At 47.6% G+C, this 288,358-nt stretch overlaps 4 protein-coding genes, 1 long non-coding RNA gene and 1 other non-coding gene across 23 annotated transcripts; 2 read left to right on the top strand and 4 right to left on the bottom strand.

Moving 5' to 3' along the window:
- Positions 1-3,772: 3,772 nt before the first annotated feature.
- Positions 3,773-44,188, bottom strand: TMEM177 (transmembrane protein 177). Of its 14 annotated transcripts, XR_010944526.1 has the most exons (9): positions 44,061-44,188; positions 41,578-42,570; positions 31,762-37,981; positions 24,794-26,106; positions 24,574-24,643; positions 14,484-21,102; positions 12,912-13,114; positions 7,585-11,675; positions 3,773-5,820 (listed from the first exon to the last, which is right to left on the bottom strand). XR_010944526.1 is itself a non-coding variant. In XM_067742360.1 (3 exons), exon 2 carries the CDS (start codon positions 42,546-42,548, stop codon positions 41,613-41,615), a length of 936 nt encoding a protein of 311 aa, XP_067598461.1. In that variant the 5' UTR covers positions 42,549-42,570; positions 44,061-44,188; the 3' UTR covers positions 40,410-40,942; positions 41,578-41,612. The 14 variants fall into 14 exon arrangements, 1 of the variants encoding a protein (XP_067598461.1); XR_010944530.1 differs by having other exon boundaries at positions 14,484-24,970; positions 25,888-26,106; XR_010944523.1 differs by having other exon boundaries at positions 14,484-24,643.
- Positions 44,189-53,512: 9,324 nt separating this feature from the next.
- On the bottom strand, positions 53,513-137,706 carry CFAP221 (cilia and flagella associated protein 221). Of its 5 annotated transcripts, XM_067742364.1 has the most exons (24): positions 137,515-137,706; positions 135,719-135,901; positions 133,046-133,146; positions 122,957-123,043; positions 122,698-122,796; positions 121,188-121,288; positions 99,160-99,263; positions 93,221-93,380; positions 90,933-91,053; positions 90,738-90,849; positions 90,463-90,571; positions 87,183-87,270; positions 85,624-85,713; positions 82,677-82,775; positions 79,045-79,150; positions 77,551-77,684; positions 75,868-75,948; positions 74,993-75,100; positions 74,773-74,907; positions 69,339-69,497; positions 67,878-67,969; positions 61,587-61,679; positions 59,078-59,173; positions 53,513-53,989 (listed from the first exon to the last, which is right to left on the bottom strand). In XM_067742364.1, the coding sequence occupies exons 2-24, from the start codon at positions 135,855-135,857 to the stop codon at positions 53,884-53,886; spliced, it is 2,520 nt and encodes an 839-aa protein (XP_067598465.1). In that variant the 5' UTR covers positions 135,858-135,901; positions 137,515-137,706; the 3' UTR covers positions 53,513-53,883. The 5 variants fall into 5 exon arrangements, 4 of the variants coding, with proteins under 4 accessions (XP_067598465.1, XP_067598463.1, XP_067598462.1 ...); XR_010944535.1 differs by lacking the exons at positions 53,513-53,989; positions 61,587-61,679 and adding an exon at positions 61,362-61,544 and having other exon boundaries at positions 58,878-59,173; XM_067742362.1 differs by lacking the exons at positions 53,513-53,989; positions 61,587-61,679 and adding an exon at positions 61,409-61,544 and having other exon boundaries at positions 58,878-59,173.
- A 1,710-nt stretch (positions 137,707-139,416) lies between these two features.
- TRNAG-ACC (transfer RNA glycine (anticodon ACC)) lies at positions 139,417-139,489 on the bottom strand. Its single transcript has one exon. It is a non-coding gene; the product is annotated as a tRNA-Gly (tRNA).
- A 16,963-nt stretch (positions 139,490-156,452) lies between these two features.
- SCTR (secretin receptor) lies at positions 156,453-217,550 on the top strand. Its single transcript, XM_067742381.1, has 14 exons — positions 156,453-156,535; positions 157,113-157,131; positions 165,240-165,345; positions 182,645-182,752; positions 187,184-187,287; positions 193,406-193,503; positions 194,730-194,862; positions 196,856-197,009; positions 204,804-204,864; positions 206,355-206,424; positions 209,883-209,974; positions 211,731-211,857; positions 216,383-216,424; positions 217,187-217,550. Exons 1-14 carry the CDS (start codon positions 156,453-156,455, stop codon positions 217,331-217,333), a joined length of 1,344 nt encoding a protein of 447 aa, XP_067598482.1. The 3' UTR covers positions 217,334-217,550.
- A 2,047-nt stretch (positions 217,551-219,597) lies between these two features.
- On the bottom strand, positions 219,598-225,003 carry TMEM37 (transmembrane protein 37). Its single transcript, XM_067742365.1, has 2 exons — positions 224,879-225,003; positions 219,598-220,409 (listed from the first exon to the last, which is right to left on the bottom strand). The coding sequence occupies exons 1-2, from the start codon at positions 224,897-224,899 to the stop codon at positions 219,819-219,821; spliced, it is 612 nt and encodes a 203-aa protein (XP_067598466.1). The 5' UTR covers positions 224,900-225,003; the 3' UTR covers positions 219,598-219,818.
- A 201-nt stretch (positions 225,004-225,204) lies between these two features.
- LOC137225939 (uncharacterized) lies at positions 225,205-230,555 on the top strand. Its single transcript, XR_010944100.1, has 5 exons — positions 225,205-225,964; positions 226,290-226,370; positions 226,545-227,038; positions 229,842-229,915; positions 230,398-230,555. It is a non-coding gene; the product is annotated as an uncharacterized lncRNA (long non-coding RNA).
- The last annotated feature ends 57,803 nt before the right edge of the window (positions 230,556-288,358 follow it).

Below are 288,358 nucleotides of genomic sequence, written 5' to 3' on the forward strand. Positions count from 1 at the left end.
GTGGGTGCTCATGTCAGGGGGCAGCCGTCCGGGTTCGGTGAGGGCACGGTGAGACCCCAGCCCAGGGCCTGGTGCTGCACCCTCGCCCCGTGCTTGGGCTCCACGCTCCCGGCGCGCCCTGCTGGGGCGGCGAGGCCGTAGGACCCGGTGGGGCGCCGGAGAGCGCACAGATCCTTTTTGACACCTCTTGGTATCTGCAGCTTTGAGAACCCTGGAATTCAGCCTCCCCAGGGAATATGGGTAGTTGTATGGAGGGCCTCGCAGGCGCTTGAGAAACTTTGGGGGGTTCTCCTGAGACGCCCCCGGGAGCCTCGCCCCAAATATCTCTACTGAGACTTCCGTGGAGGAGTGCTGTAAGCAGGAGCTGTGACGTCTTTAACTTGGATTCATCTGTCCTTCCAGCCGCTGGGGCCTGAGAGAAGGTGGGACCCGCGCTGGGTTGCCAGCACATCCCTCTGAGATCGGCACAGCACGTACCGGAGGCTCATTTTTTTCCCCACAGGAAGAAAGTGAGGCTCATGAACTAAGAGATTTGCCGAGGCCACTGAGCTCGGGGCTGTGGGGCTTGTTTTCCTCATCCTGAGTTCGGCATCCTTTCCACCATCCCACACGCTTTCCTGTGCTGGCTGGTCCCTCCGTTATGAGAACACCTGGATATTCTTAGCGAACAATGGGCGACAGAAATAAACGCATGGCCGTTTCCCCACATTTCCGCACAGACCCGCTGCAGATTGCAGAAGCCTTTCTCTGAACGCACCGCTGAAAAAGCATTTCGCGGGGTAGAAAGGGAGCTCCGGCGCGAAGCGTCACGGGTTGGCGGGGCCTGGCCGTGCGGCGGACGGGAGCTACCTGGGGGGAGCTGTGCATCCCGTGCTTGCCGTCTGGGGCCCCCGGTGATGGGAAGTCGGGGCTGCCATGCCGGGCCCGCTGGGGGCCTCGGCGGTGCCAGGGCGAGCGCGCGGTCTGCCGCGGTCCCCTGCGGAGCCTGGCCTGCAGCTCCGAGGGCTTTATTAGGGGACCAGGATCCGGGCCACGGCGGGGGAGGTCAGGCGCCTGCGCGCGAGGCCGGCCTGGAATGCTCCGTGCACCCACTGAGCCAAGGAGGAGGATCAAAAATAGATCCCGGAAGGAAGAAGAGGTCGGACGAAGAGAGGCCGCTTCCTGTGCTAGGCTGGGAGGTCGGCGAACTGGGGTCCAGGGGGTCGGTGTCCTGAGCCCGCAGGGACGAAGATTCAAGGGAGGAGCCAGGACTCTCGTGCCTGGCACAGGGGAGACGAACAGTGTGTGCCGAAGGAATTACTTTAATACTTCTGCAGCCTAGGAGTCTTTGAGGTCGGGGCGGCTCCTAAAAGGCTCTGCAGAGGGCGCGCGGCGGAGCCTTGCGGGGCCCCGCAAAGCCCAGCGTCGAGGCTCCTCCGCCTCTGAGCCCAAGCGCTGCCCCTTCACCGATGGCCACTCCGCCAAAGGGGGAGCTCAGGCCTCCCTCGGAGGACACAAGCCGCCCCCGTAGAAGAGGGTACCTGAGCCAGCCTTCCTTTGCCGGCCACAAAGGGCAAAAGCGGACACTGGCCCAATGCTGTGGGATTTAAACTCACAAACAGGCTCGAAAGCGTGTTATAAATGGAGAGAGAGCGAGAGAGAGAAAGTTGAATTTGCTCGGAAAATTAGCAGGTGGACGTTCATTCACTTCTGGAGAGATTAAGTTAACCTTTAGAAAGCAATGTATGTGGAAGAAACAGTGTGTCCATTTCGTGGCTTGAACAGATTGACCATTCGTGGAAGTTGCAGTCTGAGGTCCTCGCAGCTCTGTTTATCTGGTGCGTGACCTTGGTCGCCAGGGAGGTGACAGAAGCCACTGAAGCCCTGTACCAGCCCATCCTGGCTGCTCGACTCTCTGAGCCCTGGTGGCTCCTGGGGTGACGGCTTTGTTAGCCCTCCGGGATGCCCTCTTGGCTGATGGCACCATGTCCCACAGTTCCCAACATTCCTCGCCGCCTTTTTTTTTTTTTTTTTGCGGTACGCGGGCCTCTCACTGTTGTGGCCTCTCCCGTTGCGGAGCACAGGCTCCGGACGCGCAGGCTCAGCGGCCATGGCTCGCGGGCCCAACCGCTCCGCGGCACGTGGGATCTTCCCGGACCGGGGCGCGAACCCGTGTCCCCTGCATCGGCAGGCGGACTCTCAACCACTGCGCCACCAGGGAAGCTCTCCTTGCCTTCTTAATTTCCATGTCACGCCATCCATTGGAATCCTGCCCCTGGAAGAGGGGTTTTCTAGCTGTTGACCCCAGCTTCCTCCTTTTATCCCTTCCTTCCTTCCCTCCTTCTGTGCAAAATGACACGGCGGGGCTGGACCAGCTCCAAATCCCTTCCTGCTCTGACTGCCCCATGGGTCTAATGAAGGTGCCCTCGAGACACGCGGGCAGGGGTCCCTCTCCAAAGTCACCTAGGGAGGTGTGTGGGGACTCCGCTTGCTATGTCCACACGGCTTTGCTCTCCAAGAAGAACTGAGAGGGCTTTCCGCACAAAGCTAGAAGACCAAATGAGCCAGGTGGGGAGCAGGACAGAAGGAGAGCTTTCAAGGACCAACTTGCCCTCGAGGGAGGGCCTGCGGGTGCGGATTCATCATCCTGTTCTCCCAGGCTGACAAGCAACTCATTGTTCTGAGAAGAGAGCAGCTCCTTCTGGGAGTTTCAGCCTTTGGGTGTGACAGTCCAGGGAAGCTCCCCCAGAGTTAGGCCAGAGGCCTTCCTCTGTCAAGTAAGAGGGACGTCATTCCTGGCAGGGCAGTGGTTTTCCACTGCTGCTGCAGCAAATCACTGCAAACTTAGTGGCTGCAAACCACACAGTTTACGTACAGTTCGGCCAGAAGTCGGACACGGGTCCCCACGTGGCCTCGGGGTCGTGCTCCTCTCTAGAGGCTCCAGGGGAGTATCCGTTTTCCTGTTCATGTGTGGGTAGGACTCAGTCACATTGTGACAGTAGACCTGCAGCAGGTGACTTGCGTCTCCTACGCGTGTTGAGAGGCACAGTGTTGCATGAACCCAGGCAAACCAGGGCATTGTGCAAAGTAAGACTTGAATGCCAGCGTCCCAGGCACTTTGCAGTCAAGCCGTCAGATTCACCACGTAATTAACACTCACACGGCTTTGTGAAACGCAATTAAGCAGGCCTGCTGGTAAAGTGGTTTTTTACAAGATCTGACACAATTAGGGCCCACTCAGCCGCTTTTCCTGTTCTAGCCTTGCCAGGTGTAGTCTGGACCCTCCTGGACCTTCATCTACTGCTAACCCCCCATCCCCCTCCCACCAGCGTGGCTGGGGCCCTTTCAGCCTCTGACCTGCAGGCTGAGCCCACAAAGGTGCCTTGACCCACCCTGAACTCCTCCTGTGTTCACACTGCCATGCCGGCCCCTCCCACCCCACCCCAGGGACCGAGCAACCCCCTCTCTGCCCAATGTGCCTGTGGGGACAGCAGCTGAGCTGCGGGAAATGCAGAGTCCCAGGCCTACCGAAGCCATATCTGATTTAAAAATAATTTTTTTTCCATTTATTTATTTTTTAACTATAGTTGATGTACAAAGTTGTGTTAGGGGACTGCCCTGGGGGTCCAGTGGTTAAGACTTCGCCTTCCAGTGCAGGGGCTGCTGGTTCGTTCCCCGGTCGGGGAGCTAAGATCCCACGTGCCTCGGGGCCAAAACATCAAAACAGAAAACAGAAGCAATATTGTAACAAATTCAATAAAAGACTTTAAAAAAAATGGTCCACATCAAAAAAATCTTTTAAACAAGTCTTTATAAAACAACAAAAAAAAGTCATATTGTGTTAGTTTCAGCTGTACAGCTTCAGGTTATTTTCCATTATAGGTTATTACAAGATATTGACTATAGTTCCCTATGCTATACAGTAAATCCTTGGTGTTTATCTGTTTTATATATAGGGGTGTGTATCTGTTCAAATCTGCTTTTTCATTGAATTCCTGGGATCACAGGCGCTTTAAGGTTTGAGCGGCACTGGATGCTGGCCTGCCGGGTGGCTCCTCTTCCAGGAAGCCCTTCCTGATTGCCCCAGACCCAGCTACCTAAGCTCTTCCCCAGCTCCCACTGTGCTCCACTTGGACTACTTTCATAGGAAGGGCATAAAAGTGGATGTTAAAGGGGACTTTTCCTGTGATTTAGAAGTTTCAGCAGAGGCCTCAAAGGGAGAGAAGCCCCCTCTCCATGTGGGGTGCTGAGACCCCATGCAGGTCAAGCTCAGAGAAAGTGAAACTCCATGTCAGCACTAGCCCCTCCCCACTTCCAGCCTCTGAAGGACAAGTCAGAGGGTTTCCCTGGAGAGAGAGGGTTGGCTGGAGGCTGTGTTCCCACATCCCCAGTGCCCTTCCGTGGGGGAGGGCAGACAGTTGCCTCCCCCTCTCCTCCAGGTGAGTGAGAGGGGCTTCTGGGGGGGGGGTTTCCTTGCACCTTTAAGTGTTTGGGGAAACGTGAGGACCGGTCCAAGTAGTCGGGACTGCGCTGGGCCAACACTGCCCTGTCCCTGAGGGCAGTGAGGCAAAGGTGTGTGGTTCCCGTGGACCAGACCTGGGTCACTAGTGGGGAGACTGGCTGGAGCCTCCTTGAAAGGGACCCCACCCCAGAGGGTTGCCTGGGCCGGGAGGGCAAAGGGACCAGCAGGGAGACGGACCGCCAGAAAACCAGAAGCTGGAGGGCGGCTGCAAACCCCGTCCCAACACACACACACACCACGACCTCACAGTGAAAACGGCAGCTGGATTAGGGTTGCCGGAATTAACAGCCACAAACACAAGGTGGCCATTTAAAGTTGAGCTTCAGATAAGCGATGAATGGGCTCTTAGTACATTTTTAGTGCATCACATGCAGTATCTCAAATAGAGATACACTTTAAAAAAAGTATCAGTATTGTTTATCTGAGCTTCAAATGTAGCTGGCCATTCTGTATGTTATCTGGCAACACTGAGTTGGAAACTTTGTGGCAGAAATCCTTGTGGCTTCTCCAGGAAATCCACAGAAGTGGCCCAAATGGACGTTAGCTCTTGGACCCCAAGGCCACGTCACTGCAGAAGCAATCAAATAAGATCCTTGCTGCTCCTTGCCCCTCCCCCACCCCACCCCTCATCAGTAACCCCGGCTGGTGGGTGGGAGAAGGAAGAAGGAGGGAGGGTCCCTGCAGGAGATGACCCCCCACCCTTCCACCACCGCCGCTTCCAAGCTGGAGGACGGAGGGAGACACCTGGAGTGACATTGAGTATTTGGATAATCACCTGGACCAGACTCCCAAACAGCCACAGTTCGTGTGACTTAAAGGGACCCAGGGATGCTGTCTGCCTGAGGCATCATGCAGAGCCGGGGAAGGAGCAGACCCTGGAGCTGGACTGAATGACAGTGGCTGGAAGAATAGAGTTGCTTTGTGGTTGTGCCTTGCTGGGGACGCTGTGTCTCAGGCTGGTTTCTCCATTGTATTCATCTCTTTCACTAGTATCCTCTTATTTACCTGTGTCTCCAGTGCCTGGTATACGTAGAAGATCTTCAGTAAATGTTTGAGTGTTGAACGTCAAGGCCTTCAGTGAGTCAACCCTTTATTTCACCTGCAGAAGCTATGGAGAGAGAGTTTTCCTGCCATTGTATACTCCTTCACAAAGGTCCTTTGGCTATGCTAAGCCTTCTTGTTACAAAACACGCCCAGTATGATGACGGAGAAGAGCTGCCTCTGGAATCTTCTCTGAGAATGTTTGCAGGCACGTATGTTCTCAGCCGGGGCAGATCCACGTTTGGAGGACCTGAGGCTTATACAGACTGGGACCCTTTCTGAGAAAAAGAAAATTAAATGGTGAAGTCCAAATTAGGCATAAATGTGAATATTGATTCAGGGGAAATCACAAGGAAGTACAAAATTTTAAAAACTAACAAATACCAACAAACATCATAAAATCCAGAAAAATAACATAATATTTGTAGTGTTCAACTAAAGGACAAATCGCTATAATGCACTATATATAATCTACATTTTCTGCTAGATTATTTTCTGACACTGTCTGGTCAGTGTCCTTTTAGTAGTGGCCTATTATGAGTCTGTGCTATCCTTGTTAATGTCAATATTTTGTGATCAAATCACCAAGAATGCAAATCTTTAAAAAATATATCCATAAGATTCTTTCTTCTTCATTAAATTGGGTTATTCAAACACGTTATTTATGCTCAAAACTTCTCTCTTCCTCTTAATGAAGTACTGCTTGGGGCATGATCTGATTCTTATGATATTGTCTTGTCATTTTCATGATTTATATTTTCTTAGTTGTGATTTTTTATACGATTCTTTCCCTTCATTACATGCTTTTGTCAATTAGACTTTTTAGCTTCCTTTGTGATAGAACAAGAGGGTTTTTGACATTTCGAAGCTGCTTCTAGTCAATTTTTGTCAGAGGCTTCCACTAAGATGCTTCTTTCTTAATGCATGTGAATTTTGTATTACCAAGAATTCTGAGGGAATTCCCTGGTGGTCCAGTGGTTAGGACTCCGCACTTTCATGGCTGAGGGTGCGGGTTCAATGTCTGGTCAGGGAACTAAGATCCCGCAAGCCGTGTGGCATGGCCAAAAAATAAATACATAAATAAATAAAAAGGGTAGATTAAATGTGCATCAACAGAGGAAGGGATAAAGAAGATGCGGTACATATATACAATGGAGTATTACTCGGCCATAAAAGGAATGAAGTTGGGTCATTTGGAGAGACGTGGATGGACCTAGAGACTGTCATACGGAGTGAAGTAAGTCAGAAAGAGAAAAACAAATATCATATATTAATGCATATATGTGGAATCTAGAAAAATGGTATAGATGATCTTATTTTTCAAGCAGAAATAGAGACACAGATGTAGAGAACAAACACATGGACACCAAGGGGGAAAAGGGGTGGGGTGGGATGAATTGGGAGATTGGGATTGACATATATACACTATTGATACTATGTATAAGGTAGATAACTAATGAGAACCTACTGCATAGCTCAAGGAACTCTACTCAGTGCTCTGTGGTGACCTACATGGGAAGGAGATCCATAATAGAGGGGATGTATGTATATGTATAGCTGATTCACTTTGCTGCACGGTGGAAACTAACACAACATTGTAAAGCAACTATAGTCCAGTGAAATTTTTTTTTAACGTTGGTCTTGAAAAAAAAAGAATTCTGAAAAAAATATACAGAATTAATCAGAAATAAAGGCTTACTCAAGAGCAAGCCAAAAGCGCTTAAGATAGCTTGAACTGAAATTTTTTTTAAAAAAGAAGTATTTAGTGGGATAGGGAGGGTGGGAGGGAGGGAGACGCAAGAGGGAAGACATATGGGAACATATGTATATGTATAACTGATTCACTTTGTTATAAAGCAGAAACTAACACACCATTTTAAAGCAATTATACCCCAATAAAGATGTTAAAAAAAAGTATTTAAAAGTTGCTGAAATGTTTTGTTGAGTTAATATTGCATAATCAATTATTCTTCTATATAGACCCATCTATTGGTGAGTATGTGTAGGGGTTTGGTTACCGTGGGATACTTTTTTTTCTGTACCTGTGGTAATTTGGTGCACAGTTTCATCTGGAACCACCAGAGTTCATCAGGATAGGAGCGTCACTCTCAGGGTGATCTCCTCAGCTGAAACAGAAAACCTTTGAAAGGCATCATGTGAGCAGGGCAACCTCCTTTCTTTGCAGAGAAGAGTGGACAAGCTATATTAAATGGACAAGCATGGACTCCAGACCTAGGCTTGGTGTGAACTGGGATAACCATGTTGGAAAGCAGCATACATTGAAAGCCTTCAAAATATTTATATCCCCCTCAAACACACTTTGATTTGACTTTGGGGTGTTACTCTTAAGAAAATACTACTCCTGAAAATGAAAAAATATATTATTTTATGCACAAAAATGTTAACAATATGTTGCTAACAAAAAACCATTTGGAATAACCTGCTCTAATAATAAATGATTATCTAAATCGTGCAACATCAACTTGATGGGTATTATTACTGTTGAAGTTTGCAGAAGCAAACTTGTTCTATGGTGCTAAATTGTTCTTACATAATGTTAAGCGAAAAAAAATTTTTAAAAGCAAGTTACAAAATTATATATACATTCTCATTTCAGCTAGATGGTAATAATCCCTATGCTCAGAAAAATCCTGGAATATACATTACTTTTAAATGTACACTATACATATCATGAACATCTTCCCATGTCAATAAATATAGATCTATGATATCACCTTTAATAGTCGCATGGTACTACATTCCATTGTATATATGAACCAAAATTTAACCAATCTCCTACTTTAAAATGTTTAGGTTGTTTCCAAGCATTTCCTTGTTAAGTGTATTTGCAGTGAATACTCATGCACATTAATCTTTAGCCAGTTCTCTGTTTCCTCAGGATAAGTTCCTAGAAGTGGAATTGCTGGGTCAAAGGCATTTGTAGGGCTTTTGAAACTTATTGCTAAACGACCTTCCAGGGAGACTATAAAACTCCCCACAGCAGTGCATGCCCTTTCCCTGGAGCCTTTGCAACACTGACTCATTAATTTGTTTTAAAATTGAGAAAACAGCTTGAGAAAATAGGCCTGCAACAGATTTGAAAGTTATTATAGTTTTTTATTACCCAATGCCAGCTTGCTGTAATAATGTTGATAGAACTAATATTTATTATGCAGTTCCCACGTCCCAGACACTGTGTTACATGGGTTAACTTGTCATCTTCTAGGTCTTCTAGGAGGTAGGGACCATTGTCAACCCATTTCACAGGTGAGGGAATGGAGGCACGAGATGCTAAATAAACCGCTCGAGGTAACACAGCCCAAGGCAATGAAAGGATGAGTTAAGATCTGAACCCAGGCCATGGCCTACACCCAGCTGCAAAATTTCTCTCTCAAAGATCCCTGCTGAGGTGTCCTTAAGCACCCAGAGGGACCGTACAGTTCAGGACGCACACGGCACTGAAAATTCCTCTGGCCCATGTTTGAGGATGGGTTTCCATTTAAGCAGAGGTCTCAGAGAGGACCATTTAGAAGAGGCCAAGAATCTACACCCTAGAGCGAGGCAGACCCCCTCTGCTGGACCTGCTAAGGGACCATAAAGTTGGTCTGGCCAGTTCTAGCCCACTACCCAGAGGGGTCAGTGCCAGAGCCCCCAGGACCTCCACCTGTAGGTGTGACCCCAGATGGTTTGAAACCCAGTTAGTGAGTATGGGGCTTGGGGTGGAGCGGGGGAGAGAAGAAGCAGGTGTCTAGGCCTGAAGCAGGCCTCATTCTGCAGGAAGAGGGAGCAGAGCTTAAATCTAACACAGTTTCGCGTTTGATTATTACACTGGCTGGTGCATTTAGTCACTGAAATGAGACTTGAAAGGGCCCAGAAACACGGTGAGAGGTTCGGGAGATCGTCCCTGGGGATGGGCGGATGACTGCAGAGGCTGCACACCGTGGGGCCTGGCCCTTCAATAACTAGGTCCCTCCAGTCGCCGCGGAGGGCCCACGAGGGCCCCGCTCCGCCGCAGCCCGAGCCGGGTGGAGCCACGGCTGCTGCCACCGCTGCTACCCGAGGCGCAGGCGTGAGGCTGAGAGCGCGCAGGGCCCCCTTGCCACCTCAGGTCTGCTACTCCACCACAGAGCCCCTGCCCCAGTGGGGCACCCCAGCCACTCAGACTGCCAGGGCCACCCCTCCCCTCCGCCGAGCAGCTACAATAATAAATGATAGCTTGCTCCAGACGCCAGACGCTTTAATAGGCCGTTTTTGTGCATTGTCTCCTTTTGTCCTTCCGTCTCACCTGTGAGGTGTTATAATCATCCTCATCTGTCCAGAGGCTCAGAGAAGCTGAGGAACTAGCCCAGCCATTCACTAGCAGAGGTGACTCCAGCTGCATCCTCATCCGAAGTGCGTGCCCAGTTTCAAGGTTCTCTGGGTCCTTTTAGCTCCTTTTTTTTTTTTTTTAAATAATTCAGTAATTTATTTATTTTTGGCTGCATTGGGTCTCCGTTGCTGCGCGTGGGCTTTCTCTAGTTGCGGCGAGCGGGGGCTACTCTCCCTTGCAGTGCACGGGCTTCTCATTGCGGTGGCAACTCTTGTAGCAGAGCACGGGCTCTAGGCGCGTGGGCTTCAGTAGTTGCGGAACGTGGGCTCAGTAGTTGCAGCACACGGGCTCAGTAGTTGTGGCACTCGGGCTCAGTAGTTGTGGCGCACGGGCTTAGCTGCTCCGCGGCACGTGGGATCTTCCTGGACCAGGGCTCGAGCCCGTGTCCCCTACATTGGCAGGCGGATTCTCAACCACTGTGCCACCAGGGAAGCCCTGGGGCCTCTTAGCTCTTATCTGAGCCAGACCTCTTCCTGCCGGAGCCCTGGTGGGCTTGCTGTGTTCCCACTAGTTCCATCTGAAACTTGGAATGTGCCTTTGCTTGGAAAGTATAGGGTGAAGGCTTGCTTCGACTCCACTGTGGTTACTTCTTGGTTAAGTCAGCCTTTGTGACCTGGCCCGGGGTTCTAACCACACTGGATCATGTGATTTCCCGGGAAGAAAACACATGCTGCGTCCTAAATAGCAAATTCCAAACACACTGTTGGAACACAGCTTATTTGTGAGTTAGGAAAGTCTGCCTGAAACGCTTTGATTCCGTGTGACAAGAAAAATAAGCTGGGCTCTTTAGCGTGACTGCTGGGGTTGCTGGTTTAAAATAGCCTAGAAGCAGCGGGGCTATTTCTCACCTTGTTCTTCTTCAAGGGCATTAAATCGCACAGGAGTTTGTGACTGTGGTCTGATAAAGATGTCCGTGGTGCAGCGGGTAAAGGCTGGAGTCGGGTGATGTGCATCTGGTACTGCCCGTGTCCTTGACTAGTTGTGTGGTCCAGGGTGAGCCACTTTACCTCTCCAGGTGACTGCTTCTCCATCTGTAAAATAAGGGGGTTACACAAGAGGGTCCCCAAGCCCCCTTCCTGTTCTCAGATTCGATGAAACGCATAGCCTCTGGTGCGGAATTACAAATGAGGGGCCTGCTCAGAAATCGTGTTCCTTTCTTTTACTGCCTTTGTAATTTTTATCTCTTGGTGGAGGCGTTCTCTTTTAGCTGTGGCAGAAGAGGAAAAGGGAAAGTGAGGTTCTTCTGCATTAAATGGAGCATTTAATGATGGATAAGCAAGAAGACGTGATCTCACGTTGGGTATTTGGCGAATAGATCAGCAGATCCTGGCATCCGAGTGACAACCCGCATTGAAAAGGGAGGAACTTGGCTGTCCGGCCCTTCCAGCTGTGAGAGCTTGAAAGGGAAGCTGTAGGGGGAATGTCTTTCATTTTCCCCTGGAAGCTGGGAGACCGTTCAGCTCAGCACTGCCAACTGTATGATGTGGGCACTCCTGTAAATGAAGCCTTTTTCCTTGAACCTCTTTCAGGCTGCAGTCTCCCCTCTGGCACCTCCAGCCCCTTGGAACAAAGCCTAATGTAAAGTCTGGGTGCAACTCAGACCAGCCTGGGAAAGAATTCACTCGATAATAGCAGGAAGGCCTTGATATGTCTTCAGTGGCCTTTTTGTTTTTAAAGCTAGGATTTGGTTTGTCTACTTGTTTGTTTTTGCCCTATCTCTTTCAACAAAAAAATGGCTTACAGCAAGGACACAGCAAACTGCTCCTGGGAAGAACAAAAATAAAAATAGAAGTAGAAATTCAGGCCCAAGGAAAATAGCAATAGAAAATCATTATGGGGTGAACTCGGGCCCACCTCAGCTGGATCCAGCAGACTGAACACAGAGCCCCAGACCCTGGGCAGGCGGGAACGGGGAGCCCGGGCAGGTGGGTGCGTGGAGTCACACGTGGGTAAATCTTATGTGGGTCCTGCAAGAATATAGGTTTTTCCAGGAGGAATGTCAACAGGGATTCTAAATGCCAGAAACATGGGCATTTTAGGAACTATGCAGTTTATTCCTTTTGCTCCAATTTCAGATAAAAATTCTGCTTATGATTCCTGTCTCCAATCTGAGCTCTCTCAGATCTGTTGGGGCCCCACCTGTGGATGTGGAAACGTCCTTAGCAACAGCGGAAGGAACCAGTTCAGAGGGCGGCCAGGCAGGTAGGAGCACAGACAGGGGCTTCTGTTAATATGTGCCGGGCACATCCTCCCTTTAAAGTCTGGGGCAAAGGACAGCCATGGGAGAACTGGGTGAGATTCAAGGGAGCTGTGGCTTGAGACCAGACAAACAGCTTGTCAGCAGCCGGGGACCCAAGGAGAAGCTCTTGAATACCCTGGTACTCCATCAGTACCAAGTGACAGATAGTTATAAGCAGAGCTGGCTCCGTGGGCCCGTGACCTGTGCAGTCACATGGGGCCCCAGGCTCAGAAGAGCCCTGTCACTGTCTCAGAAGTCTTCCTAACTTTGAACAAGGGACCCTGCATTTTCACTGTGCGTGAGCGCCACACACTATGCAGCCAGTCCTGAGTATGAGAAGGGCCAGCCGAGGCAGGTGCGTGGCCTCCCTCCTGCCCCGAGGCCCATGGTGCTCTCTGTGAAGAATCTAGTTCAATGGCTCCTGTGTCTTCCGGCCCCTAGAACTGCCTTTCTGTTCCCCAGCCTCCTGCTTCAGGCCTTGGCTAGGTTACAAGTCCCGCATGGCTCTCACTGGGCTGAAGCCAAGGTGTCTTCTAGAGGCCCTGAGGGGAGAATCCGCGTCTGCCTTTTTCAGCTTCAGAGGTCAGCCACACAACTTGGCTCCCAGACCCACCTTCAAGGCGTCAGGGAGAGCCTTCAAGGGCGGGGGAGCCCTCCTCACACGCATCACTACGGCCTCCCTCTTCCACTTTCAAGGACCATTGGGATTATGTCGGGCCCCCCTGCATAATCTCCCCACTTAAGGTCAACTGACCAGTTACCTTAATTCCCCTTTGCTGTACGACCCAACGCATTCGCACTTCTAGGTATTGGGATGTGGACGTCTTTGGTGGCGGAGGGGTGGAGGCGTCACTATTCTGCCCACGTCACTGTATCTTTATCCTTCTTTCTTCAACCCTTGGCATGCTTTTTGCCCAGGACTTTTTTTTCCATGAAGCTCCTTCATACGAGCCTTAAAGAGAAACTGATGCAAAAAGGAAGGGGAGAAAAAGGTGGGGGGGAGGGATAAATTAGGAGTTTGGGATTAACAGATATACACTTCTGTATACAAAACAGATAAACGACAAGGACCTACTGTACAGCACAGAAACTATACTCAGTACCTTATCATAATCTATAATGGGAACAGAATCTGAAAAAGAATAGATAGATATGTAGACACGTGTGTATATACATATATGTGTACACACACACATATAAAACTGAATTACTGTGCTGCACACCTGAAACTAACACGCCATTGTAAATTAACTGTACTCCAATAAAAATTAAAAATAAAAAAGGGGGGTAGGGAGGGGAAGGAATTGGTGAACATTTTGACAGCCTCTCAATTCACGGTTTTGCATTTTGCTATTCCCTTCACCATCTCCATCTCTTTTTAGCGCTACCATGTCTGACATATTCCAAGATCAGCAAAATTTTAAAGCTAAAAAACTCACTTATGAGAAGGTGGTAGGAATTATGTTCATTGAGCAGGGAAAACAACCAAGGCCCTAGAAAAGGCCTTTTAGAAAGAGAATATAAGAGAGACGCTTGAACAATTGCATTTCTTTTTTTCTTTAATTTTTTAAATGAAGTATAGTTGATTTACAATATCATGTTAGTTTCTGGTATACAGAGAGTGATTCAGTTATACATACAAACACACACACATATATGTATATTCTTTTTTTAAATTTTTAATTTTATTGGAGTATAGTTGATTTACAAATGTTGTGTTAGTTTCAGGTGTACAGCAAAGTGATTCAGTTATATATATATATAAAATCATTCTTTTTTAGATTCTTTTCTCATAGAGGTTATCACAGAATATTGAGTAGAGTTCCCTGTGCTATACAGTTGGTCCTTGTTGGTTATCTATCTTATATATAGTAGTGTTTGTATGTTCATCCTAAGCTCCTGATTTATCCGTCCCTCCCACTTTTGCCCGTTTGTACAAACCGTAAGTTTGTTTTCAGTATCTGTAAGTCTGTTTCTGTTTTGCAAACAAGTTCATTTGTTTCATCTTTTTAAAATATTAGATTCCACACATGAGTGATATCATATGATATTTGCCATATATATTCTTTTTCAGATTCTTTTCCCTTATAGGTTATTACAAAATATTGGGTATAGTTCCCCGTGCTGTACAGCAGGTCCTTGTGAATAACTGCATTTCTGTCTTTCACTTCTGAACGTGAAATGTATGCTCTGGACCAAATGAATTGCCCAAGACCCTTAAATTTCCCTGCAAAGTCACCATTCCATTCCTCCTTCCAAGGCCAGGCCCTCCCTTCCTTTGCTGGGCGAGGGGCTCCGGGGTAAGTGCAATTTTGCGCTTGTGTATTCCTTACCCGGCGGGGTTTTGAGCATTGCAAACAAGAACTCTAGGGCAGATTGCTCAAAGAGGCTCCTGGCTTGGAAAGTGCTGCCAGCTGGCCTCGTACCCGTATCTTTGCAGTAAATTTCTCTCAAGCATATGCACACACAAATACGCCTTCTGTGGAGGACGATGAAATAGTCTTCACCACGGATGCCGGGGGAGAACGTGCTGAACCATGAAACTGCGGCAATGCCTTTGGGTCTGGGTATGGTGCTTCGTGGGGCAGAGTTTGTTACCACCGTCCCTGTTTCGTTCGTGGATGCATCCGCGCATCTGGGACCTGGATGCTCCGTCGACACTAGGACAGGGCTCACCGCGGGGACAGCGTGTTTTTGTTCCGCACCATCGGTCGGGGCGCCTGCCTGTTGGGCCGCCCAGCCCCTCGGCCGCAGGGCAGTCACTTCTGACCCCCAGCTTCTCCCCTGGACCTGAGACACAGGGAAAGGCTTTGCCACTTGGAGGTCACCCTGCAGGATACCGGGGGCGAGCCCGGCTGCTGCCAGGGCGGGGAGCCAGCGAGCGGAAAGCCCGCCCCTCGTCCAGTGGGCGACGAGCGACGAGCCGCTTCCAGCTGAGCGTGGTGGGTGCTTTCGGATCAGCCGCTGGGGACACCCTGGGGCAGCCGGGAAAGCCTCCAGAGGAGAGGCCCTTGGGTAGAAAGGAGGCATGAGTGGGGACTGCCAGGGGCCAGGGGATTCGTGCAAAGGGACACAGGTTCAAACCCCACCGTTGCCACCCTGAGAGACACTCGTTCTCTTGGTCTCTTCCTCCAGGGAAGCGTGATCACAGCCTCCCTGCTGTAGGACCCTAGAATTCCCGGCAGTGCAGCCAAAGTCCCAGACAGCCCCCCGTCCAAGTGTAGGGGCACACGTTCCTGGCTCTTCTCTGCCCTCCTTCCCGCCCCGGCGCCTCGTCTGCTTCACACCCGCCTCCCGCCTGGGGTTTGCGCAGCAGCCCTCGCCCGTGTGTTGAGTCCCGTGGGCCTCAGCCAGGGCTCTACCTGGACCCACACCTGGACCCATGACCAGCAGCCTCGGCTTGCCTTTATCGACGGGCCCGCAGTGACCCAGCCTGGCAGCCGGTGAGGCCCAGGGCGCGGAGCCGGCCGGAGGGGACGAGCGCGCATTCCGTGAGCCACCCGCCAGCTCCCGCTGCTTTGGGGAGGTCACCCACGCGTTGTCCCCACCTCCCTTCTTTCCCGTGTCTCGCTCAGAGCCCTGGGCGGAGGATTCATGAGCTCGTGTCTCAGAAATGCTTTGAAGATGAGAAGCCCTGAGCGTTTCCCCAGCAGCCCTCAATTTACTTCTTCAGCGCTCTCTCTGGGTTGTCAAGCCTTTGTAGTTATTCTTATAAATAGCAATCTCTGGCTGCTTCCATTTTTACCACGGCTGCCCTCCTACAGCAGACCAGCCACGGGGCTGGATATGCCCATCCCCCTTCTCTCCACACCCTTCCACTCCTGCAGACCCCACCCTCACTGTCCCTTGTGTGCTCTCAAGGTCACCCACCTCCCTGGTGCCCAGCCACTGATCTACCCCAATGACTCCCAGGGTCCCAATATGGTGACCACCACCCTCCAGCTCTGGCCACTGCCCACCTGCTCAGCCACATACCTGCCTTGTTTCCAGCCCTGGGCTCAGAAGCACCAGGCTCAGTCATGCCCCCAGGCCAGGACAGAAGCCACGTCATAGAAACTGGAAACCGAGCCTGGTGGTAGGCCTGACCAGCACACGGCTGATCAACGGGCATTCTTTGAATAAGATATTTAAACCATGCAAAAGCGTAGGGGGAGACAAATAGCGTATGATATCGCGTATATGTGGAATCTAAAAAAAAAAAAGATACAAATGAACTTATTTCCGAAACAGAGATACACATAGAAAACAAACTTACGGCTACCAAAAGGGAAAGGGGGGAGGGATAAGTGAGGAGTTTGGGATTAACATACACACACTACTGTATATAAAATAGATAAACAAGGACCTACTGTACAGCACAGGGCACTCTACTCAATATTATGGGTAGAGTTTACCCTTCTTTAAGGGTAAAGAGTCTGAAAAAGAATAGATGTATGTGTGTGTGTGTGTGTGTATATATATATATATATATATATATAGCTGAATTGCCGTGCTGTACACCTGAAACTAACACAATATTGTAAATCAACTATACCTTAGAAAAAAAATGTGTGGGGAATAACTTAACAAACCACCTAGCTTATGACAGGAAAAGCTACCTTTATGTCTATGGACCTCTTTTATTTCTCTCTCCTCTTTTATTTACTATCTCTCCCAGAGACAACCACTATCTTAAATTTGGTGTCTGGTATTTCTAGGAAAGTCCTTACACTTTGGTTATATATGTATATATATCTTAATAATAATAGTATTATTTTGTGTGCTTTTAGACTTTAGATAAATGTTAATTTACGGTACGTATCCTTATCAGATTTACCTACTGACATTTTAGTCACATATTCAACACACTAACTTTGCTTCTTGATGATTCAGTAATATCTTTTTGTCACAGTCCTTTTTTAAAAATTCAATTTATTTATTTTAGGCTGCATTGGGTCTTTATAGCGGTATGTGGGCTTCTCATTGCGGTAGCTTCTCTTGCTGCAGAGCATGGGCTCTGGGCACACAGGCTTCAGTACTTGTGGCATATGGGCTCAGTAGTTGTGGCACATGGGATCAGTAGTTGTGGCTTGTGGGCTCTAGAGAGCAGGCTGAGTAGCTATAGTGCACGGGCTTAGTTGCTCCGTGGCATGTGGGATCTTCCCGGACCAGGGCTTGAACCCATGTCCTCTGCGCTGGCAGGCGGATTCTTAACCACTGTGCCACCAGGGAAGCCCCTGGCATAGTCTTAACAAGAGTCACATTGACCAATGACATAACAAGAGGGGGTGATGGGAGCCCTGTAGGCTGCAGGAAGGAGTATTTTATCACTGATGTTCTTTAGAACTGCTGGTACATGCTGGTAAACAAAAAGCTGACTGACTTTTAGTGGTGTCTTAGCTCAGGCTGCTGTAACAAAATACCACCGACTGGGGGGCTTAAGCAACAGACATTTACTTCTCACAGTCCTGGAAGCTGGAAGTCCAAGGTCAGGGTGCCAGCAGATTCAGTTCCTTCTTCTGGCCTTTTCACTGTGTCCTCACATGGCAGGGGGAAGGGAGAGACAGAGACAGAGAGAGGGAAACAAGCTCTCTGTCCTCTCTTCTTATAAGGGCACTAATCCCATCATGCGGACCCCATCCTCGTGACCTCGTTACCCAAAGGCTCCACTTCCAAACACCATCGTACTGGAGATTACTGGAGATTCAACTTATGAATCTTGGGGGAGGGACACATTTCAGCCTATAGCAAACGGTTTTATTATTTGTTTTTAAGTTCTTTATAGACAACGTACCCCTTACTGCCTGCGGCAGGGAGCAGAGTTCAGTACGCAGCTGTGGCATCCGGAGATGTCCCGGGAGAGGAAGCAGTTTGTGTAAGGGGCTCTGCGGGGGGTGCGGGCACACACAGGTTGAGTCGGGGGCTCAGTATGGCTGTGCCCCCTACTGTGAGCGTGTGTGACATCTTGTGACATTTCAGATTAAAAGACACCCGGGAAACACATCTACCAAATGCAACGTGTGGGTCTTGTTTAAACCCTAGTTCAAACAAACCAACTGTAAAATAGTCACCTTCAGAGCAGCTGGGAGAATTTGACTGTGTATTGGGTAGTGCGCGAGCACAGGGAACGTTTGCTCCTTTTGTTAGGTGTGTTAATGTGTGAACACAGGGGGGAGCAGTTTGAATATACTTGTTATGTAAGAAAATGTCCTTATTCTTGAGAGATACATACTGAACTCATTTAAGCAACACCAGGAGGGCTCGGATTTTTTTCCCACAGAAACAAAAAAAGATGAAACAAGTATCGTGGAGTGGCAATCATTGTCAAACCAAAGTGATGGGTGTTTTGGGTGTTTATTGTACTGTTTCTCTGAGTTGGGATCTAGCCAGCGGGCAAAACCCACTGGAATATTTAAAGCAGTGGGACTTAGGCGGAGTACTGGTCACACCGTGGGGATGGGAGAGTTAGGGTTAGGGTTAGGAAGCCAACAGAGAACCGAGATCAATGCCAGCAGCTGCCGGCCCCGGGCCAGAGAGCAACACAAAAAGGTGGTGTCACTGGGCTCAGGGGTTGGGGTCACTGAGCAAAGTGGAAACCTCAGCAGGCCTTCTGGGGACACTGGAGCCACGGTGGAGCTACAGTTGCGGTGGGGACAGGACCCGAGGTCAAAAGGGAGAGGAAAACCCCTGCTTTTCCCTTCCTCCCAACCCCGACTCTGCTGCCAGGGTCTCTCAGCCAGGCTCAGGCTGCAATCACAACAAAGCCAGCAGGGGTCACCGCCGGGACCCAGGGCAGAGCAGGGGTGAGCAAGTGGGCTGGCTCTCAGGGCAGACAGGGCCAGGGCCTGCACAGAATTCCCTTACATTTGTGCATGTTTTTCAGAAGAAAAGGAAAAGAGACCTCTCCCCTAAGCATTGCTGGCACAAGACCTCTCCTGCCCTAGTGAGCTCTGGACGGCAGGGCTCCTGGGCCACAAGACCATGAGTTCCATTTTAAGACACCTGCTTTTGCTCAGATTATGCCTTCCTGGCAAATAAAGCAAGAACACCCCTGTGTCGTCACAGCCTGCCGACGAGGACCCAGAAAGACTCAGCCGCTGTCACTGCAGGAAACTGTAGATGTATTTTCTGAGCTTTGGGAGGCTGTGAGATTGGGCCCAAAGCCCCGCAGTGGTCCCGCAGGTGACCAACCCCCAATCCATTTCCCATCTTCCTGCTTGATTTTTTTCCTGATGACGAGGTGCCCAGCTACAAAATCCACTTCCCCCAGTTCTCTCGGAGTTACTAGTGTCTATGTGACCGAGTTCTGGCCTATGTGATGTAGGCGGAAGTCCTGAGGAAGGGTGACCCTTCTAGGACAAAAAGGCCAGTCCCTTTGCCTTTCCTGCTTCTTCCTGTTTGAAATATGGATGCAATGGCTGGTGCTGTGGTAGCAGTCTTGTGACCTTGAAGACTAAGTTAGATGCTGGAGCAAAGAGTCTGGGACAAGGATGACATCTTTGAGCAGCTGCACCAGCCCTGGACTGCCTGGTCCTGGGCTTCTTGTTAGGTGATTAAAATCCATCCTTACTTATTGAAGTCACTGTTGGGCTTTCTGTGATTTGTGGTTGAACATGTATCTTGACTGAAAGCAAAGGAATATGCTTTTACTCAGCAGAAGGAAAAGAAGGAAGTAAAGAAGTCGGCTCCCCAGGAAGAGACTAGCATTATCTCTACATACGATGCTAAGCACACAGCAGATGCTCAAGAAATATAAACCAGTAAATGGGTGAACTGATATGGCAAGTGGACGGCCACCTGGGCAGTGACCCTGAAGAGTGAAGGCTTCTGGTAGTGAGGCCACCTCTTCCACTGCCTCAAAGGAAACCAGTCTGAACATTGCCAGGATACCCGATGTTATCACGTTATCTGGAGATAGGAAATTACTTCCTGAACATCCTGGGGAAAATGCAAATAGTGTACGTGGAAGGAAAATACATAAATTTGTTCATCACCCAACAGATAACAGAACTCTGAGGGGATAGGTGTAGCACACACACCCTAAGGTGACCCCCAGTGAATCACAGCCTGGGTGCGGGTGGAACCTGGGACTTGCCTTTAACCAACAGGATATGGCAAAAGCGATGGGCTGTCAGTCCTCTGATAAATTACATCATACGGCAGAGTGATCATACATGTGTGTGTGCACACGACACACACAGACTCACACACACACACACACACACAGTCACAGCTCTGAGCAGGCTGGAGTGAGAGAGAGATTCCTTCGTGGTGACTCTGAGGAAGGAAGCTGCCATGTGGTGAGAGGGCCACTTGGCAAGGGAGTGTGGGCGGCTTCCAGGAGCCGAGAGGATCACGCGCTGCCAGCCAGCATGAGAACAAGGACCTTAGTCCTGCAGCTAAGCAGATGGGCTCTGCCAGCAACCAGAATGAGCCTGCAAGGCACTGAGGCTGGTGGACAGCTCGGGCCGAGGCTCTGAGGCCAGCCCTGGTCAAGTGTCCAGGTAGGAGTGCAGCCCCTCCTGCACCTTGATCACAGCCTGCGAGTCCCTGAGCAGCAGACTCAGCTGGGCAGTGCCCAGAAGTCCGAGATAATAAATCCATGACGTCCCAGGCCACCGCCTGAGGAAATTCCTTACACAGCAATAAAAGCTGGCACAGTGGCCTAGAGAATGAAGACCCTCCTGTGGAACAGAGGCGGCTGCACAGTGCTGCTGGGACCCAGCCTGGGGAGGGCAGGTCTGGGCACAGCATCCATCTGTTCACCACTGACTTGTCAACAGCTTATTAGGGGCCACTGCTACGTGCCAGCCGTAGGTCACGGCACGAAGCGTTGCCTCTCACACCCTATCTCTTCTTCACCACGCAGCTGCTGCAGTAAGTCCACTCCAGACAAGGCAGCCGAGTCCCCACTGTGACCTGACACAGGGCCGGACGCTTCACAGCACAGACTCGTCAACCATCACAGTGACCCTGGAGGCAGGGGTTTATATCATCACTGCACAGAGTTGCATAACGTCACATAGCGGTACAGCTGGGATTCTAAGAAGTTAAGTCAGTCCCTCCCATTCTAAGTGGGGTTAGAATATCGCGTTGGGAAAAATCAGGTCATCTGAGCTCACGTGGCCCCCTCCTCTTCTCAGAGGCTCATTCTTAAAAGAGTTAAAATATTATGCATTAAAAGTTGCAATCTAGTAGTAACTTATGGCAGTTTAAAAATGGAATAGGGACTTCCCTGGTGGTGCAGTGGTTAAGAATCCGCCTGCCAACGCAGGGGACATGGGTTTGAGCCCTGGTGTGGGAAGATCCCACATGCCACGGAGCAACTAAGCCCGTGAGCCACAACTACTGAGCCTGCGAACCACAACTACTGAGCCCGCGTGCCACAACTACTGAGCCTGCGTGCCTGGAGCCTGTGCTCCACAACAAGAGAAGCCACCGCAATGAGAAACCCATGCACTGCAATGAAGAGTAGCCCCCGCTCGCCACAACTAGAGAAAGCCCACGCGCAGCAACAAAGACCCAACGCAGCCATAAATAAATAAATAAACTTTAAAAAATAAAAACGGAATACATATCTAGTGTGCCTTTTTCACTTTTCCTTTGTCAGCATCTTCTTCCCTTCCATAAAGGCATGATTAGAATGTTCCTTCAAACGCTTTCTAAATTTGAATCTGGTGTCGACATTCCTGTTGACTGCATTCTGCTGCATGGCTGTGAGGGTGCAGTGAAATGATGCAGATGAAGCACCAGGCCTTTTTTTCCTGTACACAGCTTTGTATTCTTCTCTCTACACTTAACATGTGTGTCACTCAGAGCCCTGGAAGGAAAAGCATTTGCTCTGATGGTTCAAACGGAGAGCCGCTTAGTGAAGGACGACTTGCAGAGACATGGACAAGTTTACCTCCTCCGTTTTAAGGGAACAAACGGAGGATGTTGAGGCACCCAGGAGCTGTCCAGAGCAGAGAGCTCTTACCACCCTCAGGGCCAAAAGGGCAAGAGAAGAAAATGGAGGTATCAGAGTCCAGAGAGGGTGCAGACTTAGACGGGCTGCCCAGAGAGAGCTGTAGTCCTGGAGGCATCTGAGGCAAGGAGAGAGTGGAGAAGACCCTGCCCAGCCTCTCTCCTCCCACGCCTCCCTCTGGTGTGTCTGACTTGCAGCCAGAAGCAAAGGGAACTGGGATGAAGCAGTGCACTGGGGTGCAGGGCAGAGCAGAAACGGATTCGGGAAAGACGCATGGAGAATTAGCATATGATATTATGAGCCTTATCCTATGTCATTAGAGATTTCTTGAAGACAGTGCTCTTAGAGTTGATTTACAATGTTGTGTTAGTTTCAGGACTGCAGCAAAGTGATTCAGATATATATATATTCTTTTTCATATTCTTTTCCATTATGGTTTATTACAGGATATTTTATATAGTTCCCTGTGCTACACAGTAGGTCCTTGTTGTTTATCTATTTTATATATAGTAGTTTGCATCAGCTAATCTCGAACTACTAATTTATCCCTCCTCCACCCCCTTTCCCCTTTGGTAACCATAAGTTTGTTTTCTATGTCTCTGAGTCTGTTTCTGTTTATTTTTTAAATAAATGTATTTATTTTATTTATTTTGGCTGCATTGGGTCTTCGTTGCTGCGCGCGGGCTTTCTCTAGTAGCGGCGAGCGGGCTTCTCACTGCAGTGGCTTCTCTTGTTGTGGAGCATGGGTTCTAGAGCGCAGGCTCAGTAGTTGTGGCGCACGGGCTTAGTTGCTCCGCGGCATGTGGGATCTTCCCGGACCAGGGATTGAACCCATGTCCCCTGCATTGGCAGGCGGATTCTTAACCGCGGCACAACCAGGGAAGCCCTCTGTTTCTTAAATAAGTTCATTTGTGTCATAGTTTAGATTCCACATATAAGTGATATCATTTGATATTTGTCTTTCTCTGACTTACTTCACTTAGTATAATAATCTCTAGGTCCATCCATGTTGCTGCAAATGGCATTATTTCATTCCTTTTTATGGCTAATATTCCATTGTACATATGAACAACATCTTTATCCATTCATCTGTCGATGGACACTTAGGTTGCTTCCATGGAAGACAGGGTTCTCAATGGCTAAGAATTATTTCATCATTTGGTCGGTCTATGACTTATTATTAGTAGTAGCAGCAGCAGTAGTATTAGAAGATACTTAGATTGGTCTCTGCTCAATTACTACAACCAGCATCTTTGCCCGGAATTATTTTTCTACAACTGCCATGTTAAGTGACTCAGTCCATGGAGGTCTCTCCACAGTCTGCAGGCTTGGAGAGCCCAGGTGAGAACACTCCCCAGCCATCCCGGGATCCCTGGAAACCACTCTGGGTCATCACCTCTTACCTTTCGAATTACGAGTCAGGAGGCGGCTTGGGCGGCCCCTGAAGGAACTGTTCTTCAGAAAACGCAGGGCTGGATTCAGCGCTGGGGGAGGGCGGGGGGGATGCCTTGGGGTGGGCCCTCGAAGACTATTAAATGCCAGGAGACTCAGCATCCTGGCTTCCACCCACCCGGCTGCTCCCGGGGGCTCCTGGGCCCCGGGCTGTGGCGAGCTTACGCCCCCTGCCGGCCAGCCAGGCATCTACGAGAAACGTTGCCAGCGCTGGTCCTGCAGGCGCCAAGCACCAGCCACCTTGAGCACAGTCCCTGGCATGAGCGCGGGCTCTGGAACTAGTCCCCTGAAGAGCTCCCACAGGGCTCTGAGCACCTGAGGGATGCTTGGATTCACATCCCTGGGGACGAGAACTGTCTTGGTTAGAGCAGGATCTCTCGGACACTGGTGGAAATGTAAACGTGCATACATATCAAGAACCTTCAAAATGTTTTCAATACTAATTAATTAATTAACTTGGTTGTACCGGGTCTTAGTTGTGGCTCACTGGCTCCTTAGTTGTGGCATACGAACTCTTAGCTGTGGCATGCATGTGGGATCTAGTTCCCTGAGCAGGGATCGAACCCTGGCCCCCTGCACTGGGATCGCGAGTCTTAACCACTGCGCTACCAGGTTCTTCAAGTCCCAAGAACCTTCAATTTTTGATCCAGCCTCACCTCCTGCAGGAAGCCTTCCATGTCCACATACCCCCAACACCCCAGTGTAATCTATGCCCCTTTTCCCTGCAGCGTTTTTGCTTGTCTCTGACCCAGGTCAAGAAGAGTAAATTTATTTTGCTCTGTTTTTGAACTCCAATTTCACCAAGTATTTGTAGCAACCTGATTTCCATCATTTCAGGGTTTCTCTCTGCCCTCTCCTTGGGATTATGTCCTCGAGGCAGGTAGAGGGAAGAGGGAATGCTCATGAAGCCAGGACAGACGGTGTGCAGCCACCGGGCCGCCTCCTGTCATCTGTCCTTGCAGGCAGCACGCAGGGAGTCCCCACCGAGAGGGCCCACGTTCCCGCTAGCAGACTCCTTCGCTGGTTACCTCTGGATTCCCGGGAATCTGCCTGCGGCTCCATCACTTCACAGGGGCACCTGGTTTTCTGAAAGGACAGCTAAGGAAAAGAAAAAGCTCAGCTCTTTTCAACTTCTTCCCTCCCCACACCCAGTGCCTCACAGGTTGATGAGGGCAGGTCCGCTCTGCCCTCACATCCCACTGCCCCAGCTGGTCCTGCCACAGCCCAGGGCCAAGGTCCGCCTCTCACCTCCGCTCCAGTTCCTCCGCAGGGAATCAGCTCCCACTCCCTGGTGGTTTCCTCCCAGATCTTTTGTCTGCTCCCAGTGACTCTCTTCCCCTAATGGTCTGGGAGGAAGCGACTGCTTTTATTCTGCTTTCTGCTCTGTATATCTGCCTGTCTTTCCAGAGGGCCGGGGCACAGCGGCTAAATGGGGAGAAGCACGGAAGGAGAGTAAAGGAGGGGGTGGAAGAGAGAGCTTGTTTCCTAAGGCACGCCCCCCGCGTCCCTGCCCTCCCTCACCCCTCCTGTAGGGTCGGGGCTGCAGAGGGGACTTGCCCTCTTAGAGCTCTGAGCTGCAGGGCCGTGCCTGCTGTCAGGAGCTATCTTCAGATGACCAGAGAGAGCAAGGAGGGAATCCGCTCGTGAAAGAGAGAGACCGAGAAGGTGAGCGGCAGAGAGAAGAGCGCAGGGAGAAAAGAGATCTGCCGCGAGCTGGGGCCCTTCGGTGAGACCTTGAACATGTGCTTCAGTTTCGCCTGGAGCCAGGTCTGACCACGGGCCGCCCCAGGGTAAGCAACTGGAGATTCATTCCCTGTGGACCAATACTCCAAGACGAGATCAGCAGGACAATCGAGAGAGGAGGCTGGGCCCTGCCCCACAGAAGATAAGAGACCACATACTCCTCATTCTCGAAGTCAAGGAGACATTCCCGGCTAGGAAGCTCCTTGGAGGTCAAAAAGGGAGGGGCACCGCCCCGCAGTAGGTGATGGCAACTCCCCATAGGCCTCTGCGGTGGAATCCACCTCGGCTAAGAGATGCGCACGCACAGGCCAGGACCCTGAGATAAACGAATACGGACACAGAGGCAGGCAGAGCGAGATGACTGGCCAGAGGAAACCCGGCAGAAATGCCCCATAAAAGTGATTCAAATGGCCACAAGGGCGCGACTCTCTCTCTGAGCCCGCCCGTGTGTCTATCCACACGTACTGCACTCTTCTTTTCTCCTAATGAACACTTTGCCTCTCTACCTTCTGTCTTTGTGGGAATTCTTTTCTGCAAAGCTGAAGGGCCAGGCCTTGTCACTGACCGCTGGTCAGGTGGCTTGGATTCGGTGCTCTCACCTCCACGACCCGACCTCAGTCTCTGGCCGGGAACCGAAACCCTGCTTCAAGCCGCTGCAGGCTGAGGCCAGCCAAGAACACACTGAGTCCGGGAGGGGAGCCAGAAGAAATTCTGGTCTTTGCAGCTGACGTTGCCCCATGAGCCGTGGCTCCGCGGCGGGTGTGACGTGGGCCGGCATGTAACCTCTGAGGAGTCCAGAATTTCCGCTTTGTGTGCTGCTGTGAGGATAAATGAGCACAGATGAGCAGGGACCACAGGCTACTTGTTGGCAGATGCAGACGTGCATGCCCGCCAGGTGGACAAGCCTGGTTTGAGTGTCTGGGGACGCCTCGGCCAGCGCCGCGGGACCCTCAGGCTCCCAGCCAGCACAAGGAAACTGCGGACTCAGGGATGCGTCACCTCAGGAGCCTGCAGACTCCTGCACGGCCCCCTCCTGTCCCCGCCCTCCTTCCATGGCCTGTGTCCCCATCTCCCGGTTCCGTCCACCCTGAGGTCCGGTCACCAGAACCAGCGAGCCAACAGCCAGCTTCTTTTCCCCGCTGTTCAACCAGAATTTCTAGAGATTCTCTCCTGCAGCGGCAGCAATGCTGGGTGCTTGCGTACAAGGGGACGAAACAGGCACCTCAGGAGAAGGAGAGAGACCGGGAGGCTGCCCGCAGAGGAGCCCCCAGGCTGGCAGGAAGGGGAGGGCTGCATTGCACAGACAGGGGGCGGAGAGCAGGCCAGAAGGCTGCAGAGGAAACGCCTGCAGGTGAGGAAGACAGCCCGGGGTTACATGGAGCTGGTGACCAAGGCAGGCGGCGGACGGAGCAGGGGCAGAAGCCCTCCACCCCTCCAAGTCTGTGGTTTCCCTGGCTTGCGGCAGTTCCGTTCAAGCGCAAGCTGGGTGAGACGGGCACCCCTGGGGGCCGCGCCTTTGGATGTCCCCAAGGTGCGCCGGGCGCTCAGCACCGGCCTGCAGGTGGCCGCTTCAGGCCACAGGCAACCGTGGGGAGTTTCGTCCAGGCAGGCTGCTTCCCTGGCCAAAGACAGCTGACTCCAAGCGCAGAGCGCAGAGCAACGAAGGCGCCCCAGCGAGGGGGGGCGCTGAGCTTCGCCCCCCTCGGCTCTCGCGGTATCTCCCATTCCTGCTGCCCCAGGCGTGCCAGGCTCGCCCCTGCCCCCGGGCCTTGGCCCGGCCCCTACCTCTGCTGGGAACGCCCCCCACCCCCGTGTCCACTTGGCTCCCTCACTCCGTTCAGCTCTGCCCCAAGGTCCCCTCCTCCATACGGACCTCTCGGCCACTCTCACCCCCCGAGCCGGCACCTCTGCCTCCTTGTCCCACAGCAGCCCTGCGCGTGGTCTCGCAGGCTCCACGACGGCCTGTTCCTTGCTTACTGTCTGTGCCCCTCAGGGAATATAAAGGCGGGGATGTTTCTCCATCGCCATGGTTGCAGGGCCCAGAACACAGCCTGGTGCATGGTCAGGGCTTGAGAATTGTGTGCTGATGGATGGAGGGTTGGGCTACCCCCGTGGTCACCGTGAGGTGGGTGACAATACTGGCAACTGACGGTTCCCCGGGTCAGTCCTAGGACACACAGGGCTCTCAGCAACGAACTCAGCTGCTGTCCACCCAGCCCCAGCTCCCAGGGCACGGCCCCTCGGGTCGGATCTCGCCTCTGGGCCCTGGGATTTCCAGACACGCCCCATCCAGGCTGCCCGGCTCCTGCATGTATTTGCTGCCTGCCTCCTCGGCTGGGCCCTGGAGGGTGCTCTGTGGACCTGGGCGTGAGGTGGTGCCGGCCTGGGCCAGCCCTGACTCAGGGCACCCGTGCACGTCTTGTCTGGCAAGTCCTGCTGTCCTAGGTCCCAGGCCAGGCTGGGGCACGGTAAGAGGGGTGTGGCTGCAGAGCTCCCATCCCCAGAAACCCGGGCGATGAAGCTCCGCCAGGTCCGAGGCTGGCTGGGGACTCAAAGCACGTGCGTGGCCCAAGGCTCCCGCCCCTTCTGTTACACCCCATGTGAACGCTGCAGAACCACTCTCTTCTCAGGTAAACAGGCTGACTGTGTACAATCTACTCATGACAGTGTGTGAAGTTCAAAACACGTGAAAGTGTTTGTAAGCTGATGCCTGCATCTTACGAACCTGGACTTTTCCCCAGAGCCATGCACTGCGACGGTACCCAGGGGTGCTCAGTAAATGCTTTGGGGTGTGGTGGCCCTCAGGCCCACAGGGGGTCCTCCCCTCTTGGGGCTTCCTCTGGCCTCTCCACTCTTGCCCACCCCCGCTCCCACCTAGAGCCTGCCAGGTGCTCAGCCAGGTGGCCGAGAGGCAGGAAGGCTCGCCCCGCTCGCCAGGCGCCAGGCGTTCACAGCCCAGTTGGGACAGACTGACAAGGGACCAGACGGGGTGCAGTGTGAAGAGTGCAGTGGAACGTGCCAGGCTGCCATGGGAACGGGGCGGGGGTGGTGCTCGAACCGCGTGCAGGAAGACAGCCCCTCAAGTCTGCTTTCAGCGTTTCAGAGCTGGGTGTGAAGGCGGGTGGCGGGGGGGACCCGGCCGGTTCTGTTCGCATTCCAGGGCTGTCACCTTAGTTGAGCTTATGCTCTTCCAATGGAAAAAAAAGAAAGGCACAAAGACCTTCTCACACACCCATAAACGAGGCATTTCTAGCGGCTCTGTCTTGCACAATCACTTCTTGACGTTTGTTTTCAGAAAGGCTTTGCGGCATCAGCTGACACCAGGCTGTGAGGGTCTGAGCGGTAAGAATTTGCAGGATTTGCAGGCTGCTTCCGTGAGCAGAAGCCTCACCTCCTATTCATGAGCGCCTCGCACCCCCAGTGAACATGAACTGTCTAAGCCAAGAGAGTTTGACTCTTGTAGTTGGGCTCTTCCGTGTGGTCTAGTGGCAGGAAGGAGGACTTAATTCAGTGGTAACAAGTAACCCCCAAATCTGGGCTGTAAAACCACGCGGGCTGGGTAAAGGGGGGATGGAGACCCCTGGCTGTCAGATACTTTCCCAGGGAAGCGACCCCTCATGGCTCACAGCCGCCCTCAAAGGGGGAGGGAGCAGGTGGGGACAGCACCTCGGCCACAGCGATACACAAATGCACACAGCACAACCCACTCCCAGCAGTGACGGGTGGGTGAGCACATCTTGTGCTGGAGAGACACCCTGCGTGTGTACCTCAGCGGTGATGTCTACACCGGTAATTCGAGTTCACTAACACTGTTATCACACTGCCGACAACAGCAACTGTTCTCATCTGACTCTGATTGCTCGGTGTCCAGTGAGCACAGGATTGAGGTCAGAGGAGACGAGAGAGGGAATAAGGTCCGGCACTGAGAGATCACTCATAAACTCAGCAGGGGAACTCGGTTTTAGGGGGACTGTGTTTCAAAGAGAGACCTCAGGCCAGCATCATATCCCCAGAGGACAAAGCAGTGACCTGGCGACTGAAATGCTCTAGTCGGGGTTCCTGGGTGCCCCCCGCGCTACTCCTCCGAATCTGTTCACCACGGATGTCCCAGGAGGGGTTGGGGCTCCCTGGGGTCTGCAGGAGGCTTTGCTGCTTCACAAAAGGGTGCTGCTGTCCCAGCTGTGGAAACCCAGGGTGATCCCTGCTTCCCCGGTGAGGCTGCAGCCTTGACAGAGGAAACAGCACAGGCATCATGTCAGGGCTCCGGGGGGCCCGTGGTGGCTGCACCAGCAACAGCTGTGTGTCCACGGGCAAGTTCCCTAGCTTCTCTGAGCCGCTGCTTCCCAACTGGACCAGGGGCGTAATCCTGCATCTCTTTAAGGGGGTTGCGGTCATTTAAGTAGATAATGTAAGGCAACAGCCGGAGTGGAGCGGCTGCTTCCTACGTGCGGGGGTGATACTGATCTGTGGAGGGAGCTCCACGGGGGACTGGACAGGGCAGGCCTAGGGGACGACTGCCCGCCAGGCCCTGGGGAAGCCAGGGCTCTGCCAGCTTTGCGGAGGGCCGGCCCAGCGTCAGGCCAGGCAGGGGCAGGGGGCCGTGGGCCTCGTGCTCTCACAGGCCTCCTGCCTGCTGGGCTGCCTCGGCTGTCCCTGGGCTTCTTGCCCCCTCCCTTCCCCTGCATTCCTCAGGTTAACGTAGCCTCTGATACCTTGGCTCAACTGAAGACCTCATCAGGAGGCAAACCAGAATCAATTGGTGTGTATGCAAGCCCGCAGGCTTACGCAGCAGATGGCTCCTGGCACTCGCTCGGCCTGCAGGGGGAGCCTTAGGGCCCAGATCCAAAACGGGTTGGACAGGAGCTGGAGGCGGGAAGCGCTGGGTCTGCAGGAGGGGCGGCGCGGGCGGGCGCGCAGCTCTGGCCTGATTCCCACCGGGGCTCTGAGATGTGCCCCTCTGCCACCGGGGCATCTGACAAGCTTCCTCGGCAGGGGCCCAGTCCAGGTCTCAGGGCTGGGACACCCTCCCTCTGCAGGCGCCCGCACAGGGCAGTCAGCCGGTCCAGACCTGCGGGCTGATGCCGAGGCAGCCTTCAGCTGCCGCTGGGAGCAGTGTCCGAAGGCACTGGGCCCGCTTTGGAGGTGCTTTATCCAGAGGGGACAAGACTGGGGTTTAGACGCCTTGCTCAGCAGCCACTCCCCCGTGCACCCCTGAGAAACGCGGGCTGAGCCAACCCTCACAGGCCAGCACCAATGGGGTCTGTCTGCCCGTTTGTCACAGGCCTTCCCGCCAGTCGCTACTCAGTCCTGGATTTGGCCGACACTTCCTGAACCCCGAAGACGATGCCAGGTCCAGGGAATAAAGGCTGGGGTGGCCCGGTGGCTGCCCCTAGAGAGGCCGGGGGCTGGTGGAGGTGTCAGACACACGAATGAGGCTCTGCCGGGGGGTGAGAGCTCTGTGCAGGGCAGTACTGCCAGCCCGACCCCCATCACAACCACCGGAGACATTTCCAAAGGCTCCGCGTGGCATCTCGGGGAATACAAGTCATCCTGCACTTCCTTAGCTTTAACTCTGTGCCAGGCACTGTTCGAAGTGCTTTACAAGTACCAACTCATTAACCTCTTAAAACTCCAGGAGATGGGCGTTGCCATTATTCCCATTTACAGACGGGAAACCAAGGTACAGAGAAGGTAAGTAATGTGCCCGTGGTAGTAAGCTGCACAACCAGGCTCTGGGCTGGTCCTGAGGCTAAAGGCTTCCTGGAGATGCACCTGCAGGGTCAGCCCCTGGCCGAGGCCCCCCCCCCCCCCCCCGTCGACCCCAGTCTCCCAGGACCCTGATTCCCGTGTTTTCTTACCTAAGCACATCGACAAAGACACACTTACTTCAGGCCACAGGGCTGCGCACAAGCAGTGGGAACCAGAAGGGGCCTCCAGTTGGTGTGCTCAGCTCTGAAGGGGACCCGCTCAGGGCAGGTAAGCTCAGCGACCCAGGAAAGTGAGGGAGACCCTCTGCTGGGGAAAAGGCCTAGGATCCACGTGTGGATAATGTAGGGAAAATTCAAAACTGATATTGAGTGCTTGGAAAACCGAGCCAGAAAGCAGATACAGGGCGTCCAACAGATTGTGCTGTGTGAGAGCCTAATTACAGTCATGCTGGAAATGTCTGTGTTGAACTAGCCGGTCAAAGGGTCAGTGTCAAGGTATCAGACTCTGGTTGGTCTTGTTTGGTGACAGCAGTAAAGTCTATCAATACAGAGGGTCTGACTATAAAGCAATGATATTGCTGTCTGTGCAGCGTGTGGATGCCCGGCTACTCCTTCCCTCCACGTAGGCTCTGGCCCCAGCTGAGCACCCTCCAGCCCTTGACAAGGTCGGCAGTGCCCAGCAGGGGCAACTGTCCCTGCAGCAGGTCGGGGGAGGGGTATGTGCAGGTGGGTGACAGCATGAGTCGATCCACTGATGCAGTTTACCTCTGACTTGTAGAGGGCCCTCTGGGGAACAAAGGCTGTACGGGGGTGGGATTGGAAGAAGTCCAGAGTCAGGATGGTTTTGAGTCCAGGTGGCCCCAGGAACTGCAAAAGATAAGCTTGTGTCCCCCAGGCCTGCTGGATCAGCAGGATCAAGCCTATGGGCACAGCTACTCATCCCCATTGGCCTTTGCTCTGAACAATCTGTGGGTGCTGCCTCAATCTGGGAACTCTCAAGCTCCCAGTGCATTGAAAGGCTTCAATCACCAGCATCATCATCACCACCACCATCATCATCTCCATCATCATCACCATCATCACCACCATCATCATCACCACCATCATCTCCATCATCTCCATCATCATCGCCATCATCACCACCATCATCACCACCATCATCTCCATCATCATCACCATCACCATCATCACCACCATCATCACCACCATCATCATCATCACCACCACCATCATCATCACCACCATCATCTCCATCATCATCATCTCCATTATCACCACCATCATCATCATTAACAACAAAACTGCGTTTCCAAGGAGGCATAATCAATAAGGAAGGAGGGATGTCCAGGAGACAGGAGGAGAATGGGATCCAGTGTCTGTGAGCTCTGCAGCAGAGAGAAGGGCAGACCTCAGTCACCCATCTATCAACCCGGAACCCAGGAGACATTCCTGACCCTTGACCTCTGACCTTCCTCTGCCACACCCCCCAGACCCAGTCTATCACCGAATTTCACCCATACTGCCTCCTAAATGTAGTCTGAGTCTTGCCTCTTTCCACCTCCACTGCCAAGTTCAAGCCAGCCTCATGTCTCCTCTGGTATCGCAGTGCCCCCCCGCCCCCTGCCCCGCAAACTGGTCTCTCTGCTCCTGCCTGGGCCTCTCAACCCACTGTCAACAATAATAATTCTTCATGTTAAGCTTTCCCTGTTCAAATTACTGTGGGCTTTCAGTCTCCCAGTTGGGCTCTGGCTGACACAAAAACCACACAAACTGTCTTGTTTCTAGCTTTTGTACAAGCTATTCCCATAGCCTGTCTCTGGCTAACATGGTCCAGTGGCTAAGAACACAACCTCTAGGGCCAGACCACCTGGGTTCAGACCCCAAGTCTAGCACTGGCTGGAGGAAAACCACTTCATCTGTCTATGCCTGGATCTTCCCATCTGTAAAATGGGGATAAGAGGCCTGTTGCAGGCATAACGTGAATTAACACATGTAAAGGGTTTGGCACATCTGTGTTATATACATATTTAATATTAACTATCAGCACTGGGTTCTTTCAACTCACACCGAGGGTTTCAGCAACAGGGGCCCCTCCTCTGGGGAGTCCTTTCTGGCCACTTCCAGCCCAGGCTGAGTTAGACACCCTCCCTTGTGCTTCCACACTAACCTTCACTGCACCATGTTGTCACTGCAGGTTTACTTCTGCAGGTCTGCGAACCCCAGAGGCAGACAGGGCAGGGTGCGCCCCCCGGGCCTCACAGAGCACCCGACTGAGGGAGGGGTAACTGTTAGTTCAGATCCTCTGAGAAAGAGACACCGAGACGGGATTACCTGAGTAAGAGGTGTGCTGGGGGACGTGCCTGTGAGGACAGAGTTGGGGGGAACAGAATGCGGGGAGAGCCGTCAAACCACAAAGCAGGGCTGACATCTGTGAAGGGGGCGGAAGGAAGGAGGCCTGGGTAGAAGGGTCTCAGACCTCAGAGCAGTTCTAAGAAAGATCTGCCCAGGCCACTAGGGTGTCCTTGAGCCACAGTCCGCCACTGGAGGAGTCCCACGGTTCACCAGAATAGGCTTGCGTGAGTACTGCACCAGGACCAACCCCTGCCTGAAAGCAGCGCGCGAGAGGCACGGCCTCAGGGAAAGCATGGTGGTGGATCGAGAGAAACAGCAGCTGGGGCTGTCAGTCAATTCTGCTCCCACAGCAGACCTGAAGCACATTTCCTGATTGCTGTGGTAGTTGACAGGCAGAAGCTTGGCCACACCCCAAGGGTACAGGCCAAAAGCAGGGATGCCAGGATCTGCCACCTTGATGCAGGGAGAGGGGGTGGGTCCTTGGACCCCTCTGAGGGAGCCTTCACACACATCTATATTAATACAGCTATAGAGGTAAGTCCTTATATATATACTGATGAATAAAGCCATTCAAAATTCCACCATTACAGAATTACTTTCTCTTACGAAAGTTTGAATTTCAGAAATTTTGCAAATTTCCTTACAGGTCTTTTACCATATTTACATTATTGCAATCCTCTTGCATGTTGTACTTCATATTTTTAAGAACATTTGATATTTAGACTATTTCTACATGTTTCTACCATAGTCTTCATACTTATGCTTTTTAGTGACTGACCAATATTCAACAAATGAATATACCAAAGTTTCCTAAGTCGCTATTTTTCAGTATTTCCATTATCCCTATTTTTTTTATATTATAGGTAGTGCTCTTATGCACATCTTTGGGCATATCTGATTTAGTCTCTGCTGGATGATGGCTCTAGAATGAGTTTCTAGGTTTGAAGTTACCCATGTGGCGTGTCAACTTTTGCTAAATTGCTTCCTAAACATAGTATGTCAATTAACCATGTGGGTCAGTTACCTACTGTGCATGAAACATTACCATAAAACGAAGGCTTAACATAACCCACGACGACCATCTCAGCATTTCTGTGGGTTGAGGATCCAGGCATAGCTTAGCTGTGTCCTCTGCTTCGGGGTGTCACGGGCTGCAGTGAAGGCACCGGCCAAGGCTGGGGTCTCATCTGAGACCTGACTGGGGAGGGATTTTCTTCCAAGCTCACACGGCTGTTGTCAGGATTCAGCTCCCTGTGGGCTGCTGGACTGAGGGCCTCACCGCTCCGCCAGCTGTGGCTCAGAGGCCGCCCTTACTTCCGAGCCACGTGGGCCTGTCCAGCGCAGCAAGACGCTTCATCAAAGCACGTGTCTGAGAAGATTAACGGTCTGCTAGTAAGACGGAAGCCAGTCTTTTGTAACATAATCACACTTGCCTTATTCTGTTGTTTTAAACCAAGAGCAAGAGGAAAGGATGACACAGGCTGAGAACAGCAGGAGCAGAGACCACTGGGGGCCACCCTGGAGGCTGCTTCCTACAGTGTCACCAAGGGCACATGCTGTACCGACTTTACCACACCCTCACTCATCCAGAGGTTCTAGGATTTAAACATTACCTGTGTAGTGGGTGTAAAAGACCATCTCCCATTTTATAAAGATGTGGTGCACATACAATGGAATACCACTCAGCCATAAAAAAGAATGAAACAATGCCATCTGCAGCAACACGGATGGACCCAGAGATGATCATGCTAAGTGACGTCAGACAGAGACAAATATGAAATCACTTATATGTGGAATCTAAAATATAACGCAAATGAACTTATCTACGACACAGACCCACAGACACAGAGAACAGACTTGCGTTTGCCAAGGGGGAGGGGGCTGGGGGAGGGATGGACTGGGGGTTTGGGATGAGCAGGTGCAAACTAGTACACAGAGAATGGATAACAACAAGGTCCTACTGCAGAGCACAGGGAACTCTACTCAATATCCTGTGATAAACCATAGTGGAAAAGAACATGAAAAGGAATGTGTATATATATAAAAGTGAATCACTTTGCTGTACAGTGCAAATTAAGACAACGTTGTAAATGAACTAGACTTCAATTAAAGAAACCCCACTATCTCCTACTTTTTTTTAAAGAAGATGTTGGGGGTAGGACTTTATTAATTAATTTATTTTTGCTGTGTTGGGTCTTAGTTTCTGTGCGAGGGCTTCCTCTAGTTGTGGCAAGCAGGGGCCACTCATCATCGCGGTGCACGGGCCTCTCACTATTGCGGCCTCTCTTGTTGTGGAGCACAGGCTCCAGACGCGCGGGCTCAGTAGTTGTGGCTCACAGGCCTAGTTGCTCCGCGGCATGTGGGATCCTCCCAGACCAGGGCTCGAACCCGTGTCCCCTTGCATTAGCAGGCAGATTCTCAACCACTGCGCCACCAGGGAAGCCCACCATCTCCTATTTTAATGCCCTTTTCTCCCGTTTGCTGTCTCCCCAGGGCCCCCTGGGTCCTTTGCTCTCAGCTGCTGCTGAGTAATTTCCCAAAAGGCGTCAGCTGAGGGCAAGGTGGGGCCCTGCCCCCACCGCGGCTCTGAGAGCTTGAAGTGGAGCCCTGTATGAGGTGGTGAGGGCTCCCTGGGAAGGTTCCAGCCACAAGAAACTGCTGGTATTTGGGCACAACTGCAAGACCTGAACACCCTGCTACCTGGACCGCTTAAAAGCACTAACATTTAGGAACCAATCTTCTTTTAAAGCTTACTGTAAACCCTGTCTGGGACTCACATTTTGCAAGTTTTATTTTACTTTCCTTGTCAGAAGAATGCTGCACGATACACATTAATGTCCGCATCGTACAGACAGGAAACTCAGGACCAGAGGTGTGAAGTCCCTTGCTTGGGGTCACTCCGCGAAAGCGGCAGGACCAGGACTTGAGCCCGCCCCGGCTGCGCCCCGCCGTGTTCTCCACCTCCTAAGCACCCCTGTTCCTCAGCTGAGGCCTCCTAAGGGTCTGTAACAGCCCTCCCCTCTGCCCATCCCCACCGCAGCCCTAGGCATGATGGACTGGGCGGCCCCTCTTCAGCTAGCGGAAGGGTCTCCCCTGGAAGTTCCAGAAGGCTCGGCTCGGGACCATTTTTTCCTGATAAAAGAGGGGAGGCTGCAAAGTGACCTCTCAGTGGCATGGGGAGAAAGGCTAGAGAGGCCACAGGACAAGTCTGCACCATGGAGCCCTCAGGATCAACAGGACAGTGTAAGTCCAGGGCTGTGAGAACGGGATCTGGGGCCAGACTGCCAGCTTCAAATCCTGGTTCTGCCACTTACAAAGCTTTGAGATTTGGGGAAAATTTCTTCACCTTTCTGTGCTATGTGCTTGTCTGCAAAATCAAAAGGATGTTACCAACTACATGTTCCAATTTGGGCGTAAATTTAAGAAAATACCTCTAAGAACCTAGCACAGTGTCTGGTGCCCAATAAAGGCCCCATGAACATGACTCCGGGGATGCAACAGGCAGGAGGTCTCACGGGGTGGGGACCACGCACCCATCTGGGACCTAGCCTCTGACACGTGCACACGTGGAGACCAGGAGCCCACATGCATGCGCCCAGCTCCAGGCGTGCTGCACGTGGCCCTGTATCGTGGACAGTGGCTGGTGGGGACAGAGGCAGTGGAGCCTGCTAGGGTCAGGGCCAGTGCCAGCGCCGGGACCCTGGGACTCCCTTCCCCGCATTCTGACCGTGTCGGGGGAAGGGGGGAGTACCTGCGTGCTGATGTAGCTCTGAGAACCATGAATGTGTGGGGGGCATAACACACTAGAACAGCGTTCTCTGGGGTCCCATGCAGAGCCTGACGACTAAGGTCTGCAGCAGGCATCTGAGAAGGAAACGTGCAGGGCAGCATTTACAGGGTAAATTCCTGCCACCTGGCCCAGCTTCAAAGCCTTTCTGGGATCGACCCTGAACCGCCTGTAGGGGCACAAAATACCACAGAATTTCGGGAGGTCAGCCTCCCCTAAAGCCTCTTGGGGTCCCTGGTGCTCTGAGAACTGATCTGTGCTCTATAGGAAAGAAAGGGAACCGCAAGTGTCCTGGTTTCCCCAATGAAGTCAGCAACCATGGAAGAGTGGGGCCAGGCCGTGCCCTTGGAAAGCATCCCAAGTTGGGAAACTAGGACAGGGTCACAGGATTCGTAATGGCCTTGCCCGGGGCATCCAGCCAGCCGTACTGTACTTGCTCAGAGACCCTAAGGTGCCAGGCCCATGTGTGTCGGAGCTTAAGAGCCTTATTCATTTATTCAAAAACGTGGAGAGCTTCAGTCCAGAGCTGTCAACGGGACACACAATACGCTGCTCTTGCAGACAGTACATTTCAGCAGAGGAGATGCTAAGCCGCGCTCCCTTACTTAATTACCGTTGGCAGCAGAGGCTACGAAGAGGTGCAGGGCGCGGTGGGCTCGGTCCCTGAGGGTTCCTGCAGAGGGAGCACCGAAAATTCCAGGACAGGGCAGGCCAGCAGAGAGGGCCCCAGACGGAGGCCCATGTGGGGAGGGGAGGGCAGTCGAGGAACCCACATGCTTGTAGGGCTGGATTCCACAGAGCGGCCCAGGCTTGGAGGCTCGGCTTTGGCCGAAAACAAAGGGATGCCTGCAAAGGGTTTTAAGCAGGAGAGAACCCAGTCAGACCTGAGCTTCTAAGAGCTGGGGGAGGTGGGGAGAATGGTCAGGAAGCCCACATGAGGAACCGCTTGGGGAGGGCAGGGATGGAGCCGGGAGCCGCTGGGCAGGGACATCACAAGGCCGGGCCCTGGTTTAGACACGAGGCAGGATGGAGGGGTGGGTGGGGGGAGGTCCAGCCCAGAGCAGGTTCTCAGCAACAGCTGCCTGCCAGGGCTGCGGCGGGAGAGCTCTGCCTGGGAGTGGACTGGCCTGAGCCAGATGGCAGGGCTGCGTGGGATGCGGGGCTGCGCGGATGCCCGGGAGTCGGGGCTCGCGGCCAGCCCAGCTTTGGGGCTGGGCCACGGGAAGCGTGTGAGGTCTGGGAACAGCCCCTGAGTGGAGACAAAGTTGGTGACTTGGGGTAGACGGAGCCAACTAAGGGGCCATCTCAGGGGGTCGCCTCCCCGCCCCACCCACGCCGGGGCCCCTTACCCTCCCACCTGGACGGAGTAGCAGGAACGCCGGCCTCCTCCCGGCTCCTGCGTTACTGAGAGCAGGCCCTGGGAGAGCGGATGCTCTGCCCTCAGAAACCCGTCTGCCGGGCCCCAGGGCGGGGACCCCAAGGCTCACCCAGAATGGGGCCAGAGTGCTGAGCCCAGATCACGGGTCAAGGACCCAGCAGGAATCAGGCCACCCCTGCCTGCTCTCTCCATCCACAGTGTTATGCAGGGACCGCCCGGCCTCTGAGTGGGCCTCCTGGGCTGGCTTTGTGCCCTTCCTGGGTGTGGCTTAATCCCTTTGTCCCGAGTTACACTGGCACCAGGCCTGAATTATTCAACTCTTCCAGGGAAAACATAACCACCAACAAAAAGAATACATGAATGGCTTGAAAAGATGCCCAATGTGGTTCGTTATTAGAGAAATGCAAATCAAAACTACAACGAGGTATCACCTCATGCTGGTCAGAATGGCCATCATTAAAAAGTCTACAGATAACAAACGCTGGAGAGAGTGTGGAGAAAAGGGAACCCTCCTACACTACTGGTGGGAATGTAAATTGGTGTAGCCACTGTGGAGAACAGTATGGAGGCTCCTCAAAAAACTAAGAGTTGCCATATGATCCAGCAATCCCACTCCTGGGCATATACCCTGAGAAAACTCTGATTTGAAAAGATTACATGCACCCCAATATTCACAGCAGCACTATCCACAATAACCAAGACATGGAAGAAACCTACATGTCCATTGACAGATGAATGGCTAAAGAAGATGTGGTCCATATATACAATAGAATACTACTCAGCCATAAAAAAGAATGAAATAATGCCATTTGCAGCAACATGGATGGACCCAGAGAATATCATACTAAGTGAAGTAAGTCAGACAGAGAAAAACAAATACCATATGATATCACTTATATGTGGAGTCTAAAAAAATGATACAAGTGAACTTATTTACAAAACAGAAATATACACACAGACATAGAAAACAGACTTGTGGTTGCCAAGGGGAAGGGGCTGGGGGAGGGAAGGACTGGGAGTTGGGGATTCGCAGATGTAAACTATTAAACATATAGGACGGATAAACAACAAGGCCCTACTGTAGAGCACAGGGAACTATATTCAATATCCTGTGATAAACCATCATGGAAAAGAATATAAAAAAAGAGTGTATATATGTATAACTGAGTCACTTTGCTGTACAGCAAAAATAAACACAACATTGTAAATGAACTATACTTCAATAAAATAAATTTTAAAAAAAGCACACGAGGGACTTCCCTGGTGGCACAGTGGATGGGGCTCCGTGTTCCCAATGCAGGGGGCCCGGGTTTGATCCCTGGTCAGGAAACTAGATCCCACATGCACGCCGCAACTAAGAGTTCGTGTGCCACAACTAAGGAGCCCACCTGCCACAACTAGACCCACAACTACAACCAAATAAATAAATAAATATTAAAAAAAAAAAAGAACACATAAATGACCAAGTGAGCCTGGCTTGCTCATCACAACCCTCCTCACCTTTCCTACTGGGGTCTCCTGCCCAAGGATCAAAAGTGGGGTCTGCAGTCAGAATGGCCATCATCAAAAAATCTACAAACAATAAATGCTGGAGAGGGTGTGGAGAAAAGGGAACCCTCTTGCCCTGTTGGTGGGAATGCCATTATGGAGAACAGTATGGAGGTTCCTTAAAAAAACTAAAAAAAAAAGCTACCATAAGACCCAGCAATCCCACTACTGGGCATATATCCTGAGAAAACCATAATTCAAAAAGAGTCATGTACCACAATGTTCATTGCTGCTCTATTTACAATAGCCAGGACATGGAAGCAACGTTAAGTGTCCATCGACAGAGGAATGGATAAAGACGTGGCACATATATACAATCAGTCAGCCATAAAAAGAAACGAAATTGAGTCATTTTGTAGTGAGGTGGATGGACCTAGAGTCTGCCATACAGAGTGAAGTAAGTCAGAAAGAGAAAAACAAATATGGTATGCTAACACATATATATGGAATCTAAAAAAAAAAAAAGGATATGAACCTAGGGGCAGGACAGGAATAAAGACGCAGACATAGGGCTTCCCTGGTGGCACAGTGGTTGAGAGTCCGCCTGCCAATGCAGGGGACACGGGGTCGTGCCCCGGTCCGGGAAGATCCCACATGCCGCGGAGCGGCTGAGCCCGTGAGCCATGGCCGCTGGGCCTGCGCGTCCGGAGCCTGTGCTCCGCAATGGGAGAGGCCACAACAGTGAGAGGCCCGCGTACTGAAAAAAAAAAAAAAAGAAATACGCAGACATAGAGAATGGACTTGAGGACACGGCGAGGGGGAAGGGTAAGCTGGGACGAAGTGAGAGAGCGGCATGGACATACATACACTACCAAATGTAAAACAGCTAGCAGGAAGCAGCGGCACAACACAGGGAGATCAGCTCGGGGCTTTGTGACCACCTAGAGGGGTGGGATAGGGAGGGTGGGAGGGAGGGAGACACGAGAAAGAAGAGATATGGTGATATATGTATACGTATAGCTGATTCACTTTGTTATACAGCAGAAACTAACACACCATTGTAAAGCAATTATACTCCAATAAAGATGTTAAAAAAATAAAATAAAAAGATAAAATAGGAAAAAAAAAAGTGGGGTCTGCTTTATCCAGAGGGCTGGAGGCAGACAAGCGGGCAAGGCCGCAGCCTCCGCTGGGTCCCAAGCGGGACACCAGGCCTGGCCCACTGCCCACCTGCCCCGCTCCGCCCTCCTCACCTCCCGGTGAGCCCCGCTCGCCCCGCCCCCATCGTCCCTCACCGCAGCTCCTCCCCAAGCCCGCTCTGTGCTTTGCGCGTCCAGGCTCCTGACTGCAGGGCCTCGGCTTCGCAGGCCTGTTCCTTCCCCTCCCTCGGCCAGCGCTCCTACCAGGAGGTCTTGCTGGGTTCCAGCAACACCTTCTCTCCCCGTCAGGCCCAGGGGGGGAGAATCTGGGCTGCTGAGCTCCACAGCCGGCAGGTCTGCTGACACCGGGCTGCGGGCGCAGAGGCCCCAGGAGCGCCCCTCCCCCCTCCCCCCCCAAGTCCAGGGCGGGGTCGTACCTGCTCCAGCTGGAACCGCCCCTGCCATGAGGCCCTCAGGGGCTGCGGGGGCTGAGCGCCGCCCTCCACACCTGCAGCACCGAGTCCCGGCGGGCCGTGTAGGGCAGGTGCTTGATGCGGAACCAGTGTCTGGGAACCACGTTCCCGCTGGGCGTGTACAGCTTCTCTCCGGGCCGGCCCAGGAGGCCGCGCAGGGCCAGGTTGCCCGACAGAACTTTCTCGTAGAACTCCACCCCGCCCCGGGCATAGGCTGCGGACAGCGAGGCCGTGCGGCGGTCCAGCCAGGCTTCCAGGGAGTGAGTGAGAGAGTCCGTGGACAAGGCATAGGCCACGAAGCCCGCCACTGCCGCCACCAAGTTGAAGGCGGCTCGCAAGTTCATGGGGCCTCCGTAGAGCCCCAGGGCGTGCTTGGCTCCCACGCCCAGAGCCCAGGTGCCCACCAGGCAGGCAGGGGCTGGCAGGGCCTGCAGGGCGGCCGCCCCGCTCTCCAGGTGCACCACCTCCCTGGCCAAGGCGAACTTCTGGGCGTCGTGGGACAGAGTCAGGGCATCTCTCAGCCGGGCACCCACTGGGCTCTGCCAGTCCACTCGCTGCCCGTGGACGACCACGGGCCGGTCAGTGTTGGTCACTGGGTCACCCAGGAAGCTGGCGGGGATGCCCACCACGGCCCCGGCAGGGAGTCTCGGGAAGCCGGCGCTCACAGGCTGGAAGGTGAAGGTGGTGAAGGCCTTGAAGCGGTGGCCCGAGGGGACCCCGATATCCTGCTGCACCTCCTCGAACAGGCTCTGCAGCTCTGGGGACAGGGAGGCTGGCTGGCCCTGAGGCCAGTACTGGTACAGCCACGGGACCACAGGATCCGGGAAAAGGTGGTACGAGATCTGAGCCCCAAACAGGCCTGCACAGGAACCCACCAACAGGGCCGTCCTGTGTCTCTGCACAAAGGCTGTGGCCCGCCACAGGGGACCTGCCATGAGGGCTGCCACCTCTGTAAACCTGGGCCAAGAGAAAGAGAAGTGAGCCAACAGCTCCTCGGGTCTACCTGCAGACTGAACACCCCCAGGGCCACATCCTCTTTAGCGGAGGCAATACGCACGCACGGTAGTCAGAGCACAGGCTCCAGCTCTGTCTCTGCATCGCCTTCCCCACGGGTCAGATGGGCATGTGACAGCGGCCCACCAGAGGGTGTCTGTGCTGTCAGTGAACACACACGCAACAATTGGTGCCCAGCAAGGAGCAGACACCCTTGAGGAAATGGCTGTGATTACAACTTTGATGCCCTTGGCTAGGCACAGCACCAAGCAACCAACCCCTCACTCCACCACCCACCCCTACTGAGCACGATCCCAGGACACATGAAGCATGTTCCACTCACTCAGTCTTACTACGTGTTCGACACGCTTCTGAGAGCGCTGCAGACATTGTATAATGACGGACTCCTTACACCTCTGTGACTCATTACACCAGGGAACACCGAGGCACAGACAGGCTAACTGGTCAAAATCCCAAACGTAAAGCGGCCATGCTGTGGGCGGAATTGTGTCCCTCCAAATTCATATGCTGAAGTCCTAACCCCCAGGACCTCAGAATGTGACTGTATTTAGACATAGATAGGATCTTTAAAGAGGCAACTAAGTTAAAACTAGGTCATTAGGATGAGCCCTAATCCAATATAACTGGTGTCCTTACGAGAACAGGACACTAGGACACAGGCGCAGAGGAAGGACCATGAAGACACAGGCCAGAAGGTGACCATCTACAAGCCAGTGGGAGAGGCCTCAGAGGAAACTAGCCCTGCTGACACCTTGAAAGACATGTCTCTCACCCAGTTCTCGTCACTGCAGCCCTAGCAGACTAATACAGGCCCAGTATTTGAACACAGGCGTCCACAGCAGATTTTTCATTATAGAGTATTTCTGATGATAAATTACAAACATACAGAACGGTGGACAAAATAGTACATCATAAACCAACTTCAGTCTATCAAGTCATGGCCAGTCTTGCTTTGCCTCTAATCCCACACATACTCCCCTCCAACTGGTTTATTTTGCAACACATTCGGGGCATCCTATTATTTCATCCGAAAATATTTCAGTAAAAATTCACAATTATTTAACTTTAGCTGAAGCTCCCTGTCCTCCTGTCCGAGAAGTGTTTAATTAGCAAACTAATTGCTGCAAACAAGGGGGCAGCAGAGTCCTGAGGAGTCACATCACTTGGGCCTTTTCGACAACGAGGAAACTGAGGCCGGGGAAGAAAGGTGCCAGGCGAAGGTCCCAACGTCCCCAGGACCACCAGCGCCAAGGCCGCGCGCTCCAAGGAGGCCTGGGGGGTGGTGCCGCCCATCCTGCGGGCAGCCCGGCGAGAAGGGGCCGCAGGACCCTCGCTCCACGCCCAACCCCTAGGCTACGCCCCGCGGCTGGAACACACCTCCGAGGGAGCCCGCCCGCAGCCGCACGTCAGCCCGGCCCGCTCCGCGCGCTCACCTGCGCCTCCGCAGCAGCCCAGGACGCCGAGCACATGCGCAGGGTGAGACCGGGCCAGGCGCAAAGCTCACCGGCCGGCTCCGGGGTCGGGGCTCCGAGGGCGGAGGCAAAAGGGCGGGACTCTTGGGGGCGGGGCCGGGACGCACAGCACGCCGGCCCGGCTCTGGGGGCGGGGCCCCGGGAGAGAGACAAAAGGGCGGGACTCTTGGAGGCGGGGCTGGGCGCAAAGCACGCAGGCCCGGCTATGGGGGCGGGGCCCCGAGGGCGGAGGCAAAGGGGTGGGACGCTCGGGGCCGGGGCTGAGCGTCCTTCCACACAGGTGGCCTGGACCTTCCCGTCTCGCTCTGGAAGGACCAGCGTCTCCGCGTGGGTCAGGAGGTGGCCACTGGCGGAACCCCCGTCGGAACCCAGGCCCCGTCCTTCCGCCGGGTCCCGTCCTTTCCCGTCGGGAAGCACTCTCTGCTGGCGGAGGCTCTGAGCAGGATTTTTATTACCATGGCCTCTGCTCCCGGCTCCTCCCAGGTGATCCGCACTGTACAGTCCACGGAGCAGCGTTACACCTGTCAGCTCACTTTCCCAGCTGCTCTGTGAGAGGGTCAGGGGTCAGCCCTGCCTGCTCCTAGGCCTTTCCTTTTCGCGCTGTCTGTGGCTGCTTTTCCCTAGAAGGGCAGAGTCGAGTAGCGAGGACAGAGACAGTCTGCCCAGAGAACCTAAAACATTTACTCTCCGGCCCCTTGCAGAAAAGGTCTGTGGACCCCTGAAGTACAGATGAAGGTGTGGGCAATTTGCTGGTGATGGACCAAACATTGTAAAGTCACAGCGCAGTTTGGGAGGGCTGCAAGGGGTGGGTGGTTGGGACTACATTAGGGGATAAACAGGAAATAAATACAGGGATAAGAACCTGGGGAATGACGGATTACAGGGCATCTGATGGTTGCTTTTTTTTTTTTTCATAGTGGTAAAGTACACATAATATTTACCATCTTGACTATTTTAAAGCGTATGGTTCAGTGGTATTAAATACATTGTGCAACCATCGCCACTGTCCCTCTCCATAACTCATCTTGCAAAGCTGAAGTTCTACGTCCATCAGACAGTAACTCCCATTCCCCTCCCTCTACTGTCTGGCAACCACCGTTCTACATTGTCTCTATAATTCTGACCACTAAGTATCTCATGTGAGTGGAATCATACAGTATTTATCTTTTGGTGATTGGATTATTTCACCTAGCATAATGTCCTCAAGGTTCATCCATGTTGTAGCATGTGTCAGAATTTCCTTCCTTTTTAAGGCTGAATAATATTCCATTGCATGAATATGGGAGATTTTGCTTATCCATTCACCTGTTGATGGGCACTTGGGTTGCTTCCACATTTTTGCTACTATGATCATGCTGCTATGAACATGAGTGTGCAAATATCTCTTCAAGACCCTGCTTTCAATTCTTTTGTGTATGTACCCGGAAGTAGACTTGTTGCATAATGTGTTAATTTCATTTTTAAATTTTTTGAGGATCTGGCGTCCTGTATTCCACAGGGGCTGTACCATTTTATATTCTCACCAACAGTGCTCAAGGTTCCAATTTCTTCACATCTTTACCGACATTTATCTTCTGTTTTTTTTGGATAGTAGCCATTCTAATGTGTGTATGGTGGTATTTTGTAGTTTTGATATGCATTTCCCTAATGATTAGCGATTTTGGGCACATTTTCACGTGCTTATTGGACATTTGTATATCTTCTTTGGAGAAATGTCTATTCAAAACCTTTGTCCATTTTTGAATTGGGTCGGGTTTTTTGTGTGTGGTTGAGTTTTAGGAGTTCTCAGTATACTCTAGATATTAATACCTTATCAGATATATGATGCAAATATTTTCACCCATTCTTGGGTTGCCTTTTTACTCTGAGGATATTGTCTTTTGAGGCACAAGATTTTAAATTTTCTTAGAGTCCAAATTGTTTTTCTTTTGTTGCCCATGTCTTTGGTGTCATATCCAGAAAATCATTGCCAAATCCAGTGTCGTGAAGTTTTCTTCAGTGTCTATGTTTTCTTCTAAGAGTTGTATAATTTTAGGTCTTCGATCCATTTTGAGTTAATTTTTAAACATGGTGTTAGGTAAGGGTCCAAATTCATTCTTTTGCATGTGGATATGCAGTTTTCCCAGTAACACTTGCTGAAAGACTGTCTTTTCCTCAGTGAATGGTCTTGGCACCTTTGTCAAAAATCATTTGATCATATATACCAGAATTTATTTCTGGACTCTCTATTCTGTTCCATTGGTCTATATGTATGCCTCTTTTTTTTTTGTAATTTTTATTGGAGCATAGTTGATTTACAATGTTGTGTTAGTTTCAGGTGTACAGCAAAGTGATTCAGTTATATATGTATGTCTTTATGCTGGTAATCACAGTGTTTTAATACTGTAGCTTTGTAGTAAGTTTTGAAATCAGGAAGTATGAATCCTTCAGCTTTGTTCTTCTTTTTCAAGATTATTTTGGCTGTTCAGGATCAGTTGAGATTTTATATGAATTTTAGGATAGGTTTTTCTATTTCTACAAAAAAAAATGACAGGGATTATATTGAATCTTTAGATCACTTTGGGTAGTACTGCCATCTTAATAATATTAAGTCCACAATTTACAAACATGGGATATATTTCCATTATTTATGTTTTCTTTAATTTCTTTCAGCAGTGTTTTGTAGTTTTCAGTGTACAAGTCTTTCACCTCTTTGGTTAAGGTCATTCCTAAGTATTTTTCCTTTTTGTTGCTGTTGTGAATGGAATTGTTTTCATAATTTCCTTTTCAGATTGCTTATTGTTAGTATATAGCAACTGACTTTTGTATGTTGACTTTGTATCCTGCTGAATTCATTTATTAGCTCTAACAGGTTTTCGTGCAATCTTTAGGGTTTTTTAAACATAATTTCATATCATCTATGAACAGACATAATTTTACTTCTTCCTTTCCAATTTGGATGCCTTTTATTTCTTTTCCTTGCCTAATTGCTCTGGCTAGAACTTCTAGTACTATGTTGAATAGAACTGGTGAAAGTAGGCATCCTTGTCATGTCCCCTATCTTAGTGAAAAATCAGTCTTTCACCATTGCTGTGGATTTTTCAAATATGGCTTTTATTATGTTGCGGCAGTTTCCGTCTATTCCTAGTTTGTTGAGTGTTTATTAATGAAAAGGTGTTGAACTTTTCAAATGCTTTTTTAAAATACTTTTATTTTTTAATATTTATTTTTATTTATTTGGTTGCGCCGGGTCTTAGTTGTGGCACGCGGGCTCCTTAGTTGTGGCATGCAAACTCTCAGTGGCAGCATACATGTGGGATCTAGTTACCTGACCAGGGATCGAAGCCAGGTTCCCTGCAGTGGGAGCACGGAGCTTTAACCACTGTGCCACCAGGGAAGTCCCTCAAATGCTTTCGCTGCATCAGTTGAGATGATCATGTGGTTTTTGTACTTCATTCTGTTAATGTGGTGTATTATATTGATTGATTTTCATATGTTGAACCATCCTTGCATTGCAGGAATGAATCCCACTTGGTCATGATGTATAATCTCTTTAATATTGCTGCTGAATTCCTATTTTGTTGAGAACGTTTGCATCAATGTTCATAAGGGATATTGTCCTGAAGTTTTCTTTTCTTGTAGTGTCTTTATCTGACTTTGGTATCAGAGTGATGCTGGCCTCTAGGATGAATCAGGAGGCATTCCTTCCTCTTCAGTTTTTTGGAAAAGCTTGAGAAGGATTGGTATTAGTTCTTTAAATATTTGGTAGACTTCACCAGTGAAGCCGTAGGCTTCAGGGCTTCTCTTTGTTGGGAGATTTTTGATTACTGATTCAATCTCCTTACTTGTTATAGGGCTTTTCAGGTTTTCTATTTTTCCCTAAAAATTTTTCTGAGGGGGCTTTTGGGCATGAAAGGAATACTTAAAGAGTTACTTATGTTTTATAAATTTATTTATTTATTTACTTTTGGCTGTGTTGGGTCTTTGTTTCTGCGTGCAGGCTTTCTCTAGTTGTGGCGAGCCGGGGCTACGCTTGGTTGCGGTACATGAGCTTCTCATTGTGGTGGCTTCTCTTGTTGCGGAGCATGGGCTCTAGAGCGCAGCTCAGTAGTTGTGGCGTGCGGGCTCAGTAGCTGTGGCTCGTGGGCTCTAGAGTGCAGGCTCAATAGTTGTGGCGCACGGGCTTAGTTGCTCCGCGCCACGTGGGATCTTCCCGGACCAGGGCTCGAACCCGTGTCCCTTGCATTGGCAGCAGGTGGATTCTTAACCACTGAGCCACCAGGGAAGCCCACTTATATTTTAATTACTATTCAGTTGATTAAAGTATCAAGTTTAAATATCTCATATCTCTTAAGCCTAAAAGCCTAAAACGTCAGTTTGCAAATACTGTTATCTTAATAAATTCAGTGATCTTTGTATGAAAATAAGATTTTGTTTCTCCGTGTTCTTTGGTTAGCCTTCAGTTAACCACGGGCTTTACAGATTAAATCTTCCTTAATTTTGCCCCACACTTCTGTACTCAATTGATCAAATTCCCTCGGGCATCTCAAACCATACTTTCAAATTCGACTTAGCCGACTCTTAAATACACCAATAGCCACCCCGTCCCAAGTAGTTTAATTCCCGAGCCAAATCTAATAAGCAAAACCTTACTAAACCATTAAGCAACTCTTATAAATCTAATAAAATAGACATAAATCTAACAGATTCTCTTACCTGTTCTAAACATCTTAAATGAAGTACATATAAAACAGTGGAATAAAACTCATTATTACAGATAGCCTACCCAGCACCCAAATATCAACGCAGGCAGATTCTTTTATTCATCTGGACACCACAAATGTGCTTTCCTAACCCAAGGGCACAGAGCCATCCTCTTGGGCCATTTCACACTGAGGTGCTGGAGGCTGAACTCTTGGTGGGATATTCTTGCCCAGGACTGGGGTCCAGCATGATTTCCAGGATGATTCATCATGAGTCAGTATTTATTAGGCTGAGTCACTGTGGAGATAATTGGACTTCCCAAGCCTGTGTCATTTTTTGTAATAGTAAAATCTTCCGTAATTTTTCATTGCCTGAGTAGAGCTGATAAGATCCTACATCCCCTACCAGGGGTGCAATGAATATTTTAGCTGTTTGATTTGTAATGATGAAATTTTGATGCTGACCAAGACTTGAATATAGTATATAGTATACACACAGTCTGGCTTTGTCAACATACTGTAAACAGCCTTATAAACTTGTACATGCCTTCTTTTTCTTTTCTTTTGTTTTTCTAGCATGCCTCATATGGCTCTGCAGAGAACTACTGCTTTCTTTCTAGTCCCCAAATTGTCACCAGCTGCTCAGTGGGAGCCCCTTTCAACTGGCTCCTTTATCCTTTAAAATTGCCCTGGATCATTTTGAAAGCACACTTTCTTTCTGGCAACACACTGGTACTCCAGGCCCATCTTAATTATCTTTGCCCTAAGACATAGGATCAGACACTTTCCAAGGCTCCTGGCTTCCTTTTGGGGAGCTGTACTTGAGATCAAAACTCTAGGCGCTTTGGGCATATGTTAGACCACTCTGCTTGGCCCTGGGAGTGGGTGAGAGCACAGAGGCCACTTGAGGGGCAGGCCCTGAAAAGAGATATTTTTAACATGTCATGGAATCATATCATTTTAAATTTAACTCCAATTTAATGGACTACTTAAACCTTCTAATATAAAAATTTTTTTTGTCTTTTCTTGAATACCAGCTTCCCTATTGCCACAAATACATTTTTTTACTAACTGTAACGTGAATGCTGTCTATTATAATACCGACCTGCGGAGACCAAATCAGACCCTGGGCCCCTTGCCTAGGCTGCACTGCACAGCCCCCTCTCACTTCTGAGATCCTAGTTTTCCACTGACTGTCATTCCTTGGTATCTTTTTGACATCAGAAGCTGGTACTTTTGGTGGTGACTGTAGTGGGGACAGTTTGACTGAGTGATATCAGCTCATTGAGGGATAAATGAAATGACTTTATTTCTCCAGTGATTGCTACCAGCTGTACTCTTCACTGATTCCCTGCTTACTGACAGGGTCCCTTAAGGACACACAGTCCAAATCTATAATTTGTCAGTCAGTATCAGTTACTGGGACAGTATCATTTTGGTTGAGGCTTCTTGTCTGTTTTGAAACTTCAGTTTCATCTTTCACCCAGCACTGCCCCCACCATGTCAGCACCCTCCCCAGTAAAGACTAGACATGTGGCTCCACTGGCTCTGGTGGGCGCAGAGGCTCTGCACTCTCGCCCACAGCGCTTGTCCTAGGGATTCTTCAGCTGGTGGGAAAGACAGAAAGAGGAAGAACGATGTTTCTTTCCACGACTGCTCACTGGCGGCCCTCCTTCCTGCAGGTCATGATGTGAACAGCCGAGGCTGGTGGTAACCACCTTCCTGTCTCTGCTGTAGCCATCTCGGCTAATCCAGCTGGACTTCTGGCGGTGCTGGAGGTTAAAGGTGCCTCGGCACTGCGAGGCAGGAGGAGATTAGTCTTGGTAAGTCCTCTAGACGTGGGATCCAGGGAAAGGTGCAGAGTAGTTCGCTGGACGGTAATTACAGGACAGGCCCTGGGCATCCTGTGCAGGCTTGCAGTTCAGACGCATCAGCCTGACGCAGAGGGGAGAGCTTCTGGAAGGCCGGGGTGGGAGGGGGAGTAGCAGGGCCACTGGTGCCCCAGGGGTGGCCGGTCGAGCTCCAGGCTGTGGGGACCTGAAGAGTAGCCTGTCCTCAGGTTCAAGTCAACTCTACCATCAGGGAGAGGAAGTGTATCAAAAAGGGCCCACCTTCTGCGGGCCTCTAGCTGGCGAGACATTGAGCTGGACCTGGGAAGGGCATGTGTGTGTGCATACACAGGGGCTTGGGGGGTGTAAGTATTGTCTGTTGATCTTCTGTATATGCTTCTAGCTCTTTCCTTTGCATCGCTTCCCCTCTTTTCACAAGGGCTTTAACAAACTTCCCGCAAACAGAGTATCTGAAAAGAAACATTTGTTGAAGACACCACTGTTGGAGAACGTGTCACCAGACCCCCGTGTCCATGTCTTGGCTGAGTCCTGAGATCTGATTCAGCTCCTTGGTGGTAAGACACAGACGCCCTCAAACTTCTTCAAGAAAAGAGGGGCTGTTGTGAGGCAGGGCCCTGGTAGCGGGCTGGCTGGGAACTGCTTGGCTCAGGGACTTAAGGGGCTGTCACAGGTGAGAAGAAAGTAAGGAGACTTGAGACTAAACGCCACGTGGCTCCTGAACAGTGAAAGCCCCTGAGTCGACAGCGCAGAGCCAGTCTTCATTTCCTGCTTTTGGTGATTGTGCCACAGCAGAGGGTAACATCAGGGGAAGCTGAGTACTGTACACGTGCGCTCTCCATTCTGGCTTTGCCACTTTTCCTTAGGTCTAAAATTATTTCAAAGACAACCCTCAGAATGGGAGAAGATATTCGCAAATGAAGCAACTGACAAAGGATTAATCTCCAAAATTTACAAGCAGCTCATGCAGCTCAATAACAAAAAAACAAACGACCCAATCCAAAAACGGGCAGAAGACCTAAACAGACATTTCTCCAAAGAAGATATACAGACTGCCAACAAACACATGAAAGAATGCTCAACATCATTAATCATTAGGGAAATGCAAATCAAAACTAGAATGATATACCATCTCACACCAGTCAGAATGGCCATCATCAAAAAATCTAGAAACAATAAATGCTGGAGAGGGTGTGGAGAAAAGGGAACACTCTTGCACTGCTGGTGGGAATGTGAATTGGTACAGCCACTATGGAGAACAGTATGGAGGTTCCTTAAAAAGCTACACATAGAACTACCATATGACCCAGCAATCCCACTACTGGGCATATACCCTGAGAAAACCATAATTCAAAGAGTCATGTACCAAAATGTTCATTGCAGCCCTATTTACAATAGCCAGGAGATGGAAACAACCTAAGTGCCCATCATCGGATGAATGGATAAAGAAGATGTGGCACATATATACAATGGAATATTACCCAGCCATAAAAAGAAACGAAATTGAGCTATTTGTAATGAGGTGGATAGACCTAGAGTCTGTCATACAGAGTGAAGTAAGTCAGAAAGACAAAGACAAATACTGTATGCTAACACATATATCTGGAATCTAAGAAAAAACCAAAAAATGTCATGAAGAACCTAGGGGTAAGACGGGAATAAAACAGAGACATACTAGAGAATGGACTTGAGGATATGGGGAGGGGGAAGGGTGAGCTGTGACAAAGCGAGAGAGAGGCATGGACATATATACACTACCAAACGTAAGGTAGATAGCTAGTGGGAAGCAGCCGCATAGATCAGCTCGGTGCTTTGTGACAGTCTGGAGGGGTGGGATAGGGAGGGTGGGAGGGAGGGAGACGCAAGCAGGAAGAGATATGGGAACATAAAAAAAAAAAATTATTTCAAAATGAAAAAGAATTTTTAAATTACTGCTGCCTTGGTCCTGCCCTGTGAGTTAAGGGGAGCTCAGATTTCTGAACACTTGTTTAATGCCAGGTACACTTTTTGCATTTCCTAATGTAATCCTCACAGCCCCATGGGAGGTGAGCCCTGGAGCCGGTCATACGGGGAAAGTGGAAGCTCACAGACACTAAGGAAGCCGTGTGGTTGATGAGAACAGGACCAGGATTCACCTGGGACCAGATGGCTGCCCAGGCCAGTTCCCCCACCGCCCCGCAGGGAGAGCCTGGCGCCAGGGCAGAGGAAGCTAGAGGCGGGACCCAGAGACGCAGGGGCTTGCAGCCCCCGTGAGGAACCTGGACTTCATCCTGGAGGCCAGTGGGCCTCAGTCTGGGCTGCACATCAGATCCTCCGGAGAGCTCTAGAGATGATTACTGCCTGGGTCCTACCCCAGGAAGTCTGACTCAGCTGTTTCTTGGTTTTGTTTCGTTTTGTTTTTTATATTGGAGTAGAGTTGATTAACAGTGCTGTGTCAGTTTCAGGAGTACAGCAAAGTGATTCAGTTATACATATACACGTATCTAATCTTTTTCAGATTCTTTTCCCATTGAGGTTATTACAGAATATTGAACAGAGTTCCCCGTGCTGTAGAGAAGGTCCTTGTTGGTTATCCATTTTAAGAATAGCAGTGATTCAGCTGTTGATTTTGAAGCTCTCCAAGTGATTCTGACATGCAGCCAGCCTATGCTTAAGAACTGGAGTCATGCTGCCACACACGGTCAAAAGGCCTGCTTGCCACTGACCCTTCGCAGGGACTCCTGGGCCCGAGGCGACGCCCTCGCGCCCCAGCTGCTCCCGAGAACCCTTGCAGAGGCCTCACCCTCTTCTCCCAAGCCAGTCTGCGGGCTCTGGTCGCCCCCCGCCTGGGTCTGCCCCTGTCACAGCCGCTGGGGAGCCAGTGTCGCCCTCACCAGTGCTGCTGTTTCTGGGAGCGGCCGCCAAAGCCAGGGTCTGGTGCTGGGGGGCCGTGGGAGCTGGCGGTCACGGCGCGGGGGGGGGGGGGGGAGCAGCCCCTCCCCCGCCCCCCAGAGGGCGCTCGGCCTCTCGCACTCCGGAAGCCTTTGCTCCCACGCTAAAGCTTGCAGCCAGGAGCTCCAAACATTGCCATCATACTGATGACATTTTACTGTTACAGAGAAAAATAATTTAAAAATATATACGTCATCCACATTTCAATTATTTTTTCCCTCTGGAAACTTTAATTCCCCAAATGGCTGGAACGTAAACAGACCAAGAGGACCACGGTGACCTGCAGAAAGCAAGTGAGCGGAACTGACCTCCCGGTGACTGTTGTTATTCTAGAGTCAACGAGTTGAGAGCTTTGCCCCGCAGGGTCTTCATCTCCTCAAACACCTTTTCTCCTGCCTTCTCCAGTGGCTGTGCTTGGTCTCTCGCCTCTCTAAGTATATACATCAAACACAGACCCGGCAAGGCGCATCGGGGCCCTCATGAAACACCACCAACCTGCTGCCGGGCCCAGCGTTGCGAGAGATGCCTTGCGAAGGTCGGAGGGCTGTTTATCCGCATACACAGTTGAAACCCCGCTTAGCGATCACTTAGTTACCAGTGGAAACACCCAACTGGTAAGTGGCTCAAGCCTGGTTTCCAGTCTGAGCCGCACCAGTATCTTAGCAGAGCCACGTGACCTAAGCTCGCAGCCGCCGTTTCCAGACGCACACCTGGTGTGCATCCCGTCCCCCAGGATTGTTGCAAAGGGGAAACGAGAACTTACTCGTACACATCCCGGCATGATGGCTTCTGAAGGCTCAGTTGGCGGGAGCCGGTTCTTCATGTTTATGAGTCGAGTGGACGCACATTATCTCTGGTTCTTCATGTTTATGAGTTGAGTGGACGCATAGTATCTCTGACTCTGGCCATAGTTCTAGAAGGTGGGAATCAAGAGGGAGGGCTCTGCACCTGGGTAGAGCAGTGGCTGATGTGGAGGCCAGATGTCGCCGGTGTGGCGAGGGGTAGAACTCTCCAAATATCTGGGAGGACGTGATGAGTGTATTTGGTTGGAAGCACAGATGTCTAAGGACTGTGAGCTCAGCTATACGATCTGACCAGATAGAAGAATTCAATACAGAATTAAGTGCTTCTCCCCTATATTCACAGCAGCAGGAATCTAAAGTCGACACAAATGAACTTATCTACAAAACAGAAACAGACTCATGGGCGTAGAGAACAGACTGGTGGTTGCCAAGGTGGGGGAGGGATGAATTGGCAGATGCAAACTATTATCTATAAGATGGATAACCAACAAAGTCCTACTGTATAGCACAGGGAGATATATTCAATGTCCTGTGAGGAACCATAATGGAAAAGAATATGAAAAAGAATATATATATATGTATAAGTGAATCACTTTGCTGTACAGCACAAACTAACACAACACTGTAAATCAACTATACTTCAGTAAAATTAAAAAAATAAAATTAAGTGCTTCTGAAACATTTCCTAAAGAGGGTGAAATGTGAAGTTTTGGCAAATACCCGAAAGTTTTGAAAAAGCAGAAATATCTGAAAATGAAGAACTAAAATGTTCCCTAATGTGTATAATTAAAAAAAAAATTGGCACCACCTTATGGAATCAGTGTAAAAATATATAGATCATGTCAGCCCTTAAAGATATTAATGATTGAGTGATATGATAATCTAAGGGGAGTTGAATGATATGTTGGCAACTGAAGTCACTCTCACAGTTCCTTGGACGTTTGCAATATGATTCTCCTTAGCGGGTCTTGAGAGGGTGCGATCACCATCAAGGCAGCAAAGAATCTCTCGGGTTGATTACAGCCATCAAGGGAGAGCAGATGATTCTTTGCATCCATGAAAATAAATATTTGCCACAAACCCAATAGACAGCAGTCTTCATGGGGACAATAAGTCCCACTGATGGGTTCTTTATTTCTATCCCTGTCTGACCAAGCTCTGGTGTGTGTGTGTCTGACTCTGTCTGCTTCTGGCTGAGGCTGAAGGAGGTGAGGAAAAGGCACAAGGAGAGAGAAGACAGAGCTGAGCGTTGGGTCATGCTTGCTATGCGCTGGAGAGAATTTCAGAACCAAATACCTGCTGTACAGCATAGGGAAGTCTACTCGTATCTTGTAATAACCTATAAGGGAAAAGAATCTGAAAAAGAATATATATATATATATATATATATATATATATATATATATATATATATAACTGAGTCACTCTGCTGTATACCTGAAACTAACACAACTGTAAATCAATTATATTTCAATAAAAATTTGAAAAAAATGAAACAAAAGCATCTGTGGGATATCAATCAGTTGGAATACTATGCAGCCAATAAACTGATAATTACATTGACAATTTTGACACATGGAAAAACGTACAAAAAATAATTTAAACTGCAAAATAGATGAATTCAAAAGGCCATGGATCTATTTATTGAAAATGTGTGAAATGTATGTGTATTTTGAAAAAAAAATTGGAAGCTAAATTGTGCAGAAAATGTTTAGAGTTCATTGTTGGGTTTTTTTTTTTGTTTTTTTTGGTAAAGTAGCTAAAATACATTAAACAAGAAAAGAAGATCTTCCACTTTGGGTGAATATATAAAGTAATAAGTTCTACTTCATTCAATAATCATTTGATAATCCAATGGCATTCAGTATTAGCTTCTGTAGTGAAAATGGTGAAAAACCAGGTTAAATACCAAGTAAGCAAAGAGGTATTAGATATTGCCCCACTCATGGGGCAAACCATTCTAAGTCCAGGGGTAATTTTTGAAATTGAAAAAAAAAAAGTATCCCTTAGTCAGGGATACTTCCCTTGTGGCGCAGTGGTTAAGAATCTGCCTGCCAATGCAGGGGACACGGGTTCGAGCCCTGGTCCGGGAAGATCCCACAGGTGGTGAAGCAACTAAGCCCGTGCACCACATCTACTGAGCCTGCACACCTAGAGCCCGCGAGCCACAACTACTAAGCCTGCGAGCCACAACTACTGAGCCCGCGCACCTAGAGCCCGTGCTCTGCAACGAGAAGCCGCCGCAATGAGAAGCCTGTGCACTGCAATGAAGAGTAGCCCTCGCTCTCCGCAACTAGAGAAAACCCACATGCAGCAACAAAGACCCAATGCAGCCAAAAATAAATAAATAAAATAATTTTAAAAAAATTAATTGAAAAATAACCTCTTAGTCAACTGTTTGTTTGAAACCTGAAACAGAATGCAAAGTACATCTCTTTGTTGAGGTGTCAGAGGTTCTATGTGCTATGTAGTGTAACATGATATTTTATTGTTAATTAGCTGCTTAAAACCGATGCTCACTGAAATTCTATTTAAAATTTTTATTTCCTCGATTTTCTTTTACGGGAAACTGCCAGTCTACTTTCTGAGAGTGTTGGTTTGCTGTAGGCCTCTGCTACTATCACAAACAAACCAAAGGAACCCCATGCTCCTCTAAGATATGTGGGTATTCCCTTCCAAAAAGGCAGGGCCTCCCCAAAACACCCCAAACGAGGAAGACAAACTGAGAAATTTACAGTATACACAGGAAGGGTAATTATCCCTAAAATATGAGGGACTCTTACAAATAAGTAAGAAAAAGATAAACACTTTCTACAATATAGGTAAAAAATTCCTTCATAAAAGAAGAAAAGCAATTGATAAACATAGGAAATTTTTTACCATCACTTGTAAACAAAGAAGTTTAAAATTAAAACAATGATATGGTCATTTAAAAACCTATCATATTGGTAAAGAAAAAAGCCTGATACCGTAACACGTTGTTCAGGGCATTTGAATGTGCGCATCCTGACCTCTGCTGGTAGGAGGTTTGTTGATGAACTTTCTGGATGGTGGTGAAGCACTATATATTAAAACCTTAAAATGAACATGAACCTAGCATTTATGTGTCTAGGAATTTATCCCAAGGAGACAGTCTGATAAGTTTTCAAGGAATTATGACACAAGGAGGTTTGTTGCAGTGCTACTGGCAACAGCAGAACATTGGAAAGAGGTGATGTGATCATCAGAAGGGCGTGTGAACACACGATGGCACATCCACGAATGAGATACAAAGGTGTATGTCTGTGTCTATACAGCTATGTTTATGCTATACTGCTAAATAAAATTCTAGAAGATAAAACAATATGATTGAATTCATATATATATAAGGTATGCATGTATGAATATATGTCAACACATACAGTTGGCACTCTGTATCCATAGGTCCTGCATCTTCAGATTCAACCAACCCCGGATGAAAAAAAATTTCAGAAAGTTCCAAAAAGCAAAACTTGAATTTGCCGTGCGCTGGCAACTATTTACAAGTCATTTACATTGTATGAGGTATTATGAGTACTCTAGAGATGACTTAAAGTATCTGGGAAGATGTGCGTAGGTTATGTGCAAATTCGACAGCATTTTATACAGGGACTTGAGCATCCACAGATTTGGGTACTCAGGATGGGGGTGTCCTGGAACCAATCCCCTGTGGATACCGAGTGATGACTGTATGTACGGTTTAACAAAATATAATAGGTGTTTATGGTTTATTTAAACTAACAAACAAATAAATCCTTGGAAGACCACACATCAAAATGTACAAGTTACTGCCTCTGGGTGGTAGGATTATTGTTTTTATTTTATTCTTTATATTTTTCTGTATTTTCTAACATTTTAATAGTAAAAAAAAAGGCTTTATTTTTATGTTTTTCAGTAGAATTTTTTTACAATCACTGATTTGTTTATTTCTATTTTTGTTTATTTTTTGGCCGCGCAGCCTGCGGGATCTTAGTTCCCCGACCAGGGATTGAACCCGAGCCCCCTGCAGTGGAAGTGCGGAGTCTGAACCACTGGACCGCCAGGGAAGTCCCAAAAAAGACTTTTTTTTTTTTTTAAAGAGAAAAAGAATTCTAAAAAGGATAACTGGAATTTCAAACTTACAAACCATATGAACTCTGGTGGTTATTTACTTTGCCAAAGTATTCTTCAAAACCAATTCTTGAAGGGTGATGGTTTGCTCGGCTAGTTGGCCCCTGAGGGAGAGGCAAAGAGAAGAATTCACGTGTGCCAAGCGAGTTCACATCGAGCAGCTGGAGAGGTGTCTTCGCACTGGCATCTCATTTAACCCTCACAACTGCCCAGTTACTTAAGATGAGCAATGCAGCTGGAGGTGGCACGGGCGCTAAGTGGGCTGCGGCCCCGGGTCTCGCCAGGCTCCAGAGCCTGGGCCTCTTACACTGCATGAAGCTCATTCAGCTACTCATAAGAAACAAACACAGCTCTGAAATCACACGATAAGCAAATGGGAATGCTGGACTCTGTTCTAAAGGTTTATTTGCCAACAACATTTGAGGGAGCGTCGCTATGCATAAAATACACATCTAAACATCTGAAGCATTGGAAACGTGCCCCTTTTGACACGTTCTTAGATCCAAACAGCACGGCAGTTCTGTGCGTCCCGTAGGGTGAACTTTATCCTGGCTGCCTCTTCCTAAGCCATCAAAGCATCCACTTACTTCTCCTTCTTGGTGTCCTTGTAGTTCAACATAGGGAATTCCACCGCCATCATTTCTGGGGTCAGCATGATGTCTATACTCTGCTCACAGAGCTCGCTGAAAAGGAATAAAATCGAGAAATATCGTCGTCATTTAAGAGTTACGCAATTCTTTCAACATTCCTCCCACCTACTCTTCTGGAATCTACGTTAAAAAGCATAAGGCTGACAAATAGCTTTCTACCAACCCACAGTAGTGGGAATGGTTATTTATAAGCAGAGAATAAAAAGCAGTTTAGAGGGGGCTTCCCTGGTGGCGCAGTGGTTGAGAGTCCGCCTGCTGATGCAGGGGACACGGGTTCGTGCCACGGTCCGGGAAGATCCCACATGCCACGGAACGGCTGGGCCCGTGAGCCATGGCCGCTGAGCCTGCGCGTCCGGAGCCTGTGCTCCGCAACGGGAGAGGCCACAACAGTGAGAGGCCCGCGTACCGAAAAAAAAAAAAAAAAAAAAAGCAGTTTAGAAATGCGGTTACAGAATTCATATTCTCTTCAGGTGCACGTGGAACATTTGCCAATATTGACCATACCTTGGACCATAAGGAGAGCATGAATGTTTCAAAAGATTGAAATCATTCAGAGAATGTTCTATGGCCACATGGAATTCGAATAGAAATCAATAGCAAAGAAGAGTAAAAAATCCACGACTGCTTTAAAAATGAAAGAGTATATTTCTAAATAACCTATGGGTGAGAGAAGACATCGCAGGGACCGAGGTTATTTTTATCTTGGGCTCTGCGATCCCCTAGAGCAGGGGTCAGCAAACTTTTCCTGTAAAGGCCTCTGCGGGTCGTAGGGTCTCTTATACAACTACTCAGCTCTGCTGTTGCAGCATGAAAGGAATCATGGAAAAATACATCCATGAATGAGTGTGGCTGTATTTCAATAAAACGGTTTGCAAAAGCAGGTGGCAGGCCGGATTCGGCCGTTTGCGGACCCCTGGCCTCGAGCTTGGGTGTTGGATGGTTACAGCTGGGTCCCTGCACATGTGGGTTCCAGCTCCACGAAGCAGCGAGAGAGAGGGTGCAGGAGCCCACTCCATCCTGGCCCTGCCCTCGGGAGGAGATCTCACGTCTGCTCCTGTCCCTTCGGCACAGGCCGAGTGACATGGATGACGTAACTGCAGGGGAGGCTGGGACGGTGAGCCTCCGGTCTCCACAAGTCTATTTCTTTAGAAGGGACAGTTTTTTTGAGAGAGGCCGTCTCTGCTACACTCAGAGAAATGCTCCCAAGATCAACGAAGGCTTCAAAATTTAGAATTAGCAGCAGGAACCCTCTGCTGACAGCGATGCGTAAACAGAGGTGGGCAGAGCAGTTTTCTGTTGGGAAAACACCTTGAAACCCACAGAGTCGTTCTGATCCGTAAGCTTCGCTGAGCAGCGGCTCCGGGCCAGTCTCGCGTGAAGCCGGCGCTGTGCGGAGAGCGCCTTCCCCTTAGCGCTTTCCTCACCCCTCAAGAGTGGAAAATAGCAAGACCTTGTTGCGGGTGAGCGAGGCTTTTGCCAGATGCCCATTTAGTGCGCAGTAGATGTCGGTCACCGCCCCCCCCCGCCCCCCCCGCCGTCGTCCTGGGTGACAACCCCTGAGAAGCAGGTACTACTCTTCCCATTTCAGAGATGAGGGAACCGAGCCCCAGGGGTCCGCGCATCAGTGCTGAATGGGGGAGGGGTCTGCCGAGCATCTCCCCAGCTGTCCCCAACGCTGACCCTCAGGTAACCGTGTGTCATCCCCGCCCGCCCGGCTACAGTGTCCTCAGGAAACGCCCTCGTGCTCCGGGGTTTGAGTGGCGGACACTCAACCTCCCTGTTCACCCTGGGTTCCAAGCTTCAGGCGCTCAAGTGTCACACTTGGGTGGGGGCAGGTCTCACGAAAACCGACACACGCCTCAGATATTCAGGACTTCACTCACTGATTATCTACAGGGAAAAATGGTCGAGTGGGTACAGCCACAGGAGATTCCAGGATGCATTCCCACTGGATGTTGGATGCTCATCAGTAAAGTCAAGTTTAAGCAGCTTAGTTTGGGGCTGATATTTCTTTTTATTTTCTTCCTTTTTTTTTTGTTTGTTTTTGCTCTTTCTTTTAAAATTTCCTTTGTTTTCGTTTTTCTCTTTTTTCTCTTTTTTATTTATCTGGGGGCGCTCTATTTCTTTATGCCCCTCCAAACCCCACCCACCCTTCGAGTACTAACCCCAGTCAAGGCGACTCTGCAGCCTTGGAAGCCCACTCAGCTCCCCCTCCGCTCACCCCTCCCCTGAGCGCCTGCAGCACGGAAAGGTCAGCCAGTGTGAGACCTTAGGCTGTTCTCCACCACGAATCCAGCATCCTATCTAGTTGGGCGTATGGCTGGGTGTTAGCCGTGTCTCGGCCGGGGTGCAAGCTCGGGCACTGGGCGCTCCTTGGAAATCTCTCACAGCACCGGGACTATTTCTGGAAAATAGACATCACGAGAGACCAAAAGTAAAAGAGTACCGTTCGAGGGTCTCCATTCTGTCTTCCTCTGGTAAGGCATCAAGAACGGCAGGGACGTCTATAGGAAGCATGGCTAAATTGAAGGAATCGCAGCTGTGGAAAAATCACACATTTGTAGTCTCGGGGTCTTTACACAATTTCCTAAAGCACTTTCCTTTCCACCACTGGTGTTTTACGCTACTGTTCTGCCCTGCTTCGTTCTTGCAAACCCACTCATGTCTCCCTAGAGGTAAGGGCGGGGCTGCGATAGGTACCAGTCAAACCCAAGAGAATGGGGCCAAAGAAGACACTTCCCGGTGTTACTGTAAATCAACTATACTTCGGTTTTGAGAAAGACATTTCCCAGAGTTTAGAAACAGAACTGTCAAACTTGTGGTGTCTAAACTTACGCTATTTCCCGGGGGTCGGGCTGGCGTGGGGCAGTTAGTTCGCTTTTTTTGTTCTTAATATTTTTTCCCACGTTTATACTCTTCCTTAGCTGTTTATTCAGTTTCAAACCTCCTCCCCACCCCGTTATATATTGTTTGGTATCATGATTTTACAGCTTCATATACAAATTACTGGGTGTTGAGGACATTAAAAGAATTGAGATGGGGAGAAAAGACATTTTGTTATTTTTAAAGTTGGCGGCAGACTTCTGTTTCAAGTTGGTGGAGCAAACACGCACCTTTTAAAAAAATTTCCCCTTTTTTGGGTCTCAACACCTTCTTAACATGCCTCTCAGATGATATTAGAGGAACCCACAACAGCAAAGAGAATAGGAAAAGAGTCACAAATGGATAAACTTTTAAAATAATTTTCTGGAATAAGTTTCTAGAAGCTGAGAGGAGTGTTGTCTCATAGAAGAGAGTAAAGAATGACCCACAGCAGGAAACTGACCTCCTCGCAGGCTCTAGAAAGGCTGCAGGCAGAGGGTAAGGCAGGTGGCAGGAACGGAAAGCCAGGAGGTTAATTGAAGCCTCCTTGGTGCGTGCAGATACGTCTTGGAGATAAGTTTCTTCTCCTTGTTTAATAAGCAAAAATGCTTGTTTATTAAAGTGGTTATAGGTGAAGCAATTCTGAAACTATTTTTGACGTTCTATAAAACTGAGGGAGTGAGTGTGTTAGGAGACCAGGGGTTCTCACAGGGGAAAGAAGAGACAGACAACTATGGACCGGGGAAAAGCAAGCAGCAACTCCATGAATGTGGGTTGGGATCACAGGCACCGGTGTGGATTCATGATGTCTAAAATGGGTGTAGGTGTGTGTATGAGTGCCTACGTGCACATGGACATGTGCATATGTGTGTAGATGTATGCAGTCATGTATTTTTGTATGAATGTGTACATACGTGTGTGTGTGCGCATATATATGTATGCATTTCCCCACGTACACACTCCGGCTTGTCCGCTGAGGAGGCCAAGAGATGACTCCCCCGCTCCACCCCCAGTAATGATGTGTGCACCAGGAACCCAGATTTTGGTCTCTAACACCATTCCTCACTGAAAAGGGACCTGGCTTCCACCACCCAGAGATTAGTCCTATTTACTGACTTGGTGACAGAGAACACAGGTTCTAACGGACAATCCCACTGAGACCTCAGAGCGCGTGTAGCCGAGAGGAGGGTGGGAGAAGGTGGAAGCCTGGACCACTCCCCAGGGGCCAGGGTGGTCTGGAAGACAGAATGGCAACAACCAAGGGTTTTTCATGAGATCAAACTTACCTAATTTTAAAATTCTGAGACCATGTCCTGCTTACTTTTCCATGTGTTAATATGTTCCTCTGGAATTGAAAGGGTGGTGGCAGTGGACGGAGACTGGGGGTTTTGTTTTGCTTTGTTTTGTTTCATGCCTTTCTTGGAAAAGTAAAACGCCGACAACTCTAAGTCAATTCCTAAGATTATTCTGGAAATTTCAGTTGTCTATAAAACCCCAAAGTCTGGGCACCACTGGATTAGATGACTTCTTTGTCGCTATTTACTCAGATTGCATGAAAGTCACAGACACTCAGTAAATTCTCTCTGAATTTATTAATGAGCAAAGAACCCAAGTGAGCTGTTTTGATCATTACGAGTGCAAAACTAACTTGGAGTGAATAAACATTAACTAAGGATACTGCATGGTTTAACAGCAACTCTCAGGGGCAGAAATACAGGGGAAATAGCAGCTAAGAAATAGGTAATCTATTCAAGAAAAATGACCGCAGAGTTGAAATATCATTAGCAGATGTGTAGGAAGTTTAAAAGGGAATACTATTATAATTCTATAACTCTTTTAGAAATAAAAACATTATCTAGGGTCTTACATCATAGAAATCCATGATAAAGAAATAAAGAATCCTCTCTTGATTTTATAATCTGTGGTGCAATTATGGTTTATTATGAAACAAATTGGCCAACAGAGCACTTGGGCACAGAAGCTGGAGGTAACAAGTCCTAGTTGGGGAGTTTCTTGTTTAATTCACATTTAATTCATGGTTAGTTCAAGCCCAAGGTGACTGTGTTCTGAGTGCCTTTTGAAAGAACAGCCTCGTGAGATTTTTCCAAGAACATTGCTTTGGGAAAAAAAACAGGATTTTTTTTCTTAATTCCTGAGACCAGTGCTTGCCGACAGCTGGTGGACCCCGGCGTGTCCACTGCCTGCCGTTGCTCGATGTGCGTATTCAGCCTCTGGACGGTGCCCACACCAGCTGTGTTTGGTCTGCTGATGACTGCGGTCCATTCGGAAGTGCCCTCACCCCACAGCAAAATGAGGCCGTGTGTCTAGCTGGTGGCGGGCCATCGCCGTATGGTGGCAGCAGAGTTACCGCAAGGTTTAGTGGGTGGGGGAGGGCAGAAGTGGGAAGGGTTACTAAGGATGGGGCTAGATGCACCACTTGAGTCCTTACAACTCACGTGGTCCGTGAGGACCCCTTCACCGTCCCCGTTTCACAGATGAGGAAATGATTGCTCAACGGGCTTCAGTAATAGGTAAATGTGGCCCAGGGAAACAGAGTGGGTGACAGGGCTAGCGGGTTACGAGGCAGGTCTCTCAGACACCAAAGCATTCCTTCTCCCTACAAGGTCACTGTTCCACCCAGCCCTTGATTCTGGAGTTCTCAGATTTTAGAAATATGCTAATGTTACCAAACAATTTCGTGTGCCTGACGCACAGCAAGGCCAAGCAACCCGAAACGTCAGAGTCTGGAGCAGAGAAAGGTTCAGGGCCAGCAAGGAGACGAGGTGGTTTGTGCCCCAAAAACCCAGAACTGCCCAGTGGTTTTCAGGCAGGCGTTTTTAAAGGCAAAATTTGGGGTGAGGGCTGCAGGGTGTGTGACCGTCTTCTGCCTGGCTGGTGGGGAGGTACAGACCCCTCCCTATGTCCTCTGCCATGGCTCCTCTCTGAGGTGTACCCAGATAACAGTATCTGATGCACATTCCTCAGCTGTCTTACAGATGCTGAAACCCGTCAAGCGGAAGTTGGCTACTTGACCATGAGCACGTAGCCCCCACACCTGAGGACTGACGATGAAACACCACCCTGTCACCTCACCACCACCCAGAGAACTGTGCGCGAGCTGATCACACACCCTGCAACGCCCCTCCCTCACCTGGCCTTTAAAAATGCTTCCCTGGAAGCCACCGGGGAGTTGGGGCTTCCTGACCTTTAACTGACTGACTCTTCGCTTGGCGCCTGCAACGAACGCTGCACTTGCCTCCACCACGAGCCGGTGTCAGTAGATTGGCTTTGCTGTGCACAGGCGAGTGGACCCAAGTTTGGTTCGGTAACATGAACTCACAGAAAAGGAACTAATATTTTCGAGCCCCTACCATGGGCCAAATCTTGGTCTCATGTTAATCTCCAGGCAGAGGGGGGCAGGAAGCACCGAGGAAATAACCCGAAGGGAACAGCAGGTGGACAAGCCTAGATTCTGCTTCATTCAGGAAGAGCTTTTTGCCTGGCAGTGCAGGAAGAAGTAAAGGTAAGTGTTCCAGGGTCACAAACTGGATTGCAACGATCTCCTCAAATACCCGGGGAGGGGCAGGTGACGGGTGGTACATACGGGGTAGGTGCACATCGGGGTGAGCCTTCCTACCTCTGCTAAAACGAAAATGTCGAGGCTGAGCGGGGTCTTCACAGCAAGCCCGATCGGCTTGTGTTCCGCACGAGAGGACTGGGCCCAGAGAGCTGGCCACAGAGCGTGGCCGGGGCCACACAGCTCCGGGAGGCTGCGAGCCATTCTGGTGACGGGGAAGAGCCGGCACTCGCTGGTGGGAGTCAAGGGTGCGTGTCCCTGCCGACCCTGGTTGGCGGCGGTGCTCCGGCAGAGCTGGCCACTCCTGGGCCGTGGCAGGGCTCTGCCCCCACTTGGGCTGGGCCTCACCCTGAATCGAAGGGTTTGAGCAGAATGTCGCTGCTGATGGTCATCGTGTTGGGACACTAGTCACATCTGCTCACCAGCGACTCACTTCACTACGTTTTATAAGGACAATGGGCCAAAGAAGCAAACTCCAGGGCTCAGGAGCAGGTCACTGACCAGGCCGTGTCTTAAAGAAAAGGCATCAGTCTACTTGTTTGAGATCCTAGGGCTCTGGAGAGGTGTTAAATGAGCAAATTAGCAAAAAATGTGCTTATTCTAAATTTCCTCCTGCTTTGGTCTAACAATATTCTCATCTACCTGCTCTGTCTCTGTGTGATGACAGCTGTGGGGCCGCCCGGTAGACGGCCAGGCTGGGGCATGGAGAGAGGTGGATCATTTGGGAGTGGATATGGCGAATCTTGGCAACTACAATGTGAAAAATGGACCATGGCTATTTCGGCTGAATTATATGGATTGGTGCCTGCTTTTATTGAAGCATGGCCAATAGCCACCTGTGACATTGACTTTTTAAAAGCGCATCTCAAGAGCTACCATATGATACAGCAGTCCCACTCCTGGGCGTGTATCTGAATAAAACTCTTACTCGAAAAGACACATGCATCCCTATGTTCACAGCAGCACTATTCGCAACAGCCACGACATGGAAGCAACCTAAGTGTCCATTGACAGAGGAATGGACGAAGAAGATGCGGCACATATATACAGTGGCATATCACTCAGCCATAAAAAGAGACGAAATTGAGCTATTTGTAGTGAGGTGGATGGACCCAGAGTCTGTCATACAGAGTGAAGTAAGTCAGCGAGAGAAAAACAGATACTGTATGCTGACGCATATATATATAGAATCTAAAAAAAAAAAAAGGTCATGAAGAACCTAGGGGCAGGACAGGAATAAAGATGCAGACGTAGAGAATGGACTTGAGGACACGGGGAGGGGGAAGGGTAAGCTAGGACGAAGTGAGAGAGTCACATTGACATATATACACTACCAAATGCAAATGTAAAATAGATAGCTAGTGGGAAGCAGCCGCATAGCACAGGGAGATCAGCTCGGTGCTTTGTGACCGCCTGGAGGGGTGGGATGGGGAGGGTGGGAGGGAGATGCAAGAGGGAAGAGATGTGGGGATATATGTATAGCTATAGCTGGTTCACTTTGTTATACAGCAGAAACTAACACACCACTGTAAAGCAATTATACTCCAATAAAGATGTTAAAAAACAAAGATGCGGTACATATATACAATGGCATATTACTCAGGCATAAAAAAGAACAAAATAATGCCATTTGCAGCAACATGGATGGACCTAGAGACTATCATACTAAGTGAAGCAAGTCAGAAAGAAAAAGACAAATGTCATAAGATATCACTTATATGTGGAATCTAAAACTGATACTAATGAACTTATTTACAAAACAGAAATAAACTCACAGACCTAGAAAGCAAACTTGTGGTTGCCAGGGGGGAGAGGGGGTGGAGGAAGTGGGTGGAGACGAATCAGGAGTTTGGGCTCAAGAGATACACACCACTAATTTATAAAAGTAAACAACAAGGGCCTACTGCATAGCACAGGGAACTATATTCGATATATTGTAATAACCTATTAAGGAAGAGAACGTAAAAAAGAATATATGTATACACACACACACACACTCACACACACACACACACACACACACATAACTGAGTCACTTTGCTGTACATCCGAAACTAACATAACATTGTAAATCAACTATATTTCAATAAAAGTTAAAAAAATAAAGTATATCTCAATTAAGATAAAGTCAAGATATGACTTTATACACACCATCATATTCCTCTGGTGAGCAGACTTCCCTCACGATGCACTAAAAGTATGCTTTGACATACTCCTGGCAGGTAACTTCTGAGCTTGCAGCCTCTGCACTCTGCAGGGCACACACACCTCCGTGAGGCGACGGGGAGCTGGGCTTACCTCTGCGTCATCTCTGTCTTCGAGGTTTCGGGCAGGGACGAGAGGACCGGGCACTGGAACCTCTTCCAGGTCATCACTCCAGGAATGACATCCTGTAATAGAGCCGGCACAGGGGGACCACATGTAAAGTTCAGGAAGGACTTCCGTTTCATTCAACTGAATATTTTTCAATCCAAGTTGAGCTCCAAAATGTATCATTCCATTAAGTTTAGTAGAACTTTTCTGAGGCTAAAAACGACAGCTGCTCCAGCAACTGCTGCAACAAGGCAACAGGCATTAAGGCAGGGAGGACGGAGAGGCTCCCGCCCCTGTCTTATGTGGCACAGGGGCAACGGCCCTGGTGCTGGAGGACAGGTCTGGCCTTTCCACCCGTTTTGACTACTGTGCATGTGATGCTAATGCAACATTCAGAGGATGGGTCAGTTCATCAGAGGGCTGTCCAGGCAGGGGTAAGCGCGCGCAAAGGCATGGAAAATGCGAGGAGGGTGCTATCAGGAGAGCACCGAGTGCAGGGCGGGTGACGGGGGTGACAGGAAATGAGGCTGGAGAGGCAGGCTGGTTGTGAAGGGCCTCGTGGGCCAAGCTAATGAGCCTGGAGCTGCTCCCAGGGGCAGCAGGGACCACGGAGGGTTTCCAAACTGGAAAACGACCGGATCGGATTTGTGTGGAAGGAAGGCTTCTCAGGAGGGTGACGGTGCGCTGCTGGGCCCTGGGGTGCAGGACAGGGAGTCACATGGCGCGTGAGGCCAGCCGGTGGGATCCAGGGAGGGCCCAGGGGCGGCTGCCTGCGGGGCTGGGGAAGAGGGAGCAAGCAAGGAGCACGGGGATCAGGCTGGAGTCCTAGAACCAAGAGGCAGGAAGGTGATGCGGGAAGAGGCATGAGGCGGAGCTGGCGGGGCCAGGGCTGAGACAGCCACCCACCTAAGTTAGGGTTTCATCCCGAGCGGAGGGTGCGGGCCACCCAGGAGGTGCCTGGAGGCTGAGATCAGGTTGGTTATTTGGGGGAAGAAGGAGATCTCGGGGGCCTCTTCCTCACTGTGCATTTGTCACATCACCACCTTGCCCATTATGACGTTTCTGTCCTTGTCGGGGACCAAACAAAGAGGGGGGTCATCCCACAGGGTTATGGCCGCCACGTGACTGTTTTTCCATGGTTGCAGCGGGGATAAGATGAATATTAGGCATGACCTTCAAGGAAAAAGAGACTAAGAATGTTGAAAAGGAGGCAACATGAAGCCTGGGAGCTGGGTACGGGCTGTTGGGGATCGTGCTGAGTCCCCACCTGCCCCCCTTCAGGGCTGGGGCATGACAGGGTCCACAGCGCCACGGTTACTGTCCTCGTCCTGCAGCTGTGGCAGCAAACCCTCTACTCCTTGGTTCCAGCGGTGACCCTCCCTCCTTGTGGCCTGCCCGTCCCCGCAGCCCAGAGCCAGCTCTGCCGCTGAGCCGGGATGGCTTTACCATGTGATGGAGAAACTGCTTCTGGGTTAGGGGGATGCTGGAGCTGCAGTGGGACTCCTTGGTGAACTTGTATTTGGGGTGGGTGCACAGATGGTAATCCATCGAGGTTTCCACGTAGGTCAGCGGGTGCTTCACGGCAAATAACCCTGGGCTGGGGTTCTGCGGGAGAGACGAAAAACGGGGTCTCTTTTGTTGACCGGTTTCCTCCTCTGCCACAGCACAGGCGTCAGCTAAGGCTCCCTTCGGCCCCCCCTCCCCCGGCACGCGCATTCTGACCCCGCCTCTGTCAGCCCGTCTGGGAAAGAGAAGCAGGAGAGCAGAGGTGGCTTCAGATGGGCAGTGGTCACGGTCATTCACAAATGTCACTTTTCCGGTTGAAGCGCTTCATTACATACCACGCGGATTCACTGATCTTCCATGGAAACGAGTACAAATGAAACTGCAGCTTAAAGAGCTTAAAGTATTTGTTTCTGAATTTGATCAATTCGGGGGATTTATTAAATAAGGAAACTGGTTTTAAAAAGCAATGAGCTTCTGGTTTTGGAAACGAAAGAATAGCTTCTAAAAAGTAACTTTAAAGAGAAGACAGGGGCTTCCCAGGTGGCGCAGTGGTTCAGAGTCCTCCTGCCGAGGCAGGGTACACGGGTTCGTGCCCCGGTCCGGGAAGGTCCCACATGCCGCGGAGCGGCTGGGCCCGTGAGCCATGGCCGCTGAGCCTGTGCGTCCGGAGCCTGTGCTCCGCAACGGGAGAGGCCACAACAGTGAGAGGCCCGCGTACCACCAAAAAAAAAAAAAAAAAAAAAAAAAAAAAGACAAAGGAGAGGGTGGCATGTGATATATCAGGAAACATCAGCATTTAACATTGTTTTGGTGATGTTTTTAATTCAGGAAGGCTCCATTTGGATGAAGTATCTGGCTTTAAGGGAGTTCCTGTCTTTTACTAATTTTCCAGCAGAACTAATGGAGGCACAGAGCAATTATATCAAAATGTGGAGCCTTTTAATGTTCCTTCTGGGGCCTGTCCAACAAAAGCCCAGCTCTTCTCCCAGACAACATAGCTTTTGGCTCCCTTGTGGTTGTTTAATCACAGATGTTTAGGAACCACTAAGTTGAGATTCTGTTCTTTTTGTTTGTTTGAATAATTAAAAAAAAAATTTTTTTTTTAAAACCCACAGAACTCCACACGACTGACGGGAACCCAGTCTCAGCGCCAAGAAACAAATGTCCCCAACAACTTGAAGACGACGTGACAGCACCCAGAGGAGGGCCCGGCTATCGTGCGTGTGATGAAGGCGTCCCGGCCACGAACGCTGGGCTGCCTGTCCTCCAGTCATGCAGGGAGGCTGACTTGCAGCCAGGGCCACGCAGAAGCTCTTGTGACGACGCACGGATGTAAAGGCAGCAGGACAGCAGGGAGGCGATAACCCCTCGAGGGAGTCAGGAGTGGAGTATCTGTGTGTCCACAGCAGCTCTTCTCCCGTCCCTCACAGGGCCGCACGGAATGGGGACAGGGACAGAGGCGAAGGCAAACCTTGGGTCCCCACCCTGACCCAGGTCAGGGCTGGAGGGCTGGGAGGGAACGAGGGGAAAGGTGGGGCGTGGTGAGACAAAGCCGGGGAGACTGAGGATGCAGAGGAAGGCGGGTGTGGGTGGGCAAGTGGGGGACGCGTCCTGCCGCCACGCAGGGCCCCTTAAATCCCCCAGCGTGCGAGGACGTGCCGGAAGGAGGGGCAAAGGACAGGAGGCAGGGTGAGCACCCAACCGGAGCCGCCCAGGTGCTCTGGGCACAACTACCTCCCCAGAAATGGGGCGAGGGCCAGAATCTGGAGGCTGCTGGCCTCCGCCACCAGGAGTCACCCCTGTGGTGACAAAGGACAATCGGGACAGCCCCTGGGAAGGGATGCCTCAGGGATTCGGGGCAGGATGACAGAGACCCCAGCTGGGCCTGGTCACAGTGTGACCAAGAGGTGGAGTCACTGATGGGGGAGGGGCTGGCAGTCTCACGGGGACGGGGACGGGGGGCAAAGGTGCACAGCACTGGGGTGGGGGGGACACCCGCCGTGTGGCCAACTCTCTGGACCTGCCTTGGGTCAAGTGCAGCAGATGAAATCTTTCTGGAAATGGCCATGCCACCGTCTCTAACAGTTGTCACCCCTCACCTCCCCCAGGGTGGCCATCGCTACCAGAGCAGGAGGTCTGAGTGGTCAGCCCGTGACTATTTTAATTTTAATTTCCCTCAGACCACTGCGTGCATATGGGAGCGGCTCACCCAGGCTGGGAGGATTCGTGGTGAAGAGCAAGGGGGCTCGTGCGGGCCCCTCCTACCCCAGGCTCGGGTCTGGGTTTGTGCCTGGGATGGTCACTAACTCTAAACATCACGCTGCTTCTTCCTCCTCTTGACTGTCGACCTCACAGTATCTGCTGACTCATTACCCCGTAAGGTAAGGGTCTTGCTCGTGTACACAGATGCTCCTTCCGGACTTTGAAAATCACATGGTTATTGTTAGTTTGGCTGCGACTTGCAATGATCCACTGATCCACCCATTTCCTGTTTCATCATCTTTAGTTGAGTATTCCAACTCCCCCTCGGGTGAAATGAAGGCATTCCCACTCCCATGCTTTCTCGTTCCTTTCTTCCTCTCTTCCACAATTTTACTTTTGTATTACTGAGATCGTCAACATCTGCATTCTGGAACCACACCAAGACCAGTATGCTTTGCTCATAAGTTGTCTCTGCAAGCTGGAAACTGGTAAACAGCATTTATTTTGTCTTAACTGTCTAAGTATGTCGCTCTGCCAGGCCAAGCTGAGGCCTGGATTATAGCTTTCTGGTGAAGGTTCACGATCACGACCTCTGGGTCAGTGACAGAGGGAAGTTCTAGTATCAAGGCCAGATGGATTCTATTTTTCAATTTTCTATCAAGTCTTAAAAATCATGCCGATTTCAGTTTGGCTTCCTGCTGGGAACAGACATCGATTTTTAGTTGACTCTCCCCCCTGGAGTTTATAACGGCCTTGCGTTTTGCTTTAGTAACGCGCCTCTATAAAACCCTCCAGCGTCTCCACGGCCTCAGCTGCACCGTCGGTGCGTGGGGTCCACACTGCCCCAGCGTCTCCTCCCCAGAGCCCTCTACCCCATCTCCTGCAGACAGCACACCAAGATATCACCCCAAGACTCCACTGTGGGGCTTCCCTGGTGGCGCAGTGGTTGGGGGGTCCGCCTGCCGATGCAGGGGACGCGGGTTCGTGCCCTGGTCCTGGAAGATCCCACATGCCGCGGAGCGGCTGGGCCCGTGAGCCATGGCCGCTGAGCCTGTGTGTCTGGAGCCTGTGCTCCGCAACGGGAGAGGCCACAACAGTGAGAGGCCCGCGTACGGCAAAAAAAAACCAAAAAAACAAAAACTTCAACCAAGACTCCACTGCAATGCTCTACTCGTTGCGACCAGCATTGCTTGCCTTTTGTTTTTCTTTCTTTTCTTAGGCTTTTCGAATTCTTTCTTTTATAGCCATACTGATGTGTAAGTGATATGCAATAAACTGCCCATGTGAAAAGTATGTAATTTGGTAAATGTTGATGTATGTTACATCTGCAAAACCGGTCTCTAGACCAGCTTTCTCACTTGCAGAGTGGTGAGGGGTGGTAGAGGGTGGGTCTGGGGGAGACTGTGAAGACCCTGGGGTTTTGCAGGGATACCCTCCTCAGGAAAGCCCCTTATCCACTGCCAGCCCAGCAACCGGGACCCTATTTTACATATTGCCCTGCTGTGTAAAATTTCAGCTGGCGACAGGGTGCTGGTGCTAAGTGAAGTCTGAAAATCACTGAGTTAGATGCCCGGTGAGGCCATCCCAGTCCTGACTCTATGTCTGTGAGGGACAGCCCTCCCCCACCCCACAATGAGACTACCAGAACACGCTGTGTTTGTGTTTGGCCAAAACACAAACAGCACAGCTCCCTGGAGGAAAGCAGCAGAGCTCAGAGGAGTAGCCCCAAGGCAAACAACCAGGAAACAGGCAGGCGTCTGTCCCTGCTCTGCCCTTGGGTGCGACCACCGGCATCTCTGCCCTGTCAGAGATTCAGAGGCTCACGTGTAGATTCTCCCAGAGGAGCCTTTCTCACGTAGTGTCTGAGGCCCTTCCTCATACTGCGTGCGTGCGTGCGTGTGTGCGTGTGTTCGTGTGTGTGTGTGCGTGTCCTTACAAAACAGACTGTAACTAGGGCAACTACCGTGGCATTTCGCCGATGATTCCGTTCTTACATAGAACCTCCTCAGATTTCCTGTCTGGCCTTCAGTCTCTTAGGGCTTGGGTACTGCATCCTTAAGGATAAGGGGGAAGGGGGTGCCCCTGAGGGCAGGTGACAGGAGGACACACGCAGGGGAGGGGGAAGAACCGGCTGGACCCCACATCGCTGGGAGACTGGACTCAATTTGGTAGAAGACAGGGAATCAGGCGTCGGTGTGGCAGGGCCACGGTGCCCGAAGATGGGATAAAGAATCAACTAGGCGCCGCGGGACGGGGATGGGGTGACTTTACTTTTTTTCTGTTGTATTTTCATCTTAAAATATATATACAGGGCTTCCCTGGTGGCTCAGTGGTTGAGAGTCTGCCTGCCGATGCGGGGGGCGCGGGTTCGTGCCCCGGTCCGGGAGGATCCCACATGCCCCGGAGAGGCTGGGCCCGAGAGCCATGGCCGCTGAGCCTGTGCGTCCGGAGCCTGTGCTCCGCAACGGGAGAGGCCACAACAGTGAGAGGCCCGCGTACCGCAAAAAAAAAAAAAAAAAAAAAAAAAAAAAAATATATATATATATACACATATATATACATATATACTACCTTTAAAAATTGTGAATCACTGTATTATACACCTGTAACTTACATAATATTGCACAGCAACTATACTTAAAAGAAACACAAAAATACACAGGTGCATATTATAGATAATTAGAAAAGATCATAAAGCTATTGTCATAAAAAAATAAATGCTGGAGTTGTTAAAAGACAAAAACATTGATATTCTCCAAATGATAAAGCAATTTCAAAGATGAGATGTGGTTTAACCCTTGAAATTCCAAAGAGAGAAAAATATTCCCAATTAGTGCTTCTGTCTTCTTTTTCTCAATGTTTTTTTTTTAAAAAACTGAAGTATAGTTGATGTACAATATTGTGTCAGTTTCAGGTATACAGCAAAGTGACTCAGTTATATATATATATTTTTACCAGATTCTTTTCCCCTACAGGTTATGACAAGACCGTGAGTACATTTCCCTGTGCTACACAGTCAGTCCTTGCTGCTTATCTTTTTTACGTGCAGTAGTGTGTGTCTGCTAATCCCACACCCCTAGTTTACCCCTCCCCCCTTTCCCCTTCTGCTTTCTTATGAAGTAACTGCTGGATAAAGGGACAGGGAACAATGACTTCTGCTGATGTCACTTACAAAGATATAAAGTGGGTCGTACTCTGGAGCCCGGGCCAAGGCCTCAGGGAGTCGTATGCTCAGGACGGAGGTCTCGCCGGGGAGCTGGGGCGCGGAGTCCTGCTTGGGCAGGGCCATGACGGCGGTGGCTTCGTCCTGGGCCAAGACCAAGGACAGCACGTTAGTCCACGCGCCAGGGCGGCGGGAAGATGGGACGTTCCCGAGGGTGGGGACCTGTCACCTCAGCTCCTGGCTTCAGGGCCCGGGCAAGCTTCTGAGGCCAGTAGCTGGTTGAAGACCTCTGCACAGAGACCGGCTGGTACCTCTTGATCTGGTACAGCTGAGGAACCTGGGGGAGAGAAGGCAGGCGCTCGAAGCCCTTGGGAGGCACTTCCCAGCCACCTGGGGGTAAAAGGAAGACGAGCGCCACGTTTAAGCAGCAGCTTTGTCAGTGCCGTCCTGGGCCCCGTTCTGGGTCCCAGCACACAGCGGTGTTCACAGTTCCTCGCCCCTGTCTTAGGGCTTAACTCTGCAATACGCTGAACACTGGTTCGTCAGTTTAAAACATGCATATTTCACAAGGACCTACTGGACAGCGCGGGGAGTTATACTCAACATTTTGCAATAACCTAAAAGGGAAAAGGATCTGAAAAAGAATAGATGTGTGTGTGTGTAACTGAATCACTGCACTGTGTGCCTGAGACTGACAAGATACTGGGATTCAACTATACTTCAATTAAAAAAAGAGAAGAAAAAAGAAATAAAGCATGCATATTTTCAAAACCAGAAGTGGCCACACACAAAGGCTGACTCACTTCTGTTCACTTGTGTCTTTTCTTCAAGTTTCTAACGTATGCAGTTCAGACAGCTTCAGATATGCATACTACGTGGCATAGCCACAAATAAAGACCCTGGTTTCCATAAGCCACATCAGGAAAAGAGGATCTGCTACACTTCGCACGTCGCATAAAATAACATAAGAGCAAAACACACACTATGCTACGCGGCATAGTCCGTCATAGAACAAAACTAATAAAAATAGCGCAGTTCAAATTCAAGACTATTCTGTTCATTTCATAAGAAACCCAATTAACAAAACCACATGACAGGTCTAACCTGCAGACTGAAGAAGGAATAGGCCTGCTTGATTTGAATTTCTGAAGGTTTAATTGGAACAGGTCCAAGGCCACCAGGAGCCTAAAATGTGAAAATTCAAAAAAGTGACACATGATCATCGCGGAGCGAGGGCAGCTATGCTTCTATTTCTCCACATTTTGCACGTTACACGAACAGCTCCTCCCTCTAAGTGACCCTTCCCGTGACCACAGCTGCTGCTTCCTGCGAGTGGCTTGGAGGCAGCGTGGGCCCCCGCCCCCCTTGTCTCTTAGGGTGTGATTCTCAGGACGGCAGCTGAGGCCTCTGTCAAAGGATGCAGCCTAACTTCTCCTCTGCCCACTGCGGCCGCTTCCCTTCCACGGGTGCTAATCCCGGAGCACCACCTCACAAATGTCCTGCAGGCGGATCTGCTGCATCACCCAGAGCCTGCAACAGCGCCCCACCTGTGACAGGCACTCAGTAACTACTACGGCTCACCGAGCTGAGACACCGTCGTCAGACTGATACGATGCAATGCGAATGTGCCACCAATTATGAGACATTTCCCAACCTCAAAGGTGCTGTATATTTTAAAACGTGACCTTAGAATAGGTGAAATACAAAATTCTTTATGGACAGGAATGCTGAGCATTCTGTTTTTCATCAACCCTGAGCAGTACAGAAATTTCTGCAGCACTAACTCAAGTACCAAATGAAATGATAAGCTTTGAATTATTAAAAAAAAAAAAGACGGGCTCCACAGCACAGTGATAATCTCTTTGCATCCCTATCACTCTTTCCACCCATTAATTATTGAGTATCAGATAATTCTTAGTGCTTGAAAATCTCAGATTTATCATTTCCTAGGAACTAAATATGCTCATCTTTTAAGTCATTTGATTTTCTAATGCGGAAAACACATGGAATTTCTAAAGTCACTCCTGTAATTCTTGAGTAGATTAACCTGCAAGGCTCAAATCATTTTACAGGATGTGAATGGCAAGTTCATTCTTTGAAACCAAAAAACTGTTTTGCTTGTGCCCTTTCACTATCGATTAAAACACACTTTTTATTGCTAACTACGTGAACTTGGGGAACTCGGGCAACATTTCATTACTGGCTCTGTGACCTTGTGTCCCAGGCTCCTTCTCAGCTGTAAGAGGATAAACCTACCATGTAGACTTGTTGAAGATTAACTGAACTGATAGAACTGAAGCGCTTAAGAAACTGCCTGACTCGTGGTCTGGCCACGATCTGAATTATGACGATGCATCATTTGGCTAACTGTCACACTTCTTGCCACCGAGAGGGAGAGAGGGATGGACCTGTGAGTCCGAGGCTGGCCTGTTAGAGGCTGTGGCCGCCCACCCCCGGCCCCCGCAGACCCCACGCACCCGAGGGCTCGGCTGGGCTGGGCCTGCCTCTTAGTCCTACATCTGCCGCGGCCCTCAGGCCCTGTTCCCCGGCAGTGTGGCAGGGCCCGGCGGCCCCCAGGCTGGGCAGAGCCTGAGCACAGGCATCCCAGGGGCCAGGCAGGGGGCAGCAGGGGCCACTCAGTTTCCCGTTCATCACAATAACTTGGACGCATGTCTGACTTGGGAGCCTCTCAGGAGGCGGCGGAGGGGCAGAGACAGGGCGGGGCTCCCCTTGGCACCTGCCTGCGACCCTGATGGAGCCTGGGCCACCGCAGCCCTGCACACCCACCAGCTCGTCGGAGCCCTGGGGGGCGCTGTAGGCCGGGAAGGCGAAGGGCAGCACTTGCTGGGGTGACACAGAGAAGCAGCTGCAGTAATCGTCCTGACTGACCCGCGCCGGAAGGTGTCTGGAGGAATTCTCGTCTGCGGGTGAAAAACAAAACAGCGCTTTGGGAGAATCGTAAGGTATTTGTGCGAAACCACCGTCTCTGGTTGTGTGCGTGTGTGCATTTGCCACACACCAGTTACTGGGTCCTTGGCACACACCATTTCAGAAAGAACGTGTGTGTGTACGTATGTATGTGTGTAGTCTCGTTTTTAGTTTCTCTTTTGTTCTTTACCTCAACCCCTTCTCCAATTTTTTAAAAATTTTATTTTTACTTCCAAAAAACTATAATTCATAGTGAAGTCTCTCTGATGAATATTCTTTGCCCTTGTCATCAAAGAAAAAGATCAAATTTAAGAAGCATGTAAAGACATTTTACAGGTGTCCATATGTAACTCACAGGTAAATTTTACAATTTTTTTTTTTTTTTCGGTACGTGGGCCTCTCACTGTTGTGGCCTCTCCCATTGCAGGGCACAGGCTCCAGATGCGCAGGCTCAGCGGCCATGGCTCACGGGCCCAGCCGCTCCGCGGCATGTGGGATCTTCCTGGACCGGGGCACAAACCCGTGTCCCTTGCATCAGCAGGCGGACTCTTAACCACTGTGCCACCAGGGAAGCCCTACAATGTTTTTTAAAAGAGTTTCTTTATTAGAAACATCAGCATCAGAGATAAAATAATATAGGAGGAAAAAGGATAATTAAAATGTAATAAAATGTCCTATATTCACAGCAGCGCTATTCACAATAGCCAAGACATGGAAGCAACCTAAATGTCCATCGACAGAAGAATGGATAAAGAAGATGTGGTACATATATACAATGCCATATTACTCGGCCATAAAAAAGAATGAAAGAATGCAATTTGTAGCAACATGGATGGACCTAGAGATTATCATACTAAGTGAAGTAAGTCAGAAAAAGAAAGACAAATACCACATGGTATCACTTATATGTGGAATCTAAAATATGACACAAATGAACTTATCTACGACACAGAAAGACTCACAGACATAGAGAACAGACTTGCGGTTGCCAAGGGGGAGGGGGCTGGGGGAGGGAAGGATCAGGAGTTTAGGATCAGCAGATGCAGACTAGCATATAGAGGATGTCTAAACAACAAGGTCCTACTGTAGAGCACAGGGAACTATATTCAATATCCTGGGATAAACCACAATGGAAAAGAATATGAACATATGTGTCTAACTGACGGAATCACTGTGCTGTACAGCAGAAATCAATGCAACACTGTAAATCAACTAGACTTCAGTAACACTTTTAAAATCCAGTACATGTGATTGATGAAGCCGTGCATGTGTACCCAGCTGACTTCCTAACAGAGAAGCCCGCTGCTCAGGACACATGTGGACGGAAGCGCAGCTGTTCGCAGCCGGCTCTACCTTGTGCTATGGACTGTCCTCCGTGACTGAACCTTTTCTTGATGGCGTCTCTGTGCATGTTACGGATCGCAGTCAGCATGTTCAGCAAGCGGCGCTGAATCACGACCTGGAATTAGAAAGAAGAATGATCTCACACTGTTCGTCGGGGCTCAGTTTGGCATTTAGTTTAGCTCAATTTCCTCAACCACAGCCAGGGGCTGAGGCCACGGATCTATGTGGAATTCCCAGGGAGGGTCACAGTGCCCTGGACGAGGCCACGGGCATCGAGGTCTGGGAAGTGCAGACCCGCCTGAACGCAGAGACCCGGCTGTCGTCTGGTCTTGACCCTCCCAATTTATGAGCCCCAGTTTTCTCATATTTCCAGAGTGGAAGAGTGACTAGTTCTACGGTCTTTCTTCTCGGTATATCTGAGTCGTGACACTGCTGCCATGTTCTTTTCAGAGCTGAAGGACAAACTAAGCAGACAATTCCATAGACATCGGGCAGTGGGTTGGGCGGCGCTGGCTGCACACCGCACGCTCTGCGTCCAGAGCAGGCGCTGCTGGGGGTGAGCGCTCCCTGCGCCCAGAGCTGGGGCCACTCCTTCCCATCCGCCCACGGCCTTGCCACTTATCCAGCGTGAAGAGGTGGCCGCTCCGTGCACAGTCCTGTTCAGGTACTGCGGACACAGTGGGGGGCGGACAAGGGTCCAGCCCGCACAGAGCTGACGTCCTGTTCGTGCGCGTGTGTGGAGTGGGATGGCAGGAGACAAACGAGCACACAAGCTAAACACCATGAAGCAAATGAAGAAGACTAAACACACGGGGGCGTGACTGAGGGGCTGGGAGGGGGTCTGGCCACTGCCGCAGGGACGACGTAAGGAAGGCCTTTCTGGGAGGTGAGGTTCGATCTGAGACTTGAACAATGAGGAGACACTGGCCTTGGAAAGAGTTCTGAGCAGGGGAAGCAGCAGGTGCAGAGATCCTGATTCAGGAACAAAGGAGACATGCTTAAAGGACAGAGAGAAACCCAGTATGGCCTTGTCACCTCGATAAAAATTGCGCCTTTTATTCCAATTGCAATGGGGGGCCTTTGGAAGGTTTTCCCAGGGGCAACGTCCGATCACGTCCAAGCTCTGGGAGGCCTCTTCTGGCTGCGGTGGTCCAGGCAGAGAGGATGGGGCTGTGACTGGGCCGGGGGGATGGCAGGGGCCGTCGGGCTGGGGACGTGTTGGCACATCTAACTGGCAGCACCTGCTGGGGAGTGTGAGGGAAAGACGGAGCCTCCACTCAGAGCCAGACACACAGCTGCTGACCCAGGAGGACTGGCTCCAGAGTGGCCGGGGCTGTCCCACGAGTGTCTCATAGCCACCTCTGTCCCGCACAGGCGCAGAGCCCACCCAGACAAAGCCCCAGCAGGGACACTGGTTTACAGACATCAGCCTAGGCTGCAAGCACTGCTTGAGAGATCACCTGCAACGTAAACTCTTGGAGTCTTCTATGTGTTGACCCACCTGACTTTCATGACAGCCCTGAGAAAGGTCTTACTGGTCTCCTCAGTGACAGATGAGGAAACGAAGGCACAGAGGTCATGGAACTTGTCCAAGATTGGAAAACTCATGAGAAGTAGCATCAAGATGGGAATGTAAACTGGTGCAGCCACTATGGAGAATAGTACGGAGGTTCCTCAAAGAACTACAAATAGAGCTGTGAAATGATCCAGCATTCCCACTCCTGGGCATACATCCGGACAAAACTCTAATTTGAAAAGATACGTGCACCCCAATGTTCATAGCATCACTATTCACGATAGCCAAGACATGGAAACAACTTAAATGTCCACCAACAGAGGAATGGATAAAGACGATGTGGTCCATATACACAATGGAATACTACTCAGCCATCAAAGAGAATGAAATAATGCCATCTGCAGCAACATGGATGGACCTAGAGATTCTCATACTAAGTGAAGTAAGTCAGAGAGAGAAAGACAAATACCACACGGTATCACTTACATGTGGAATCTAAAATATGACACAGAGGAACCTACCTACAAAACAGAAACAGACTCAGAGATGTAGAAAACAGACTTGTGGTTGCCAAGTGGGAGGGAGGGAGGGGGAGGGAAGAACTGGGAGTTTGGGATTAGCAGATGTGAGCTATTATCCAAGGGACGGATAAACAACAAGGTCCTACTGTAGAGCACAGGGAACTATATCCAATACCCTGTGATAAACCATATGGAAAAGAATAAAAAAAAGAATATATATGTATAACGGAATCACTTTGCTGTACACCAGAAATTCACACAACATTGTAAATCAGCTATACTTGAATAAAAAACTTTTAAAAACCATAAAAAAAGAAGTAGCACCAAGAATGAAGGGCAAGAGACTTCCCTGGTGGTCCAGTGGTTAGGACTCTGTGCTTCCACTGCAGGGGGCACAGGTTTGATCCCTGGTTGGGGAACTAGATCCCACATGCTGCACGGTGTGACCAAAAATCAATCAATCCATCCATCCATCAATCAAATACATTTACTAGTGGAAAAAAAGAGTAAAATGATTATCTAAAATAAAAATGAAATAATTTATTAAAGAAAAAGAAAAAAGAATGAAGGGCAAGCAGTCTGTCTCCAGAGTCCGTGTCTCCACCGCTGGTCTCCCTGCCGGGGTGGGGGCAGGAGGGCTTCTGCCCCCCAGGCAGCCAGGCTCCAGTGGCTGGGACGAGAGGTCGACAGGCAGCATAAGATGCAAGAGGCACCCCAAGACGGCCAAGCGCTAGTGCTTACAGGACTGTTTGCTGGAGGAGGGGTAGGCTGAGCTGGCCGAAGGACAGGTGTGGGTGGAGGGAAGGGAGATGGGATGGGGTTTCAGGTGGTGTCCTGGGAGAAGAAGAGGACTGGGGCCACACAGAGGACTGGGACAGCTGCGGGGGGAGCGGAGCCAGGCCAGGGGGCCACCTCACACCCTTTGTGGACTGTAGAGGCCGAGGGGCACAGGAGCACCCCACTGTCCTCTCTAGAAATCACTAACCAGCATCCTTCCATACGGCCCAGCAATTCTGCTCCTAGGTGTACACGCCCCAGAGAACTGAAAACATGTCCACAAACTTGCACATAAATGTCTGTAGCGCCGTTATTCTCACCATGGCAGCCAAAAGGTGAGAACAGCCCAAATGTTTCAACCGATGACTAGATAAAGAGTGTGGTATCTCCGTTCAAGGATGAATACTATTCATCCTGAAAAAGGAATGAGGTACTGAAACATGCTACACCGTGGATGAACCCTGAAAACATGTTAAGTGAGAGAAGCCAGTTACGAAAGGCCATGTATTGTAGGATTCCGTGTATACGAAACGTCCAGAATAGGCAAATTCACAGAGGCAGAAAGTGAACAGGGAAGGGGGTGGGGGGTGGAGAGCGACTGCTGCTGGCGACCAGGCTTCTTTAAGCAGGGATAAAAACGCCCTAAAATCCGATAGCGGTGATGGCCGTACTCCACTAAAAACGACTGGACTGTACACTTTACAGGAGTGAATTTTAAGGCATGTGAATTGCATCTCAATAAAGCTGCTATAAAAAAAACTCACTGTTCAATTTCCCTGTGCTGATAACTAAAGAAATTAAATTTTCAACCTGGTGCTGAAACTTACCTTGCGTGCTGCTTGCTGAAACCGTCTCTGCGCCCAGAACCTGTTGACCCAAGTGTTATTTACGAGCGGATCAAAATTAGGATGAAATTCCCTGGTTTTCTGTGAACACAAAATATAGGTGCATGTTAGATTTAAATTTTAACTCCTGGCATAAAAGCATTTAATAAAAATGTTTCAGAGTTGGATCCCAAACCAAGTTATTATTTGTTCTTCCATTTAATGAGCACTTATTAAGCACTTCTGGTGTACACAGCATTATAGGGAATACTTCTTGGGTTAGGGACCAAAAGTGGAAGACAAGATTTGGGTTTCAAGAAATGTACAATCTAGGGACTTCGCTGGTGGCGTACTGGATAAGAATCTACCTGCCAGTGCAGGGGACACAGGTTCGATCCCCGGTCTGGGAAGATCCCACATGCTGCGGAGCAACTAAGCCCCGTACGCCACCACTATTGAGCCTGCACTCTAGAGCTCACGAGCCACAACTACTGAAGCCCACGTGCCTAGAGCCCGTGCTCCACAACAAGAGAAGCCACTACAATGAGAAGCCCGCACACTGCAACGAAGAGTAACCCCCCTCGCTGCAACTAGAGAAAGCCCGCGCACAGCAACAAAGACCCAACACAGCCAAAAATAAATAAATAAATACATTTATATTAAAAAAAAAAGAAATGTACAATCTAATCTCATTTTCCAAGTGATTTACAATGCCACATCTATCATATATCAAGACTCGATACATATGTGGATCTGTTTCTGTCTTTCTATTTGGTTTCATTTCTCTTTTGCCTATCCGTATGCCAATAATACCACACTGCCTTAATGATCCAACTTGGTCAAAAAGCTTTGTCTCCTTCAGAGAAAGTCCTCTTCCCTGGTTTATTCATTTTAAGTTAAAAAAATTCTTGAGCCTTTGTTCTTTCATATATATACGTATACCTACATAATATTCATGTTCATGTTGTGTATATATACATATATATGTACTTAAAGAGTTATAAAATTCCATGACAAAGCCTACTGAGGTACTAATTGGGATTGCATTTAATCTGTAGATCAATTTGGAAAAAGGTAACATCTTTACATGCTTATTCTCTTCCATAAGACATCTATAAATATCTTTCAATTTATTTAGATCTTTGTTATTGTTTTAATGTAAAGTTTGTAATTGTTAGATTTGCTTCTAGGTACTTGCTTGCTATTATAAATTACATGTCTATTAAAGTATACGTTAACGTTTCATTTCTTGTATATGAAAATACAGTAGATATTCTTGTATAATGATTTTATATGCAATTCCCAAATTCTCTTACAAATTCAGTAGGTTTACTTAATCTGGCAATAGACGCTTTTAGATTTTCTACAATCATAGTTAATTATATCATATAAAATCAATGATCTTTTTATTTCTTTCTCTCCAATACTTATAACTTTTCTTGTATCTTTCTCTTATCATACTGTACTATCCAGAACCTCTAACACAATATTGAATAAAAGAGTTTGTACTTGCTTGTATATACAGTACCTCTAATTTTTCGCCAATTAGAATGACATTTACTGTAATTTTTTTGAAAAATCAATTTATGAGTTTACAAAAGCTTCTGTTTCCCTCATTTGTTAAGAGTTTTCTTTTTAGAAAACTGTGACTATTACATCAAAAAAAAAAGAAAGAAAGAACGAAATGTACAGTCTAGAGCGGAAGAATAAAGTCACACAGAAATCAGAACCCTGCGTCGGGTGCTGGGATGCTGCAGAAGCAGGAGGCCAGACCGTGTGGTCCCCAGTGGAGCCCACGCACCGGGGGCACAAGCGTGTGTGGATCAGTAATGACTGGGAAGGAAAGGGTGTCTGGGGGTGTCGTGACGCCGGCCAGAGCCTTGGGCGCTGCAGGTCACTGAACAGGGGAGCAACGTGAAGACAGTCATCGGAAGTGAGTCAGTCTTGCGTTGGCCCGGGCAGTGGGCCATGGAGGAGAGGGCAGAGGGGCGGAACACAAACGATTCACCTGCAGGATGAGCTGAGGGTGAGCCGTGAAGGTGGACCGGGGGATGGCCTCGTGGAAGAGCGATTAGCACAACTGTGTGGCCAGATGAGATGGGGCGGGGCGGGGGGGGGGGGGGAAAGAGGTAAAAACAGTGCAGGCGTGCAGACCCAGAAGAGAAAACTGAGAATGGTGGAGGTGGGGAGACTGGGAAGCATTTTTTCGTTGTTAAAATTAAAAATTGGGGTAAACAACAAGGTCCTACTGTAGAGCACAGGGAACTATATTCAATATCCTGTGATAAAACATAATGGAAAAGAATATGAAAAAGAATGTATATATATATGTATAAGTGAATCACTTCTGTACAGCAGAAATTAACACAACATTGTAAATCAGCTATGCTTCAAAAAAATTTCTTTAAGTAAAAAAAATTAAAAATTGGGGTTTTAACCAGAAACTATCACATGACAGAGGAAACTCCGGGGGGGGGGGTGGCTACTGTCCCTACTTCACGTTTGAGGACACCAGGGCACGAGGGCTCAGAGGGCTCTTCCCGGGTCCCAAATCTGAGGTGGAGCTGGGACCAGAGCTCTGGCGTCTGACTGGCTGTCTTCTTACAAGGGGAGGGGAGGGGGCCAGGAACCCACCCAGGGACCCACCCTGAGGACCTGCGGACAGGGGCATGGGCAGCAAAGGGGAAGAACAAAGGAGACCAAGAGGAGAAATCGGAGGTGTGGGAAGCAGGGGCCCATATACAAGGCTGTTAATTTCAAGGGAAACAACTACAAATTGATGCCTGACTTGTGGATATGTCATAAGAAAAAACACCCCGAAAGGTAAGCAAATTAAAAACTATTAAAAATCTCTTGGTAAAAGGATTTCTATAAAATTGTTTATATGCTTAAAAAATAAGCATATAAAGAGCTCCTGATAATTAGATTCCAAATAAAGAAAGTTACTTACTTCTTCCAGGTCGCGTACAACCCGTTTCGGGTGAACTTCTGTCTTGAGTCGCTGGAATTCGTCATCCAAAACAGGATCTCCTCTATCTAGCTGGGATTTTCAATCATCAAAAATGTTAAAATGGAATACAAAGGCACACAACTGTATTTCTCTTTGAAACTGGTAGAAACCCATTAAGCCATTGGTCAAAGGCACGTGATCCCTTCCCTTTCCTGGGTGGTGGAAGTTGGGGGTCTGTCCCTTCCATGGAGAGGTGTCCCCGCCGCCTGCTCCCTGGCCCCCGAGCAATCTCCCCTAGCCCGGAGCCACTGGCACTGCCTGGTCGCTCCCAGGAAGGCCGCCGGGCTTGGCTCAGTGTCTCCCCACACCTGCCTCCACGGTGAGAGGGCCGTGCACCTGCACACATGTGTTAGCTCTTGCCTCTCTGTGGTTTTTATTATTTCTGTGTTAGGTAACTTCTAAAACTAGCTTGGCTTTCAGGTATGCTGTTCACAAACATTTTTATAGACTAAATCAGAAGAAATCTGACCAAAACGTTAACACCCTACTCAAAAATGAGAGGATCTACTGGAGAGAACAGGGAACTCTACTCAATATTTTGTAATAACCTCTAAGGGAAAAGAATCTGAAAAAGAATAGATGTGTGTGTGTGTGTGTGTGTGTGTGTGTGTGTGTGTGTGTGTGTAACTGAATCACTGAGCTGTATACCTGAAACTAACACAATGTAAATCAACTCTACTGCAATCAAAGAAAACAAGAAATAACAGATGTCTACGATTGTCACCAGGGTGGTGAGCTGTCCAGTCTGATTTGCACGCAGCAGGAGGTTGAGTTTGAGACGGGGGACCTTAGGTTCAAAGTACAGATTCCGTGGGGAGAGACCCTGAACTCCATGGCGACTAAAAGTCAAATAAAATAGAGGGAATTTAAAGACGGGATTGGCAAACGCGTTGTTAGACGAAAGAGGAGGGAGACTTCTTGTGCCTCTACTTAGACCTACTCACTTACGATGCACACTCAGAATGTAGCATTACTGGCCGCCGCCCCCGAGGGCCTGGGCCGCGCGGTTCCCGTGCCCCCTTGCTCTGCACCCTCCCTCCCTCTCGCTTTTGCTCTCGGTTTCCTGCCACAGGGCGCGGCCTCCAGCTTTGGTCTGGACTTGGCTCTGGCTTCGCTCCTGGTCACTGTCTCTGGGTCTCTCTTACCTTCGTGCTCTGCAGCTCATGCCCAGCATTCCAGCCCAAACCGGAGCCATTCCCTGCCTCTAAGTTGGGCGCCTTTCTCCTCTTTACTGCTTTTCAAACGTATACCGTGTCTTCTAGGAAGCTTTCCAGCTAGATGAGTCCCCTGCTAGCTGGACTCTGAAGCCCCACGCTGCTCAGCAGTGGTCTCGGTGACAGTTACAGGCAGCCTCGATTTACAGTTAACCGAGGGCTGGTTATCAGCCTCCCGTCCCAACTTAATTGTAAGGTTTTCTCTCCTTATATGACATCTTGCATACAGCAGGAATTAACAATGTTCAGTGAAATAAATGACATCGAATTAGCAGTGATCCTGACCTTGTATTTGTTGTTCACTCTCTGCCGCTCCTCAGTAAGGTCTTTTTTAAATTTAAGGGACATGTGATCTTTACCGAGGTGTACCTGCCTGGGGAGAAAAAAAACAGCTTCCAGAACCCATCAGAATACCATAGTCGACTTCAGGATGGAGTGTCTTAGCCATACTGCACAGCTGAAGAGGGAGGACACACCGTGGGGCAGAGAAGCTGCAGAGACCACAGCAACACAACGCGGGTGAATAATGTGTTCCACAAGACGAAGCTCAGCTTCTAGTGACACACACCAAAATATTTATGAATAAAGAAACCTGGATGCTCAACCCCAGTCGCCATTAGGGAAATGCAAATCAAAAGCACAGTGATGGACCACTACTGCACACCCCCTTGGGTGACGATTCATGATGATGATGGTGACAACAATCATAATGAAGGGAAATAACAGGAATGCCAAGGAGGGGGAGAAACTGGAAGCTTCGCACGTTGCGGGTGGGAATGTAAACTGCTGCAGCCGCGTAGAGCACAGCTTGGCCGTTCTCAAAAAGGTAAACATACAATGACCGTACGACCCAGCGATTCCTCTCTTACGCATACACCCACGTGTCCTGAAAAGATAAGTTCCCACAAAAACCTGTATATAAACGTTCGTAGCAGCATTATTTAAAACAGCCAAGAGGTGGAAACCACCCAAGTGCCCACCAACTGGTGAGTGAATAAACACAGTGTAGTATGTCCCTAAAATAGAATCTTATTCAGCCATAAACATGAATGAAGTACTGACAGGTGCTGTGATGTGGACGAAGCTTGAACACACGAATGGCGGAAGAAGCCAGTTACTAAAGGCCATGTGTTCTACGATTGCATTCATGTGAAATAAGGGGCAATGTCACAGAGACAGAGAGCGGATTCGTGGTCGCCAGGGGCTGGGGAAAGAGGACGGGGCGTGACTGTTTCATGCTTATGACGGGCTTCCTTTCTGGAGGGATGAAAATGTTCTGGAAAAAAGTGGTGACAGTTGCACAACACCGTGAACGCGCTAATAATTTCTGGCTTGTACACTTTAAAATGGTTAAAATGGTTCATTTTATGTGATGTGAATTTCATCACACTTAAAACACCTCTGGTATGTAATGTACCCGTCATGGAGTCTGATATGTGTTCAAAGTATATAGTAGCAGAGTTCCCTGGAGGTCCAGTGGTTAGGATTCTCGGCTTTCACCGCCGAGGGCCTGGGTTCGATCCCTGGTTGGGGAGCTAAGATCCCGAAAGCTGCACGGCGTGGCCAACAAAAAAAGAGAACAAAACAAGGATACAGTAGCTGTGGTTTTTAAAGTTCTGGAGAACTGTCTTAGATTAAAGGAAACTAAAGAGATATGAAAACTACACACAAATTGTATGATCTTTGATTGGACCTTGGATTCCCCACTTTAAAACCCAAAACCCCCTGGTATAAGAGTCATTACTGGGACAACAAGGTAAATCTGCATATAGGCTGATTATTTGGTGCTTCATCAATGGTAACCCTCTTGGTAGTGATTATGGTGATGTTGGAGAATGTCCCTGCTTTTAGGAGCTACATGCTAAAGCCTTTAGGGGTGAGGGTTCATGGCACTTGTACCTGCAACTCGCTTTCAAAGGGCTCAGGGGGATAAAGGGTGTGTCTGCGCCTGTGCATTTGTGCGCGTGTGCACGCGCGTGGCGTTAACCACTGACCCTACATCAATGTGTGTGCCTCTTACTGGCGGGGTTAAAATCTTTTAACAAAAAAGTAGGGAGAAAGTATTAAGTGAACAACACATGACCAAAAGTAAATTTAGGGGGCTTCCCTGGTGGGGCTGTGGTTGAGAGTCCGCCTGCCGATGCAGGGGACACGGGCTCGTGCCCCGGTCCGGGAGGATCCCACATGCCGCGGAGCGGCTGGGCCCGTGAGCCATGGCCGCTGAGCCTGCGCGTCCGGAGCCTGTGCTCCGCAACGGGAGAGGCCACAACAGTGAGAGGCCCACGTACTGCAAAAAAAAAAAGTGAATTTAGGGACTTCCCTGGTGGTGCAGTGGTTAAGAATCGCCTGCCAATGCAGGGAACACGGGTTTGAGCCCTGGTCCAGGAAGATCCCACATGCCGCGGATCAACTAAGTCCATGCGCCACAACTACTGAGCCCGCGCACCTGGAGCCCGTGCTCTGCAACAAGAGAAGCCACCACAATGAGAAGCCCACGCACCGCAACGAAGACCCAACACAGCCCAAAACAAATAAATAGATAGATAAATAAATAAATAAACAAAAAACAAAATTTAGGATGTGATTTTGAGTCTGTTACAAAGAAGCATAGGTGGAAGGGAAAACACGAGGGTTAACAGTGGTCACTGTACTAACAGTGATTTCTTTTTTCCTCTTCTACACTCAAAATCTCCAAGTTTCTACAATGACAATGTGTCCACTTTTTTTACAACAGGGAAAGAGTATTTTTAAAAAATGGTCCTGGGTAACCTGGCATACGCCCTGTTCAACTGAGGCCAGACCCCGACTACAGGCTCACACAGGATTCTGTGAATTCACAGAAGGGGCTGTTTCTCCTGAGGGGGTGGCAGGGTGGGGACACCTGGGCCGGCCCCAGAGCTCAGGGTGCATGGCCTGTCTGGGCGGCATGTGGGCTCTTAGTTCCCCGACCAGGGATGGGACCCGTACCCTCTGCAGTGGAAGCCCAGAGTCTTAACCACTGGACCGCCAGGGAAGTTCCTCCAGGAGTCTCCTTTTGAACTCAGTTTAAGAGTTTCTAAAGTTACTTCAGCTGAATCTGTACACGTAGATATGCCTGGTATGATCTGGTAAAAATTTGTAAAAAGGGTTCCATTTTGTTTGCAGGAGCGCAAAGAAGAAGCCTCGCATCTGAGTTTGAAAACCTCCACCGGGAGCCTCCCCGAGCCCAGCCTGCACTGCCGGGATCCCCGGATGGCCTCTGAGGCACACAGCCCAGGACACAAGGGGCTCGGGGTGGGGTGAGAGGTGACGGGGCAAGACCCGGGGTGCCTGTCACCCAGATCGGTCCTGAGCAAGGGGGGTACACTCTGGCTCTGCCACTGGTCATGCTTAGGAAACAGCATGGTTTGGTCACATTAGTTTATTCCCAACAGAAACTTCACTCTGAAACAGAAGGTCCATTAAAGGGGAGAGAATAATCAAAATTTTCAAAGGGCATAAAAAGGTATTACATTTCATTGTGTCTCATGTCTCATGGATTACCAAAACCACCGTCACTTGATGCAAATAATTGTGCGATATTTACCACTTAAGGTGATTTCTGAGCTCTTCGTAAGTGTTCTGTCTGACTTTCTGTTCAAAGAGTGTTTCCTTCATCTGTCTTGTTTTTGAAACCTCAGTGCCTTGGTCCAAAACTGAGGGAGGGAGCAAACACGATTGATTATACCAGTAATCAAATCAGAGTCACTGGCTGAGAGAAAAACACATTTCTAATGGCAAAACAAAACAGCGATCTAACTGAGTTTTGCTGCTGCTTCAGATTCTGCCCAGGGGCTGATTTACGGAGGATCAACTGCTTACCTTCTCTTAATTCTTTAATCTTCGATTTTCCTGGTTCTTGGTTTAGAACAGTTGCCACAGCAAATGGATTCGATAAATCTACTGGGAATCTCAAGTTCTGATATTCGATTTCCTGAGACCAAACCAGGAGGGAAAAGTCATTATTTGCCTTCTCTGTCATTCCTTCCATCGTGGTTCACGTAACGCCCGCTTTACCTTAATCTTGGGAGGCTTTGCCTTTGCTGGCAATCGGTGAAAATGTACATGTGTCCTTGCCTTTTCTGGAGGAACAACTGCTTTCCTAGAAAGAGTATTTAATCTTTCAAATTCTTCTAACCTAGAGTTGAAAACAGATCATTAAATTAGTATGTAATGCAACAACTCAAGGCTCCTAATTTTAGTTCTTTCCAATAATGCCATGACTTATAGTCCATTGAATATCAATACTATAACTAAACTAAAAATCAATCTGAGTGCTAAAACAGTGGTTTACTAAAATAAACGCAAGGTCAGGATAACAGAGCATCATCATATACAAACAGCTGCTCGATGGCTGTTTTCCTCATGTTCTCAAAGAGCATGGCAAGTGGAAAACAGGGCGTGCTGAAAATGCTCTCAGCGTCCAGCATAACTCATTTCTGGGCTGTTGGATCTCCACAGCTAAATTTACTTACCACATTTAAAACTCTTACATTGATTTATGTTCCTAGTAAAAGAATAATTTTTCCCACTCTTTGTAGCAAGATCTTTAAAAAAAGTGATTCAGGTTAATGTTTGAGATCTTTTCTGGGAGTGAAAACTGCTTTAAACATAGGCAGGTATAGACAGGGCTGCTTCCATGTCTGCAGAAGCTGCTTATTCATCATGAGATGTAGTAGAACCACGTACGTTTATGAATGCTACCCATGAAAGCATTTTCTTAAGCAAGAATGTGTGAACACGTGTTTGGTGGGACGACACGTGTCCATGACGTTACAGAGGTAAGATGAGAGACTGCGACCATTCATGCATTCTGACATGCCAGGTGCATTGGCCTAGCGCCTACTGACCCGGCCCCACTGCACAACACGGGCTATAGGCCTGCGATCCCAAACTTAACGTGGCCTGTGTGAGAGTCCTGAAAGGTCACGGCACGGGAGAACCTGTCCACACTGACTGACGCGCTGTGAGGTGCAGGGACAAGTGAGCTGTGGCCCGGCATCTGCATCTCAACAGAGCTCTGATACCACCTCTGCTGTAAATATCTGGGAAACAACCCCAAATTTCTGAGCGTGTTAAAAACCAGTCTCCTAAAGCAACCATACTCCAATGAAAATTAACAGCAACAGCAAAAAGCCCAGTCTCCTTAGGAAGTCTAATTGCTAGTGTTAAGGATGGAAATGAGAAAACGAGAAACCCAAGAGCTGTGTGGAACTGGCAGTGCCAAAGTCAGGACATACGTGAGTGCATCCATCACGTACCCAACCCTGAAACAAAAAAGCAACTATGACACCTTCAGAACACACTGCAGCTGGGTCACTTTTCACCTTCCTGGTGGAATGTCTGTTCTAGCCCCACCTGCAGCCTGGGGAGACACAGTCCTGGAAAACATCAAGAGTGCTCTAAACAAGACGTTAAACTCCAGTTGGGAAACCAAAACATCAGTTAGGAAAGGTCTGCTCCCACTCTCCTACGGAGCCTGGGCCGCGCACTGCGCCATTGTATGTACGAACACGCCTGTGGAAGTCAAGGTCAAAGAGGGGCAAGTCAACGTCCCACTCAGGCGATGCCGTTAAGGAGGCAGTTTGTGTGTCGCAGCACGTGACCCGAGCTGGCCAGTGGCGTTCTGCTCGGCCAGTAACTGACACCAGAAGAATGAGCACTGCTTTTCAGTTACATCCAATGCCACTTCTTCATCGGCTGACTCATGTTAGTTCTACTGTGGGAACTTCCAAGATTTGGGTTCAGCGGGCCACACGAAGAGTCTATAGTTGACTTGAGCTGCTTTGGCTCTTTAGAAAAAGAATAATAACATAAATATATAATAAACCGTGGAGTTAGTTCTTATTTTGATACTAGGTTGTTACTCCACTTTATTTAATATGCCTAATGATATTACTGTGTGATGTGTACCTGTGCGTGGAGGGGAGAGGAGAAAATCAAACTTTTTCTTTATCGTTTTCAAAATATTTGTAAGGGTTTTCCAAGGTTGGGGTTTGTACTGTGAAATTTTCCTTTCCTCAGTCATCTCTTCCCCTCTTGCCAGAAGCAACTACGGCTCCAAGTGCAGAGCTATCCTCTGCATTGCTGTTGTATCTTAAGTGTATTTTATGAAGGTTCATCGTTTAAATAAGTTTTTAAAACTGACATAGAATTGACAGAAAACAGTATATTAGTTTCAGGCATAGTAAGTACGCTTTTGATGGCATTCTGCTACAAGAAAGAAACACAGAATGGAAGGAAGGAAGACCTGGGGTTTTGAAAAAGTTTGAAGAATACACAGAAGCCCCCCAAGGCAGCCGTACTTTAAAGCCATGTTGGGGTAGCACGTGCCGGTGAAGACACACTCGTATGGTGGCGAGTTGAACTGTGCAATCCACAGCTGCACTTTTATCTGTGCGATCCCACACTGAAAGGGGGTAAACGTCACTGTCACATCCATCTTCCCGTTCGCTGGTATTATTCCTGGGAGGAAAGACATGAGAAAACGTGATGCGTTCTCTTCCTGCCAAGTCCCAGCAAAGAGGCTGACACACACACACACCCCCCACACATACCGTACACACACACCCCATACACACACACACACCCCCCACACACACACTATACACACACACCATACACACACACACACACACCATAAACACACACACACCATACACACACACACACCCCCCCATACACCCACACACACCATACACACACACACACCACACACACACACCCACACACACCATACACACACACACCATACACACACACCCCACACTATACACACACACCATACACACACACACACACACCACACACACACCATAAACACACACACACCATACACACACACACACCCCACACACACCCCCACACACCCTCCACACACACACACCCCACACACACCCCCACACACCCTCCACACACACCCCACACACACCATACACACACACACCCCACACACACCCCCACACACCCTCCACACACACCATACACACACACACTATACACACACACCACACACACACCATACACACACACCACACACACACCACACACACACACACCATACACACACACCATACACACACACCACACACACACCATACACACACACCATACACACACACCACACACACACACCACACACACACCACACACACCCCACCACACACACACACACACACACACACACACACACACCATACACACACACCACACACAGACACACCATACACACACACTATACTATACACACACACCACACACACCACACCGTACACACACACACACCATACACACACACACACACCCCACACCACACACACACACCATACACACACACACCATATACAGACACACCACACCACACACACCACACACACAAATACATTCTCCCCGTGAGAAGCATCGGTGTTTCTACTATCTTTATACAGTCTTTTCATTAAATACACGTGAATCAACTGCTGCATGTTTACACTGATCTTATTTATCCAACTACTACCTTAATTCTTTATAATAATAACTCGATTGTGTCAGTTATATAAACATATACCTATCAATCAGCGTTACTGACTCAGAAGTGAATTCCCAGAACCATAATCTTTAAGCTAATTCCCACATGTCAATGTTCATGCTGTAAGCCACAAGGAAAAGCAAGGAACACACATAAAAGCTCGTGTCCAAATTATTCAGTTCCCTATATTTTCGTGTAATTTGATTCTCTCCTTTCAAATCTTCAAGACGGATGACTGTTCTCTCCAAAGTCAGATATCACACGATGTTTATTTCTCCTTTGTATCTCTGGCGCCAGCAGGGCTTGGAACCCAGTAAGTGTTCAAAAAACGTGGAAAGGAAAATAAAAGGCAGGGAGGGAGGGAGGATCCACGCCCTAAGTGTGAGAGGGGCTAATGTTTCTGACTTCCACTGAAGGCTCTCTGGTTTGCTTTCTAGGTGGTTCCCTCTGTCCGGTGCATCGGGCCTTCCTATGGCCCCTGCAGAGGCCTTGTACCCCCTCATAAAAGCCTGGCACCCCCCTTCCCATCCATGGCCTCTGAATCGTGGTCCACCCTCTGCCTTTCTCTCTGTGCCAACCGCACAGCCCTTTCCTTCAGCCATCCAAGCACTCACTGAGCACTGCTGGGTGCCAGGCACTCTTCTAGGCATTTGAGATACAGCAATAAACAAAGCAAAGTCCCAGAGTTCCCAGAGTTTACATGCGAGTCGGGATAGCAAACAAAAAGAAATAAGCAAGTGAAGATAAACTCTCAAGTCATGGCATGAGTACAGAGCAGGACTTGGGGAAGCAAGTGAAGCACAAGGAGCTGTCTGAGCGCCGGGGACATCAGGCTCAGGTGAAGAGGAGAGCGGCCTCTGCTCCAATCCCCAGACACGGGCTCCTGCACCCCAGGGCCTTGGCATCGCCGTTCCCCGACCTGGAAAGCCCTTCCTCCAAGTCTTCTTTCAGCCGCTGATTCCCACCCCTGAAACCATCTCTCTGCCGTCTGCCTCCCCTACTAAGCCTCACAAAAGCAAGTGCCTGCTCGTTACAGGTGTTCCAGCTCCATAAATAAAACTTCAAAGCCTGCGCCAGCCTATGTGTTACAGCACCACCCCCAGGAGCCTCCACCCCCGACACTCCATCACGCTGCGATCCCCGGGTGCCACCCCAGCTGTCACCCTGCTATGTTTACCAGTCACCCAACTAGACTGCAAGCCCCTAAGGCAGACACCAGGCCCCAGAGCTCTTTTATCTTCCCAGATCCCACGGTGCTTCAGAAAACTACAGAAAACCCTAAAGACTCCGCCAAAAACACCTGTTAGAATTAATTTAAAAAGTCAGTAAAGTTGCAGGATACAAATCAATATAGAAAAATCACTTGTGTTTCTATACACCAACAACAAACCATCAGAAAGTGAAATTAAGAAAACAATCCCACTGGGGACTTCGCTGGTGGCACAGTGGTTAAGAATCCGCCTGCCAATGCGGGGAACACTGGTTTGATCCCTGGTCTGGGAGGATCCCACATGCCGCAGAGCAGCTGGGCCCGTGAGCCACAACTACTGAGCCTGCTCTCTGGAGCCCACGAGCCACAACTACTGAGCCCGCGAGCCACAACTGCTGAAGCCCGCTAGCCCTTGCGCCCGTGCTCCGCAACAAGAGAAGCCACCGCAATGAGAAGCCCACACACCGCAATGAAGAGTAGCCCCCGCTCGCCGCAACTAGAGAAAGCCCGCACACAGCAATGAAGACCCAACACAGCCAAAAATAAAATAAAAATTAAAAACAAACCCCCCCAAAACAATCCCATTTACAATAGCAACACAAAGAATAAAAGACCTAGGAATAAATTTTTTCCAGTTTTATTGAGAAATAATTGACATACATTTCTGTATAAGTTTAAGGTACACAGCATGATGGTTTGATTTACATATTTGTGAAACGATGACCACAACAGGTTTAATTAACGTTTACTATCTCAAATAGATACAGTAAAAAGAAAAGAAAAAATTCTTCTTGTGATGAGGCCTAAATTTAACCAAGGAAGTGAAAGACCTGTACACTATAAGACATTGATGAAAGAAATTGAAGAAGACACAAATAAATGGAAAGATATTCCATGTTCATGGATTAGAAGAATTAATATTGTTAAAATGTCCATGCTATCCAAAGAGATATACAAATTCAATGCAACCTTATCAGACTTCTAACGGTACTTTTCACAGAAATAGAACAAACAATTCTAAAATTTGTATGGAATCACAAAAGACTCAGAGTAGCTAAAACAATCTTGGGATAGAATGGAGCTAAAGCATCATGCTTTGTGATTTCAAATCCTATCACAAAGCTACAGTAATCAAAATAGAATGATATTGACATAAAGATAGATAAATAGATTTATGGAAAAGAATAGAGAGCCCAGGAATAAACCCATGCATACGTGGTCAATTAATTGGCAACAAAGGATCCCAGAACATACACAGGGGAAAGGACAGTCTCTTCAATAAATAGTGTTGGGAAAACTTAACAGCCACATGTAAGAGAACAAAACTGAACCACTATCTTATACCACATACAAAAGTGAATGTGGGAAGCGGATTACTTAGGAGTTTGGGATTGACATGTACACACTACTGTATATAAAACAGACAACCAACGAGGACCTACTGTATAGCACAGGGAACTCTACTCAATAGTTTGTAATAACCTATAAGGGAAAATAATCTAAAAAAGAATATATATATGAATGTATAACTGAATCACTTTGCTGTACACCCTACCCTAACACAACATTGTAAATCAACTATATTTCAATAAAAATTTAAAACATTAAAAAACATGATTTCAAAGTGGATTAAAGACTTGAATGTAAGACTTGACCATAAAACTCCTAGAACAAAACACAGAAAAAAGCTCCCTGACACTGGTCTTGGCAATGATTTTGGGGATTTGATACCAAAAGCAAAAGCAACAAAAGCAAAAATAAACAAGTGAGACTACATCAAATTCAAAAGCTTCTGCACAGTAAAGGAAACCATCAACAAAATGAAAAGGCAACCTATGGAATGGAAGGAAATATTTGCAAACTACATATCCAGTAAGGCATTAACACCCCAGATATACAAGGATCTCATATAACTCAGTAGCAGAAAAACCCAAATAACCCAATTTTTTTCCATGAGCAAAGGACCTGAATAAACATTTTTCCAAAGAGGATATACAAATGGCCAACAGGTACGTGTTCAACAACACTAATCATCAGGGAAATGTAAATAAAAACATAATGAGATATCACCTCACACCTATTAGAATGGCTATTATCGAAAAGAAGAGATAACAAATCCTGGTGAGGGTGTGGAGAAAAGGGAGCCCTGTGCACTGTTGAAATACAAGCTGGCACAGCCACTCCAGAGAACAGTATGGAGGTTCCTCAAAACGTTAAAAAAAAATAGAACTACCATATGGCCCAGCAGTCCTGCATCTGGGCATATATGCAAAGGAAATGAAATCATTATTTTGAAGAGATAGCTGTACTCCTATGTTCACTGCAGCATTATTCACAATATCCAAGGTATGGAAACAATCTGTGTCCATCAACAGTTGAATGGAAAAGAAGATGTGGTCCATATATACAATGGCATATTATTCAGCCTTAAAAAGAAGGAAACCCCGCTATTTACGACAATATGTGCGAACCTGGAGGGCACTGCGCTGAGTAAAATAAGCCAGACAGAGACAAAGACGGCACGGTGTCGCTTATGTGCATATCTAAAAGAAAAAAGCCCAGTTCTCAGAAACAGAGAGTAGAAAAGTGACTTCCAGGGGCTGAGGGGTGAGGGAAAAGGAGAGGTTGATAAAAGGGTGCAGACTTCCAACTGCAGGATGAATCAGGTCTGAGGGCCTCGTGTAAAACATGGTGACTGTAGTTGGTAACATCCTACTGTATAATGGAAACTCGCTAAGAGGAGAGTAGAACTTAAATGTTTCACCCCCCAAAAAAAGGAACTATGTGATGTGATGGATATATGAATTAACTCAATGAAGGAATCCTTTCACAATGTGTACATATGCCAAATCACCACATTGTACACTTTAAAAAGGTAACAATTTTATGTGTCAACTATACCTCAAAAAATAAGAAAAAATACAAAATAAAAACAAAACGATGTTAGCATTCACAGCAGATCGCAGTGGGCAGATATTTAAATCTGAAACCTAAGCGTCAAGAGACAGAAACTGGGAAGCAGAAGTCAGCTCAGGTGGAGATTTCACTCTCGGAGGTCCTGAGCGCCTTTGCGATCTATATCCTTTGGGGCGTGCAAAGACAGATGGTCTACGCCACCGTTGAGACAGATTCCTTAGACCCTTCACTAAGATTCTGAAGGCTTGGAAAGAAATAATATTCCCTTTTATTTGAACGTGAATTAAAGGTGACTACAAAACCAAGGATGTACCAAGAGTCAAAACTAGAATTAAAATGGATTAACTTCTGATTTCAAGTTTTGACTCTGGGAGAAATTTACCTGGGCATTATTATAAATTATCTGCATGACACAAATTATCCCAAACTGTTTTTACTCCCAAATTGCTGGTTCCAATTCACATTATGTCAGACATGTAAAGTCTGCTACTCTTACACATTTGAAAATAACATATTCAAATGTGGCTTATTCTTCTCCATAACTTGAGAGCTACTGTCCAAATCATCTTCGACCTGAGAACTCTGGCAACTTGAGAATTAATTCTCCTTACCTGACGTTGGCTCAACAGTAAAGGCTGGATGAGACTGAACCAACGCAACATGAAACTCGAAATCTACAGGACAACTGCATTGCAAAGGAATCACATAGCTTTTGCTGCAGAAAGAAAAGAAAAGAAAAATGGAAAATATTATTTTTCTTTATAACTAGATGTTTTGGTATCAAGGAAAAGAAACTCAGGTTATGTAATAAACAATCACAACCATGAGGACAGCCAACACTCATACAGTAACTCCCGGGTGACGGCTAGCCCATAGTAAACTAGGCTAATCCTGTCAGGTGGTAAGATGATTTCTCCACTGACAGAAGAGGAAACCAAGGCGCCGCGCAGGTTTCTGTCCTGTCCAAGGGGACACAGCTGGTTTGCGACAGAACCAGGATTCAGTGCAGGTCCACTGTCCCGACAACAGCTCTGTCGGCCACCTGTCGAGTCGGGCAGCTTTAACCTATGGGTGCTGTCACAGGGAAAGGGCGTCTCTGCCACACGACGGGCCCCGGGGAGCCTGGGGACGCTGCAGAAGCAGGCGTCATGGACAGCCTGGGAAGCCGTGGCCCCTGCAGAGCCTGGAACTGGCCCGTGTTGAAGAAACCACACGGTGGCTTTCGTTGGCCGAAATATGCTAGAGGCTATTCGGTTAGAAGCTGCAAACCAGCAGAGGAGCTGGAGAGAAATGCTCTCACGGGGACAAGGCCACCCGCTCTCCTTAGAGAGCCCTGCGCTTCCCCTGACGGCCCCTCCTTCTACGGGGCGCGCCCGGGCGGCCCGAGTGTGCGGGACGCGTTTGCAGGAGAACAGAGCCCTCCAGGCGTTCGGTGGCATCCCGAGCGCGGCTGGGGCAGGTCACCCCGGCCCGTCCGGCAGCTCCTCCCTCTCCGGGGCTGCGTACTCCCTTCCGCACGTCCAAAGCGCCCGCCGTCGCGCGCGGCCGCTCTGCCCCTCGCACCCGGCTCCGACTCCGGGAGAGCCAGCTCGATCGCAGGGGGTTTGGGCAGCTCTCGTGCTGCCGCCGAGCTGGCTGTGGGCTTTCACATCGCGGCCCACTCCCTCAGCGGCCAGCGCCCGTCTGCCTGGGAGCTCCAAGCTTCATGGAAGGCACAGCCGAGTCGACTGGCTTCCCCTGCTCGGCCTCAGCCAAGCCCCCGCCCGAGTCCCGCACAGAGCCCAACGAGGATTTGTCGGAGCAAAGTGAAATCACCCTTTGTCAGTAGGACTTTGGGGATACGGTACAGTGCAAACATGGTTTGAAAAACGATGCCAAGAGCATTTTTATTTGGCCTTAAACTCCTTATCTTTTAAACATTTCTGAAATATTCCAAATATAAAGAAAAATATTGAGAAGAATAAATAAAGATCCCTTTATCCACTACAAACCCCTATCAAATCTTCTGCTTTGGGTAAATCAATGTCATATTCGTAAAGAAATAAAACACTGCGGAACAGCTGAAGCTCCCTGTCCCCCTGTCCCGGGGCCTCTGATCCTTCCTGCCTTCCCGGGGGTGACCTCACCTGGATGCACCATCAATCCCACAGATTTTTATACTATCACCACATACGTATGTACCCATAAAATGTATAATATTTACTATTTGTTTTCAACAATATGGTTCTAAAACGTGCTGGTTTTGCCCAGCACTATGCTTTTGAGGTTGACCCATGAAGTTCTGTTGGTTCGTTTTCACCAGTGACGAGTAGTCCATCGTATGACGACATCATCCTTGTTTCTCTACTCTCGTGCTGAAAGCGTTTAGGTTGTTTGCACCATTTCGCTACTGCAATGTGGTGGGGACAGTCCTCGGGTGGGACTCCTTATGCATCTGGACCAGAGCTGCTCTAGCTATAACCAAGAAATGGAATTACTGGTTAGCAGTAAAGTGAAAATATCAGCTTTACTACATACGGCCAAAACACCCTCCAAAGCACTTGGACCAATTTATCCTTCCACAAGCAGCATCTGATTACCAGCACAGCATTCTCAGACATATTAACTTCTTCCAACCCGATGGGGGTGAAATGGTATCTCATTTTATTTTCATTTTCATTTCTTTGAGGTTGAGCTTCTGCTCATGGGTACCCATTTGGGTTCCCTCTCCTATGAACTGCCTGTGCATATTCTTTGCCCATTTTTCTATTGGGTTGTTCTGTTCTCTTATTAATTTGGAAATTCTAGATATTCATTTTGTCAATTACATCCATTGATGTAAATTCTAGACAAGGGTCATTATAGAGAGTAATCACTTCAGCCAACAGTGAGATGAATACTTCATAGTTTTGTTTGTTCGTTTGTTTTGTTTTGTCTTACCAAACTCACAGACTCTGTCCTAAATCAGGCTCTACTAGAAGCATCAGTTCATCCATCTTAACACTCTGAGACGCTTTCTAATTCTGAAATACAGGGTACATAAAAGTCGTTACATCTTCAAGGCAATTCAACCTAACAGACACTCAGGCCCCACTGAGCATCAGGTCCTTTACAGCACTGGGTAGATAAAACTAACACTACAAATTACACATGCCTCTCAAGATGTAAGCAGCTTTGGGTAATGGTCAACGTGAAGCATGAAACTGCCCAAACCTGGTCCCTGAAGATCAGGCCAGTGACCCCCAGGCCACCTGGGCTACGTGGCCCTCCAGTTGGTACCCCCAGGGGTCTGCTCAGAGCTGCACCAGCAGCTGCTCAGGGTTCTCCTGCTAGAAGCTGAACGTTTGCATTTTCCTGAACAAACAAACAAACAAAAACTGCTAGGGCTTTTTATGTATGCCTAATCTGTAGCTAATTTCAGAGCTCTGATAATTCCCATAGAAAAAGTGTCAGAGTATTTGTTTAATGATGATTACATGAAGCCAAGTTCCTGATGCATTAACCAGTTGGAAAAACAAACAGTTCCTTAAGGGCACAAAATTCCAAGGGCCTTGATTCAGAAAGAGACACAGCAGTGCAAGAAATGCCAATTCAGTGGAAGCACTGACCTTTGCTTTCATTGCTGCTGTTCACATTACGGATGTCAAATTAGTGTGGCTGGCTTCCTTCATCATAAATCAAGGACAGTCTAGATTAATTTGGGTCAAGAGCAATTTTGGCAAATATGAAGTTTAGTATTTTTAGAAGTGTTCCATATGTCAAGAAACAGAATACCGTTAAATTCTGGGGGAACTTAAAAATTATCAATGAAATCCCCATTGCTAAATACAATTAAAACTGATCTGCAGTGAAGAAACGTGAATAAATATACGTATCTTATGCCTATTAATCTTCAGATGCAAATAGGAGCCTGAATTAAGCGTTCTTCCATAACTTACAGAAAGCAGTCAATTAACATAGTAAAGCAGATAGAAGTTAGTCCTTTTGGAGGTAATGACAACTTTTATTCCTGATACTCTATGTGGTTTTTTTTTTTGGCCGCACTGCAAGGCATGCGGAACTTCTCCGACCAGGGATCGAACCTGCGCCCCCTGCAGTGGAAGTGCAGAGTCTTAACCATTGGACCAGCGGGGAAGTCCCCTGCTACTTTAGTATTTAAACATTTAACCAAACATGCTAAGGCTCTGTATAAAAATATATTAAGTATTTTAAAAGAATTATTCCCTGTTTTTAGTAAACTCCAACCCACACCTTCTAAATACTAGACTCGTACATTATGATCATGTACAAGCTCTGTGCCTATTAGAAGAAAAGAGTATAAATTTGCCGCACAGAAAGGAAATAGTATAAAATGACTTAACATAAACTCAAATTTCTTTCGTGTCCCTTCTCTAAATAAATGCAAGTAGAGGGCCAGACACCACAGTAATTTCTAGTAAATTATATAACATTTGTTTTTACTTTACTCTGATCTTATTTTATCATTTACCCTAAAATCTAACATTGTGTTTGTCTCAGGAGTAATCAAGGTTTTTCTGAGAACATGAATCATCTTGTGAACTTATTGTATCTAACATAAAATCAAATTTCCTCCGTAATTAAAAAGTCTCAATGTTTAGAGAGTGGAATGAGTGAACCATCTTGCCATCAATAGCGCTGGACTCCTTTTTGGAGAATTATGGTAATAACTGATAATGTAAGTGAGCAGGACACCATGGGGCCTTCCCGGAACAGACACCCCCCCCCCCCCCACTCACGTCCTCTACCTGCTTCTTTGCTGTAGAAAACCTGTAGCCTCCTAGGCCTTCCCTGAGTTCCAAAGAGTAAATTTAATAAGAGAAGTGAGAAAATGCAGAAAGGAAGGAAAACCGTCAAGCAAGACAAAACAATAATAGTTTAGCCATTATAGAATCTCAAGGATCTTTAGTTCCTCCTCAAGGGCTGTAGAGAATATTCTGAGCCATGTCCTTTGAGCTGTTTTGCAGATACTGAAACCCCCGCCAGGTGGGAGAGCTTAACTGCACACTGCCCACAAGCACATAGACCCCAGACCCACTGGAACTGGAAGGTTGATGACACTGACTCCAAATCACCTCACCACCAGCCGAGCAGAATGCCCACGAGCTGATCACACACCCCACGACCCCCCTCCCTCACTCTGTCTTTAAAAAAATTTTCCCTGAAAGCTTCCAAGGAGTTTGGCCCTTTTAAGCACTAGCTGCCTGGACTCCTTGCTTGGCACCTGCAATAAATGCTGCACTTTCCTTCACTACGACCCGGTGTCTGTAGATTGGCTTCGCTACACATGGGTGAGCAGATCCAAGCTTGGTTCGATAACAATAATAAGCATGACAAATGCTAACTATTACAAGATGCTGGATTCAGACAGCACAATAAATTAATCATTAGCTATTACACATGTACAAAACTTTGAGAGAAACACCATCAAGAAAAAGGGAAGCCTTCCCACAGAGACATATGTATAATTTAAACTATAACGTAGACTATAACATGTCAATTTAGCAGGACTTCTCCTTTGTTAACTACTCACTGATACAGGAACCATTTATAGATCAGAAGATGTGGACAGCGATGATGTTTGTGTGACATCCATTCCCTACCAAATGTACAGAAGACTCATGGGAAAATCAAATCTGAGCGAGCTTTGGGACTACATATTATGGCAGTTTAAAAACGCATCTATTGGGACTTCCCTGGTGGCCCAGCGGTTAAGAGTCTGTGCGCTCAATGCAGGGGACCCGGGTTCAATCCCTGGCCAGGGAACTAGATCCTGCATGCCACAGCTAAGAGCCCACACGTGGCAACTAAGACCCAGCACAGCCAAATAAATAAATAAATAAATATTAAAAAACAAACAAACAACAACAAAGAAGTCTATGAACTCTTCAACATTTCTTCTATTGAGAGGTTTCCTTCCCTGGAATCTGGGCTCTCTGGCCACTCAGCTACTAGAATGCAGTGGAATGATGCCATACTGCTTTCTAAAGGCCACGCCTGGGAAACTGCTATCTCTCGCTCCTCCTGGATACTCACCTCGTTGCCATGCCCTCAGGAAGCCCAAGCAGCCTGTGGAGAGGCCCATGTGGAGAGAACTGAGGCTCCCGCCCTCCACCCAGCTGAGCCCAGAAAATGGCCAGCGTGTGAGTGGACCATCTCAGGAAGTGGATGTCTGAGTCCCCAGCTAACTCTGCACGAAGCAAAGCAGCCTTCTCCATCAGGCCATATTCAAATAGTAGATCCAGGAGCAAAACAAACGACTGCTGTTACTCTAAGCCACTACTTGTAGGGTGTTTTGTTACACAGCAGTAAGGAAAAAACGGACCCAAACAGCATTCTCTCTTTCTCATCTCATTTCTCCTTTAGTGAATGATTACCTTACCCCATTTCTGGTTGGAATAATAATTTGGCGATTTTTTAAGTCTTTTTTCTCCTTTTGGTAGTAGCCCTTCATATGTCCCAGTCACACTGTGCTTGCCCCTCAGCTAACCCTCTTAACAACCCTGTGAGGTGAGTACTATTACTATGCCCATTTCATGGACAAATAAACTGATCTGTGGGGCCGTCCAAGGACACACAGTTAATAAGAGATGAGGTGGAAATTAAAGCCAGGACCCCAGGACCCTTAACTGCAATACTATACCTCTCTTCTCAGTCTCTAATAGCAACCAAGAGCTAAGAACATCTCACTGTTAGCACTGCCGTCTTCTTCCCCATTGACTTTCTCTTTAAAACTGATCCCTCGATTTAAAACTCAATTGAGGATTGGTTCAAGATGGTGGAGTAGGAGGACGTACTCTCACTCCCTCTTGCGAGAGCACCGGAATCACAACTAACTGCTGAACAGTCATTGACAGGAAGACACTGGAACTCACCTAAAAAGATACCCCACATCCAAAGACAAAGGAGAAGCCACAATGGGATGATAGAAGGGGTGCAATCACAATAAAATCAAATCTCATTACTGCTGGGTGGGTGACTCACAGAATGGAGAACACTTATACCACAGAAGTCTACCCACTGGAGTGAAGGTTCTGAGCCCCACGTCAGGCTTCCCAACCTGGGGGTCTGGCAACGGGAGGAGGAATTCCTAGAGAATCAGACTTTGAAGGCTAGCGGGATTTGATTGCAGGACTTCAACAGGACTCGGGGAAACAGAGACTCCACTCTTGCAGGGCACACACAAAGTAGTGTGTGGATCGGGACCCAGGGGAAGAAGCAGTGACACCAGGGGAGACTGAACCAGACCGACCTGCTAGTGTTGGAGGGTCTCCTGCAGAGACGGGGAGTGGCTCACTGTGGGGACAAGGACACTGGCAGCACAAGTTCTGGAAAGTACTCCTTGGCGAGAGCCCTCCCAGAGTCCACCATTAGCCCCACCAAAGAGCCAAGGTAGGCTCCAGTGTTGGGTCCCCTCAGGCCAAACAACCAACAGGGAGGGAACCCAGCCCCACCCATCAGCAGACAAGTGGATTAAAGTTTTACTGAGCTCTGCCCACCAGAGCAACAGCCAGCTCTACCCACCATCAGTCCCTCCCATCAGGAAACTTGCACAAACCTCTTAGATAGCCTCATCCGCTAGAGGGCAGAAAGCAGAAGCAAGAAGAATTACAATCCTGCAGCCTGTGGAACAAAAACCACATTCACAGAAAGATAGACAAGATGAAAAGGCAGATGTACCAGATGAAGGAAAAAAATAAAACCCCAGAAAAACAACTAAATGAAGTGGAGATAGGCAACCTTGCACCAGATGAAGGAACAAGATAAAACCTCAGAAAAACAACTAAATGAAGTGGAGATAGGCAACCTTCCAGAAAAAGAATAAAGAATAATGATAGTGAAGATGATCCAGGACTCTGGAAAAAGAATGGAGGCAAAGATCGAGAAGATGCAAGAAATGAATAACAAAGACCTAGAAGAATTAAAGAACAAACAAACAGAGATGAACAATACAATAACTGACATGAAAACTATACTAGAAGGAATCAATAGCAGAATAACTGAGGCAGAAGAACGGATAAGTGATCTGGAAGACAGAATGGTGGAATTCACTGTTGCAGAACAGAATAAAGAACAAAGAATGAAAAAAATTGAAGACAGCCTAAGAGACCTCTGGGACAACATTAAATGCAACAACATTTGCATTATAGGGGTCCCAGAAGGAGAAGAGAGAAAGGACCTGAGAAAATATTTGAGGAGATTATAGTCAAAAACTTCCCTAACATGGGAAAGGAAATAGCCACCAAATTTCAGGAAGCTCAGAGAGTCCCATACAGGATAAACCCAAGGAGAAACACAACAAGACACATAGTAATCAAACTGGAAAAAATTAAAGACAAAGAAAAATTATTGAAAGCAGCAAGGGAAAAAAGACAAATAACCAAATAACATACAAGGGAACTCCCATAAGGTTAACAGCTGATTTCTCAGCAGAAACTCTACAAGTCAGAAGGGAGTGGCATGACATATTTAAAGTGATGAAAGGGAAGAACCTACAATCAAGATTACTCTACCTGGCAAGGATCTCATTCAGATTCTATGGAGAAATCAAAAGCTTTACAGACAAGCAAAAGCTAAGAGAACTCAGCACCACCAAACCAGCTCTACAACAAATGCTAAAGGAACTTCTCTAAGTGGGAAACACAAGACAAGAAAAGGACCTACAAAAACAAAACCAAAACAATCAAGAAAATGGTAATAGGAACATACATATCAATAATTACCTTAAACATGAATGGATTAAATGCTCCGACCAAAAGACACAGGCTCACTAAATGGATACAAAAAAAGACCCATATATATGCTGTCTACAAGGGACCCACTTCAGACCTAGGGACACATACAGACTGAAAGTGAGGGGATGGAAAAAGATATTCCATGCAAATGGAAATCAAAAGAAAGCTGGAGTAGCAATACTCATATCATACAAAATAGACTTTAAAATAAAGAATGTTATAAGAGACAAGGAAGGACACTACATAATGATCAAGGGATCGATCCAAGAAGAAGATACAACAATTGTAAAAATATATGCACCCAACATAGAAGCACCTTAATACATAAGGCAACTGCTAATAGCTATAAAAGAGGAAATCAACAGTAACACAGTAATAGTGGGGGACTTTAGTACCTCACTTACACCAATGGACAGATCATCCAAACAGAAAATTAAGAAGGAAACACAAACTTTAAATGACACAATAGACCAGATAGATTTAATTGATATTTTTAGGACATTCCATCCAAAAACAGCAGATTACACTTTCTTCTCAAGTGCGCATGAAACATTCACCAGGATAGATCACATCTTGGGGAACAGATCAAGCCTCAGTAAATTTAAGAAAATTGAAATTATATCAAGCAACTTTTCTGACCACAACGCTATGAGATTAGAAATCAATTACATGGAACAAAACATAAAAAACACAAACACATGAGGCTAAACAATACATTACTAAATAACCAAGAGATCACTGAAGAAATCAAAGAGGAAATCAAAAAATACCTAGAGACAAACGACAATGAAAACACGATGATCCGAAACCTATGGGATGCAGCGAAAGCAGTTCTAAGACAGAAGTTTATAGCAATACAATCCTACCTCAAGGAAGAACAAACATCTCAAATAAACAACCTAACCTTACACCTAAAGGAACTAGAGAAGGAAGAACAAACAAAACCCAAAGTTAGTAGAAGGAAAGAAGCCATAAAGATCAGAGCAGAAATAAATGAAATAGAAACAAAGAAAACAATAGCAAAGATCAATAAAACTAAGAGCTGGTTCTTTAAGAAGATAAACAAAATTGATAAACCATTAGCCAGACTCTTCAAGAAAAAGAGGGAGAGGACTCAAATCAATGAAACTAGAAATGAAAAAGAAGTTACAATAGACACTGCATAAATACAAAACATCGTAAGAGACTACTACAAGCAATGCTATGCCAATAAAATGGACACCTGGAAGAAATGGACAAATTCTTAAAAAGGTATAACTTTCCGAGACTGAACCAGGAAGAAATAGAAAATATGCACAGACCAATCACAAGTAACGAAATTGAAACTGTGACTAAAAATCTTCCAACAAACAAAAGTCCAGGACCAGATGGCTTCACAGGTGAATTCTATCAAACATTTAGAGAAGAGCTAACACCCATCCTTCTCAAAGTCTTCCAAAAAATTGCAGAGGAAGGAACACTCCCAAACTCATTCTATGAGGCCACCATCACACTGATCCCAAAACCAGACAAAGATACTACAAAAAAAAAATTACAAACCAATATTACTGATGAATATAGATGCAAAAATCCTCAACAAAATACTAGCAAACAGAATCCAACAACACATTAAAAGGATCATACACCATGTTCAAGTGGGATTTATCCCAGGGATGCAAGGATTCTTCAACATACACAAATCGACCAATGTGATACACCGTATTAGCAAATTGAAGAGGAAAAACCATATGATCATCTCAATAGATGCAGAAAAAGCTTTTGGCAAAATTCAACACCCATATATGATTAAAACTCTCCAGAAAGTGGGCACAGAGGAAACCTACCTCAACATAATAAAGGCCATATACAACAAACCCACAGCAAACATCATTCTCAATGTTGAAAAACTGAAAGCATTTCCTCTAAGATCAGGAATAAGACAAGGATGTCCACTCTCACCACTCTTATTCAACATAGTTTTGGAAGTCCTAGCCACAGCAATCAGAGAAGAAAAAGAAATAAAAGGAATACAAATTGGAAAAGAAGAAGTAAAACTGTCAGTGTTTGCAGATGACATGATACTATACATAGAGAATCCTAAAATTGCCACCAGAAAACTACTAGAGCTAATCAATGAATTTGGTAAAGTTGCAGGATACAAAATTAATGCACAGAAATCTCTGGCATTCCTATACACTAATGATGAAAAATCTGAAAGAGAAATTAAGGAAACACTCCCATTTACCATCGCAACAAAAAGAATAAAATACCTAGGAATAAACCTACCTAGGGAGACAAAAGACCTGTATGCAGAAAACTATAAGACACTGATGAAAGAAATTAAGGATGATACCAACAGATGGAGAGATATACCATGTTCTTGAATTGGAAGAATAAATATTGTGAAAATGACTCTACTACCCAAAGCAATCTACGGATTCAGTGCAATCCCTATCAAATTACCAATGGCATTTTTTACAGAACTAGAAGAAAAAAATCTTAAAATTTGTGTGGAGACACAACAGACCCCGAATAGCCAAAGCGGTCTTGAGGGAGAAAAACGGAGCTGGAGGAATCAGACTCCCTGACTTCAGACTATACTACAAAGCAACAGTAATCAAGACAATATGGTACTGGCACAAAACCAGAAATATAGATCAATGGAACAGGATAGAAAGCCCAGAGATAACCCCACACCCTATGGTCAACTAATCTATGACAAAGGAGGCAAGGATATACAATGGAGAAAGGACAGTCTCTTCAATAAGTGGTGCTGGGAAAACTGGACAGCTACATATAAAAGAATGAAATTAGAACACTCCCTAACACCATACACAAAAATAAACTCAAAATGGATTAGAGACCTAAATGTAAGACCAGACACTATAAAACTCTTAGAGGAAAACATAGGAAGAACACTCTTTGACAGAAATCACAGCAAGATCTTTTTTGATCCACCTCCTAGAGTAATGGAAATAAAAACAAAAATAACAAATAGGACCTAATGAAACAAAAGCTTTTTCAAAGCAAAGGAAACTACAAACAAGATGAAAAGACAACCCTCAGAATGGGAGAAAATATTTGCAAACGAATCAATGGACAAAGGATTAATCTCCAAAATATATAAACAGCTGTTGCAGCTCAATATTAAAAAAACAAACAACCCAATCGAAAAATGGGCAGAAGATCTAAATAGACATTTTTTCAAGAAGACATACAGATGGCCAAGAAGCACATGAAAAGCTGCCCAACATCACTAATTATTAGAGACATGCAATCAAAACTACAGTGAGGTATCACCTTACACCAGTTAGAATGGGCATCATCAGAAAATCTACAAACAATAAATGCTAGAGAGGGTGTGAAGAAAAGGGAACCCTCTTGCACTGTTGGTAGAAATGTAAATTGATACAGCCACTATGGAGAACAGTATGGAGGTTCCTTAAAAAACTAAAAATAGAATTACCATATGACCCAGCAATCCCATTACTGGGCATATACCCAGAGAAAACCATAATTCAAAAAGACACATGCACCCCAGTGTTCACTGCAGTACTATTTACAATAGCCAGGTCATGGAAGCAACCTAAATGCCCATCGACAGAAGAATGGATAAAGAAGATGTGGTACATATATACAATGGAATATTACTCAGCCATAAAAAGGAACAAAATTGAGTCATTTGTAGAGATGTGGATGGATCTAGAGACTGTCATAGAGTGAAGTAAGTCAGAAAGAGAAAGACAAATATCGTATATTAATTCATATATGTGGAATCTAGAAAAATGGTACAGATGAACCAGTTTGCAGGGCAGAAATTCAGACACAGATGTACAGAACAAACGTATGGACACCAAGGGGGGAAAGTGGCAGGGGGAGGGGTGGTGGTGTGATGAACTGGGAGATTGGGATTGACATATATACACTAATATGTAAAAAATGGATAACTAATAAGAACCCGCTGTATAAAAATATAAATAGAATAAAATTCAAAACAAACAAAAAACCCTGATCCCTCTGTGCTTTATTTATTGAGCTTTTTGAAAGACGTGTCCTTTAATTAGCCCATCAGCAACAAAGGGTTATAAAGTCCCAAGACCTTTTCTCAGATGTTACCCACCTCCCCTCAAGTCCTGGCATGCATGTAGAGAGAAAGGGGGAAATCTGGGGCCTGGCCAGTTATTTTCCTTTAAGCTTGAGATGTACATTGCTGTATTCAGAATATGACCAACAAAAACAGAAAGAAATCAGACATGATGATTAGTTGCCGGATAAGCCAGACCCCCAAACCCCCAAACGAATGGGCCACAATTTGAAAAGATACAAAGAGTGGAGAGTAAATTATGTTTCAAATTTCAAAGTACGCTCTTTTATCTCAGATGATTTATGTTCTTGTGAACTTTCATAGGCTGCTTATCTTGTTTTCAAAGACATAATTAACTTCACTGGGATTGGGGCCTGAAACCAGAAGCACAGTGGACCCATGATCCTAATGATATAGTCAAATAAAGACAAGCACAAATTCACATAAAGAAACGTTCAGGGAACAGGCGTCTAATTATTCTTTTTCCCTTATAGAATTAAACGCCACACTCATTTTAGACTAGGCTTAGACCAGTGTTAGAGGCAAAGACTGATAAAGAATCAAAGTGTCAGGGAGGTTGGATGTTTTTTCTCTTGCTGGCCTGGCCTTCAAGCTCCTTTCTTGCCCTTACTTCAATTCCTTCCCCAACCCTACTTAGTTCTTCCTACTGGTAAAACCTCACCCTCTCCCACACCCCAGTAGTTTAGGAAAAGGTGGAGTTCTGCTGAAATCACTAGGGAACAGTGGGAATTAAATGAGGTCCCCTTTGCATACTTGGTAAAGGAAGTTACGGTATTTCTCTGGGGGGTGGAAGGTAACTGAATCCTGGAAAAGTTAGAGGTGACCAGATGACATGTCGTCTGCAGAGACAGTATGTACCCTACTCATAGTGGTTAAACACCTTTTAAAAAAATGTGGTAAAATGTACACAACATAAAATTTACCATTTTCTAAGGTACACTTTACTGGAATTAGGTGCATTCACACTGTTACACAACCGTCACCAAAAAGGCCTTGAAAAGGCTTGAAAAGCCTCCTGCAGATCGAGTTCCTTTTTAGCTGAGAAAAATATAGCACTTACTGGGGGAAGATAAGAGGATACACTAAGAACTACTGACGGTCTTTTCCCCTTTTAGGAGACAAGGGAGAAGCAAGCCCACACTGAAGGTATTAAAAACACACTCGGCTGGGGCTTCCCTGGTGGCGCAGTGGTTGAGAGTCCGCCTGCCGATGCGGGGGACACGGGTTCGTGCCCCGGTCCGGGAGGATCCCACATGCCGCGGAGCGGCTGGGCCCGTGAGCCATGGCCGCTGAGCCTGCGCGTCCGGAGCCTGTGCTCCGCAATGGGAGAGGCCACAACGGTGAGAGGCCCGCGTACCGCAAAAAAACAAAAAACAAAAACACATACACACACACACTCGGCTGGAGATGAATGACCTGTCCTGCCGGCCGGGCGCCCGGCTACAGCTCCAAGTCCCTGCCGCTCACCCACCAGCAATTATAAGGACAAAAAATCACTCGGCAGTGGAATAAGAAATGAATTTTTAAAGCAAAGCAGCGTATTTTCAAATACTTTTGGTTCTGAAATTGCAGTCTCTAAGAATTTTGAGTGAGAAGACCCAACGCAGCCAAAAATAATAAATAAATAAATAAATAAAATTTTAAAAAATTTGCACAAAATCAAAGGGAGAAAAGCAGTATCCAGTATTACAATTTCCAAGCTAGGCTCTAATAAGGTCAGTATTACTTTCCCAAATTTCAGTTTTTCAGTCTTTTGATGGCTTTCTCCAGGAGTCAAAAGTCTGGGATTCAACATTTTGTGAGAAAAACTTGAAAAAAAACCCTAATTTTTTTGGTCACTTTTAGGGTCGTATAGCCATCACGAAGCAGAGCCTGGATTGGAATCTAGACACTGCACTGCCTCGTCTCCTTTTTAGTTTCTTTATTGAGGGTCCTCACAGGCCAGGCAGGTAACAGTGAGAGGACAGGGCTACGTGTGAGGTAACAGGGAGTGGTGGGGACTGCGGCAGCCTGGCAAAGGTACTGCCCTCTGACGGGGCAGCTTCCAGTTCGTCCCTGAGGAACCGATTGTGGTCATGCAGGAATGTGTGCCTAGTACTGCTGGATCTTCCTCTTTTTTTTTCTTTTAACAAAGAGTGGAAATCTAAATTTTCATGTGCAACCTTCTGATTTCTAAATGTTGGCAACTAACTGAAATTTTTAAAATTTATTTTATTGGAGTCTAGTTGATTTACAATGTTGTGTTAACTTCTGCTGTAAGCAAAGTGACTCAGTTATACATATGTATACATTCTTTTGCATACTCTTTTCCATGATGGTTTATCCCAGGAGATTGGATATAGTTCCCTGTGCCCTACAGTAGGACCTTATTGTTTACCCATTCTATACATAATAGTTTGCATCTGCTAATCCCAAACTCCCAGTCCACCCCCCCCCCACCTTTCCCCTTTGGCAACCACAAGCCTGAAATGTTTACAAAAAATAAATCATGTGGTCCCCAACCATGTGGAACAAATGAAGCAGGTCAGCAGTTTAATGAGATCAGAGCCACAAATTCAGAACGGATGGATGGCTGGCAGGCTGAGGGATAAACTGTCTGCACCAGACTAGACAGAAGGATTGGTGGGACGCTCCCCACTCTCCCCAACAATCTAAAAATTCCTCAGAGAACCATCCTGGACTTTACTCCCCACAGGGAGCTACAAAGGGAAAGACTGAGGTTGAGGGGATGAGATGGGCGAAGGAGCCAGAGGTACAGCTGCCAGCAGCCAGATGCCCACCTCGTAAGACACAGTGACAGGTTGGCGGTGCTGCTGGAGGGCGTGCTGGTCCTCTGGGTGGGCGGGGTGGGGGCGACAGTGGGTGAGGTTGGGCGCAGAAGCTGCCGAGCAGCTGGGACAAGCACAGAGACGCAGCACCTGCAGGTGTGTCGTTCCTGGTCCCGCAGCCGGGCCTCACCAGCAGCCCCTGAAGAAGTGACGGAGCAGAGCGGGGGTATTCGTGTGTGCGTGGGACTGGGGGCTGCGGGCCTGAGGCAGAGAAACAGCAGGAGCCGGACTGCAATGCAGCCTCGAGGGTGAGGGCTGATGGGCTCCGAGGCGAGTGGCACGCTTGGGACCTTGGGACCACAGTGAGACTGGAGGTCACAGATGAGGCATCGCCGCTTCTTATGCACCCAGCAGTGGCTGCAGCCAACCCGCCCTTGTGGCAGGAATGTTTTCTCACGGATAATGTTTAGCATCTGCCCTTCAAACCAGATGTGTGTCTGCTCTGTGTTATATAACTTCTGGTTGCTGCAGTCAAAATGCCTAGTCCAACGTTTTTTTCCTCCAATTAATCACATCCTGGGACCTAATGTATAAATCCAGTACTGCATGTCTTGTGCATAACCGTTCTAAAGAATCTTATTTTATGTACTGTATGTATCAGAAGAGTGTACATTGCCATGTAATGTAAAAAAGAAAAATCTACATAAATAACGCAGCAACTACCCAAGTGTTATACCAGCTAAAACAATAAATAACCTTTGAACAGTGCATGGTCACATTCAAACGCCCCTCTGCCCCAGGGAGGGAAGGCAGCCCAGAGATGGACCGCCACGTAGTCACCCCACACTCTCCATCATGACACCGTCCACCGGAAGACCGTCCCCTCTGCCAGGCAGCAGCTCACATCAGCTCAACCTCGCACAAATCCACACCATCACTCCAGAGAAGGACAATTCCAGAGCCCGATGAAGCCGGACGGAGGGTGGACAGGCGAGTGTGTGAATCGAGGGCCTGTCCGCCTGCTGTGGATTTGTGGTGCTGCTGCGTGCCCTCCCCTTGGCCAGCTGGTGGACCCATCGCCCGGCTCTGGGAGGGCTGGCGCTGAGGACTCACCCTTGACCTTCTCCAGAGAAGTGCCCTTGGCTGAGGGGCTGGGCACCCCCATCCCTGTCCTGCACTCCTTTATGGGTTATGCCTTAGGAAGTCAGGTGCAACGAATCCTTGTTTCTGCTTCTAAGGAACCTAAGGCCCCACGACTACATTTAAATACTTGCAATCAGTGCCTGATTTTGAGGTGTCCCAGGCCCATCTCCACAGCAGTGTTAAGTACATGATGTATTTATTTAATAGAGTTGTTATACTATATATAGAAATTGCTACAGTATCAAGTAGAACATAAGATTATACTTCAAAGCCCCCTTCTGAAACTCACTGAGGTAGGTAAAGAGTATAAAAAAATCCAAATTTTGGGCTTCCCTGGTGGCGCAGTGGTTGAGAGTCTGCCTGCCGATGCAGGGGACACGACTTCGAGCCCCGGTCCGGGAAGATCCCACATGCCGCGGAGCGGCTGGGCCCGTGAGCCATGGCCGCTGAGCCTGTGTGTCCAGAGCCTGTGCTCCGCAACGGGAGAGGCCACAAGAGTGAGAGGCCCCCGTACCGAAAAAAAAAAAAAATCCAAATTTTAAAATAAACAATATGTCAGCAATATTTATAATTAATTAAAAACACTGTTTCAGATGTAGACAACAAACGTATGGGCACCAAGGGGGGAAAGTGGGCGGGGGGTGGGGGTGGAACGAATTGGGAGATTGGGATGGACATATATACACTAACACGTATAAAATAGATAACTAATAAGAACCCGCTGTATAATAAATAAATAAGTAAATAAATAAGTAAATAAATAAAAACACTGTTTCAATTCACAATCTCTTCTATTCAACGCCTGGCTTTCACATAGCTTTCAGATACAATCCATTAGCTCAAAGACACCAGTGAAATGATTATACTTCTGATGATCGTTGTAGTATTTTTACCTCTTATAAGCAAATTTTAAAGAAAGGCACAAAACAGTTTTACTATAGTCACATAAGCCCACACAAATATGACGTGAATGTAAGCTTTGAAAAGTCAAACTCTTAAAAGTCTGACAATCACATGCAATATAATATGCCCCAAACTTCAAAGAGAAGCGGTTTCTTTTTAAAAAATATTTATTTGGCTGCGCTGGTCTTAGCTGCGGCACGTGGACTCAGCTGCGGCATACATGCGGGATCTAGTTCCCTGACCAGGGATCAAACCTGGGCCCCTCATTGGGAGCACCGAGCCTTAGCCGCTGGACCACCAGGGAAGTCCCCAGAGTGCAGTTTCTACAAGGTACACACGACCGTGCATTTCTCTGCTTCCCTTGTTCAGTGGTGGCCTCAGTGAAATCCACCTTTGCCAGCAAAGCCTCTGAGGCCCTTCTCGCTCAGCCCTTGCCCTGCCACAGCGCTGATAACCCAGGTCCAGGCTCACGAACGCCCCAGAGCAGTCCACAGGTACCGTTCCATCCACACCTCTGCCTGTGCCCAAGCCTCCACACTGCCTGAAACACCCTTCTGCCCTCCTGCTCCCTTCCGCTGCCTGATGTCTAGTCACGCTTCAAAAGCTCAGGGCAGGTGCACTCTCCTCTAGGAAGTCTTGTCTGAGCTCCACCGTCCCACCTGCCCCCAACTCACTTCACACTGAGCTGGGTTACGTGTCCTTCCTCAGAACACACTGAATTAGAAATTAGAATCGTCCAGTTAACAAACAGCTCAAACAACTCAACAACAAAAAAGCAAACCTCCTAATCGAAAAATGGGCAGAAGACCCAAATAGACATTTCTCCAAAGAAGACATACAGGGCTTCCCTGGGGGCACAGTGGTTAAGAATCTGCCTGCCAACGCAGAGGACATGAGTTCGAGCCCTGGTCTGGGAAGATCCCACATGCTGCAGAGCAACTAAGCCCGTGTGCCACAACTACTGAGCCCACGTGTCACAACTACCAAAGCCCATGCACCTAGAGCCCATGCTCCGCAACAAGAGAAGCCACTGCAATGAGAAGCCTGCGCACGGCAATGATGAGTAGCCCCCAGTCGCTGCAACTAGAGAAAGCCCGCGTGCAGCAACGAAGACCCAAAGCAGCCAAAAATAAATAAATAAATTTATTTAAAAAAAAAAAAAGAAGAATACAGATGGCCAGGAGGCATGTGAAAAGATGCTCATCATCACTACTTATTAAAGAAATGCAGATCAAAACTACAACGAGGTACCACCTCACACAGGTCAGAATGGCCATCATCAAAAAGTCTACAAACAATAAATGCTGGAGAGGGTGTGGAGAAACGGGAAACCCCCTACACTGTTGGTGGGAATGTAAATTGGTGCAGCCACTATGGAGAACAGTATGGAGGCTCCTTAAAAAACTAAAAATAGAGCTGCCATATGCTCCAGCAATCCCACTCCTGGGCATATATCCAGACAAAACTGTAATTCAAAAAGATACATGCACCCCTATGTTCATAGCAGCACTATTTACAATAGACAAGACATGGAAGCAACATAAGTGTCCATCGACAGAGGAATGGATAAACAATATGTAGTACATATACAATGGAATACTACTCAGCCATAAAAAATAATGAAATAATGCTATTTGCAGCAACACAGATGGACCTAGAGATCCTAATACTAAGTTAAGTAAGTCAGAAAGAGAAAGACAAATGCCATATGATACCGCTTATACGTGGAATCTAAAATATGACACAAATGAACTTACGAGACAGAAACAGACTTGCAGATGTAGAGACTTGTGGTTGCTGAGGAGCGGGGTGTGGGGGGAAGGAGTGGGAGTTTGGGGTCAGCAGGTGCAAACTAGTACACAGAGGATGGATAACAACAAGGTCCTACTGCAGAGCACAGGGAACTCTACTCAATATCCTGTGATAAACCATAATGGAAAAGACTATGAAAAAGAATGTGTGTATAGGGAGCTTCCCTGGTGGTCCAGTGGTTAAGACTCCACACTTCCACTGCAGGGGGCACGGGTTTGATCCCTGGTTGGGGAACTACGATCCCGCATATCATGTGGTGCGGCCAGAAAAAAAAAAAAAGAATGTGTGTGTGTGTGTGTGTGTGTGTGTATATATATATGTATATATATGAATCACTTTGCTATACAGCAGTAATTAACACAGCATTGTAAATCAACTATACTTCAATAAAATACAAATAAAGAATTGTCTATTTAATCATGAGATGAGGGTTTAATCACCTCTACATCCTTAGTACCTACCATTGTGCCTGGCACACAGTAGGCATTCAATAAAGGTTTGTTAAATGAATGAATGTTGAATAAAGAACCTACCCAAATAATACCTTCAACCCCCAAGGCGGCCTAGGATTAACAGAGGACATTTCAGGTGAAAACCCTTTCAAATAGTCACCACCACCACCGCCCCCGACGCCAGACATTGTGGATGGAATGCAGTGCTGGGCAGTTTGCATAGTTAAAAGTTGGGGAAAAGCCATTAAGTCAAGTGCATCAAGTCTTGGGAAGGCGCTGCTGCCAGAATGCTTGGAGAAACAAAGTAGCACACTTATCTTTTGAAAAAATTTTTAAAATATCACAGTGTTACACACAGTAACTCAGCTTCATAAACTGTTTAGCTGAAATTTTCATTCTGATTACAAATGAAGGGCATGATGTATAAAACAGCTTGGGAGACGCCTCCAGGGAAGTGGGCAGATTTATCTGTTAAGAAGGTCCAAGAGGGAGGGGATGTATGTACATGTATGGCTGAATCACTTTGTTGTACAGCAGAAACTAACACAACATTGTAAAGCAATTACACCCCACTAAAAAAATAAGAAGAACCAAGGCTGATTTCTGCATCATTTCCTCCTGCCTATGGACCAGTGCTCTCAACCTCAACAGCCTTGCTTACGGTCCAGACAAGGAGTGATTTGTGGAGGGAAAGAAAGAAAAACAGGGAGAGAGAGAGAGGAAGGGAGAGAGGGAGGGAGGGAGGGAGGAAGACAGATGAACTAGGAAGTTAGTTGTTTCCTGCCACTTCAATTTTGGTTAAAAATTGCTTATTCACCCATTTAAAGGAAATAGCTATGTTTGGCCTCAAAATGCATAGAGTGAGTGGGTCCTGCCAGGCGGGACTCACCTCTATTAGCCCCTTTTGTGTGGATAGTTTATTGACAATTATTTTCGGGGGGAATTTTTATTTTATTTTATTTTAATTTTAGTTTTTGGCCACACCGTGCAGGGATCTTAGTTCCCTGACCAGGGATCGAACCCACATCCCCTGCATTTGAAGTGCAGAGTCTTAACCACTGGACCACCAAAGAAGTCCCTTATTGACAATTCTTAAAGAGCTGTTTTTAAAAAAATAAGTAAAGAGAGATGGTGCATCAGAAGCTCATGCGAAGCCGCTGGGCGGGGGATGGGATCTCACGTCAGCTGAACCAACGCGATTGTTCAGATCTAGATGGTGAGTTTCATTCAAGGGCTCTGAAGCTCATACACCTTGGTCCCCCGCCAGCACCAAAAAGCTTCAGTTGCCCCCTCTCTACCTCTACTACCCAGTCACTAGCAACTTGTATCCCCTGCTCAGAGCTGCCTGCAGGCACCTGAACTTGCTTTCACCCCCAAACCCAGGCTGAAGCCCACTGTCTGGGCCTAGACCACAAGGCATCTAGTATCTACCAGCTACTGGGTGGCTTCATCACCTGCAAGATGTAGTCCACACTCTTTGCCACCACTGTGCTTTTGTACGTGCTGTTTCCCTGCTTGGAATGCCACCCTCACAGCCCGCCCCGTGGTGGCTAACCAGATAGGATAACCGGACGTCCCCTGCTTAGGCGTGAGGACTTTCCCCATCCCTCCTGCACGAGACCCCGTGTGTGCCCTGATTACAACACTGGCACGCGGTGTAATTAATCAGTGACGTGGTTCTGTCCCCATCAGACTTTAAGACCTTCAGAATGAGAACTTTTGTCTATTCATCTTTTTACCACAGGTGATATTCCAAATATCACCCAAACAGGACTTCACAGGCAGTGCGCCACTAGTGTGATACAAAGCTGGAGCCAGGTCCTGCAGGTCCGTCCCCCCCCCGCCCCGCCACCACCAGATGGCTAGGTATTAACAACTTAGTTACAGAATCATTGGAGGTGAGGGGCGGCAGGAGAGGGGCCAAGCAGATGGCAGGGAGGGATTGGGGGCTCAGGACAGTATATATTTCCCAACCAGTACAGAAATATTTCAGCGTTTAACAAGATTTTAACAACCGGCACGGCCACTGTATCTCGGTATCTAACAGCTCAATAGTCACCTTCTTTATGTCCCTAGGGACAGACAGCACTGTGCCTGGTAGTAGGTATTTAGTAAATATTTACTGCTGAAACAAGACACACCTTGAAATACAACTAGAGTCATCAACTATTTTCCCAACAAGGAGGGCGGATTTGAGATTTGGCTTCCATAGTGACTGTCCAGGGTCTTGGCCTTCCCTGTGGCCATTCCGTCCAAAACACATGCTGGTTAATGCACAGGCATGAGATGCCTCCCTGGGACTCCGACACTAATACTCCCAACCCTGCAGGCCCTCCAACTACCGCTGTTGCCAACAGTATTTGGACCTTCTGGCAGCTACCCTGCCCTGTGAAGGGGAGCCTGTGGAGAAAGAAGCCTGCACAGGGCAGCAAAACCAAGAACCGGGGAGGGTCAGGTCCCAGCAACCCCTGTTAAACCCCTAGACGCAGCCATGCCTGAAGGTGCGTGCCATCTTGCACCTTCAGGGTGATGACCCAATAAACTCCTTTCTTGCTTAAGGATATTTTGACTCGGTTGGGTTTGTTTGTTGGTTGTTTGCTTTGCCTTCGCAACTACAAGTCCAGTCTAACTCAGCTAGAAGGAAAACTTTCCATTAGGAAAACAGAAATCTAAGTTTTATCTATGTGAGTCTCTCTTAACTTTTCGCATCCCATGACAGTTTGGTAATTCATTTTGATAACTTACCTTTCACCAAGTAGAACATTTGATAGATTTATAAATGAGGGGAAGTCCAGTCTATTCATGACAGGATAGGCGTGGATGGGGACAAGCAAAGTCTCATCTCCCTAAAATTAATGGGAAAAAAGTCAAGTTTACCATGCTTAAGACTATAATTTTCTTTTTTTCTTTTTCTTTGTTTTTGGCTGCGCCTCGCAGCATGTGGGAACTTAGTTCCCCGACCAGGGGTTGAACCCATGCCCCCTGCTTTGGAACAACTGGACCGCCAGGGAAGTCCCAAGACTATAATTTTCAAAGATGAATTTGTAGATCCTTTATTTCTTATCTTGTTTTCTATCATTAAAAAATACCTCCAGAAAAAAAGGGAAAACATTTCCTTAAAAAAAAAACACTGACTGCTTAAATATAACAGTTGAAATATTGAGTTTTCTTAGCTATAAACAAAGTATAGAAAATTTTTAGCGTATTTCACTGAAATGATATTCAATATTATCCAGGAAAGCTAATGATGCCTTCACGTAGAGATGAAAACAGTCATCTGTTTCGATTTCAGAAAGTTATAGGGAAACACAATTGTGAGCGGCCTGAGATAAACAGAAACCAGCACAGAATCAGCTGATCCAGACAGTGCCGAACAGTAAGCACTGGACCAGCCAGAGGCACAGAGGCCTGCTTCTAGACCTGCACAGTGCGTGACCTTGAGTAAGACCTCTGACCTCTCAGGACACCTGCGCTGGGGCTCTACGCAATGCCTGTCCTAAGGATTTTTGTTCTTGGTACAGAATATTCCTCCTGAAAGCACTATTCTGGTTTCATTTTTAGGTTTCTTTCCCCCTCCTTTTAAAAACTGAGACTCATCTGTTACTAAAGCACACTCTTCCACTTTAATTTTGAGAAGGTAAATTTCCTTAACCTTAAGGCTTCTCAACTTGTAAGGGCTGGGCGTGGAACCCAGAGCGGAGGGGTGTGGAGGTGCCAGTTTTAAGGGAAGGACTGACAGCACGTGGGGCTGGAGGCTGGAGGCCGGGGATGAATTAGGTGACCTGGAAAAGGCCTTCGGGAGATCCTACAGCACAGCCTCTGGGGTCGGACCACACAAGTAGCCTCCCTGCAGACCCCCAGGGCTGCCTCGGAGAACATTTGCTGCTGGTGCCCAGTGACAACTCGGGGTTGTTGCTGATCTTCTCACCTAGCTCTTAAAGGACGATGTTTAAGTTATTTGACAAGCCTTCCTCAACTCCCAGCACCACAAGATAAATGAGATTTTTAGGCCAGGGCAGGTGGGAACCTGCAGCAAGCAGTGTCTCTGGCTCTGCCCCAGTTCTCGGCAGCCTGGAGCTTCCCCAGCTGGGACCCACATCACCGGACCAGGACCCTCAAGCCACTCAGACCGGCTGCCCAAGGCATCAGGCTGAGAAACTTCATACTTGTCACTCCATCTCTCTTCTTCCCTTGAAGACGTAAGGTTTGATGCCACCCCCAAGCCCCAAAAAACCCCTGATATTAAGGGACATACCTTACAGTGAATGCGGATGCAATCATAGTAGTATCGCCACTCATCTGGAGTAAATGTAACGGTGACCGTGAGGGACAAGCCAGGGATAAGGCGGTGCTCCTAGAAGACAAGGGGGTTCCTGTCCGGACGAGCCCCAGCGCCCAAGGGAGCAGGACCACGGGGACAACACGCTACATGCCGCCCCGGGCAGACCTGCGGCACACAGAACCACACCTGGCAATGAGCATCTTGGGAGAATATGCCCCCCAGGGACACTTACCTTTTTCACATATTTGATCTGAAAGTGTTTGGTTTGTGGGGGTAAAATATGAACGTGTAAATCTTCATTGCAAATATTGACCACGTGCTGGAGAGAAAAAGAAGCATTCACATGAATACACTGCTTTATCTACCTGCACATGCACCTCCTCATTTATCTTTACCTCATCTTGTTCCTAAAGGGATGTGAGGAGACACGGTGCACTTTTATTATTTTTTAAATTTTTATTCTATATTGATGTATAGTTGATTTACAATGTTGCCTTAATTTCAGGTGTACAGCAAAGTGATTCAGTTATACATATATCTATTCTTTTTCAGATTATTTTCCCATTTAGGTCATTACAGAATATTGAGTAGAGTTCCCTGTGCTATACGGTAGATCCTTGTTGTTTATTTTATCTATAGGAGTATGTATATATTAATCCCAAACTCCTAATTTATTTCTCCCCCCAACCTTTCCCCTTGGTAACCATAAGGGGTTTTTTTTATGATTTTTTTATTTTTTTTTTTGGCTGCATTGGGTCTTCGTTGCTGCACGCGGGCTTTCTCTAGTTGCAGCCAGCGGGGGCTACTCTTCATTGGTGCGCAGGCTTCTCATTGCGGTGGCTTCTCTTGTTGCGGAGCACGGGCTCTAGGCGTGTGGGCTTCAGCAGTTGTGGCGCACCGGTTTAGCTGCTCCATGGCACGTGGGATCTTCCTGGACCAGGAATCGAACCTGTGTCCCCTGCAATGGCAGGCAGATTCTTAACCACTGCGCCACGCGGGAAGTCCCCATAAGTTTGTTTTCTATGTCTCTGAGTCTATTTCTGTTTTGTACATAAATAAATTCATTTGTATCATTAAGATTCCACATATAAGTGATATCATATGGTATTTGTCTTCCTCTGTCTGACTTACTTCACTAAGTATGATAATCTCTAAGTCCAACCATGTTGCTGCAAATGGCATTACTTCATTATTACTCTAGGAGGTGGATCCAAAAAGATCTTGCTGTGATTTATGTCAGAGAGTGTTCTGCCTATGTCTTCCTCTAAGAGTTTTACAGTGTCTGGCCTTACATTTAGGTCTTTAATCCATTTTGAGTTTATTTTTGTGTATGGTGTTAGGGAGTGTTCTAATTTCATTCTTTTACATGAGGCTGTCCTGTTTTCCCAGCACCACTTATCCAAGAGGCTGCCATTTCTCCATTATATATCCTTGACTCCTTTAACAAAAATAAGGTGACCATACGTGTGTGGGTTTATCTCTGAGTTTTCTATCCCGTTCCATTGATTTGTGTGTCTGTTTTTGTGCCAGTTCCATACTGTTTTGATTACTGTGGCTTTCTAGTATAGTCTGAAGTCAGGGACCCTGATTCCTCTCGCTCCATTTTTTCTTTCTCAAGATTGCTCTGGCTTCAGTGCACGTTTAAACGCTTTAAGAGATTCAAAATCTATCATACACCACTTAACGGATAATAAAATAAACACAACACCACTTAAAGAATACTGAAATATGCCCATGTGTCTCTGCCCAACCTAAGACTTTTCCAGAGCTACAGCCCCAGGTACCCCCCGGCATGGCCTTGCACACTCCCCTCCTCCTGCCCTGACTGGTTACCTGTGCACCTTTTTGTTGAACTCAACTTAGTCCTGTGGTTCAGCTGAGCTAAGAAGCCAGCCACCCACCCACTCCCAGTTTCTCTAATTACATGCCACTTGTCCTGGGGACCTGGTGACACTAAGGCAGTCAAAAAATCAGGAAAAGAAGTGTGGAGAGGACAGCCTCCAATCCATTGCTAGGGCTGATAAAAAAGAACACAAAGTCAGGAGTTCTCTGATGGGGTCGGGAGGAGGCCCTCGCCCAAGGCAGGACAACCTGCTGGGTAAGTTAACAAGGTCTCTGAGTAGAGGGGTTTTTCCTTCCTCTACATGAAAGGAGAGTAAGGACCTTGGGTTCTGGGATGTGGCCTTCACCTGGGCCAGAGGACAGCTAAGAGGCTCTTGGTCTCCAAAGTCCAGGCCAGAGGCTGAGCCTGTCACACGGCCACTGCCCAAGGCCTCGAGTTCACTGAGGCCCTAAGTCAGACTTAAGACACAATCTCTTGATGAGATTATACCAATGCTTGCATTTGTTAAAAGTTCTCATTTGTCACCTGTGAATATATGTTTTTGAATTTTATCTTATTTTATTTTTTTATACAGCAGGTTCTTATTAGTTATCTGTTCACCTGTGAATATTCTTAAAGGACCACAATTTTTGTGACCCTGTTTTGGCATATCTTTTTAAATTTTTTTTAATTTAACTATAGTTGATTTACAATACTGTGTTAGTTTCAAGTGTCAAATTCAAGCTTCAGATTCTTTTCCATTATAGATCATTACAAGATAATGAAAACAGTTCCCTATGCTATACAGTAAAAGCCTGTTATTTATCTATTTTATATACAGTAGTGTGTATCTGTTAATCCCAAACTCCTAATTTATCTCCTCCCCCATCCCCTTTCCCCTCTGGTAACCATAAGCTTATTTTCTTTGTCTATGAGTCTGTTTTTGTTTTGTAAATAAGTTGATTTGTATTTTTTTTTTAGATTCCACATATAAGTGATATAATATCTGTCTTTCTCTGCCTTACTTCACTTAGTATGATAATCTCTAGGTCCATCCGTGTTGCTGCAAACCTAAATGTCCATCAACAGATGAATGGATAAAGAAGATGTGGTACACACATATAATGGAATATTACTCAGCTATAAAAAAGAAGGAAATATTGCCGTTTGCAGCAACATGGCATATCTCTTTATTTTTTTAATTTTATTTTTAAAGTTACTTTTTTTAAAAATTTATTTTTGGCTGTGTTGGGTCTTTGCTGCTGTGTGCAGGCTTTCTTTAGTTGCGGTGAGCGGGGGCTACTCTTTGTTGTGGTGCACGGGCTTCTCATTGCAGTGGCTTCTCTTGTTGCAGAGCACGGGCTCTAGTCATGTGGGCTTCATAGTTGCAACATGCAGGCTCAATAGTTGTGGCTTGCGGGCTCTAGAGCACAGGCTCAGTAGTTGTGCTGCACGGGCTTCGTTGCTCCGCGGCATGTGGGATCTTCCCGGACCAGGGCCTGAACCCGTGTCCCCTGAATTGGCAGGCAGATTCTTAACCACTGTGGCACCGGGGAAGTCTGGCATATCTCTTTAATATGTGAGAAGCCTGAAAAAATAAAAGTTGCCCAGGCCTCTCTTGACCTCCAGGGGTTCTGCATGGGGGAATCTTGGTGAGGTGTGGGCTCCTGGATCTCCTACCCAGGAGAATGGTCCTTCCAGGAGACACTGGTATGCTGGAGCCCAGGATGCCTGGAACCTAGGGCTCTTCCCGTCTCAGAGCTCAGGATGTCTCAGTACCCAAACTACATTCCCTATCTATCTTTTTTTTTTACACTTTGTCAGCAGGTCAGTTTGATTTCTTTTTAAAAAGTAATATGCTTTCAGGGCTAAAATGGCATTCCTGCCTTTTCATTTATAACTAAAACTGGGAGTGAAATAATCATCATTGAAAGGGGAAAAAAAGCCTTGGGGAGATCAAGTGTTTAGAAAGTGTATGTTAAATTAATATTTAAAGTTTATTTGAAAACGTGAGCAACCCAGGATTGCCCTTGAGGCGAGACAAGATAAACTCACCTAAAACCCTATTCTGTCCCGCAATTCTGGGGTCAATAGATGTCCTTACTTCCCCCCGCAAGCTCTCTGCGCCCCTGGAGCTGAACTTCTCCTGGCCCCGTGGGTCCTCACGACCTTGACACTCCCTCCCCTGACCCCCCCGGGCCCCAACTGACAGCCCCCGCTTCAGTGTTTCAGAACGGGCCCCCAGAACAGGCAAGCAAGCATGGGACCACCAACCAGGCAGTCCCGGGTTGAACAGCTTTCACTCAAGGGTCACAGGGCTCTCCCAAGGGCTGCTCAGAGCTCCCGCCCCTCTGTCCCCACTCTGCTCCTTCCTTCCAGCCCCTCCACCGGGCAGAGCGTCGGGCCTAACCTTCAACCCCGGGCACTAATCATAGTATTTTCCAAACACAGCTCAGCCTCCAAGTCGGGGTCCTTCGACCCCTCCCTTCAGGGACACAGCTTCTCAGAGGTTAGTACCCAACGCCAGGGATCTGGGGGCAAAATGCAAGCAGCTCTATAAGTTCTTTAAAGTGTTTTGAGACAGGCTGGGACCTGGGACCTGGGACCCTTTGCTGCAGTGCTGGCACGGGGACAGACGTCTCCTGGAGCAACAGATACAAAGAAACTATAAGGGACTAAAGATAACCGCGCGCATGTGTAGCTCGGGCAAATTGTGGACAAGATACAAAAAGACCAAAGAAAAACAAAAAACAAACAAACAAAAAAACCCAACTGCCACTTCTGAGGAGCCAGGAGCAAAAGCAGGGCCCTGCGGAGGATGCCTGCACACAGCCCACCAAGGGGGTGGGCAGAGCACCTAGGCCACCCCTCAGGCCCGACCCCTGGACCTGCCCCCAGCCTCACCCCATATAAGGAACCAGCCCGCACTGCCTCGAGGAGCCAGAAAGGGAACAGGGAACCGGCTACCTGTTCTCGCTCCCCCCTGCTACAGCAAGGGCCCCAGTAAAGCCTTGCCTGAATGTCTCCTCTGGCCTCCTGTTAATTTCTACTGATTACGGAGTCCAGGAACCCTGGTCAGTAACAGTTTTACCTTAAAATGCAGGTTGGTAATGGATTGTACTCTAAAATTTTGCTCTATACTGCATTTCTTCGAAATGGGAGAGTAAAATTGATGCTCCAGAAGGATGCAGCATGTTTTTTTACACTGCAGCTTCAAGTCCCCACCCTCGCACACTGACTAGAAGCCACTGGGATTCGTGGCTCCAGTTCGAGAAGCAAGATCCTGGGGCAGGGCTGTCTCTGAATGCTGCAACAGGGACCTGAAAACTAATACAATTATTGCAGAAAGCCTGAAGGGAATGCTGCTCTGCATGAGATAAGGCTGTAGAGGCTGACAACTTTGTTTGGGGCTGGCCACAGTAACACTGGTTGTCTCATGGGAAAACTGATTAATTATTTCCTTAATAAATATAGTTTCCCAGACAACGTCTTTCCGCAGAGGGAAAGGGATTTTAAGAGGTCTTGGTTTTGAGAAAAGTGGGAACCATTATTTCAACTTTTAAATCGAAAGATTGATTTTGATATGAATCCAAGTAAAAGGCTTTAAAGCCTTTCTTTAACCAGATCTGGATCAATCTCAAATGTTAATGAACAATTTATTGTCCTTTTAAATACACGTTCAATCATTCCATTCTTGGGTAATTTACACCGTTTCCTGTAACAAAACCAAGATAAAGGCAGAGTTGGATTCCCCCCCTTGTCTGGCAAGAGTTTCAAGGTAATTCCCTTAGGTTTCTGCTTAAGTTTGCTGATAGAAACAGGAGGCTGGCTCTCCCAGAATGCTATTAAGATGAAATAATTTTGTACTTGTATCCATTTCTGCTTGTTTCAATGTCTGATAGAAGCAGTGTGATTATTTAGATGCTAGCCTGTATTTACTTGGAATTCACGAGTCTCTACCAAGTCACTCTCTTCCAATAAAGTGAGTTCAATATCTTGACAAGTGTTTATTGAGTGCCTTGTGTGTGTTAGGCATTGTGTTGTACAAAAGACAGAGACGGCCTCTGTTCTTCAGCAGAATGAAGCTTTTACGTCCCTCCAAAAAGCCTACGATCTGGGTAAAGCAGACCTCACACTGGTCTCCAAATATGCCACATGCTTTCCCTCCGAGCCTCTCTCCTCGTCTCCCTCTATGCCCTGGGTGTCAGCTCCCCACCTCTCACTTTGCTCTTAAGCTATCCCAAATGGCTTCTCCACCACAAGCCTTTGGTGCAATGTGACCAGTAAGCTCATGAAAAGATGCTCAACATCATTCGTGATTAAGGAAATGCAAATAGAACAACAGTAAGTTGAATGGTGAACTCAAAAAGATACAGCCACACCCTAACAACTGGAACTTGTGAATGGGACCTTATTTGGGAAAAGACTGATTGCAGATGCTATTAATTTAAGGACCTTGAGATGAGATCATCCTGGATTACCCGGATGGGCCCTAAGTCCAACGACAAGTATCCTTTTAGAGACAGAAGAGAAGACAAAAGGGAGTGGGAGGAGAAGCCATGTGAAGATGGAGGCCAAGGTTTAGGGTCATGAAGCCTCAAAACAAAGAACACCTAGAGCCACCACAACCTGGAAGAGGCAAGGAAAGATTCCTCCCAAGAGCCCGTGGAAGGAGCGAGGCCCGGCTGACTTCGGTCTCTGGTCTCCAGAATAAGTTTCTAGTTTTCTAAGCCCCTAAATTTGTGGTAATTTGTTATGGCAGCCACAGAAAACTAGCATACCATACAACCCAATTCCACTTCTTAATATATATCCGAGAGAATTAAAAATATATCCACACAAAAACATGGACATAGGGCTTCCCTGGTGGCGCAGTGGTTGAGAGTCTGCCTGCCAATGCAGGGGACGCGGGTTCGTGCCCCGGTCCGGGAAGATCCCACATGCCGCGGAGCAGCTGGGCCCGTGAGCCATGGCCGCTGAGCCTGCGCGTCCGGAGCCTGTGCTCCGCAATGGGAGAGGCCACAACAGTGAGAGGCCCGCGTACCGCCAAAAAAAAAAAAAAAAAAAAAAAAAAACATGGACACGAATGTCCACGATGACATTATTCCTAGCAGCCCCAAAGACAAAATCCAAACGTCCGTCAACCGATGAAATGTGAACAGTGTGAAGGTTCCTTAAAAAACTAAAAATAGAGCTACCATATCATCTAGCAACCCCACTCCTGGGCATATAACCAGAGAAAGCCATAACTTGAAAAGATACATGCACTCCAATGTTCATAGCAACACTGTTTACAACAGCCAAGACATGGAAGCAACCTAAATGTCCATTGACAGAGGAATGGATAAAGAAGATGTGGTACATATATACAATGGAATACCACTCAGCCATAAAAAGGAATGAAATAACGCCATTTGCAGCAACATGGATGGACCTAGAGATTCTCATACTAAGTGAAGTCAGTCAGAAAAAGAAAGAGAAATATCATATGATATCACTTATATGTGGAATCTAAAATGTGATACAAATGAACTTATTTACAAAACAGAAATAGACTCACAGACATAGAAAACAAACTTATGACTCCCAAAGAGGAAAGGTGGGGGAGGGATAAATTAGGAGTTTGGGATTAAAAGATACACACCACTATATATAAAATAGATAAACAACGAGGACCTACTGTATAGCACAGGGAACTGTACTCAATATCTTGCAATAACCTTTAGTGGAAGAGAATGTACAATAAGAATATATATAGTTACACAGATATGTATAATTGAATCACTTTACTGTGCATCTGAAACTAACACAGCATTGTAAATCAAGTATATTTCAATAAAAAATTTTTTTAAACAAAACAAAATGTAATAAAGCCATACAACAGAATATTATTTGGCCATAAAAAGGAATGAAGTACTGATTCATGCTACAAATTGAATGAGCCTGGAAAACATGCTGAATGAAAGAAGCCAGTCGCAAAAGACCACATGTTGTGTGATTCCACTTATGTGAAACGTCCAGAATAGGCAAATCTATACCAACAGAAGGTGGATCAGTGGCTGCCCAGGTTGGGGGTGGGTGGGTAAAGGAATGAGGAGAGTGAGGCGGGTGGGAACGGGTAGTGAATTGTTCACTCATTGCAAACAATGAGTAATTATGAACAATAATTATTTTAGATTTACCCTACCATCATCTAGATAGCAAACCTAATAACCAGGAAAAGCAAGTTCCAAAATGAATGATTAACTTTGGTCTTTGATGCTGTGTTCTAAGGAATGTGTCCTGATAGATTGAGGGGTAAAGTTCCCAATTGCGGTTTTGAATCCTGACCCTTTTCCTAGGAGGAAGCACTGGGCATCTAACAGCTCCTCTCCCGATCCCTTCTCTCTCCACCCTCTTGGATGCGTAAGGACTTGCAGACGCTGCATTCTCTGGAAGCTGCATTCTCTGTTGGCAGGGGTCTGCCCCATAGAACCTGGCCTCACTTCCTGACAGCTTTACCATTTGTCAGTTTCCTCCAGCGATTTTCCTCACTCTGAGGATGAGTCTAACACCATAGTTGGAATTCTGGCTCTAAATGATCCACTTTAAGACACGGTTTCGGCGGGAGGGATAAATGAGGAGTTTGGGATTGACATATACACACTATATATATAAAATAATCAACAAGGACCTACTGTACAGCACAGGGAACTCTACTCAATACTCTGTAATGACCTATATGGGAATAGAATCTAAAAAAGAGTGGATATACGTATGTGTATAACTGAATCACTTCACTGTACGCCTGAAATGAATACATTGTAAATCAACTATACTCCAATATAAAATAAAAATTAAATTAAAAAAATTTTAGAAAAGACGCTATGTGAAAACAAAAATAAATAAATAAGTGAAAGACATGGCTGATAAGAACGCACTGCGCGTAAACGCAGAGACGCCTGCGCTGGGAGGGGACGCCATCCACAAAGCCGGAGCCGCAGGGCCCACACGAGAGGGCCCACGCCTATCGGCCCCACTCCAGCACATGCCCGCAGCCCAGTCAAGCCCAGCTCCACGGCCGGCTGCCGTAGTTCTGACGTCCTGCTCAGTGTGACTTTGGAGGGTCACGGCGGGGTCTCTGAGGCGTTACAGCTGCTTTAATGCTCAGGCCCCCTTTTCGTGGCGGATTAGGAGTGCTGTAGCCACCGCGGGCCCTCCCCAGTCTGGACATCCGGGTCAAGGACGGGGAGCCAGAAAGGCCCGGACTCATGTGGCTCTGCGGTGGACTGCTGTCCCCACAGCTTCAGCCACTCCTCGGTGCGTCCTTTCACCTGTCCCTTCCCGAGCCCTTTCAGCGGAGCTGCTGCCCCAGGTCAGGCCAGAGTGTCTCTGGCCACAGTGACTGAATTAGGCCTGGGCATCTGACCTGAGCAGGCAAAACGGAAGCTTTGCTGGGCGCTTCTAAGAAAGGGACACCCCTTCCCTGGTGGTAGAGGCGTGGAGCGCAAGTGCACCTGAGGGGCTTCCCTGGGGGCGCAGCGGTTAAGAACCCGCCTGCCGATGCAGGGGACACGGGTTCGAACCCTGGATCGGGAAGATCCCACGTGCCATGGAACAGCTAAGCCTGTGCGCCACAACTACTGAGCCTGTGCGCCTAGAGCCCGTGCTCCACAACAAGAGAAGCCACCACGATGAGAAGCCTGCACGCCGCAACAGAGCAGCCCCTGCTCGCCGCAACTAGAGAAAGCCTGTACACAGCAAGAGACCCAACACAGCCAAAAAATAAATAAATAAAATAAATCTAAAAAAAAAAAGTTCACTGGTTGGGAGGCAGGCAGCCTAAGAGTCACTCTGTCTCTGTCCCTGTGTTCTTGAGGCAAGTACTGTATTTAACATTCTGGAATCACGGTTTCCTCATCTCTACAAAGAGAGCCACAATACAACCTCCACAAAGCTAGTATAAAGACTAAACTGGACCACGTGAGATGCAAAGCACAGTTCCTGGCCCCTACGGTCACTCAGCAATGGCACCAGTTTGGAGAGAGTGCTGGGAGGAGCCTTTGGCAGGGGGAGGAAAGCTGTCCAAGGACACTGATGCAACTTTAAAATTTCTCATCCTAGAACTACCTTTCTGGTCCAATTTACATCTGCACTTCTGCTGATTATGCTTCTCTTTAGATGAATGAGTAATATAAATGTAGAACATTCATGGCATTTCATTATTATGATTAATTATCCCACTTAGAAAGTACCTACCCAGGGGTGGGGGAGGGATGGATCGGGAGTTTGGGGTCAGCAGATGCAAACTATTATAGAGAGAAACAGCAAGGTCCTCCTGTAGAGCACAGGGAACTATATTCAATATCCTGGGATAAACCATAATGGAAAAGAATATGAAAAAGAATGTATATATATGTATAACTGAATCACTTTGTTGTACAGCAGAAACTATCACAACATTGTAAATCAACTATATTTCAACGAAATTAAAAAAAAAAATTTTTTTAAAGTACCTACCAGTATCTGCTGGTGTTGTTTTTCTACTTGATAGCCTCCAAAATGCAATATGCCAGGTTTTGCCTGTATGACCTTATTATTCAGAAGGTTTGCATAAACCTCTATAAAAACAATGCAGATTAAGTATATCATGAGTTTAGACATAAAAACGTATATTAAATGAAAGAAGATCCTATCAACATGAGCTCCCTTTAATCTAGGGTATTTTAAGCATACAAAGGTTTCAGACAGAGGATACAGCTGTCAACAAGATTAATGATTGTTCCACAAGAACTGGACTGCTTCTCCCTCTATTTTTACACATCACTTGGGAGATATTATCATCACAATACAAATTCACATTTATTATTATCTATTAAAATAACTTGCTCTGTACACATTTTATACAAGTCTTCATAATAAAACAAGGTTGTGAAGAGCACACACCCTGTGTTTTCTCTGTATAACGCTGCAATTGCTTATTATGTAATGAATATCCACTTCAAAGAATCCAAACAGCAAGGGTTTAATTTTATTACTGCGTATTTAACTGCTATTATTTGATTTCCTCTGAACTGAATTACAGTGCCATACAGAGTAATCCTAAGGCTCTGAAAAATTATGCCTCTGGACGGTAAAGTCTCGAACTGCTCTTGTCACGTGAGTGTCTTTTTTTGCTCCCAGTTTTGAGAACAAGGTTAGGACAGCTGAGCTCACAGAAGAGTCCAGGTCTACAGAACTTGTCCCGGCTCTTCACGCAGCAGCAACTGAGATGTGTGGAGAAGACACTGGGTCACAAGCCTTTCCGTGCCTTCCGTGCTTCACGCCAGGCATCTGTTTATAACCCCCCGTTCTTTCCATTTTTTAAAAATCAAACCCAGGCCTGGTTCCGACCAGTAAACTGCCTCCTGCGGTATGAATGTCCTGTCCAGTTTCCTACAAATGACGACCTTTCCCCTTTGGCTATAGCTAAATCTTGTGAGTTACTGACACTCTGACCCCACCCTTCGCCCGCCATGTTTCGTACCCATCTACAGTGGGTGTGAAACATTTGGTGTTTTTCTCCTCTGCGGGCGAATGGTCACTGTCATCAACTGTGGGCCAAACTGAAGGGCTGGACTGGGGTAAGGGTGGGGTCTCAGGGGGATTATGATCTCCGTAGTTTATTTGGTAAATTTGTAAGTATTGGTAATTACTTTTAAGTATTGAACATTACTTGGTAATTTTTAAAAAATTTATTTATTTATATTTATTTTGGCTGCACCAGGTCTTACTTGTGGCATGTGGGCTTCTTAGTTGCGGCATGCACGCGGGATCTAGATCCCCAACCAGGAATCAAACCCGGGCCCCCTACATTGGGAGCGTGGAGTCTTACCCACTGGACCACCGGGGAAGTCCCTTGGTAATTTTTTTTAATGCTGAAGATTTTGTTTGTAGGGCCACAAAACAGATGTAAAATGGGCATTTTTCTGTTAATGCCCAGAAATAGTCAAGTATACTAACTCGCACTCAGTGTGTTCTTCAGTGACAACAGAGCCACAGCAAATGCTGCATTTCCAGCATTTGTGATGGGCCTTGAACGGCAAGTGGGAAGCAAGCTAGTGGGACGTAGGGAGCGGGACACTGGGCTGCAACAGCTGAACACCACCTCTCCGCTTAGCTGGGCCACTCCAGCTTCCCCAACAGTAAAATGGACATAGACGGTATCATGATGATGTGATAGATTCAGTGAGAAGACCGCAGGCAAAATGATTAGCCTTCTGCACAACAGCCATAGGATTTAACAGGCTTTCCAGGCTCAGGGATGCGCGTGGGAAAAGGCACGTATCCTTGAAGAAGCAGGAGTAACAGGCATGGCCGGAGCTGGGGGACTGGAGGGGCCCTGGGTGGGCAGGCTTAGACCGACAGCAAAGAGGGCCAAGTGCCAAGCAAAGGAACTGCACACAGGGGATCCCCTGAGAGCATCCAAACAGGATGGGGGCAGGAGCCAGCATGGATTCTAGGAAGGACAATGCCAGGGCTGTGAAGAGTGTGGCCAGGGAGGAGGGCCCTGCAATAGTCCTGGTGACCTGCTGAGGATGCAATGGGGACAGGGAGGAAAGATATTGGAGGAAGTGGAGGTGGCAGAACTTGGCGACCAATTTCCACCACAAAAGTCTACCAGGTACAGAACTTCCCTGCTGTCCAGTGGATAAGACTCCACGCTCCTCCCATGCAGGGGAAGCGGGTTTGATCTCTGGTCAAGGGAACCAAGATCCCACATGTGGCCAGGCAACTAAGCCCACGCACTACAACTACTGAGCTCACGCGTCTCAAAGAGAGAGCCCGCGTGTCGCAAACTACAGACCTCACGCGCTCTGGAGCCCAAGCGCCACAACTAGAGAGAAAACCCGCCACCACAACTAGAGAGAAGCCCGAGCACCACAACGAAGAGCCCACACCGCAACGGAAAATCCCATGTGCTGCAACTAAGACCTGATGCAGCCAAAAATAAATAAATAAATATTAAAAAAAAAAAAAGTCTACCAGTGAAGTGGATGGATCTAAATGGAACCATTGTTCTTAATGATGAACACTATCACCAGCCTGTAAAACAATACAGATAAATCACCCAACATTCCTTTATGCTTTCTGGACTTTGGATCCTCTGGGAAGATGTGAGTTGTAAAGCAAATCTGTTTCCTAACCACCTACTTGATTCCAGGAGGTGATTAGGTACTTCTTTTGGTTTCTTGGGTTCCTCCACTAGGCTCCTTAAAAGGAGGGGCGATACATCATGAAATGGTTCTTCAGCATTCTTTACTTCTCTGCTGGGGGTTTTCACCGCTGCCATTTTATGAAAAATGGAGCCTTCTTTTTAGAGCCAAAGGTCATTTCCTGGGAAGAAAACAGTAGTCGTATAATCATCCACAGGAAACCACACACTGTTTTTTCTCAACCCTTGACAAATGTACTTCTTGTCACTGTGTGGTTTACTGTGGCTCAGGGCTCCCCCCCCCACCCCCGCCTCTCCTCTCTCGCCGCTCCGTTCCCACACAGGTGGTCCCATTCATCTTGTGTCACACATGGAACCCAGTGCTGTGCCGTTGCTCAAAACCCTTCCGTGGTCCTTCATTCTGTTCAAGAGCTTTTCCCAAAATGTAGCCCTGATGCTTCCTGAGGCTCTCACAGTTGATGAAGTTTGGAAAATATTGAAGTCAGCAGTTAAACGGAGCTTTTCTTTCTGAGATTTCTCCGAATCAGTTTCTTGGATGGACGTGACCATGAAACCCTTCAACACTGGGAGACACTGGCATTTTTTTTTTTTTTTTTTTTTTGCGGTACGCGGGCCTCTCACTGCTGCGGCCTCTCCCGTTGCGGAGCACAGGCTCCGGACGCGCAGGCTCAGCGGCCATGGCTCACGGGCCCAGCCGCTCCGCGGCATGTGGGATCTTCCCGGACCGGGGCACGAACCTGTGTCCCCTGCATCGGCAGGCGGACTCCCAACCACCGCGCCACCAGGGAAGCCCAGACACTGGCATTTTTGAGCCACCTTCCTGGGCCCCTCTCTGGGGAGAGGAGGTGGAGAGCCATAGACCTCCTCCCCCGCCACTGGGTGCTTTCCTAGGAGCTCTGTCCTAGGACCGAGGGTCCCGGTTCCGTCACACCCTTTGCCAGGCTTGCCTTCATAAAGTTCACACTGATCCCAATGCCCCTTAACGTTCTTTAGCAATTGCTGCCTCCACTACTTCTGGCATTAATAATGTATTGCCTTGTGATGGCATTTTACAAATCCCACACATCTTTATATCTCCCACAGCTGCGTCTCTAAGCTTGGGGGCTGCTCTGTGAAGCCCCTGAGACTGACGTGAAATCACGTGTGGATCTTTACGTGTGTTCTTTTGTTTTTTGTTTTGAGAAGGCTCATAGCTTTAGAGTCCCCAAAGAGTACAGCATCAAGCAAAATACACTGACCACATTGAAGAGGTGCTTAACAATCACTTTCTGAAGGAAGGTTCTCCTTTCTACTCTCGGCCCATCCCCTCTCGCCAGCATGGCTGAAGATTCACCTCGCCCAGCTCCTTCCCCTCCACCCCTTCAGCACCCACCCCGGTTCACTCTCCAGCCCCTCCCCTCACTTTCCCTGCCTGTACTTCAGGGAGACACAATAGCTAAACCGTTGTCATCCAAGCTCCCATCCCAGGTCACTCACCCCCAAGGTGAACTGTCCCCCTTCCCCCCACCTCCCCCCCGCCCCCCCCCGCCAGGCATCCTCGGTTTTGCGGCCCCATGCTTTACGGGGCAGGCCCTCTCACCCTTGGCCAACGCCTGCTCCCCTCAGCACCCCTTTACCCCAGAGCAGGGTCGAACCCAGACCCACGTGCCACCCGCATCCTCATTTAACCCTTTGGGCCCGAGCTCTCCTCCGCCCCCCACCCAGGCTGACTTGCAGCTGGACACCCGTCCGGGGTTCAGGCTGCCTTCACGACCCCAGGTCCCAGGCCGCTCACCCCGGAGCGGGTTCCCGGGTGGGATTCCGCGGGCGCCGCCACCTTCCCCGAGCGTCGCCATGACGACGCGGACGCGCTCCCTGGGTCACGACCGGACGCGACCAAACTCCCCTGGGACGTGGGGGGACCCGGGAGGCCGCTGCTGGAGGTCTGGAGGCCGTGGGTCAGTTCTGGGGACTCGGAGCAGTCTCTGCGGCCTGGGAAAGAACAAAGAGAGCGACTTATAGCGTGTGAAGACAACGAATTCCCGAGCGGACATGAGGAAGTCGGAACACACCATAAACTGCATACCCTGAGAGCAGATGGCGGGAGAGCTGGGCTGAAACGGGCGGGGCTTAAGGGGGTGGTGCTGAAGCTGACGGGGCGGAGCTGAAGCTGAAGGGGTGGGGCGGGGCCGAAGGGGGCGGGGCCTACCAAGCTCAGTGGGTGGAGCTTCTCCGAGGGACATTCAGTCCTAGACATCCTACTGTAATATAGTTCATTTTACACTTTCTATTATGACAAATTCCAAACATATACAAGTTTCAAACATATACACTTTCTATTATGACAAATTTCAAACATATACAGGCAGAATAGTATGATTAACCTTCAACACCAACCTGCAACAATTATCAAATCATGGCCAATCTTGTTTCATCTATACCTTTCCTCTACTCCCTGTATTTTTTTCATGTCTGAAATCCCAGACATCGTATCAACAATAAATATTTCAGAATATACCTCCAAAAAAAAAGGCCTCGTTTTAAAAATATAACCACAATCAGTACCTAAAACATTACAATAATTTCTTAACATCTTCAAATACTGAGTACTCAATTGTCTCATAAACGTCATAAAATATTCTTTTAGTTTGACACTTTGAATCACAATTCAAATAGAATCCACACATTACAATAGATTGATATGTCCTTTAGGTCTCTTCATCAATAGATTCTCTCTCCATGTCTTTTTGTTGTTGTTGCAATTTATTCATTGAAGAAACTGTTTCTGTTTAATAATGGTATTTAGGGATTGTAAACCATGAAACTGGGCCAGCTCCCCAGACCTCTTGCCCTGTTTGCTCCACCCTGCTCATGCATGGACATTTTTCCTTACACAGACAGCTCAGGTCTCTCTTCCTGGGAGCTGCCCTTGTCCTGCTCCCTCCTTGTATGACTTGGCACTTGCTTGATGTTATTTATGCCTTCATGTTGATAAGCGATTATCGTAGGAATCCAATAAGGATACCTGCCTTTCCCAAATCCACATCACTTGTGTTGCATGCGCTTTTGTGCCCCTCCCCCTCACCCACCCTGGAATGCTCATTTTTCCCATCTTCCCATTTTCCAGCACCTCCCTTCTCCCTACCATCATCCCTGATTAAGAATCTCCCTATCTTTCAAGGGTATCAGTAGAGATGGTGTAACCTCTACCTGCTCCTTAAGCATCCAGACCACAAGGACTGTTTCCTTCCTCTGGGCTCCTATTCACTTTGTTTTGTCATCTTTGGGGGCACTTTTTACATGCCAAACACATCATTATGTGTGTGTTTGAAGCCGCAGAATTCTTAGGAGGAGGAGACCATGCCTTATCTTTGCATCTCCCACAGCCATTGGCACAGTTCTTTGTTCAGAGTGAGTACCCAGTAACTGTTGGTCAAGTGGGCAAAAAAATTAATTCACTTGCTTATATAGTAGATTGCTTTTTACTTTTCTGTTTTGTTGCCCCAACAAGGATGTAGATTTCAGAACAAGTATTATGTTTCCCATATTCCCGGACCTTTCCACCTGAGATCAAACCATCAAATGCTTATCTCCATACACTTTTTAAGGGGTATCGGGTGACATTTTAAAATTTTCCTTTAAGTTTTTTGTTTTGTTTTGTTTTTTTGGCCACACCTCGCAGCTTGCAAGATCTTAGTTTCTGGACCAGGGATCGAACCTGGGCCCTCAGCAGTGGTAATGCAGAGTCCTAACCACTGGACCACCAGGGAATTCCCTGATTTTCCCTTAAGTTTTTAAATAAATTTGCCAAATTCCCTATTTTATATGTAAAGATAGATAGATAGGGATATACATATAACATGTAGGTCTCTGTACAATCAATTAAGCAAATTGCATATTATTGTGTAGTGTTCACTGTTGGTCACCTGCTTCCACTTTCTTACAAACAGAACCGCAGCTTTGCTAAGATTTCTCCCTAATCCCCAGTTCCGTAGACCCCACTTAGATTCTGATTAGTCTATACCAATCATCGAATTCCCAATCTTCTTGCCCACGATTGATTTATGGTTGAGTACGTAACTCAATTCTGGCCACAGAGACATTAGAGTAAGGCTTCCAGGGGACCCTGGAAAAAGGCTTCCTTTCTCCTAAGAAAGAGATATACAGTATCTTTCTCTTTCTGGACAGTGTAGTATCCAGAAGTGATTCCTTGGAAGTGCAGCAGCCCCCAGAGGCATTGAGGGGTCCTAGTGTTATGGTGAAGGTGGCGGTGGTGAGGATAGCAGAGCAGGAATGAGACTCCACCTGGATGACGTCATCTCAACTCTGATTGTTTGGTACCCAAATCCCATGACCTCTTTCTTTCAGCTGAAAACATTCTGACATACAATGATTTCTAAACACTCACTAATCAAAAGTGGTAGCACAGAGGCTTGTTAGAAATGCAGAATTTCAGGTCACCTCGGAACGCCCGAATCACAATCTGCATTTTAATAAGAGCCCCTCCCCAGGAGATTCATGGACACATTCAAGTTTGGAAATGACTGAACTGATGCCGTACAATTCCAGCTGTTCTAGATCATCAATTATTTAATCGATTCATTTACGTATTTCACATTTATTTCACTTAGTGTTTGCAGTGAGCAGAATACAAGGGTATCCCAGCCTCTGCCAAACTAATGCAATAAAATGGGTGTGACAAGAGGCATGCAAGCTGATGCACAGGGGAGCGGTGAATTTCCTTGCCTGAAACTCCTCGGTGGCTTCACATTGTGCAGAAAATAAAATTCAAAATCCTTAACACAACATTCAAGGCTCTGCAGGACCTGACTGCTGGCCCCTCTCTCCACCTTCTCCCTCACCCCTGGCTCCACTCTTCTCCCCCCACAGCCCTTTGCCTGGTGTGGTGAGTTAAAGCTGGCTGAAGGTTCTCTGACACTCCTCCCATGAGAAGTGGGGACCCTGTGCCCTCCCTTTGAATCTGGGTGGGTCTGGGACTACTTTAACGGCCCAGTGCAGTCCTGCCGGAATTTCTGACCCCAGAATTCATGCAATAGAATAAAATGGTTGTTGTTTCAAGCCTGCAAGCTCTGGGATACATCTAGCTGCAGCAATGAATAATGGAAAACTTGGCTAAGTCCTACTCAGCCTAAGGATCCCTTCCTTAGAGGGGCTTTTCCTGGCTTCCCTAGCTAATTCATGTCCTACCCCATCATCCTCTCTCCCAGCCCCAGGTTCTTTTCCTTCATTGCATTTTTCGCAGTGTGATTCTAGACCGATGGCTTTACCTCTTTGACCTCTGTCTTCCTAGACCATAAGCTCAGCAAAGTTTGACTTGCTCACCACCATATACTCGTCACCTTGCACACTGCCTGGCACGTGGTGGGACCTCCAAAATATTCAGAGAATTAAGTCATTAATGAATTATGCCAAGAGAGTCCTAAACTTATATATATATATATATATATATATATATACACACACACACACACATATACACACACACATATATACACATACACACACACATATATACACAAACACACATATATATACACACAGTATATATACACACACACATATATATACACATATACACACATATATATACGCAAACACACACATATATATACACAATATATATATGTATACACACACATATATATATTTAGAACACACACATATATATACGCACACATATATATATACACACACATACACACACATATACACAAACACACATATATACACATACACACATGTATATACACACATACACACACATATACACACACATATATATACACACACATATACACACACATATATATACACACACACATATACACACACATATATATACACACACACATATACACACACATATATATACACACACACATACACACACACACATATATATTTAGAACACACACACACATATGTGTTTGAAATATAGGCAATATATTCATATGGTTCAAAATTCAAAAGTAAAAAAATCTCCCCCCTACCCCTGTCCATAAGCCACCAGGTTCCCTTTCCTAGAGGTAACACATGTTGCCAGATTCTTATTTATCTTTCCAGGCATATGCTATGCATACACAAGCAATTATATGTATGCTTCTACTTGTAAGCAGTTCATCCCCCATTTAAAAGCCAAATTGCTCACTCTTCTGTCTCCTCTTTTTTCCACTTACAATAAATCTGAGTGATCATGAAACTGTGCCCCACAGAGTCCACAGGAGCTGATAACTAATAGAAATTCTTGAACTTGTCTTACAGAACAATAGCTAAGGGCACAGCTTGTAAAGCACTTTGCTTCTGTCTTCATTGTCAACAGCCTTCACTGATGACGTTTGCTTTAGTTTCTTTCCTCCCTCCCTCCTTCCCTCCCTTCCTTTCTCTCTCTCTCTTTAATTGCATACCTTCCCAGCCTCACTCAGCCCACTTATTTTACAAGATCTTTCAGCTCCTGCCCTGTATGAGCCAGCTGGGGCTGGTTGAGACCACAGACCCTAAGACTGGGCCTGTGCAGATGCCCTATGAATGGCCTGTTGACCTCAGAGGACTGGAAAACCCCACCCCCCAATCATGGTCAGTGCCTCCATTTTGAATATCCAGAAGCAGGTATCCGAGATGCACCTGCACAGAACAGCAATTATCTCACCTTTCCTCTACCTCCAATCCCCTTTCCTCACGCCTAAGACCACCCTGCTTATCCCATAAATATCCCAAGCCCCTTGCCTTTGGGGAGGTGGATCTGAGACTGGTTCTCCCATCTCTTCACTTGGCTCCTTGTGAATAAACTCTTTCTCTGCTGTAAACCCTGGCATCTAGTGGTTGGCTTGCTGTGAGTCCGGCGAATGGACCGTTCTGTAACAGTCATTCCGTATCTGTACATAAGGTACCTCCTCATTCTTATTTTATGGCTGCGTATATTCAGTATTTTATGTAGCCTGTCCCCTATTGTTGGATATGTGGTTGTTCCTGATCTTTCACCATTATAAACAATGTTGTAGGATTTTCCTGGTGGCGCAGAGGTGAAGAACCCGCCTGCCAATGCAGGGGACATGGGTTTGAGTCCTGGTCCGGGAGGATCCCACATGCTGCGGAGCAACGAAGCCTGTGTGCCACAACTACTGAGCCTGCACTCTAGAGCCTGCAAGCCACAACTACTGAGCCCACGTGCCACAACTACTGAGCCTGCTCGCCTACAGCTTGTGCTCCACAACAAGAGAAGCCACCACAATGAGAAGCCCGCACACCGCAACGAAGAGTAGCCCCCGCTCGCCGCAACTAGAGAAAGCCTGTGTGCATCAACGAAGACCCAACGCAGCCAAAAAAAAAAAAAAGTGTTGTAATGATTTATGCAATGCATATATCATTTCTACAGACTTTTGTATATATACATTCATGTACATGTGAGTATATCTGTAGGAAACATCCCTAAAGTAGAAGTGCTAGGCCGAAGGGTCTGTGCCTCTGTCCTATTGATAACTATTGTTGGGTCACCCATCATGGGCTTTGCATTAATTTTTGCTCCTACTTGCAAAGTGTGAGGTCATTTGTTTCCTTACAGCCTCACTAACAGAATATATTACAAAACATTTACACTTTTGCTAATCTGATAGGTGAAAAATGGTATTTCAGTTTGGTTTGATTTTATATCTCTCTAATGATCAGTGAAGGTGAGCATGTTTTCACATGTTTAGGAGACATTTGTGTTTCTTTTTCTGTAATCCATGTCCCTTACTCATTTTTCCATTGGATTCTTGATCTTTTTCTTATTGACTTGTTGAAGCTCTTTATATATCAGGGAATTTGTCTTTCATTCCTTGATAAGTGTTGCAAAAATTTTTCCAACACTTGTTATTTGACTTTGCTGTTAATGGTTTTTGCCTTGCAGAATTTAAAAAAAATTTATGTTGTATTCATCATGTATTGCTCCATAACAAATTACCCCAAAACTTAGTGACTTAAAACAACTATGGGGAATTCCATCACGGTCTAGTGGTTAAGACTCTGCACTTCCACTGCAGGGGGCATGGGTTCGATCCCTGGTCCAGGAATTAAGATCCTACATGCCACGTGGTGCGGCCAATAAATAAGTAAATAGTAAAAAAAAAAAAAAAATTAAAAAAAAAACTGCAAGCACTTACTATCTGTCGCGATTTCTGTGGGACAGGAGTTCAGACAGGGCACAGCAGAGATGGCTTGTTTCTGCTCCATAATGTCTGGGGCTTCAGTTGGAAGACCCGAAATTCGGGGAGGTGAAGTTGTCGGAAGGCAGTTGACGCTAAAGCTGCCAGCTGCAAGCGTAGATGAAGATCTTGCCCAAAATACCAACAAGTGGCCTGGACCTCTTCACAACATGGTTGCTGGGTTCACAGGGCAAGTATCCCAGGAGAGAGCCAGGTTTAAGCTGTATTTCCTTTTTAAAATTTTTTTAAATTGAAGTATAGTTAATTTGCAATGTGTTAGTTTCAAGTGTATAGCAAAGTAATTCGTATATATGTATATATCCTTTTTCAGATTCTTTTCCCTTATAGGTTATTTCAAGATATTGAGTAGAGTTCCCTGTGCTATACAGTAGGTCCTTGTTGGTTATCTATTTTATATAGAGTAGTGTGTATATGTTAATCCCAAACTCTTAATTTATCTCCCAACCCCCCACTAGCTCCTTTGGTAACCATAATTTTGTTTTCTATGTCTGTGGGTCTACTTCTGTTTCTATTTCTATCATTTTTTTAGATTCCACATATAAGTGATATCATATGATATTTGTCTTTGTCTGACTTATGTCACTTAGTATGATCATACCTAGGTCCATCCGAGTTTCTGCAAATTGCATTATTTCATTCTTTTTTATGGCTGAGTAGTATTCCAGTGTGTGTGTGTGTGTGTGTGTGTGTGTGTGTGTGTGTGTGTGTGTGTATCACATCTTTTTATTTTATTTTATTTTATTTATTTATTTTTGGCTGTGTTGGGTCTTTGTTGCTGAGCACGGACGATCTCTAGTTGTGGTGAGTGGGGGCTACTCTTCATTGTGGTGTATGGGCTTCTCATTGCGGTGGCTTCTCTTGTTGCAGAGCACGGGCTCTAGGTGAGCAGGCTTCAGTAGTTATGGCTCATGGGCTTTAGAGCGCAGGCTCAGTAGTTGTGGCGCACGGGCTTAGTTGCTCCGCGGCATGTGGGATCTTCCCGGACCAGGGCTCGAACCCGTGTCACCTGCATTAGCAGGTGGATTCTTAACCACTGTGCCACCAGGGAAGTCCCGCCACATGCATCTTAATTAGTATCGCTAGATAATTTAATTGCACTGGATTATTTTCAACCTCATGCAATGCTGAAAGATTGGTATTATTTTCCCCACTTTACAGATGAGGAAATCGAGGCTTAAAGGGCTAAAGTAACTTGCCCAGGGTCACAGTAATTGATGACTAAATTAGGAACAGAATCCAAGTTTGTCTGTTGCCAACCTTCTTTTCTGTGTGCCAAGTCAAACTGCCTTAGTAGGCAGAAAAGCAGGGAGCCTCTGGGAGGCCAGCGTGCACCTGACCTTTCTTCGCTCCGTCCAGTGAAGATAAGGCCTGAAGAGCATTAGCAACGCTGTCTTTCAGATATGGTTTTATTTGCTATCTTTTATCTGATCTCTTTTAATGATAATATTTCATACAAATGTTTAAACGGATGCTGACAAATGGAGGAGGAAAGTTAGAGAAGTAAAAACTGCTTTCCTGAAAAAGCCAGCCCCCATACCAAAGTAACCAGTGGGCCCGAGCCCTAAAACCTCATGCAAACGTCAGTGTACACCTTTGCACTTCAGCACTGAATAGGAAAGCATTCCGGCCCCATCATTTATGGCTTATCAATAATGCATTAGCTTGAGTCCCAGAGGAGCTCACACGCAAGGGAGAACAGACCTTTTTGTTTGGTTTATTGATTAGCTGAAGGGGCAGAGCAAGTTCAGTGAGGTTTCACTGGTGTAGTTCGTTCAGGGGGCTTAGACCTGGACCCCCAGGCCAGCTCCTCACTTCCCCACCACACCCCTCCCCCAGCACTCTCTTCATCCCCCCGCCCCCAAACCAACCCCTGCAGCTCAAGCATCACTGTCCTGGGAAGCTTCCATAGTGTATGCAGGGCTCTTTTTGTTACAAGTGACAGAAATGAATTCGAAAGTTAAAAAAATAAAAGTTTAAAAACTATCTATCTGAGGGAACTCTATTCAATACCCTGTGATAATCCACAATGGAAAAGAATATGAAAAAGAATACATATGTATGTATAACTGATTCACTTAGCTGTACAGCAGAAATTAACACAACACTGTAAATCAACTATGCTCAACATTTAAAAATAAAATAAAATAATAAAAATTATCTATCTATTTATCTACGTATCTATCTGTCTACCTACCTACCTATCTATCGAGGCGTCCACCACAGCTGCGGGCAGGTGCCAGAGGATGGCTTCTTTGTCCCTTGGGTCTCTCCATAACATTGGAAGGCTGCCATCTTGCTACCAGCTTCTGCATAATATGCCATCACGTAGGTTCTGTTGGTGCCACTCCTATTGGCCCTGCTTCAGCCGTGTGTCCATCCCTGAAGCAGTCACTGTGGTCAGTTGGCGGGGGCGACTCTCCTTGCCCAGGTCTGGGTCACATGCTCACGCCTGGGTTGCCTGTGGTGCAAGTCCCACCCAAGCCACGTGGTCTGCGAGTGGGGACGGCCAAGGGAGCTCCTTGTAGCAGAAGAAGAGGGAATGGCGGTTGGCCAGACACAACCAACACACGCCTAGGAGGTTGAACCTTGTAAAATCATCACTATCCAAATGTAATTTATCTACAAAGATGATGAGTGACATGACAGCCTAATACATTGACCCTCAAGGCTTAGTCTGGTCCTTTAGTATGTATACGCTCCCACAGAATTTATCCCAGTTTATGATACCCACCATACATTCTGCAGTTGCTTACTTCAGCCAACCAATAGGTTTGTTAAATGTGTGGTTGTGCAAACTTCTGAAGTCTTGACTACCAGCCTCAGTCATCTTTCCAGGCCTCCCGGGAGCGGGGTGCAATCACAGCACCATGGGCTTCATGCAGGCAATTTCCCCAGGCCTCTATTGGTCCGGCACAGCACCTGGAACACAGTAGCTGCTCAATAAATAAGCACTGAGTGGATGTGCTTAGCTAAGTTCTCTCTCTCTCTATATATATATATCCTAATTACATGTTGAAGTAGTTAAACATAAATCTCCAGGCAACCATGAGACCCCTCTCCACAAAATGAAGAAAAGAATGAATCAGTTTTATTATTGAGTGACCATTAATAACCAGACTCTGATGCACATCACTGGCAATCCCATGGCAAAGACAAATAGAAATCTTACCCTTTTATAAAGCCAGACAGATACAATGCATAGCACACATGTTAATTGTCTTTAACAAAGGAAAAATAAAACTTCTCCTATCCTTTTGACAAGCAGGAAATTACAACTTGGAGCCAAGTGCTTGGGCTAAACTCCCACAGCATTAGGAAGACAGGGCACCATCCTCCTTGACATTCACATTGCAAAGAGATGGTTCCAAGACCTTCATGAAAGACATTCCTGGGATGCAAAACTGGCAAGAGGCTATTGAGCTTTTATAAAGATCTACATACATCTCAAAGAGACAAATGGGATTTATAAGTTTTCTAGAGGAACTGTTGAAAGAAGAGGGAGAGAAGAAAAGCTCTCTTTCCCTTTTGATGCCAGGGAAATGTTTATATTTCATTTTGGTAGGGGGTGGGGATTTGCACTGTAGGGGAGGAGAAATCTCATTCCCTCTCCCCTCCCAGGTTCAATGGCTGAAGCCTGTGCGAATCGGGTCTGATAAAAGACAGATTAACAAGAGAACAAACAGTTTTAATTACCCACTTATGCACGGACTTTCACAAGGAAACCAGAGTCCAGGAGGCAGCCAGATGATTGGGGTTCATTTATTATTTTAAAAAATATTTAATTATTTGGCTGCGCCGGGTCTTAGTTGCGGCATGTGGGATCTAGTTCCCTGACCAGAGATCGAACTTGGCTCCCCTGCTTTGGGAGCGCGGAGTCTTCACCACTGGGCACCAGGGAAGTCCCCAGATGATTGAGGTTTATATACTGTCTTAGGCTAAACAAAGGAAAAGTGGTTTCGGGGCTTCTGGGTGGGGAGCCGAGCTAGGAAGGAGGGGTGGCTGGATGGTGAATGAGGTTTGTCTCGCTGTGCAGGTAAGACTCTCTCGGATGATGAGGCTTGTCTTCAGGAGTAGCTCTCTTCCTGCTACAGAGACTTCTTATAAATGGAAATTTCCTTTACATAAGGGCAGCTTTGGACTTTACTTTGGGCAGTTCTGGGGAGGTGAAGAGCTTTTCCTGTGTCTGCTGCTTCTCAGTTCCCTTTAGCTCAAAAGAATCCTTATGCCAAAGCGGCATATTTGGGGTGACGTGCTGGTGCCCTTCCGTATTTAGCCTTACACTCTGCCTTACAGGGGTGATAAGAATATCTGTATGAAACAGTTAGGGAACAAGTTACCCTGGAACCAAATACAGGATCTCCCATCCTCAGGGTAACTTAAAAAAATTTTTTTTATTGAAGTATAGTTGATTTACAATGTTGTGTTAGTTGCAGGTGTACAGCAAAGTGATTCAGATATACAATTTATAGATAGAGAGTCTTTTTAGATTCTTTTCCATTAGAGGTTATTACAAAATATTGAGTATAGTTTCCATGCTATACAGTAGGTCCTTGTTGTTTATCTATTTTATATATAGTAGTTTGTATCTGCTAATCCCAAACTCCTAATTTGCCCTTCCTCCACCCCCTTTCCCCTTTGGTAAACTTATGTTTGTTTTCTATGTCTGTGAGTCTGTTTCTGTTTTGTAAATAAGTTCATTTGTATCATATTTTAGATTCCACATATAAGTGATATCATACAGTATTTGTCTTTCTCTTTCTGACTTACTTCACTTAGTATGATGATGTCTAGGTCCATCCATGTTGCTGCAAATGGCATTATTTCATTCTTCTTTTATGGCTGAGTAGTATTCCATTGTTTATGTATACCACATCTTCTTTAGCCATTCCTCTGTCGATGGACACTTACACTTAGGTTGCTTCCACATCTTGGCTGTTGTAAATAGTGCTGCTATGAACATTGGGGTGCATATATCTTTTCGAATTAGAGTTTCAGGGTAACTTTTAAGTTACTGTTGTGAGAACATGACTTCTAGCGTTTGAAGCGGTCATGACTTAGGTTTATATGCCCCACTCCACCTCTGCAGTGTAACTTGGAGAAAGGGATAGGACTGAAGACCTAGAAAATCATCAAAATCAAATAGACGCCCCTCTCTGACGCTCATAGGGGTTATAATGAATTTAGAGGGTGGACATACAGTTTCTTTCCACATCCCACCTAGCAGTACTTAGGGTTTCACATGCTCCTCCAGGATCTTCCTACTCTTCCATCAAGAGGCGGCATCTATTCTGCCTCGCCTAGAACCGGGGCCGGCTTTTGTGATTGTCTAGACAACAGAAAGCAGCGGAAGCAGCACTGCGTGACCTCTGAGGCTGGGTCATAAATTTCGGTATACTGTCCACCGGCTCTCTCTTGGGACAAGCACCTTGGGGATCAAGAGCCACGATGTAAGAAGCCCAGGCAGGGGACTTCCCTGGTGGTACAGTGGTTAGGACTCTGGGCTTCCAACACAAGGGCCGCAGGATAGATCCCTTGTCGGGGAACTAAGATCCCACATGCCACACAGTGTGGTCAAAAATAAATAAATAAATAATACATAAAAGATAAGTTAAAAAAAAAAAAAGAAGCCCAGGCACCCTGAGGCTGCCTAACGCTGGGACCATGTGAAAAAAAAGAAGCCCAGGCACCCTGAGGCTGCCTGACGCTGGGACCATGTGGAGGGAGCACGCAGAGATCCACGCAGAGATAGAGGGGGACCCCGAGGAACCCCAGCCACTCCAGCGCCAGCCATCCAAGCAAGCATGTCTTAGGGTGACTCTGACTGCAACCACGTGAGACACCCCGAACCAGAACTGCCTGCCGAGCCCAGTTAGCCCCCAGGACTTCGAAAGGATAGTAAATCATTGCTCTGATTTTCCATCACTAGATTCAGGTGTAAGGGGTATAAGCATGATGGAGACAACTCAGGGCTGGGAATCAAAAGACCAGCGTTTCAGTACAGACAGTCCTGTGTGATCTGGACCTTTGGCCCCATCCACTTTGGTTTCTTCATCTGTTAAATGGGCACAATGATATATCCAAGTGGGGTTATTCTCCTTTTGCCTCAACCCTACCTTCTCCACGCAGAAGGTTAAACTCTGTGGACAGTTTATTCCCCCTCTGTCTGCCTTGTTTCTGGCTTTGGGTTGGGTCCAGCCGATGGAGGACACTGCCAGGAGATTCTGCGGGCAGAGGAGAGGTCAGGGTATTTATCCCAACCTGACCCCTTGCCAGGCCACAGCTGTGACAGGGGCTGCATTCCCAAGGGCAGCTCTTGCCAGCTTCAGGGGACACTGCTTTCTCTCTCTGCTCCTTGTTAAAGGAGGATTATTCTGATTCTTGTTAAAATGGTAAGGAAGCCTTTATTCAAGACTGTTACAATAGCCAGGACATGGAAGCAACCTAAATGTCCATCGACAGAGGAATGGATAAAGAAGATGTGGTATATATACACAATGGCATATTACTCAGCCATAAAAAGGAATGAAATAATGCCATCTGCAGCTACATGGATGGACCTAGAGATTATCATACTAAGTGATGTTATTAAGTCTGACAGAGAAAGACAAATACCATATGATATTGCTTATATGTGGAATCTAAGAATCGGGTACAAATGAACTTATTTACAAAACAGAAGTAGAGTCATGGCTGTACAAAAAACAAACATCCAGATTACCAGGGGATAAGCGGAGGGAGGGATACATTGGGAAGTTGGGATTGACTTATACACACTACTATATATAAAATAGATAACTAATAAGAACATACTGTATAGCAAAAGGAACTCTACTCAATATTCTGTAATGACCTATATGGGTAACAAATCTAAAAAAGAGTGGATATACATATAACTGATTCACTTTGCTGTACGTACAGCAGAAATTAACACGACATTGTAAATCAACTATAATCCAATAAAAATTATTAAAAAAAGACTGTTACAACAGAGGTATTACAATAGGGCAGAGAGCTGGGGCTCAACTTCAAATATAGCAAGAACAAGCGGGGATTCGTAGCCAGGGAGCAGGGTGAGGGCGGCAGTGGATGGAAGACTACTCAGAGGAGGCATCAAGACAGGGAGATTTCCTGCTAAGCTGAGAGAACAGCCTTCTTGCTGAAGGCAGGGTGGGATTAGACATCACAGGGGGGGGACGAGAAGCTCAATCAGACATCAAGGGGGGAGGATTCCCAGGAACCGAAGGCCGGAGTCTCGCTGAGGCTGGGCGTGCAGGCCAAAGACAGACGGGGCCAGGTCAGAGCCTAGTCGAGAAGAGGCTCAGAGGAGCCCGACCAACGTCTGGTCAAGGAGAGGGTCTCTGTCACCTGTCAGGCCCGCTACGGCCGAGCCCGCCACCTCACGTCCCCTCTCGGTTCCCTCAGTCCTGCCCACACCTCCGCACGGTGTTCTTTCATTAAACTTTTCAATGAAACCATGTGAGCCATGGGGTCTCCCTCTCCTTCAGCCCCTGATCGTTGGTCCTACCGACCTCTGGAGTTGTTTCTAGGATCAAAGGAGATGCTGCAGGCAAAAGAGCTTTGGAAACCCTGAGGGTAAGGAAGTCATCTTCACGACTGAGAGAAATCCTAGTGCCCCGCAAAGGACGCAGGGCCGGGGCTTTGGGCTCAGTCCTGGGCAAGTGTTTACCTTCCCCAAGCCTCCAGTTCCCATCCTATTCATCAGACAAAGTGAATGCCTCTCATTGAGTCTTGGAGGATTGGCTATGGTAACACACCCCAAATTACTAAAAGACTCCCTAGCACATGGCGGGTATTAAACACATGGTTAGTTTCCTACCTTCTCCCTTCCACTCCTATTCTCAAATTGTTTTCTCAGGCAGGTTTTACAGAGCCACTGACTGCATCCACGGCTTCCCACAGAGCATTTCAGATCTTTTTCTCAATACTCTGAGAGACAGAGCATCCTATTTAAGGAAGAATGGTTTGCCACAGGCCAGAAATTGATTGAATTGCCCAGAACAAATGTCGTTTTGCTTTTTCACTGGCAATCACGACACAGTGGTTACAGAAACTATTCAAGTAACACGAAAGTCTATACAGTAAAAATGGCACGTCTTTAACTCATGCACTTTCTAATGCACGTTTATGATGTCAGGGTTTAGGGAAACCCAGTTGATAACTTTTTTTTCCAGCCTGAATCTTGAACAAGTTGAGAAATACGATTAAGACAGATGGGGCCCAATATCACTTTTATTAGTGATAACTTTGGTCTTGGAGAATATGGCTTATACTTGTGGGCAAGTGGGTTTGTCACTGATAATGTTGGAGAATGTGGCTTATACTTGTGGCCTGGAATGAGATAAAAACCACCACCTGCCACTGACCACACTGGATCAAGGCAGTCAGAACCTTGACCTCCAATGACAGCCTGGCCCAGGGCAATCCAGTTATAGGCTCTCTGCTAGTGGGAGCACTGTGCGTGCACGTGCGTGCGTGTGCGTGTGTGTGCGCACGCCCGCAGAACCTCAGGCCAATCCTTATCCCAAATGCGTCAATCACGCAGAGCTCGCCTCACCTCCACGTGTGCAGGAGCGGGTGGGGGGAGGGGGAATTCAATGAGCTGACGGACCTTAAGTGCCTGAGAGAAAGGTCTAGATAGGAGAGACACGAGGAAAGGGAATGGGCACCAGGGCAGAAAAAGAAAAACTTGGGTCTACAAAAGCCATTTGAAGATGCCTTGTACCGAGAGGCCAAAAGCCAACCAGGGCATCTGAGGCCTCAGACTCAGCATGAGCGGCTGCCGGGCACACCTGCCTGATGCTGAAATAGCCTCCCGGGGACACCAGGAAGCACAAAACCTCCAGCACAGCCCCAAATGCCTGGGTACACCGGACGGTCTTCCTCCGTCTCACCTGATCATCAAAGGCTTCTCAGTGTGATGGGTGTGCAACTTTCTGGAATGAGCGTGTGTAACTAATCAGAAAGAAAAATAAAGTGAAAATCGGAAATAGAGTAGCTGCCCGCCAGAATAGATGTCATAGCGATTTCCCAAGCGCCCGCTGTGTCACAGGGCACTCGCCCAACCTTCTTTCACCGGAAGGTAGGTGGGTATTATTAGACGTGTTGTTCCGGAGAACAGAGGCTCGAAAAGGTGGCGCACGCCGCGCAGCGGCGGCGGGGCTGACCCGGGCTTTGGGGAGGGCTCTTTCCGTCCGTGGGGGTGTGGCGGCGGGGCAGGCCGAGCCCGTGGGAGCCGCTGCGGCCGCGCCTTCCCTCTGCCTCTTCCGCCGCCGACCTCCGCGCGGGCCCCCAGCCAGCCGCGGTGGGCGGAGGACTGCACGCCGCGCCGCGTCCTTATCAACCGGCCGGGCGGCGTGGCTCGCGGCCACCTAGTCCGAGGAGGCGAAGTCCCGGGTGGGGCCATGGCTCCCCGGGGCGCGGGGGCCGACCAGGGTCCGAGAGGAGGCTGGGAGCGCTGAGCCCGAAACGGGTGGTGCGCGCGGGCAGGCGGCCGTCGGGGCGCCCAGGGAGCGCACGCGGCACCATGCGCGCCCTCCTGCCTCCGCTGCTGCTGCTTGCCTGTGCCGCGCACGCCGTGAGTACGCGCGCCTCCGCGGGTCCCACGCGGGGTGGGGGTGGGGGCCGATCTTCCGCTGGGGAGTGGGAGCCCTTCCTCCGCATGCGTCCCCCACAGCTACGATCTCTCTCCGCTCCTCTCCGGACGGCCCGCTCCTCCAAAACACCATCGGCATGAGCCTGGGCGCAGGCAGCGCTGAGATAACCCCCTTGCCCTCCAAACCACCCCTTCCTCCCGGCTGCGCCTCCGGGGCCCTCCTAGGCGGAGTTCTGGAGCCGCCCCTGGCCGTGCGTTTTGTGTGCCGGGCGCTTTGCCTGCGTTATCTCCTTGAAACCTCATCATCGCCTTTCGAGGTTGATGTTTTCACCCTCACTTTGCGGACAAGAAAAGCGAGACTTGGAAAGACCAAAAATCTTGCCCCGATAAAAGACAACTGGAACCCAATCCGTCTGCTCCAAAGCCTTGACATTTGCACACACACCCGGCTGCGGATGGGGAGACCTCCGAAAGCTCTGGCCGCAGCAGCTGCTGGTTCTGTGATGGGAGCGCGTCTGCGGCTCTCCCCCTCGTCTCTCCTGTGGGTTTGGCTCCCCAATGTCTGTGTGTCTGGGGACTCCTGGGAGCAGCTGGTCTCCCCAAACCAGGCCCAGGGAGGAGCTGGCCGAGAACAGAGAAGGCAGCAGTGGGTGGCGTGTTTTTCTTTCTTTCTCGGAAACTCCAGGGAATCCGGGCCTCTCCCTGTGGGATTTGTGAATGGGAAAGTGGCTGCACCCAGACTGGCTGGCTGGAAGCGAGGGCGGGGGGTTGGGAAGTGGGCGCACAGATTCCAGAACCACTCTTTCCCACCAGCCTTCCAAACTGGCCGCCGGGGCGTCTGTCCCAAGAAACTTCCCAGGGAGAGCACTTGGGGACCTAATTCTGAGTCTGCGGTCTCTGTCCTGGGCAAGTCCTTCCTGGCGTCCAGTGACCTTGCCTTCCTGTAGTCCTATCCTGTTTGACTGCAAGAAAGACCTGCTTCCCGAGCTGACGGGAGTGTTGGCACGCAGTAGGGGCGACTCTGTGGCATCCAGGCTGGCGTTTGGGGCTCTGTTCCCAGCTCGCTTGTAACTTGGAGCCTCTTGTCCTAGGGCTGGAGTTGGAAGGTGCTAGGGCAACAGCACCCGCTCGTTAGTCTGAGCTCCCACTTCGGGGAAACGCCACCTGAGACGGTGGGGACGGTTCGAAGCCCAGTGCAGCCTCCAGGTGTGTTGTGATTCGGTGCCCAGGGCTGGGAGGCAGCCGCTCCAGGTAGCTGGGCTTCAGGACTGAGGTTCAACCTACATTTTAATCTCAAGGGGACCCCGGTGTTATCTCAGGAATAAACAGAGGGGAAAGGAGAGCCTCCCCTTGGTTCAAGTCTTCTGTGTGCCTTGGAAGGATGTTTTATTATGCCCTGGTCCAGTTACCTCCTTTTACAGGGGAGCAAACTGAGACCCACAGAGAGCAGGGACCTTCTCCACATCAGTTGGTTTGTGGCAGCGCTGAAAATAGAGCCCAGAGCTCTGTCCGGGACGCCCTTTGTCTTTACGTGCATTTTCATGCACTCCGGTACCGCTTTGTGTTCTTCGAGGTGGGTTCCTGTGTGTAAGTCTTGGTTCTCTGGTGATTTTATGGGCTTATCCAGACCTGAGGTTCACACTTCTTGGCAGAGAACTCCTTCAACAAACAGGAGTGGAACTGACTACTTCGGTTGGACTATTTCCCAGCCTATGAAACGCTGCTTTTTATTTTCCTGTTTGTTTGAGGCGTCAGACATTCGATTTTGAAATTGAAGGGCATTCAAACAATTCTGTATTCATTTTGTGCTCCCTCTTGAGGGAAATCATAGGCATATTTCTAATTGCGGGGGGGGGGGGCAGTCACTAAGGCCAAATGCTTATTACTATCCCCTCCCCTGCCTTTCCACAGGGTGATGTCGGGAGGGTCCCTTGCCAGTGGACTAACAAGTGCTGATGGCTGATGGGGCAGTTTTCTAGACCTGGGTAGGAAACCCCGGCCACACCTCGCCTGTCCCCACCCGTGTCTCTCATGAGGACTTCTACCTGGAACGCTATTATTCACCAGCACATCTGTCCTTCCCGATATGTTCACTTCGAGCTTGAGCCTTGAGACTTAGTCTCGCTCATCCTTTATCCCTAGAGCCTGTCCCAGCGTAAGGGGGAGTCAATGAGTGTGTGTGGGCTGAATGAATGCATGAATGAGTGAATGAAATGAAGGTGCTATCCATAGTGGCTGTCCTCAGCTGGGACAGTTTCATATAGCAACAGGTAGTGAAGCATGACATCTTGAAAGCAATCGTTGCTTACAAAATTGTACACAGATACGTCAGCAAAGGAGGAGGAGTCACTCAGGGGAGGGCTTTTTAATCCAGGGCATCTGGCAAGCTGCCCATCCGAGAACCTGAGTTAAGGGGGGTGCAGGGCTGCTTTTTCCTTCAAGCAGGGTTTCTTAACTTTGACGCTGTAATCCTGGATATTAAACCTGGGCTTTTCACAAGGGGTGCTGGGAGCGTCCCTGGACTCTAGCCACCAGAAGCTAGTGCCATCTCTCCAAGTCGTTCCAACACAAAGTGTCTCCAGACATTGCCAAATGCCCTTGGGGAGCAGGCAGGGCAAAACTGCCCTGGTTGAGAACCGCTGTCTTAAATGTAATGTTTCAGGGGAAATGCGCGAACAGGATTCACAATAGGTGACACTGGATGTTGGATTCAGGGTAGTGGGGTTGGTGACAGGGAATCTGAGCCGGAGGACAGAAGCAGGTGTACCCGATGGAGACCCATTTCCAGACAAGAAGACTTCTGCAGGGCATGGGTTCCTTGGGCTTCTCCACCCTCCCTTCCCCCCCGCCCCTTCATTCCGTCTCAGTTGACGGCGCAGAAACACAGAAACTCGAAGGATGGGGTCTGGCACACATGGTGGTCCCCGCCCCTCTGTGGGCTACGTCTGGACCCAGAGGCTGACGAGCTCTGTGGCATCTGGGTGAGCAGAATTTTAGGAAGGCCTGCAAAGGCCACCAGAGGATCTGGCTACTGTGGCCTCTTAGAGGAAAGTCACTGGGAGTTTTGGACAATATTCTGAGGAAGTATCTGTGCGTTTCTTTTTGAGTGTTTACTGTCCCTAAGTTAACGTGACTGATGACGATGATGGTGATGATGGTGAAGGCTTCCCTTACTGAGCACTTACTTCACACCAGGTACTCTGCTCAGTCCTTCCTGGCACTGATTTACTTCTCACACCAACAATCAGTACCCTCATTGTGCACATGACACAGAGGCTCAGAGAGAGGTGAAGCCACTGGTCAAGGTCACCCAGCTGGACACGGTGGCGTGAGGACCCAAACCCAGCTGTTCTTAGCCAGAATGTGGTCTGCTCCCAAAGAGAGGCCGCTCTGGTTTCTGGTGCCCAAGGCGCTGTCATGAAATTCTCTCCCAAACCGCAAAATGACACTGATTTCAGTTTAATCTAATCACTTCATAAAACATAAACAAAATACTGTTAGGACACAGCATTTTAATGAAGGGGCCAGAGATGAGCTTGGGGTCACGAAGTCCAACAGGAGGTGTGCTTCCCACACTGTTTAGGGGAGTCCTCTAGGCTTTGGCACCCCCTTTAGGAGATGCTATAGAGTTCCCCTCCCTCTGTCCCGTCCCCAGTATTCCCCGCATGCCAGGGACAGGCAGAGCTTTCTTCCTGGCACCCCTTGTTGAAAGCGCAGACTTAATAACCAGGATTAGAGCTCTGCCCACAGGGCGGCCCCTGCAGTGGCCCCTGGTTTGGTGTCTGCACCCCTGCCCTTAGCAAGCTGAGGTTTCTCACCACTGACCTTCACTCGGGCTCTGGAAAAACCTGCAGCCCAAGGCAAGCCCCACAACACTCAGATCCTATCTGCTTGCTTACATGACAAACAGAGGGCTGCCCAGCATTCGAGAGGACGTGAGAAAACAGGGATCTCCTGGGACCCACCCAGCTTCAACAGGCCCTGTCTGACAGAGTCCAAGGGGCCTCTGGGGAAGGGACCTCCCCGGTGCATCATGTCCTGCCCGTCGTGCTGCCAGGATTCCTGAGTTTTCCAGGCTTCAGAATCCCTTCGTGCCCCACATCAGTTCCCTTTACCTTGGCTCCCAGAGGCTCCCCGTGGTGTCTTCTCAGATTTCTGACCTCGCCACCTCCTCTTTCATTTTCCACAGACCGGGTCTACCTCCCGTTTCCTGAGAGTCAGGGGAAGAACTTCCTCTGAGCAACATCTTGCTCTCACAGATGTGTCTGAATCGTACCCTCCTGTGCCCTTCCTCCTGCCATAACAGAGCACCACAGACTGGGGGCCTTAAACAGTGGACGTTTATCTTCTCATAGTTCTGGAGGCTGGAAGTCCCAGATCCAGGGCCAGCATGGTCGGGTTCTGGGAAGCCCTCCCTCCCCGGACGGCTTGTAGACAGCTGCCTTACCTTCACATGGCCTTTCCTCTGAGCGGGCAGAGAGAGAGAGTGAGCCCTCTGGTGTCTCTTCTCATAAGGCCACTAACCTATCAGATCTGGGCCCCAACCCCTTAGACCTCATTTGACCTTAATTACCTCCTTATGGGCCCGTCTCCAAACAGAGCCACACCCGGGGTTAGGGCATCAATGTATTCGTTGGGGTACACAGATATCCTGTCCACAACACAACCAGGCGGAACAGAGGCTCTGCTCCGGCCCACGGCCATCCCTACACCTGTGCTCCCACCCCCGCCCCTACCATGCTCAGTGACCTGTGTCCTGAGATGACACAGAGGCAGCCCAGTCCTCACCCACGACCCCTGCCTCCACCTCTGCCCATTTCTCAGCCAGCCGCACCCTGGCTCCCACGCGCCACCCACGGGCTTCAGTCACCAGAGCCTGTGTTGCCACATTCACTAGACAGGGTGCAGTCTTTGGTCTACCCGGGGACCACGTGACTGATGACAGGAGCTGGACGTTAATGAATAACGAGATCAAGGTAGCAGGCACACACCCAGACTGTCCTGGTCAAACTGGGCAGGACACCCATGGGACCCCAGCCTCTTGGAAGCATTCCGTGCCAGGACACCCTGTCCCTTTCCCTGCCTTGGCTCCCACCCTTCGCTGTTCCCACCACACCTCTCTAGACGTTTCTCCTCTCGCATGGTCCCTCCAGTGGCTAGGCCCCTCCTCTCGCATGGCTGGCTCCTCTCGCGTGGCTGGCTCCTCTCGCGTGGCTGGCTCCTTCTCGCGTGGCTGGCTCCTCTCGCGTGGCTGGCTCCTCTCGCGTGGCTGGCTCCTTCTCGCGTGGCTGGCTCCTTCTCGCGTGGCTGGCTCCTCCTCGCGCAAGGTCCCTCCTCTGGCGTGGGTCTTTCTTACGCTCTTATTCCCAGCCTGAGCGGGTCGTTCCCCGAGGCTCTGTCTCTGGCCCTTGGTCTTCTGGACCTGCTCCCTCTTACCGTGTGAGCTTCTTTGGCTGTCTTACCGCGTCACAAACCCAGTCTTGCTCAACCACACTTCTCTCACCTCAGCTCCCAGGCCTACATCTCGTTTCCTTGTGCTTGGAGCTATCGAGGCACCCAGAGCAGACGCACCATGGGAGCCACGCCAGCCCTGCCCTCAGCCGGCCCTCAGGCCCCCATCGGCTCCGTCTCGTCCGTTCGCATCCTCTCTGCTCTGTGAGGATGACTTACCGGGTGCAGCCGCGTCCCGGGGGCCCCTGCCGCCGCTGGTGGTCCATCATGACCTGGCGGCTGCCTTCCCCACGCGCTCCCGCCTCGGGCCACTCTGACTCCTTGGAGCCGGTGAGCTCCGGGAGCAGGACCCGCGTCCATTCGCCTTTGATTGCGGGGCGTCCTGGGGGCCCAGTAAGTGTTTGATGACGTTTTGTGCTTCGAACTGATTGTACGATCGAGTGCCCTCTTTTTCTTTCTCATCCTATAAACTAGACTAGTATTTCTCTTGTTTCCCCCTTGAAACTATTCCTTTCCGGTCTCAATGTTGGCAGGTGAGTAATTATATTGTAAAGTGTGATGAGCAAAGTGATGCTACGTTTCTTCACCTCCTTCAGAATTCAACAGGTTTTCATTGTATCTCCTCCCAGATTTTACCTTTTCGGATTTAAGAGTCCAAAATAGCTAACAGAACCCTCTCTTAATATCTTTCCTCTCTTATTTTGGGGTCTGCCTCGTTATTTTCTCTCTCTGCAGGTTGGACTTTTCTATCTCCAAATTATTAATTAATTGGATAATTACTCAAGTGAATAAGAGCTTTTTCACTCCTTCAGAGATTCAAAAATTTACTTCCTCCATGTGCTTTCTTAGGAATTTACTAGAGAACGTGATTCTGTAAAACAAGGAAGAAGAGTAAAGAAAAAGGGAGTCCAGGAAATGGAACCCCGGCAGGGGGAGCGGGGAGCGGCCCCCAAAACCACAGGCCGGTGTTGGGAAGAGGAAGGAGGTCTGTGGGAGGGAGGGCTCCAGGGGAAAACGAATAGGATTGTTTTTCTTTTAACATCTTTATTGGAGTATAGTTGCTTTACAATGGTGTGTTAGTTTCTGCTGTATAACAAAGTGAATCAGTTATACATATACATATGTTCCCATATCTCTTCCTTCTTGTGTCTCCCTGCCTCCCACCCTCCCTCTCCCACCCCTCTAGGTGGTCACAAAGCACCGAGCTGATCTCCCTGTGCTATGCGGCTGCTTCCCACTAGCTATCTACCTTACGTTTGGTAGTGTATATATGTCCATGCCACTCGCTCACCTTGTCCCAGCTTACCCTTCTCCCTCCCTGTGTCCCCAGGTCCATTCTGTATGTCTGCATCTTTATTCCTGTCCTGACCCTAGGTTCTTCATGACCATTTTTTTCTTAGATTCCATATATATGTGTTAGCATACGGTATTTGTTTTTCTCTTTCTGACTTACTTCACTCTGTATGACAGACTCTGGGTCTATCCACCTCATTACAAATAGCTCAATTTCGTCTCTTTTTATGGCTGAGTAATATTCCATTGTATATATGTGCCGCATCTTCTTTATCCATTCATCCGATGATGGACACTTAGGTTGTTCCATGTCCTGGCTATTGTAAATAGAGCTGCAATGAACATTTTGGTACATGACTCTTTTTGAATTATGGTTTTCCCAGGGTATATGCCCAGTAGTGGGATTGCTGGGTCATATGGTAGTTCTATTTGTAGTTTTTTAAGGAACCTCCATACTGTCCTCCATAGTGGCTGTACCAATTCACATTCCCACCAGCAGTGCAAGAGTGTTCCCTTTTCTCCACACCCTGTCCAGCATTTATTGTTTCTAGATTTTTTGATGATGGCCATTCTGACTGGTGTGAGATGATATCTCATTGTAGTTTTGATTTGCATTTCCCTAATGATTAATGATGTTGAGCATTCTTTCATGTGTTTGTTGGCAGTCTGTATATCTTCTTTGGAGAAATGTCTATTTAGGTCTTCTGCCCGTTTTTGGATTGTTTGTTTTTTTGATATTGAGCTGCATGAGCTGCTTGTAAATTTTGGAGATTAATCCTTTGTCAGTTGCTTCATTTGCAAATATTTTCTGCCATTCTGAGGGTTGTCTTTTCGTCTTGTTTATGGTTTCCTTTGCTGTGCAAAAGCTTTTGAGTTTCATTAGGTCCCATTTGTTTATTTTTGGTTTTATATCCATTTCTCTAGGAGTGGGTCAAAAACGATCTTGCTGTGATTTATGTCATACAATGTTCTGCCTATGTTTTCCCCTAAGAGACAAACTTGATTTTTAAAAACTGTTTAAAGGGAACTTTCCAGTACTAATAGCTCTTGTTTTGAGGAAAATTTTATATTAATTTTAGCAATACTTTCACCTTCACTTGTTTCTCCTCCTGTGAATTTTAAGTAAAATTATATTTAATACTTTTTTTAAAAGGGGGTGAACTATAGATGATAGTTTTTTTCTTCTTCATCTTTTCTTTTTCTTTTTTGTCTTTAAAAATATATTTTGGCCCCCTGTATTGGCAGCGTGGAGTCTTAACCACTAGACCGCCAGGGAAGTCCCAGTTTATTCAATTTTAATGGAAGGATAAGGGTAAAAGAAATGTGGGATGATTCACTTCGTACCCACTAAGATGGATATTATTAACACAGAATAACAAAGGTTGATGAGGACATAGAGAAATTAGAACTCTATGCATTGCTGGCGGGAAGGTAAAATGGGGCAGCTGCTGTGGAAAACAGTGCGGTGGTTTTTTAAAAAAGTAAACACAGAATTACCATATGATCCACACATTTTGCTTCTGGGTATGTACCCAGAAGAATCAAAGCAGGGACTCGAAAAGATATTTGTACACCTTTGTTCCTGGCTGCAATATTCACTGTAGCCAAGAGATGGAAACAACCCAGCGATGAATGGATGAACAAAGTGCGGTCTGTCCATACAATGGAATAGTATTCATCCTTAAAAGGGAAGGAAATTCTGATAGATGCTACAATGTGGATGTGAAATGAGCCAGACACAAAAAAGCAGATATTGCGTGACTCCACTTATATGAAGTACCTAGAACAGACACATTCATAGAATCAGAGAGTAGAATAGAGGTTACCAGGGACTCCAGGAAGGGTAACGGATAGTTACTATTTAATTGATACAGAGTTTCTGTTGGGCCAGTTGAAAAGTCCTGGAGATGGATAGGGGTGACCATTGTACAACTTTGTACACTAAACCACGGTTAAAATGGTAAATGTTATGTATATTTTACTACAACTTAAGAAGAAGAAATGTAGAATGAAAAGAAAAAGTTAAACTGTCTTCTGATGTTTATTTTTCCATAGTCCCAGGGAAAAACACAGAGGAAGTTAAATTTTTCTTGGAGAGGTTCCCATTGTAGGTGTTCCCTCATTCCTCATCTTGCTCCATCGCTCTCAAGACCCTCTTTGCTGCAGCACCCCTTTCTTCATTTCCAGCAATGCACATGGCCACCCACTTTCGGGAAACATCACTCCTACCCAGTCAGCTGTGCTGTGTAACAGTCACAGAAACTCAGTGGCACATAGAAATGCACGTTTACTTCTTTCTTGGTGTTTGCAAGTGAGCTGGGGTTTGACTGACCAGCTATGATACTGACGTTGATCCAGTCAAGGTGCAAAACAAGTCTGCAACCCTGAGGTCCCTTCGTGGTGCCCTGTTAGAGTCATACCTCCCTCCCTCCCACCCTCACCCTCCCTTCACTCCTGACAACGACTAATAGGGTCTCCATTTTTATTGATATAATTTTGCTGTTTCAAGAATGTTATATAAATGATGTGGAATCTAAAAAAAATGATACAAATGAATGTATTGACAAAACAGACTCACAGACATAGAGAACAAACTTATGGTTACCAAAGGGGAAAGGGGGTGGAGGGATAAATTAGGTGTTTGGGATTAACATATACACACTGCTCTATATAAAATAGATAACCAACAAGGACCTACTGTACAGCACAGGGAACTCTACTCAGTACTCTGTAATAACCTGTATGGGGAAAGAATCTGAAAAAGAATGGACACATGTATAACTGAATCACTTCGCTGTACACCTGAAACTAACACAAAGGTTGTAAATCAACTATACCCCAATATAAAATAATTAAATTTAAAAAAGAATGTTATATAAATGGAATCATACAGTATGTAACCGTTTGGGATTGGCTTTTTTCATTCAGCATATTTCTCTGGATATTCATTTAAGTTGGTCCATGTATTACTACTTTGTTCCTTTTTATTGCTGAGTAGAATTTCATAGTATGGATGTACCATAGTTTGTTTAACCATTTACCCATTGAAAGGCATCTGGACTGTTACAGTTTTGGGCTGTTAGGAATAAAGCTGCTACAAATAGTAGTGTACAGGTTTTTTTCTGAATATACGTTTTCATTTCTCCAGGGTAAATGCCCGAGAGTGCAATGGCTGGGTCATATGATAGTTGCATGTTTAGCTTTTCTTAAGACACTGTCAACCTGTTTTCCAGAGTGGTTGTCTCATTTTACAGTCCCACCAGCAATGTGTCCGTGACCTAGTTTCACCACAACCTTGCCAGCATTGTTGTCATTTTTTATGTTAGATATTCTGATAAGCATGTAGTGATATCACATTACGATTTCAATTTGCATTTACCTAATAGCTAATAATGTTGAACATCTTTTCATGTGCTTATTTGCCATCTGTGTGTCTTCTCTGAAATGTCTTTTCATGCATTTTGCCTATGTTCTAAATAGATTTTTTTTTTTTTTGGCCACGTTGGGTCTTCGTTGCTGCGTGTGGACTTTCTCTAGTTGTGGCGAGCAGGGGCTACTCTTCTTTGCGGTGTGTGGGTTTCTCATTGCGGTGGCTTCTCTTGTTGTGGAGCACAGGCTCTAGGTGTGCGGGCTTCAGTAGCTGCAGCACACAGGCTCAGTAATTGTGGCTCACAGGCTCCAGAGCACAGGCTCAGTAGTTGTGGCTTGTGGGCTCTAGGGCTCACAGGCTTCAATAGTTGTGGCGCATGGGCTTAGTTGCTCCGCGGCATGTGGGATCTTCCTGGACCAGGGATCGAACCTGCTTCCCCTGCACTGGCAGGCGGATTCTTAACCATTGCGCCACCAGGGAAGTCCTTAAATAGATTTTTAAATTTGTTTACTATTGAGTTTTGAATGTTCTCTGTCTGTTCTAGATATTAGTTCTAATTTGCGGATTGCAAATATCGTCTCCTCATCTGTAGCTTGCCTTTTCATCCTCTTAACATGGTTTTTCTTGGAGCAAAAGTTTTTAATTTTGGTGAAGTCCAATTTATCAATTTTTCTTTTTATGGATCGTGCTTTTGGTGTCAAGTATAAGAAATCTTTGACTGGCCCTACATCTTGAAGATTTTCTATGTTTTTTCTAAAAGTTTTAGTTTAATGTTTTGCGCTCAAGTCCATGATCATTTTGAGGTAATTTTTGTACAAGGTATGAGTCTTAGTTCAAGGTTCATTTTGTTATCTGTAGCTGTCCAGTCACTCTAACACCATTGCCTATTCTTCTACTAATACCAGGCTGTTTTGATTACTGTAGCTATACAGCGAGTCTTTAAACTAGGTGAACTGATTTCTCCCACTTATTCTTTTTTAATTAATATAATTTATTTTGTTGAGAGGATTTAGGTTTACAGAAAAATTCTGCAGAAAGTACAAAGAATGACCATATACCCCCTCAACCCTTCCTCTCCAGTGTCTCCTATTACTAATGTCTTGCATAAAAGTGGTGCATTTGTTAAAATCGATGAGCTAATATTGATACATTAACTAAAGTCTCTAGTTTACATTACTTTTTTTTACAAGTCTTTTTTATTGAAGTATAGTTGCTGTACGATACTGTATAGGCTATAGGTGTACAATTAGTGATTCACAATTTTTAAAGGTTATGCTCCATTTATAGTTATTGTAAAATATGGGCTCTGTTCTCTGTGTTGTACAACGTATCCTTGTAGCTTATTTTATACCTAGCAGCTTGTACCTCTTACTGCCCTGCCCCTATCTTGCCCTCCTTCCCTCTCCCTGCTGGTAACCACAAGTTTGTTGTCTGTATCTGTGAGCATGCTCTTTTTTTGTCATATTCACTAGTTTGTCTTCCTCATTTTGAGTCTCCATTGTCTGGCCCCGCCCTGTGTACTAGACTCAGCTTCGTGGCAGTGACGAGCATTCTCGGCTTTGGGCTTGCAGGTGGGAGCCTTCCCTCGGCTGTGCGCTGTGCTGCAGGTGCTACGGGAAGAGCGGGACCAGTGTCTGCAGGGACTCGCCGAGGAGAGGGCCAGGCACCCGGCCCCAGGTACGTGCACACCTGGGCCCACTCTGGGATGTGAGTTGCGTCCAGGTCCACTGGGTTGGGGGCAGGTAGGGGCTGGAGCAGCTGCGTCCTTTCAGAGAATAAGCTGAGGGGAAGGGCCTGGAGTGACCCTGGTGACCAGTCTATACACACCCAGAGAAACCACGTCATCGCCTCTCTTTGGTTCTTTGAGTTTGTGGTTACAGCCAGGGTTGTTGAACCATTAGCTTCTGCATGATGACTTCACCAAGGTAAGCTTTTGGTGAGAATTACTTATCAAGGCAGTGTACTTCTCACCCATTCTCTCACCTCTACTGCTAGTTTGTTGGGAGAGGCAGCGTGGGGTCTGGAAAACTTGGAGTCCATTGCTGGCTGACCCTCAGCGGCTGTGTGAACACGGACAAATTATTTAACCTTCCGAGTCTTGCTTTACTGATCTATAAACACAGGTGCTAAAGTCTACATCAGAATTATAAAGATATATGAGATAAAGTATGTTAATACAGGTGTTTCTTAAATATTATTAATTTAAATATTTGTTATTAGTCGGGACTGTAAATATTATTAATTTGATATTTACATGTTAATTTTGCTTCTGTTCCCTTCCTTCACTTATCTGCTTTGCTTTCACTCATCTAAGGGCAGGGAGGGATGTAGCATTAAGAGAAGAATCCTTTACAGATAGTCAGACAAAGACTTGTACAGGCAAGGTCTTACCAGCACGGGTTACAATAGCCAACAGGTGGAAACAACCCAGTGTCTGTCAGCTGATGAATGGGTAAAGAAGATGTGGTCTGTACATACAATAGAACAGTATTCAGTCTTAAAAAGGAATGAAGTACTGATACTACCACATGGATAAATTTTAAAAAACGTGAAGTGAAAGAAGTCTGTTGTAAGGGGTCATGTGTTATATGATTCTCCTTGTATGAAATGTCCAGATTAGACAAATTCGTAGAGACAGAAGTTAGATTCGTGGTTGTCAGGGGCTCAGGGGAAATGGCTGGGGAGTAACTGTGTAGGAACTGCCTTTTGGTGGTGGTGAAATGTCTACAACTGGATAGAGGTGCCGGTCACACAACACTGTGAATGTACTAAATGCCACTGATTGTACGCTTTAAAATGGCTAATGGTTAATTTTATGTGAAGTGAATTTCTTTTTAATAGACTTTATTTTTTAGAGCAGTTCCCTGCAGAGTGGAGCGGAAAGTACAGAGCATTCCCACGTACTCTCTGCTACCCGCTCCCACCCAAACACACGGTCTCCCTCACCGTCAGCATCCTGCAGCCGGTGCTACGTTGGTTACAGCTGATGAACCTACACACCGTCGTCACTCAGAGCCCACAGTTTACATTAGGGGTCACCCTTAGTGTTCATATTCAGTGGGTTTTGAAAAATGTATGATTGCATGTATCCACAATTATGCTATCATACAGAGTAGTCTCTCTTGCCTGAAAATCCTCTGTGCTCCACCTATGCATCCCGCTCTCTCTTCTAACCCTGGCAACCACTGATCTTTTTACTCTCTCCGTAGTTTTGCCTTTTCCAGAAAGTCATATAGTTGGAATCATGCAGTGTGTAATCTTTTCAGGTTGGTTTCTTCCACTTGGTAATATACATTTAAGGTTTTTCTCATGTCTTTTCATGGCTTGGTAGCTCATTTCTTCTTTGAGCTGGAGAATATTCCACTGTCTGGATGTGCCACAGGTTATCCATTCTCCTACTGAAAGACATCTTGGTTGCTTCCAGGTTTCGGCAATTCTAAATCAAGTTGTTCTGTGCAGACGTAAGTTTTCAATTCATTTGGATAAATACCAAAGAGAATGGTTGCTAGATCGTATGGTGAGAGCATGTTCAGTTTTGTAGGAAGCTGCCGAACTGTCTTCCAAGTGGCTGCACCATTTTAATTTCCCACCAGCAGTGAATGAGGGTTCCTGTAGCTCCACATCCTTGACAACATTTGATGTTGTCAGTGTTTTGCTTTGTGTCTTTAATTGTAGTAAAATACATGTAACATAAATTTTACTGTCTTAACCATTTTTATTTATTTCTTTTTCTTCCAGTTTTATTGAGATATAGTTGACATACAGCAGTGTATAAGTTTAAGGTGCACAGCATAATGATTTGACTTACATACATCATGAAGTGACTATCACAAGAAGTTCAGTGAACACCATCATCTCTTATAGGTGCAGAGTTAAAGAAATAGAAAAGAATGGTGTGACGAGAACTCTTGAGATTGCTCTCTTAACAACTTTCACATATAACACACAGCAGTGGTAACTGTATTTATCATGCTGCGCGTCACATCCCTACTACTTATTTATCTTATAACTGGAAGTTTGTACCTTTTGACTACCTTCCTGCAATTCCCCCCAGCCCGGCCTCTGGTACCCACAAATCTGATCTCTGTCTATGAATTTGTCTGTCTGATTGTTTTCAAAGTATAATGGACCTACAACACTATGTTAGTTTCTGATACAGAACATAGTAATTTAATATTTCTGTACGTTTCAAAATGATCACCAAGACAAGTCTAGTCATGATGTGTCACCATACAAAGATATTACATAGTTATTAACTACATTCCCCACTCTGTACATTTCATACCGGTGACTCATTTATTTTGCAACTGGGACTTTGTATCTCTTAATATCCCTCACTTATTTCTTTCTTCCCCAACCCTGCCTCCCTCTGGCAACCACCTGTTTGTTCTCTGTAACGTGTTTCTTTTTAGTTATGTCTGTTCATTTGTTTTATAGATTCCACATTTATAAAATCATAGAAATCATAGTGAAATCGTATAGTATTTGTCTTTGTCTGACTTATTTCACGTATCATAATACCCTCTAGGTCCATGCATATTGTCACAACTGGCAAGATTTCATTCTTTTTTATGACTAACATTCCATTGTGTATATATGTACCACATCTTCTTTATCTGTTCATTCATCTGTTGATGGGCACTTGGGTTGCTTCCGTATCTTGACTATTGTAAATAATGCAGTGAACATAGGGGTGCATGAATCTTTTCTAATTACTGTTTTTGTTTTCTTTGGATAAATACCCAGGAGTGGAATTGCTGGATCATATGATAATGCTATTTTTTAAGTTTTTGAGGACTTTCCATAGTTTCTCCCCAGTGGCTGAAGCAGTTACATTCCCACCAACAGTGCACGAGGGTTCCCTTTTCTCCACACCCTTGTCAACACTTGTTATTTCTTGTCTTTTTGATAATAGTCATTCTGACAGGTGTGAGGTGATATCTTGTGATGGTTTTTTTTTTTTTTGTGGTACACGGGCCTCTCACTGTTGTGGCCTCTCCCACTGCGGAGCACAGGCTCCGGACGCGCAGGCTCAGCAGCCATGGCTCACGGGCCCAGCCGCTCCGCGGCATGTGGGATCCTCCCGGACCGGGGCACGAACCCGCGACCCCTGCATCGGCAGGCGGAATCTCAACCACTGCGCCACCAGGGAAGCCCTTGTGGTGGTTTTGATTTGTATTTCCCTGATGATCAGTGATGTTGAGCATCTTTTCATGTGCCTGTTGGCCATCTGTATGTCTTCTTTGAAGAAATTTAAAAAGAAGTTTAAAAAAACATGTAAATTTCATCAACTTAACCATTTCTCAGTGTACAGTACAGTTGTGTTAAGTTCACATTACTGTGCACCCAATCTCCAAACCTTTTATCTTGCAAAACTGGAGCTCTATACTCATTAAACAACAACTCTTTTCCTCTCTTCTGTTATCCCCTGGGAACCATCATTCTACTTTCTGTTTCTGTGGATTGAATGGTTCTAGGTACCACAAATAACTGGAATCATACGGTATTTGTCTTTTTGTGATTGGCCTATGGTATCTCATTGAGGTTTTGATCTGCATTTACATGATGATTAGTGATGTTGAGCATATTTTCCTGTGTTTCTTGGCCATTTGTATGTTTTCTTTAAAGAAACGTCCCTTCAAGTCCTTTGACCATTTTTAAGTAGGGTTGTTTGGTTTTTTGTTATGGAGTTGTAGTTCTTTATATATTCTGGATATTAACCCTTTATCAGATATATGATTTCCAAATGATTTCTGTCGTTCTGTAGGTTGCCTTTTCGTTCTGTTGATTGTGTCCTTTGATGTACAAGTTTTTAAGTTTGATGTATAACCTAACATATCTAATTTTACTTTTGTTGTCAGTTCTTTTGGTGTCATATCCAAGAAAGCATTGCCAAATCCAATCTCATGAAACTTCCTCTAAGAATTTTATAGTTTTAGCTCTTACATTTAGGTCCTTGGTCCATTTTTGAGTTAATTTTTATGTGTGGTATAAGGTAAAGGTCCATCTTCATTCTTTTGCACATGAACATTCAGTTTTCCCAGCACCATTTGTTGAAAGACTGTCCTTTTCCCATTGAATGGTCTTGGCACCTTGGTAAAAAAATCACTTGACCATATATGTGAAGGTTTATTTGGGGGCTCTCTTTCCTATTCCATTGGTCTATATGTCTGTCTTTATGCCAGTACCACACTGTTTTGATTACTGTAGCTTTCAAATGGGTTTTGAAATCAGGAAGTATGAGATCCCCAAATTCGTTGTTTTTCAAGATGGTTTTAACTATTCCCAGGTCCTTTGAGATTCCATTAAGAATTTTAGGATGAATTTTTCTATTTCTGAAAATAATATTAAATACATAAATATTAAATGAAATATTTCTGTCATTGGGATTTTTTTGTTGTTGTTGGTTTTGTTTGTGCCATGCATCTTGCGGGATCTCAGTTCCCTGACCAGGGATTGAACCTGGGCCATGGCGGTGAAAGCCCATAATCCTAACCACTAGGCAACCAGGGAACTCCCTGTCATTGGGATTTTGATAAAGATTGCATTGAATCTGTAGATCACTTTGGGTAGTATTGACATCTTAAAAATATTAAGACATCTAATCCATGAATACAGGTTGTCTTTCCATTTATTTGTGCCTTTAATTTCTTTCAGCAGTGTTTGGTAGTTTTCAGTGTGCACGTCTCTCACGTTGGTAGTTAGGTTTATTCATAAGGTTTTGTTCTTTTTAATGCTATTGTAAATGGATTTGTTTCATAATTTCCTTTGTAGGTTGTTCCTCACTAGGGTATAGGAATGCAACTAATTTTTGTGTGTTGGTTTTATATCTACCCTGTCACCTTGGTGAGTCCATTTGAGGCATCATTAGGGTTTTCTACACATAAGATGACATTGTTTGCAAACAGAGATAATTTTACTTCTTTCCTCCAATTTGGACACCTTTTATTTATTTTTCTTGCCTACTTGCTATGCGCTAGGGCTTCCAGTACTATGCTGAATACAAGTGGCAAAAGTGGGTGTCCTTGTCTTGTTCCTGATCTTATAGAAAAAGCTTTCAGGCTTCACCATTGAGTGTGATGTTCACTGTGGCCTTTATATATATGGCCTTTATTATATTGAGATAGTTTCTTTTTATTTCTAGTGTAAGTGTTTTTTATCTTGAAAGGGTGTTGAATCTTGTCAAATACTTTTTCTGCATCAGCTGAGATGATCCTGTGGTTTTTGTTCTTCATTTTGTTAATGTGGTGTATCGCATTGAGCAATATTCACATTTTGAACCACCCCTGCATCGCAGGAATAGATCCCACTTGGTCATAGTGTATAATTGTTTTCATGTGCTGTTCAATTCAATGTGCTAGTATTTTGTTGAGAACTTTTACATTAATGTTCATCGCAGATATTGGTCCGTAGTTTTCTTTTCTTGTAGAGTCTTTGTGTGGCTTTGGTATCAGGGTGATGGTGGCCTCATAGAATGATTTTGCAAGTGTTTCCTCCTTTACAGTTTTCTGGAAGCCTTTGAGGAGGCTTGGTGTTAATTCCTCTAAACATTTGGTAGACCCTGTCAGTGAGGCCATCTGGGCTTTTGTTGTTGAGAGATTTTTTATGACACATTCCATCTCCCAACTAGTTAGAGGTCTGCTCCGAGTTTTTACTTGCTCATACCTCCGTCTTGGTAGGTTGTGTGTTTCTGGGAATTGATCCTTTCCATCTAGGTTATCTGGCTTGTTGGCGTACAGACCAGACAGGTCCTTCTGCAGTACTCTTATCTCCAAGTCATGGCCTTTGCTCTTGGGATCCTTGGACTGTTGGTCGCCCACTTTCTCGTCCCCCACGGCCAGGCCGGTGACTCCTTCCCCGCCCCCCTCCCAGGAATCTGGCTGCCCCCAAACCGCGGCTGCCGCTGTGCCTTCTGGTCCTCTCAGCTGTGTCCGCCAGGCCTTCCCCTCCCCTCCCTCCCCTCCCTCCCGTCCCGTCCCGCATCCCACTCCCTGAACACAACTGTCTGCCCTCTGGTGGCGATGGCGGCTCTATGTGTGTGGCTGCAAGGGGAAGGCAGCCCCATCTCTGCATTTTCCAAAAGAAAGAGAGAGGAAGAGGGGTGCAGAGGGGGAACGGGGAGCCCAGGCTTTTAAATTAGGCTGTGTGATCTTGAACAAGTTCTATGTCTCTGGGCCTCAGTTTCAACATCTGTTTTATGGGATTGGTGTGAAATTGAAAGAATCCGTTCAAAAAATATTTAGCACTTCTTGTTGTGAGGTGAGAATGGTGAGAAAAAAGGAGCTTGGACTCCTCTCTTATGGCTTAGGAATGTGCTTTTGCACATGTGGCAGAGACTTGGTAAGCGAGCTTCATCAAATAGGGGTTGGTTTCTTAGACACCACAAAAGATCCAGAGCTGGTGCAGAGTTCCCAGGTGTCCAGATTCCTCCTGTCTTTCTGCTCAATATGTGGCATTCGCCTCCTGGTCGTAAGGTGGCTGCAGCACTTCCAGGGAGGAGGGGGGAGTATTTTGGGGGAGAAGAGATGAAGGTCGTGAGTTCAGTTCTAGACACACGGAGTGGAGGCTCCAGAGGAGGCCCGGGCTGGGGAACACTTCTGTCTGGCTGGCAACTGAGGCTGAGGTTGCAGGAGGAGAGGGTGAGGGAAGGGGAGGAGGAGAGGGCCCAGGAGTGGCCTCGGGCCCCTGCACGAATCCATCAGGAGCAGCCGGGGACAGGAGGAAGATGGTGCCATGGGCGGCAGAGGCCCAGCAGTGCAGGTGCTGCGATGGGCTTCAGTGGAGTCACCCGTCCTCTGCATGAGGGACGGGGCAGGATGACAACTTCCTTCCATAGGTTGAGCCTTTCCTTCCCCTCTGCTGGCTGTGGCAGGTTCTTCGGGGGAGCCAGACAGTAGTCTTATGGCTCACAGGGGCCCACCATTGAGCCACAGCCTCCTGACTTCCTGGGTCCTCCTGTCACCCCAGAAACTACAGCTGCCTGCATGTCCCCAAGGTGAACGCCAGAAATTCCCGTGACAGAGTGTGGGACTTGCATTCAGGCCTGAGGGATAAAGCCTAGAACGGCAAGCCACTAGGAGAGATGATGGTGAACTTTAGTTCACACTGAGAAGTTACAGACGGTTATTTTAAAAATAAGCATCTGAAGTGTTTAAATGTCCTATTGCTCCCCAGTGGCTGCAGGATGAGGTTCAGCTCCTCACTCCCTTGTCCACGCATCCATCCCAGACATTTCCACTTGGCTCAACCAAATTGCTTACAACTTCCTGACCGTGTACGTTTCTCTCATGCCTCTGCGCCTTTGCGCATGCTGATCCCTCTGCTTCAACACCATTCCCTCTTTTCCACTCTGCCAACCACTCTCCTCTTTAGACTCCTCCAGGAACGATTTCTCCCCGTGCAACTGGCCACCCGGACTTCTGCAGGACCCTCTGTTTCTCTCCCTCCTGGCACCTCTGCACTGCATCGTAGGGATGTGTTTCCTGGATTGGGAGGGACTGTGTCACTTTCCTCTTTTTCCCCAGCGCAGGGCACAGGGCCTGCAAGACCTAGTAGTTGTGTGTTTGTTGATGACTTACTGGGTGAATGAGTGAGTGCAGACGTTTGACTGAGAGCAGGGAGAGAGGAGACTTGAAGGAGAGAGAGAGAGGTGAAGCAGAGCCTTTGCAGCAGAGGACATGGACGCCCCCGGCCTGCCCCGCTCGTCACAGACCAGCTGGGGTGAGAAGTGTAGCCACGTCACCCATGGGGAGTGCTCCCCAGAGCCTGACCTGGGGGCCCGTCACCCTGTGGAAGCCAACTTCACATTGCAGTTCCTGGGAGGCTGCGGATGTGCCCAGACCTGGAGCACCGACCTGGAGCAGGTCTAGCCATCTTCTGTCCCCAGAGGCTCCCATGGGGTCCTACTTGTGCATCCAGGGCTGAGAAGGCGCAGTGGGACTCCTGCCGGGTTCTGCTGTGAGCTCCCTGGGGAGACCTCGCTCTCCTCGTGTGCGATGGGGCTGTGCTGCACACGCAGTAATTGCAACTGTGTCTGGCCAGGCCGTGGCAGCTGGGTGAACGGGGCAAAGGCTCGGGCCGCTTGGATCTGTTTTGCATTTTGGCCTTCTGCAATTTTCATTTAGGAAAAGGGGTCTGTTGTTTTGAAAACCTGGTTTAAAAGCCCCTGAGGCAGAAGACTTCTGAGTCTTCTGAGGACCTGGACTCCTGGGAAAGTCTTCAGGCCTGTTCTGCTGTCAGGTTGAGAAAGCTGAGCCAGAAGACCCATCGTGGAGCTTAGAACCGACATGTGGCCGCGGGGGAAGATTTCTTCAAAGAATGAAGACAGGAGAAACAGCAAAGGCATGGAGCCCTTGGTCAGGCTCCGCCCCGCGGATCCCCATCAGGGCCAGGTTGCGGGGATGGGGGCCGGGGCTGAGGCCGCCTGGGGGGGATCCGGCCCCATAACCTCCACTCAGGAGCACGACTCCTGAAGTCCTGGGCACCTGGGCCCACAGGCCGTCCGTCCCCAGCAAGGATCTGTCTGGCGCCTGAGGCGGGGAGGGGCTGGCGGACTCTCTGTTGGGGGTGTAGGTTAATGGTTAAGCTGCCTGGTCTTCCCTGGGGAGGAGGTTAATGTTTGAACGCCAGAAGAGTCCCAGGAAACGAGCTGTCACCAAGCCCTGCACACTTATCACGAATAAAAAATTAACTCTTCAGCTATTCCGGGTTAGGTGGCCAAGGCCTTCGGAACATTTTGTGGGAACATTGCAGGGTCACCCTAATAGCTGCATGGCGTGCTCTACCCGGCTATTTATTGCTCTGTTTTCAGAAGCTGATACCCCCTCAGAGCTGGCCGGTTGAAGGGCTTTGCCTCTCCCTAAGGAAGAATGTTCCCAAGAGACAGTGCCGTGGCAGGAAGGATGTGGGCTTAGCAGTTTGGACAGACCCGGGCAGGTGTGCTGCTCTGTCACTTAGGGGCCGTGTGACCTTGGGCAAGACCCCGATCCTCTCTGGACCTTTGTGTCCTCGCCTTCAAAATGGGGACACAGCATCCCCTTTTCCTCTTGTCTCTGCCGGCTGGTTGCCCACTCCCAAAGAACATGGGCTGGCTCCTAGCGGGTGGCGGGAGGGCAGTGCTTTTTTATTGAGGTGAAATTCACAATATTAACCATCCTAAAGCAAACAACTCAATGGCATTTGGTACATTCACAGTGCAACCACCACCACCTCTATGTAGCTCCAAAGCATTCTCATCACCCCAAAATGAAACCTGTACCCGTTGAGTAGTCACTCCTCATCTTGCCCCCCTCCGCCCCTGGCAACCATGCATCCACTCCCTGTCTCTATGCTTTTGCTGACTCTGGACATTTCATAACAAATGGAGCCACAGTCCGTGACCTTTGTGTCACCTCCTTGCACTAATGTTTCCAAGGTTCATCCACGTGGTGGCGCTGCTATCAGTGTGTCTTACGCGCTGGCTTTTAATGCAGTTTCTCTAACAAACAGTCCAGTCCTTTTCTGCCTTCTCCTGGCTCCTGAGGGCCACTGGCCAGCCAGGCAACCTGGAACCTCCCTCCCCTGCCCAGAGCCCAGCTCTCTTCACCCTTTCCTTGGCACTACTGATCTGGGCTTGTTTTTCAGAAACAAGTAACTTATGTTCATGTAGCATTTTTGACATATTTTTTCAGTTCTTGAAACAACCTGTGCAGTAAGTACCATTGTCATCCCCACTTCACAGATGAGGAAATTGAGGCTCTTAGAGGCACAGGATCCCCCAGAGCTGAACAGGCCTCTCAGCCCATATCTTTTGAGTGCAAATCCTGAGGACTGTCTATTTTACAATCCAGACTGAGCTGTGAGGGACTGATATTCTCACCCTCCCAAGAAAAGATTAGCATTTGGAAAGAAAAAAAAAAAAAAGAGGAAGAGAGAGACTGTTGACACCAGTTAATGTCTATGTAGTGTGAGAGGCGGTGTGAAAGGAGGCGTCTCAGCCAGGGAGGACGAGGAGGACTTTTCAGGCCCCAGATGCAGCTCCTGGGAGGGGAGGCTCGTTGTGCTGTCGGGGGAGGGGAGGCTTGGCGTGCCTTCGGGGAGGGGAGGAGAGGCGTCTGGGGCTCAGAGGCCACCTTGAGCAAGCCTCCCGCAGGCAAAAGAGCCAGCCTGCCTCAGGGAAGCGGCGCTCAGCCTCACGTTCAAAGGGTCCTTCGTCTCATCCCGTGCAGCCTCCTAACTGCATGACCCTCTCTGCTTGAACACTCTAGGTGGTGGGCACCCCACTACTCCCCAAGATAGTTCTGTGGAACGGTTTGTGCTTCTTGGCTTAAAGAGGAACACCCCCAGACTCGTTGCTGTCGCTCCTGTGCCATGCTTTTAAATGCCGTTGCCACCCTGGGCCTTCAGTTCCTCTAACCCACCCTGACCATGATGAAGCCAGGAAACAGGCTGTCGGTCCTGCCCATCTGGACGTGTTCCCGCAGCCGTTTCTCCTCTGGTCTTTCCCGCCATCTGGGGCGAATGGGCAGCAGTGCACTCATGCCTCTTTCTGGAACCTTCTGTGTGCCTGCTCATCACATCACCCCTTATCTCCCTAGTCTGAGGGGAAGTCTTGCTCTTTTTCTGTTTTCTCCTAAGCGTTTTGATTACACCAGAATTCCTCTTTATCCCCCTGCCCCAGGGACCTTTGGAAGCCCAAGTCAGGGAGAGTGTAAGTTTTCCTGCCCTCCTGGGAGACTGTGAACTAGTAATCTGAGGAGGAAGGACAGAAAAAAGGAAAAAAATAACCAGGAGGAAAAAAAGATCCACTGCAAACACAAATCATTAATTCCCACCAAAATCCTGGGGGACGTTACCATGCCCATTTTATAGATGAGGAAAGTGAGGCTCGTAGAGGTAAGTGGCGTGTCCAAGGCTCAGTCCGTCTCCACCACACTTCACTTCAACCGAGGATGCCATGCTGTGCCGTGGGCACCAGGCAGGCACCCCCCTGGCCCCTCCAGATGACATCTGTGGTCCCATGGTGTCTTTTCTTGTTTCCCTACTTAAACTTGCACACCCTTCCATCCCTTCCCCTCCAGCCAGGCAGTCAGTGTCAGCAGATGACCTCAGAGATGGTGGAGGGTTGTGGGGATGCCTTGGGCCCTGCTTGCCCTGCAGCAGCCAGTTTACGTTCATTCCAGCCCTGCCCTCCCAGAGGCGCTGAGCCCTCCCTAGTGGCTCTGTGTACAAAGCTCCCCTATCCCTTACCTCATAGGTCCCCCTCAACCCCGGCTCAGGCGCTGAGCTTTACTGCTCTGGGTCTAAAACTCCCAGCCCCCCACAGTGACCCGAGTTCTGTGCTTCGTCCCTTCTGAGCCAGAGCCCCAGGGGAGGCCAGACCAGGACGCCCCCTTCCCTTTCCTGTTCCACTTGTGCAGCCTTCCCCGCACTCAGAGCAGGAGCCTGTGGGGAGTGGGGTCAGGCCCTCCACTCACACCCTGGAGCCGCAGAAAAGGGGTCCCTGCAAGCATCCAGGGGGCCGCACAGACCCCTGCTCCCCCGGCCATAGTCCCTCCAGCCCGCTTGCACCATGCACCTTATGTCCTGTGGTTTCCTTAATATTTTTTCCTTTAAATCAATTGGCTGACTTTTTTTCAGCACTCTGTACGTTAGCTCTTAGGCTTATTCATCATATCTGATTGCAGCTCTGGAATCTTCGACCAACCTCTCCGCCTTTCCCTGCCGCCCCAGCCCCTGGTAACCACCATTCTATTCTCTGCTTTTGTGAGTTTGACTTTTTTGGATTCCACGTACCAGGGAGATGATAACAGTGTTTGTGTTTCTGTGTCTGGCTTACTTCACTGAGCATAACGTCCTCTGAGTTCGGCCGTGTTGTCACACATGGCAGGATTTCCTTTTTATTGTTTGTTTTTGGCTGTGCGGCGTGGCACGCACTATCTTAGTTCCCTGACCAGGGATCGAACCTATGCCCCCTGCAGTGCAGAGTCCTAGCCACTGGGCCGCCAGGGAATCCCAGTAGGCTGAATAATATTTCACTGTACTTTTCCTTACCCATTCACCCTTTGATGGACACTTAGGCTGTCTCCATACTTTGTGGCAGATAACGCTGCAGTGCGTGTGGGGTGCAGATCGCTCCTGAGATAGTGACTTCATTTCCTTTGGGTGTGTGTCCAGGGGCGGCATTGCTGGGTCATATGGCAGCTCTAGTTTAATTTTTTGAGGAAGCTCCATACCATTTTCCACAGTGGCTGCGCCAGCTTACATTCCCACCAACAGTGCATGAGGGTTCCCTTTTTTTTCAACTGACTTTTTTTTTTTAACTTAGCCTCATCCTAAACAGTAGTAACCCTCAAAGTCACAGCTGTGATGTGCTTGTTCTATAACCTTTTAATGCATGTTCAATTCTCTTTTTAAAAATGTATAGCTGTTTGGGGCTTCCCTGGTGGCGCAGTGGTTGAGAGTCGGCCTACCGATGCAGGGGACACGAGTTTGTGCCCCGGTCCGGGAGGATCCCACATGCCGCGGAGCGGCTGGGCCCGTGAGCCATGGCCGCTGAGCCTGCGCGTCTGGAGCCTGTGCTCCGCAACGGGAGAGGCCGCAACAGTGAGAGGCCCGTGTACCGCAAAAAAAAAAAAAAAAAAAAAAAAGTACAGCTGTTAAAATTAAAAGGGTTCAACCATGTACCAGCTAAAGGGGCACACTGCCACCATGCGCTCCTCACACGCTGGTCCCCTGGGTCTGCCAGCACCTGCCCTGCCCTGCCCAGACAGCGAGGCCAAGGCTGGGAGAGTGTGGCCATGTCACAGGGCTTGGGACGTGAGAGATGGCATGTGGAGTCAGCATCCAGGCCTCCTACCGCCAGTGGTCAGCCTGGCGGTGGGATCTCAGCTCTACCAGTCCTGCTGTCACCCTGCATGTCACTTTGCCTCTTGGGGCCTGGGTTCCTCGTCTCTGCCGTGGGACGGGAACCCTACTCGACCCCTGCGGTGCACAGCGCCTGCTGTGTGTCCAGCACAGGGCTGGACGGCCCCTTCCCAGCCTCTTCTCCCTACTTGGCTGATAGGAAGGGCATGGGTGTGAACCAGCTGTAGGGGGATCCCACTTCCCTCCCAGTCCCCACCAGCCGCCCCCGCCCGGCCTTCTGCCAGCACAGGCCAGTGTCCCTGTGGGCCTGGCCTGACATGCCCCAGCTCAGGAAGCCCGCCAGACACCCTGGCCCCCTTCCCATCTGTCTGGCCAGCCGGACATGGGTCGTCCGGCCTCGTGGACTGGGGCCATGAACCAGTGCCCTGGCTGACCTGGCCAGCCTCAGCCCTGAAGCCACTTCTCCCAAAGTGAGGGAAGAGACTCCCATGTGTTTCCACAGTGGGGAAATGCCCCGTCTGCTCCCAGGACGTGTGCCTGAGCCGGTGGGGCTTCTTCAGAAGCAACAAGGCCGAGGGGTCCCCTCACCCTCCAGCCTCCAGGTGTGGGAGAACTCAGAGCGGAGGCAAACTGTGCTCGTCTGTCCGGGGCCCTCAGGACCGTGTCACTGTCCCAAGGGCATCCGGGGGCCAGGTGAGCCACGTCCATGGTGGAAATCTGGAGGACCGGCACCCAAAAGTGGCAGAACCCTGCCTGGGTGCCCTGGGGAGTTTCAGGAAGAGAGAAGGTCCAGCCCGCCCCGTTCGGGGTGCTCTGTGAGAGCTGGGGTGAAGCCTCAGGAATATCCAAGGGGGTCTCAAGTCCCACAGTCCTTGAAGGACGCAGGCACCTGGTCCTTGGACCCCTGGATGCCTTCACTGTCCTTGTGGGAGCCCCATCCAGGCCCCGCCCTGTGTGCCCATGGCGGCTCTCCTCCATGGCCCTCCCCTCCTTGCCCAGGGCCACAGCCTCCCTGTCCCTCCCGGGGCTCTCCACCTCCAGAGCCCCCCAGACACCCTCCTCCAGGAAGCTGGGGCTGATGCACTGGAGACAGGCAGGTGGGCGGAGCCTGGCTGGACGGTCACCTCCCAGCCTGTCCATTCCTGGCTGTGTGACTCCAGGAACCTGCCTCTCCCTGCTCTGCCGCTTCGTTTGTAAACCGAGGACAGAGCCGGGCGCCTGGCAGCACTGCTGTGCATTCAGTGAGCTGCTGTGTGTGAAGCACAGAGTGACTCCTGCTGGGACCAAAGCAGAGCTGGTGGCAGAGAAGCGGAAGGCCAGGACCTTAGCGTGGGGTTCAGAAGTCAAGTGGGCATCACGGCGAAAGCCCATTTACAAGGGATGGGCGATGGGGAAGGGAAGGGGCCGGAGGCTGGGGCATTCATCCATTCCTTAGACGCTCGTGGACGCCTGTGCCTTGCCCAGCCCTTGCGGGCACAGGCGTCCAGCAGTCAGGAATCAGGTTCCTGCTCTCCGGACTGTCTGCCCGGGGTGGGGGGAGCCATCTGCACCCAGGCACCAGGAGGTGACGTCACTGTGACCTCCATGGCCTCTCACCATCATCTTGGATGTGCTCCTGGGAGCCCAAGGCTGGTCTGAGCCCGGAAACAGGGGCCTTCGCTGTGGGGAGGTGCAGTGCGGAGATTCTCAAAGCAAAGCCTGATGACACATACAGCAGCGCCTGTAGGGAGGTCTTCACATGCAGATTCCTGGGGCTCAGGATGATTGAATTAGAGTCTCCCAGGTGATTCTGACGTCCACTGCAGGATCAGAGCCTCTGAAGTGAGACAGATCACCAGGGGACTTTACATGGAGTGGACGAGGGTGTCAAGGAGGATATTGATGCTTTGAGCCTGGTTTTTATTCATGCCTGGAAAGAGACTCTTGCTCTTTACAAAAGCTGGGAATTAGCCGTCTGGGTAATCCAAGGGCCCCCTTCAAACCACACGCATCTGCCAGTCCCTGCAGCTAAAAATTGCCCTGCAATTCAGGGGACCCAGCCTGGCCTGCCCTCCCCATGCCAGGCTGAAACAGGAAAGGGCTTGGGGAGGAAGAAGACTGGGGAGGACGGCAGGAGGGAACTGTAATTCCCCTGCACCCACTGAGTGCTGGGCTTTCCATGTGACATTGATCTCCTCCTCCTCTGGACAACCTCAGGAGGAAGGCATCTGTTTCCCCTAAAAGAGCTGAGTGAGGAACTGGGCTCGGGCAGCGAGTGTGTGGTGAGGCAGATTGGAGCCCAGGTCTGTGGGCCTCAGGAGTCTGGGTTCTCTCTCTGAAGGTTGGGGCTCTGGGTTAGTGTGGTCTGCTCTGTGCTCCCCAAACCAGATGTGGGGTGACTGCTGACCTCATGGGTGTCACCTCAGCTGTATTTCCGGTCTGCTCCAGACCTCCCCGGGTGATGCCCTCCCAGGTGGCATGGGCCCCCAGAAGCCTGTCACAGGAGCAAGTTCCCTGGCTTTGTTCCCCCGGGACCCAACTTTGGGAGAATTGGTGGGTGGTTATGTTAACTGATCATTTTTGTTGTTGTTGTTGTTTTTGGTTTTGGGGTTTTTTTTTTGCGGTACGCGGGCCTCTCACTGTTGTGGCCTCTCCCATTGCGGAGCAACAGGCTCCGGACGCGCAGGCTCAGCGGCCATGGCTCACGGGCACACCCGCTCCGCGGCATGTGGGATCCTCCCGGACCGGGGCACGAACCCGTGTCCCCTGCATCGGCAGGCGGACTCTCAACCACTGCGCCACCAGGGAAGCCCTAAATGATCATTTTTAACAGAGTATAATCATAACTCACGGGCAAATGCAAAATGAATACCTGCCAAACATTGTCCCTAAGTAATGAGAGAACCAGCAAGATGCTACCACTGGTTCACAGGAAAATTCAAAGTACTGTACGTATAAGGCGGTAAAATGAATTTACAAATAGATGCAAAACTGGCTGAAAACAATTCTGTATAAATTGTAGATAACTGATAGTCATACAAATGCAAAGGAAGAGATAGAAATGTGGATTCAAATGCCTTTGGACAGGACATCAGTTGTCTACAATTTATAGAGTTGCAAAATAGCTCAAGGACGTAAAAGGCCAGAATCAGGTAACCCAGAAGGCTGTGATTAGACAACGCCTAGTTTTGCCTTGAAGACACCTGATAGTCTTTTCACTTCAAAGCCTTTCTGTCACCAGAAGTGGGCCACAGATCTGGCTCTGAGCTTCCTAGCAGCCAAACAAGGCAAAAAGGAAACAGCCTCAAATTCAGTGTCTATAAGGACAGCTGTGTACTAGTTGTTCACCGTAACTCCAGCTTCGCGGTGCCTTGAGACCATGTTCTCCTTCAGGGGTGGGGCGGGGGCCTCGTCAAGGGAACCCAGTGCGGTGAAAGCAGCATCCTCAGTGACGTTCCTACCACAAATGCAGCGCTACTTCCATAGCCAAGGCAGCGGTTCTCAAAGTGTGGTCCCAGACCAGTAACACCAGCCTCCCCTGGGAACTTGTTAAAAATGCAAATTCTCAGGCTCCACCAAGACTTTGGGGGTGGGATCTCAGCCATCTGTGTTTTAACAAGCATTCTGGATAATTCTGATACGAGCTGAAGTCTGAGAATCATGGGACAAAGTTCTCAACCCTGCCATCACGGTAGAATGACCCAGAAAGCTTTAACACCGCATCATGCCTGAGCGCCACGCAGGACCAATGAAATCCGGCTCCCTGGATGTAGGGCCTGGTTAGGCATGTTTTTAAAGCTCCCTGGTGGTTGTACTGTGCAGCCAGGCTGCAGGCTCACTGCCATGGAGTCAGAGGGTGCGAGCAGAGGCCAGGAGATGCTCCATCTTCTGCTCCGGAGGAGCCCAGCCCTGCCCTCGCGAGGCTTATGTGAGATGGCGTGTCCCTGTGTGTCTGCAGCACTGAGCACTCACCATGTAGATGCCGAGGCCACCGCCCCGAAGGTGACAGGGCCCATTAGACGCCGCGGTTCCTGGTCCCGGGAGCGCAGCTAGTGGGGACGCCCAGGCGCGGGTGCTGGGGCTGGTGCCACAGTGCTGGGGAGGCCCTGCGTCCACGCTGCGACCCGTCTGACTCCGCTTCTCTCCTCGTCAGGCTGCCAGGGGCTGTGGGACAACACGAGCTGCTGGCCCTCCTCTGCGCTGGGACAGACGGTGGAAGTGGCCTGCCCGCGGTTCCTCTGGATGCTCGTGGGCAGAAACGGTAACCGCTCAGCCCAGGGGCCCAGCTGGGAGGCTGTGGGGCGGCCCTCTGGGTGGGCCTGGGCCTGGCGGCCTGAGGCCGAGGAGACTTCTCTGGGGACAAGGAGTGAGTAGAAGGGTGGGGGTGGTCCTCGCTGGGGATGGGAAGCCTTGACTGGGGAGGTGTGGTGTGGCCTCAGTTGTCAGGGCGCCAAGCAAGGGCGCCGGGGGCCACATACTGGGGAAGTGGTGAAGGAGGCCAGGCCTGCTTCTCCCTGCCCAGTGCCCTCTTCAAGAGGCTCCCCTCCTCCCTTCCACGCTTCTGCCCCCTCAGCCCCCGGGGCCCTCGCTCCAGCCCTCGTGTCTGGCTCACACCGGGCCCAGGCTGGCCTTCCAGGACACTTACTTCCTCTGTGCCCTCTCTGCCAGGCCCTGCTGGTGAACTCTGCCCTCCCTGGAAGATTCTGGCAAAGCTGCAGTTTATAAGGGTTCCCTTAATTTCAGGCAAGGGAGTGAGGATGGTGTCTCGGGGGACACGCAGGGACGAACACTGGCTAAAGCCCTGTCACGCGCCAGGCATGTTTAGAGACGTGAGCTCGTTCAGTCATCACAAAGCCCCTGCAAACCACAGACCTTTTCCCTGCGCTTGACCCAGTTCAAGAGTAAAAGTTAACAGCGTCGAAGAGGGCTTTAGCCCTTGGCCTCAGGTTCACGGCTGGGAGGTGGAGAGGCGGGGACTGCCGTTTCTCCTCTCTGCCACACGGTGTCGCTGTGGGGCTGCAGGACCCGCCACCCGCCCGTCGGCACGGAGGCGCTGCACCTTGGCTGCGCTGCCTGGCGTCCGGGGCTGGGTGGGGGGATCATCTCAGCCTGGGTCCCACTGTGCTCATGCCCAGCAGCAGGTGCAGGGCATCGGCCAGCCCAGGAGCGTAGGTGCGGTCGGGACAGTCCAGCCTCAGTTACCGAGAACCATCCTCCCGTGGAGACACCTCGGGTCCGGAGTCCGGGGGAAGGCTTCTTGGTGGTGTTCCAAGGGTTCCAGGGCTCCCTAGCCAAAGCAAGGAAGGAGCACCCAGTGAGGACAAGCTGGCGCTCCAGGCCCTTCCTTTTGAAAGAAGAAAGAAACAGAATAAGTTAATTCTTTCTCAGGGCACCCGCTACATGGGCCCAGACGGAATGAGTGTCTGTGTGACTGGGGAAACTGCAGGCTGGACTCTGCCTCCAGATATTTGTCTGTCTGTGCCAGGGCCTAGAATGTTCTATCTAGGGTGCATTCCTTTGATGCTTAAAAGGGCGCCGGTCTTCCAGAGTTCCTTATTAAAAAGCACACTTGCCGAGTGGGGTCAGGCCTTGGCGTTTTTTCCCTTCTACCTTGGTGGGGATGGGAGCCTTATAGCAGCAGAGATTCCTAACCTGACAAGGGTCCTGGGGGCTTTTGAGAATCAGATAAAAGCTTTGGCCTGGCTCTTCCCCAGACTGCACACACATATACGTATATGTGAACAGAAATGCTGACTGTAGTTTCGGGGGCCCTTGAGGTGTTCATTGACCTGAACTTGGGGCAGAATCCCTTACCTATTAGGAATTAAACCCAGGGGAAGTGGGTGGGAGGAAGGGGCTACAGAGGGAGCCCACCCCTTGTCTCCTCTGCAGTTCTACTAAGAGCCCTGTCAGCAGAGGGCACTGCCTTGTTTACTGCTCTGGGCGCCTGGCCTGGATCACACGCAGCAGCATCTTGGGAATCCTGTGGGGTCTGTGGAGAGAGGCCCCTGGACAGGAAGCCTGGCCTCCAGGGACACGCTGTCTGATAACTGCTTTTGGATTCCAGGCAGTGTGTGTGCTTTTAATTCAGCCTTCTCATCCAGCCAGTGTACCTTTGACCACGGTTCTTTCCTCTCTGACAGCCTAGCTTGTTTGATATAATTATAGAAACCTTCCACCCATCTCCTAAATTCCAAGACTCCAAGCCCCACCGTCCTGGTCCTTTTTTTTTTTCCAGTACACGGCCTCTCACTGTTGTGGCCTCTCCCGTTGCGGAGCACAGGCTCCGGACGCGCAGTCTCAACGGCCATGGCTCACGGGCCCAGCCGCTCCGTGGCATGTGGGATCTTCCCGGACCGGGGCACGAACCCGTGTCCCCTGCATCGGCGGGCGCACTCTCAACCACTGCACCAACTGGTCCATTTTAGAAAGGCCAAGAGCAGAAGGGAAGTAGCCCTGTGGCTCCCACTCTGTCTGGCACCAACCTGAGTGACGTCCGTGTGCTGTCGTGTTTCCTGACGCGTCCTGCAGTGTGGGTGATTATTCCCATTTGGCACAGAGAAATGATGCACCTAAGGGTACACAGCAACAAAGAGCCAGTGCTGGGTTTCGAACTCAGATCTAGCTGGTTCTAAACCAGTGCTCCAGGTCTCATGAGCCGTCCTAGACCTGGCACGCCTAGAGCCCGAAGGCCACGGTCTCCTGCTAGAGCTGCCCCTGGGACCTCAGGGAGAGGGCCAGGCAGGAGGGCCGTACAGTGACGGGCCACATCCTGGCTGCGCACTGTTGCCCAGTTCTGGGCCTTGGTTTTCTCGTCTGCAAGATAGGTCAGCAGCACCGCCCTCAGTGGGGCGCTGTGAGGATGAGATCAGGATCAGTACATTAGCCTAGCGGCTGGTTCTAGAAATGCCCACCGTATTTCTCCAGCTCAGTGGAACCCTGAGAGCCAGTGGCCCTGTCAGAGAGGAACACACCAGGCCCAGCTGGGGTGGCTGGGGGCCCTGGACAGGTTGCTGATTAGAGCAAAAGGAGCAGCAGGGCCCCTCTGTACAGGATCAGCTCCCTGCACCCCTGCAGCCTCCACAGCAACCAGACCCGGGGACCGGAACACGGCCCTCCTCGGCAGCCCGGAGAGGAGGGTGCAGCCGGGCCGGTCAGGGCAGGCAGGGCAGCCCCCACTGCTGTCCCAGACTTCCTTCTTGACCGACAGCTCCTCTACCCCAGTCTTTGGGCTCCTGTTCTGAGAGCTCCTCGTGGGCAAGCTCTTCCCTCTCCTCTTGTAGAAGTGCTTGGAGGAGGCTCTTCATCCCCCCTCATCTGCTTGTCTAGCCAGCCAGCCAGCCTGCAAATGTCTGATGAGCAAGCGCTCTGGGCAGGCCCGGGGGAGCCTTCGGGAACAGTCGTCTGCCAGGGAGGCAGGGGGGCCGTTGGGGCCGTTGTCACCTCCGTGTGGGCGCAGGCTGCAGCCTTGTGCTGGAGGGATGGGGCGGTGAGCCCCGGGACAGGGAGGGAGGGCTGCGGCTACCTTGTGATTTGTAACGCAGAGATACGCAGAGGTGTGACCTGGTGTCGTGGTTAAAGAGCTAATCATTCCATCCTCAGGGGTGGCTGCCTGGAGGGCTAGCTCTGCTGGTTTTCAGATGCTGGGGAGCAGGGTGTGAAGTTAGATGTAAAATAGAACTTGTTAGTGCAGAAGTAGGACCAGGAGCCTGAGGAAGGTCCGCTGTGGGCGGGGCTGGGTCCTCACCAGCCAGGCAGATTCTCTGGGGGACCCACCCTTAGATGGCTGCAGGGCCTGCGAGCAGGAAGGCCAGGAGTAAGAAAGGGCATTAGGACAAAGCCTGCGGCCAGGAGTGTAGGCCTGAGCCCCGGGCTTCACATCCCAGGGCCCCCATTTATGTGGTGTGATCTTGAGCAAGTTATTTAACCACGGGGTGCCTCAGTTTCCCCAGCTGTAAAATGGGTGTAGTATTTACATGTTACAGTACATTTTACTGTAAAAGTAACAGTGCTGGCCTCCTAGTCCTGTTAGGATTAAATGAGTTAATACCCATCACATGCTTAGAACAGTGCCCAGCACGTAGCAGTGACTGTGTATTGTTACAATAGAGCACGAAATTTTATAATTGAATAAACACACAGCCGTTAGTGTGAGATCAACATTGTTTGATTCAAGGTGTGTAACCTGCTCTTAAGCACTGCATCCAGCCTCTCTCCTCGTAGGAGACACTGCAGTGCCTCCCAGCTTGAAGGTTCTCCGGGGGCACCCAGGGAATCGAGTGGTGACGCTGGAAGTTCTGCTGGGCCTGGGCCTGGGGCATGTGTCAGTCGTCTCCCTCACTGTGGAGCTCGGTGCCTGGCACAGTGGCCGTGAGGCGGGGGCCGGAGGGGTATCGGTGCAGGGCCGGCCAGCTTTGCAGGTCGACGTATCCAGGAGCCGCGGGTCTGTTCCACGCTCGCACATCTGCTCTAGGCCATCTGCCTGCGCACCTTTCCCACTCCTTTTCCTGACTGACTCTTACTAAGGCTCCCAGGGCCAGCTGGGCCAATTGCAGCTGCCTGTGTGGTTCAGAGAAAGGGACAGGGTGACGGAAGGAAGCTCCAGCTGCCCCTCAGACGCGGCGAGGGCACCCGGAGAGCCGGCCTTGGGTCCGGTCCCCACTGCTCACTGCAGGCTGCTTGGCCTCCACAGGTTCCATATTTCGAAACTGCACGCAGGCCGGCTGGTCAGAGACCTTCCCCAGGCCTGACCTGGCCTGTGGGGTCCACGTGAACGACTCCTCCAACGAGAAGAGGGTAAGCCTGCCAACACCTCCCTGCGGGGCAGAGGTGGCTGGGGAGCAGAGAGTGAAGCTGGCTCAGGGTGAGGTTGGGGACCCCGGGCTGCCCCTCTCAGCCCCACACCCCCTTGCTCCCCTGGGCTGGATGGGCCCACTTCGCCGCCCTGGTCCACCAGCCCAGAGGTGATGGTCCTGAGGAGCATGGCACAGTGAGAGCTGCCACGTGCCATCGGGATGCTGGCGTGAAACCCAAAGAGCAGAGACTGGGGCTAAACGCTTGGGGCCCGGTGGTGAGTCTGAACCTGCCTGTGACCTTGGGGGTTGGGGAGGATGTAACTTGTCTGTGCCTCAGTTTCTTCATCAGGGAAATGGGGTTAGTAATGGTCCTGACCTCACAGGCTCGTGAACCTGTGGAAGTGCAGGCAAGGGTGCCTGGCCGCAGTGCCAGCTCCCAAACGTCCCTTCTCAGAGGAGCTTCGGGCTCCAGAGGCAGGAGAGCCCGGCGGCGGGCAGGCCTGGTTTGAGACAGGGTGCTGGTGCGGTGGCTCCCTGAAGGGGCCGTCTGGTTCAGAGCCCTTCCCAAAGGAGATTGAGTGGGGCCTGACGTGGAGGATGGAGTTTCTTCTCTGCCGGGTCTTATCATCCAGTCAGGGAAGACACATGAAGTCTTCAGATCCGATGGGAGTAATTTAATAAGGATACCTGTGGTCTTGGAGGGCCAGTGGATGGGCTCTGACCTCTGTAGATTACCCCTTCTGTCACTGACCTATATGAAGACAGGAGGCTTACGTGTATCACGTTTGTAAAATCCATAAGATTAAGAGGGATCATTTGTATAATGGGTGGCAGGACGGAGGTTCGAAAGTGACAGAAATTTCCAACTGGCTTCGTAAGCTAATGTGGCTCACGTAGCTAGGGATGTGGAGAACGGGCATCAGGACCCTTTCATGAGCAGTACCCCAGAGCCACCCAGGACCAGGTTCTTTCTGTCTCTCCTCCTGCTAGCCTGGTGGTTTATCCCAAGGCTGGCTCTCTTCCTGTTGTCAGATGACTGCCATTGGTGACTATAGCTGCAGACTCCCCAGGCCTGCCTGTCCAGAAGGAGGGACAGCCTTACTTTTCTTGCTAACAGCAAGAAAGTTTCTCAGCCAGGCCACCAGCAAGCCTGTCCTGACATCTCACTGGCCCCACATGACTTGAGCCTGTCCACCTCCAGACCATCCCTGGCAGAGGGCCGGGACACGTGCTTGGCTTGGACCAGCAGTTCTCAAACTTTTTGGCCTCGGGATCCTTTTACACCCTTGGGAGTTATTGAGGGCCCTAAAGGGCTTTTGGTTTTGTGAGTTATGTATATGAAAGCCACATATAAGAACTGTTGGTTTAGACTAATCAGCTGGGTGGGAACGGAGCCCAGGGCCTTAACCATGTTATTCACGGCCGGGTTGAAACTGTAAAATGCCAGAAGAAGGAGCAGAGATTTAACAAAGATAAATGCGGGCTTCCCTGGTGGCGCAGTGGTTAAGAGCCCGCCTGCCGATGCAGGGGACACGGGTTCGCGCCCTGGGCCGGGAAGATCCCACATGCCGCGGAGCGACGAAGCCCGTGCGCCACAGCTACCGAGCCTGCGCTCTAGAGGCCGCGAGCCACAACTATGGAGCCCGCGTGCCACAACCACTGAAACCTGTGCACCTAGAGCCCGTGCTCCACAACAAGAGAAGCCACCGCAGTGAGAAGTCCACACACCGCAACCAAGGGTAGCCCCCGCTCACCACAACCAGAGAAAGCCAGCATGCAGCAACGAAGACCCAACACGGCCAAAAATAAATAAATTAATTAAAACAAAGATAAATGCAAAGTTCTGGACTTAACTCAGAAAATTAGTTGTCTAAAATAGTAAAAAGATGACCTACCGTGGCTTCAGCTCACATAAAAAAAAAAAATCCCTAAGACTGGTGGAAGGGTTTCCAGACCATGTGATTCACTGGTCCTTAAATGTCAGTCCACAGACAAGCACAGACTTTGTCTTTTTTTTTTTTCTTTTTGGCTGTGTTGGGTCTTTGTTGCTGCACGTGGGCTTTCTCTAGTTGCAGCGAGTGGGGGCTACTCTTTGTTGCGGTGAGCGGTCTTCTCATTGCGGTGGCTTCTCTTATTGCAGAGCACGGGCTCTAGGCGCTCTGGCTTCAGTAGTTGTGGCTCGCGGGCTCTAGAGAGCAGGCTCAGTAGTTGTGGTGCACGGGCTTAGCTGCTCCACGGCACGTGGGATCTTCCCGGACCAGGGCTCGAACCCGTGTCCCCTGCATCGGCAGGCGGGTTCTTAACCACTGCACCACCAGGGAAATCCAGGGCTTGTGGGATCTTAGATCCCTGACCAGGGATTGAACCCAGGCCCTTGGCAGTGAAAGTGTGGAGTCCTAACCACTGGAATACCAGAGAATTCCCACAAACTTTTTCTTTTATTCTGAGAATTGGATCTTCCTTTCTTAGTGTTGAAATGTCTTTTTCTCTTTTAATCAAATGATGGTGAAAGTATATATTTGTTGGTTGTCTTTTTGCAACTTCCTGACTTGGCACACACCAGTTGCCAACAGTGGACTCAGATCAGCAGAAAGACCAGGCAAAGCTGCCACTTGGGTAAAAAAAATGGAGTTTGCTTACCCAGAGCAGAGGTTAGAAAACTAGGACCCTTGGGCCAAATCCAGCCCACCATCTGCTTTTGCAAATAAAGATTTATTGACACACAGCCACACCCATTTGCACCGAAAGGGCAGAGTTGAATAGTTGCAAAAGAGACCAAATAGTACCCAAAGCCTAAAATGTTTTCTGTCTGTCCCTTTATGGAAAACGTCTGCTGTCCCCTGATGTAGAGGATAGAGAAGGAGGGGGCCTAGTCGAGACACACAGCAGAGAGATGGGCAGCTTGATCCAGGACAGGCAGCAGCCCTCTGGGGGGCAGGGGGTGCACAGCTGCAGAGGTTGAGGCCTGGGGCACTGTGGTCACATCTGGCTTCCTGGGAACAGGGCTCTTTTGGGGTCAGATCTTACAGACAAAGGCAGAGCAGGCCAGGGCATCCTGAGGGTACCCCGGTAGACAATAACCCAGCCACAGGACAGCACGGGATGCTCAGCCAGGACCCTGCACGCCTGTCACCCCAGGCCTCCTCACGCTGCCATAGGCTAACCCGATGTGCTCCTGACCCGGGGCTGCAGATCCAGGCGTCCCCGGGGTGAGGCCGACGCCCTCAGCTGTGGGGCACATCCCACACGTGATGACATCCTAGGCTGACACATTGGTCCTCCGATTTTTTGACATTTCACTGCTCTTTGACGTCCCTACATCTAGGAGCCATTCATCCAATGCAACTTACTGCCATTGTGGCTCCCCGCTTGTTGCTGAGAGGTGGCTTCTGGCTTCTGGAATTGCAGTCGCCTCAGTGCAGAAGCACAGGGTCACATGGCAGCCAGCCCGTCAAAGGTTCCCTCTGCTGCCAGGAAACTTTCGGTCGGTCTGAGTCCCGTCGACTTTGTGCTTACTCCCCTACCCCTGGGGCTCACAATTACGTCTCAGGCGTTTTGGTACTCAGCTTCCCTAAGCTTGTTTGTTTCCTTTAGGGTGCAGTGTAGCCAGTTCAGATGACAGTCACCTTCCTCCGGAAATGCTCCACTTTACTAATGCTCCTCTTAAAATAACATACCCAGAACTGGACCAAACACTCCAGACATTCCAACGTGGCCTGCTTCACAGCACTCCATTAATGTAACTGAGAAGAGACCTAATAGTCCTAGCAGCTACCTCGTACCCATACCTCACACCGGCAGTGTCAGACTGCTGACTCAGACTGAATGGTGGTTGTGGGGGTAGAGGGTGGAGATGGGGAAGAATCAACATGTGCTGAGTGTCTTCCAAGTGCCAGGCCCTGTCTAGATACACTACCTGATACCCTGTTTGTTCTTCCAAAATGCCTGCACGGTAGATATTATCCGCATTTTGCAGATGAGGAATCTGAGGCTCAGAGAAGTTAAGTAATTTGCCCAGGGTCACACAGCTGTTGAGTAGTAGCAGTCCTGGGTTTGGAACCCTTGTCTCTTGGCTCTGAAGCCTGTGCATGTTCCCTCTGCATACACTTCTTTAATGCCATGGAGCTTGGGCCACTCAAACCTCAAAGTCATTTTCATATGAACAGCTGTCAGATTTCCCCAATAGTATTCTTGTGCCTGTGGTTCTTTGTTTTTTATTACCCTTTTCTTCTGGTTATAAGATAGTACTTACCCACTGAAGAAAAATGAAAAGTACAGAAAAAAATACAAATGAAAATAACGACTCTATCCACAAGTTTATACTCCAAAGTTAACCACTAATAATGTCTAACACACCTCCTCACAGTCTTGTTTCTGTGTGTGTATGAGACTGAACCACATGAGATGGCCAATATGCAGTCTTTTTCGATGTACAGAAAAGGACAGTTTCATACAATTCAACCTGACACTTTTTTTTACATAAAGCAGAAATCACACTGTACATGTAAAGTTTGTATTCTGCCTTTTCAGTTAACATTGCATTATGTCCTGACATCTTTTAAAACCCTTGGTAAGCACACTTTTTTAATGTAGTCTAACCTTTGGATTTAAAAGAATTTAGCTAGCTATTCTTCTGTTGTTGGACATTTGCATGTTTTTCATCAAAAATGGTCCTGTGATAAACATCTTTATATATGAATATGCTTTTATATTTCTGATAATTCTTAGAATTAATTCCTAGAGGTAGAGGGGCGGCCAGAAGGAATGTATGTTTCAGAGGTTCTCGACGCATGCTACTTTCCAGAGAGACTGAAGCAATTTTCACTCCCACTATACCTTCACCTACATAGAACATTAGTACTTTTAAATATTTGTTCATTTGGTTGGTAAAAAAAATGGTATGGCATTATTGCTTTACTTTTTATTTCCTTGATTCTTTTTAATGTAAAATAGCTAGCTAGTGGGAAGCAGCGGCACAGCACAGGGAGATCAGCTCGGTGCTTTGTGACCACCTAGAGGGCTGGCATAGGGAGGGTGGGAGGGAGGGAGACGCAACGGGGAAGAGATATGGGAACATATGTATATGTGTAACTGATTCACTTTGTTATAAAGCAGAAACTAACACACCATGGTAGAGCAATTATACTCCAATAAAGATGCTAGAAAGAAAAAAGACTGTTGTACAATTTGGTTTTCTTTTTGAACCTTAAAAATACAGGTCTTCACATTTATTTCTATATGTCACATTATTCCATTCCATTGAGATCTTCTTGACTCAAAGATGAGCCAATAGTGTGAGGGGGCTGCTGAACAAGTAAATGACTGCTTGGCTGCATTTGTAAGAGTGCAGTGTATAGATCAGGGGAAGTGACGGTCCCACTCTATTTCTTCCTGGTCAGAGAACGCATCTGGAGCTTTTCAGCTATCTGGTTCTGGGTGTCTTGTTTAAGAAGGACATTCACAAACTGGAGGATATTAGTGGAGAAAAATGGTGAAGGGTTATGGAGAGAGATTAAAGACACAGGGAATATTTAATGCCCAGACGATAAGTGGGGGACAGATGGGCAGAAGAATTGTATTCAGAAAGGACAGGCCTCTCTGTAGAATCTTTGTGACTTTTCTATGAGTCTAAAGCTATTCTACCGTGAAAAATTTATTTTTAAAGTAATTATGGGCTCTAGGTACAAGACAAATTCAACTTATTTTCAGTGACTCCAGAAGAAGAAAAGGGACCAATAGGTACAATTTAAAGGTAATAGGTTTTAGATTCACTTGAGAAAAAATTATCTAATACTTTGCACTGTTGCATACCCAGTGACTTCTTCAAAAAGCAGTGAGTGCCTCATCCGTGGAGGTATTCAAGCAAAGGCTTGAATTCAGGGTGATGGTCGGGGCCCTGTGTACGGGATAGAATTTTGAACTGGTATCAGAGGATCCCCAAGGTCTTTTCCCAAGCCAAGATGTCGTGAGTCTATGAATGCGTGTCCTTGGGGTATGAACAGAATAGCGGTCAGAGTTGAAGGGGCTTCAGCAGCCTGGAGCGGGTGCACTCGGTGGCAGAAAAGGGCAGGTTCAGCCGGGTGGGGGGGTGGGGCTGACACGGCCCTCTCTCTCTGCAGTACGAGTACCTCCTGAAGCTGAAGGTCATGTACACCGTGGGCTACAGCTCCTCCCTGGTGATGCTCCTGGTGGCCCTTGGCATCCTCTGTGCCTTTCGGTAAGAACCTGCTGCCAGCTCTCCATCTTCCCAGCCTTCCCCAGCACAGACTTCGGGTCTCTTTTAATTGTTCTGACCAGAGAGAGGAAGGTCTGGGTGGGCCACTTTGTCCCCTCTTGATCTAAAGCTTACCTGTGGCAAAACTTGGAAGTTTCTGTGACCTCGTTCATTCCTTTATTCATTTGACATCTACTGAACATAACTAGAACTTACTGCACCAGTTGCTTTACATGTATCATTTCTGATTTTCACACAATGCTGTGAGACAGGTATCATCCCCATTTTACAGGTATATTAGCCAGACTCTTGGTTGCAAGAAACAGAAATCCGCCTTAAAGCACCTTAAGAAAAACAAAGGTGACCTGATGCACACAACTGACAAGTTCAGGGGCACCTGGCTTTAGGTGTGCCTGGATCTAGGTGCTCCGAGGTATCAGCAGAACTGGGTCTGTCTCCTGCCATTTCTTCACCTTGCATTGGCCTCAGGCAGGCTTTACGCGGGGCTGGCACAGACAACCACCAGCAGCTGCAGACGGACATTCTACCCGCTCAGCGCCACCAGGGCCAAGGACCCCCTTCTTCATTAGTTGCAATGAAAGTCCTGGGGGAATTCTCATTGGCTGGCTTGGGTCACATGCCCAGCCCTGAGCCAATCACTGCAGCCAGGTATGGAGCTCTGATTGGTCAGGTCTGTCATGAGGGTGGGGCTAGCGTCATCCCCAACCAGAGATGGGATGCGTTCCCCGAAAGAAAGCCTTGTTCCTGAAGCGGAAGGAGGGGAACAGTTAAGAGACTTCTGCCCCTACAGCAAGGGGGAAACCTAGGCTCTGGCTGGTGAAGGACTTGCTCTAGATCGTGTAGCTGAAAAGTGGCAGAGCCCGGGTCTGATTTCTCCCCACAGCCTGTGTTCTTTCTGTGCCACTTGCCCCCTTCCCCAGCCCCTTCTGACAATTCTGGGAGCTGGAGGTGGTCGGAGCAGAATAGGATCTCGCCCTTACAACCCCAGCTTTTTTTTTTTTTTTTTTTTTTTAATTGCAGCATGAGACAGAGTAGGCTGGGCACCTGGGGGCCTGGGCTCATTCAGGTTCTGCAAACAGGGAGATTTAGAGAGTTGTCACGTCCAGGGCCTGGGTTTCCGTGGTGCGTGGGGGTGGGGGGAGGGTGGGCGGCTGAGCCCTGGGCCTCTCCGGCTCTGGCCCCTACGGCCCTGCATCCTCTCCCTCCAGGAAGCTCCACTGCACCCGCAACTACATCCACATGCATCTCTTTGTGTCCTTCATCCTGCGTGCCCTGTCCAACTTCATCAAGGATGCCGTGCTCTTCTCCTCCGACGACGTCGCCCGTTGTGATGCCCACAGGGTAACACGCCTGCGTGGCCCACGGCGTGGCCAGGCCTGCCTGCTCCCCCGCTGCCCCGGCTGTCCCTGCTGAGGCTGCACTTAATGCCTAGAGTAACGGGGCCAGTGCTGGGGAGGTTCAGGGAGTCTCATGTCCCCAGATGCACAGTCTGGGACCCACATGAAAGCAGTTTGTCGAGAAGCCCATGGGGCTGCTGTTCAACTCCCAGTGTCCTGGAGTGGATTAGCCATTCTGGGAATTAGACACATAGCAATCCCCTCCCTTCCCTGCTCCTGCCAAGTCCCAAATGTAGACAGATAGCTAAAGCTAGAGGGTTGGGATTGTAGAAAGAAAAAGGTGAGCATATGCTTGTGTGTCTGCACACCCAGATGTGCAGTAGAACAATCGTTTTGTTAAATCTAACCCTCGTCCTCCTTCTGAAAGCTCAGATGAGTCTTATTTCATTGCAATGTCACTGGGAACCAGTTGAGGATCCCTTTCGCTGTATGTAACAGAAAACTGTACATCGGTGCCTTAAGCAGATGGGGGTTGTTCCCCACAGAAGCAGTCCACAGGTGGGTGACCCAGAGGTGGCACTGGCTCCATGCCATCATGGACACAGTCCTTTCCCCTTTCTGCTCTGCCATTCTTGATCCCATGTCCCATGCTTTACACTGCATGTTAACAACATGGCTGCTGCAACCCCAGGCCTCACATCCATGTTCCAGGCAAAAAGCAGGAAAGTCAAGGTTGAACTTTTTTTCTCTTTGGGAGGCTTTGCCTCTTCCCAAGACTATGTCTGCATCTCACGGGCTAGAACTGTGTCATGTGACAACATCTAACTGCAAAGGAAGCTGGGAGATTGAGTATTTTACTATCATAGTCTCCACAGCAGAAGCCAGCAAAGGAGAAGGGGATTGGAAATCGAGATTGGTTTAGTCAGCCTGCCCGTCACTTCCCACCACTCACATCTGTAATTGCTCCCAGATCTGTCAGGTTTGCATTGCTTATAGTTTTCCATGTGCATGTGTGTATGTGTGTGTTTTCTGACTCAAGACTGAGAGGTCCCTCAAGGAGGGCCCCTGTGTCTCAGGGAATTTCCTGGGAGTCAGAAGACAGATTCAGGCCCCACCCCATCACTGACCAGTGGAGAAGTCCAGCAGTGCCCAGCAGGGAACCTTTCCAGGTTCTACTAAGCCGCAGACTAACGAGCCAGCCACAGGCCACGCCTGGAGTCGGAGTGTCTGGGAGGCCACAGGCGGCCCTGGGCGCTCCTCCCCTGTGGACGTGGATGTGACCTGCGCTCTGTGCAGCAGCCCTCGGGCCATCCCAGGAGCTGTCCTCTCTTCAGGGAACAGCGCGGGGAAAGGAAATGAGGCCCTCACAGTGCGGGAGTGGGAGCCATGCTGGTATAGAAGCCTCGGCCCGACAATCCCACAGGCATAGCTTCCAGGGATCCCTGCAAGGGACAGGCCTGCCACAAGAGTCACAGCATTAGGCAAGGCCAACCCTGGCACCCCCCTCGGGTATTCAGAGGCCTGCAGTCCAGACGCAGTGCACCAGGCAGGGTCGTGTACTCTCATCAGTGTTAGCTCGTCCCTTCTTCATCTATTTCCAGGAAAACTAAGCCTGGAAAGGATTTTATTAACCTTTTGCTCAGAAATCCCTTTCCCTCTCTAGGCCTCAGTTCCCTCATCTGAAAAATGCCCTCATTCGCTGCTGGGAATTGGGCGATATCTGACCGTTTGACGCCTGGCAGCCGGTTCCAGAATTTGAATGCCGTTCCTGCTGCTGCAACAGCCCTTTGGCCATCTTGACCAAGCCTGCTGGCCTGTGGATTTCCACTCTAGAGAGCTCTATGAGCCTGGTCTTCTTATACTGGAAGGCCAGAGGGGGTGGCCGTGAGCCCCAGAGGCTCGCTGCTTGGCCTGGCTGCTGACCCCTGGCGCACCCCACCTCTCCTGGAGGGAAGCCCAGGGCCGCCAGCCTGGGGCTCAGCTGCCTCTCTTCGCAGGTGGGCTGTAAGCTGGTCATGGTCTTCTTCCAGTACTGCATCATGGCCAACTACTCCTGGCTGCTGGTGGAAGGCCTCTACCTTCACACGCTCCTCGTCATCTCCTTCTTCTCAGAAAGGAAATGGCTCCAGGGATTTATTGCCCTCGGATGGGGTATGTTTCTCCAGGGGTACGGTGGCTGCATGCTATGTGGGAAAGGGCACTGAGGCAGAAGGAGAAGGGTGTGGGTTCCAGTTTCAGCTCTATACTTAGTTAAGTTCGTGAACTTGTGTGATCTTAGACAAGTTGCTTGATGGTTAACTCTCTGGCCTCAGTTTGTCTGTCAAATGGGAAAAAATAGCTAAAATTTGGATGCCCCAATTTCTGGCATCCAAAGCCTTTTACAGTTTGATACCCCCAACACTGTTGCCTCGTCTTCCCCAGACGTTGCATCCATACGTCCTCATTCCTGCTTCCTTTTGTATCAGTTAGGGTGCTTTTGACTGTAGGTATCAGAAAACCTGGCTTAGATAGGCTTGAAACATCAAAGAAATTAATTGGTTCATGCAACTGACAACTCCAGGGATCACCAGCTTCAGGTGAGGCTGAATCCAGCAGCTCAACGTTTCTTTTTGTTTTTCTGCTTTGCCTTCTGTAACATCAGTGTTATCATTAGGTGCTCCCAATGTAACTGCCAGCAGCTCTGGGCTTCTTCCTGGCTTCATTGTTACACCTGATGAAAGAGAGGGGCTGTGTCCAAGCACTCCTGGCAAATACTCTGAAATTCACTCTGATTGGACCAGCTGAAGTGTTATACACATCCTTGAACCAATCACAGGGGCCTGAGAGAATGGAATACACTGATTGGCTTAAGCTACTCAAACCACATAGCTTCCCAAAGGAAATTCAGGATTCAGTTTCCAGGAAGGAGGGGAAATGGTAGTAAGACAGCTAACTGCAGGCCCCATTGCTTCTCTTCCCCCTTTCCTTTCTGGTCAATGAAGATGATAATAATTCTGATTTCTTGAGCACCTACCGTATGCCAGGCTTTGAGCTCAACACTTTGCATGCATTATTTAATCATCACAACAACCTCCAGAGGCCTCTTAGAGGAACCTTGGCTCAGAGACATGACATAACATGCTCAGCTCACACTGTAGACAAGGGTAGAACCAGAATTCAAACCAAGGCCTGTCTATTTGCAAAGCCCCTTAACTCTTATTCTGCCATAAACAAACATCCATCTATCCATCCTTCCATCCATCCGTCCATCCGTCCATCCATCCATCCATCCATCTATCCATCCATCCATCCCTCCATCAATCCATCCACCTATCTGTCCCTCCATCCCTCCATCCATCCACCTATCCATCCATCCATCCATCCTTCTATCCCTTCCTGCCTCCCTCCCTCCCTCCATCCATCAGCTGTTCATTTGATAAACATACGTAAGTTCCCCACTGGCTTCTAGACAGTCAGGTTTCTGTGAGTGACTCACAGGCTTACAGGGGTAGTCATGTGTAGTAGCCATTAGCTTCATTTACTTTCCTCTTGGTGCCTTTAATTAAGAAGTGCCCCTGCCAGGAATGCCCCCCACTGTCTTTCCTGCTTGTCTAAACCCTTATGTGGAAGGGCTGTATCTCCTCATTAGGGAAGTTGCCTGAGCCAGCAGAGTTCACTGAGCCCTCCTGCTTCTGAACTCTGGCAGCCTGATTAGCACATGACCCTCAGTCAGCAGGAGATGTAGGGCTCTGCAGATCTGGATTTCCACATAGGCCAGTAGTTCCAGAGAGCCTGGGACAAGGGACTTGCCTTATGCTGCTAACTCTGCCCCAGATGCCCCCAGTGTCTAGCCACCTCACTGAGCCTTGACTCCCAGATCTGCCAGGATTTCCCTGTATGAACGTGGACAGTTTCATCTTCTATAATATCAGGATCATAATTTGCTGAACTTTCTTTGAGCACTTCTTTGTCCTCAGAAGGGCTTATGGAGATTACAAAAACAAAACCAAAGATGGTTCCATCTCTCCAGGGGTTTGTAGTCTAGCAAGGAGACAAAAGTGCATTGTGATAATATCTCCATCACGGGTTTTTAGGAGGTTTAAGTGAGATAATGAGAGCCTTCTTTTCTTACTCAAGTATATTTTTAAAATATTTGTTTATTTATCTGGCTGTGCTGGGTCTTAGTTGCAGCACGTGGGATCTTTAGTTGCAGCAAGTGGGATCTTTTAGTTGCAGCATGTGGGATTTAGTTCCCTGACCAGGGATGGAACCCGAGCCCCCCTGCATTGGGAGCACAGAGCCTTAGCCACTGGGCCACGAGGGCAGTCCCTCTTCCTCAAATATTTATTGAGCATCTAGTATATGCCAGGCCGTGGGGATAGAGCAGCACATTAAACAGCAGCGGTTCCTTCTCTCTGTGCCTCTCTGCCTGCACAACCCCCAGGGGACATGAAGGGACTCAGGAAGATCTAAAGCTGTCTGTCTCCGAGAGGCTCTTGTCTTGCAAAAGCGGCGGCCCCTGCCTCAGTTTGCATTCACCCCCCTCCCCAGAGATAGGTTGCTGAAATGAGTATGTGGCCACCATAAAACTCTGCAAAAAAAAAAAAAAAGAAATTTTAAGTAGGAAAAAAAATTACCATAGGCCCATAGAAAATGTTGAACATTTTCTAGGGTTTCCTTCCAGACTTTTTTTATACTTCCAGTTTTTCCCACGTGGTTGCAGTCATCCTGTATGTAGAATTTTGAATCTTGCCTCTTTCCATGAACACAGAAGCATGCTCTGTATTCTTTCAAATCTTCAGTAAACATTTTTAACCACTGTGTGGATGTATGCAGCCAAATACCTATTTTTTTGGATGTTTAGGTTGTTTCTCATTTTTCACTGTGATAAATAACACAGCGAGGAATACTTTTATGGGCAAAGCTTATTCCATGTGTAATAGAGAATCCTGGAATTGGGACCCCTGAGTCAGAAGGCACAAGCTTTTGAAGTTTTTATTACTTATCCAAAGCTTTTACTTTTTCAAGGTGGCTGGGGTGTCAGTCTGTGCCCAGGAAAGAGTGATACCTCTGCCTTTTATAGGAGCTGCATCAAACTCCCATTCACTGAGGGAACTCAGACTGGTGGTGCTCCAGCTGGAGCTGCGTTGGAACCATGCAGAGGGCACGTCAACCTGGTTGCCTGGGCCCCGCCCCACAGTCTCAGTCCAGTGGGCCAGCGGTGGAGCCTGAGACTCTGCATTTCTAACCAGGTCCCAGGTGATGCTGATACTGTTGTTGCAGGGACCACAGTGAGAACCACGACTTCAACCATTATCCGCTTTTCAGACTTTTCCACTGACTCACTGTTAAAGATGTAAGACAAATAATCATAAACAGGTGGCCCTCAGAATCCATGTTTGCCCAAAGTACCCAAACTGAGGCAGAGAATTTTTTTTTATCAAAGCCATACGTGTACTTGGTTTAAAGAATTAAATAGAACTACAAGTCTAAAATGAAAAAGCAAACAAAAGCAAGCAGTCTCCTGAAGAGGCTCCCACTTCTGCCACCCAGATGTAACATCCTCCAGCTCTTGAGCTGCTCCTTTTGATATCTGCTCTCCTGTTTCTAAACAATATTCTACTATGTTTTGATTTGTCCATCTGAGGCATTGTTTTTTTTTTTTTCTAACTGTCTATTCACATCCTTGGCCCACTTTTTAAGAAATATTTCTTTGTTTATTTGGCTGCGTCGTGTCTTACTTGTGGCACGCAGGATCTTCGCTGCAGCACGCGGAATCTTTTTGTTGTGGCGTGCAGGCTCTAGAGCGCACAGGCTTAGTTGGCCCTCCGCATGTGGGATCTTAGTTCCCAGACTTGGGATCCAACCCGCATCCCCTGCATTGGAAGGTGGATTCTTAACCACTGTACCGCCAGGGAAGTCCTGAGGCATTATTTGTTGACTCCTTGTGATTAAAGGGAAGGGTATAAAATTCTTCATCTGCCACCTCTATCCTCCCGTCAGAGTCTTTCACAGTTTGGGGCTAAATCACAGTATTCAATGTATACATCATCATGTCTATGTAAATATTGTTTACCACCGAGCCAACTGGTGTACATTGATTTTACTTCCAATATTTAAGTTTTTATATTTTATGGAGTCATTTCTTAATTTAATTTTTATTTTATTTTGGAGTATAGTTGATCTACAATGTTATGTTAGTTTCAGGTGTACAGCAGAGTGGATCAGTTATACATATACATATATCCACTCTTTTTCAGATTCTTTTCCCATATAGGTTATTACATAATATTGAGTAGAGTTCCCTGTGCTATACACAGTAGGTCCTTGTTGGTTATCTATTTTATGTATAGTAGTGTGTGTGTGTTAATCCCAGACTTATGGAGTCATTTTTTATTGACTCATTTTGTGTTGCTGTCACTAATTCTCCCACATCCTCAGCAGAACTGGAAAACCCTCCAGTGCTGGTTCCCCATCATCAAATGCAACAACATGAAGTCCACTAGTTCCTATCTGTCTGGTTTATTCCTGCTGTATTAGTGTCCTAGGGCTGCTGTAACAAGTTACCACTTGTCTTAAAACAACAGAAATTTATTGTCTCCCAGTTCTGGAGGCCAGAAGTTCAAAGTCTGGTCTTGGCAGGGCTGCTTCCTTCTGAGGGCTCTGAGGGACAATATGCTCTATGCCTCTCCCCTTGTTTCTGGTGGCTGCTGGCGGTCTTTGGCCTTCCTTGCCTTGTAGGAGCCTCACTCCAATCTCTCCCTCCATCTTTACATGGTCTTCTTCCCTCTATGTCTCCCCTGTGTGCGTATCTCACGGCCTTCTTAAAGTGATGCCAGTTATATTGGATTAAGGTCCTTATAAGTATGACTTCGTCTTAACTAATAGCACCTGCAAAGACCCTATTTCCAGAAAAGGTCACATCCTGAGGTTCTAGGGACATGAACCTTTGGGGGGGATGTTACTTAATGCGATACACCCACCCATGTTCTTTCTAGAAGAGCCTTCTGCCCTCCTGCTCTGTTTGGGCTGGTCATTCTCTAGAATTGCTCGACTCCCTTAACCTTCAGGCTGAGATTTCCTTCATTTTCCTCCACGAATTCTATTCCTTGACTTCTTGTCTGCCTCTCTTTGGGTAACTGTCAAGTCGTGTTGGAGCACATCCTCCAGTGTCTGTCTTAACAAAGAGTGCATGGAAGCTACATTTGTTTTTTTGGCTGCGTTGGGTCTTCGTTGCTGCGCGCGGGCTTTTCTCTAGTTGCGGCGAGCGGGAGCTACTCTTCGTTGTGGTGCACGGGCTTCTCATTTGCAGTGGCTTCTCTTGTTGTGGAGCATGGGCTCTAGGCGTGCAGGCTTCAGTAGTTGTGGCGCATGGGCTCAGTAGTTGTGGCGCATGGGCTTAGTTGCTCCGTGGCATGTGGGATCTTCCCAGACCAGGGCTTGAACCCATGTCTCCTGCATTGGCAGACAGATTCTCAACCACTGCACCACCAGAGAAGTCTGGAAGCTACATTTTTTTGCATTGCATATCTAAACATATCTTTGTTCAACTTTCACACCCAATTTGTAGTTTTGCTGGGCATAGAAATTAGGTTGACAGTTATTTTTCCCCAGAATTTTGAAGGCCTTCTGTTTTGGCATCTGGTGTTATGCGACATGCCATGTCATTCTGTTTCCCGAGCCTTTTTACTCACCTCTGTATAAGCTGTAGAATCTGTAGAATCTTCTCTCTGTCTCCTGTGTTTTGAAATATCATAGGGCTTGCCCCCATGCAAGTCTGTTTTTATCCTTTGGCTGGTATGTGGTGGTCCTTTCATCTGGAAACTCACAGCCTTCATTTCTTGGACAATGTTCTTACACTGCCCCTTTGATCATTTCCTTCCCTCTGGTTTTTAATCCTCTCTTTCTGAAACTTTTAATCAGATGGTGCACGTCCTGGAATTGGCTTCTAATTTTCTCTTTTCTTTCCTCTCACTTTTTATTCCACACTTTGTGTTCTGCTTTCTGGGCAGTTCCTGGTCTTTATCTTCCATCCCATCTATGAAATTTTAAAAATCTTGATCATCATATATTCAATTTCCAAGCCCTCTTCCTTATTCTCTGAATACTCCCTGTTTTCGGCATCCTGTTTGTGTCTTGGAGAAGTAATCGTCCCTCTAACCTTGCTGATGATATTCCTTAGAATCGTTTTGCCCAAGTTCCTCGTACAGCCTGTATGGTCTGTTTCCTCTGAGTTCCTTTTCTCTGGTTGTTTTGGTCCTTGCCTTTTATGTAATCAGCTTTCTTCAGATGCTGGTGACCTTGACTGTTCATATTTAAGAGTGAGTCACTTTCGGTGTTGACTGAAGGCCCTCTGTGTGTGTGTGGAGGGGAGCGGGGGGACATGTCTCTCGAGGGAGACTGGGCTGGAAGTGGCCGCCGTGTGGGTGGGTCCTCAGCATCGCTGCTAGAGGCCCTTTGTCTGGGGCTGTTTGGCTCCTCCAGGGAAGAATCCTGCCATCTCCTGCCTGGGGTGGGGCTTGGAGGGCTCGAGCAAGGGTGCAATCTCGGCTGTTAGAGGTCTGAGAACTGAGCAGCCTGGGGTGGGCTTTTACCAGTCAGCGGATGACGGGCACATCCATTAAAAATAGAATCTGAGCTATATTTTACATAACTTAAAATTTTCTAGTAGCCACAGTAAGCACAGTAAAAAGAAACTAATTAGTTTCATTATTAGTAAAATTAATTTCAGTAGTATATTTTGTTTAACCCAATATAACCAAAATATTAACATTTCAATGTATAATTTAAAAACTCATTAATAGCATATTTTACGGTCTCTTACTCCTGCAAATCTTCCAAATCTGCTCTCTTGCACTTTGAGCACAGCTCATCTGAGAGCAGCCACACATCAAGGGCTCAGTGGCCACACGTGGCAGCACAGGTGTAGATCCTCTCTTGGTCCCCGTGCCCAGCTGAGTACCCCTCCCACCCTCTGCTGGGCCAGAGCCCCATTCCCCTTGGCTCTGTTTCTCCAGAGAATGCCCTTCTGTCGGGGATGAACTCTTTGGCTGTAGAATGGTGGTGCTGGCCACCTGGGGTGGTTACGTGCTTCCTGTCTTCCAGCCCCACCCTCTCTCCTGCCTGCTGGCGTCCCCGGTGCCCTCACCACCGGGCCCGGGCGCCTTCCCAGCAGCAGCCCCCATGCCGCGCTTGTGTTTCAGCTTTGTCTGCTCTGGGACATCGGTTACTGCTCCTCTGCCAGCTCCCAGGTTCCTAAGCGTGCTGACATCTCGCGTGCACTGTACCCTCCTTGCCCATTCTTTGTGCTTATGAGCTTGTAGCTTTTTTATTTCTTTACTCTCGTGTTGGGGGGGCTTCAGTGAGAAACGGAGATAAATGTGTAAGTGCGATTTGTCATGTTCAGCCAGAAGTCGGGAAGTGTTCTTGTACTTCATCTTTAAATTTCCTGTGTGCTTACAATTCTCTAGTCCAAAATGTACTTTTGTTTACATAACATTGATAGCTTACATTACCAGTTGAATGGCCAAGCTTTTTACAAACCAATATTCAAATAAAACTAAATGTTCTCCTGTGGCCTTGTATCCCCCCCCAAACATCCCAGTTTGAGAAAGGGGCTCCACCAGTGGCCTCCACAAGCTCCATGGGCCTGCCCAGGGGCCCTGGTCCCCTCCCTTCTCCCCCGCAGAGGTCCTCCGGAATCTGGCCAAAGCTCCCGGGAGCCCCCTGCCCCCCAGTGGCCTTCAGGACCTGTCTGATCCTGCCTCCGTTCTCAGGGGTTCCTTGGCCCCCTTGACGCGCGAGGCTGCACATTTACCCGGGATGGCAAGGGGGTTTCCATGGCAACCAGCCCTTGGCACCTGCTTGCTCCCTGGCCTGGAATCACTGACTGTCCGGTCTCTCATAAGGGTGCTGAAAATTGAGTCCTCTCCTCTCTGCCCCCTCCCCTTTACTTTTAACCCTCAGGTTCCCCAGCCATTTTTGTTGCTTCGTGGGCTGTCACCAGGCACTTTCTGGAAGATGTCGGGTAAGCTGGTGGACGGAGAGAGGTAACGAGGGAATATTTTATCTTGTCCAGCTCTTCCAGCAGGACGGACCCTCCTTTGGAGCTGTTACCTAGGAGAGGCCTGTGTCTCACACTTGGGGCCACAGGCGAGTTCTCTGCAGCGCAGGCTGCCGAATGCCCAGCCCTCCTGGGGTGGGCCGGCCCAGCCACTCTGCGGTTGGGTCAGGTGCCCGACGAGAGCTGTGAAACACTGGCAGCTGCTCTAAGGACCAGCCCAGCTCTTCCTCTCCTGGCAGCTCCCTCCTCTGACACGGGTGTGTGAGTCCCACAGGCCCAGGAGAGCAGGCTTATAGCCCTGACGGGCACCAAGAGCTCTAGTCTCGTTCTCCAAAGACTTGGGCTCAGGGACAGGGTAAGCCCGGGGGTTCCTGGGAGCGGGCTCATGGAAGGAAAGCATGGAAGAAGCCCGGGAGGAGGTGCAGCAGCCGGGCCGAGGGGGAGGGAGGCCGTGTGTCATCAGTGTAATGACACAGCCAGGCCAGAGAGTGGACGAGGGCAGACGAGGCGTGCACGTGTCTTGCAGTCCAATTCAGTCCAAAATAATCCCTTTTTTTAAACGTTTTTTATTTCTTTAATGTTGTATCTATTTTATTTATTTATTTTTGGCTGCTTTGGGTCTTCATTGCTGCATGCGGGCTTTCTCTAGTTGCGGCGAGTGGGGGCTGCTTTTCGTTGCGGTGCGCGGGCTTCTCATTGCGGTGGCTTCTCTTGTTGCGGAGCATGGGCTCTAGGCACGCCGGCTCAGTAGTTGTGGCACACGGGCTTCAGGAGTTGTGGCTCGTGGGCTCTAGAGCGCAGGCTCAGTAGTTGTGGCACACAGGCTTCATCGCTCTGCGGCATGTGGGGTCTTCCCGGACCAGGGCTCGAACCCATGTCCCCTGGATTGGCAGGCGGATTCTTACCCATTGTGCCACCAGGGAAGCCCCCCAAATAATCCTTTTAATTATATAAATTCCCTTAAAAAAAAGTCTGGATTTTCAGCTTCTTTAGAACAAATGGAAAGTTCTATCAACATTCCTATGGGCCCTTGTGGCAAAAATGAGCCGGACGGAGTTGTGGCCTCCTTAGACCAAGCACGGGCTCTCCAGTTGCCAAGTGCCCCTGTGCCTGATGGCCCTGGGGCCGAGGTCACACGTCAGTCACCCGGACACTTCACTCCCTGAGGTCACCTGCCTGGCCACCATGCTCCCCGATGCATTCTGACAGCATGCTGGCTTTGGGGTCCAGAATCTTCCATCTCAGGTCCACACGCTTCTGCTCCCCAGATGCTCCCTTGGCCCCGGCAGTGCTCCTGGGCAGCAGAGGACAGTCATTTCTCAGGGTGCTGAGCACACAGCCTCTGGGGTGAGGACCTCAGTGTGGGTCCTTCCCGCAAAGGGGACGTCAGTGAACTAGTCTCTTCTGGTCAGCCAGCTCCCCACTCCTTGTGATGCCTGGCTGTCCCTCCCTAGGTGCTGGGACATCAATGCCAACGCATCCATCTGGTGGGTCATTCGAGGGCCTGTGATCGTCTCCGTCCTGGTAAGTGGCCATCCCCCTGAGCTGGGCTCCAGTGGGAGAGACCAAAACAGGACCGGCTTGCAGGGCAGAGGGCCAGGTCAAGGCCAGCATTGCTGCCTCTGGGTGTGCAGAGGGATAAACCAGACCTTCCGGGGGCTGGGCAGTGGCAGCCCAGCCCCCGCAGTGGTCCGGGGGCAATGAGGCAGGCGGCAAGAGCTTGCCTTCGCCTGGTCCACGGTGGCAGTTGCAGTGTGGCGAGCAGAGCTCCTTACCCGAACTGGCTGGCTCAGGCTGGCCTGAGATTCCCCCTCCACTGGTTCAGAACATTGGTGCCTGATCATTTTTCTTGGTGTTCTCTGGTTAAAGTGGGCAGACTCACTGAGCTGGGATTACAGGAGGGGGGTTGCACTTGGGGAAAGCCAAGTGCCAAACTGGTCTTGGGCCTCTGTGGTGCTGTGACGGGGACAGGCCCGGAGGGGTGGCCCCAGCGGAGAGATTCAGGAGGGACTCGTGGACAGGGGAGCTCAGGGGTCTCAACCCTGACTAGACTCTCAACCTGGGAGCTTTCTAAAAACTGTGATAGCAGAGATGCAGGGTCTCCTTGTCTTGGGGAGGGGCCTGGGGGCTCGTCTTGGTTTTCAGTTACCAGGTGATTGGGCTCTGCAATCCAGAGGCCCTTAGCTGAGCCTGTGGGCCTGGATAAGAACAAGAAAGACACAGGGGGTGGGGGGCACACTGGGGCAGCCCCTTCCCGGAAGTAATGTGCACAGGCTCAGAGGAATGCCAAAGCTGCAGAGCCAGGTGACAGAACATGCCCCTCCTGGGCTCACAGGAGGGCAGGACAGGGCAGCAGCCCCCTCCTCTGCTGATGGCTGACTGGCTCGCCTCCTGGGGCCATCCATGACCACCTTCTTTTTTTCCCAAAAATAATAGAATTTTATTTGATCCTACCTACCATCTCAACTTGCAATAGGAGAGCTGGAAATTGTAGAGAAATCCGAGTAGCAGCCACATTAGGCCACTGAGTAGCTCAGGAGAGTATAACGACTTCCTATTTCTGCTTTTCTTAGCAGGTGTGAGGGCCATTCATTAATCTGGAACCACTCAGGGAAGAGGGCGTCTGATATGGTAGTAATGCAGAGTGTACTGCTAGCACAGGGAGTATCTAGTACTTTAAACAAGACTTTATGTTTGCTCCCCAAAGTCATTTTATGGTAACAAATAATTTGATTATCATTTTTATTTGCTAACCTTAGCATGGTGTTTTATAATCTGACTAAATTGAAGCTTAAGGGATAATGAAAGATATTAAGCTTTCATTTCCTACTATAGTCAATAGGCTGAAAACAGTATAATGAAATCTGCTATTATTCACCAAAAGTTGTTTTTTGTCAGCTTGTCACATTTAGATAATGTCAGAACCTTTTTTATTAGGTTGATAATGTGGTGGAAAAGTATTGACTCTATCACTGTGTTTTAATAAGAAGGTACTTGTTTTTCTGTAAAATCAAAATATATTGTCATTTCTAAAATAAAAATAATGGAATTCATGTAAAAAATTGGAAAATACGGGCTTCCCTGGTGGCGCAGTGGTTGAGAGTCCGCCTGCCGATGCAGGGGACGTGGGTTCGTGACCCACTCCGGGAAGATCCCACATGCCGCGGAGCGGCTGGGCCCGTGAGCCATGGCCGCTGAGCCTGCGCGTCTGGAGCCTGTGCTCCGCAACGGGAGAGGCCACATCAGTGAGAGGCCCGTGTACCACAAAAAAAAAAAAAAAAAAAAATTGGAAAATACAAAATATATTTTTAAAAAGGGAATAAAATCACCCATATTTTTAGTACCTAGATGCACATTGTGATCATGTGCTTTTCCTTCCTATTTTTTTCTTTGAGCACATGTACTTTTTCAAAAATGCTCAGTGTAGTTTTGTGTCCCAGTTTGTTCTTTTCACTTAGCAATAGATGTAGTCTTTCCCACGTCGTTTGAAATTATTTGACCAGCTGATGTGCTGTAGCTGCATAACACTGAGCCAGTTTCCCTGCTGCAATTGTGGGGCTTGGACAGCCCAGCCCGCGAGAGCCCCAGGGCCCAGGCTGCTTTCACAAGACTAGTCTCTCCAGTGACTGACGGAGGTTGGGTGGGCACTCCTGATGCAAAGTTTCTCCCTGCCAGCCTGCCACGGGGCCTAGAATTCCACTATTTAACACTCATCCTTGGGATAGTTAAGATTTTCCCTCTTGCTTTCAAGTTCTCCCTATGAAATGAAATACAATTCAAAGGCAAAAAATGAAATAAGGTAAAAGAGCCTTTGTTAGTTTACACCACGCATGGCTTAGAGCAAGATGCACAAACAGCGAGCTGAGAAGTGTCCTGAAGCAGGGGCGCTGGGCTGGGGTCCCAGACAGGCCACTAATCCTGGGTCTTCTGGCCAGCGTCCCCAGGCCCCAGGCTACTTGTCTGAACAATGAGGGGGCCCAGCCAGTCAGCTCCACTGATCCTGCTTCTGCAAAATGATTCTAGAGCTGGTGGGGGAGGGGAGGAGAGGGGCCGACGCACGGGCAACTTCATAGTGTTGCTGGCACTGGGCACTGGAGTTGGGGAAGGGGACAGCAAAAGAAATAGACTCCGTTCCTGTCCTTTAGAAAGTTGGGATTGACTTGGTGATTAGTGGACACACCCAGATGCTTGCATTCGGCCCCTTTCAAGTATTCCAAGTGCTCTGACAAGCAGCAGCATCCCTAACTACAGTGAATCAGGAAAAGGAGGTAATCAAGAAGGCTTCCCGGAGCTGGTGATTGACCTGCAGAGAGTCTGTGAGCCTCCGAAGCAGTGGTTCTCAAAGTGTGGTCCCGAAACCAGCAGCTTCACCTGAGAGCTCGTTAAAAATGCAAATCTTGGGAATTCCCTGGCGGTCCAGTGGCTAGGACTCCGTGCTTTCACTGCCGAGGGCTTGGTTGGGGAACTAAGATCCTGCAAGCCATGTGGTGTGGCCAAAAAAAAGAAAAGAAAAGCAAATCTCATTTGCATTTACTAAACCATAACCTTGGGGGTGGAGCCCAGCAATCTGCACCTTAAACTTTGAGAACCTCTGCTATAAAGCCTTTGCTACTCAAAGCGTAGTCCAAGGACCTGCTTTGGCATTCATTCCCTGGAGCTTGCTAGAGATGCAGAATCTCAGGCCTACTCCAGGTCTGCCGTTTAACAAGATTCCAACGCGTTCCAAGTGTGAGTAATCCATGCTGCAACTGAGCAGACCTCAGAGCTCCGGAATCCCAGGGGCGGGGGGCGGTGCTGTGGCAGCCACCCCTGCCTAGACAGTGTGTTTCACCAGGACTGGGGGTGGCGGAGGGAGTGATGAGCTGTCCTGGTGTGGTCTGCAGTGCCTTCCCCGCCCAGGGGCCAGGGCCAGGGGTCAGGACCTGGAGAGGTGCTGGGAAAGCAAATCACCTTTAGCCCCGCCTCTGCCTTGTGTTTTACAGATTAATTTCATCCTTTTTATAAACATCCTAAGGATCCTGATGAGAAAACTTAGAACTCAAGAAACAAGAGGAAGTGAAGGGAACCATTATAAGTAAGTGGAGGGCAAAGACCTAGGCACGCTCGCTCAGTCAGCGGGCATTTACCGAGCGCCTACTGTTTACCCAGCTGGCGCTGGGCACTGGTGGAGGTGGAGGAAAAGGAAAAGCCGGGACCTGGAAGTTTACAGTGGACCAGGGGAAGGGAGAGTGGGTCCACGTGACCCTGAGACCCGGCCCCAGGGGTGGGGAGAAAAGAAATCTAAGCAGGATCCCAGGAGGCAGAGATCTTACCCTTGGGACAAGGCTAGGGAGTCAGAGAGTGGGCTTCGGGGACCCACATTCAAATCTTTACAGGGACAGTGGCCCTCCTTGTCTGTGGGTTTTGCATCTGAGGATTCAGCCAACCTTGGATTGCAGATCGAAAATATTTGGGAAAAAAATTCCCAGTCAGAACATTTTCATTGTAGGAGGTATTATACGTAATCTAAAGATGACTTAAATACATGGGGAAATGTGCGTAGGTTATATGCAAATGCTACCCCATGTTACATAAACGACTTGAGCATCCAAGGATTTTGGTGTCTGCGGAGAGTCTGGAACCAATCCCCGTGGAGGCCGAGGGTGGACTGTATTTTCCAGCTTTCGCTAGACCGTAGCTTTCACCAGACCTTAGCTTTCAGCAGATTTTCAAGATAATGTGATCCAAAAATACTTTAAACCTTTAAGATGTTCAAGAAAGGTGCTGTGTTAGTCTGCACAGCCTGCCACAATAAGATACCACAGATTGGCTGGCTTAAATAAGAGAAGTTTGTTTACTCACAGTTCTGGAGGCTGGAAGTCCAGGATCAAGGTGTTGGCAGGTTTGGTTTCTCCTGAGGTCTGTCTCCTTGGCTTGTAAACGGCCACCTCCTCGCTGGGTCCTCACGTGGCCTTTTCTCTGTGCACCTGCATCCCTGGTGTCTCTTCTTACAAGGACACCAGTTGGCTGGACTATGGTCCCACCCTGATGGTCTCATTTAAACTGGTCCCTGTCTGCAAGTACAGTCACATTCTGAGGTACTAGGGCTTAGAGCTTCAACTTAAAATTCTGGGGGAACACAGTTCAGCCCATGACAAGTGTTGAAGACAAATCAGTGTCCAACAGAGGCTTTCTCTGTCATGGTCTGAGTTTTGAGAATCTGGCAGAGGCCTGGATTACTGGGTGACAGATTCCCCAGGATGTCACTAGAGTAGTGGCTCCAAAGTAGGGGGCAGCTGGGGATCCAGGACAGAGTTGCCAGATAAAATACAGGATGCCCAGTTTAATTTGAATTTTGGATAAACAACAATTTTTTAGTACTTACACCAAAAAAAACACTACCCATTGTTTATCTGAAATTCAAATTGAACTGGGTATCCTGTATTTTTCTTTGCTAAATTTGGCAACCCTAACCTGGGGAGAAAACAAAAGAGCTTCTCCTTACAGATATTTATTATCAAACAAATGGAAATGCTGGTTTTGCTAATAATATATTAGACACAGAGTGATAGTAATACATGCAGATATGGTATAAATCAATAAAGTTATTCATGTGGGTGTGGGTTCAAAGCGTTTTGCTGATAGGGTGCATGAACAGAAATTTGGGGACTGGCCGTGGACTGATAAGTATTGAATCCGGGCGACGGGTACGTTGGAGTTGGGACTTTCCAAAACGGAAGTAAAAACAAACAAGCAGCTGGGACGCTGCTGCAAAGCCTCCTGCGGTCAGGCGAGAAGGGAGGCCCCTGGGTGTGGAGGGGCCTGAGACTGCAGCGCCTCTGTGTCCTCAGGCGCCTGGCCAAGTCCACCCTCCTGCTGGTCCCCCTCTTCGGAGTCCACTACATAATCTTTGCCTTCTCCCCGGAGGATGCCATGGAGACGCAGCTATTCTTTGAATTGGCCCTTGGCTCATTCCAGGTAAGCTCCAGACTGTGACTTTACGGTGGGAAGAGGTGTTCTCTCTCTCCTGAGAGAAAAATGGAGAGGCCGAAAGCCAGATCTTCCCGGAGGCATCCCTCTGCCTCGTTTGGCAGAGACCCAAGAGAGGCAGGGGCAGGACCTCACCGTGCTGCGTGACCCTCAGTGGGACCCAAGTTCCCCACCAGTCACGTGAGGGTGGGAGATGCAAGTAAGGAGAGAGAGACTGACTCCAGGGAAGACAAAGGGAACATAAGCCAGCACACACGATCACACGAGTCTCAGTAATTAGAGTCAAAATAATGTAACCGCAGAGGGCTGGGGCTCAGCCATCAAGGAGTAGGACAGGAAGACTAGCGTAGTGGGGGCGTGGGCCGGAGGTGGAAGGCTGTGCGAAAGAATGATAGCCTCATCTCCACACTGGGAAGTGCACAGAAACCGCCCCAAGCTGAAAAATTCAGAAGTAGCAACATCAGCATATAATTGAGAATCAGTCAAGAGAGTTCCAAGTCGTTGCCTCTGAGGAACAGGAAATGGGGGCAGGGGTGTCAGGAGCTTACAGTTTTTTCTTTTCTTTTTTTTGTGACAAGAGACATTTGACTCTTTGAAACCAATTACATACACAATTTACTAAAAATAAAAGCCAACTTTAAAAAAAGAAAACAAAGGGAGGGGAGAAACCACCTACCTTCTAATTCAACAAGATGTTGTAAAGTTAAAAAATATAGTAAACCTGTTTGGACAGAAGGGGCTTTTAACATGAATCCCAAACGTCACAGTGTTATTTGTTTATTTACTCATAACTATCTCCTTCCAAAAATAATATGATGTAGCTTTCAGGGAAAACATACAAAGGACAAAAAAATAAGTAGATTGGATCAGCGAATAAAGAAAATAAAGCCAAAACTGAGTTCATACACAGAAACAAATTTGATGAAATTTTCTGAAGGTGGCAGAGGTGTGTCATAAATTTGGTTTGGAGCTTCCCAGTAGCCAAAGCAAAGACAGAAACACACTCTGTTTCAAGATTTAGATGAAAACAGGCTAGTCCCTAGGGAGAGGCCTGAGAGAACTCTCTCCCAGTGGGTTTCCCGGAAGGAGCCAGCCTGTCCTCAACAACACTGACCATCCCACAGTCTTCCTCGCCTGGGCAGGCCGCGGCCGCCCTCACTCCCGGAGTTCTATTCAGGACGGGTGTGCCCAGGGCGGTCCTCCTGTCACGCTCCTGTTCCAGGGAGGACGCGTCACTGGGAGCACGTTCCTGAGTGGGGTCTGGCCCTAAGCCGTGCCTTCAGACCCGCCCCCCCCCCCCCAGGGCTGTCCCCTTCACTCCCGCAGAGCCTCTTCTCCGCCCAGAGACCCCTGCCAGCCCCCCAGACCCACAGAGCACCTAGTCTCCTGTGTAATCCGTGATCTTTTCCTCTGGGCCAGGAAGCTTCCACGTAACTTGCGGGAGGCTGGGCTCACCATGGCCCCTTTAGCAGGTGGGGGGGTCCAGGTCCAGATGGGTGGAAGGTCATGACCCGGTCAACAGAAGTGGGTAGTGACCCCGCTGAGGACCTGGAGACCCAGGTGTCATCCTGCGTGGAAGGGGACCTCCTGTCTCTGGAGCTGGGCTTGCGGCTGGGGCTGCAGACTGCTCGTGAAGGCCGTTCGCCTCCTCTCTGGGGAAATGCTTGTTAAGAGGAAACCAAAGCGCCTTCCTAAATGTTCCCATAGAAATGTTTACAGAGAAAAAGGATCTTTAAGACTTCTTTCAAAAAAAAGAACCACTGTTCAAATACAAACAGATATCATTTTATTATATATTATACATTTATACTGTATGCATATTTTTTAAATTTTGTATTATGGAAAAAATTTTCCATAATACAAAAGTGAAGTGGACGATATAATGAACCTCCGTGTGACCCTTACCCTTTCATGGCCTGTCCTGTTTCACCTCTACCACCACCCACCCTCATCATTTTAAGCAACCCCAAGCCATCGTTGTATTTCAAATGTAAATATTTTAGTATGTATTTCTAAGAGACGAGAGCTTAAAGAACACATACAGAACCATAATGCCATGATCACTGTCATATATTTCTAAAAACGAAAGTTTATTAGCTCCTCCTAATTGTAGAAATACTTGCTTATTGAGGAAAATTTGGAAAATAAGGAAAAGAAAAAGGAAAATCCATCCATAATCTCATAACCCGATATAATGACCTCTGTTAAAATGTCAGTGTGTTTACTTCTGTCTCTTTTCTATCCAAGAAGACACACACATGTACACACACATGTACACACACAAAATTGAGATTGGGACGTGTGGTTTTATATCCTCCTTGTTCTGTTTAATTCTTTATCATTCCATCATGAACATTTCTCCAGGTCATTAAAATTCTTCAAATACTGCATATTCTTTATTATTATTTTTTAAATTTATTTTTGGCTGCGTTGGGTCTTTGTTGCTGCTCACGGGCTTCCTCTAGTTGCGGTGAGCGGGGGCTACTCTTCGTTGCGGTGCACAGGCTTATTGCTATGGCTTCTCTTGTTGCAGAGCCAGGGAAGTCCAAGACTGCATATTCTTAATGATTGTATACAAACCGTGGAATTTCTGAAGCTTGCTGGCTGAGGCAGGCTGCCCTCTGCATACCTGGGGCACGTCTAACCAGCCCTCACCCAGGGCTGCCCCCACCTCAACAGTGAGACTGTGTCTCCGGACCTTTGAGGCTGGGGCAGCCCTGGTCCAGTGAGGTGGCAGCAGCCTGACCACCAGCTCCCGGCCTGCCGACCCAGGACTCAGTCCCTCACCTGTGAAACAGGGGTCCTCCCCACCCACATCCTAGGGCTCTGCAAGGATTGAATGAAGCACCTGGAAACCAGAAGCCCAAAATTACACAGGCTAAGCTGCGCCCCAAACCCAGCTCTCGTTTATTTCAAAGCCCGACTTTCACACCCTCTGACAGCGGCTCCTCATCAATGGTGCCCCTTTGAACCATCTTTCAGAGCTGCTGATGGTCTCACCCCAGACATTCGGAGTTGGGGCACAGAGTGCACCCTGGGCCAGAGCTCCCAGGTGATTCTAACGTGTGGCAAAACATGAAAACCGCTACCTTGAGTCCGTGTTCCTGCCCCACTCCCGTGGTCCCCATTCCATGTGGCATCAACCACACCTGAGACTCTTAGAGCAGATCCTTCTAGTTTGTAACTCTTGTTAAACCACCAGGACTGGGCTTCTGTGGTGGCGCAGTGGTTAAGAATCCACCTGCCAATGTAGGAGACACGGGTTCGAGCCCTGGTCCGGGAAGATCCCACATGCTGCGGAGCAACTAAGCCCGTGCGCCACAACTACTGAGCCCGAGTGCCACAACTACTGAAGCCCGTGCGCCTAGAGCCCATGCTCTGCAACAAGAGAAGCGACAGCAATGAGAAGCCCGCGCACCACAACGAAGACCCAATGCGGCTAAAAATTTAAAAAAACTAAATAAATTAAAAAACAAAACAAAAAACCACCAGGACTCCTGAGCAGTCGTGTGGAGGAAGCCCACCATAAACAGGCTGGTTCATCCCCCTCTGGGGTCCTGTCCATGTCCTAAGTAGCTAGGGGCAGGCCTGGCTGGCACTGGGGGGAGGGGCTGTGGCACCCAGGCCTCTGTGGGGAGCCTGAGGGCAGGGGCTTGTTAGGAAGGACAGGCTGGCCCTCGGAGGGCCCTGAGGTGAGCAGGGCATCCGGACTGCGAGACCCTGCTCATAGCTCACGGTTCCACGCAAACCTCTTCGGCTCAGATCCTGCATCTCAGCCCGCAGCCCTGCCTGGCAGGCTCCACGCCAGGATTCCGGGGGTACCACTGGGAAGAGAGGAGCTCCGGATGCTAGGGAGGGAGGGTCCTGGTAGGCACAGACCCCCACCGTCCCAGGGAACCTAAAGCATACGTAGCCCTGAGGCCTCTGACCTGGACATGAGGGGGGATCATGCCCCACTGTTGTCTGGCCGGTACCTGCCTGCGACCTGCACGCCGGCTGTTCTGACCACATGGCTACACATTTGTCTTTCAACTTGATTAGCTGGCCCTGTTTAAATCTCTCCAGATTTCCAGCTGTCTTGCAGATGAGCCCACCGAGGCCCAGGGGCTCCCGTGGGCTGCCCCACCCGCTGAGCTCGGGCGGATGGGCGTCGCTCGGGTGCCATTGCTCCTGCCTCTCCCAGATGGCCCGCCCCACTGATTCCGGTGACCTGCCTGGTCCCTGTGGCCTGCACTTGATGTAACTGACACCACCCTGGTGCAGGGGCCCTCCCTGGACACGGGGGCGGTCCTTGCCCCCAAGGGCGTCAGCCTGTGGGTGATGCCAGCACAGCTAGGGGCACTGAGGGCCGGAAGAGGAAGCCTCCACTTCCCCTGGAGGGGGGAGAGGCGCGGGGAGGCTCTGCAACAGCTGTGGGGAGCAGTGAGCTTGGGGCTGGTGATGAGAGGACCCAGGCGGGTAGGAGGCTGGGTGCTGGGCCCGCACTCATCCCGTTGCCCTGCTTCTTCCGCAGGGCCTGGTGGTGGCCGTTCTCTACTGCTTCCTCAATGGGGAGGTGAGTGTCCTGGGCTGCCCGGGCGCAGGGGAGCTCCCTCACAGCCGTACCTGGAAGGGGTGGTGGGGAGTGGGGTGTGGCGTTGGTGGGGGAGGCCGGGCCCTCCTGGCTTGGGCCTGTCTTCCGGGAGTCTGGGCTCACCTCCTGGGGGCCCCAGGATCGCCTGCAGGCCTTGTTAAAACAACTGCTGGTTCCTACCCTGTTTCTAAACCAGCAAAAATAGGTCCCGTCAGTCCGGGCTGGAGGCTGAGAACGTCTTAACTAGCACTCCAGGTGCTTCTTATCCTTGGGCACGTTCAGGAAATGGGGGCAAGTGCAGGCGCCCCAGCCCTAACCGAGGCTGATGACTGTCCGCTTGCTCGATGGGTGACGCCAGTCACTGCCCTGCTCTGGGCCTCAGGCCTCTCACCTGTAAAATGAGTGACTCAGGTGAAATGTTTGCTGCTCCGTCCTCTGAGACCTCCAAAGGGTGTGACTCCTGGCAGGGCAGGGGGCTGCGCCCTTAGCTTGAGGTCTCCGCCCTGCCCAGAGCACTGCCGGGACGTGAGGCTCCTGGCACAGAGGCTGCGCAGTTGACGTTACTTAGATGCGGTGTTGCCCCACTTGAATGGGAGTCGAGATGGTAAATCTATGAGCGGCCTGCAGGAGGGGGAGGCATGCCCGCTGGGCAGACGTGGCAGAGCCCGAACGAGGCCCCAGGGGAGCAGGACCCTGGGCAAGGGTCATCTTTCCCTCCGGGTGACAGCTGGTCTCTGGGGGCAGGTGCAGCTGGAGGTTCAGAAGAAGTGGCGGCAGTGGCACCTGCGTGAGCTCCCACTGCACCCGGTGGCCCTCGGCTCCTTCAGCAGCGGCACCAAGGCCAGCCCCTCGGAGCAGAGCCGGGGTACCTGCAGGACCAGTGTCATCTGAGGCTGGAGCAGGGCCACCCAGACAGGCCAAGATGGGTCCTGAGGGCCGACTGCTGCCCATCTTCCTGCCAGATGCCGTGTGATCGCTCCTGCGACTCTAACACCCCTCCTCCGGGCCTGGGGCAGGAAGAGGGCCTGGGATTTGGGTCTGTTGAGTTTTCTGGAAAGACTTCAGGGGTCCCAGGAGGGGGCAGGGGAATAAACGGTAACTGGGATGAGACTTGGTATTTGTCAGCCCTGTTGCCCTTGAGCCTCAAGGTGAAGGATGCTGTCCCCCGCCACCTTCTGGAGGACGGGGCTTCCGTGATCCCCCTGCTCCAGTTTTCAGGGACAAGCTTAGCAGAAATTGAGGCCCTTGGCCCTAGGTGGACCCTCCCCACCCCTCACTGCAACTCACCCACCCAGTGGCTCTTCCCCCAGAGCCTTCTGACAACCGGGTCACAGGGAGCCCAGGAGAGCCCCAGCCCTTTCAGTCGCCCTAGCATGGGATGAGGCACCTGTTCTTCCTGTTTTCAGCTAAGTTATCTGCAGTACAGCAGGAAATGGGGCAGAATCCCATTTGACAGAAGAGAAACTGGTTCACCAGTGACTTGACCAAGATACTCAGCAGGGAAGTGGCAGCTCGGTCCAGGGCTTCTGGTTTCAAATCCCCAGGCTCCAAGGCTGTCTGTCTCCCCTGCTCCTGGGCAAGGGCGGACAGGGCCCTGTCTCCCCGCCCCACTGGGGATTTTAAGTCTCACCCTTTACTCTGAATCTCAGTTCCCTCAATTATTAGCAGCCACGTGAGGGTTAAAGGACTAAATATTTGAACCCTTTTACAAAACAAAGCCTGCGTGCTCAGGGGAGAGTATTCTTTTTTTTTTTTTTTTTTTGCTTTTTTTTTTTTGCGGCACGCGGGCCTCTCACTGTTGTGGCCTCTCCCGTCGTGGAGCACAGGCTCCGGATGTGCAGGCCCAGCGGCCACGGCTCACGCGCCCAGCCGCTCCGTGGCACGTGGGATCCTCCCGGACCGGGGCACGAACCCGTGTCCCCTGCATCGGCAGGCGGACCCCCAACCACTGCGCCACCAGGGAAGCCCAAGGGGGAGAGTATTCTTGACAGAAGCAGAGGCGACCCTCCCCGCGGCTAGAGAAGAGGGCATCTTGCTGGTAGGTGGGCCCAGCTCTAGTTCTGGCTTTAGGTGACCCTGGACAAGTGGCCCTGGCCCCCAACTTCTGCATCTCACCCCTGAAGACAAGGTCACCCCCTTTGCATCTTATAGTCTGCTACGGGGGTGAGAAGGCCAGATATCCATTTTCCAGGGCGCTCTCCAGGGACCTTCATGGACTCTGTACATCTTGGAATCAAAAAGTTAAAAAAAAAAAAAATCACAGGAGAGGTAGAGGCACCCAGTCCAGCCCAGAAAGAGGACCTGGCAGGGCAGAGACCAAAACCCCATGCAATCAGTGGCAGCCAGAATGAACCAGGAAAGGCCTGAATTCATCAGGTGGGGGAGGGGCACGGGGCTAGTGTTGAATGAAATGGGCTGAGGGCAAAAAACCCACCTACTGGGCAGAAAAGGGACTGGAAAGAGGCCAGTTTGGTGCACAGAAATGTAAAGTGGCCAGCAAGGGTGGAAATCTCCACCGCTTCCTGGTCCCCTCCACCTGCAGGCCTCTGCATCCAGGGTGGTTGTTAATCATTACCTGAGGTCGGGCCAGTCCCCAGTACCCCCTGGAGTCCGGCAGCTCCAGATACGTCCTCTTTGAAGTGTGCGCTAGGATAAAAATGGCACCCTGAGGCTGTCGGGCCCTTACCAAAGATGGATTGCCCACGCTTACCAAGCCAGGCGGGCCCTCCTGGAAGGGCTTCAGGCGGGATTGACAGGGAGAGTCCCGAGGCACAGCCAGCTGCTGGAAGCTGGGGTTATCCAGGGATTACGGGGTCCCCCGACAAAGGGCAGGGCTCAAATAAAGTCAAACGGTTTGAAAAGCTTCTGCACCCCAGCAGCCCTGAACGCTGCCTCCCTGACGCGACCAAAGCTAAAGCAGGGAATCTGCACGAGGCCCTTTGAACTGGTGAAGCAAGTCCTCGGCACTGACTGGACACCCTTCGCTGACAGACGATTCACTCTTAGCAAGCCCGGAGGCCCCGGGGGCCCTGCAGCCCATATCCCAGCAGAGTCACTAAAACAGGTGTGAAATGTACTTGGCTGTGCAGCCAGCCTGAGCACCGGTTACCTGAGCTGCTTCCACGTCTACTCCCATCCCAAGAAGGACTCAAGAATGGGTTTTAAAATATGTTTCTTCTTGTGAAGTCAACATCCTAATAACGTGGCTAAGCTGGTGCAGCTGGTGGCTCGGAGGCGCCCACCTGCCCTCTGGGCTGCAAAGGCCACTGGCCCGACCACCCCAAGGCCGAGAGGCGGCAGTTCGAATGTCACATGTTGGAGAAGTCCCATCTTGACCACACTTTCTGGTAGAACTCAGCGCCCTCGCTGGGGGGGCCTAAAATTTTGCAGGCAGGCCCCAGGGGTACGTGACGCTGTCAGTCCGGCTGATACTGTTGATGTGGAGGCCGCTGATGGCGTTCAGGAAGAAGAGGAAGGAGGCCGTGAATTCGCTCCAGAACGTCAGGCTGAGGCCCATGAGCGTGACCTCGTTCCTAAGGAGGGTCAGGAAACTCAGGAGGCCCCCGAAGGAGAGGATGGAGGCGAGGAGGAAGAGGGCGGAGCCCACGGCCCACTTGTGCCACGAGTGGGCGTCCTCGGACACCTGGGACACCATGAGGAGCTCCAGGCCAAAGATGGCGACCACCACGGCCAAGGTGGCCACGCTGCGGGCCACAGCCATGCCCGAGGCTAGCCCGGGCACGTGGGCCTGCCTCAGGTCTCGGAGGCAGTGCAGCTCAGCCTGGTTGGAGGTGGTGCAGAAGTGCCACAGCCCGAACAGACGGTCGTTGGCCAGGAGCCAGTGGCCATCGCAGATGGAGAGGGAGGAGAGGACCACGGCCAGGGAGGCGCACAAGATGATGAGGGCCCGGATGGAGGGTTCAAAGAAGGACCGGCGGGGCCTCCTTTGGGCCAGCAGCTTCTGGGCCTGGAAGACAGCACGGGGCAGCATGAGGGAGGGCCCCCGCCACAGCCCACCAGCCTCCTCAGGGAAGACCCAGAGCACACCTTGTAGCTTCCGACAGCCACGGTTTCTGCTTCGGTCTCCCAGGATGCCCGGGAAGCCCACCTTAGTCACAGCACAGACCCACCTCCTGGTGGGGCGGGGGGGACCCTCCTCCCATCCTACCTGTTCCCCATCCGTCCTCCATTCGAGACCTATAAGCATTGCCTGTGGATCCAGTTATTCATCGGGCAAAGAGTTCCCTGACCTTTCTTTAATGATCTTTATAATGCGTAAGAAACCCAAATTGTACTGACAGGCAAATCTTGGTCCATTCTGAAGTCAGCAAACCTGTCTGGCTTGGCAGACGTGACCTTGAGCTAGCAGCCAGCCTTGGTTTCTTTGTATGCAAAACAAGAATACTGCACTAGACATTATTAGCACATCAGTGAAGGTTACACAGCTCCCTCTTCTGGCCCCTGGTCTTCCCCAGTTTCATTCTAATCTGCACCCAGCTTTTTCTGCACTTTTCTTCAGTGAGCAGTGATGTTTGCACTTTGCCCTTCAGTCTGGCTCAGCCTGTACTCCGCCCAGGACACGGCACCGCTGTCTGTTCTAGAAGCTTCTGGGCGGGGGAGTCCCTGAGGCTCCCCTTCAGCCTATGGTTTCGGCCCCGCAAAAGTACACCCTATCCTCTCTCCTGACAAGCTGGGCCAAGCGTCCAGTGAGGTGTCCCTTCTCACAGCCCCGGGACACCCCCAAGCCACCGTCCCCAACCCCCAACCCGGAAGCAAAAGGAATGCTTCAAAGGGTAAAACTCCTTAGACGGCCCACAAGCCCTCCCAGGGCATCCTCCCGGCCACCTCGCATGCCTAGGACAAGCCTAGAACTTTCCTCCTCACACCTACTGGTCCCTCCACCTGAAAGGCTCTTCTCCCGGCTGCCCCCCCTTTCTCCATTCTTCACGTCTCAGCTGAAACATCGCCTCCTGGGAGAGGTCTGTCCTGCCCACTCAACCCAGAACGGACCCCTCCGGTCACTCTCTGTCAGGAACCGTTCTGACAAGTTTTCCATTCCTGTCTGATTCATAGTGGGAGGGCAGGACCGTGTCCCCAGCACCCGGTGCCAGTGCCGTGCTCAAGAGCCACGAGGTCGAGTTTGCAGCCGCTGTCACTTCCATCTGAAGCTCCCTTTAAACCATCTCCTGCCCAGTCATAACTTACGCCCTTTACAGTGTGTGTGGAAGCAGCCCAGGTCACGCCCCAGTTTGGGAGGTAAGCAAAGCACACAGCTCATGCGTGACGGTCACTGCTGGGAAGCAAACCGAAAGGGGACTCTGGGGGTGAGCCCTATGCCACGTGCAAGCGGAGGCTTCCAGAGGCGGTCTGGGCCACCCTTCTCGGTGAGGGGCAGAAAGCAGAGCCACGCTCCCGGGAGGCCCCGGGATCCTTATGGATCCGGCTTGCTTTCAGCACTTCTGCCTAGTTAGGGTCCTGTCTCACTCTTAAACCTGAGTCTGGTGGAGTAGGGTGCTCCATGGCGGGGGGCGGGGGGGGACGGGGCGGGGTATGTAAAAAGGGAAACTGTCACACACAGGTCAGGGGACCAGCCCAAGAGCATTCACCGAGATCACAGTAAAGCCTGGCACAGCTGCCCGACAACTGTATCATGTGTAGTGGGGGGGATGCACACAGCCGGTAAGTACCCACTGGGGCCTTCGTGGGAGGGGCTCAGTACGTGGTGAGAAGGGCTGGAGTGGCCAGAGGGACGCCCAAGGGCTCGGGACCCGACTCAGACCAGAGGCAAAGGCAGTCGGGGGCGCTGTAAAGAACACTCAGGCGGGGAGTCTGGGCTCTGGTTCTCAAACCGCATCCCCTTGTCTCCTTGAGGCCTCCAGGTGCTAAAGCAGGGGGCAGGGGGTCAGCTCCCGGCCCCTCACTTCAACCACAACAGGTCCCTCTTACCTGCTGGAGCCACTGGGAATCTAAGAGTCTGTACTGGATTTCATTAGGAAAGAACGGCTCTACTAAGAAACAAACCAAGGGAACTTTGAAATCTCTGTGACTACAAACCATAAAGGTGTTTGTCTTTGCGAGGTTTCTTAACCTCCTTGACCCTTATTTTCTCACCTACCGTTCCGTAGTTACATTTTGTACCAGGAGTTAGTGATCCCTTCAGGAAAGAGTAGCCATGAAGGCACCCGGAGGTTATAACTCGCTACAGGTTGATAAGTTTCTAGGATGGGAAAACCCCAGACGCAGGCAACAAGTCACAAGAACGCAGCACCCAGAGGCCTTTTGACCTCAGACATCACGCTGTCTGGAGAAAAAGCACATGCCATCCTACCCTCAGCCCCACCTGTCCTGCACACAGAGTGAACTTTAATCTCCAGGCCCTCAGACATCACACTGGGATCAGGAAAAGACAGCTGACATCAGGTCATTTTCCCCCTCCCGCCCCAAAGGAGGGCATCATTCAAACTCTGACACCAGTGAAACTCCCAAGGATTAAGTGAGATCATGAATATAAAGGTGCCCAGCACAGAAGCAGTTCCTGATTAATATTAGTAACAGTAATAAGGTAACTCGGGAGTCCTCCTTCCTCACCACTGCCCCACACCCCGGCTGCCAGCACCTCTGTGAACTTCCAGTGATGCAGGGCCTGAAATCCTCTCCCGGAGAGCAGCTGGGCAGCAGCGTGGTCAGTGGAAGGTCCGTGGACCAGAGGGTATGAGGGCAGTCTAGCCTTGCCCCTGACCCACCAGCCTCTAGCTCTGTGACCTTGGGCAAATCACTTAAATCTCTTACGGCCTGGACCATCTCCACTGAAAAAAAAGAAAAATGGAAGCATTTCCCTTTTTCATCCAGAGCCCCGAATGATTAGTAGTGACCTGTAGAACAGTGTCACTTGGCACTCCTGGGCCACTGAGGCCAATGCCAAGGTCTTGTCTTCCTCTGGAACCCAGCACCCCATCTGATCCCGTCAATCCCTAAGTAGTGGACACTTTGGGTTGCTCACTACTTTTCTCCACATGAAGCCCCCGCCCCGCGCCCCTGCGCTTCCCCCCCCCCCCCGCCCCCCTTCCCAGTGCCCACTCAGCCCAGGCCCAGGTCAGACCCACCCCCTCTTCAGCTGGAAATCTCCTCTATAGCCTCCCAAAGAGTAAGCCCGCTCCGCCTGCGTGACCGCAGGGCACCGGGAGCCAGCACGCTTGCCTTTTAGCTCTTTGGCCTCCGGCGAGCTATTTATCCCCTGAAGATAACAGTACCTGCCTCCTGGCCCCCCGGGGGGAGCCGAAAGGAGACCTAAGCACCCCAACCGCTTAGAACAGTCCCAGGCAGGCGGTTAAGTGCTCCTAAGCATCAGCCCCGCCCCCCTTCTTTCACTAAAAGGTCAAGTCTGTTTACCTGGCTGCTCTCCTGCCCTCCCCACCCCCGTTAATCCTGCCGCAGTTTCTTCACCTCTTAATCTAGCACTCGCTTCCCCAAATCACTCCTAAATCCCGGTGTGCACGTCTCTCCCCCGCAGGGCCGTCGGCTCCCGAAGGCGGGACCGCACCCGCTCCCACCCTCCTCACTGCCGGTCCCGGAGGCGGCTTGGCCGGCACCCCAGATTATGCCCAGAACGAGAGGAACTCGCTGCATCCGGCTCTAGGGTTGCGGTGTCCCGGCCCCAAGGGGCTTGGGGCGCGGCCTGTGGGTGGAGTTTCTCCTGTTCGGGCCCAGAAGTCTGGTTCGACTCGATTCTATCGCTGAGCCGGCCGCCACGGGCGGGTTACTGCACCTGAGCCTCGGTCACCGCATCTACAAAGTGCGCGCAGCGGGATCAGCCCCGGAATCTGCGCTGCGGGGCGCCGAGCACTTGCAGGCAGAGGCTGCGGGCCGCTCTCACCGTCCCGACCGTCCAGTCGGGAGGTAAGGAGGCGGGACGCGTCCGCTAGGGAAGCTCGGCGCAGGGCAGCGGAGAGCCGCACGCCTGGGGGGTGGAGGTGCGGATGGACCCCTCGTATCATTCTAAGGAGAAACCCCATCTCTGCGAGGCGGGCCCCTCCCCTCTCTACAGCCTGTCCTGAGGTTTCCGCGTGCCCCAGCGAGTCCACCCCCTTGCCCGCCCCCCAAAATCAGTTTTGGGAGGGGAGATGGTCTTGCTGCCCCCGCCCAGGAAAGTTCTGGCTTCCCCAGAGATTCTTCCTCGTGTGACAAGGCGAGCCTCATTTTTACGAGTGGATTCCGTCCATCCTTCGCTCCAGATGCGCCCCCTTTTAACAGGAGGGACCCCTCTGGTGCACCTAACAGATGAACACTGCGGACCCCAAAGAGAAGCACAACACTCCTCCCCAGCCGTTTAGGAGCCTCGGTGCCCGCAGGACCTCGAGGAGACCGCGCCCTGGGCGGCTTCCCCCTCCGGACCCCGGCCGGGCCACTCCACACCCCCCGCACCGGGCTCTCGCCCACCTGCACGCCGAGGGCTGTCATCCCGCGCCTGGGCTCGGCCGCGCGCTCCCGCCTGGTTCTCTCGGGGCTCCCGAGCGCTGCTCTGCCGGGGTCGCCGGTCCCGACTCCCGACCTCTTCCCGGGGGCGGGGCGGGCCGGAGGGAGGAGCGGGCGGAACTGCTGCCCCCGGGCGGCTGGTCGGGCCAGGCCCCTCCCCGCCCGCCCGCCCGCCCGCAGCGGCTCGGTTTGCGCTGAGTCAGCGGGGCCGCCGGAGGAGCCCCCGGGCAGGAGCGGGGGCCAGGACCCGGCCCGAAGGGGAGGCTCGGGCCCTGGGGGAGGGCTGACCCGGCCGACTTGCAGGCCCGGAGCCGCTCCCCAGTCTCAGGGCACGGCTGTGCCCGCGGCGCCGATTCCTCGAGGGCCCGGGGCCCAGGAGCCGGGTCCGCCCCGGCGGGTCCGCCCGAGCGTCCGGGGAGGCGGCGGCGTCCAGACGGCAGGCGCGCGCCCGGGCTCTGCAGCTCCACCACCGTGGGCCGTTGTGATCCTGGGCTCTTGTTTCCGTCTCTGAGCCACGGGCGATAAATGAGATGATGCCCGTGAAAGGTCGGGGGTCTTGCGAGGCTTCGGTAAATGTGAACGGAGTGGACTCCCCGGGGCCGTCTTTCCTGCGTCCCTTTTCTCTCCCCCAAAGCGGGGCGTACAGCCCTGCTCGCCTCCGCAGGGACCAACCAGAAGGCAAATAGGACAAGACAAAAGTCATTGTTCTTCCTGGACTTTTGATGGGGCTTGAGTTCTCAAGGGGGCAGCGCACAACGTCCCCACCCCAAGAAGGGTAAATTCCAGCTGAGACCCTCCCAGCCCTTCTCAGCTGTTGATAAACAGGGAGGGGGTTGCCGCCTAAGGTGAAGCAGGGTCTCCTTTCTCCGTCTCGAAGCAGGGTGAGGGAAGTTACTTGGCCCACTCAGGCAGGCAGCTCCCCGGTGACTTTGCCCGGGGACGTTCTCAGCTGGCACCTAACGCTCCCGCCGCCCCACCCCAAGCCCCATCCCGGGCATCTCCCTGTCAGCGGTTCATCTGATTCTGTCGCTGCCGCAGAAACCGCGTCAGGTACGTTAACCTAGCGCCTGCCTTGTTCCGTGTGTGGTCAGGACTGTTTGGGGGTCTGCTGCCTGTTATGCTTTCTTGGTAAGAATAGAAAGTCTTGAATCGGTGGAATTTAGAGCGACATGTCAGCAAGATTGCTGGAGAAGTAGAAATGACTGAGGAATGATGATGAGGAAGTGATGGTCCGCTTCCAATTATTTTATGAGCGTAAGAAAGCCGGGGGACTTCCCCTGGCGGTCCAGTGGTTAAGACTCCGCACTTGCACTGCAGGCGGCGCGGTTAGGGTTCACCTGGGCAGGCCCTTCATTTGCACTATTTGCTCTCCTAGGTCCCTCCGTGGTGCCGGAGCTGAGCAGAGCGGGTGTGGCAGAGTGAGAGACAGCAGCTCCGCTCAGCAGGAGTGACTGTCGTGAGGGGCAGGGGCTTCCCAGTGCCGGGGGTGGGGGGGGGGAGGGGAATGACAGGGTGGGACCTTCAGGGGCTAAAACCAGGAACAGCCTGGGGGTGAGTAGTGGGACAGCACAGAACCCACCCTCTTGCTTGACTGTCTCTGCGTTTTCTCCTCCACCTGTCCTGCTTCTAGGCCTGGCCAGCGTTGGGGAAAGAGCAATTGCGTAAAGAAAGGGAGGACGTGGCCCCTACTCACCCCTCTGACCACTCCTGTCTGATGAGAAAGTCCCAGGCACTGATCTTAGAAAGTTCCAAGGCAAGGGCACAGGTACCGATTAATGAATCAACAAACTCAGTGAGCACCCTCCCATCTCCGGGCCTTCGTACTTGCTGCTTCCTCTGCCTGAAATGTACTTCTTCAAGATATTCACAGCTAAGACTCACCACCTCACTCCCCCAAGGAGGTCGGAGAGAAGCCTGCGGTGACCACCGCACCTGAAACAAAGATCCTCCTTTCTCTTCTCCCTCCCCTCTATCACCACAGGAGCAAGGACTTTGCCAGGCACGACAGTAGGCGCTCAATAAATATTAATTGAATATATGAATGAGTTAATTGTATACCTACTCTGTACCCGCTGGCCTGGCTAATGAGGGACAAAGGAGAAAGAGACAAAGTCCCCGTCAGGGGTAAGATGCTTGGGTTTTAGGGTCAAAATCTGCGTCCCCTTCATTTCTGCTCCCTCCCCAGCCTCCCCAGTTCAGGCCCACATCCTCCTCCTGTCTCTTCCCTTGCACCCCTGGTCCACCATCCTCTCGCCAGCTCTAGGCCCATCACCTCTAACGTGGAGGCCTGCGTAACAGCCTCCTGCTGGGCCGCCCTGCCTCCACCCTCAGCCTCTGTCCTGCAGCTTCCCGTCCCCTCTCTCTGCAGGCCCACCCCTCTGCCCTCAGCTCCAGCTGCACGTGCCCGCTTGTGCCCTGGGCGGGAAGCTCTGTCCAGTCTCAGGGATGCTGTGTTCACGGTTCCCTCTGTGTGACAGGCCTTCCCTGGGGGTCTGCTGGGCAGACTGTCACCTCTTCAAGGACCTCCCTTGAGTTCACCAGCCAGAGTAGCATCCCACACACACTTGACCTTGTTACCTTCGTGTTTTCTTCCTTTCTTTTTTTTTTTTGTATATATTGTCTCATTCATTCCTTTTTTCTTTTTCTTTTTTAAATTTATTGAAATATAGTTGATTTACAGTGTTGTGGGCCTTCGTATTTTCTTGATCCTTAGCTGACCTTCTCTATTTGTCCGTTTCCCTCTCTGAAGTACAGCACACAGTTGAGTGCTAGGCCTGTCTCTCTTTCACCCCCGCGTGCCTGGTTCTAAGAGCAGGGACTGGGCCGTAAGGCTTGCGAATTGATGGAGCAGCCTCAGATGCATTCTGGGCGAATCACTTCCCCTCCGTGAGCCTTGGTTTTCTGTCAAACGGGGAAACGCATCCTTTGGGTGTTGCGAGGGTCGTGGGGGCAGTGACTCTGTCAACTGCGCCTGGCGCAGGGTGGGCACTGACCCCTGACCCCAGAGAAGCTTAGCTGAGGCAGGCTCCACTCTGCCACTAGGGAGGCCCCTGCCCCGGGTTTTTCTCCTTTGAGCACTTGGGGTGTGGGTTCTCGGGCCGACACGTGGGGAGACCCAGAGGCAATAACGGGGAGTCTGCTAGGAGCTGCCTAGTTCACTGGGCAGTTTCAAAGCTGATGATTAGCTCTGCCTGCCCGAAGCCTGGACTCCTGGTCCCTCCAACTCTCCGTTCTTTGTGGACCCGCCCACTTGCCTCTCCCTGTTCCCTTCCCGTCCCCTCCCCACCTTCTCCCCAGCGCCCTGACTTCACCCACTGGGTCTTTCTCTTCTCCCATCGCTCTCCTCAGGTTTCCTGAGTCCAGGCCGGTTCCATCCCCTCCAGCCAGACCTCCGCCCGCCCTTTGCCCCCTCTGCCTCAAGCTCTAGCCCTGCATCCCGACCTCTTCCCAGTCGCCTGACTGCAGCAGAGACTTTGTGTAGGCATTATAGTGGCCCAGGGGCTTCCCCGCCTGCCCTGGGGCTTTGCTTCACAGTGCTTTGCTCTGGGCCAGGTGGGTAGCAGGTGTGATGTTTATGCTGCGGGTGAGGGTGTCGCCTCAGGGGACCCCACGGCACCAGTTCCCCACCAGGGCAAGGGCGGTGGGGAAGGGGACTGACCGGTTGAAGGGATGAACGGATGCAGCAGGGATGTAGGTGGGCTCAGAGGGTGTCCTTTCTGTAGGGTCTCCCCTTTCTACAGGCAAGTCCATCCTGGAGATGGGTGCCCCTCCAGGGCACCAGGACCTGCAGATTTCCAGGCAGAGTTGGGGAGACTTCTAGCACCTTCTTTGCAGGCGTGGACCCTGGAGTTGTCAGCGCACTTTGAGACACTCCGTCTCTAGGCGATGGTCCCCGTAACTAGGCACACCCAGGGCAGTTGTAGAGAGCAGACTGACAGCCCGTCCCTTCCCAAAAGGGGCCGGCGCTCTTCCCTAATCAGGGCACCCCGCCTGCCGGATCAAAGGGTCCAGGAAGCAAAATTAGACCCCAGGAATTGGTGGTGAGCACGGAATGATGACAAGAGAAGTTAAAAGCTTAGGCAGGGCTTTGCCTAGGCTCTGGGAAGCCCAGGAAATATACCCATCACCCCGTTTATTAGCTTTGACCTTTACAAGGAAGGCATGCTGTCACAGGGGCCAGAGGAGTGAGAAGGGAGGGAGGGATGGTCCCCCACAGGGGCGTGGAGGGCTGGTCAGAGGGGATCCTGCAGGCCTGAACCAGCAGGGTCTGGGCGTCTGGCCACTTACCACCTCAGTCTGTAGACGTGTTAAAAGCAAAGAAGTGTTGTCAATTCAAAAATTGGGAGGTTTGGAACTTCCCTGGGGGTCCAGTGGTTGAGACTCTGCGCTTCCACTGCAGGGGCCACGGGCTCAATCCGTGGTTGGGGAATTAAGATCCCGCGTGCCGCACGGGGTGGCCAAAAAATTAAAATAAAATAAAATAAATTGGGAGGTTTTACACTAGATTCTGGATTTATTGGCTTCTCTTGAAAATGAGACAGTTTGGACCCTGAGGGTCCCTTTTCTGCATGGGAACAGTGGCCACTTTGGGTGACTGCCCTTTGCATGGACTGTGCTCTGGGGAGCCCCCCAGTTTTACCGTCCCCCCGTTCTGTTCACTCTTCTGTGTTGCCTGCCTGGCCCTCGTAGGATTTCCCTTTATAAGCCCAGCTCTGTGTCGTGCTGGTAAATAACCCAGCCATGCTTTCAGGGTCTGTTTCCACGCTACCACCACTGCCTTCCTGGCTGGCCCCAGTTTTTGTTCCCCGTAACTCTGCCCCCCCCCCCCCCCCCCCCGCGCCCCAGACCAGCCTTTCCTGCCCAGATTCCAGACCCTCCTGCTGCAGCCCTCACCCCGATGGCAATGATCTCCCCCTTCTGGGTTCAGGTTCCCGGAGAATCTCCTTAGTCGAGGAAAACGAGGCTGCTCGGTGTAAAGGGAAGCAGATGGTCTGAGCACTGGTGAGTCTGGGGCTAGGGGCCCGTCCTGGTCCAGAAAAGCTGTAACCAAGGGCTGGGGGCAGGCAGCCTCCTGGGCGGCAGGGGCTTCGGGCGAGAGCACAATGAGGCAGGGGCTGTGCACTCGACAGAGAGCCCCTCCCTGGAGTCATCGTGGCTCCCGCCATAAGCCCCCTCCCCTGGAGTGCGCCGGGGGTGCACTGACCGGCCAGGCCTCTGGGACCACGCTCTTTGCCAGCCTGCAAGCCGACCATTTCCTTTTCATCTGGTATCACTTTGTCGGTGGTGAGGGGACCCTTCCTCCTCTCTTCCAACTTTGCCCTGGATGATATTCTGTCTCTGATCTTATGGATTGATTTCTTAAATACATTTCAAGAATTCTAAATGCGACATTCTCCAGCTCCTATGTATTTTCTGGATATTTATGTGATCCTCAAACTTTTCCAGTAAATTACCCCCCCGTCTTTTGTTTTGTTGGACCCCAGTTCCGAGCCCAGCCAACCATTCTCAGATCACAGCACGCGGGCATCCTTGAATCCAGGTCCTCCTGAAGTTTATTTTCCGTTTTTCATTCGCCCAGTGGTACCACCTCTAATGTGTTTGATGTATATCCTTAACCATTGTGTATCCTTGTATGTGTGTGTGTGTGATTTTTGCTTTCCTAAGTGGCATTATGCTATAAATCTTCTTCTGTTTCCTACTATTCTCACCCAACAGCATGATTTGAGGCCACCCCTGTTGGTATATGTGTAAATCTAATTCAGTGTTTTACACATGATAGGTTGGGTCCCAGTAGCGGCTGGTGAGATCAATTTGACAGGGGCATAATCACCACTTATAATAAATGAATACAATGTAATAGGCAATATCAGAGTGCCTCAAACATAATTAGGGTAAATGTTGTTTCATGAATTTTTTTTTCAAAAAGAGATAGATACAGGTTGCAAAGTAAAAAGTATTTCTTAGGTGGGTCCCAGGAAAGTTTGAATGGTCTGGTTCATTGCTTCTTTTTTTTTTTGCGGTACGTGGGCCTCTCACTGTTGTGGCCTCTCCCACCACGGAGCACAGGCTCTGGACGCGCAGGCTCAGCGGCCATGGCTCACAGGCCCAGCCGCTCCGCGGCACGTGTGATCTTCCCGGACCGGGGCACGAACCCGTGTCCCCTGCATCGGCAGGCGGACTCTCAACCACTGCGCCACCAGGGAAACCCCAGATCACTCTTTATCTTGACTTACATTGCTAACTATATGGATGGACATTGTAATAACATGTAATTCTTTTTTTAAAAAATAAATTTATTTATTTAGTTTTGGCTGCGTTCTGTCTTTGTTGCTGCACGCGGGCTTTCTCTTGTTGAGGCGAGCAGGGGCTTCTCATTGAGGTGGATTCTCTTGTTGCAGAGCACGGGCTGTAGGCGCGCAGGCTTCAGTAGTGTGGCACGTGGACCCAGAAGTTGTGGCGCATGGGCTTAGCTGTTCCGCGTCATGTGGGATCTTCCCTGACCAGGGCTCAAACCCGTGTCCGCTGCACAGGCAGGCGGATTCTTAACCACTGCACCACCAGGGAAGTCCCTGTGGCTTTTTACTGTTGATGTGACCCTGGTCTCCTGGCTGAAGGAGGGCTTGTCAGGTTCCTCCACTATAAAGTTCCTCTTTCCCCCAGTCCATTCTGTCTGTACCATTTGCAAGAGTGTCACTAGGCACAGCCCACGTTTAAGGGGTGGGAAGCTGTGCTCCACATCCCTGGCAGTTATAACATTTATATTAATTTTTTGGGTTTATGCCTGAAAGATTCCCACGCTCCCATATTATCTATTTATTTTTTCCAGAAAAATAGCTATAAAATTGACTATGAGTTTACGAAACGATGCTCCACCTCGGTAATGATCGGAGGGTTGCTGGATGCAACCATCTATGCCTTGAATAGTGTCTGGCACGTAGTCTGTGCTCCGTAAATATTTGTCAGTGAGTAAGACTTAAAAGCTGTGAGGGAGGACATGCAGAGTGTCACCGGTGGCAAAGCAGAGTGAAGAGCAAGGGAACATGCCACAAGGAAGGGACGTGCCTGGCACTTTTGAGGACCCTCAGGAATGCTGTGTGTTTGAAGTTAAGTGAGCAGGGGACAGAGTCCTGGGGGTTGTGAACAGGCTTGTCAGCCGTTGAAAGGACTTTGGCTTCTACTCTGGGTGAAATGCCCGGGAAGGGTTTTAAGCAGAGGAGGGACATCGTCTGACTTACTCTGGCTGCTGTCCCACAAATGGTCTGAAGGGGCAAAAGGAGAATCAGGGGGCCGATTAGGAGATTGCCATAGTGAACCAGGTGGGAGCTCAGGCAGGTTGTGGGTGCGTCTTTGCAGGTTCAATAAGGGCCAGCCCCACAGGTGTGACACTTTTGCTGTCACACTGGGTCCTTTGCTCAGAAAAGCCTGTGCTTGTTTTCATGCTCTGCTGTCACCGTCTTGAAATATTTTTTCCGGCTTTATTGAGATACAATTAACATAACACTTCGTCAGCTTAAAGTGTACAACATAGTTATTTGATAAACCTGTATATTGTGAAACAATGACCATAGGTTATTTAACTATTTATTTTTTGTGTGATGAGAACATTTGAGATCTACGTTCTTAGCACCTTTCAAGAATATAATAGTTTTGTTAACTATAGTCACCATGATGTACGTTGGATTTCCCAAAACTTATTCATCTTATAACTGGAAGTTGATACTCTCTGACCACCATCTCCTCATTTTCCCCACTTCCCAGGCCCTGGCAACAACCGTTCTATTCTCTGTTTCTCTTTTAGAGTTTGGCTCTTTTAGAATACACATACATATAAGGTTATACAGTTCTACTTTTAATTTTTTTAAAGTTTACAGTGTGATCTGAACCATTTATATGCTGCAATCTGATTACCACCATAGCTTTACTTAACATCTATATCACATCCCATAATTATAATTTATTTTTGGTGAGAACATTTATGATCCAGCATCTTAGCAATTTTGAGATATATAAAACAGTATTGTCGTTTGTGATCACTGTGCTGCGTGTTAGGTCTACGTAACTTATTCATCTTCTAGTATCATGTTTGTGCCTTTTAACAACATCTCCCCAATTTCTCCACCCCTCACCCCCTGGTAAGCAGCACCGTTCTACTCTCTGTTGCTAAGGGTTTGGTTTTAGAGTCCATATATAGGTAATATACGATATTTGTCTTTGTCTGGCTTATCTCACTAAGTATAATGCCCTCGAGGCTCATCCATGATGTCTCAAATGGCAGGGTTTTCTTCTTTCTTTCTTTTTTTTTTTCCTTCTTTCTTAAGGCTGAATAATATCCCATTGTATGTAAACACCACATCTTCTTTATTGATTCCTCTGTTGTGAATAAGGATGCAATAAACATGCGAGTGCAGATATACTTTTGATACCTTGCTTTTATTTCCTTTTGCTGTATACCAGGATGTGGTATTGCTGCAGCATATGGTCCTATATTTACTTTTTTGAGCAACCTCTAGTTTTTCCATAGTGACTAAACTATTTATATCCCCACCAACAGTACACAAGGTTCCCTTTTTTCCATACTCTCACCAATGCTTATCTCTTGTCTTGATAATAGTAATTCTAAAGCTGTGAGATGATACCTCATTGTGGTTTTGATTTGAATTTCCCCACTTTTTAGGGATGTTGAGCATCTTTTCATGTACTTGTTGACCGTTTAGAAGTCTTCTTTGGAAAAGTATGTATTCAATTCTACTGCCCATTTTTAAATTGGATTTTGTTTGCTGTTTTTGCTTGTTTGTTTTTGCTGTTGAGTTGTATGAGTTCAATATAAACAGATTTTGGATACTAACCTTTTATCCAGTATATGCTTTGAGAACATATTCTCCCTTAACATTTTGTTGATTGTTTCTTTTGCTGTGCAAAGGGTTTTTGGGCAGATGTAGATCCGCTTACTGATTTTTTACCTTTGTTGCTTATGCTTGTAGGGTCATATCCAAAACAACCATTGCCAAGACCAATGTTAAGGCACTTCTTCTCTATGTTTCCTTCTAGGAGTTTTAGGGTATCAGTCCTTATGTTTGTCTCTAATCCATTTTGATTAATATTTGTGAGTGCTATAAGATAAGGGTCTAATTTCATTTTTCTGCATGTGGTTTTCCAATTTTCCCAACAGCATTTGTTGAAGATGCTATTCTTTCTCCATTCACAATAGCATCAAAACCAATAAAATAGTTAGGAATAAATTTAACCAAGGAAGGGAAATAATTGTACAGTAAACACTTGAAGATTTTGATGAAAAAAATTGAAGAAGAAAAAATAAAATAGAAAGATATACTATGCCCATGGATCAGAAGAATTAATATCATTCAGATGTCCATACTACACATCTATAGATTCAATTAAATCTCTATCAAAATTCTAATGACATTTTTCACAGATATAGAAAAAAAGAATCTTAAACTTTGTCAAACGAAAGACCCCAAATAGCCAAAGCAATCCTGAGAAAGGACAAGTTGGGAGGCATCAAACTTCCTGATTTAAAACTATATTACAGAGATACAGTAATTAAGACAGTATGGTACTGGCAAGAAAATAGTCACATAGTCAGTGGAGCAGAAGAGAGAGGCCAGAAATAAACTCCTGCATATAAAGTCAACTAATATTTGAGAAGGGAGTCACACATACTCAATGGGCAAATGATAGTCTCTTCAACAAATGGTACTGGGACAACAAAATGACTACTTTTAATTTTTTGAGGAACCTCCATACCGTTTTTCACAGTGGCTGTAGTAATTTACATTTTCACCAAAAAGGATTTCCTTCTGTCCACATCCTTGCAAACAATTGTAATCTCTTGTCTCTTTGACTGTAGCCATTCTAACATGTGTGAGGTGGTATCTCATTACAGTTTTGATTTGCATTTCTGTGATGATGAATGATGCTGAACACCTTTTCATGTACCTGTTGGACACTTGTACTATTTTTTGAAAAGTGTCTAATCAGATCTTTTAACCATTTTTAATCAGATTATTTGTTTTTGTTTGTTTGCTGTTGTGTGATTTATTTATATACTTTGATAATTACCATTTATGATAAGACGGTTTGTTAATATTTTCTCCCATTCCATATGTTGCCTTTTCATTCTTTGGATTATTTCTTTTACTGTGCAGAAGGTTTTTGGGTTGACATAGTCTCACTTGTTTATTTCTCCTTTTGTTGCCTGTTATTTTGGGGTCATATGCAAAAAATAATTATTGCCAAGACCAATGTCAAGGAGCTTTACTCCTATATTTTCTTTTAGGATTTTTATTGTTTCAAGACCTACATTTAAATATTTAATCCATTTTGAGTTAAATTGTGTGAATGATGTAAGATAAGGCTCCAATTCCATTCTTTTTGATTCCTACGATTGTACCAGTTTACACTTCCACCAAAAGTACATAAGAGTTGCCCTTTTTTTTTCTTCACATAACCATTCTAGCAGGTATGAAATGATATCTCATTGTGGTTTTGATTCGCACTTCCCTGATATTTAGACGAGCATCTTTTCACATATCTGTTTGTCGTTTGGATGTCTTCTTTGGAGAAATGTCTATTCAAGTCTTTATCCCAGATTTTTATTTTTTTAGCCATTGAGCTTTATATATTCTTTATGTATTTTGGATAAAGCCCTTATCAGAAAGATGGTTTCCACATATGTTCTCCCATTCTGTAGGTTTCCTTTGTATTTGCTGATTGTTTATTTTGCTATGTAGAGGTGGTGTTTTTTAGTTTAATGTTTTTTGCTTGTTTGTTATTTTAGTTTTTATTTCATATGAAACAAGTTCCACTTGTTTATTTTGGTTTTTGTCACTTGCACCCTTGGTACAAATATCCAAAAAGTCTTTGTCAAAACCAGTATCAAAGACGCAAGAGGGAGGAGATATGGGGAGATATGTATACGTATAGCTGATTCACTTTGTTATAAAGCAGAAACTAACACACCATTGTAAAGCAACTATACTCCAAGAAAGATGTTAAGAAAAAAAAAAAACCAATATCAAGGAGTTTATTCCTTAGGTTTTCTTCAAGTAACAGAAGAAGTAATAGTTTGGGGTCTTACATTTAAGCCTTTAGCCCATTTGGGGTTAATTTTTGTGAGTGGTAGAAGAAAGCGGTTTATTTCATTCTTCTGCTTGTAGTTCTCCAGTTTTTCCAGCACATTTATTGAAGAAACTATTCTTTTACCATTGCATCTCTTGGCTCCCTTGTCAAATATTTGTTGACCATGTATGAGCTGGTTTATTTCTGGGCTCTTGATTCTGTTCCATTTGTCTATGTCTCTATTTTTTGCCAGTGTCATACTGTTTTGATTACTATAGCTTTGTAATAAAGTTTGAAATCAGGAATTGTGATGCCTATAGATTTGTTCTTTTTTCTCCAGATTGATTTGGTTATTAGGGATGTTTTGTGGTTTCATACAGCTTTTAGCGTGGTTTTCTTTATTTCTGTGCAAAAGTCATTGGAATTTTGATAGGAATTGCATTGAATCTATAGATGGCTTTGTATAGTATGGACATTTTAACAATATTAATTCTTCCAATCCACGATCACGAGAACTCTTTCCATTTACTTGTATCTTCTGAAGTTTCTTTCATCAAGGTCTTGTAGTTTTATAGATCTTTCACCTACTTGGTTTAATTTATTCCTAAGTGTTTTATCTATTTTTGAGGCTATTGTAAATATGATTGTTTTCCTTACTTCTTTTTTCAAATTGTTTGTGGTTAGTATATTAAAACACAGCTGTTGGTACTTCCCTGGTGGCACAGTGGTTAAGAATCCGCCTGCCAATGCAGGGGACATGGGTTTAATCCCTGGCCTGGGAAGATCCTACATGCCACGGAGCAACTAAGCCCGTGCACCACAACTACTGAGCCTGCACTCTAGAGCCCGTGAGCCACAACTACTGAGGCCATGTATCGCAACTCCTGAAGCCCATGCACTCTAGGGCCCGTGTGCCGCAACTTCTGAGCCTGTGTGCTGCAACTACTGAAGCCCACACACGTAGAGCCTGTGCTCCGCAGCAAGAGAAAACACCGCAATGAGAAGCCTGCATGCCGCAATGAAGAGTAGCCCCCACTCACAGCAACTAGAGAAAGCCTGTACGCATCAGTGAAGACCCAACTCAGCCAAAAATAAATAAATAAATAAAATAAAACACAGCTGTTTTTTCTACGTTGATTTTGTATCCTGCAACTTGACTAAATTTGTTTATTTGATATCATGTTTTTTTGGTGGAATCTTTAAGATTTTTCATATATAAGATGATATTAAACGCAAACAGAGACAGTTTTACTTCATCCTTTCCAATTTGGATTTCTTTTATTTCCTTTTCTTGCCTAGTTGAAATGGCTAGGACTTCCAGCACCATATTGAAAAGGAGTGATGAGAATTGACATGCTTGTTTTTTTCCTATTTTTAGCAGAAAATCTTTCAGAATTTCACCATTGAGAATAATGTTTCCTGTGAATTTGTTCTTTATGGCCTTTATTATGTTGAGGTACATTTTTCTAAACCAATTTTGGAAGGATGTTCAATTTTGTCAAGTGCCTTTTCTGTGTCTATTGAAATTACCGTACGATTTTTATGTTTTATTCTAGTAATGTGGTGCATCACATACTTTAATTTACATATTTTATTTAATTTACATTGACGCATCCTTGCACCCCAGGGACAAATCCCACTTGGTCATGCATGGTGTATGATCCTTTTTGTACACCATTGAATTTGGTTTGCTAGTATTTTGTTGAGAATTTTTGCATTTATATTCATCAGGGATACTTCCCTTTTTTTTTTTTTTTCTTTTTTTCTGGTAGTGTGCTTATGTAGGTTTGGTATCAAAGTTACGTTGGACCCATAAAATGAGTTTGGGAATGTTCCTCCTCTTAATATTTTTGGAAGAGTTTGTGATAGATTTGTATTAATTCTTATTTAAGTGTTTGGTAGAACTTCCCAGTGAAGCCATCTCATCTTTACCTTTTTCTGTTTGTAGGTTTTTGATTAATGATACAATCTCTTCACTCATCACTGATCTGTTTAGATTTTCTATTTTGTTTTGATTCAGTCTTGGTAGGTTTCTAGGAATTCGTTTATTTCTTCTAGTTTATCCAATTTGTTGGAGTATACTTATTCATATTTGTCACTTATGATGTTGTATTTCTGTTGTATCAGTTGCAGTTTCTCATCGTTCATTTCTGATTTTGTGTATTTGAGTATTCTCTTTTATTCTTAGTATAGATAAAAGTTTGTCAATTTTGCTTATCTTTTAAAAAAAGCAGACTTTGCATGGATGTTTTCTATTGTTTTCATGGTCTCTATTAATATCTGCTCTGATATTTCATTCCTTTTGCTTCGTATGTGCTTAGTTTTTTGCTCTTTTCCTACTTCCTTTAAGGGTAAAGTTAGATTGTTTATTTCTGATCTTTTTTTCTTATTGTAGGTGTTTATAATGATAAACTTCTTAATTACAGCTGTTTTGTTGCATCCTGTAAGTTTTGCTAAGTTGTATTTCCATTTTATTTTGGTCTATATATATATAGATAGATAGATAGATAGATAGATAGATAGATCTATATCTATCTCTATATATGTGTATTTGAAAGACATTATTGTAAAGCTGATGTAACCTTTTCCAGTTTTATTGAGATATAATTGACCTATGATTTGTCATACGTCTATTGTGAAATAATTACCACAATACAATTAGTTAACATACATCATCTCATGTAAAAAGATTCTTTTTTAATAGTACATATATGTTGTATATGTATATAGCAATGAGCTTCATCATTTGGGGGGAATTGGATCTGGCTAGGGCTTGGCCCTTATAATGAAGTTTGATGTCTTTTTCTACTTTTCAGGTGCGGTATTGACATGGTTGTCTGGAAAAGTTATCTACGTTCTAGTAATTTCAGAGATACAGAAAACTTGCAGTAGCAGTACAATGTACACTTTATCTCTAAGCTCAGATTCCTCAGTCATCATTGATTTTCCACATCTGCCAATCTAAATGAAGACCTCCAGTGCGTTCGACCTCAAACAGAGACACTCTCCCAGTAGACCACCGCCAAATGAGGAATTATTATGGTTTTCACTTTATAATCCCATCCACAGGCCCTGTTCAACTTTCACCACTTGCCCCAACTATATGGAAATGTGGTTTTCTATTCTGATCCAGTTTACCTTTTCTGGAACAGTTCTTGAGACTTTCCCTTATTTATAAAACCTTGATGGATTTAAAGTGCGTAAATGAATACGATCTGGGTGGTCTTTGCTGTATGGCTTCTTTCTCTTAGGATGTTTTCAGTGTTCATTCATGTTGTAGCATGTATCAGTACTTCATTCATATTTGTCATTGTGATTAAATCCATACAACATAATGTTTACCATTTAAACCACTTTAAGTATATAGTTCTACGACATTAACCACATTTACATCCATTAAACACCAACTCTCTTCAACCCCTGGGAATCACATTCTACTTTCTTTCTTTGAATTTGACTTATTTGGATATCTCATACTAGTGGAATCATAGCATGTTTGTACCTTTTTGGTCTGGTTTGTTTCAGTTAACATAATGACTTTAAGGTTCATCCACATTGTAGCATACCTTAAGTTTAAAGGCTGAATCATATTCCATTGTGTATATACCACAACTTGTTTATGGAATCATCTATCCATGGACACTTGGATTCCTTCCATCTTTGACCAGTATGAATAGTACTGGTATGAATATGAGTGTACAAATATGTGTTTCAGTCCCTGCTTTCAAACCTTTTGGGTATACATCCAGAAGTGGAATTGACGTATCATGTGTTAATTTCACGTTTAAGTTTTTGCTATAATATTTTCCACAGTGGCTGCACCATTTCACTTTATTTTTTATAGAGCAGAAAAATGGAAGTCTTTGAATCTACCCTATTTTTCATATCCATTCATCCACTGATGGAATTTTGTATGGTTTCTACCTTTTGGGCTATTGTGAATAATGTTGCTATGAATATTTGTGTACCAGTTCTTGTTTGAACACCTGTTTTCAGTTCATTGACGTATATACCTAGGATTGGAGTCTTTGAAATAAACGGTAATTATATTTTCATCTTTTTGAGAAAATGCCAAACTGTTGTATATATAGTCTGTACCGTTTTCCATTTCCACAAGCAAACCATAAGGGTCCCAATTTCTCAACATTGTTGCTAATATTTTTATTGGTTCTTGATTATAATCATTTAGTGAATGTGACTAAATATTGCATTGCAGTTTTAATTAGTATTTCCATAACAACATAAAAGAAGTCTACCTAAGATAATTTTATTAGAAACTCAAACCTCAGGATACTGATTTGTAGCCATAGCTGTCGCATAACCAAAAACTATTAACAGTCACCCTAAATAAATTTTAAAAACCATTAAGCCCAAAAATGATCCATCAAAATTCATTGCAATAATACAACCAGTTCTACCAATGGAAATAAACCCAAACCCACTACAAATCTGTGAAGGTTTGGAAGAAAAACCTTATAAAACTAACAACAAAAATAGTACTTAAAATACTATGTATGTCGTCATTATTCTTACACGGAATGGAACCATGCCAATGTAATGAAAAATCATCGTTGTTTTTCAACTATAAGAACACTAGTGATCAACATTTGAAGATTCCACACAGTAGTCAAAATCATTAACAGTGCATTTATTGATCTACCAGTCCCATCAAATATCTCAGCACAATGAAATGCCCATTCTTTGCTTTGTATTTGTTTAATTTTGCAAATCATAACAGGTTTATTTCTAGCAATACACATCAGGTACAATAACTGTCTTCTAATCCATAACTCGTATGTAACAAGATGTAAACAACCTATGAATTATTTGATAGTTTCATGAAAACAGAGCTTCTATATTCTTTTTTTTTGAATTTTATTTTATATATATTTTTTATACAGCAGGTTCTTATTAGTTAACCATTTCATACATATTAGTGTATATATGTCAATCCCAATCTCCCAATTCATCCTCCCCCCAGCTTTCCCCTCTTGGGGTCCATACAATTGTTCTCTACATCTGTGTTTCAATTTCTGCCCTGCAAACTGGTTCATCTGTACCATTTTTCTAGGTTCCACATATATGCATTAATATACGATTTTTGTTTTTCTCTTTCTGACTTACTTCAATCTGTATGACAGTGTCTAGATCCATCCATGACTCTGCAAATGACCCAGTTTTGTTCCTTTTTATGGCTGAGTAATATTCCATTGTATATATGTACCACATCTTCTTTATCCATTTGTCTGTCGATGGGCATTTAGGTAGCTTCCTTCCATGTCCTGGCTATTGTAAATAATGCTGCAGTGAACATTGGGGTGCATGTGTCTTTCTGAATTATGGTTTTCTCTGGGTATACGCCCAGTAGTGAGATTGCTGGGTCATATGGTAATTGTATTTTTAGTTTTTTAAGGAACCTCCATAGTGGCTGTATCAATTTACATTTCCACCAACAGTGCAGGTGGGTTCCCTTTTCTCCACACCCTCTCCAGCATTTGTTGTTTGTAGATTTTCTGATGATGCCCATTCTAACTGGCGTGAGGTGATACCTCATTGTAGTTTTGATTTGCATTTCTCTAATAACTAGTGATGTTGAGCAGCTTTTCATGTGCTTCTTGGCCATCTGAATGTCTTCTTTGGAGAAATGTCTATTTAGGTCTTCTGCCCATTTTTGGATTGGGTTGTTTGTTTTTTTTTAATATTGAGCTGCATGAGCTGTTTATATATTTTGGAGATTAATCCTTTGTCCATTGATTCGTTTGCAAATATTTTCTCCCATTCTGAGGGTTGCCTTTTCATCTTGTTTGTAGTTTGCTTTGCTGTCCTAAAGCGTTTAAATTTCATTAGGTCCCATTTGTTTTTATTTCCATTACTCTAGGAGGTGGATCAAAAAAGATCTTGCTGTGATTTATGTCAAAGAGTGTTCTTCCTAAGTTTTCCTCTAAGAGTTTTATAGTGTCCAGTCTTACTTAGGTCTTTAATCCATTTTGAGTTTGTTTTTGTGTATGGTGTTAGGGAATGTTCTAATTTCATTCTTTTACATGTAGCTGTCCAGTTCTCCCAGCATCACTTATTGAAGAGATATACCCTTGCCTCCTTTGTCATAGATTAGTTGACCATAGGTGCGTGGGTTTATCTCTGGGCTTTCTATCCTGTTCCATTGATCTATATTTCTGTTTTTGTTCCAGTACCATATTGTCTTGATTACTGTCGCTTTGTAGTATAGTCTGAAGTCAGGGAATCTGATTCCTCCAGCTCCTTTTTTTTTTTTCCTCAAGACTGCCTTGGCTATTCGGGGCCTTTTGTATCTCCATACAAATTTTAAGATTTTTTGTTCTAGTTCTGTAAAAAATGTCACTGGTAATTGGTAGGTTTATTCCTAGGTATTTTATTCTTTTTATTGCAATGGTAAATGGGAGTGTTTCCTTAATTTCTCTTTCAGATTTTTCATCATTAGTGTATAGGAATGCAAGAGATTTCTGTGCATTACAGAAAGTTGTATCCTGCAACTTTACCAAATTCATTGATTAGCTCTAGTAGTTTTCTGGTGGCGTCTTTAGGATTCTCTATGTATAGTATCATGTCATCTGCAAACAGTGACAGTTTTACTTCTTGTTTTCAAATTATATTCTTTTTATTTCTTTTTCTTCTCTGATTGCCATGGCTAAAACTTCCAAAACTATGTTGAATAAGAGTGGTGAGAGTGGGCAACCTTGTCTTGTTCCTGATCTTAGAGGAAATGCTTTCAGTTTTTCACCATTGAGAATGATGTTGGCTGTGGGTTTGTTGTATATGGCCTTTATTATGTTGAGGTAGGTTCCCTCTATGCCCACTTTCTGGAGAGTTTTTATCATAAATGGGTGTTGAATTTTGTCAAAAGCTTTTTCTGCATCTATTGAGATGATCATATAGTTTTTCTTCTTCAATTTGCTAATATGGTGTATCACATTGATTGACTTGAGTATACTGAAGAATCCTTGCATCCCTGGGATAAATCCCACTTGAACATGGTGTATGATCCTTTTAATGTGTTGTTGGATTCTGTTTGCTAGTATTTTGTTGAGGATTTTTGCGTCTATATTCATCAGTGATATTGGTTTGTAATTTTTTTTTTTTTGTAGTATCTTTGTCTGGTTTTGGGATCAGTGTGATGGTGGCCTCATAGAATGAGTTTGGGCGTGTTCCTTCCTCTGAATTTTTTTCAAAGAGTTTGAGAAGGATGGGTGTTATCTCTTCTCTAAATGTTTGATAGAATTCACCTGTGAAGCCATCTGGTCCTGGACTTTTGTTTGTTGGAAAATTTTAAATCACAGTTTCAATTTCATTACTTGTGATTGGTCTGTTCATATTTTCTATTTCTTCCTGATTCAGTCTTAGAAGGTTATACCTTTCTAAGAATTTGTCCATTTCTTCCAGGTTGTCTGTTTTATTGGCATAGCGTTGCTTGTAGTAGTCTCTTAGGATGCTTTGTATTTCTGTGGTATCTGTTGTAAGGTCTCCTTTTTCATTTCTAATCTTATTGACTTGAGTCCTCTCCCTCTTTTTCTTGATGAGTCTGGCTAATGTTTTATCAATTTTGTTTATCTTCTGAAAGAACCAGCTTTTAGTTTTATTGATCTTTCCTATTGTTTTCTTTGTTTCTATTTTATTTATTTCTGCTCTGATCTTTATGATTACTTTCCTTCTACTAACTTTGGGTTTTGTTTGTTCTTCTTTCTCTAGTTCCTTTAGGTGTAAGGTTAGATTGTTTATTTGAGATGTTTGTTGTTTCTTGAGGTAGAATTATGTTGCTATAAACTTCCCTCTTAGAACTGCTTTTGCTGCATCCCATAGGTATTGGATCATCATGTTTTCATTGTCATTTGTCTCTATGTATTTTTCGATTTCCTCTTTGATTTCTTCAGTTATCGCTTGGTTATTTAGTAACGTATTGTTCAGCCTCCATGTGTTTGTGTTTTTTTCCCTGTAATTGATTTCTAATCTCATAGCGTTGTGGTCAGAAAAGATGCTTGATATGATTTCAGTTTTCTTAAATTTACTGAGGCTTGATCTGTGACCCAAGGTGTGATGTATCCTGCAGAATGTTCCGTGTGCACTTGAGGAGAAAGTGTAATCTGCTGTTTTTGGATGGAATGTCCTATAAATATCAATTAAATCTATCTGGTCTATTGTGTCATTTAAAGCTTGTGTTTCCTTCTTAATTTTCTGTTTGGATGATCTGTCCATTGGTGTAAGTGAGGTGTTAAAGTCCCCCACTACTGTTGTGTTACTGTCGATTTCCTCTTTTATAGCTGTTAGCAGTTGCCTTATGTATTGAGGTGCTCCTATGTTGGGTGCATGTATATTTATAATTGTTTTATCTTCTTCTTGGATTGATCCCTTGATCATTATGTAGTGTCCTTCCTTGTCTCTTATAACATTCTTTATTTTAAAGTCTATTTTATGTGATATGAGTATGGCTACTCCAGCTTTCTTTTCATTTCCATTTGCATGGAATATCTTTTTCCATCCTCTCACTTTCAGTCTGTATGTGTCCCTAGATCTGAAGTGGCTCTCTTGTAGACAACATATATATGGGTCTTGTTTTTTGTATCCATTCAGCGAGCCTGTGTCTTTTGGTTGGAGCATTTAGTCCTTTCACATTTAAGGTAATTATTGATATGTATGTTCCTATTACCATTTTCTTAATTGTTTTAGGTTTGTTTTTTAGGTCCTTTTGTTCTCTTGTGTTTCCCACGTAGAGAAGTTCCTTTAGCATTTGTTGTAGAGCTGGTTTGGTGGTGCTGATTCTTTTAGCTTTTGCTTGTCTGTAAAGCTTTTGATTTCTCCGTCGAATCTGAATGAGATCCTTGCTGGGTAGAGTAATCTTGGTTGTAGGTTCTTCCCTTTCATCATTTTAAATATATCATGCCACTCCCTTCTGGCTTGTAGAATTTCTGCTGAGAAATCAGCTGTTAACCTTATGGGAGTTCCCTTGTATGTTATTTGTCGTTTTCCCTTGCTGCTTTCAATAATTTTTCTTTGTCTTTAATTTTTTCCAATTTGATTACTATGTGTCTCGGTGTGTTTCTCCTGTATGGGACTCTCTGCACTTCCTGGACTTGGGTGGCTATTTCCTTTCCCATGTTAGGGAAGTTTTCGACTATAACCTCTTCAAATATTTTCTCGGGTCCTTTCTCTTCTCCTCTCCTTCTGGGACCCCTATAATGCAAATGTTGTTGCATTTAATGCTGTCCCAAAGGTGTCTTAGGCTGTCTTCATTTTTTTCATTCTTTATTCTTTATTCTGTTCTGCAGCAGTGAATTCCACCATTCTGTCTTCCAGGTCACTTATCCGTTCTTCTGCCTCAGTTATTCCACTATTGATTCCTTCTAGTGTAGTTTTCATTTCAGTTTTTGTATTTGGTCATCTCTGTTTGTTTGTTCTTTAATTCTTCTAGGTCTTTGTTATACATTTCTTGCATCTTCTCGATCTTTGCCTCCATTCTTTTTCCGAGGTCCTGGATCATCTTCACTATCATTATTCTTTATTCTTTTTCTGGAAGGTTGCCTATCTCCACTTCATTTAGTTGTTTTTCTGGGGTTTTATCTTGTTCCTTCATCCGGTACATAGCCCTCTGCCTTTTCATCTTGTCTATATTTCTGTGAATGTGGTTTTCATTCCACAGACTGCAGGATTTTAGTTCTTCTTGTTTCTGCTGTCTGCCCTCTGGTGTATGAGGCTATCTAAGAGGCTTGTGCAAGTTTCCTGATGGGAGGGACTGGTCTATATTCTTTAATTGCTTATTTGTTCATGTAGCATGAGGCCTGTATTGTGGATCTTACACCTTTTTAGAAACATGAAACATCAGAATCCTATTACTGTTTTATTAATAGCCATAGCATTTATAAGTTACCTCTTACCATGAGGCTAAATGTCCTTTTGAGGAAAAACAGTCATTACAAATTTCCTTTTAGCAATTCCTTACATTGGCAGTAATGTAGTCAGAGGAGTCAAAGGAGAATTCTCAGTTGATAAAACCACCCTTACCTGATTCTTCGCCTTCCACTTTATTCTCCCATTTTTAATTGCAGCTTTAACAGTTGTTTACTTATTATGCCTTCATGAAATAGACTCTAATAATCCAACAGGGATCTCATCCAGTATGGGCAAAATCTCATTTCATCCATACTACAAAATAAAGGATATCTTGGTTGCTTTATTCTTATTAATAATCTTACTGATACTAATAGTAGTCTCATCTGACCTTCTAGGAGACCCAGTAAATTATACTCCAGCTAAGCCCTTCAGTATTCCCCCTCACATGAAACCAGAATGATAGTTTTAATTTGCATGTGCAATTCTGCGATCCATTCACAGTGAATAGGAGGTGTATTAATCTTCTCAATCATGATTTTAGCTATGTTCCAATTCTTCATACAGCAAAACAATAAAGTATAACATTCTGACCTCTTAGCTAATGTTTATTTGGATTCCTAGTAGTGGGCCTATTAACACTTACATGTATTGGAAGGCAATCCATTGGTCACCTATTTATTATCATCAGACAACTAGCATCTATTCTATACTTTCTTCTAATTCTTGTCCTCATACCACTAATAAGTGTTGTTGAAAATAACCTCCTAAAATTAAGAGTCTTTTTTAGAAAGAGCAACATTTCTCCCTAAGACTCAAGGAAGAAGCTCCAGCTCTCTCATCAGCACCCAAAGCTGAATTTCTGCTTAAACTATTCCCTGAACAATTTGCTTAGGGGACATAAACACTATTGTTGAGTGCTATATATAAGTATTAAAAATTGACATCGTAAAAACTAACATTACTATGTAATTTGAGAATTATATGCCCTTCACATATATAAGTACAATACATATGCTTTATCATGTATAATACATAATATGTGTAATTGTGAATTATCTCATGTGTATAAGCATGTACATCAGTGTACTGATGTTATATAACACATTAAACGTTTCAGTGCACACTAGGTTCCAGCCTCTGTGAGTTTTTACAGGGGTAACTGAAGTGATTAATACTATATATAGTACATATGTGTATTAATCATACAAAATACGTTGTCAAATCATTTCCAGTCAACATGCTTATCATTGCTGATAACTAGGACTTAATGATGAAGCCACGAGAAACCATCAACTTGCCCCAAAATGTGCCTGTCTGCATTTCTGGCCCATGAACCATACAGATTTCTATAAATGAACTATATCTGGCATCTTGTTCTTACTTCAGGGTCATCTCACCTTCAGGGCCATAGCACCTACTCTTTCCCCTTAAATAGGACGTCACAATGGACTCATGACTAATCAGACCCTGCTCACACATAACTGGTTTCATGCATTTGGAATTTTTTAATTTTGGGGGGTGCTGTGACTCAGCTATGGGCATCAGTGGCCTTAACACAGTCAAGCAACTTGTAGCTGAAATTAAATTGAGTATTATTTACCAGCATCATTCACCATAACGTGTCATTGAGTCAGTGGTCACAGAACATAGAGCAATTACACACATAAGTGCACATGCACATTTCAGGTAAATAGCTTGCTTAATCAAACCCTCTTACCTCCTGCTAAATCTCATACTTTGTATGCCATCAACAACCTGCCAGACTCCTAAAACAAGGCCAACATATAACTATATAAGATTTAGTTAACTTATCTAACAGTCATATTGCCCTCACTTCTCCAACCCAAAGTTAGTTAACTGCAAGCTAGCCTCCTAACTGTACCAATTACTTAGATATGTAAGGCTTATAAGGACAGACAACCCATAGTTCTGCCATTTACTCTGAACAAAAGCAAAAATAAATGTCAGTGAGGTGCCACCTCATGCCAGTCAGAATGGTCATCATTAAAAGTCTACAAGTACTAAATGCAGGAGCAACAGGAACCCTCCTACCCTGTTACTGGGCATGTAAATTGGTACAGCCACTATGGAGAACAGTATGGTGGTTCCTAAAACAACTGAAAATAGAGTTACCATATGATCCAGCAATCCCACTCCTCGGCATATATCTGGAAAAGGCAAAAACCTAATTCAAAAAGATACATGCGCCCCAGTGTTCATAGCAGCACTATTTACAATAGCCAAGATGTGGAAGCAACCTAAATGTCCATCGACACATGAATGGATAAAGAAGATATGATATACATACACACACACAGACACACACACATACACACACACACACACGCACACACACACACTGGAATATTACTCAGCCATAAAATAGAAATAATACCATTTGTAGCAACATGGATGGAACTAGAGATTATACTGAATGAAGTAAGTCAGATAGAATGACAAATGTAATATGATTTCACTCATATGTGGAATGTAAAAAATTTGATACAGATGAACTTATTTACAAAACAGAAACAGACTCACAGACATAGAAAACAAATTTATGGTTTCCAAGGGAAAAGGTGGGGAGGGATAAATTAGGAGTTTGGGATTAAGATACATACTACTATATATAAAATAAACAACAAGGACCTACTGTATAATACAGGGAACTCTATTCAATATCTTGTAATAATCTATAATGGAAAAGAATCTGAAAAAGAATAGCTCTATAAATATGAAAAAATATATGAAAAACATAATTTAAAAGATAATATTCTCTCAACACTAACAGTCATCATAGCACTACTCAACATATGTTTATACATGTGGCTAAAATCCTCCACACCAGTAACTATACTTTCATTGATAAACAACAGAAACATAAAATGAGAATTCGAACATACAAAGTAAATAAACTTCCTATCATCACTAATCCTAATAGCCACATTATTACTACCCTTAACACCCATTCGATCAGTGCTGGACTAGGAACTTGGGTTAATATAGACCAAGAGATTTAGAAGGTGTAAGGAAGTATAATTTACTTAATTCCTTAAAATAAGGATTACAGAACTCTATACCAATTGAATGCAAATCAGTTTAAGTTAAATGCTTACTGTATTGATGTGCTTCCATCCCACACACCTTTTGTTGACAGGTAAATCCTCTAGTCAACTGGCATCAATCTGTTTCTCCCGCCATCCAGAAGGAAAAGGTGGGAGAAGGATTGGCAACGTTGAAGGTGATTTTTTTTTTTTGGATTTGCAATTCACCACAGGGCTTGGCAAAAAGAGGGCATAACCTGTCTTCAGATTTACATTCCCAGGCTTGCTCAGCCATTTTACGTATGTTGACACACTGCTGATTATTCTGAACAAATCACGAAGATCAGCACTTCATATTTACTATGTGGTGCTTGAGCTGGAATAGTAGACACCGCTTTGCATCCATTCCTCCATGCTGTAGTAGGCGAACCTGAAGCAGTACCTGAAGACGAACGAATTTACAGTGTCGTCATAACATGCCATGCATTTGTAATCATGTTTTTAGTTATGCCCATTATAATTGGAGGACTTGGAAACTGATTTGTCCCACTAATAATTGGAGTACCCAATGTAGCATTTCCTTGACTACATAATAGAAGCTTTTGACTAGTTCTTCCAACATTCTTACTCCTACTCCTGTCATCAGTAGAAGCTGATGCCGGCAGTCCGTGAACCGTACACTGATCTCTACTATCCTCAGGCTATACACTTAACACAACACGCACAAAGTTCAGTGCATGATTATATTTGTAGGAGTAAATATGACTTTCTTCCCGCAGCACTTTTTGGCTTTTCGTGGATGCCCCCGAGTTATTTCCGACTGCTCTGATGTATACACAAAGTGAAATATCTTTGTATTTATAGGCTCACTCATGTAACTAACAGCAGTAATGCTAACACTTTTCTTGATTTGAGAAGCATTTGGATCCAAAGAAGAAATCTCAGTAGTATAGGTAACTGTCACTAATCTAGAATAATTACACGGATGCCCTCAACCATATCCTATGTTTGGGGGGTGTATTTATGCAAATTTAAAATAAGAAAGGAAGGAATCAAAACCTCTTCAACTGGTTTAAAGCCAACACCATAACCATTATGTCTTTTCCAATATGTGAGATGTTAGTAAAAAATTACATAACTTTATCAAAGTTAAATCAGAGGTGAAAATCCTGTATATCTCTGTAGCATATCCATTTCAACGAGGCTTCACAACGCAACATCACGTATTATGAAAGAACTTTACATTTTCATGATCACCCGTTCATCATCCTTTTTTGATAAGTTTTCTAGTTCTCTATATTATTTCTCTAATATTGACAGCTAAACTGACTCATACACGTACAATAGATGCATAAGAAGTAGAAACAATTTAAATCATTCTACCAGCCATCATTCTAATCTTAATTATCCTACCATCATTATGAATTTTTTACATAATAAATGACATTAATAACCCTTCCCTAACCGTAGAAGCTATAGGCCATCAATGATACTGAAGCTAGAAATACACAGATTATGAAAACTTAAGTTTTGACTGTCCTTGAGCTCACCACAGCCTGGTAGATGGAAATTGTAAGAATATACTTCAAACAGTTTTTATTGCAATCTGTGTAGGAGTTCACTTTACACTCCTGCAAGCCTCAGAACATTACAAAGCACCTTTTCCAGTCTCAGATGGAGTATACAGGCTTCCATGGCCTATGCATGATCATTGGCTCTTGTTTCCTAATTATCTGCTTTTTACATGAACTAAAATTTCACTGTATCTCTGATCATCGTTTCGGCTTTGAAGCTGCTGCGTGATATTGACACTTCTTAGATGTATTATGGCTGTTCCTGTACATCTCCACTTATTGATGAGGGTCTTATTCTTTTAGTAATAATTACTAAAATTGACTTCCAGTCAAATAGTTTTGATAGAATCAGAAAAAGAATAATCAACTTTCTATTATTAGCATTATTTATGAATATATTACTAGTTTCATTACTTGTGTTTTTTACGTTCTGATTTCCTGAAGTAAAGAGACAGAAAAATCAAGTCCGTACGAATGTCTGGCCCTATAGGATCACCATGCCTATCTTATTCCATAAAATTTTTTAAAGTGGCTGTTATTTTTTTCCTCTGTGATGTTGAAATTGCCCTCCCTTTGCCTCTGCCTGTAGCATCCCAAAGAAACAAATCTAATAACAACACTAATTATAGCTCTAATCCTAATTTCACTGTTAGCAATAAGTGTAGCCTACAAGTGAAGACAAAAGAGGTTAGAGGGTTCCAAATATGATAATTAGTTTAAATTAAAACATACAATTTTGAGTCATTACATTTGATTAAATTTATAGTTACTAAACTCCTTTAGTATACATAAATATTCTTCTGTCCTTTCAGTTTCCCTCTTAGGGCTATTAATGTACTGATTCTAGTTAACACCCTTCCTACTATGCCTAGAGGGAATAATATTATCCTCATTCATTATAGCAACTCTAATAATTCTTAACACTTATTTCACTCAAGCTAGCTTAATACCCATCATCTTAGTAGTATTTGTTGTTTGTGAGACTGCGGTACTTTTATCCCTTTCAGTAATAGTATCAAACACCTATGGTATAGGGGCAGGACAGGAGTAAAGATGCAGATGTAGAGAATGGACTTGATGATATGGGGAGGAGGAAGGGTAAGCTGGGATGAAGTGAGAGAGTGGCATGGACATATACACACTACCAAATGTAAAATAGATAGCTAGTGGGAAGCAGCCGCATAGCACGGGGAAATCAGCTCGGTGCTTTGTGACCACCTAGAGGGGTGGGATAGGGAGGGTGGGAGGGAGACACAAGAGGGAGGGGATATGGGGATATATGTATACATATAGCTGATTCACTTTGTTATACAGCGAAACTAACACACCACTGTAAAGCAATTATACTCCAATAAAGATGTTAAAAAAAAAAAACAACAAACACTTATGGCCTCAATTATGTATACAATCTCAACCTTTCTCAATTTAAAAAATTATTATTCAAGCTGTTATATTAATACCACTGGCATAATTGTCCAGAAATAATACAATTTGAATTAATACAACTTACAATTTGCTAATTAGTTTTATTATTCTATTTCTTTTTAACCAATTTAATGACAATAGCCTTAACTTTTCATTAACCTTCTTTGACTGTCAGCGTCTTTACTGCCTCTAAAAATACTCCTCATCAGCTCATTCCATCTACCTAAAGACTTACTACTTTTTACCTTTTTTTTTTTTTTTTTTTTTTTTTTTGCGGTACGCGGGCCTCTCACTGTTGTGGCCTCTCCCGTTGCGGAGCAGAGGCTCCGGACGCGCAGGCTCAGCGGCCATGGCTCCTGGGCCCAGCCGCTCCGCGGCACGTGGGATCTTCCCGGACCGGGGCATGAACCCGTGTCCCCTGCATCGGCACGCAGACTCCCAACCACTGCGCCACCAGGGAAGCCCAAGACTTACTACTTTTTAATAATTCAGTACTGAGCTCAAACATTATCTAAGTCTTCATCCAGTGTTTTCACTTGATTATCATGCAGGTTAGCTTTTATAGTAAAAATACCCCTGAATGGGTTAGAGCTCTGATTGCCAAAAGTGCAGGTAGAAGTTTCCATTGAGAAATCTAGAGGTCTTTCAGGTATGCTACTGCAATTGGTGCGTGAGGTATACCATGAATTACAATTCTAAACCCATTAACATACTACACAGTGTACCTAATGCTTATATAATTTTTATGAGGAATAATTATAACCAGCTCAATCTGTGTGTTCCTAATAGACTTACAATTATTCATCACATACTGCTTCACTGGTCAAGGGCACTTGTCATTGTATTATCCTCATCCAAACACCCTGAAGTTATATAGGGAACCACCCTCTAATAATTGCCCATGGACTCACATCACGTGTACTATCTTGCCTGGAAAACGTTTGACATCTTTGCCTGTGCTTGTATCTCATCTAGGGAAAGGTCTATTCAAGTCCTTTATTCATTTAAAATATGGGCTTGTTTGTCTTTCTGTTGATCAGTTGTAACAGTTCTTGATATATTCTGGATGGCAGTGTTTTATCACATATATAATGTGTCAGTATTTTTATTTTCTTTGCACTTTATGGATAGTGTCTTTTGATGCACAGAAGTTTTTAATTTTGAGGAATTGCATTTATTTTTCCTTTCATTGATTATCTCCTGGTGTCAGATCTAAGAAACCTTAGCGAAACCCAAGGTCATGAACACTTATAGCCTTGTTTCCTTTGAGATTTGATATAGTTATTCTTCAGTATTCCTTGAGGAATGGTTCCAGATGTGCCCCGTGGATACCAAAATCCACAGATGTTCATGTGTAGTATTTGCATGTATCGTTCGTGCACATTCTCCTGTATACTTTAAATTATCTCTAGATTAGTCATAATACCTAATATAATGTAGATGCTATCTAAAGAACTAACTGGAAGTGAAATTCAGTATGTACACTTTGGAACCTTTGGAATTGTTTTCTGCAATATTTTATATCCATAATTGTTTGAATTCATGGTTGTAGAACCCACGAATATGAAGCGCTGATTGACTTTTATTTATTTTAAGTGTCTTTATGGTGTGAGGCAAGGGTCAAATTTCATTCCTGTGCACGTGGATAGTCAGTTGCCTAGCACCATTTGTTGAAAAGACCATTCTTTCCTTAATTGAATGTTGTCTGCCTATGTCAAAAATTATTCTAGCAGGATGGGTTTATTTGGGGGTTGTTTATCCAGTTTCACTTATATGTATATCTTTATGCTAGTATCACAGTGTTTCATTTACTGTTGCTTTGTACTGAGATTTTAAATTGGCAAATGTGTGCCTCCAACTTTGATTTTACTCTTCAAGTTTGTTTTTGCTTTTCAGGGGTCCCTAGAAAATCCATATGAATGTAATAATCAGCTTGTGTATTGCTTCCCAAATTTTCACTGAGATCACCTTGACTCTAGATCTCTTTGTGCATTATTGCCATATTAACAATATTAAGTTTTCCCATCACCGTGAGATGGCTTTGTATCTATTTAGGTTTTCTTTCATTTATTTCAGCCATGTTTTTTCATTTTCTGGGTACCAGTCTTGAACCTTGATTAAAGCTATTCCTAAATATTCTAATCATATTGACATTATTTAAAATGGAGCTCCCTTCTTAAATTCCTTCCGAGTTTATTAACTGGTAGTTTATAAAAGTAAGTAGAGGGACTTCCCTGGTGGTCCAGTGGTAAAGAATCCACCCTGCAATGCAGGGGACGCTGGTTTGATCCCTGGTCAGGGAACTAGGATCCCACATGCCTCGGGGCAACTAAGCCCGTGCCACAGCTACTGAGCTCTCGCACCTCAACTAGAGAGCCTGCGTGCTGCAAACTCCAGAGTCCACGTGCTCTGGAACCCGTGTCCTACAACTAGAGAGAGAAAACCCACATGCCACAACTAGAGAGAGAAAACCCGCGTGCCACAACTACAGACAAGGCTGTGCACCGCAACGAAGGTACCGTGTGCTGCAACTAAGACCCGATGCAGCCAAAAATAAATAAATAAATAAAAAATAAATCTTTAAAAAAGAAGTAAATAGCTTTTTGTGTATTGATATTTTGTCTTGTTATTTTGTGAATTAGTTGGCTAGCTAAAATTATTATTATTATTTTTTTTTTTTTTGCGGTACGCAGGCCTCTCACTGCTGTGGCCTCTCCTGTTGCGGAACACAGCCTCTGGACGCGCAGGCTCAGCGGCCATAGCTCACGGGCCCAGCCGCTCCGCGGCATGTGGGATCTTCCCGGACTGGGGCACGAACCCATGTCCCCTGCATCAGCAGGCGGACTCTCAACCACTGCGCCACCAGGGAAGCCCTGAAATTATTTATGCTTTAAACTTATATATATACAGATGATGTCAACTGTATAGTGAAAAGACTTGGTTTTAATTTCTACTTTCATATCTGGATCCCTTTTATGTCTTTCCTCATGGATTTGGGTAGAACTTCCAGTACAACATTGAGCAGCAGTGGTTAAAGGCACCATCCTGACCTTGTTTCTGATGTTCAGAAGTAAACCTTTCAGTCTTCAATAATGAACATGACATTTGCTGCATGGTTTGCACAATGCTCCGCGTCATTGTGAAAAAATGTGCTTTTACTCCTACTTTTGTGAGTGTTTATATCATAAAATAGGACTGGAATTTGTTTAGAGTTTTTCCTTCATCTAGTGATATAATCATGTTTTAAAAAATACTTACTTATTTGGTTGCACCGGGTCTTAGTTGCGGCAGGTGGGCTCCTTAGTTTTGGCTCTCTGGCTCCTTAGTTGCAGCATGTGGGCTCCTTAGTTGCGGCAGGCAGCCTCCTTAGTTGCGGCTCGACAACTCCTTAGTTGTGGACCACGGGCTCCTTGGTTGTGGCATGCGAACTCTTAGCTGCACATGCATGTGGGATCTAGTTCCCTGACCAGGGATTGAACCCAGGCCCCCTGCATTGGAAATGTGGAGTCCTAGCCACTGTGCCACCAGGGAGGTCCCTAATCATGTGTTCTAACTTCTCACAGTCATTGTCGCGTATTACATTGGTTGGTTCTATTTAATAATTTGTTGCACTGCTTGGTTTAAATGCTAATGATGTGGAATTTCTGGTGTAGAGACACTTGTTAGTGGTGCAAAATCTTTTCAGTGGGGTGTCGTCTCATACCACTGTTGTGTTGTGGAGATTCTTACGTCCATTTTTGAAGTTTATTGCTCTTTTTTGTTTTTGTTATACACTTATGTGATTGGACCACACTGCGGATGCCGTAGGTGGCTCAGAGAACTGAGCCTCTGGCTGCAGGCAGCGTGGGAGCAGACCGGCTGTAATGAGGTCAGGGTTTATGGCTAGAGTACGCAGCGGAAAGTTTTGGTTGGGGGGCAGGAAGATGAGGGAATAGGGGGTGAGGGTTAGGGTTAATGTTTAGGGGTACTCTTTACGGTTGAGGGTTAGGGGTTGGGGGTCGGGGTCAGGGTCAGGGTCTGGGTCCAGGTTCTGGTCAGCCTCGGGGTCAGGGTTAGGGTTAGGGTATGTATGTATTGTTAGGGCCCATGGCAGGTCACTTCAAAATATCTCTTAAAGATATATTGATTATTTTAAATTAATGTTACTGAAGAAAAGACCCACGCAAGACAGACACTTTCCACCTCCTGTTTGTCTCCTTGAAAGCAGGGAATAAATCTCTCCTGCAATAGGTACACACCTGGGGCTGAGGTCTGAGGGCTCAGGGCTGCAGGCGTGCTGGCTCCTGCAATTCAATTCATTCTGGGAACCTTATGTCCTGACTACTGAGGTGCCAGTTAGCTTTGTGGTGACCAAAGCCAGCTCCTCTCTCTGCCTATTTCTGAGAAAAGGCCTGAGTCTGAGCCACTCTAGACTCTGGATTTCTTGGCATATGGACTGACCCGCACCCTCTCATCCTGCTAACCCCTCATCCAGAAAATAAACAATGCACGCACCCCCCTTCCCAATACCCAACAAACAGGCAGATATCCAGCTGCTCTCCTTCTACCTCAGCCTCTCCAGAGGGTCACTCTCTTAGAAATATCTTAAGCTCAATGACATACCGCTGTCTCCCTTTCTCTGGCACAATGCCATCCTTGGGTGAGCCCCGTCTTACGTTGGCACGATGGCCTTGCTCAGGTGAGCTGGAGACAAAACCCAAAGTGGCCCAATGGTAGCACTGTACATCGAAAATGACCTACACACCAAATCGGCCATAAACGTGGTGCCCAGAGACCAGAGATGTGCGTGTGCCTCCAACAATGCTCAGGAGACCCCGGCATCTATCATCCATCTTCTTCACAGTCTTCTGACCTTTGGTCTTCTTCTTTTCAGCTGGTATCTTGCTAGATTGTTCATGGAGAAGTTAGATCCTACCTTGCAAGAGCAGAATCATCTTCCAAACACATGAGAAGGGAACAGGCGTGGTCTGCACCCATCTTATCCTCCTCTGCCTGCCCAGCCCATCATGTCAGAAACATGTGTCCCTCCTCCTGTCAGAAGCCAACCCCCAGGGAAAGGACTTGGTTGTGAAGGAAACCAGAATATTGTCTTGAGCTACAGACACTTTATAAAACAGCAAAAACAAAACAAACGCCCCTATACGGCAGGTGCAGGAAGGGCGTGCTGGGCCTTCCCCTCTTTCTTCCTGGAAGCAGGAGATAACATCTCCGTCTCCCCATCCACCGACCCCCATGGAAGATGTCCATCCTCTGCTGGAAGGGGAATGACGTTGTTGTCAAGGGCAGAGTGTGGAGAGTGAGAGAATTCTGTGCAAACAGACCTTGTTCAACATAATTCTCAACCTCCTCAGCCTCCCCACATAGTGTAGTTCCTTTTCCGCAACCACCTCTCTTTGTTCAACCCAACAGAAAAGCATTTGGGTTTTGCCACTTCTCTGGATCTTTCTTCATTTCCTTAGGAGGGCGCCCTGGGTCATGTAAAACTCATGGGAAATAAATGTGGATGCTTCTCTCCTGTGAATCTATCCCATGTCCATTTAATTCTCAGGACCAGCTGTCAACCCTAAGAGGATGAAAGTATGGTTTTGTCTTGGCGACATCTTTCTTGCCGACATCATTGAATTCTACCTCCTTCTTTGGCTTGATTCCTCAGTATGCTGACATACTCTCAGCTACCATCTTCAGAAACTGAAAACGAAGCACATTCTTACCATATGATCCAGCCCTCGAACTCCTTGGTATCAATGGACCCAAATGAGTCAAATGCTTATATCTACACAGAAACCTGCACCCAGACACTTAGGGCAGCTTTATCCATAAGTTGCAGAACTTGGAAGCAACCAAGATGTCCTTTAGCAGGTGAATGGACACACAGACTGGACTCCATCCATGCAACAGAATGTTCTTCAGCACTGAAAAGAAATGAGCGATACGGAGCCACGGAGAGACGGGAGGGGCACCTTAAGTGCATATCACTCACTGAAAGAAGGCAATCTGGAAAGGTGGCATAGCTTAGGGTACCAGCTACATATGACATTCCAGAAAAGGCCAACCAAGAAAGGGTGAAAAGGTCAGTGTATAGCCAGGGGTTTGTGGCAGGGTTGAGTGGTGGTGGGTGATAAATAGGTCAAGCACAGAGGATTTTTAAGACAGTGAAGCTATACAGTGTGGTACATTCGTGGTGAGATACATTTGTCAAAACGCGTCTAATGTACAACACTAGGAGTGATACCTAATATAAACGCTGGACTCGGGTGTCCGGTGGATTCATCTGTAGTAACCAGCACACAGAATGCTGATGGGGTAGTTGGGGAGGCGGAGGCTTTGAGCAGCTGTGTGTGGGGCTGGGGGTGGGAGGGTGGGATGACGGAATAGCATCAGCAGAGCAGGGGCCACATGACACTTCTCTGCACTCCGCCCAACTTTGCTGTGAACTCAAAACTTCTTTAAAAAAGAAAGCCTATTTAAACAAACAAACATTCCAGTGGTATCCCATGGCTGCTCTCTTCAAGTCCTGTTTGTGCCACTTGAGAGTCAAACTTCAGCGGACATTGTCCTTTCAACCCGCACCCTTTATTTATTTTTAAAATTTATTTATTTTATTTGTTTTTAATTTTGGCTGCGTTGGGTCTTCCTTGCTGGGTGCGGCCTTTCTCTAGTTGCAGCAAGGGGGAGCTACTCTTCGCTACGGTGCGTGGGCTTCTCATTGCAGTGGCTTCTTTTGTTGCGGAGCCCGGGCTCTAGGCGAGCAGGCTTCAGTAGTTGTGGCTCGCAGGCTTTAGAGCGCAGGCTCAGTAGTTGTGGTGCGTGGGCTTAGTTGCTCCGTGGCATGTGGGATCTTCCTGGACCAGGGCTCGAACCCGTGTCCCCTGCATTAGCAGGCAGATTCTTAACCACTGAGTCACCAGGGAAGCCCAACCCGCATGCTTTTTTTTTTTTTTTAACATCTTTATTGGGGTACAATTGCTTTACAATGGTGTGTTAGTTTCTGCTTTATAACAAAGTGAATCAGTTATACATAAACATATGTTCCCATATCTCTTCCCTCTTGCGTCTCCCTCCCTCCCACCCTCCCTATCCCACCCCTCCAGGCTGTCACAAAGCACCGAGCCAATATCCCTGTTCCATGCGGCTGCTTCCCACTAGCTATCTACCTTACGTTTGTTAGTGTGTATATGTCCATGACTCTCTCTCGCCCCGTCACAGCTCACCCTTCCCCCTCCCCATAACCTCAAGTCCGTTCTCCAGTAGGTCTGCGTCTTTATTCTTGTCTTACCCCTAGGTTCTTCATGACATTTTTTTCCCTTAAATTCCATATATATATGTGTTACCAACCCGCATGCTTTTAAAGTTTCATCTGACATCTGCTTTTTATCTCACTACACTCTCTTCTTGTTTTTAAGATAGTATTTTTGTCTTCTTTTTTATTTGTAAAATTAACTAATTTTTTGGCTGTGCTGCGCGGCTTGCGGGATCTTAGTTCCTCAACCAGGGATTGAACCTGGGCCCTCGCCAGTGAAAGCACCGAGTCCTAACCACTGGACCGCCAAGGAATTCCCTTTTTCTCTCTCTTTTTTTAAAATTGATGTATAATTGACAGGTAATATTATGTTAATTTTCTGGTATACAACATAGTGATTCTATATTTTTATACATTACAAAATGATCACAAGGGTAAGTCTAGTTACCATTCGTCACTGTACAATGTTATTACAGTATTATGGACTCTATTCCCTATTCTGTACATTACATCACCCTGACATTTGTTTTATAACTGGAATTCAGTACCTCCAATCTTTCTCACCTTTTGCACGCATGCCCCCACTCCTCTCCCCTCTGGCAACCACTAGCATGTTCTGGGGATCTACGAGTCCATTTCTGTTATGTTGTGCTTGTTCACTTTTTTTTTTAATTAATTAATTTCTGGCTGTGTTGGGTCTTCGTTGCTGCGTGGGCTTCTCTCTAGTTGCAGCAAGCGGGGGCTACTCTTCGTTGTGGTGCACGGGCTTCTCACTGCAGTGGCTTCTCTTGTTGCGGAGCACGGGCTCTAGGCATGCAGGCTTCAGTAGTTGTGGCTTGCAGGCTCTAGAGCGCACGCTCAGTAGTTGTGGTGCACAGGCTTAGTTGCTCCGCGGCATGTGGGATCTTCCCAGACCAGGGCTCGAACCCGTGTCCCTTGCATTAGCAGGCGGATTCTTAACGACTGCGCCACCAGAGAAATCCTTGTTCACTTGTTTTGTTTTGTGGTTTCTACATATAAATGATGTCATAAGGTATTTCTCTTTCTCTGTCTGCCATATCTCACTTAGCACGATAGGTCCATTCATGTTATTGCTAGATATCATTTTTTTTATGGCTGAGTCATATTCCATTGTGTGTGTATATGTGTATGTATATATATGAAAACTTCTTTATCCACTCGCCAATCGATGGACACTCTGGTGGCTTCCATGTCTTGGCTATTGTCAATAAAGCTGCTGTGAACATAAGGGTGTGTATATCTTTTTTCTTTTTTTAAAATCTTTATTGGAGTATAATTGCTCTACAATGGTGTGTTAGTTTCTGCTTTATAACATGGTGAATCAGTTATACATATACATATATCCCCACATCTCTTCCCCCTTGCGTCTCCCTCCCTCCCATACTCCCTTCCTCACCCCTCTAGGTGGTCACAAAGCACCGAGCTGATCTCCCTGTGTATATCTTTTTGAATTTGTGTTTTTGTTTCCTTCAGAAAGATCCCCCCGAGTGTAATTCCTGCATCATATGGTAGTTCTATTTTTAATTTCTTGAGGAACCTCTGTACTGTTTTCCACAGTGGCTGCACCAATGAGAATTCCCAAGAGAATGCGTGAGGGTTCTCCTCATCCTCGCCAAGGCTTGTTATTTGTTGTCTTTTGGACGATAGCCAAGTTTTTAGGTGTGAGGTGATAATCTCATTGTTCTTTTGATGTGCGTTTCCCTGATGATAAGTGATATTGGTCATAGTTTCATATGTCTCTTGGCCATCTGTACGTCCTCTTTGGAAAAATGTTCGGTCCCAAGTTTTAATTGGGTTTTTGGTTTTTGGAGCTTCAGTTGTGTGGTTCTTCATCTATTTTGGATATGAACCCCTTTTCAGACATATTGTTTGCAACTACTTTCTCTCATTCAGTAGGCTGCCTCTTCATTTTGTGGATGGTTTCCTTTGCCACTGAAAAGCTTTAAAGTTGGGTGGAGTCCCATTGGTTTATTCTGCTTTTGTTCCCCTTGCTTGGGGAGACAGATCCAGAAAATATTGCTAAGACTGATGTCAGAGAGCAGACTGCTTATGTTTTCTTCGAGGAGCTTTATGGCTTCAGGTCTTACATTGAAATATTTGATTCATTTTGAGGTTGCTTGTTTAGGTGGTATAAGAAAGGATTCCTGTTTGATTCTTGTGCATGTAGCTGTCCTGTTTTCCCACCACCATTCGTTGAAGAGGCTATCTTTTCCCCATTGTATAGTCTCACCTCCGTTGTCATAGATGAATTGACCATATATGCCTATGTTTATTTTGGGGCTCTCAATTCTGTTCTATGGATCTCTGTGTATTTCTTTTGTTCCTATACCCTACTGTCTTGATTATTCTAGATATGTAGTATAGTTTGAAACAGGGAGTGTGATATGTCCAAATTTGTGCTTCTTTCTTAAGATCGTATTGACTATTCAGGTTCTTTTCTGTTTCCTTACACATATTAGAATTCTTTGTTCTAGTTCTCATAAAATTCCATTGGTATTTTGATAAGAATGGCATCAAATCTCTAGATTGCTCTGGAGTGTGGAATCATTTTAACAATATGAATTCTTCCAATCCATGAACATATTATATGTCCAATTGTCTGTGTCGTCTCCAATTTCTTTCATCAGTGTCTTCCAGTTTTCTGAGTACAGGTCTTTTACCTCCTGGGTTAGATGTATTCCTAGGTATTTCATTTTTGTTAATATCATTGTCAATGGGGTGTTTTCTTAATTTCTCATTCTGATAGTTTGTTGCCAGTGGATAGAGATGCAACCGATTTCTATAGGTTAATTTTGTATCCTGCAACTTAACTGAATTTTCCACTGAATTCCATTTGTTTTGGGGGGGTCATCTTAAGGATTTTCTAAATAAAACATCATGTCGGGACTTCCCCGGAGGTGCAGGGGTTAAGACTCTGCGCTCCCAATGCAGGGGGCCTGGGTTCCATCCCTGGTCAGGGAACTAGATCCCACATGCATGTCACAACTAAGAGTTCACATGCCACAACTAAGGAGCCTGCCTGCTGCAACTAAGGGGCTCACGTGCCACAACTAAGACCCAGCACAACCAGAATAAATAAATAAATAAATGACATATAAAACATCATCTCATCTACAAACAGTGACAGTTTTACTTTTTCCTCTGCCATTGGATTCTTTTTATTTCTTTTTCTCATCTAATTACTATGTCTAGGACTTCCTAGACCATGTTGAATGAAAGTGGTGAGAGTGGTCAGGGTTAGAGTTAGGTTTAAGTACAATTCGCCTTCTTCCCCTTCCTCCCTCCCCATCTCTCTGAGGCCTCCAGGAAGGACAGGACTAGTCCTGGGTCACACATGACTCAGGGAGTTGATCTGGACCACTGTTTCTCTGCCCCCAGGATAGTTTTGTGTAATATCTGTGTACCTTCTTTGACCAGGTGTCTATTTAGAGCTTTCCGTATTTTTAATGGGGTTGTGTTGGAGTACTTTGTATATTTTGAGACAAATTCTTTATTAGATACGTTTGCAGTTTTTTTCCCCCACTTTGTGTTGTCTTTCGATTTTCTGAATGAGGGTTTTCACACAGTAGAAATCTTTAATTTTATAAAGTCCACAGAACCCCTTGTTTTTCTTTCTGGACTGCTTTTTTGTGTCGTGTGTTAAAACCACAAAACTTGTGATCTACATGACCAAGCCCAAGCTCATATCAATTTTCTTTTATGCTTTCTACTATAATTTTGAATAGTTTTGCATTTAAAACTTGTCTCTGAATAATTTTGAGTGAATTTGATGTAAGTTGTAAAGCTTGTGTCTACATTCATTTTATTCCATACGGTTTCCAATTCATTGTTCCTTAACTACTTTGGAGAAACGATGGGATATTGTCTTCCTTTGAATTTCCACAATTTAATGGGTGCAGCCAGCAGGGGGCACTGTCTCCAGTGACCCGTGTGGGAGGCGCGGCCTGCACTTCCCGCACCGACCACAGGGTGGCGCTGATCCCGCCTTTCTGACCCACAGCGCATGCGCGTTCCCCGCGGACCCGGCTCTGAGCGCAGCTGAGCGGAGTTGTGTCTCCTCAGGCAGCGCCGGGTTGTGGCTGCTGACGGGCGCTCGGTCTCCTCAGGACTGGCTGGGGTTTCGGCTTCAGGACAACGTGGGGCTGCGTCCACGCTGACGGGAGCTGGGTTTCCTGAGGATGGAGGCGTCGCCGGAGGAACAGGTGAGGAGACAGTGAGGAAAAGTGTGGAGAAGCTTCCTGGGGGCGACTGACGGCTGAGGGGGCCCGTATTCGTGCGACCCAGGAAGGGCTTGGTGTGCAAAGCTGGGTTTTTGGTCAGGCTGGTGTGCGGTGGAGCCGCGTGGGTTACGGGGTGTGCAGTCTTCCCCGCACCGTTTACGTGGGGCTGCCCTTCCGCTCGGTGTGTCCTTGGCCCCCTTGTCGTAACTTAATGGCCCCCTCCCCCCCCCCCCCCCCCCCCCACCGTGCGGGGTGGGTTCTGGGCTCTCCGTCCTGTCCCTCAGGTCTGTGCGTCTGTTATGAGCCAGTTCCGCACTGTTTTGGGGACTGTAGCTTCGTGATGAAGTGTGAAGTCAGGGAGGGAGATGCCTGCGGCCCGTTCTCCTTTCTCAGGGTTGCCTTGGCTCTTCGGGGTCCTTTGTGGCTCCACACACATCTTAGGAGGATTTGCTCCATTTCTGTGAAATACACCGTTGTAATTTCAGGACGGCCTGCCTTCCCTGTGTGCACCGCTTTGGGTAGAACGGACATTTTAGCAACAGTAATTCTTGCATTCCATGAGCATGGGGTGTCTCTCCACCGACTTGTGTCTTCTTCAGTGTCTTAAAGTTTTCAGGTCTTTCACATCCTCGGTTAAATTTATTCCTTGGTATTTTGTTCTTTTTGCTGCAGTTGTAAATAGGGTTTTTTTTTTTTCTTTCTGATGGTTCATTATTAGTGTTTAGAAATGCAGTTGAGCTGTGTGTACTGATTTTGCGTCTTTACTGAATTCATTTATTATTTCTAACAGTTTTTTTGGGTGGAATGATGTGGAAAATTGAACTTCCAAAACCCCGCTGTTTCTACCACATCCAAGTCATCCACAACAGGGAAGAAAGGGAAGTCCTTTATATTGGGAAGTCCTAATAAGTCTTTCCACAGTGCCTCTAAATGACCTGTGGACTTGGGGCGAACTGGATCTGGGTAAGGCTTGGCCTCTGTATGAAGTTTGATGTTTCCTCTGCCTTTCTGGCATGGTTTTGACATGGTGTTTTGAAAAGTAGTTGACTTTCCAGTAATTTCAAACGTTCAGACAGCTTTACATACAGAAAAGCAAGTCTTGTATCTTGATTAAATATATTCCTAAATATTAATGTTGACATTATTTAAAATGGAATTGTTTTCATAAGTTCCTTTTCAGATTATTTATTGCTAGTATATATGTATAAGATAGATTTTTGTGAATTGACATTTTTTTCTATAACTTTGCTGAATTACTGCTTAATCAAATAATTTTTTGTTGTTATAGGAAGTTTTATATATAAGGTGGTGTGATCTGTGTTCTGTGAATAGACACAGTTTTAATTCTTCCATTCACATATGGATGCCTTTGGTTTCTTCCCTCCAAACTCTGGGTAGAACTTCCAGTACACTATTGTCAGCGGTGGAGGCCAGCTTCCTGGCCTTGTTCCTGATTTCAGGAGTGAATGTTTCAGTTTTTAACATTGCGCATGGTGTTTGTTGTGGCTTTGTATACTGCTCTTTTTCATATTGAACAAACTTCCTTTTATTCCTACCTTCTTGAGTGCTTGTATCATGAAATAGCACTGGATTTTGATTATAGCTTTTCCTGCAGTAATTGATAGAATCATGTGCTTTGACTTCACTTCTTTATAGTTCTTCAGTACATTGCTTAGGTTTAATATGTTGAACAACCTGACATTTCCGGTGTGGAGATACTTGCTTATGGCATCATCCATTTAATGTTCCGTTGGCTCCATGTTGTTCTAATTTTGTGGAGGATTCTTGCGTTCATATTTATAAGGTATACTGGTGTACTTTTCTTTCTCATGATGTATTTGTGTGACTTGATTAGATGTGGCTTGGTGTTGGTGCTTTGAAGGGTCAGCATTAGAGTTGGGACTGGGTTATGGTGGCCCTAAGCGACCCCGACGTCGCAGCCCGGGCCGCCCACCTCTGACCACCGCGTCCCCGCGCCAGCTCCGGCCCGGCCCTATAGAGACTCCCACCATCATCGGAGGGCAGGGCTGACCACCCCTCGGCCTCCCTCCTCCCTCTGCCCATCCGTCCGTCCTCCCTGAGTCAGGACACCCCGTCCTCCATGAGGCTCCTGGATTCCGGCAAGAGGGACCCACATGCCCCCACGAGCTGTGTCGACCACGATGATTGTCACCTCAAGAGGCCCCGGAAGACGAACTACCCGGGACCTCAGATGGGAGTCATAATCTCAGGACGAGCATCTAGGTCTTAGTTAGTGACAGTGTCATGGCCTTGGGCCGAAATTCAGTGTCTGTGTTAGGCACAGAGTAAGGGCTTCAATTAGCAAAAGAGGCAGGACATTTGCTAGGGCTAGATCTAGGGTAAAGTTTATGGATCGTGTCAGGAAATGACCTAGGGATAGTGTCAAGACCTTAGTCACTGAGAGTATCAGGGCCTTATTTAGAACCAGTACCATGGTTGCAGGTAGGGACAGCGTCAGTGCCTGACTTAGGGAGAGCAACAGGCATTTCTTAGGGACAGTGTCAGGACATTGTGTAGAAATGGATCAGGATGTTAGCTCAGGATAGTGTTGTATTTTAGTTATTGCCGGTAGCAGTACCTATATTAGTGAAGATTTCGGGCCTTAGTTAGTGGCAGTGTCAGGGTCTTAGTTAGGACTAGTCTGGGCCTTAATTAGGGATAGCATTATGTCATCAGTGAGGATAAGAGGCAGGAAATTAGCTCGGGACAGAGTCAGCTTCCAGGCCAGGGGTAGTGTCAGGAAATGAGCTAGGGATAGCGTGAAGGCGTTAGTTATTGAGAGCATCAGGGTCCTAGTTAGGACCAGTGTCAGGGCTTTAATCAGGACCAGTGTCAGGTCTTTAATCAAGACCAGTGTCACGGCTTGATGTAGGGACAGCGTCAGAGCCTAACTGAAGTACGGCAACAGGGCCTATGTGAAGCCTATCTTTAGGGCCTGAGTCAGGGACAGTGTCAGGGCATGCCTTAGGAGCAGCATAAGGGCCTCTGTAGGAGCAGCATTAGGGTTTTCGTTAAAGACATGCTCAGGGCCTCTTTTAGGGACAGCGTAAGGGCTTCTTTTGGGACAGTTTCAGGACCTTGGGAAGACATGCGTGAGGATATTAGCTCAGGATAATGTCAGGACTTTAGATATTTATGGCAGCAGGGCCTTAGTTAGACACAGTGTCAGGGCATTTAGGATTAGCATCAGAGCCTTTGTTAGGTACAGTGTCAGGGAATGAGTTAGTAGTAGTCTCAGGGCCTTGCTTAGGGAGAGTATCAGGGTCTGAGTTAGGTGTAGTGTCAGGGCCTTATTTAGACTAGAGCCTCCAGGACCCTCCCTGATTTCCAAAGGGCAGATTGGAACAGATGCTAATCAGGGAAGGGAGGGGATGCAGAGAAAAGTGAGGAAGCGTCAAGAAACAACAGTGCAGCCTTGGGGCTGGGTCCTGATTTTGCCTGAAGGGATACAGGTAAGCGTATCTTTGGGCTCTTTACCAACCTAAAACCCCCACAAAATAGAAGATTTTAGTCGTCTTTATGTCTGAGAAGCTCATCAAGAGACCATCTGAGGCCAGATTAAAGGGAGTTTAGGCCCTGTACACACACTAAACCTTAGGAGCAACTGCGTCCTAAAACCATTGCTGTAAAACTCCTCACCAGATCCTCCTCATGCATTGGGACGCATGGTTTTTGAGGGCACGAGTTTTCTGTGTCCCCCTTTGGCTGCCAAAGCAGTAAAGCTATTCTTTTCTACTTCCTCCAAACCACTCTCTCTCTCAGATTCGATTTGGCACTGTTGCGCAGTGGTCGAGTGTTCGACATCAAATTTAGTACCCAATGTGGGGCTGACTTGGGCATGGCCCCTGTGGGTCCCCTGACTCGATCGGACACTGAGATTTTCTCCACGCCAGCGTCTTTCGAGAGAGTGTAAGGTTGGAGGATTCCTTTAGAGGCCAGACCACCTGGGACCCTTGCCTGGAAAGGCTGTGCCCCAGTCATCCCAGTAGTTAGAACTCTGGGGCAGGAATAGATGGTGGAAGAGGGACCACCCTAGCAGCTGCCCAGGCCGTCTTTGCCTTGAGGACGTTCCTCTCTTCCTCCTGCCTGGGCTGCCCCGAATGTCCTACTCCCAGGGATTGTTTTGAGGAACCAGAAAAATAGCATTTGGGAGGTTGCAGCACCTCAGCCAGCGTGTGGTAACTCCCTTGGCATGCAGTCTGAGGTCCTTTTAACCCTGTACATTTGGTGGAACCTTGGTTCCCATTTGGGTGACTTTTCATTCCAGGAAATCTCATTTGGAAGGTGCACCACTTGGACAGAGGTCACAGGCTAAGTTGAGACTTGGAAGATGATTTGAGTCTTGTGCTGTTTGGTTTTTGGTTTGTGTTTGGTTTCTGGTTCCTTTGGTTTGAGGCTTCCGTTGGTGTTTAGGATTTTGTTATGTTTTAGTCCGTGTGTGAGTGTTCTATGGTTCAAGCATAAGAAGTGCTGCTTCTTCAGTTCCATGTGATAGCCAATGGGCAAAATCCTGGCAGACTGGTCAACCTATAGTTGTAAACCTAAAACTAAGAAAAGAATGAAATTTTATTGTAATTTTGTCTGGCCAATGTATGGATACATTCTTGAAAAATGAGGAATGGTGGTCTTTGAAAGGTAGCCTAAACGACTATACCATCCTTCAGCTAGAGTTCTTTTGTCACAGGAAGAGAAAGACCAAGAAGTTCCATATGTTCAAGCATTTATGAAGCTACGTAATAAAGAAAGTGAGCAGCTAGGTAACAGGCTGATGGTACAAAGAGAAAAGAAAGTCCCTTTGTAGTAGAGCTGGTTGTGTCTGAATGCGGACAAAAATAAGGGGCAACATAAGATGGATACAGAAGGTGATGAACATTTGTGCAAAGGGAACACTGAGGAAAGAGTTGTGCATGACCAGGATTTTCTAAGATGGATTTTGTTGGAAGTGGGTTAGGGCAAGCCTGGATTTGGATTCTCCCTCCAAAGTTTTCTTGGAATGCTGCTTTTGATTGTGAACAGCTTGTGAGTTCCTTTGCCTGTCTGTGATCTGTATTTTTGTTCGAAATCTCTTTACTTTGGTTCAGTGAATAAGTGTTGTTTGGCCAATTCTAACAGTTCTTTTCATCTCCAGCTAACTTTGAGCTGTTTTTGAAGGCCCGTGAGCCATCTCAGAGAGAAATGTTTGATTAGTATGCTAAATTACATGGAATTCCTAAAAAGCTAGCATGTCCTGGTAAAATTTTATCAGTCGTAATTCTAGTTATTTTTAAATGTTGTATGTAACAGCAATAATGGTTTCTTTTGTCATTTACATTGTGGTCAAATGTTTAACCATGACCTTTTTAGTCTTTATGTGATTTATAGATAGTTACTGTTGTGCTCCAACACTTTGCAAAAGTGCTCCATCTTCAAGCAGATCTATGTGAAGGACCTTTTGGCAAGCACAGGTCTCTGATGAATTTCATATCATAATGCCACAGTGAGTAAGAAATGAAAAATCTTAATGGAGAATTGGATGGCTTCATAAGAAGTTAACAGAAGGATTGGTTACTGAGTGAACTGGTAAATATGGTTATAATGTTTTTGGTTTTTTTTGTTACTGGCTTTGATCTGTGTTTTCCAGACACAGGGAAGTCCTTCCCCTCAAGTTACTTAGGACTTGGAGCAATTGGATAAATGACACCTCTGTATTGAAGTGTGTATTTATGAAAGTTACCGTGTTGACTTCATTTTGCCCTGATGTTTAAGAGGAAAGGAAAATTACCTAGTGAAGTTATGAGAATGTTACTACTCATGATGTATCACTGTTTGCTTTAGGTCTACTGCTAAAAGCACATGTGCAATGCTTGTGTGACAATTGGGTATGAATAATAAAATGTATAAAGCGTTTTCTCATTAACATTCCTCTGAACATGTTCACGATACCTGATCAGTGTTCCCCCAATGTGGATTAACTAGGCAAATATAAAGGAGGCCTAGCGCTGAGGGACATGATCTACACGTGGGCCAAACAGCTGAATCATTCTGGCACCGAGGGATTGACATTTTGATCATCAGTGCTTTCTACTGAAAGACATGTAATCAAAAGGGAAAAAAACTCTTCACATATTGAGGTGTGAGGAAGTCACTCTGGCTTATACATGGTTTAACTTAAATTTTACTGACCAAAGTGGCCTGTTTTGTGGTCTTTTGGATAGGAATTGTACATCTGCTTTGGCATTGAGGAGGGGAATGCATTTGACTGTCTAAAAGGAGTAACTGTGCTTCAGATATACGAGATAAACCTAAGTGTCCATTGTAGATGTGATTTAGATGCATTCCCATATTTTTCTCTTTTTTTTTTCTAAATCTTTATTGGAGTATAATTGCTTTACAATGGTGTGTTAGTTTCTGCTTTATAACAAAGTGAATCAGTTACACATATACATATGTTCCCATATCTCTTCCCGCTTGCGTCTCCCTCCCTCCCACCCTCCCTATCCCACCCCTCTAGGTGGTCACAAAGCACCGAGCTGATCTCCCTGTGTATCTCTTTTTGTTTCCTTCAGAAAGATACCCCCAAGTGTAATTCCCGCATCATATGGTAGTTCTATTTTTAATTTCTTGAGGAACCTCTGTACTGTTTTCCATAGTGGCTGCACCAATGAACATTCCCAAGAGAATGCGTGAGGGTTCTCCTCATCCTCGCCAAGGCTTGTTATTTGTTGTCTTTTGGACGATAGCCAAGTTTTTAGGTGTGAGGTGATAATCTCATTGTTCTTTTGATGTGCGTTTCCCTGATGATAAGTGATATTGGTCATAGTTTCATATGTCTCTTGGCCATCTGTACGTCCTCTTTGGAAAAATGTTCGGTCCCAAGTTTTAATTGGGTTTTTGGTTTTTGGAGGTTCAGTTGTGTGAGTTCTTCATCTATGTTGGATATGAACCCCTTTTCAGACGTATTGTTTGCAACTATTTTCTCACATTCGGTAGGCTGCCTCTTCATTTTGTGGATGGTTTCCTTTGCCATTGAAAACCTTTAAAGTTGGGTGGAGTCCCACTGTTTTTTTCTGCTTTTGTTCCCCTTGTTTGGGGAGGCACACCCAGAAAATATTGCTAAGACGGATGTCAAAGAGCATACTGCTTATGTTTTCTTCGAGGACTTTTATGGCTTCAGGTCTTACGTTGAAGTTATTTTATTCACTATGAGGTTGCTTGTGTAGGTGGTATAAGAAAGGATTCCAGTTTGATTCTTGTGCATGTAGTTGTCCACTTTTCCCACCACCATTCATTGAAGAGGCTCTCTTTTCCCCGTTGTATAGTCTCACCTCCGTTGTCATAGATGAATTGACCATATATGCCTATGTTTATTTTGGGGCTCTCCATTCTGTTCCATGGATCTATGTGTATTTCTTTTGTTCCTATACCATACTGTCTTGATTATTCTAGATATGTAGTATAGTTTGAAACAGGGAGTGTGATATGTCCAACTTTGTGCTTCTTTCTTAAGATCGTATTGACTATTCAGGTTCCTTTCTGTTTCCTTACACATATTAGAATTCTTTGTTCTAGTTTTCATAAAATTCCATTGGTATTTTGATAAGAACGGTATCAAACCTCTAGATTGCTCTGGGGTGTGGAATCATTTTAACAATATGAATTCTTCCAATCCATGAACACATTATATCTGTCCATTTGTCTGTGTCGTCTCCAATTTCTTTCATCAGTGTCTTCCAGATTTCTGAGTACAGGTCTTTTACCTCCTGGGTTAGATGTATTCCTAGGTATTTCATTTTTGTTAATACCATTGTCAATGGGTTTGTTTTCTTAATTTCTCATTCTGAAAGTTTGTTGCCAGTGGATAGAGATGCAACTGATTTCTATAGGTTAATTTTGTATCCTGCAACTTAACTGAATTTTCCAATGAATTCTATTTGTTTTGGGGGGTCATCTTAAGGATTTTCTAAATAAAACATCATGTCGGGACTTCCCCAGTGGTCCAGTGGTTAAGACTCCGCGCTCCCAATGCAGGGGGCCTGGGTTCGATCCCTGGTCAGGGAACTAGATCCCACATGCATGCCACAACTAAGAGTTCACATGCCACAACTAAGGAGCCTGCCTGCCGCAACTAAGGAGCTCACCCGCCAAAACTAAGACCCAGTGCAAACAGAATAAATAAATGAATAAATAAATAAATAAATAAAATATAAAACATCATCTCATCTACAAACAGTGACAGTTTTACTTTTTCCTCTGCCATTGGATTCCTTTTATTTCTTTTTCTCATCTAATTACTATGTCTAGGACTTCCTAGACCATGTTGAATGAAAGTGGTGAGAGTGGTCGGGGTTAGAGTTAGGTTTAAGCAGAATTCGCCCTCTTCCCCTTCCTCCCTCCCCATCTCTCTGAGGCCTCCAGGAAGGACAGGACTAGTCCTGGGTCACACATGACTCAGGGAGTTGAACTGGACCACTGTTTCTCTGCCCCCCAGTCCTGGGCATAGTGTTGTATACTATCTCTGTACCTTCTTTGACCAGGTGTCTATTTAGAGCTTTCCGTATTTTTAATGGGGTTGTGTTGTAGTTCTTTGTATATTTTGAGACAAATTCTTTATTAGATATGTTTGCAGTTTTTTCCCCCCACTTTGTGTTGTCTTTCGATTTTCTGAATGAGGTTTTTCACACAGTAGAAATCTTTAATTTTATAAAGTCCACAGAATGCGTTGTTTTTCTTTCTGGACTGCTTTTTTGTGTTGTGTGTGTATAAACTACAAAGCTTGTGATGGACATGACCAAGCCCAAGCTCATATCAATTTTCTTTTTATGTTTTCTCCTATAATTTTGAATAGTTTTGCATTTAAAACTTGTCTCTGAATCATTTTGAGTGAATTTGGTGTAGGTTGTAAAGCTTGTGTCTACATTCATTTTATTCCATATGGCTTCCAATTCACTGTTCCTTAACTACTTTGGAGAAGCTATGGGATATTGTCTTCATTTGTTTGAATTTCCACAGTTTAATGGGTTCAGCAGTTCTGCCGGCAGGGTCGCTGTCTCCAGTGACCCGTGAGGGAGGGGCGGCCTGCACTTCCCGCACCGACCACAGGGTGGCGCTGATCCCGCCTCTCTGACCCACAGCGCATGCGCATTCCCTGCGAACCCAGCTCTGAGTGCCGCTGAGGGCAGTTGTGGCTCCTCAGGCAGCGCAGGGTTGTGGCTGCTGACGGGCGCTCGGTCTCCTCAAGGACTCGCTGGGGTTTCCGCTTCAGGACAACGTGGGGCTGCGTCCACGCTGACGGGAGCTGGGTTTCCTGAGGACGCAGGCGACGCCGGAGGTATAGGTGAGGAGACAGTGAGGAAAAGTGGGGAGAAGCTTCCTGGGGGCGACTGGCGGCTGCGGGGGTCCGTCCTCGTGCGACCCAGGAAGGGCTTGGTGTGCAAAGCTGGGTTTTTGGTCAGGCTGGTGCGCGGTGGAGCCGCGTGGGTTATGGGGTGTGCAGTCTTCCCCGCACCGTTTACCGTGGGGCTGCCCTTCCGCTCGGTGTGTCCTTGGCCCCCTTGTCGTAACTTAATGGCCCCCCCCCCCCCCCCCCCCCCACCGTGCGGGGTGGGTTCTGGGCTCTCCGTCCTGTCCCTCAGGTCTGTGCGCCTGTTTTGAGCCAGTTCTGCACTGTTTTGGGGACTGTAGCTTCGTGATGAAGTGTGAAGTCAGGGAGGGAGATGCCTGCGGCCCGTTCTCCTTTCTCAGGGTCGCCTTGGCTCTTCGGGGTCCTTTGTGGCTCCACACACATCTTAGGAGGATTTGCTCCATTTCTGTGAAAAACACCGTTGTAATTTCAGGACGGCCTGCCTTCCCTGTGTGCACCGCTTTGGATGGCACGGACATTTTAGCAAGAGTAATTCTTGCATTCCATGAGCACAGGGAGTCTTTCCACCGACTTGTGTCTTCTTCAATGTCTTCATGAGTGTCTTAAAGTTTTCAGGTCTTTCACATCCTCGGTTAAATTTATTCCTTGGTATTTTGTTCTTTTTGATGCAGTTGTAAATAGGGTTTTTTTCTCTTTCTGATTGTTCATTATTAGTGTTTAGAATGCAGTTGAGCTGTGTGTACTGATTTTGTGTTTTTATTGAATTTATTTATTATTTCTAACAGTTTTTTTTTGGTGGAATGATGTGGAAAATTGAACTTCCAAAATCCCGCTGTTTCTACCACTTCCAAGTCATCCACACAGGGAAGAAAGGGAAGTCCTTTATATTGGGAAGTCCTAGGACCCTTCTGGGTCTCCCCGCCTGCCCACCCTTGGTCGGTGTCCTCAGTCCACCTGTGCAGACAGGTGAGGATCCTCTCCAGAGGCCCCCAAATGCTGCAACCCTACATTCTCCCCTGGGTCTGCCCGTGTGCTGTTGGGATGTTCCACCCTCAGCAAGCCCCCAAGTACATGGCAAGGGCAGGCATCAGGCCTGCTGCGTGCACTGCTGTGAGTCCTGCTCTATACACAGGCATGACACTGCCCAGGGTGCAGGAAAGGCAGCCTTACCTCAGGACGTGGGGAGAGGGGCTGCCCACAGGGTGGACGTCAGCTCTCGGCTCACCAGGCAAGGGCAGCCGGGTTCTCGCTCCTTGTACCCTTTCTCACCCAGCCGGACCATGACCCGGCTTTGTTCCCACCCCTGTTGTCCCTCCATTGGCCTCACTCTTGTGAGCAGAGCAGGACAGTGTGGTCTGTGGTTACAGGCTGAGACACAGACACTGGCTGACCTGCGTGCACCCAGCTGACCCCACGGAATCGGCACTGCACCAGGGCCTGTGCAGTGTGGATTCGCCTGCCCACAGAGAGGCCGGGCCTCTGTCCTGGCTCCAGAGGTCAGCTTGAGTCTGACGGGAGTGTCCGTGCTCCTACAATGTTGTGTTAATTTCTACCGTACAGCAAAGTGATTCATATATACAAACATACATATTTACATATTTTTCATATTCTTTTCCATTATGGTTAATTACAGGGTATTGAATACAGTTCCCTGTGCTGTACAGTAAGACCTTGTTATCCATCCTATATATAATAATTTGCATCTAGTAATTCCGGACTCCCAATCTATCCCTCTCCCCTGTCTCCCCCTTGACAATCACAAGCGTGTTTTCTATATTTGTGAGTGTGTTTTTGTTCTGTAGATAGGTTCATTTGGGTCTCATTTTATAATCCACATGTAAGTGATATCATATGGTATTTGTTGTTCTCTGTCTGACTTACTTCACTTTCTATGATAATCTCTAGGTCCATCCATGTAGCTGCAGATGGCATTATTTCATTCTGTTTTATGGCTGAGTAATATTCCATTGTATATATGTACCACATCTTCGATATACATTCATCTGTTGAGGGACACTCAGGTTGCTTCCGTGTCTTGGCTATCGTGAAGAGTGCTGCTGTGAATGCTGGGGTGCACGTATCTTTTCGAATTATAGTTTTGTCTGGATGTGTGCCCAGGAGTGGGATTGCTGGTTCATATGGTAATTCTATTTTTAGTTTTTGAGGAACATCCATACTGTTTTCCATAGTGGCTGCATCAATTTACATTCCCACCAGTAGTGTAGGAGGGTTCCCTTTTCTCCACACTCCTTCCAGCATTTATTTCTAGACATTTCTAGACATTTTAATGATGGGCATTCTGACCACTACAGGGTGATAACTCACTGTAGTTTTGATTTGCATTCTCTAATAATTAGTGATGTGGAGCATCTTTTCACGTGCCTCTTGGCCATCTGTATGTCCTTGGAGAAATGTCTATTTAGACCTTCTAAAATTCTGTCTATTTTTAAATTTTTTTTCTTTTTTGAGTTGTATGAGGTGTTTGTATATTTTAGAATTAAGCCCTTGTTGGTCACGTCATTTGCAGGTATTTTCTCCCAAACAGTGAGCACAGGTTCTGGAAAAACTGGATACCCACATGCAGAAGAGTAAAGTTGGACCCTTACCTCCCCCCACCCCATATACAAAATCAACGGAAAATGGACCAAAGGCCTAGATGCAAGAACCAAAATTATAAAACTCGTAGAAGAAAACATGAGAGTAAATCTTCATGACCTTGGATTTGGTCTAGATTTCTTAGATCTACCAAAAGCACAAGCAACAAAAGACAAAATAGATGAATTGGACTTCCTCAAAATGAAAAACAGTTGTGTATAAAAGGAGCAAGGAATAAGATAATCCACCATCCAAAATGGCCCAAGATGTTTGCAAACCATGTATCTGATAAAGGACTGTAGCCCAGCAGCCAAGCCCCCGGTGGTCCAGGGGAATGTCTGTGTGGCCCCTCACGTCCTCGGTGATCAGGGGATTTCAGGCCCCACAGCACCCGAGGGGTGGACACGGGCCATCCTCAGCACCCTCAGGGAGTGAGTGCTGGATGGTTTTGAGCCCAGATGCACTCCCATTACTGCCCTCAAAGGCTGAAGGCTTCAGCATGCCTCCAGAAGGACCCAGAGTATTTGCAAGTCTTTGAGAACCAAGAGAACAGTCTTCACTTTTCTGAAAGGGCATCTTATTATTTCACAGCATGACCATTTTCCATCTGGCTCTCAGGGGTGCCCTCCCACCTCCCTGATTTCTCTGAGAGTGGCCATGGGGGTTTGGCTGTCCCCAGTCCCCACACCAGGTGACAAGGCCAGTGGGGCCAGACCCTGGTGGTCCTTAGCTTCGCTGGAGACTAACCCAGACTCTCAGCCTGCGATTGAATGGGGACACCCCTGCTTCTCCATATCACCGATTTTCATCTCCTCCTCTGTCTCTCTTCCTCTTGCTTTTCAGTCTCAGATTTACCTGACGGCCACCACTCACAGCTCCCGAAGAGCCCAGAGATTTCTCCTGGAAGGGAAGGTTCTGGAAAATCAGAGAGATAAATAAAGGATGCAGCTGATTCCCACCTTGTGCTGATGTCCAAGAGGGTGAGGAGAGTGAGTATTTTCTCATTAGAATTTTAAATCCTCCAAGTAGTAGGTCATTGGGGGGGCATCCAGTGTTCTCCTGCTCATTCTAAGAATGTCATTCCTGGATATTAATGTAGTAAATAATTTATATTATAAATATGCAGAGGGGGGGATATCCATTCAAAAATGTTAGAGGTAACTCCAAGGGATTTAGAACAAACAAGGACACAGAACCCTGTGTCCAGACACTGGCTGTGAGGCTCCTACCCTGAGCCGCAGTCCCCTGGAGGGCGGAGTGGCCATGACTCTCCTCCCGCAGGTGAGCCTACACAGGCACATCCCACATGGGACCACTGCATCGCAGAATCTTAGAGTGGCCGATGGCAGGCAGCTGGCTAGAGATGCGGACAAGAGAAAACTGCCCAGCAGTTTTCTCACACTGGTGTGAGAAACCACAACCCCGGTGTGAGGCCTTAGGAAGGGCCAGTGTCAGAGCCTCACAGATAACTTATAGAGAGTTCAGGCTGTTAAGGACATCGTCAGAGATGCACTTAGGGACATATTCAGGGCCTTATGTATGGACAGGATCACGGCATTATTTAGTGACAGCTTAAACTATAAGGGACAGCATCAGGGCCTAAGTTAGGGACAGTGTCAGTGCTTGACTTAGAGATAACGTGAGAGCCTTAGTTAGGCACAGTTCAGGCTGTTACTTAGGGATATCTTCAGGTCCTTAGAGCCGCATCATGGCCATAATTAGAACCAGTGTCAGGGTGTTAGTTAGGGCCAAAACTAGGGTGTTAGTTAGGGAAAGAGTCAGGTCATTAGTTACAGACAGTGTCAGGGTTTTAGGTAGGGACAGCGGCAAGTCTTAGTTAAAAAGAGTGTCGGGGCCTCACTTAGGGGCAGCGTCAGGATCTTAGGGAGAGTCAGGACATTAGAATTTCACATTCTGAGGTAGAGACAGCAACAGGGCCTTAGTTAGGGACAGCGTCAGAGACTTACCTAGGGACATATTCAGGGCCTTAGTTATGGACAGGATCAGGGTGATACAGAGGAACACCTAAGGGTATTAGGGACATCTTCAGGGCCTCAATTAGCGATAGCATCAGGGTATTAGTTAGGGAAAGAGTCAGGCCATTATTATAGATAGTGTCACTGCCTTAGTAGAGAGAGCATCAGGGCCTTAGTTAAGGACAGCCTCAGAGACATACTTAGGGACATATTCAGGACCTTAGTTATGGACAGGATCAGGGCGTTATTGAGAGATACATGAGGCTATTAGGGACAGCATCAGGGTGTTAGGGAAAGAGTTGGCCGTTATTATAGACAGTGACAGTGCCTCAGGTAGAGACATCATCACAGCCTTAGTTAGGAAGAGGGTCAGGGCCTTGGTGAGGGACAGGGTCAGGCCAACAGTGAGGGACATCTAAGTCTATTAGGGACATCGTCAGGGCCTTAGATAGGGTCAGCATCAGGGCCGTAGTTAGGACCAGTGTCAGGGCGTTATTTAGGGACAAAATTAGGATGTTATTTAAGGAAAAAGCCAGGAAGTTAGTTGCAGACAATTTCAACTTCTCAGGTAGAGACTTCAAGGTCTCAGTGAGAGCATCAGCATCTCAGGTAGGAGCTGCATCAGGCCATTACTTACAGACAGTGTCAAGGCCTTAATTAGGGAGAGTGTCAGAGCCTCAGAGAAAAACTTGAGGGCCTTAGTAAGAGACACTTCAGGCTGTTCGTTAGGGACATCATCAGGGCGTTAGTTATGGACAGGGTCAGGGTATTAGTGAAAGACAGCTCAGGGAATTAGGCACACCGTCAGGGCCTTGGGTAGGGGCAGCGTCAGGGAGTAGTTGGGGAAAGAGTGAGGCCATTAGGTAAAGACCGACTGAGGGCCTTAGTTAGAGACTGTGTCAGGTACTTTGTTAGGGACACTATCATGGCCTCAGTTAAAGATAACTTGAGGGTCTTAGTTAGAGATAGTGTCAGGGTCTTAGTTATGGACATCTTTAGGGCCTCAGTTAGAGGTAATTTGAGGGCCTTAGTAAGAGACATTTTGGGTCATTAGTGACATCTTCTGGACCTTAGTGCCGTCTTCAGTACATCATTTATGGGCCGCATCAGGGCATTAATGAGGGACAGCTCAAGTTATTAGGGACCGTGTCAGGGTCTTAGTTAGGGAATGTGTCAGGAACTTTTTTAGGGAAAGAGTGAGGCCAGTAGTTAAAGACAGACCGAGGGCCTTAGTCAGAGACAGCCTCAGTCCTTAATTAGGGAGAGTGTCAGGACCTCAGTTAAAGATAAGTTGAGGGACTTTGTTAAGGACAGCCTCCAGGCCTCAGTTAGAGACAGGTTCACGGGCTCGGGACTAAATTCAGGGTCTTAGTTAGGGACAGCATCAGGGATTTAGTTAGCATAAGAGACTCGACATTAGCTAAAGACAAGGTTAGGTTAAGGTCTAGGAATAGCGTCAGGAAATGACTTAGGGATAGTGTGAAGTCCATAGCTACTTAGAGCATTAGTGCCTAATTTAGAACCAGTGTCAGGGCTTCAGGTAGGGACAGTGTCAGAGCCTGACTTACGGAGAGCGACAGGGCCTGAGTGAGGCCTAGAATCAGGGCCTTAGCTGGGGACAGTGTCAGGGCACGACTTAGCAGCAGCATAAGGGCCTCAGTAGGAACAGCCTAAGGTGTTTGTTAAAGACATTATCAGGACCTCTGTGAGAGACAGCCTCACAGCCTCACGTAGGGACAGTGTCAAGGCTTACTTTGGGACAGTTTCAGGACCTTAATAAAACATGGGCCAGGATATAATAAGCTCAGGATACTGTCAGGACTTTAAATATTGATGGCAGCAGGGCCTTAGTTAGGAACAGTGTCAAGGCCTTAGATGGGACTAGCATCTGGGTTTCTGATAGGTACCGTGTCAGGGCCTCTGTTAGCAAGAGTGTTAGGGCCATAGTTAGGGACACTGTCAGGGCCGGATTTAGGATGAGCATCTAGGCCTCAGTTAGGGACAGTGTCATGGCCTTGGGACTGAATTCAGGGCCTGAGGTATTCACAGCATAAGAGCTTCAGTTAGCATAAGAGGCAGAACAGTTGCTAGGAGCAGGCTTAGGGTAAAGTTTAGGGATCGTGTCAGGAAATGACCTAGGGATAGTGTCAAGACCTTAGTCACTGAGAGTATCAGGGCCTTAATTAGAACCAGTGTCAGGGTTTCAGGTAGGGACTGCGTCAGAGCCTGACTCAGGGAGAGCCACAGGGACTGAGGGAGGCCTAGCGTCAGGCCCTTAGCTGGGGACACTGTCAGGGCACGATGTAGGAGCTGCATCAGGGCCTTTGTTGGGTCAGCAATAGGGTCTTAGTTAAAGACACGATCAGGGCCTGAGGTAGTCACAGCGTCAAGGCCTCAGTTAGGCATAGTTTCAGGGCCTGAGTTAGGCACAGCCTTAGGCTTTCACTTAGGGACAGAGACAGGGCTTTCTTAGAGAGAGTGTCAGGCCCTTGGTTAGAAATGGTTCAGATTCTTAACTCAGGATAGTGTCCAGATTTTAGTTATTTCCGGCAACAGGTCCTATATTAGGGACGGATTCTGGGCCTTAGTTAGAGACAGTGTCAGAGCCTTAGTTAGGACTTGTCTGGGCCTTTGTTAGGGAGAGCATTAGGGCTTCGGTGAGGATAAGAGGCAGAAAATTATCTCGGGACACAGTCAGGTTCCAGGCCAGGGATAGTGTCAGGAAATGAGCTAGGGATAGCGTGAAAACCCTAGTTATTTAGGGCATCAGGGCCTTAGTTAGGACCAGCGTCAGGGGCTTAATCAGGACCAGTGTCAGGGCTTGATGTAGGGACAGCGTCAGAGCCTAACTATGTTATGACAACAGGGCCTAAGTGAGGCCTATCTTTAGGGCCTGAGTGAAGGACAGTGTCAGGGCATGATGTAGGATTAGTATAAGGGCCTCTGTAAGATCAGTCTTAGGGTCTTTGTAAATGACATTCTCAGGGCCTCTGTTAGGGACATCCTCAAGGCCTCCCTTATGGACAGCATCAGGGCTTACTTTGGGAAAGTTTCAGGACCTTGGTAAGACATGGGTCAGGATATTACCTCAGGATAATGTCAGGACTTTAGATATTGATGGCCGCAGGGCCTTAGAGACAGTGTCAGGGCCTGACTTAGGACGAGCATCAGAGCCTTTGTTAGGTACAGTGTCAGGGCCTGAGTTAGGACGAGCCTCCAGGCCTCAGTGAGGGGCAGCGTCACAGCCTCGGTACTAATTTCAGGGCCTTAGGGACAGCATCAGGGATTTAGTTAGCATAAGAGGCTCGACATTAGTTAAAGGCAAGTTTAGGTTAAGGTCTAGGTATGGTGTCAGGACATGACATAGGAATAGTGCCAAGACTTCAGTTACTTAGAGCATCAGGGCCTATTTTAGGACCAGTGTCAGGGCTTCAGGTAGGGACAGCGTCAGAGCCGGACTTGGGAGGAGGGACAGGGCTTGAGTGAGCCCTAGTGTGAGGGCCTTAGCTAGGGACAGTATCAGGTCATGACTTAGGAGCAGCATAAGGACCTCTGTAGGATCAGCCTCAGGGGCTTTGCTAAAGCCATTATCAGGGCCTCTGTTAGGGACAGCCTCAGGGTCTCACTTAGGGACAGCGTCAGGGCTTACTTAGGGACAGTTTCAGGACCTTGATAAGAGATGGGTCAGGAAATGAGCTCAGGATAGTGTCAGGACATTAGATACTGACGGCAGCAGGGCCTTAGTTAGAGACACTGACAGGGCCCGCGTTAGGACTAGCATCTGGGCTTCTGTTAGGTACCGTGTCAGGGCCTGAGTTAGGAATAGTGTTAGGGCTTTAGTGAGGGACAGTTCTGGGCCGGATTTAGGACTGGCATCTAGGGCTGAGTTAGTGACAGTGTCATGGCCTTGGGCCTAAATTCAGCGCTGTGTTAGGCACAGAGTAAGGGCTTCAATTATCATAAGAGTCAGGACATTTGCTAGGGCTAAATTTAGGGTAAAGTTTATGGATCGTGTCTGGAAATGACCTAGGGATAGTGTCAAGTCCTTAGTCACGGAGAGTATCAGGGTCTTATTTAGAACCAGTATCATGGCTGCATTTAGGGACAGCACCAGTGCCTGACTTAGGGAGAGCAACAGGGCCTGAGTGAGGCCTAGCGTCAGGGCCTTAGCTTGGGACAATGTCAGGGCATGATGTAGGAGCTGCATCAGGGCCTTTGTTGGATTAGCGATAGGGTCTTAGTTAAAGACATGAGTATTAGGGCTTCTGTGTGGATAAGTGTCAGGAAATTATGTCGGGACAGAGTCAGCTTCCAGGCCAGCGATAGTGTCAGGAAATGAGCTAGGGGTAGAGTGAAGACCTTAGTTATTTAGAGCATCTGGGCCTTAGTTAGGACCAGTGTCAGGGCTTTAATCAGGACCAGTGTCAGTTTTGTAATCAAGACCAATATCAAGCTTGATATAGGGATAGCGTCAGACCCTAACTGATTACGAAAATAGGGCCTAAGTGAGGCCTATCTTTATGGCCTGAGTGAGGGACAGTGTCAGGGCCTGAATTAGGAATAGTTTTAGGGCATTAGTTAGGGACAGTTTTGGGCCAGATTTAGGAAGAGCATGTAGGCCTGAGTTAGTGACAGTGTCTCGACCTTGGGACTAAATTCAGGGCCTTAGTTAGACACAGCCTATGATCTTCATTTAGCATAAGCAGCAGGACACTTGCAAGGGTCAGGGTTAGGGTAAAGTTTAGGGATCGTGTCAGGAAATGACCTAGGGATAGCGTGAAGACCTTAGTTAGTGAGAGCATCAGGGCCTTAGTTAGGACCAGTGCCAGGGCCTTAATCAGGACCAGTGTCAGGGCTTGATGTAGGGACAGCATCAGAGCCTAACTAAGGTACGGCAACAGGGCCTAAGTGAGGCCTATCTTTAGGGCCTGAGTGAGGGACAGTGTCAGGGCATGTCGTCTGAGTAGTATAATGGCCTTTGTAGCATCAGTCTTAGGGTCTTCGTAAAAGACATTCTTAGGGCCTCTGTTAGGGACATTCTCAGGGCCTCCCTTAGGGACAGCGTCAGGGCTTACTTTGGGACAGTTTTAGGACCTTGGTAAGACATGGGTCAGGATATTAGGACGAGCGTCAGAGCCTTTGTTAGGTACAGTGTCAGGGACTGAGTTAGTTGTTGTGTCAGGGCCCGAGATAGGACGAGCCTCCAGGCCTCTGTTAGGGAGAGGTTCATAGCCTCGGGACTAATTTCAGGGCCTTAGTTTGTGACAGCATCAGGGATTTAGTTAGCGCAATAGGATCAACATTAGTTAAAGGCAAGTTTAGGGTAAGGTCTAGGGATAGTGTCAGGACATGACCTAGGAATAGTGCCAAGTCTTCAGTTACTTAGTGCATCAGGCCCTAATTTAGGACCAGTGTCAGGGCTTCAGGTAGGGACAGCGTCAGAGCCGGACTTGGGAAGAGGGACAGGGCTTGAGTGAGGTCTAGTGTCAGGGCCTTAGCTAGGGACAGTATCAGGGCATGACTTAGGAGCAGCATGAGGGCCTCGGTAAGATCGGCCTCAGAGGCTTTGCTAAAGCCATTATCAGGGCCTCTGTTAGGGACAGCCTCAGGGTCTCACTTAGGGACAGCGTCAGGGCTTACTTAGGGACAGTTTCAGGACCTTGATAAGAGATGGGTCAGGAAATGATCTCAGGATAGTGTCAGGAAATTATATATTGACTGCAGCAGGGCGTTAGTTAGAGACAGTGTCAGGGCATGATTTAGGACTAGCATCTGGGCCTCTGTTAGGTACCGTGTCAGGACCTGAGTTAGGAATAGTGTTAGGGCTTTACTGAGTGTCAGTTCTGGGCCCGATTTAGGACGAGTATCTAGGCCTTTGTGACCGTTTCACGGCCTTGGGCCTATATTCAGTGTCTGTGTTAGGCACAGAATTAGGGCTTCAATTAGCATAAGAGGCAGGACATTTGCTAGGGCTAGGTTTAGGGTAAATTTTATGGATCGTGTCAGGAAATGACCTAGGAATAGTGTCAAGACCTTAGTCACTGAGAGTATCAGGTCCTTATTTAGAACCAGTATCATGGCTGCAGGTAGGGACAGCGCCAGTGCCTGACTTAGAGAGAGTAACAGGGATTTCTTAGGGACAGTGTTGGGACCTTGTCTAGAAATGGGTCAGGGTATTAGCTCAGGATAGTGTGGTATTTTAGTTATTGCCAGTAGCAGGTCCCATATTAGTGAAGATTCCGGGCCTTTGTTAGTGACAGTGTCAGGGCCTTAGTTAGGACTAGTCTGGACCTTAGTTAGGGATAGCATTAGGTCATCAGTGAGGATAAGAGGCAGGAAATTAGCTCGGGACAGAGTCAGCTTCCAGGCCATGGGTAGTGTCAGGAAATGAGCTAGGGATAGCGTGAAGGCGTTAGTTATTGAGAGCAACAGGGTCCTAGTTAGGACCAGTGTCAGGGCTTTAATCAGGACCAGTGTCAGGTCTTTAATCAAGACCAGTGTCACGGCTTGATGTAGGGACAGCGTCAGAGCCTAACTGATGTACGGCAACAGGGCCTATGTGAAGCCTATCTTTAGGGCCTGAGTCAGGGACAGTGTCAGGGCATGCCTTAGGAGCAGCATAAGGGCCTCTGTAGGAGCAGCATTAGGGTCTTCGTTAAAGACATGCTCAGGGCCTCTTTTAGGGACAGCGTAAGGGCTTCTTTTGGGACAGTTTCAGGACCTTGGTAAGACATGGGTGAGGATATTAGCTCAGGATAATGTCAGGACTTTAGATATTGACGGCAGCAGGGCCTTAGTTACACACAGTGTCACGGCCTGATTTAGGATTAGCATCAGTGCCTTTGTTAGGTACAGAGTCAGGGAATGAGTTGGGAGTAGTCTCAGGGCCTTGCTTAGGGAGAGTATCAGGGTCTGAGTTAGGTGTAGTGTCAGGGCCTTATTTAGACTAGAGCCTCCAGGACCCTCCCTGATTTCCAAAGGGTAGATTGGAACAGATGCTAATCAGGGAAGGGAGGGGATGCAGAGAAAAGTGAGGAAGCGTCAAGAAACAACAGTGCAGCCTTGGGGCTGGATCCTGATTTTGCCTGAAGGGATACAGGTAAGCATATCTTTGGGCTCTTTACCAACCTAAAACCCCCACAAAATAGAAGATTTTAGTCGTCTTTATGTCTGAGAAGCTCATCAAGAGACCATCTGAGGCCAGATTAAAGGGAGTTTAGGCCCTGTACACACACTAAACCTTAGGAGCAACTGCGTCCTTAAACCACTGCTGTAAAACTCCTCACCAGATCCTCCTGCATTGGGACGCACGGTTTTTGAGGGCACGAGTTTTCTGTGTCCCCCTTTGGCTGCCAAAGCAGTAAAGCTATTCTTTTCTACTTCCTCCAAACCACTCTCTCTCAGATTCGATTTGGCACTGGTGCAAAGTGGTCGAGTTTTCGACATCAAATTTAGTACCCAATGTGGGGCTGACTTGGGGATGGCCCCTGTGGGTCCCCTGACTGAATCGGGCACTGAGATTTTCTCCACGCCAGCGTCTTTCGAGAGAGTGTAGGGTTGGAGAATTCCTTTAGAGGCCAGACTACCTGGGACCCTTGCCTGGAAAGGCTGTGCCCCAGTCATCCCAGCAGTTAGAACTCTGGGGCAGGAATAGATGGTGGAAGAGGGACCACCCTAGCAGCTGCCCAGGCCGTCTTTGCCTTGAGGACGTTCCTCTCTTCCTCCTGCCTGGGCTGCCCCGAATGTCCTACTCCCAGGGATTTTTGGGGAACCAGAAAAATAGCATTTGGGAGGTTGCAGCACCTCAGCCAGCGTGTGGTAACTCCCCTGGCATGCAGTCTGAGGTCCTGTTAACCCTGTACATTTGGGGGAACCTTGGTTCCCATTTGGGTGACTTTTCATTCCAGGAAATCTCATTTGGAAGGTGCACCCCTTGGACAGAGGTCACAGGCTGAGTTGAGACTTGGAAGATGATTTGAGTCTTGTGCTGTTTGGTTTTTGGTTTCTGTTTGGTTTCTGGTTCCTTTGGTTTGAGGCTTCCGTTGGTGTTTAGGATTTTGTTTGTTTTTAGTCCGTGTGTGTGTGTTATATGGTTCAAGCATAAGAAGTGCTGCTTCTTCAGTTCCGTGTGATAGCCGATGGGCAAAATCCTGGCAGACTGGTCAACCTATAGTTGTAAACCTAAGCCTAGGAAAAGAATGAAATTCTATTGTAACTTGTCTGGCCAATGTACGGACACATTCATGAAAAATGAGGAATGATGGTCTTTGAAAGGTAGCCTAAATGACTATACTACCCTTCAGCTAGAGTTCTTTTGTCACAGGAAGAGAAAGACAAAAGAAGTTCCATATGTTCAAGCACTTATGAAGCTACGTAATAAAGAAAGTGAGCAGCTAGGTAACAGGCTGATGGTACAAAGAGAAAAGAAAGTCACTTTGTAGTAGAGCTGGTTGTGTCTGACTGCGGTAAAAAATAAGGGGCAATATAAGATGGATACAGAAGGTGATGAACATTTGTGCAAAGGGAACACTGAGGAAAGAGTTGTGCATGACCAGGATTTTCTAAGATGGATTTTGTTGGAAGTGGGTTAGGGCAAGCCTGGATTTGGATTCTCCCTCCAAAGTTTTCTTGGAATGCTGCTTTTGATTGTGAACAGCTTGTGAGTTCCTTTGCCTGTCTGTGATCTGTATTTTTGTTCGAAATCTCTTTACTTTGGTTCAGTGAATAAGTGTTGTTTGGCCAATTCTAACAGTTCTTTTCATCTCCAGCTAACTTTGAGCTGGTTTTGAAGGCCCTTGAGCCATCTCAGAGAGAAACGTTTGATTAGTATGTTAAATTACATGGGATTCCTAAAAAGCTAGTATGTCCTGGTAAAATTTTATCAGTCATAATTCTAGTTATTTTTAAATGTTGTATGTAACAGCAATAATGGTTTCTTTTGTCATTTACATTGTGGTCAAACGTTTAACCATGACCTTTTAAGTCTTTATGTGATTCATAGATAGTTACTGTTGTGCTCTAACACTTTGCAAAAGTGCTCCATCTTCAAGAAGATCTATGTGAAGGACCTTTTGGCAAGCACAGGTCTGATAAATTTCATATCATAATGCCAAACTGGGTAAGAAATGAAAAATCTTAATGGAGAATCGGATGGCTTCATAAAAAGTTAACAGAAGGATTGGTTACTGAGTGAACTGGTGAATATGGTTATAATGTTTTTGTGTTTTTTTGTTACTGGCTTTGATCTGTGTTTTCCAGACACAGGGAAGTCCTTCCCCTGAAGCTACTTAGGACTTGGAACAATTGGATAAATGACACCTCTGTATGGAAGTGTGTATTTATGAAATTTACCGTGTTGGCTTCATTTTGCCCTGATGTTTAAGAGGAAAGGAAAATTACCTAGTGAAGTTATGAGAATGTAACTACTCATGATGTATCACTGTTTGCTTTAGGTCTACTGCTAAAAGCACATGTGCAATGCTTGTGTGACAATTGGGTATGAATAATAAAATGTATGGCCTATATAAAGCGTTTTCTCATTAACATTCCTCTGAACATGTTCACGATGCCTGATCAGTATTCCCCCAATGTAGATTAACTAGGCAAATATAAAGGAGGCCTAGCGCTGAGGGACATGATCTACACGTGGGCCAAACAGCTGAATCATTCTGGCACTGAGGGATTGACATTTTGATCATCAATGCTTTCTATTGAAAGACTTGTAATCAAAAGGGAAAAAAACTATTCACAGTTTGAGGTGTGAGGAAGTCACTCTGGCTTATACATGGTTTAACTTAAATTTTACTGACCAAAGTGGCCTGTTTTGTGGTCTTTTGGATATGAATTGTACATCTGCTTTGGCATTGAGGAGGGGAATGCATTTGACTGTCAAAAAGGAGTAACTGTGGTTCAGACATACAAGATAAACCTAAGTGTCCATTGTAGATGTGACTTAGATGCATTCCCGTATATTTTGTTTTCTTATTTTTTTTTCTAAATCTTTATTGGAGTATAATTGATTTACAATGGTGTGTTAGTTTCTGCTTTATAACAAAGTGAATCAGTTACACATATACATATGTTCCCATATCCCTTCCCCGTTGTGTCTCCCTCCCTCCCACCCTCCCTATCCCACCCCTCTAGGTGGTCACAAAGCACCGAGCTGATCTCCCTGTGTATATCTTTTTGAATTTGTGTTTTTGTTTCCTTCAGAAAGATCCCCCCGAGTGTAATTCCTGCATCATATGGTAGTTCTATTTTTAATTTCTTGAGGAACCTCTGTACTGTTTTCCACAGTGGCTGCACCAATGAGAATTCCCAAGAGAATGCGTGAGGGTTCTCCTCATCCTCGCCAAGGCTTGTTATTTGTTGTCTTTTGGACCATAGCCAAGTTTTTAGGTGTGAGGTGATAATCTCATTGTTCTTTTGATGTGCGTTTCCCTGATGATAAGTGATATTGGTCATAGTTTCATATGTCTCTTGGCCATCTGTACGTACTGTTTGGAATAATGTTCGGTCCCAAGTTTTAATTGGGGTTTTAGTTTTTGGAGGTTCGGTTGTGTGGTTCTTCATCTATTTTGGATATGAACCCTTTTCAGACATATTGTTTGCAACTATTTTCTCACATTCGGTAGGCTCCCTCTTCATTTTGTGGATGGTTTCCTTGGCCATTGAAAACCTTTAAAGTTGGGTGGAGTCCCATTGTTTTATTCTGCTTTTGTTCCCCTTGCTTGGGGAGACAGATCCAGAAAATATTGCTAAGACGGATGTCAAAGAGCAGACTGCTTATGTTTTCTTCGAGGAGGTTTACGGCTTCAGGTCTTACATTGAAGTATTTGATTCATTTTGAGGTTGCTTGTGTAGGTGGTATAAGAAAGGATTCCAGTTTGATTCTTGTGCATGTAGTTGTCCAGTTTTCCCACCACCATTCATTGAAGAGGCTATCTTTTCCCCATTGTATAGTCTCACCTCCGTTGTCATAGATGAATTGACCATATATGCCTATGTTTATTTTGGGACTCTGAATTTTGTTCCATGGATCTCTGTGTATT

Source organism: Pseudorca crassidens, chromosome 6 (assembly GCF_039906515.1).
Source record: "Pseudorca crassidens isolate mPseCra1 chromosome 6, mPseCra1.hap1, whole genome shotgun sequence".
Lineage (NCBI taxonomy): Eukaryota > Metazoa > Chordata > Mammalia > Artiodactyla > Delphinidae > Pseudorca > Pseudorca crassidens.

Excerpts from the sequence above, each read along its gene's own strand:
- TMEM177 (XM_067742360.1), bottom strand. The coding sequence starts at position 42,548 with ATGGCAGGTCCCCTGTGGCGGGCCACAGCCTTTGTGCAGAGACACAGG.
- CFAP221 (XM_067742364.1), bottom strand. The coding sequence starts at position 135,857 with ATGGCAGCGGTGAAAACCCCCAGCAGAGAAGTAAAGAATGCTGAAGAA. Across the intron at positions 85,714-87,182 it reads GAGTGAACAACAAATACAAG|CTAGATAGAGGAGATCCTGT; the intron begins GTCAGGATCACT and ends TGAAAATCCCAG. Across the intron at positions 69,498-74,772 it reads ACGACCCACTTTATATCTTT|AACCCCAGCCCAGGGTTATT; the intron begins GTAAGTGACATC and ends TCTCTCCCGCAG.
- SCTR (XM_067742381.1), top strand. The coding sequence starts at position 156,453 with ATGGGGTCTGGCACACATGGTGGTCCCCGCCCCTCTGTGGGCTACGTC. Across the intron at positions 209,975-211,730 it reads AGTGAAGGGAACCATTATAA|GCGCCTGGCCAAGTCCACCC; the intron begins GTAAGTGGAGGG and ends CTGTGTCCTCAG. Across the intron at positions 211,858-216,382 it reads TGGCCCTTGGCTCATTCCAG|GGCCTGGTGGTGGCCGTTCT; the intron begins GTAAGCTCCAGA and ends CTTCTTCCGCAG.
- TMEM37 (XM_067742365.1), bottom strand. The coding sequence starts at position 224,899 with ATGACAGCCCTCGGCGTGCAG. Across the intron at positions 220,410-224,878 it reads TGACAGCCCTCGGCGTGCAG|GCCCAGAAGCTGCTGGCCCA; the intron begins GTGGGCGAGAGC and ends GCTGTCTTCCAG.